This window comes from Oncorhynchus mykiss, chromosome 6, assembly GCF_013265735.2.
Source record: "Oncorhynchus mykiss isolate Arlee chromosome 6, USDA_OmykA_1.1, whole genome shotgun sequence".
In the NCBI taxonomy this organism is placed as follows: Eukaryota; Metazoa; Chordata; class Actinopteri; order Salmoniformes; family Salmonidae; genus Oncorhynchus; species Oncorhynchus mykiss.
Window position 1 is genome coordinate 81,911,417 of NC_048570.1, and position 213,571 is coordinate 82,124,987.

At 43.8% G+C, this 213,571-nt stretch overlaps 3 protein-coding genes and 1 long non-coding RNA gene across 7 annotated transcripts; 2 read left to right on the forward strand and 2 right to left on the reverse strand.

Moving 5' to 3' along the window:
• Positions 1-25,543: 25,543 nt before the first annotated feature.
• cartl (cocaine- and amphetamine-regulated transcript-like) lies at positions 25,544-28,147 on the reverse strand. The gene is made up of 3 exons (XM_036981134.1): positions 27,890-28,147; positions 27,202-27,279; positions 25,544-26,053 (listed from the first exon to the last, which is right to left on the reverse strand). The coding sequence occupies exons 1-3, from the start codon at positions 28,025-28,027 to the stop codon at positions 25,946-25,948; spliced, it is 324 nt and encodes a 107-aa protein (XP_036837029.1). The 5' UTR covers positions 28,028-28,147; the 3' UTR covers positions 25,544-25,945.
• A 5,090-nt stretch (positions 28,148-33,237) lies between these two features.
• Positions 33,238-108,107, forward strand: LOC110506160 (ras GTPase-activating-like protein IQGAP1). The gene is made up of 37 exons (XM_036981135.1): positions 33,238-33,492; positions 36,345-36,447; positions 71,500-71,656; positions 72,265-72,342; positions 72,614-72,690; positions 73,963-74,030; positions 75,218-75,331; positions 75,528-75,706; positions 76,336-76,423; positions 76,691-76,854; positions 77,205-77,289; positions 82,635-82,798; positions 83,079-83,239; positions 83,607-83,731; positions 84,418-84,581; positions 90,136-90,226; positions 90,704-90,871; positions 91,347-91,489; positions 92,294-92,464; positions 94,136-94,219; positions 95,075-95,146; positions 95,929-95,998; positions 96,153-96,517; positions 96,719-96,882; positions 97,359-97,583; positions 97,792-97,932; positions 98,423-98,507; positions 99,782-100,014; positions 100,521-100,653; positions 100,951-101,053; positions 102,371-102,506; positions 103,132-103,219; positions 105,186-105,395; positions 105,591-105,760; positions 106,304-106,426; positions 106,591-106,699; positions 106,943-108,107. Exons 1-37 carry the CDS (start codon positions 33,447-33,449, stop codon positions 107,054-107,056), a joined length of 4,971 nt encoding a protein of 1,656 aa, XP_036837030.1. The 5' UTR covers positions 33,238-33,446; the 3' UTR covers positions 107,057-108,107.
• A 2,487-nt stretch (positions 108,108-110,594) lies between these two features.
• Positions 110,595-196,036, forward strand: LOC118964938 (CREB-regulated transcription coactivator 3-like). Of its 4 annotated transcripts, none has more exons than XM_036981136.1 (15): positions 110,595-111,856; positions 126,998-127,108; positions 134,676-134,807; positions 147,538-147,599; positions 170,326-170,388; positions 173,734-173,831; positions 178,959-178,997; positions 180,154-180,239; positions 180,496-180,545; positions 182,482-182,735; positions 187,213-187,532; positions 191,433-191,621; positions 193,466-193,615; positions 194,182-194,398; positions 195,348-196,036. In XM_036981136.1, exons 1-15 carry the CDS (start codon positions 111,725-111,727, stop codon positions 195,557-195,559), a joined length of 2,115 nt encoding a protein of 704 aa, XP_036837031.1. In that variant the 5' UTR covers positions 110,595-111,724; the 3' UTR covers positions 195,560-196,036. The 4 variants fall into 4 exon arrangements, with proteins under 4 accessions (XP_036837031.1, XP_036837034.1, XP_036837032.1 ...); XM_036981139.1 differs by having other exon boundaries at positions 110,596-111,856; positions 193,466-193,549; XM_036981137.1 differs by lacking the exon at positions 170,326-170,388 and having other exon boundaries at positions 110,596-111,856.
• LOC118964939 lies at positions 172,035-172,823 on the reverse strand. The gene is made up of 3 exons (XR_005052257.1): positions 172,769-172,823; positions 172,312-172,413; positions 172,035-172,211 (listed from the first exon to the last, which is right to left on the reverse strand). It is a non-coding gene; the product is annotated as an uncharacterized LOC118964939 (long non-coding RNA).
• Positions 196,037-213,571: the final 17,535 nt, after the last annotated feature.

The following is a 213,571-nucleotide window of genomic DNA, read 5'->3' on the forward strand; positions in this document are numbered from 1 at the left end:
AATTGGGTTAAGCAGTTATTCCCTGGCCTCTTTCTAATAATGACAAAGAGGAAACAAGCAGCAACTCATGACAGAGAGAGAGAGACAGCGAGAGAGAGAAAGAAAAACAGAACGAGGGACAGTGAGAGAGAAAACGGGAGAGATACCTCCATCCACCCATTCCTTGTCCTCTCATCAGCCCTGAGGCAAATGGAGCAGTGGGGTTCATTGGATCAGTGCACATGTGTACACTCAGACCACCTCCCCTTGTCGGCCCTGCAGTCCCTCAGCACTGGCCTTGTGCGTCATCTTGAGGTAATTGAGGGTTCCAAGTTCGGAACCTTTCTGTCAGCCTCCACATCTTGGTATTATTATTATTGTTCCTAAAACGAACATGCTTATTTCTGTATTTGCACTATATGGAAACCTTGGCGTCACAGGAGGTTGGTGGCACCTTAATTGGGGAGGTCGGGCTCGTGGTAATGGCTAGAGCGGAATAAGTGGAATGGTATCAAATACGTCAAACACATGGTTTCCAGCAATCTCAGCACCCCTAGTTCCAGTGGCTATGGACAGTAGTAAACACAAACACAAACACACACACCTAAGCATTATGGGATGTTAATTGCTTCAAGGAAAGTTCCACCCAAAATCTTTTGATATTTATTTCATTAGTCCATTGTTGACAAAATGTTTAGTCCCATTTGTTCCGTTCCATCCATTATAATGAGCTGTCCTCCCCTCAGAGCCTCCTGTGCTTGGCATTGAGTGTGACATTAAACTTTTGTAATGTTGATGAAAATCTTCCTCTCCTTTCCTCGTCTGCAGCCTGCGCAGAAGTACGTACATGCACACACACACACACAAATGCACCACATGCTGTACATGCACGCACACACACACACACACACACACACACACACACACACACACACACACACACACACACACGTGCACCCACACATTCACGAACACACAGACACACAAAACACACATGCACACACACGTGCACACCCACACACCACAATCTTTTTTCATTCACATAACCTTTCACATTCAAAGGTTCGGGCTCTCCACAGCACATTAAACACATGTGACAGGAGAGGTGACATGGAAGAAAATATAATAACATGATAAACACAATGTGTTGTGGTTAAGAAGACAAACAGTCACAGACTGACACACACACACAGAGACAGACAGACATACACACAGAGACAGACACACACACAGAGACAGACACACACACACACAGAGACAGACAGACACACACACAGAGACAGACAGACACACACACAGAGACAGACACACACACAGAATAAAATAGTATGGATTTACTATCAAAATAATGTTGTCAATAAAAATACAGGTAACTGACAAAATAACGGAAACACTTGAATAAATTAGGAATAGAACGTATATTGAAAGAAGGTGCTTCAACACAGGTATGGTTCCTGAGTTAATTCAAGGAAACAACACAGGTATGGTTCCTGAGTTAATCTAAGGAAAACTCCACCCAAAAACTATCTTGGAAACTTGAATGCTGACAAGCAAAACATTTTGGGACTATGTCAACAAAGGACTAATGAAACAATTACCAAAATATCATTTTTGGGTGGAACTTTCCTTTAAGCAATTAACATCCCATAATGCTTAGCGTCATATTTAAAAATTCCCAGTTGGTCATTATTTGGTTACCATGGCCAGAAGAGATCTCAGTGACTTTGAAAGAAGGGTCTCAAAGGAGCATAGGGTCTTTAAAGTGTGTGTGTGTGTGTGTGTGTGCATGTGCGTGTGCGTGTGTGTGTGTGTGTGTGTGTGTGTGTGTGTGTGTGTGTCTCAGTCACCAGATCTTAACCCAACTGAACACATATGGGACATTCTGGAGCAGTGCCCGAGATAGCATTTTATACCACCATCAACAAAACAACTAAATGAAGGAATTTATAGTGGAAGAATAGTGTCATATCCTTCCAATAGAGTTCCAGACACTTGTAGAATCTATGCCAAGGTGCATTGAAGCTGTTCTGACAGCTTGTGGTGGCCAAGAGCAAATGGAATGGCATCAAACACCTGGAAACCATGTGTTGGATGTATTTAATACCATTCCACTGATTCCGCTCCAGTCATTACCCAAGCCCGTCCTCCCCAATTAAGGTGCCACCAACATCCTGTGAGTCACAGGTAAATTAATTGACTGGCCCTCCGATTTGTGTCAGGCCGAATAACGCTGTTTACCTACGACTATATCCATGATATAGCACTGCCTCTTGTGCCTTACTGCTAAATTCATTTATTTGGTTTTAGAAACACCCCTCAAGATGAATCAGTTCTGTCAAAATTCTAAAAAAGCACTCCCACATCTGAGTTAGCTTGATGCAAGTGTGGGGGAATCATTTAAAGAAAAAGAAAAACCTGCACACTGCTCTTACCAGTATCACTTCTGTGCCTCTTTAATCAGAAAACATCTTCAGCTTGCAGAAAGGGTCTGGAAAACATCGATTACCCCCTAAAACGTTTCCCACAAACCAGGGTTGTATTCTCCCATGTAAAACTGTCAGAACAAACATTCTAGGCAATTCCAAATGGAATGTCCTGCCACTTTTATAATAGCAATCCTTCAAACCCCTGTTTGAGTCAGTTATAAACCAAGTGAGCCGTAAGTAGACCAGGACAAACATTAGCCAACCCCAAGACACAGGAACTGACTAATGCCTAAGTTTCATTTGACATTTCAGTAATGAAACTTCCCCTGAGAGCTCAATTTCTAATCACACTGAAGGTGTTTGCGTTGAGTATTTCCATGGATATAAACTTTATTCCCCACTAATTGCCTTACCTTCCATCCCTTAAAATAACAAGCATTTATGGAAATGTCATTCTGAGTCATTGTAATTCTGATTAACTTCAAGGAAGCACCACCTACTCAGATATTGCCTTGGGACTTATTTTCCCCTGGAGGTAAACTGTGACAGGCAGTTGAACTGGGTCGTGTTCATTAGGCACCAAATCGAAGAAAACAGACTGAAAAGGGGAGGGACAACCTAATATTGTCCAATTAGAAACACTTGTTTTCGTTTTCCGTTGCTACCGGTACCTTAATTCAATTACCACAATGTTGCTGCTATGATAATGTGACCAATTCACACTAACCTTCATTAATTGCTTACTTTTGTTCCACAATTAAAGTCAAATCAAATCAAATGTATTTATATAGCCTTTCTTACATCAGCTGATATCTCAAAGTGCTGTACAGAAACCCAGCCTAAAACCCCCAACAGCAAGCAATGCAGATGTAGAAGCACGGTGGCTAGGAAAAACTCCCTAGAAAGGTCAAAACCTAGGAAGAAACCTAGAGAGGAACCAGGCTATGAGGGGTGGCCAGTCCTCTTCTGGCTGTGCCGGGTGGAGATTATAACAGAACATGGCCAAATATTCACAAATGACCAGCATGGTCAAATAATAATAATCACAGTAGTTGTCGAGGGTGCAACAGGTCAGCACCTCAGGAGTAAATGTCAGATGGCTTGAAAGTATTTTTTACCGCTCCTGCTGTCTCTAGAGAGTTGAAAACAGCAGGTCTGGGACAGGTAGCACGTCCGGTGAACAGGTCAGGGTTCCATAGCCGCAGGCAGAACAGTTGAAACTGGAGCAGCAGTACGGCCAGGTGGACTGAGGACAGCAAGGAGTCATCACGCCAGGTAGTCCTGAGGCATGGTCCTAGGGCTCAGGTCCTCCAAGAGAGAGAAAGAAAGAAAGAGAGAAAGAGAGAATTAGAGAGAGCATACATAAATTCACACAGGACACCGGATAAGACAGGAGAAATACTCCAGATATAACAGACTGACCCTAGCCCCTCGACACATAAACTACTGCAACATAAATACTGGAGGCTGAGACAGGAGGGGTCAGGAGACACTGTGGCCCCATCCGATGATACCCCCACACAGGGCCAAACAGGCAGAATATAACCCCACCCACTTTGCCAAAGCACAGCCCCCACACAGGGCCAAACAGGCAGGATATAACCCCACCCACTTTGCCAAAGCACAGCCCCCACACAGGGCCAAACAGGCAGGATATAACCCCACCCACTTTGCCAAAGCACAGCCCCCACACAGGGCCAAACAGGCAGGATATAACCCCACACACTTTGCCAAAGCACAGCCCCCACACAGGGCCAAACAGGCAGGATATAACCCCACCCACTTTGCCAAAGCACAGCCCCCACACAGGGCCAAACAGGCAGGATATAACCCCACCCACTTTGCCAAAGCACAGCCCCCACACAGGGCCAAACAGGCAGGATATAACCCCACCCACTTTGCCAAAGCACAGCCCCCACACAGGGCCAAACAGGCAGGATATAACCCCACCCACTTTGCCAAAGCACAGCCCCCACACAGGGCCAAACAGGCAGGATATAACCCCACCCACTTTGCCAAAGCACAGCCCCCACATCACAAAAGGCTCTGACTGGCCATTTGAATGGGTTATTTCTGACTAAGATGCTTGTGCCATCCTTACCCATTTTAAGTCAGATTGCCATTAGTTCATTGACTCTGGCAAGGGAGAGTTGGGATCTGCAAAAAAACAGATTTCCAATTTACTCATGCATATTAATACACCCTTGCACATGTGTGAAATAGGACAAATATAAGCACCCATTGGATACTTATAGAGAGAGCAAAGGTCATGATATCAATCTGATCTGAGAACAGACAGGTCATGTGACTTTCTGCCAACCTGGAAGACTTGTTCGCTACACACTCTGAACTTCTCAATTGCATGCTCCTCGTGTCCTCTCTCTCTCCTCGTCTCCTTCTCAAAACCCATTGGAGGAGAAGGTCAGAGGGTTTTGAAGAGGAAACAGGACTCAAGAAGTATGCAATTGAGATCCTATAAATGTAGACCTTCTAAATAGAAAAATGATAATCTCTCCACTCCTCAGGAGAAAGATCTCCTGTTCTTTCCTGTTTATTCCAGTCCAGTCCCTTCTTAGCAATGCAGTTGAAGGAAATTAGACATGGAGCCATTTAGAGTATTGAAATACCATTGGACTGACCACAGGGGTAAAACCGCAACAATCAATCGCCCGCAGCCACCTCATATCTACTCCATTCACTCACTTTATCGATCATTCTCCACTGACTCACTGGGAAAAACCTAAGCCCTCAATATAAAGTCCTTGTCCAACAAGCCTCCAAAGTAATTAGAGACAGTAAATAATTTATATCGAGAGAGAGGTGTTTATTAGAGTTCCTATAATGACTTGCATTATTCACGTAGACCCAGGTATTGAGGTAATGTCTTACTTTCACAATGTCTTACAGTCACATTAGAATCATTTCTGGGTTTGGGGAATTACCCCTGGCCCCAGAGGTCGTTAGTGACCTGGTTTAATCTCCTCTACTTGGCTTTGATGGAAGACCATGGCTGCGTGTTCCAAATGGCACCCTATTATGTACATAGTGCACTACTTTTATCTCGGCCAAAACTAGTGCACTAGGGAATAGGATGCCATTTGGCCCACAGTCCACGTTTCAGACTGCAGACACTTTCTGTCTGGTGGGAAATATAGTTGGACGGACGGCGCCCAGAGAGAGAAAGACAAGAACAAAGTGGCCATTGATTAAAGTGAATCACATGATTAAAACCAAAATGTCTTAATTTGCTTTTGGCGAGTGAAAAAAGCAACAAATTGGTCTTTGCCAATCGCCATTCATTTAAAATGTAACATCAATTAAAACATGATAAAAGGTAGACCAATACTTCTGCCAAGCCTTTTATAATTGGTATAAACAGAAACTCATTTAAAATACAGTAAGGGAACTTTAAACATGCATGCACAGTCACAGCATAATCCTACAACTCATTTAAAATACAGTAAGGGAACTTTAAACATGCATGCACAGTCACAGCATAATCCTACAACTCATTTAAAATACAGTAAGGGGAACTTTAAACATGCATGCACAGTCTCAGCATAATCCTACAACTCATTTAAAATACAGTAAGGGGAACTTTAAACATGCATGCACAGTCACAGCATAATCCTACAACTAATTTCAAATACAGTAAGGGGAACTTTAAACATGCATGCACAGTCACATCATAATCCTACAACTCATTTAAAATACAGTAAGGGGAACTTTAAACATGCATGCACAGTCACATCATAATCCTACAACTCATTTAAAATACAGTAAGGGAACTTTAAACATGCATGCACAGTCACAGCATAATCCTACAACTCATTTAAAATACAGTAAGGGGAACTTTAAACATGCATGCACAGTCACAGCATAATCCTACAACTGATTTCAAATACAGTAAGGGGAACTTTAAACATGCATGCACAGTCACAGCATAATTCTACAACTAATTTAAAATACAGTAAGGGAACTTTAAACATGCATGCACAGTCACATCATAATCCTACAACTCATTTAAAATACAGTAAAGGAACTTTAAACATGCATGCACAGTCACAGCATAATTCTACAACTCATTTAAAATACAGTAAGGGGAACTTTAAACATGCATGCACAGTCACATCATAATCCTACAACTCATTTAAAATACAGTAAAGGAACTTTAAACATGCATGCACAGTCACAGCATAATCCTACAACTCATTTCAAATACAGTAAGGGAACTTTAAACATGCATGCACAGTCACATCATAATCCTACAACTCATTTAAAATACAGTAAGGGGAACTTTAAACATGCATGCACAGTCACAGCATAATCCTACAACTCATTTAAAATACAGTAAAGGAACTTTAAACATGCATGCACAGTCACAGCAGAATCCTACAACTCATTTAAAATACAGTAAGGGAACTTTAAACATGCATGCACAGTCACAGCATAATCCTACAACTCATTTAAAATACAGTAAAGGAACTTTAAACATGCATGCACAGTCACAGCATAATCCTACAACTCATTTCAAATACAGTAAGGGAACTTTAAACATGCATGCACAGTCACAGCATAATCCTACAACTCATTTAAAATACAGTAAAGGAACTTTAAACATGCATGCACAGTCACAGCAGAATCCTACAACTCATTTAAAATACAGTAAGGGAACTTTAAACATGCATGCACAGTCACAGCATAATCCTACAACTCATTTCAAATACAGTAAGGGAACTTTAAACATGCATGCACAGTCACAGCATAATCCTACAACTAATTTCTCCAGTGTCAGTGATATAGATTCTGAATCCTGTTATATTCTTTTATATTCTTACAAGGTAACTTCAGTATTTTGGGATTTTGCATTTTAATTACCTACTCAGACAAACGAATGGATAGCATTTTTATGTCTCTGCCTGCAGCTACTATCTACTAGCCAGCTCCTTTCAAAAGCAGGGACAAACTTAAATGTACCTAAAGCATGACAAAACTGTTTTGTCCAAATAAGTAGCTCTCATTTGTCACTTTTTGTCCTTTCTTGTCAAAAGTAGTTTTCCTCAACATTTGACATCTTTCTAACCTGATGAGACTCAGCAAAATACACGTTTGTTTTAATGTTGTTTTATGTTTGGGGTGGATTTTTTTTGGAATACATATATTTATTTATTTTGTATTGTATGAGCACCATAGTAGAAATAAGTAATTGTTTGACAGTAAATCTGAAAACTGTGGGTACAGTAGGCATAAACATAGTTGCTAGCTCTGCTGTCCACTACAGAAGACATTTATAAACAAGCTTTTATTTAGTTCTCATTTAATGTGGAAAAAAGATCACCAAACTATTCCTGGGATAATTGCTTACTAAAAGAAATTTGAATAACAAAGTCAAAAAATATATAATTACACAATAACACACACCTTTCTTCATACCATAAAATATGCTAATTGTGTTGGCAGCCATTTTAAAAAACCAGGAGGAGAAAATGATCCAGGTCACACATGTGATATCACTGAAAAGCCCAGAATGTCCTCTCAAAGGTACAGCAGTACTTAACACAGTGGCATGTATGGCCTTAGAGATGCGGAACAACAACGAATGTCCGCTAGAGAGGACATAAATTCATTGCTGGGTCTCAGGAGGATATCAGTCCTTTCTAAGTTCCCTAACATCTGGTGATTTCTCTCTTGATCTAAGGTATATTTAATAACCAAAGACCGCCATCTATTGGTCAAAAAACAGAATACAGCAACTCATTCAGACTATACAATGAATAGCAGCAGCAGAAGAATTGAAACCAATCACTTTTGAAGATGGATCAACCAAAATGTAATGTTCTTAATATTTGAGAGAAATGACTTGGTTTGTAAAGCCTTGTTTATAAATATCCTACTTTTTAAGATAATAGTAATGGTAAGCAATTAGTGCTTTTTGAGGTGGGTTCAGTTTCGGTTAGAATAGATTATACAAAAATAATCAGGGTTTTCTGGTTGACACAAAAAAAACATGTTGGTAGTGACTGCAAATGACTGCTAATCACTTATTAACCCTAATTTATTCACATGACTTTAATAAAATATTTCAGTTGCTGTGTATATTACATTTGTTTTATTTGATGACTTTATTATTTCATTCCAAGTCTTTATAGAGCTGCTGTCTATGCAGTCTGACAAAATGTTGTATTTCTTCAAAGTAAATAAGGTATACTTTTCTGACTGCGGAATACCAACTATCAATCACTTTGATAATGTATTTTCAGGTAGAGACACCTAGTGAAGCAAAAGCTGTGTTATTGTCTCTTCCGTAGCAGGCATAAAAGAAACACAGACAAGTAGATGCACAATGGATTATGGTAATTGAAGTTAATTACCACATGTTATGCTATGTGGAATATTGGCCTGTTGGAAACTACAACTCCCTACTACATCACACAGTTCAGGCTTGATTTGATGTATCCATAGAGAAACTGTGTAACGTGTGCAATGAGCTCACAGAAAAAAAAGGATATGTTATTCTATATATATATCAATAAGAACATTATATAGGACTATTGAATATGATTGTAACTATCTACTTTACTTACAGTATGTCAGGTTAGAAAGAAACAAAGTTATGTCAAAAAAGTAGACATAAAGTGAAGAACTTGAGAACTTAAATACACACAATACAATGCAGGACTCCTGAGTGGTGCAGCGGTCTAAGGCACTGCATCTCAGTGCAAGAGGTGCCACTGCAGTCTCTGGTTTGAATCTGGGCTGCATCACATCCGGCTGTGATTGTGAGTCCCATAGGGTGGCGCACAATTGGCCCAGCGTCGTCCGGATTTGGCCCGGGGTAGGCTGTCATTGTAAATAACAATTTGTTCTTAACTGAATTGCCTAGTTAAATAAAGGTTACATTTAAAAAGTGGCAGTGGGGTACATTCATTAGACTGAAGCGTTCACATACCGTATAACAGACAGTTGTGCCCCCAGCAGAACCAGCTGTCACAGAGTGCTGTGCAGCATATGGAGGCCTGGAAGTGGCTGATGGATAGTCTTGCCAATCAGAAAAGTGATCCAGCCCAAGAGGCCTAAACTGCTTATCTGGTTATCCCAGACCACAGAAGCAGCAGTGACAGAGGAAGAAGCCCATGACCGATACATCAGATGAGGCGTCTGGCAACAGGTGGCAGCAGAGCAGCCAGCCAGAGTGAAGGAGGAGACCTCAGCTCATTCAAGCGCTTCCTCAGTAGCCCCCTCAGCCAGAAAGAAGAGGGATGTAGTCACTGCTGTTCACTCATACTGATATGGATACATCAGAATTGTGGTCAATTCCATTTCAATTCAGTCAATTCTGGAAGTAAACTGAAATTCCAATTCTAAACGTACTCCTAGAGAGGCATTAAGGAAAATTGGAATTTAAATTAAAGTTTACTTCCTGAATTGACTGAATTGAAAAGGAATTGACCGCAGCCGAGGCAAACAAACATGAGCATACATTAGTCAGTCATGTGTTTTTATTTACCATTTAGATTTGAGTTACATTTATGTAAAAGTAATGATTGTCATGAGCGATTAGAAGCACAGCGCATCAAAATGGCCCTGATAGCAAAAGAGCAGGGTTTTTCAACCATTTGTTGCCCAGGGACCCCTCCCAGGAAAACTGGCAACCCAGGGACTGCCATCATTATGTTAGCAAAACAATTTCACGTCTTGTATTATCATCAGGTGAATGATAATGACAAGGAGAAGTAGTTAACAATTTAGAATGAATACATTTGGTAGATAGTTTCCCATTATTTTGATCTCCCCACATTATAATCAAAGATACTGGTAAATAACACAAGATACACCACCGGTGAACAAGCAAGGAGGTGGGCAAAGCCAAGCACGAGCTAGTGCAATCCTATTGGTGCGTTCTAGCAGGTATTTACATATTTCCATTATGGAAAGCCTACTCTCTGAAGTGTGCATGTGCAGTAACTCCACTAGCCACATCACTCCAAAAACATTTTTTCCCTAACTTTTAGAAAGGGTCAAGTCTACAAAACATAGTGCACTCTGTTCACAACAGATTATAGTTTTGGGAGCAGAAAACACTTGCAGAATATTTGGCCAAATTTAATCTAGCTCCATCTCCCACTTCACGCCAGGGGACTTCCTCTCATCACCATATTTGGTGGTGAGTGGACGTTCTAAATGGAAGCTTCAGATTAATACATCCGTTGTAACATCTGTCTCCGACTTCTATCTGTGTTATAATTGGAAGAGGAAGTGTAAACTCTAACATAGTCTATTAGCTAGAAAGGTAACTCCAAACACATTTCAACTAAGAGCAGTTATAGCTGGTTAAACAAATGTGTTGGCAAAAATGGATGTTCAAGTCAAGAAAGCTTACCAGCAGCCCTCTCACGCGTGCTTTTTCAAAGCCTATGTTAGATACTGCAGTGAGTGTATTGACTCCAACGAGTGTAATTTGGTCAATATTAGGAGTTGAGAAATAAAGTTGAGAAAAAAGATATTCTCTTATTTTCTACTGTAGGTATGCAAGTCAAAATGTGTTCTGTTGTTACTAGAGATATTCATAAAAACATTGAAATATGTTTAGTTTTTTTATTCATATTTTCGCGGACCCCTGGTTGAATACCTCGGCCATAGAGTGGTAAAATATCACTCTGAATGGAGTGACTGTGTAAAAACCAACTAGCTTTTATTAAAAAAACAATAAGGATCCGGACCAGGAAACACAATCAAAAGAATGTTGGCTCGTACTGGTCAGGGGTGAGTTTCCCAAAAACCTAAAGATCATGTTCAGCATTAAGATCATCATTCCTTAATTGCCTACCAATCTTAAAGCTATGTGCTGTAGTCTTAGTCTATTACCTCATCAGTGTAAGATATGAAGCCTATTTCTCCTCTTTACTGTTGTTCCCCTCAGGTGGACTGGGATAGCTGACAAATTATTACATCTGTGAAACACACTAAAAGACACAAACCATAAAATATGAAAGATGACCTTGCTGAGCCACCCTGTTGTGGCATCATACCTCACATACACATTTGTAATCTAAGGTGCTCTATATTGCATTTATGTCACACTGTGAACAGAGGTTTCTCCCACAGGCACAATCACATGAAAATTCTTCCTATCTATGCTATCGAAGAAACAAGAAAGGGAAATGTATTAAAAATGCATACAGTCCATGCACTTTCAAATCCAATTGGATTTTTCAAATGGATGCATTCTTTGTTATTTCAAAGCTCAATCTGCTCACTATGATAGTACAGAAGGGTATTAAATTACTTTTTAGACACAGAGGCTATACAGTACCTGATGGATCATTTGCCTAAGTTACTTTCATTAGAGCCCAGCAGGTGTCATTTGAATGGTTTAACGTTTGCTCTGAGAGTACATTGGAACATCGAAAGGCAGTGCATGATGGGAAACCAACTCTAACAGGTATATTAATACATAATGTTTGTTTCATCTCAGATCGACGTGTGAGATAATACTTTCTATAAAATGTTCATCGTGACTTGTGATTAAAAGGCATAGTTAAAACCTTTTAAAGGGATAATTTACATTTGTCAAAGTTTTTCAGATCTCAAACCTTATCTAAAGAGTGAAGGTCATATGCACGTCATTTATTGCGTAGGTAGATGTACACCAGGAGGCCTTGCCATCCCAAATTAACAGTAAAAAATGTATACCATAAATCCAATATTAGGACATTCTCAGCAACTGAGTGTACATTTACCTTCACCACCGGCTGAGTGTACATTTACCTTCACCACCAGCTGAGTGTACATTTACCTTCACCACCAGCAGAGTGTACATTTACCTTCACCACCAGCTGAGTGTACATTTACCTTCACCACCAGCAGAGTGTACATTTACCTTCACCACCAGCTGAGTGTACATTTACCTTCACCACCAGCAGAGTGTACATTTACCTTCACCACCAGCAGAGTGTACATTTACCTTCACCACCAGCTGAGTGTACATTTACCTTCACCACCGGCTGAGTGTACATTTACCTTCACCACCAGCTGAGTGTACATTTACCTTCACCACCAGCAGAGTGTACATTTACCTTCACCACCAGCAGAGTGTACATTTACCTTCACCACCAGCTGAGTGTACATTTACCTTCACCACCAGCTGAGTGTACATTTACCTTCACCACCAGCTGAGTGTACATTTACCTTCACCACCAGCAGAGTGTACATTTACCTTCACCACCAGCTGAGTGTACATTTACCTTCACCACCAGCTGAGTATACATTTACCTTCACCACCAGCAGAGTGTACATTTACCTTCACCACCAGCAGAGTGTACATTTACCTTCACCACCAGCTGAGTGTACATTTACCTTCACCACCAGCTGAGTGTACATTTACCTTCACCACCAGCTGAGTGTACATTTACCTTCACCACCAGCAGAGTGTACATTTACCTTCACCACCAGCTGAGTGTACATTTACCTTCACCACCAGCTGAGTATACATTTACCTTCACCACCAGCAGAGTGTACATTTACCTTCACCACCAGCTGAGTGTACATTTAACTTCACCACCAGCTGAGTATACATTTACCTTCACCACCAGCTGAGTGTACATTTACCTTCACCACCAGCTGAGTGTACATTTACCTTCACCACCAGCAGAGGACAAAATCTGCTTTCCTTAAGTATTTATTTTGTATAATTCCATATCATTTGGTTAAATGACTATTATGTAAACTTTAAAACATTAGACAAGAAGAGCTAAGGGTCTATCTTTTCCTGAATAAATTCTGCTGTATTAAAACTTTGTTGACAGTTGTTTGTGACGCAGTTACACAAGATTATGGTTCTGGCTTTCCGAGATTACATTAAAACTCATTAACCTAATTAGACTCTACATGGCATTGAATTACCGGCTTTGTCGCAAATGGTATCCTATTCCCTCTCCCCTATTTGGGACGTACTAACAGTCTTCTTTAATTCCATTACAATGTTTACGAAAGACTGGCTTATCACACCCTATGGAAATTAATAACACAATGTAATTAATTTTGCCACATGTATCTGTGCTGTAGAAATGGCTTTGAAAATTGAATAACCATATTATCCAAGTCACAAACCTCAATATCCGAGGGCTGTGCAATCCAAGCAAAGCAGGCCTTGTTAAATTAGTTAAAAATAAAGAGAGTCGTACACTCTTTGTATAAACTCCCAGTCATTTATTGGGTAAACCACCAACGTTTCAGCATCAGCTTACCTTCTGCAAGGTCTTTTCTTATTAAATGCCTTGTTACCAATGAATCAGAGATACTCTGAACCTTTTTATCAATATATGTGGCATAAATGTCAAGACCTCTCGGGAGAAGTATTGTCTAAGGGGAAGCTATAGTATTGCCTGCAGAATGGGCAGAACAAACATTTCATATGAATTTCCAAAACACGGGGAAAAGTGAAGGGCGAAGATAGAAGCCTTACTGTAAGTGATATCATTTCTTTCATGCTCCGTAAGAGATGCAGAAAACTGTTCATGTCAAAAGGTTCACATACCACCAGCTTATCAGAAGTTAAGTTGTTGGACGATGGTGGTCTTGTGAAACGCTGTGGTTTAGGCCTGCTTGAAGCTCACTCTTCTCTGGGGTGGGACTGCAGTATGGGGACAGCATTGACTTCTGCCGATATCTTCACCGCTTCCTATTCACAGTTCACAGTAGCTCTCCAGCTGCCTCTTGAGTTCTGAGACAGATTCCTTCACTGTCTTAAAATCACAAGGATGGTGGCAGGTAACTCTTCAGATACGGGGGGGGGGTACTATGGTCTTTGAACCTCTGAAGGAACAGGATGTTGTCCTCAGTGTTTGAGAACTGCTCCATCTCAGCATGTCTCCTCCTGAGCTCAGTCACTTCCTGCTCCAGTTGCTCCAGGAGTCCTTCAGCCTGACTCACTTCATCCTTCTCCTGGGCTCTGATCAGCTCCTTCACTTCAGAGTGCCTTCTCTCAATGGAGAGAATCAGCTCAGTAAAGATCTTCTCACTGTCGTCCACTGCTGCCTGTGCAGATCGTTGTTAAGATACACAGAAAAGGAAGATGGATACATTTCAACCAGCCCACTCACTCACCCCGGACATGTAAATATTATAGACTTAATACACTGTACAAAACATTAGGAACACCATTCCTAATATTGAGTTGCACCACCTTTTGCCCTCAGAACAGACTCAATTTGTTGGGGCATGGACTCTACAAGGTGTCTAAAGCGTTCCACAGGGATGTTGGCCCATATTGACTCCAATGCTTCCCACAGTTGTGTCAAGTTGGCTGGATGTCCTTTGGGTGGTGGACCATTCTTGATATGCATGGGAAACTGTTGAGTGTGAAAAACCCATCAACTCAAACTGGTGCAACTGGCACCTACTAACATACCCCATTCAAAGGCACTTAAATATTTTGTCTTGATCATTCACCCTCTGAATGGCACACATACACAATTAATGTCTCCATTTTCTACAGGCTTAAAAATCCTTATTTAACCTGTCTCCTCCCCTTCATCTACACTGATTGAAGTGGATTTACCAAGTGACATCAATAAGGGATCATAGCTTTCACCTGGATTCACCTGGTCAGTCTATGTCATGGAAAGAGCAGGTGTTCCTAATGTACACTCAGTGTACATAGACATATACTGTATATTTATACTATAAATGTGTGCCTAGTATGCATGAATTCCCACAGAAAGTGAAAAACTGGTTTTATAGAACAGCAAGGATGTAACCGCTTGTGAACCATTCTTTTGTTGATTAGTTATAACTGTTCTTTATAACTTTTTTAAAGCAAATCTAGAGAGTGGGACTGATGCTGCAAATCAGCACATTGCTAAAGCTTGATGGTGCAATGCATCTGACGGTTAATGATTCAATGTGTTAATGTTATATTTTCCTTGTTTCTGTCCCGAATAAAATACATATCTATTAACCAGATAGTTTGGTTCCTGGATGCTGATTGGCTGAAACAGCATTCCTGCCGTGTATTTCATTCAGACAATATACCACGGGTATGACACAAAACGACTTGTTTATTGTTATATTTATGATGGTAACCTATTTATAATAGCAAAAAGGCACCTCAGGGGTTTGTGGTATATGGCCAATATACCACCACTAAGGCCTGTATCCAAGCTCCCCGCTGACAGTTATGCCTAAAAACAGCCCTTAGGTGTGATATATTGGCCAATATACCGAAACTCCTCAGGCCTTATAACTTAAGTCTAATAGAGCTCCCCAGCTTGTTTTAAAAACGCGGAAAGGAGTTACCTCTGGTTTGTTCAGTCTTTCCTATGGGGAAAATTACTGCGGAAAGAATAAACGCCGAAAATAAGGTTTGAGGTTATACCTGAAATGTGATAGTTTTGTTCTATGAGACAATACTAGTCAGTTAACATGAACTTTTATGAAGCCTTTACATGCTTTTTATGACTACATAAAGGCTTAAATTCCCAAAAAGTGAAGTTAGCTTATGAAGATGATCTCATAGAACTAAACTTAACCTAAGTCTGTTTACCACAGACATTATTTTTTAGAACTTATACAAATCCCTACATTAATTTTTCCATAGGTTTTGTCCAACGAACCTGGCGGAGTTAGTGCCTACAAAAAGATGCCATTACTATTGCTCTCTATGTAGATGGTCCCAACACTCACCTTCAGAGAGTCCACAGCCTGTCTCAGCTTCTGCATCTCCTTCTTTATCTTCTGGATTCTCTGCAGGGATTTCTGTTGATTTCCCCTCACCTGCTTCTGTTTCTCAGTCCTTTCTCTTGTAGCTGAGACTGTATCATGGCCTTTATGTTTATCTATCATACACAGTAAACTTCGAGCAGTTTGTCATGATGAGAGCAGATCTTCTCCTGTAGTTGTGTGGAGGCTTCGACCAGGTTGTGCTTCTTAAAGGCAGGAGATTGATAGTGAGGCTGGAGGTGAGTCTCACAGTAAGAGGCCAGACACACCAGACAGGATTTGGGTATGAACTGAATAGGTCTATTCTTGTCAACAACAGCCAGTGCAAGAATCACACTCCACGTTTCCAGGTTCAGCATAACAGTGTGCAGGAAAAGTAGCTTGAAGCAAAGTGTTTCTGCTCAGAACAGGTCTTGGGACAACTTGTCTGTCGGCACTCTGGGCAGCTGTAGACAGCCTTCAGATCATCCTGATCCCAACAGCCCTGAATACAGCCCATACAGTAGCTGTGTCCACAGGCAGTAGTTACCGGATCCTTCAGTAGATCTTTAAAAAATGCCTCTGCCATTTTGATACGGCACACTAACAAACTGTGCTGCCAAATAGGAGAGATAACTTTAGTTTTCCTTGTTTGTGCTGAGGAATAGGAGTGGCTGCCACATGGCTATTATGTAACTTCCTGCTTCTATGTGTGTGCAGAGTGCAATGTTCAGTCAGTGCCTACAGGGGGGCATTTGAGTTATCCTGCCCCTGTTACTCTGTCTTTTCTGCTCTGGCTGAGACTGTTTCATCATGGCCTTTATGTTGATCCATCGTACACAGACAACAGATACACTGCTAATCGGTACGACAGTTAACCTCCAGCAGTTTGTCATGATGAGAGCAGATCTACTCCTGAAGACTGGCTGGCTTTGAGTTTTGCCTTAGTGCAGAGCAGAGGTCCCAATCCTCCTGGTCAGTGTCTTTCATGACTCAACAGAGGATTATGTACGTCCTGATCTCCAATAGACGGAATACACACACTACTGACCTGCTCTGTGCTACTACAGCACAGCATGGGAAGAGTTATACTGGTGAAAAGTCAATAGACTCAATGCAGGGGTAGGGGGAAGTCAGAGACACAGTTCTTTCTGCATAGTTCACTGGGGAAATGGGATGGCGGTATAACTATTCAGATACCCTAGAGAGGTGAAAGAGAATGGACCTTAAAACAGATGGAATACCCTAGTAACAGTGTCACGTCCTGACCTTAGTTCCTTTTTTACGTCTCTATTTTGGTTTGGTCTGGGCGTGAGTTGGGGTGGGCATTCTATGTTTTTCATTCTATGTTTTTCATCCTATGTTTTGTTCTGTGTGTTGTATTTCTATGTGTTTGGCTCGGTATGGTTCCCAATCAGAGGCTGCTGTCAATCGTTGTCTATGATGAGAACCATACTTAGGTAGCCTGTTCCCACCTGTGTTTGTGGGTTGTTGTTTCCTGTTTTGTGTTTTTTCACCTTACAGGACTGTTTCGTGTCGTTCACTCTCTTTTGTCATTCAGTGTTCAGTTTATTTAATTAAATTCACTATGAACACTTACCACGCTGTGTGTTGGTCCGATGATTCCTATTCCTCATCATCAGACGAAGAGGAGAGCCGTTACAAACAGGAACACTAGTATCAGGAGAGATGTTTTCTTGCATTGGTAACTCTATTTTTAAGTCTGCTATAATATCCATCTGATATTAACTTAAAAATTACGTGGTTAAAAAGGTTAATTATATTATAATAAACCAATAATTACTTTTACATTTCTGGTGGATTCCTTACAACATCACTGTAAGCTACAGGTTATTCTATTTGACATTTGTCTAATCATTTTATTATTTCTATTTTTAGAATAACTTCATTTTTCCCGCTAAGGAACTTATTTTGTTTATATTTGAAGTATATATATAAATATATACATGTCTAATGCATGTGTATAATATTTACATATTGGGGTCCTGGTGAAAGACGATTGAGTGGGCTGGTTGAAATGAATCCACCGTCTCTTTCTCTGTGTATCTTAAAAGCGCTCTGCACAGGCAGCAGTGAACGACAGTGAGAAGATCTTTACTGAGCTGATTCTCTCCATTGAGAGAAGGCACTCTGAAGTGAAGGAGCTGATCAGAGCCCAGGAGAAGGATGAAGTGAGTCAGGCTGAAGGACTCCTGGAGCAACTGGAGCAGGAAGTGACCGAGCTCAGGAGGAGACATGCTGAGATGGAGCAGTTCTCACACACTGAGGACAACATCCAGTTCCTTCAGAGGTTCAAAGACCATAGTACCCCCCCCCCCGTATCTGAAGAGTTACCTGCCACCATCCTTGTGATTTTAAGACAGTGAAGGAATCTGTCTCAGAACTCAAGAGGCAGCTGGAGAGCTACTGTGAGAAGGAAGCAATGAAGTTATCAACAGAAGTGAAAGCTGTCCACATACTGCAGTCAACCAAGCCTAGCATCGGAGACCCACAATACGCACAAATCTTAAAATACACTGTAATGTCAAAGTGGAAGATAAATTCACATTTTTTTAAAGATAAGATACATGCACTCACTCTGTGTGAAATAATAAAGGATAGAATTTCTTACCCTTCCTCTGTCCCCCACACATACAACATTAGTATGTCAAGTATTGAATTTCAAGCATAGATTCAACTACAAAGACCAGGGAGCTTTTTGAAAGCCTCATAAAGGAAGGCATTGGTTGGTAGATCGGTAACAATAACAAATTAGACATTTAATATCTATTTAAGCATGGTCAAGGTAATAATGATGCTGTGGATTATTTATTAAACCACCAAGACACATCAAAGATACAGTCATTCTTCTGAACTGAGCTGAAGGACAGGAGTGAAACTGCTCAGGGACGTCACCATGAGGCCATTGGTGATTTAAAAATATTTACAGAGTAAAAGAGGATGGATCAACAACATTGTAGTGACTCCACAATCATGACGTAAACGACGGAGTGAAAAGAAGAATACAAATATACAGAATATTCCAAAACATGCATCTTTTATCCAACAAGGCACTAAAGTAATACTGCAAAAAAACACTAAATGCACTAAATGCAAAGCCTTATTTATGATGCAAATCCAACACACCACTGAGTAACTGCCTCCTTATTTTCAAGCATGGTGGTGGCTGCATCATGGTATGGGTATGCTTGACATCAGCAAATACTTTGGAGTTTTTCAGGATAAGAAGAAACGGGATGGATCTATGCACAGGCAAAATTCTAGAGGAAAACCTTCTTCAGTCTGCTTTACACCAGACACTGGGAGAGGAATTCACCTTTCAGCAGGACAATAACCTACAACGCAAGGCCAAATATACACTGGAGTTGCCTACCAAGAAGACAGTGAATGTTCCTGAGTGGCCAAGTTACAGTTTTTTTCTTAAATCTGCTTGAAAATCTATGGCATGACTTGAAAATCGCTGTGTAGCCATGACCCCCAACATCTTGACAGAGCATGAAGCATTATGAGACATACCCAAGAAGACTCAAATCTATAATCGCTGCCATAGGTGTTTCTAACATGTATTGACTCAGGGAGCTGAATACTCATGCAACAACTATATTTTAGTTCATTTCTAACCATCTTTAAAATAAAATAAAAATGTATTCCACTTTCACATTACAGAGTATTTTGTGTAGATTGTTGACCAACAATTACAATTAAATCAATTTAAATCCCACTTTGTAGTACAATAAAATGTGAAGAATTCCAACGGGTATGAATACATCTGCAAGGTATTGATTCTTGAAGAATATTACTGATAGATGCCTCATGAGCTTAGTTTAACTGTCTTACCCCATCAGAACCCAGAATATAAACTTGTTTTACCTCAGTGTTTTTTAACAATATAATTGCAAAGAAACACTGTACAAAAAGTGTACACAAACCCTGGTTCAAAACACAAATATAATAAGAATAACATGTGCTGTGTACTATGACACAACTTAAAGCCAGCCTGTCTTCAGGAGTAGATCTGCTCTCATCATGGCAAACTGCTGGAGGTTTACTGTCGCACCAATCAGCAGTGTATCTGGATCCACTGACTACTGCCTGTGGACACAGCTACTGTATGGGCTGTATTCAGGGCTGTTGGGATCAGGATGATCTGAAGGCTGTCTACAGCTGCCCAGAGTGCCGACAGACACGTTGTCCCAAGACCTGTTCTGAGCAGAAACACTTTGCTTGCTAAAGTGGTGGAGAAACTGAAAAATACTGCTCTTTGAGTTGTTCCTCCTGCTCAATATCTTAGCTACTTAAAATAACTAACAGTTCATTAACTGTAATCTGGGTTTCTGTATGATGATATACGTTTCATTAATCTTAAAATATGTACAGATTGTATGAAAATCAAAGATACAAATCAAAATTGTACTATATCCGTACAACGTGAAATGACTGTCCATTCTGATTCTAAGCAGGCAATAGTATAACCTTCCTGTAGACGCAATACTGCTTCTGCCACGTCCTGACCATAGAAAGTCTTTATTTTCTATGGGGGAGTAGGTCAGGGTGACTGGGGGGGTTAGTCTAGTTTATTCTTTCTTATGTGGGTGTTCTAGTTTTCATGTTTCTATGTTGGTGATTTGTATGATTCCCAATTAGAGGCAGCTGGTAATCGTTGTCTCTAATTGGGGATCATATTTAAGTAGTGTTTGTTCCCACCTGTGTTTGTGGGATATTGTGTTTTGAGTTAGTGCACGAAGCATCTCTGTAGTCACGGTTCGTTGTTAGTTTATTGTTTATTTGTCTTTGCTTAGTTTCACTTTCTAATAAATAATGTGGAACTCAACATCCGCTGCGTTTTGGTCCGACATTTATTCCAGCGAACGTGACAGCTTCTGCCAAGAAGTCTGGACTTTTATGGCACAGGAGGCAGTGTACTGTAACTGTAACCTGTAACTACAAGCTTGCATGTTGAAGCTCCACTATGGCGGTTCCCCCTTGATCACTACATTAGTGTTAGTCTGACAGACAGTGAGAGGATGGAACCCTGCCCCCACAGTCAGTATGATAGCCTCTCCTTACTTTAACATGATTAACACAGAGTCTCAGTCTGGTCCTTCCTGTCTCCATTGCTTTGACAGGAGCCCCGGCAGCGTGACGGGTGTGACAGACGTTAGTGAACACACAGGTCCTGTTGTGTCCCATCACCAGACCCTCACCAGACCATCACTAGAACACTGATGTAATAAGAGGGGTTGAGAGAAAAAGAGACCCAGGCTGTGTTCAGGCAGATTGGAGCCACATCTATAGACACTGTATAGTGAGGCTAACTGAAGACAAACAGGATCAAATTAGAGAAACGAGGGTAGTAGTTGTCTGTCGGCCATCTTAGGATAAGTCAAGGCCAACTGTTTCATCAAAGATAAGTTGAGATGAGGCCAACATGTGGCAATGAATATTCACATACTTTCAAAGAGATAATTGCTGGAGAGAAGAAGATTGCAAAAAGTGCATTAAAATCATATATTTTGATTATTACAAAAGGTGCATTAAAATCTTATGTTCATAAAGAAGCCTGGAGCGCCTGGCGTTGCAGAAGGTTCTCCAGAATGCCTGGAGACATTCGTCTACATTTCAGCGAGGTATTGCACAAACTGTTTTGGTTGGGCAGTTAGTGTGATTGACCATGAGGGAGTCAGAGATTTCACCACCCCATTTGCATGCTATGTCTTCACAGGAAACAGAATGGATCTTACTTTTATCCTATATGAATATCATATATGAAATAGATTATTAGTCTTACATAAAACGTTCAATTTGTATTTGATTTTATATATTTTTGTACATACCTTTTGCAATAGAGAGAATGAGAGAGAGAGAAAGAGGAAGAGAGAGAGAAAGAGAAAGACAGAGACCGCGAGAGAGAGAAAGAGATTCTCATTCACTTTAAGATACCCAATCTGGATGTCAGGATGCCTAGTTTCCCATCAACCAGATTCACATTTTTCTTGACACCTCCAATCCCAACAAATACATTTCTTCACATACACACACCAGACGCGCCACCACCCAGACGCATGCATTACAATGACACCCCTTAATAATGTATCGCTCACAGCAACAAATATCCGAAACAGAGCGACATTCAGCCATAAAGATGTATCATTATTGACATGGTTTTTTTTGCACACTGAAATGGTGCATCATGGTTGGAAAGGCAGTACCATGGGGTTTGTGCTTGACTCGCTATAATTTTCCCCCAAAGCAAGAAACCAGGGGATCTTTAAATGAGCCATGCTCTCTAACATTACTGTCCTTTTATGGACTTGTGGATGGAGACACTCTGAATTGCTGGGATGTGCACTCAATGCAGTCCGACAGCTAGGTTATGGCCCACTGTGTTTTATACCTGGTTTCAAGTAGTATTTTTTTTCTTTCAAATACATTGAGGGTTTGATTGAGCTTGGCTGGAGTGCCAGATGGGCAGAGGACACAGGGTTTGGACTTCTGGGACGATTTCATTGGTTCCATTAAGCCAGAAAAACTCAATCAAGTGCCGCTAAAGTATTTGAAAGGAAACCAAGACTGTTTGAACCCAAGTCCTTTCTGTTTAAAGATGTTGTGCATTTGAATGTTTGACCTGAATATTTACAGTAATGATGCATTATAAGAGGGTTTGGCTCATATCACAGCGGGAGGATATGGGTCCATTTCTGGTCACAGTGTGTAGTACTTAAGTGAAACAGTTTTGTGTGAATAAACAAACATTATACAGTGTGCAGAACCATGTGCACATGGCTCAATAACCATGGTATTGTGTGGAATGAGGGGTATCTACCAGGAATAAAAAGGACAGTAATTTATCCTAATCCATAAAAAAGCTTCCATACTTTCCACTGTTGTAAATATGTGTAGGCATGACTGTCATTTTCACAACAACAACAAATTAAACTAATTGACACCATATTCAGTTACATTTCCAACTGAATTAGGCAGGGATACAATCCAAGGTGCGTTATAGAGCAACACACTGACAATGTGACTTTTAAAGGCAATTTTACAGACGTTTGCGGAGATCGCATTAATGGAAAACAATGCGCATGTTGGCTCAAGCATAAATGACCTTTAAAGGTCAAGTGCAATGCCCTGCTCTATAACATGGTTTGGATGGAATACCGGCCTAAGGCTATTGATCGCAGTAGTGTTTTCACTCAAAAGAGAAGGATGACACTGAACTTCACTACCTGAGTCAGGCTGCTAAACAAGATGGCCGACTTTCCCCATGTCACATACTTATTTTTCTTTGGTATTATGGCGGTCTGCTAACAAATGATATAGGTGCATGTCGCCACCTACTGTTTTGGCTGTATTTTAGCCTACTATTCTGTAATATGAATTAATTACACTTTGATAGAGAAAATAAATTCCCTACCAACTAACTCTACACCCATTAAAACCACTATTTCACTACTTTGGCCCTATCTGATCCTATCCCAGGCCAACAGCCTGGGAGAACGGGACACTATCATTCAAATTTGGGGCCTGAAAGGGATCTGCATCTTCAGACAACATTCACAGGAATTTTTCAGCAGATCCAGAAACATTTTCGCTGCATTCACAATTATGTAAAGTTTATTTGATTTCTTGTTAGTTTGACTTGTACAATTGATCACCTGTGCAATAAACACAACAAAATCCACCTTCTTCACTATCAGTACTTCAGGATCCCTCAACGGATGAACAACACTTTCTGCAGGCTGCGGGGCATCCAGTGCCATTTCTCCCTTCCGCTATTTGCGCTGCCTCTGCATAAGAGACCTGGTGAACAGCCCAGATTCTTGCTACTTCGACCTCCTTCACCCTGACAGGGCATTCCAGGAACGTGGTTCCCACCACAATTGCAACACCGTGTATCCACCGACCCTTCCACAACATATTTATTCCATCTGCACACACTTGCCACGTGGCCAAACTTTTTACATTAACAACACTGCAATGGTCTGTTCACAGAAGCTCTCACTGTGTATCTCATATACCCCAGCTTTATATCTGTGGGAAGAGATATTCCATCAAATAGCAATAGCACCGATAGGCTTGTCTCTTTCCTTCACCATACAGTTCAATCATCATACATCCATTACTCCTGGTACATTGTATATGTTCAGCCTCAATTTCCACCGCGACGCCAGACATTTGATCTGTTCCCTCTTCAGAAAATATCCACTTTGAATTCTACTCCGATAATTCAGAGAGACACAATGCACTTTCCTTTTGTTCTTCTGACACAACAAATCAACACCATACCGCTCCTGGTCACTTTGATTGACACCACCTTTTCCAGTGGGTCCTCCACCATCTCCTTGACTGCTAATGGATCTCCCAAAAACACAGATTTTCCCATGAAACTAACTCCAACAAGGAACAGACCATTAATAGACCAAAGCCTGTCTTCATGAACAACTTTATCCCGTTTTGCTCCATTCCTCAACGTGACAGTTTTCCACTCATTTCCATTAACGTTACTTAACGCGTCATCCAACTCAGTGCTTCCTCTTCTGCCAACTTCCCCTCAGTTCGGAGGCCAAGAAGACGACCTTCCATGTCACATACTCCTTCACGTGTTTAAATGAAGGTGGGAAGCCGTAGTACTGACAGAATATTGGCACTGAAAATGACACCTCCTTTACACATAGCTCAGGCTACCAGTCATGCTGTACTGCCTTTTGTTACAGTGGCAAGCAAATAGGTGATGCAAATGTGTTTTGTTTGTGATACCCATGTAAATATTTGCTATGTCCAGGAGCAGCCGTCGGGTTACAGTTGTCTTATGGAACGATGGCATTGAGTTGTATTGACGTTTACTAGCAAACAGAACCATATCTAACCTCCTCATTAGTTTACATAATGGTTGGTTTTTCCTGTGCGCTGAAAGATGTCCTAAAAGGCAGGGTTGTGATTATTAGGCCATAACGTAGGAAAACATTTTGCAATGAAAACGTTTCTTATTGGACAAATTCAGATAGTCCTACCTCCCCGTTTTACTTTGTTTTCTTCAATGTTGTACCTAATGAACAACACCATGGGTCGTATTCATTGGAGCACATCATAGCAAAATGCTCAGGTAGTCCCTCCCTCCCGTTTTCTTCATTATGAACACGACCCTGAGGTGAACATGTCCTGGATCAACACAGGACACTGGAATGTAGATAGACTGCGAGACTCATAGACTGTGTTACATGATAATTCCAGCTATGACATTAAGAGACTATAGTAGATCTATGTGTTGAACTATTTTGTAATTGTGTTCTTAATGATAGCTGGAATGCATCATATCTTAAAGTGAATGATTTCTTTAAGTCACAGTTTGATCCCAAAATGACCTTTTTGATTTTTGCATTGAGGTATTGAAATAAGAACAGTAAATCCACAACAAGTGAGATGACCAACATGTTTATGTGTTTGACAGTCTAGAGCGCACATGCTGTAAATGCTTTCTGGGTTACAGAACACCTCCATGCTCCTCTTTCAATGGAAAGGACTTTATCAAAGCACAAGGACAAAACAAGACAACACTCAAGTGCCATAATGTTGGCCTACAGCATGTGGATGCTGCATATCCCTTGCGGTTGTGGACACAGTGGTTTGTCGCAAACTCCCCATATTCCCAAAATATTGCAATAATATTGACCAGAGCCCTTGGGGACATGATCTAAAGTAGTGGGAATAGGGTATCATTTGGGATACAGGTGATGATACAAGTTGATGATGATATTCCTCTGTCTTGGCTGGAGCGTTGGATGTGGTGGTTCTAGTGAAGTGTTTCTCCTTGAGGGAGTTTAGAGACATTTGAGGAGGAAGGAGTTGCAGCTGCTGACTCTGCCACAGTCACAGAGCTTCCCAATGCGGGGTCCATGCCTCAAGGCACACCGGTCGCCCATACCACACTGAGAGACCGAGAGAGAGTGAGGGAGGTGGGAGAGATAGATAGACGGAGAGAGAGAAAGAGATATAGAGAGGAAACACAAAGTAGCTTTATCGCAAAACACAGAACTTAACTAAAAACAACAACATTTAATTAGGGGAGAAAGAGTTAGTCAGCGATGGTAATGAAAGTTCTAATTAGTTTGCTGTATGAATGAAGCGGTGTTCGCTGGTTCTTTAGACTCTTCCTCCTTTCAGTTAATTAGACTTAGGGACGCTATCTAGAATAGGCTGCATAATTGCACTCAAATCAAAGGCTGTTGGCATTTCTCCGCTTGCATTTAATTATACTGACAGGTTATACTCGTTAATTGGTTTTACATAAACTTTCAATTGAACTGCATTGAAATGGGGCCAGACTATAACACAGAGTGGGAGAAACATGGGGGGCTTAAAGGGGATGTTCAGGATTTTACAAAAAAAAGCCAAATGCCCGTGACATCAAATAAAATATGGAGTTGATTTGAGTTGATTTCAGGTGATTTGGCCATTACAAAAAAAACAGCTCACATGCCACTATTATTGATTGTTAGCTTGTGGTGGCTAAAGTTAGCTGAAATAGGGAATATTTCAAGAAAACCAAACCATGGATTAAAGCTTCTCCTGACCCATGGACAGCTTTCAGGGTGAGGAACTATCTAACATAAAGTTGTCAAATCCTAAACTTCCACGTTAATAACAGGCATCCACATTTTGTTCCAAATAAATAAACTCCTATAATATATTTCAGCAATAAGGCCTGTGGTATATGGCCAATATACCATGGCTAAGGGCTGTTCTAATGCAAGACGCAACGCGGAGTGCTTGGACACAGCCATTAGCTGTGGTACATTGGCCATATATCACAAACCCCTAAAGTGCCTTATTGCTATTATAAACTGGCTACCAACTTAATTAGAGCAGTACAAATAAATGTTTTGTCAGACCAATGTTATACTCTGATATACCACAGCTTTCAGCCAATCAGCATTCAGGGTTCGAACCACCCAGTTTATAACACCCCTTTGATACTTGAAAAGTACTGAGGATTTTAAATGTAGTCATAACCTCCATTTGGTCAAAAATAACATTGGTAAAAGTTAGTTTTAAACAGGAACATATTAGGACTCACAGGAGGGATCATCCCTCTCTTCTCATTAGAAGGCAGACGGCTCTGCATCTTCACTAGAAGAGCCTCCATCGCATCCACCTGTGACACGGAGTAAAGGAAACAGGGTCAATGGAATTTCTCATTGCTTTTCTCAAGGGGAGTTTTCAAATCTATACTCCTATATGAGTGCAATTTCCCCATGAGTTTATGTACTGCCTAACGACAATGTCAGTGTTATAGAGGCTATATTTTTGTTTCCAGAAGATCCTCTTGTGGAACTTTATCTCTTCAGGTGTCACATTTGACATTTAGCGATATGTTCCAGAGGTTCAACCAGGGATGGACATTAAATAAGATAGCCAGCTAGACCGAGGCCGGTACTTTTCAGACGGGCTAGTATAAATGTTGGTTTACTAGCCCGGCTGGCCAGTGGACTAAATCTTTAGCTCCATCCCTGTGTTTAACCATGGATAAAAGTGATGGATAAATCGGATTCTCAAGGACATCTTTATCAGGACGAACTGCTGAATAAGGTTATGTTGACCATAATCCAATCATGGGCGAACATTTAGATTGCATTTATATTTCGAATTATATTGACTTAGATTTATATATTAAATTGAGAACCTGTAGTGCATGAATATATAGATCAGGACCAACATGCCAGGGTAGCCTGAAACAACAAAAGTGATTCCCTATATGAACTTACAAGTTCTTTCTCTGCGGCCGCGGCAGAGTTCTGCGCGCCAAAGTCCTCTGCGGAAACTTCATGTGACGCCTGTCCTCGGCACATAACGGACATCAGACCGATACACAGCAGTCGGAGCAGCACTCCTGAGCTATCCATGGTTCTGATGCGGTGCGTGGTAAATGCTGTGCAGTCGTGGCGGCAATAAGAGAGCGCAGGGGATCAAAGTGGAGGGTCGGAAGTTCAGAGTGAGTAAATGTGCAACGGACTGCCGGACCTCTGCATTTATACTAGCGAGTAGCCCCGCCTGTAAGGTCATTTAGCTGGGTTTCAAGACCCATTGCGAGGAACTCCAGTCTTCAATGCATCTTGAATGGTTTGAAGGATGACTCTTAATTGTGTTATTTGAACTGGTGGGTTCAAATCCCATACGTTACACTTGCATCCCATCACACGTTACACTTGAATCCCATCACACGTTACACTTACATCCCATCACACGTTACACTTACATCCCACCACACGTTACACTTACATCCCATCACACGTTACACTTACATCCCATCACACGTTACACTTACATCCCATCACACGTTACACTTGCATCCCATCACACGTTACACTTACATCCCATCACACGTTACACTTGCATCCCATCACACGTTACACTGGCATCCCATCACACGTTACACTTGCATCCCATCACACGTTACACTTGCATCCCATCACACGTTACAATTGCATCCCATCACACGTTACACTTACATCCCATCACACGTTACACTGGCATCCCATCACACGTTACACTTACATCCCATCACACGTTACACTTGCATCCCATCACACGTTACACTTACATCCCATCACACGTTACACTTGCATCCCATAGCTTCTTATTTTGTGAATTGTTCAGATTTAAACCCCCTCTATTTATAATGGTAGATTATGAAGTTGTTTTTCACTCTGTTGCAAGTCCCACCTCAATATATACCAATTACATTGCGTAAGGCAACTGTAGGCTATTAAATAAAATGTTCCTTGTAGGGGCCATTTCTCACGTTGAATGAGACAATTACAATCCCGCAATAGAATTTCAACGGTGATTTTAACTGAGTTGGGAATCAATTGTGATTTCAACATAATTACAATATCTAATCACTGATATCCATTACAAAACAACCCCGTGTCTCATTTTTCCTTCACAAACCTAATATACAGTGAAATAGAGAAGGACAATGTTCTAATACTGAAGCTAATATAACGATATAAAAGCTCCATTCCCCTTCGACTTTGACTTTATAAATTATTGCTCAGTTTACACAAAGAGAAGTTACGTCATAAACAGTTGCATAAAAACACTTACCATACATAACACATAATACAGAACATACATAACACATAATATAGAACATACATAACACATAATACAGAACATACATAACACATAATACAGAACATACATAACACATAATATAGAACATACATAACACATAATACAGAACATACATAACACATAATACAGAACATACATAACACAAAATACAGAACATACATAACACATAATACAGAACATACATAACACATAATACAGAACATACATAACACATAATACAGAACATACATAACACAAAATACAGAACATACATAACACATAATACAGAACATACATAACATATAATACAGAACATACATAACACATAATACAGAACATACATAACATATAATACAGAACATACATAACACATAATACAGAACATACATAACATATAATACATAACATACATAACACATAATACAGAACATACATAACACATAGTACAGAACATACATAACACATAATACAGAACATACATAACACATAATACAGAACATACATAACACAAAATACAGAACATACATAACACATAATACAGAACATACATAACACATAATACAGAACATACATAACACATAATACAGAACATACATAACACATAAAAACACTTACCATACATAACACATAATACAGAACATACATAACACATAATACAGAACATACATAACACATAAAAACACTTACCATACATAACACATAATACAGAACATACATAACACATAATACAGAACATACATAACACATAATACAGAACATACAACAAGAATCATGATACAGTTCTTTCACTTGGGGGGGGGGGGGGGGGGGGGGGCTCACAGAGCCATTACAGCTTGGAAAATTGACATCATGGCTTTAGAAGCTTCTGATAGGCAAATTTACAAAATTTGAGTCAATTGGAGGTGTACCTGTGGATCTATTTCAAGGCCTACCTTCAAACTCAGTGCCTCTTTGCTTGACATCATGGGGAAATCACAAGAAATCAGCCAAGACCTCAGAAAAAAATGTGTAGACTTCCACAAGTCTGGTCCATCCTTGGGAGAAATGTTCAAACACCTGAAGGTACCACGTTTATCTGTACAAACAATAGTACGCAAGTATAAACACCATGGGACCACGCAGCCGTCATACCACTCAGGAAGGAGGCGCGTTCTGTCTTCTAGAGATCAACGTACTTTGGTGCGAAAAGTGCAAATCAATCCCAGAACAACAGCAAAGGACCTTGTGAAGATGCTGGAGGAAACAGGTACAAAAGTATCTATAACCACAGTAGAATGAGCCCTATATTGAGATAACCTGAAAGGCCACTCAGCAAGGAAGAAGCCACTGCTCCAAAACCACCATAAAAAAGCCAGACTACGGTTTGCAACTGCGCATGGGGACAAAGATCGTACTTTTTGGAGAAATCTCCTCTGGTCTGATGAAATACAAATAGAACTATTTGGCCATAATGACAATAGTTATTTTTGGAGGAAAAAGGGGGACGCTTGCAAGCCGAAGAACACCATCCCAACCATGAAGCACAGGGGTGGCAGCATCATGTTGTGGAGGTGCTTTGCTGCAGGAGGGACTGGTGCACTTCACAAAATAGATGGTATCATGAGGGGAAATTATGTGGATATATTGAAGCAACATCTCAAGACATCAGTCAGGAAGTTAAAGCTTGGTTGCAAATGGGTCTTCCAAATGGACAATGACCCCAAGCATACTTCCAAAATTGTGGCAAAATGGCTTAAAGGACAACAAAGTCAAAGTATTGGAGTGGCCATCACAAAGCCCTGACCTCAATCCTATAGAACATTTGTGGGCAGAACTGAAGAAGCGTGTATGAGCAAGGAGGCCTATAAACCTGACTCAGTTACACCAGCTCTGTCAGGAGGAATGGGCCAAAATTCACCCAACTTATTTCGGGAAGCTTGAGGAAGGCTACCTGAAATGTTTGACCAAAGTTAATAAATGTAAAGGCAATGCTACCAAATACTAATTGAGTGTATGTAAACTTCTAACCCACTGGGAATGTGATGAAAGAAATAAAAGCTGAAATAAATAATTCTCTCTACTATTATTCTGACATTTCACATTCTTAACATGAAGTGTTGATCCTAACTGACCTAAAACAGGGAAATTTTACTAGGATTAAATGTCAGGAATTGTGAAAAACTGAGTTTAAATGTATTTGGCTAAGGTGTATGTAAACTTCCGACTTCAACTGTATCTAACAATGACCTCTTATCGCTTCTGCAGTAGATAACCACCTTTGAACTGTGTTGCAGCTCGTTGCTTGTTGTCATTGTAGAGACATATTGCACAACGGTATTCCCAGGGAATAATGTCAAGTAGAAAACTCAGTAGTCTTAGAACAGCATTTACCAAATGTTGGGTAGAGACAAATAGGCTGTGGCTGATACCGTTTGAGTCTAAGCTTACATCGGAGTACTGGCTAGAACTGCAAACTGCAAACTTAACATGTGTAAATATTTGTATGATCACAACAAGATTCAACAACTGAGACAAACTGAACAAGTTCCATAGACATGTGACTAACAGAAATGGAAAAATGTGTCCCTGAACAAAGGGGGGGTCAAAATCTGGTGTGGCCACCAGCTGCATTAAGTACTGCAGTGCATCTCCTCCTCATGGACTGAACCAGATTTGCCAGTTCTTGCTGTGAGATGTTACCCCACTCTTCCACCAAGGCACCTGCAAGTTCCTAGACATTTCTGATGGGAATGGCTCTAGCCCTCACCCTTAGATCCAACAGGTCCCAGACGTGCTCAATGGGATTGAGAGGCTCTTTGCTGGCCATGGCAGAACACTGACATTTCCTGTCTTGCAGGAAATCACGCACAGAACGAGCAATATGGCTGGTGGTATTGTCATGCTGGAGGGTCATGTCAGGATGAGCCTGCAGGAAGGTTACCACATGAGGGAGGAGGATGTCTTCTCTTAAATGTACAGCATTGAGATTGCCTGCAATGACAACAAGCTCAGTCCGATGATGCTGTGTCACACTGCCCCAGACCATGACGGACCCTCCACCTTCAAATCGATCCCGCTCCAGAGTACAGGCCTCATTGTAATGCTCATTCCTTCGACAATAAAGGCGAATCCGACCATCACCCCCAGTGATACAAAACCGCGACTCGTCAGTGAAGAGCACTTTTTGCCAGTCCTGTCTGGTCCAGCGACGCTGGGTTTGTGCCCATAGGCGATGTTGTTGCCGGTGATGTCTGGTGAGGACCTGCCTTACAACAGGCCTACAAGCCCTCAGTCTGAGCACTGATTGTGCGTTCCTGGTGTAACTCGGGCAGTTGTTGTTGCCATCCTGTACCTGTCTGCAGGTGTGATGTTTGGATGTACCGATCCTGTGCAGGTGTTTTTACACGTGGACTGCCACTGCGATGACGATCAGCTGTCCGTCCTGTGTCCCTGGAGCGCTGTCTTAGGCATCTCACAGTACGGACATTGCAAGTTATTGCCCTGGCCATATCTGCATTCCTCATGCTTCCTTGCAGCATGCCTAAGGCACGTTCACGCAGATGAACAGGGACCCTGGGCATCTTTCTTTTGATGTTTTTTTATGTTTTTCAGTCAGTAGAAAGGCCTCTTTAGTGTCCTAAGTTTTCATAACTGTGACCTTAATTGCCTACTGTCTGTAAGCTGTTAGTGTCTTAACGACCGTTCCAGAGGTGCATGTTCATTAATTGTTTATGGTTCATTGAACAAGCATGGTAAACAGTGTTTAAACCCTTTACAATCTGTGAATTAATTTGGATTTTTACGAATTATCTTTGAACGACAGGGTCCTGGAAAAGGGACGTTTCTTATTTTCTGAGTTGAATCAGTGTCGATGCGTAGCGTGCCTTTAGGAAGGTTATTTCAGTGCCTGTAGTAGGCAGCAGAGGGCGCTGCGCCTGCAGTTTCGACGAGTGGCTGCTGATGGGTGTTTCCTCGAACGCATACTTTAGGATTTAGGAAGGAACACACACCCCAGTGACATCAGTTAGGTTTGAAGAAGAAAAAAAGTCTCAGCTCTCGACTCAAACCGTGCAGTGGAGCAGCAAGGGGGCCGAGAGCGCCTTCCCGACTTTTTCAATTATATAGCCCGCAAAGAGAACTGGACGAAACTATAGGCTATCATCTCAACTACTATAACTTGACCTCGTCAACCCGGGGAGTGAGGATTATAACACTTATTCAGAGAATATGTCAACCTCAGACGAGGCAGACGGGCTTCGGCCGAGATATGGGTGTGAGTATCTAAAAACTTTTCCTGCTCGCTCACCTTGGGATTTATATTTTAACCTCCGTTTACAGAAGTTTAACAATTTAATTGTTTTCATCAATACATACATTTTCACAGGCGTTTTTTCTTTGTTCTATCTATATTCACATGTTTGACTTTGGTTAGACTTTTGACAGCGTGGTAGGTAGGCTCTGACTTCCGCGTTTTCATCTACATCGGCTACAATATTGCAATTTTACGTGGCTACATCGAATTAAATTAGCCCACATTGAATCTGGTCGATGCAATCCGGGATCCTTGAGACGTCATTGAAGTAATAGAGTTTCAAATGGTTAGGTTTAGTCAAGGGTAAAGGTAGGGGTTAAGTTTTTAAGGTAGGGACGTCTATGGTAGGATCCGTATAGCACCAACTCTTAGAATTTTGACATGTTTGCAATTTTCACAGTAAAGGATAAGGCGCTACATTGTTTTCTTATAGGGAATCTGAAGTAGCAAGACGATGCAATAGTTGAGTGGTTTACCTGGTCGATTCATTGACATCTATTGATGGCCTACTATAGTTTATTGATATGTGAACTAGTATCCATTGATCTTATCTTAATTAAAAACATTTACGTTCGGATATTGTCTTTTTCAATTATATTTTATAAAATAATTATAGAATTTTTGTATTGGTTTACATTTGTGATTTTTATGCACTTTGAAATGATTCTGTAATGAAAAGTTCTTTACAAATCTAATTTACTCGTTTTTAATTTTATTTATTCGTTATTTTACCAGGTAAGTTGACTGAGAACATGTTCTCATTTACAGCAACGACCTGAATAGTTACAGGGGAGAGGAGGGGGATGAATGAGCCAATTGTAAATTTGGGATTATTAGGTGACCGTGATGGTTTGAGGGCCAGATTGGGTATTTAGCCAGGACACCAGGGTTAACACCCCTACTCTTACGATAAGTGCCATGGGATCTTTTAGTGACCACAGAGAGTCAGGACACCCGTTTTACGTCCCATCCGAAAGACTGCACCCTACACAGTGCAATGTCCCCAATCACTGCCCTGGGGTATTGGGATATTTTTTAGACCAAAGGAAAGAGTGCCTCCTACTGGCCCTCCAACACCACTTCCAGCAGCACCTGGTCTGCCATCCAGGAACTAGACTTTCCTGAGGCAGTCGGTAGCCTTGGTTTAAGTGGGAACCATACCACTGTACTTGCTGGCTTGTCAACTGCTTTCAAGATTACTTCCACTGTAAATTACCAAGTTGTTTGATACATTTATTAGGCTAATAAATGAGATTAAGGCCGCACAATAATAATAATTGTAATCATAGTCAGTAGAATAAAACCCCACAATAAAATCCTGGAAATTGTAAGTGGCAATTTTTAGACTTTTCCATTCTCTAATGGTCACGTAGCCTAGGTTATAATGAATATGCTTGTTATTCAGAAGGCCTAGACATCACCAGAAGGAGCCTGAAACAATTAGCTCTTGTAATGCGAGTGCTCATGCCCACTTTTTTTTTCTCTCCCTCCCAGCTCTAAAAATATATTTCCAGCAACATTACCATGCAGGTCTCTTTAGCCTAGGCCAGTGGATCCCAACCAGGGGTACTTAGACCCCTGCTGGTACTTGGCCTATCCACAGGGGGTACTTGAGTTGACTCATGAGACCATAGGTCTACTGGTAAAATGCACACGAGGGGGTACTTCAGGGGTACTCCTGGCAGAGAGAAATTCAGTTGGTGGTAGAGTAACAGAAAAAGGTTGGGAACCAGCGGTCTAGACCCTAGCCTAGACCACAGAACTGTGAGCTACGAGCTTTGTTTACCTGCAGAATAGGTTTGATTTATTACGGTCTCTTCAGAGTTCTTTGAAAGAATGCCCATGCATTTCATTTGGCATATTTGCTAGATCACTTGAAGTGATAAAGACATTTTACACAGAAATAAAAAATGTCAAACAAACGCTGGAGATGTTTAAACAAAGTTTGCATAGACTAGCCTACATTTACCTAGCCTACATTTACCTATTGTGTAGTGAGTGACTAAAGCTAAGTTGTCCTCCCCGATCAGTAACCCTTGAATCATCTCATTATGTGGAACTGGCGGTGAGGCCAAGTTGTAACCAGACTGGGAGGGGATGGAGTAGCCTAGCGTTGAGGACAGTTCAACATGACAGCTGAGCTGAATCAGCCTGTCAATCAATCAACACATAATTTCTTGGGACTGTTTACATCTTTGTGATGGCGGCCAACACGACTATGTCAGTTGTGATATTCAGGATGGATGGGACAGTCTCTACCCCTCCTACATGCAGAATGAGAGAAGTCTGTCTCACTGTTCATTTGAAGGTTCTTGCATGTTATCTTGTTAATCGTCCCTACTTGTTTGTGTGTCTGCTAGTCTGTGTGTGTTTACTATAAATGTGAGTGTGAGCTAGACTCAACTCAGTGTGTGTACTGTGTATGTTTGTAAATGGAGTGTTTCTTGTACAGCTATGCTGTTATGAGCGAGCTAGTATTCACCTAGTGAGTGTTTCTTGTACAGCTATGCTGTTATGAGCGAGCTAGTATTCACCTAGTGAGTGTTTCTTGTACAGCTATGCTGTTATGAGCGAGCTAGTATTCACCTAGTGAGTGTTTCTTGTACAGCTATGCTGTTATGAGCGAGCTAGTATTCACCTAGTGAGTGTTTCTTGTACAGCTATGCTGTTATGAGCGAGCTAGTATTCACCTAGTGAGTTTCTTGTACAGCTATGCTGTTATGAGCGAGCTAGTATTCACCTAGTGAGTGTTTCTTGTACAGCTATGCTGTTATGAGCGAGCTAGTATTCACCTAGTGAGTGTTGTTTTCCAGCTGTTCTGGATGGTGTCGAGCGACTCACAGCAGAGGAGATGGACGAGAGGAGGCAGCAGAACATGGCCTACGAATACCTCTGTCATCTCGAGGAGGCTAAACGGTAAGACTGTGTTTTTCATTAGTTGGTAATTGCCTTTTCTTTTGGCTGGTATAAAAATGAATAAAAGCAGACAAATGTAAATTCTGCCGGATATGTACCTGGGGAGACTTCAACCCGCAGTAGGAAAGAAGGGAAATGGCTCTCACCACAGTCTGTGAAGGACAGAGAATGCAAATAGTCTGCCATTGATCCACACTTCCAATGTGAGAGAATACAGAAGTGTTCTTAGGGAGTCTGGGGCCCTATAAGGAAACAGGGGCCATTGATCCACACTTCCAATGTGAGAGAATACAGAAGTGTTCTTAGGGAGTCTGGGGCCCTATAAGGAAACAGGGGCCCTGTTTCGTATTCTAGCTCCAGTGTTGCATCTCAGCTATTGCAATGGTGTTTGTTGTAATTGCTGTCATGGGCTTTACCTCAGAGTGTATCATAACATGTGGGTGAACTGCTCCCTATCGGACTTCCATGTTCAGACTTTAATTGCTTTATTCTTTTTTAGAGGAACAGATAGTTGGAATTCTCACATACTGCTGAGATCAACAATGGTTGGCAATGTGATCTTGAATAGAAAAGCTTAAGTGTTGTAGATTAAAACAAGGTTTAATGAGCGTCATGCAAGGTAAAGTGTGTGTGCGTGTGAATATCCTTGTTAATTTCCAGCACCTGGAATTGAACCTGTTGTTCTGGCCTGGTAGTACAAATGTCAGTATTTTCTGAAACGTTGACTTCTGTAAGGTTAGACATGTTTTTATGTCCATTTCAGTCATAGTGCTCCCTAGGTATCACATTTCATATCATGTTTGGACTGCCTTATTTGGTGGTCATTATCACTCTGCTATGTGTGTTAGCAACCCCTCTTGAGGTTGAGCTTTTTGTATGTGTGTTGAAACCTGCTTGCAATGCTGCAGTTTCCACATTGGATGTGCTGTTTACTTTCTCCCTGTATAACATGTGGTGCCAGAACTAACATGCTATACTCATTCATTAATACCTGCTCACTGTCATGTGATGTTTGAAGTGTTTCATATTGTAGAAGTATTGAAAAGTGTGTTTTGTCTGTTGTGGTGATCAGGCCTACAGGTTAATGCCTGAAGTAGCTAGTGGCCTAGGTTTTGAGAGGACTCTGACACACACCCATCCCCTAGGTCCCCCAGTGGACTCTCACACTCAGAAGAGGAAGGAGTGAACGAGACAGGAAGTGACTAAGTCCCTGTTGAGTTTAGTATCTTCCGCTGTTGCCACAGAAACCCCTGGTCGTCATAGCAACGGGTTCCGGTGTGAGTGTTTGTTTGACTGTATGTTGTGAAGATAAAACAGCAGTGGTACGCTGGTCTGTTGGGTCTTCCCCCTCTCCTGTGTTTTACCACTGTCTACTAGTTCTCTAAACATGGCTTGACAAATATATTGCTAAAGAGGTGAGAAGAGCCTTATGTCAGGGCCTAGGTCCTATGTTAAGTCTACGTACAGCGTTTTCCAAACACCTCTGAAGTTGTCTGTGATTCTCTTGCAGTTCTGTCCCTACAGTATCGCTAGCTGGTTAGCCTAGCACCAGAATGAGCGTTGTGTGGTGACGTCACCCTGCCTGAGAATTAAAGTAGTGTCACCCTTGCTCAACAGACTATAGTTTGTTGTAGCGATTGGTTAGAAGTTACAATGCTGCTAATTGAGTGTGAATTGTGATGTTCTGTGAAGTGCAGAAAGCCCTGCGTTGACTCCCAGGTCAGGACAGAGGCTGGACTTACTCTGTTATATATATAATAAGACTCCAGCTCCTGATAGGTAGGTGCTTGTTGTTGTACAGTGTCAGGCTGGAGAGACCATTGTGTTCCAAATGGCAACCCAGCCCATAGGGCTCTGGTCAAAAGTAGGGCACTATGTAGTGCACTAATGTAGGGAATATGGTGCCATTTGGGACACTCTAGAGAGAGCGAGAAAGTGAGTGTCAGGTGAAGGACAGCGGCAGACAGGTGAGAACTATTAGCTTGTGAACACCTCAGCCTGGAGGCAAGGAATGCTTATGCTCATGAACGTGATGTGTGGTATGATGGGAATGCTTCTCACACAGATATGAACACACTGTGTATGTGGACATGTGAGTAATTACTCTCCCTGTCTCTCTTTCTCTGTCATATATGCAAAAAATACCTTTTATCTGTACCAGTTATTTCCATGCATTGCAGTGTTTAGTTCTATAGCTGTCACTTCAGCCTGTAGATTATGATGGTATCAGAGGAGATATTTGAATATTGCTCATCTCTCACTGACTATTTGAGGAATTTCCTAGGTGGCCAATGACCAATATCTGTAGACATACTGTGAGAAATAGGCCTACGGTTGCTGAAGTAAGGTTGCAGGTTTATTGAAGAGTTGTTCAGGACTTTGATTCAGGAGTACAGTACTACTGTTTGTTCTTGTCTTTGACACAACAACCACGTGAACCTGTTTTTTCCTCTTCAACTTCTGTCTTCTTTAGTCTCGTTCTCTCCCTTTCTCTCTCTGTGGGAATGGTCTTTCCTGCATGTTATTTATTCCTTTACACGAGAGGCTGGCTGAGCTTTCTCTCTCTGTGGGAATGGTCTTTCATGTTATTTATTCCTTTACACGAGAGGCTGGCTGAGCTTTCTCTCTCTGTGGGAATGGTCTTTCCTGCATGTTACTTAATGCTTTACACGAGAGGCTGGCTGAGCTTTCTCTCTCTGTGGGAATGGTCTTTCCTGCATGTTATTTATTCCTTTACACGAGAGGCTGGCTGAGCTTTCTCTGCCTCCAATTCAATCTGAAACTACATCTGGAGAAAGTAGTTAGCAGTCAGCTTCTAGGGTAAAGTGGTGAAGATGCTCTGTAAGAGGGTTCTCCTTGGGTTCTCCTTGGGTTCCCCTTGGATATAAAGAAAAGAAGGCTGATGCGTAACGTAAGTAAGTTGTACAACTGAATGCATTCAACAGTAATGTCTTCCTCATTTAACCCAACCCCTCTGAATCAGAGAGGTGTGGCGGGATGCCTTGATCGCCGTCCACGTCATCGGCGCCCAGGGGGCGGGTGTTGTTGGTGGTTAACTGCCTTGTTCAAGGGCAGAACACCCTTGCTGGCTCTGGGATTCGAACAAGCAACCTTTTAGGTTACTGTCCTAATGCTCGTAACCAACGCTCTGACCACTAGGCAACCTGTGACCAGAATACCATCTCATTAGTTATGTTAGTCTGTATAGACATGACAAATGGATACTTACAGTTCAACTGTACATGTGCAACAATGGCTCAACTAAACTACATTGAACAAAAACAAAGCTAATTGAAATGTGCAGTTTAAGGCTCCACCTACTGCTTCCGCTCAGTGTGTTCAGTATTACTAGTGTCTGATTGTCCAATCCCATCCTGGTATGAGGACATGCAACATCAGGTGGCAGTTGGAGGGTGGATGAAATCTGAAGGCAACACCAGGTTCTGGTCTTGTCAGGTTTTGATTGGGTCGTGTTCACTAGGCACCAAATGGAAGAAAACGTGTTGGAACATTGAGGGATCAACATGGACTTGTCCAATAAGAAACGATCATTTTAGTTTTCTGTTTAAAAATGTTTCTGTTGTGCCCTAATGAACACAACCTTGGTAAACCAGCTCCTAACCCTGAATTGAAGAACTTCCCTCTGTCATCTTAAGCCTGTGAGCTGGCCCTGTGAGCTGGCCCTGTGAGCTGGCCCTGTGAATAGACAGCATAACACTTTCAGATGTTTTATTGTGTACTTGTGTCCTGTTAGAATGTGGGAAAGTGTAAGATAAGGACCAGTTTGCCTTCCCAATTTTGTGTGTTTAGCCTACCCATCCACCCTCTACATGTATCAGCAGTAGTTGAGGGGCCTACCTCCGTTTAACAGTTAAGGAGAGATGTGGATAGCTGGTACATGAGATTACTGGGAGATCTACCCTGCGTATATACCTGACCTAGCAGCACAGACCAACGATGAACCAGAGAGATCATTCTGAGAGGGAGATCATTCCTTAGTACATCTCAGAACTATGTAGTGCTGTTAATCCTCCTCCCTTCACTACAGTATATTATATACTCACTCCACAGTACATCTCAGAACTATGTAGTGCTGTTAATCCTCCTCCCTTCACTACAGTATATTATATACTCACTCCACAGTACATCTCAGAACTATGTAGTGCTGTTAATCCTCCTCCCTTCACTACAGTATATTATATACTCACTCCACAGTACATCTCAGAACTATGTAGTGCTGTTAATCCTCCTCCCTTCACTACAGTATATTATATACTCACTCCACAGTACATCTCAGAACTATGTAGTGCTGTTAATCCTCCTCCCTTCACTACAGTATATTATATACTCACTCCACAGTACATCTCAGAACTATGTAGTGCTGTTAATCCTCCTCCCTTCACTACAGTATATTATATACTCCCTCCACAGTACATCTCAGAACTATGTAGTGCTGTTAATCCTCCTCCCTTCACTACAGTATATTATATACTCACTCCACAGTACATCTCAGAACTATGTAGTGCTCTTAATCCTCCTCCCTTCACTACAGTATATTATATACTCACTCCACAGTACATCTCAGAACTATGTAGTGCTGTTAATCCTCCTCCCTTCACTACAGTATATTATATACTCACTCCACAGTACATCTCAGAACTATGTAGTGCCCTTAATCCTCCTCCCTTCACTACAGTATATTATATACTCACTCCACAGTACATCTCAGAACTATGTAGTGCTCTTAATCCTCCTCCCTTCACTACAGTATATTATATACTCTCTCCACAGTACATCTCAGAACTATGTAGTGCTGTTAATCCTCCTCCCTTCACTACAGTATATTATATACTCACTCCACAGTACATCTCAGAACTATGTAGTGCTGTTAATCCTCCTCCCTTCACTACAGTATATTATATACTCTCTCCACAGTACATCTCAGAACTATGTAGTGCTGTTAATCCTCCTCCCTTCACTACAGTATATTATATACTCTCTCCACAGTACATCTCAGAACTATGTAGTGCTCTTAATCCTCCTCCCTTCACTACAGTATATTATATACTCACTCCACAGTACATCTCAGAACTATGTAGTGCTCTTAATCCTCCTCCCTTCACTACAGTATATTATATACTCTCTCCACAGTACATCTCAGAACTATGTAGTGCTGTTAATCCTCCTCCCTTCACTACAGTATATTATATACTCTCTCCACAGTACATCTCAGAACTATGTAGTGCTCTTAATCCTCCTCCCTTCACTACAGTATATTATATACTCTCTCCACAGTACATCTCAGAACTATGTAGTGCTCTTAATCCTCCTCCCTTCACTACAGTATATTATATACTCTCTCCACAGTACATCTCAGAACTATGTAGTGCTGTTAATCCTCCTCCCTTCACTACAGTATATTATATACTCTCTCCACAGTACATCTCAGAACTATGTAGTGCCCTTAATCCTCCTCCCTTCACTACAGTATATTATATACTCACTCCACAGTACATCTCAGAACTATGTAGTGCTGTTAATCCTCCTCCCTTCACTACAGTATATTATATACTCTCTCCACAGTACATCTCAGAACTATGTAGTGCTGTTAATCCTCCTCCCTTCACTACAGTATATTATATACTCACTCCTTAGTACATCTCAGAACTATGTAGTGCTGTTAATCCTCCTCCCTTCACTACAGTATATTATATACTCTCTCCACAGTACATCTCAGAACTATGTAGTGCTCTTAATCCTCCTCCCTTCTACAGTATATTATATACTCTCTCCACAGTACATCTCAGAACTATGTAGTGCTCTTAATCCTCCTCCCTTCACTACAGTATATTATATACTCTCTCCACAGTACATCTCAGAACTATGTAGTGCTCTTAATCCTCCTCCCTTCACTACAGTATATTATATACTCACTCCACAGTACATCTCAGAACTATGTAGTGCTCTTAATCCTCCTCCCTTCACTACAGTATATTATGTACTGTGGAGAGAGTATATCTCAGAACTATGTAGTGCTCTTAATCCTCCTCCCTTCACTACAGTATATTATATACTCACTCCACAGTACATCTCAGAACTATGTAGTGCTCTTAATCCTCCTCCCTTCACTACAGTATATTATATACTCACTCCACAGTACATCTCAGAACTATGTAGTGCTCTTAATCCTCCTCCCTTCACTACAGTATATTATATACTCACTCCACAGTACATCTCAGAACTATGTAGTGCTGTTAATCCTCCTCCCTTCACTACAGTATATTATATACTCTCTCCACAGTACATCTCAGAACTATGTAGTGCCCTTAATCCTCCTCCCTTCACTACAGTATATTATATACTCACTCCACAGTACATCTCAGAACTATGTAGTGCTCTTAATCCTCCTCCCTTCACTACAGTATATTATATACTCACTCCACAGTACATCTCAGAACTATGTAGTGCCCTTAATCCTCCTCCCTTCAATACAGTATATTATATACTCACTCCACAGTACATCTCAGAACTATGTAGTGCTGTTAATCCTCCTCCCTTCACTACAGTATATTATATACTCACTCCACAGTACATCTCAGAACTATGTAGTGCTCTTAATCCTCCTCCCTTCACTACAGTATATTATATACTCACTCCACAGTACATCTCAGAACTATGTAGTGCCCTTAATCCTCCTCCCTTCAATACAGTATATTATATACTCACTCCACAGTACATCTCAGAACTATGTAGTGCTCTTAATCCTCCTCCCTTCACTACAGTATATTATATACTCTCTCCACAGTACATCTCAGAACTATGTAGTGCTGTTAATCCTCCTCCCTTCACTACAGTATATTATATACTCACTCCACAGTACATCTCAGAACTATGTAGTGCTGTTAATCCTCCTCCCTTCACTACAGTATATTATATACTCACTCCACAGTACATCTCAGAACTATGTAGTGCCCTTAATCCTCCTCCCTTCACTACAGTATATTATATACTCACTCCACAGTACATCTCAGAACTATGTAGTGCTCTTAATCCTCCTCCCTTCACTACAGTATATTATATACTCACTCCACAGTACATCTCAGAACTATGTAGTGCCCTTAATCCTCCTCCCTTCACTACAGTATATTATATACTCACTCCACAGTACATCTCAGAACTATGTAGTGCCCTTAATCCTCCTCCCTTCACTACAGTATATTATATACTCACTCCACAGTACATCTCAGAACTATGTAGTGCCCTTAATCCTCCTCCCTTCACTACAGTATATTATATACTCCCTCCACAGTACATCTCAGAACTATGTAGTGCTCTTAATCCTCCTCCCTTCACTACAGTATATTATATACTCACTCCACAGTACATCTCAGAACTATGTAGTGCTCTTAATCCTCCTCCCTTCACTACAGTATATTATATACTCACTCCACAGTACATCTCAGAACTATGTAGTGCTGTTAATCCTCCTCCCTTCACTACAGTATATTATATACTCACTCCACAGTACATCTCAGAACTATGTAGTGCTCTTAATCCTCCTCCCTTCACTACAGTATATTATATACTCACTCCTTAGTACATCTCAGAACTATGTAGTGCCCTTAATCCTCCTCCCTTCACTACAGTATATTATATACTCACTCCACAGTACATCTCAGAACTATGTAGTGCTCTTAATCCTCCTCCCTTCACTACAGTATATTATATACTCTCTCCACAGTACATCTCAGAACTATGTAGTGCTGTTAATCCTCCTCCCTTCACTACAGTATATTATATACTCTCTCCACAGTACATCTCAGAACTATGTAGTGCTGTTAATCCTCCTCCCTTCACTACAGTATATTATATACTCACTCCACAGTACATCTCAGAACTATGTAGTGCTGTTAATCCTCCTCCCTTCACTACAGTATATTATATACTCTCTCCACAGTACATCTCAGAACTATGTAGTGCTGTTAATCCTCCTCCCTTCACTACAGTATATTATATACTCTCTCCACAGTACATCTCAGAACTATGTAGTGCTGTTAATCCTCCTCCCTTCACTACAGTATATTATATACTCACTCCACAGTACATCTCAGAACTATGTAGTGCTGTTAATCCTCCTCCCTTCACTACAGTATATTATATACTCTCTCCACAGTACATCTCAGAACTATGTAGTGCTGTTAATCCTCCTCCCTTCACTACAGTATATTATATACTCACTCCACAGTACATCTCAGAACTATGTAGTGCTGTTAATCCTCCTCCCTTCACTACAGTATATTATATACTCACTCCACAGTACATCTCAGAACTATGTAGTGCCCTTAATCCTCCTCCCTTCACTACAGTATATTATATACTCATTCCTTAGTACATCTCAGAACTATGTAGTGCTGTTAATCCTCCTCCCTTCACTACAGTATATTATATACTCACTCCACAGTACATCTCAGAACTATGTAGTGCTGTTAATCCTCCTCCCTTCACTACAGTATATTATATACTCTCTCCACAGTACATCTCAGAACTATGTAGTGCTGTTAATCCTCCTCCCTTCACTACAGTATATTATATACTCTCTCCACAGTACATCTCAGAACTATGTAGTGCTGTTAATCCTCCTCCCTTCACTACAGTATATTATATACTCACTCCACAGTACATCTCAGAACTATGTAGTGCTGTTAATCCTCCTCCCTTCACTACAGTATATTATATACTCACTCCACAGTACATCTCAGAACTATGTAGTGCTGTTAATCCTCCTCCCTTCACTACAGTATATTATATACTCACTCCACAGTACATCTCAGAACTATGTAGTGCTGTTAATCCTCCTCCCTTCACTACAGTATATTATATACTCACTCCACAGTACATCTCAGAACTATGTAGTGCTCTTAATCCTCCTCCCTTCACTACAGTATATTATATACTCACTCCACAGTACATCTCAGAACTATGTAGTGCTGTTAATCCTCCTCCCTTCACTACAGTATATTATATACTCTCTCCACAGTACATCTCAGAACTATGTAGTGCTGTTAATCCTCCTCCCTTCACTACAGTATATTATATACTCACTCCACAGTACATCTCAGAACTATGTAGTGCTGTTAATCCTCCTCCCTTCACTACAGTATATTATATACTCTCTCCACAGTACATCTCAGAACTATGTAGTGCTGTTAATCCTCCTCCCTTCACTACAGTATATTATATACTCACTCCACAGTACATCTCAGAACTATGTAGTGCTGTTAATCCTCCTCCCTTCACTACAGTATATTATATACTCACTCCACAGTACATCTCAGAACTATGTAGTGCTCTTAATCCTCCTCCCTTCACTACAGTATATTATATACTCACTCCACAGTACATCTCAGAACTATGTAGTGCTGTTAATCCTCCTCCCTTCACTACAGTATATTATATACTCTCTCCACAGTACATCTCAGAACTATGTAGTGCTCTTAATCCTCCTCCCTTCACTACAGTATATTATATACTCACTCCACAGTACATCTCAGAACTATGTAGTGCTGTTAATCCTCCTCCCTTCACTACAGTATATTATATACTCTCTCCACAGTACATCTCAGAACTATGTAGTGCTGTTAATCCTCCTCCCTTCACTACAGTATATTATATACTCCCTCCACAGTACATCTCAGAACTATGTAGTGCCCTTAATCCTCCTCCCTTCACTACAGTATATTATATACTCTCTCCACAACCACTTTATTTACCACCTTATTTCTGTGTTATTTCTCTCAAGACGCTGCTATTCATGGTATTTGTGCTCCCCTCTGTGGTGACGAGTTGGTGCCTGGTGCTCGTACACAAAACGGGTCTTTTTTTTAGAGTGGAGTGAGAGCAGGACACACACACACACACACACACAGGTCCGCCAACCATGTCTCCCCATAACTCTTCTGAGGCAAGGTCCCATCTGTGTGTTGCATACTGCCCTCCTGCTGTTGACAAAGATGCACAAGTGGAGTCCAATGTACATAGGTCTTTGATACCATATGGATTTTAGAGGGTTAAATGCACCATCTTGCAGGCATGTACAAGAACATCAATACACACTATTGTATTATCTACTGCTATTTGGCTTTCATCTGCCAGTGTTTACATGTAATGAACATACAGCTAACCACTAAGCAGCATGTTATGCTCTCATGAATATATTTTCAATTGTTTGTACTAGTGTGTTGGTGTAAACCAACGGATTAATGTTAGATCTGCTGTGAAAGGGTCTGTAACTACAGTATGTAACTGTAGTTAGCTCTGTCAAACACAGCAGGCTTTGTGGAGAAGTATTGGTGAATGGAGGGATGTTTCATGGCAGATGAAGAGAAGACATGCAGAGTGAATGTGTGTGTTAAATCATACCGTTCTGACTGAGTTACTGTATTTCTTGAGAGCCCTCCATCTAATCTTCCCTCTTCGTTAGTTCTACAGTATAGTTGTTGCAACGCGTTATGGAAGCCCAGCCGTCAACATAAGACATCTGCTCGTATGTCCTCATTCCTTCCCTCGATGCCTCCCTCCTTCCCTTCTCTCTAGTTCTACAGTATAGTTGTTGCACCGCGTTATGGAGCCCCATCCGTCAACATAAGACATCTGCTCGTATGTCCTCATTCCTTCCCTCGATGCCTCCCTCCTTCCCTTCTCTCTAGTTGTACAGTCATTTTATCGCTCTCCCTCCCTTCTCTCTGAACAGTATGTTCCTCTACTCTCTGTGTACAGTATTTGTTTCATCCTTCCATGTGAGAAACAAATTAGAATACTTTAATGAACTACAGTTGCTTAGCTGTACTAAACCACCAATCAACAAGAGATACACAACATAGTTGCATGCAGGTAGTGAATGCAGTAAATACCCCAGGTCTCTGGCTGTTGCCGTGAAGGAAGTCTACCGTGCTTAATGTCCAATACTTTCTCACACACTCTGAAATTAGGGTTGTTCATTTAGGCACCAAGCGGAAGTAAACACTCAAACAGGGAAGAGCCTTATTTGACTTGTCCAATAAGAAACACACATTTTTATTTTCCAGGGCATAACATTTTGAAATGCTTTGCAATGTTCCCTAATTAGTGCTGAGGGATTCACTGAAATTGCTGTACATTTTCAGTTTTCAAACCACGTATTCACCAACGTTGGCTCAATAATTTGAATTCCATCTTGTCCATTTTTATTTTTTTTACCCAAACCGACCTCAAAAGTAACTAATCGCTCAGCACTTTTTATTTTTTTTAATTTAACCAGGTAGACCAGTTGAGAACAACTTCTTCTCATTTACAACTGCGACCTGGCCAAGATAAAGCAAAGCAGTGTGACCAAAAACAGAGTTACACATGGAATAAAACAAACATACAGTCAATAACACAATAAATCTGTATACAGTGTGTGCAAATGAGGTAAGGCAATAAATAGGCCATAATGGTGAAGTAATTACAATTTAGGAATTAACACTGGAGTGATAGATGTACAAGTAGAAATACTGGTGTGCAAAAGAGCAGCAAACAAAAGAAAAAAAAAAAAGAAAATATGGGGATGAGGTAGGTGGTTGGATGGGCTATTTACAGATGGGCTGTGTGCAGCTGTAGCGATCGGTAAGCTGCTCTGACAGCCGATGCTTGAAGTTAGTGAGGGAGATGTCTCCAACTTCAGTGATTTTTAATTTTTTTATTTCTATTTTTGTGATTTAAAAAAAAAAAATTGTGTGCAATTTGTTCCAGTCATTGGTAGCAGAGAACTGGAAGGAAAGGCGGCCAAAGGAGGTGTTGGCTTTGAGGATGACCAGTGAAATATACCTGCTGGAGTGTGTGCTACGGGTGGGTGTTGCTATGGTGACCAGTGAGCTGAGAAGGCAGAGCTTTTCCTAGCAAAGACTTATAGATGACCTGGAGCCAGTGGGTTTGTTGACGAATATGTAGCGAGGGCCAGCCATCGAGATCATACAGGTCGCAATGGTGGGTAGTACATGGGGCTTTGGTGACAACAGATGGCACTGTGATAGACTGCATCCAATTTGCTGAGTAGAGTATTGGAGGAAATTTTGTAAATGACATCGCTGAAGTCAAGGATTGGCAGAATAGTCAGTTTTACGAGGGTATGTTTGGCAGCATGAGTGAAGGAGGCTTTGTTGCAAAATAGAAAGCTGATTCTAGATTTAACTTTGGAGTTTACACTCTAGCCAGACACCTAGGTATTTATAGTTGTCCACATATTCTAAGAACTATCCCAAATGAACAGGACCCAGTGCTGCTCAGTCAGCCCATGTTCCCCTTTACTGAAGCCATTTTCAAGTCATTTCCTGTTTCAGTCTTTTCCAGGCTGGAGTATAACAGCTGCATGGAGGATGATGTAATCACTGGGTTGTTCTAGTCAACAGAGCAGCAAGTAGAAGAATGCATCTAGGGCCTTGATGAAATCAAACTGTTTTGATAACATAATGATGCCATATCTCCTCAGGTGATTGTTGTGATGTCATGACAGAAATTGTATTGATTATTTATGAAGTCATTTTTGCATCAGCAGATGCCACACAGTGCTATACAGAAACCCAGCCTAAAACCCCAAACAACAAGCGATGTGGAAGCACGGTGACCTGGAAGAAACCTAGATGGGTTCCAGGCTCTGAGGGATGGCCAGTCCTCCCTCGTCTGTGTTGGGTGGAGATTATAGGAGTACATGGCCAGAGTACATTGTACATTTAGATTGTAATTTACCTGAGATTATAAACTGGCACGGTCAAAACATATTCAATGGTGGTGAAGAAACTCCTGCAGGCTCTAGTTTTATCTTGATTATTGTCCAGTCATGTGGTCGAGTGCTGAAGGAAAGACCTAGTTAAGCTGCAGCTGGCCCAGAACAGAGCGGCACGTCTTGCTCTTCATTGTAACCAGAGGGCTGATATAAATACAATGCTGCCAGTCTCTCTTGGTTAAGAGTTGAGAGACTCTGTTTATAAGAAACGTGTTGAAAATCCCAAATTGTTTGCATAGTCAACTTATCCCACCAGACATGCCACCAGGGGTCTTTTCACAGTCCCCATCCCATATTGCTCAAATAAACTGCAAACCTGGTTTGTTTAAAAAACAAAAACAAAGTGACACCTCAGGGCACAACACCTCTCCCGTGTTTCACCTAGATAGTTTGTGTGCATTGATATGTTGGCCACATGTTCCTTTTTTAATGTACTTCTGTCCTTGAGCTGTTCTGGTCTATTTAATGTTCTGTATGATGTCATGTTTCGTGTGGACCCCAGGAAGAGTAGCTGCTGCTTTTACAACAGTTAATGGGGATTTAATAAAATACCATGATGTCCTCAGGGGACTGTTGTGATGTATTATTCTGACAGTCAAATTGAGGTCATAAATCCTTAGTCATTGTTCAGTAAAGGCAGTCTGTACATATAGCCACCACAAATATTAAACAATGGTCACATCCTAGTGTCAAATTTGAAGGTACAGCATAGTCATTTTCTATTGGCCCATAAATTAGAATCTGCAACGTAGTCCTTTTTGAATGGCCCTTAAACTTGGCCTGGTAATATTGTCCTGTTTGATTGGCCCTTAAATTTTGTCGTTGTAGGAGAGCCGACTCTGTTGTTCACTTGTGGGTGTCACTGGTTGCTTGGCAACAACAGTGAAAGCCTAACTGTTGTGATGACAGGTTCTAATAGTGTCCACCCTACATTATCTGCCTCCAAGGGAGAGATATGGAGGGAGAGAGAGGAACTGAGAGATGGTGAAAGGGACAGAGGGCAGGAGAAAAGAAACGAGAGAGGGAGGGGTCAGCACAGCAGTCCGTAGAAGACTAAACGAGAGAGGGAGGGGTCAGCACAGCAGTCTGTAGAAGACTAAACGAGAGAGGGAGGGGTCAGCACAGTCTGTAAAAGACTAAACGAGAGAGGAGGGGTCAGCACAGTCTGTAGAAGACTAAACGAGAGAGGGAGGGGTCAGCATAGTAGTCTGTAGAAGACTAAATGAGAGAGGGAGGGGTCAGCACAGTAGACTGTAAAAGACTAAATGAGAGAGGAGGGGTCAGCACAGTCTGTAGAAGACTAAACGAGAGAGGGAGGGGTCAGCATAGTAGTCTGTAGAAGACTAAACGAGAGAGGGAGGGGTCAGCACAGTAGTCTGTAGAACACTAAATGAGAGAGGGAGGGGTCAGCACAGTAGTCTGTAGAACACTAAATGAGAGAGGGAGGGGTCAGCACAGTAGTCTGTAGAACACTAAATGAGAGAGGGAGGGGTCAGCACAGTAGTCTGTAGAACACTAAATGAGAGAGGGAGGGGTCAGCACAGTAGTCTGTAGAACACTAAACGAGAGAGGGAGGGGTCAGCACAGTAGTCTGTAGAACACTAAATGAGAGAGGGAGGGGTCAGCACAGTCTGTAGAACACTAAATGAGAGAGGGAGGGGTCAGCACAGTAGTCTGTAGAAGACTAAATGAGAGAGGGAGGGGTCAGCACAGTAGTCTGTAGAAGACTAAACGAGAGAGGGAGGGGTCAGCACAGCAGTCTGTAGAAGACTAAATGAGAGCGGGAGGGGTCAGCACAGTAGTCTGTAGAAGACTAAACGAGAGAGGGAGGGGTCAGCACAGCAGTCTGTAGAAGACTAAACGAGAGAGGGAGGGGTCAGCACAGTAGTCTGTAGAACACTAAATGAGAGAGGGAGGGGTCAGCACAGTAGTCTGTAGAAGACTAAACGAGAGAGGGAGGGGTCAGCACAGTAGTCTGTAGAACACTAGAAGTGACTTTTCTGGTTTGGATATCAGTTAGGGGTAAACCTCAGCGCTTGAACAAGACATGTTGATAAGACCAGGAAGGGAGGTTTGTGATAGGGGTAGAGAGAGGGGGGTAGTGATATGTTGCTGCAAAGTGTGTGATGGAGAAATGTGGTTTCATGATGTGACTGGTCTGTCCTTCCTCTTGCTTGATCAGCAAACTTTGCCTCGTCTGGTCTCCTCCCCTGTTTTGAAAAGACACACACACACACACACACACACAGACACACGTAACAAGAGAGTAGGACATAGAACTGTGTGTAGTATTCCTCTTGGCATTGATGGGTAGTCTGGCGTGAGTCAGGCAGGTTAGGGTCTGGCGTGAGTCAGGCAGGTTGGGCGGAGGGGAGATTTCAGACGAGACACTGACTGAATAGAAGAAATGCTTTGTCTCTTTGAACTGCTCTGATCTGGAGCGTGTGTGTGTGAGTTGTAAGCCTTTGAATGTGTGTTGAATGTGTTTGCCAGTCACTAGCCTCCATGAGTCAGTCAGGTGTCATCTCTCTATCCTAACCAACAGCTGGAAAACTCATGAATAGATGACCCCCCCCCCCCCCCCCCCCCCCCCCGGTTCCTCCTGGTAGTTTGTGACAAGGGGAGGTCAGTCGAGTCCGAAGGATTCCTGTGTTGCAGCAAAGCATGTAATGGGCTATTTCGCTTCCTCCCCTCCCTCCCTCTCTCTTTCTCTCTCTCTCTCTCTCTCTCTCTCCCCCCCCCCCCCCCCCCCCCCCCCCCCCCCCCCCGGGCCCCGAAGACATGGACGTTGATTAAGGGAGCCCTCCACATCTCTGATTCAGAGGGGTTGGGTTAAATGCGGAAGACACATTTCAGTTGAATACATTCAGGTGTACAACTGACTAGGTATCCCCCTTTCGTTTTGCTCTCTCGTTCCATCTCGCTTTCTCTCTCTCGCATTCACTCTGGTGAATCACTGTGTAATTACTACAGGAACCTGGGATAAAGGCCCACTGTGTGGGGCCATCCAAGTGGAAGAGATTGGGTTACTCACTGTAAAATTATTTGCACATAATTGAATAATATTCTCCTCCAGTTTCCCATCAAAATACAAAGAGAGAACAGACAGCTGGGAGGAAGAGGAGAGGGTGAATAGAGATGTTTCTAGACCTCCACAACATTGTTCTCTAACTAGATAAGGAGCACCATGGATTTGCCTTTTCCTCCCATCTCAGCCCTCTATAAACATACCTGTCCACACAGACACACGCCTACGCAGACTTGACATTGTGCAGAAAGGAACTGGTCATTCAGATCAGTGATTTCATTAAGATAGAATTGTGCCACCCCTTGTCTCCTAAGTCCACAGCCTGATCAAATCATACGGATGGAAGGATGGATCTTCGAAGTGTTGGAACTGAGCCTGCAGCCTGATCGGATCAAAGGGAAGCATTAATTAAAGCAAGAAGGGAAGAAAGGATGCACGTTTGAAGTATTGGAATGGCACCGGCGGCCTGCTCTGCTCATAGTGGCTATCATCCTGCTTGTGTTTGGAAACAGGCTGCGAGGCAGAATGTGTGTGTTTGTGGTCTGCTGCTCTGGGAGAAACACTCTGGTGTAAAGTTTCCCCTACGTACAGTTCTAGAATCATCTTCAATTCTCCCAATCCTAATATTACCATTAGTGGGGAAAATGCTAAACTGTCCCAGGATCAGTGTCTAGGGGCAACTTAATCCTGGGAGAGAGGAAGGATATAGGGAGTATGCTCTAGGGATTCTCCATAGCCACAGCAGCTAGCGCTACAGACTGTACCTGTCACCTGACTCAAATGGGGGAGGTACTAGTAACTTTCTTCCAGCAAGGTTCCAGCATCTTTGTTGGATGCGTAGCCAGGCCTGCACAATGCAGCTCTGCTCGGCACAGCTTTAGTATTGTGGTGTGAAAACGGTATTAAAGGGGACTGGCTAGGCTAACAGCTAGCGGTGCCATAGTGTCCAGTAGAGTCCAGTCCCCCTGCTCTCACACTTCCTGGTAGTGTACATCAGGAAGCTTCCCACAGCACAGAGGTCAGGGGTCAATCCAATAGGAAGAGACTGCTACCTGACGACTGTCTCCTCAGGAAGACATACAGATTGTGGAGAAACACTGACTGTTTTCGGTACAGTGGAGGCTGGTGGAAGAAGACATTGAAAGACCATTTAATTGTAATGAATGAACGATTTGTTTAATACCGTTCTATGTAATCTATTCCAGACATTACAATGAGTCTGATTTAAAGTGACACCAGCCTCCACTGTTGCAGTCGTACCCTGTTGAAGACCGAGAGAAGACATGCTAGATAAAATAGTTCTAGTATCTAATAATAGGCTAGCCTCCAATGTTATCTCTCTGCATTCCTGACAACACTGCCATATTTCAGGTTGTCATTTTATCTCTGGAAATTTGCTTGTGTGTCATGTTCACAACTTTGACATTTCTTCTGGCATCTCTCCTGCGTGCGGAATTCAATTGTCATTGACATTCTGCAGTCATTGACATTCTGCAGTCCCATTCATAGGTGTGTGTTTGCTCTGGTCTGGCCCCTGTGCCTCTCTGATAAAATATCCATTAGTATGGCACCTTTATGAAGCCTTTCACTGTGGAGCAGTGAAAGGAGGAGTTGTTCCCCTCTGCCCACCACAGCCCCGTTACCTGTGGCCTGGCCACACTGGGCCTGTGTTGGGAGACCCAGAGTCATGACTTACTGGGAGGGAGGAGTTGTTTCAGCTGGAGGGTTTGGGTTTGTTGGCCTGTGTACTGCAAATCGTGTGTGTGTGTGTGTGCGCCTAATACAGGATGTGTGCCAAAAGTGGGAGTGTACCTTCAGTAAAGGATTCCTACACACTGAACAAGGCTGCAAAGCTGAAATGTTTGTGTTCTGTAACCCTGATGCAGTGAAAACAATACAAACCATAATAATAGAGTTAAGGGAGCTTCATACTACATTTTTTTGACCATCACACCTTTTTGCTTATCTGAATTCACCTGTTTTATGTACCAACCAAACTTCTGGGAGAGTGCCAGGGTCCCCTTTTTGAAAAGGGACGTACAGAAAAAGTGTTTTCCTTCCTTCAAAGCTGATTTTTGACAAACTCACTTTGTCCTCCAACTGTGAAATGGCTTCTACCCAAGGGTAGACTGGGCTTTCACAGCAGAGAACACACACTGCTATGGGTACTGGGACGTTACTAGAATGGTGACCTACTGGGAGGCATGGAACTAGAGGGTTACTGGGACGGTTACTGGGAGGCATGGAACTACTGGGAGGGTTACTGGGAGGCAGTTGGTATCCAGGCCCTCTGGTTCTTCAGTGGACTAGCACGATCATGTACACTCTATAACGGGGGCCGAGCACCGTCGCGTACACGCTGTAACGGGGGCCGAGCACCGTCGCGTACACGCTGTTGATAGTTTAAAAGTGGAGTTCTCTCATCTCTTCTGTACCCAGAACTGCAGAATTGCAGGTTCCTCAGTGGCTTAGCACGACACACACACTGTACGAATGTGTCTTCAGGTCTGACATCAGGGGATTTACATGCCAAGAGGAATGCTGAGAATTTTTAGGTGTGGTTTGTTAGAGGTGAGAGTACTCTGCTGTACTACGTACTGGACTGGATGTAATCTGCTCCCCTAGTTGACATCTACAGTGGGAAGCAAAAGTATGTGAACCCTTTGGAATTACCTGGTTTTCTGCATAAATTGGTCATCAAATTTGATCTGCTCTTCATCTAAGTCACAACAATAGACACTGTGCTTAAACTAACACACAAATGATTGTATTTTTCTTGTCTATTGAATACATTTTTTAAACATTAAAAGGGTAGGTTGGAAAAAGTATGTGAACGCCCTAGGCTAATGTTTTCTCCAAAAGCTAATTGGAGTCAGGAGTCAGCTAACCTGGAGTCTAATCAATGAGATTGGAGATGTTTGCTAGAGCTGCCTTGCCCTCACAAATTTGAGTTTGCTATTCACAAGAAGCATTGCCTGATGTGAACCATGCCTCCAACAAAAGATCTCAGAAGACATAAGATTAAGAATTGTTAACTTGCATAAAGCTGGAAAGGGTTACAAAAGTATCTCTAAAAGCCTTGATGTTCATCAGTCCACGATAAGACAAATTGTCTAGAAATGGACAAAGTTCAGCACTGTTGCTACTCTCCCTAGGAGTGGCCGTTTTGCAATGATGACTGCTAGAGCACAGCGCAGAATGCTCAATGAGGTTAAGAAGAATCCTAGTGTCAGCCTAAGATTTACAGAAATCTCTGGAACATGCTAACATCTCTGACGAGTCTACGATACGTCAAACACTAAACAAGAAGGGTGTTCATGGGAGGACACCACGGATGAAGCCACTGTTGTCCCCCCAAAAAGCATTGCTGCACGTCTGAAGTTTGCAAAGTGCACCTGGATCTTCCACAGCACTTCTGGCAAAATATTCAGTGGACAGATTAAACTATAGTCGAGTTGTTTGGAAGGAAAACACAATATTGTGTGGAGAAAAGGCACAGCACACCAACATCAAAATCTCATCCCAACTGTAAAGTATGGTGGCGGGAGCATCATGATTTGGGGCTGCTTTGCTGCCTCAGGGCCTGGACAGCTTGCTATCATCGGAAAAATGAATTCCCAAGTTTATCAAGACATTTTGCAGGAGAATGTAAGGCTATCTGTCCGCCAATTGAAGCTCAACAGAAGTTGGGTGATGCAACAGGACAACGACCCAAAAGACAGAAGTAAATCAAAAGAGTGGCTACAACAGAAGAAAATACGCCTTCTGGAGTGACCCAGTCAGACCTCAACCTGATATTAAAATGCTGTGTCATGACCTCGAGCGGTTCACACCAGACATCCCAAGAATATTGCTGAACTGAAACCGTTTTGTAAAGAGGAATGGTCCACAATTTCTCCTGACTGTTGTGCAGGTCTGATCTACAGAAAAGGTTTGAGGTTATTACTGCCAAAGGAGGGTCAACCAGTTATTAACTCCAAGGGTTCACATACTTTTCCCACCCTGCACTGTGAATGTTTACACTGTGTGTTCAATAAAGACATGAAAACATGTTATTAGTTTAAGTAGACTGTTTGTTGTGACTTAGATGAAGATCAAATTGTATGACCAATTTCTGCAGAAATCCAGGTATTTCCAAAGGGTTCACACAGTTTTTCTTGCCGCTGTAACTGAGGTTCAGTTGGTATGAATCTGGCACTGCCAATGTCATGGGTTCAATTCCTGCAGGGATTACATATTAGTGTTAGTACACAGATTTAATATACATTTCTGCAGTCCCTGTGTGACTGGATGAAATCGACTGCTAAGTGGCATCTTATCTATGGTGATATGAACACATGATTTGATGATATACTGTGTATTGGTTCAAATGTAGTGTACTAAACACACTGTTAGTTTTCTAACAGTAACAGAACTGATACTTTCAGCTCCTAGGAAATTAAATGCTACACTGTGGTAACTAGAGGCAACAGGAGAGAAGAATAGTCCTCTCAGAGATTTACAAACTCTGGAGGGGTGAGGAGTTGAATGTCACTGAGTTTAGGGTGTGTGTGTGTACTGCATGTTTCGGGGCTTTAAGCTGACCTTTTTTACAAGGCGCCTGTGTTGAATAATGTAGGCGCACACACAAATGTAGGAGCACAATGAAAATGAGGTAGTAAACTAGAATCCTTAATTTTCTGTGTACTGTTGGTGTGTTTCTGAAGGCACTCGATTCTGTGTATCATGCAGCTCAGGTTTATTACCAACCAAAAGCACCTGACTCACCGCTGTGATCTCTATAGTGAAGTTGGCTGGTCTTCACACTGCTGTGATCTCTATAGTGATGTTGGCTGGTCTTTACACCGCTGTGATCTCTATAGTGATGTTGGCTGGTCTTCACACTGCTGTGATCGCTATAGTGATGTTGGCTGGTCTTCACACTGCTGTGATCTCTCTATAGTGATGTTGGCTGGTCTTCACACCGCTGTGATCTCTATAGTGATGTTGGCTGGTCTTCACACTGCTGTGATCTCTATAGTGATGTTGGCTGGTCTTCACACCGCTGTGATCTCTATAGTGATGTTGGCTGGTCTTCACACTGCTGTGATGTTGGCTGGTCTTCACACTGCTGTGATGTTGGCTGGTCTTCACACTGCTGTGATGTTGGCTGGTCTTCACACTGCTGTGATGTTGGCTGGTCTTCACACTGCTGTGATGTTGGCTGGTCTTCACACTGCTGTGATGTTGGCTGGTCTTCACACTGCTGTGATGTTGGCTGGTCTTCACACTGCTGTGATGTTGGCTGGTCTTCACACTGCTGTGATGTTGGCTGGTCTTCACACTGCTGTGATGTTGGCTGGTCTTCACACTGCTGTGATGTTGGCTGGTCTTCACACTGCTGTGATGTTGGCTGGTCTTCACACTGCTGTGATGTTGGCTGGTCTTCACACCGCTGTGATGTTGGCTGGTCTTCACACTGCTGTGATGTTGGCTGGTCTTCACACTGCTGTGATCTCTATAGTGATGTTGGCTGGTCTTCACACCGCTGTGATCTCTATAGTGATGTTGGCTGGTCTTCACACTGCTGTGATCTCTATAGTGATGTTGGCTGGTCTTCACACTGCTGTGACCTCTATAGTGATGTTGGCTGGTCTTCACACCGCTGTGATGTTGGCTGGTCTTCACACTGCTGTGATGTTGGCTGGTCTTCACACCGCTGTGATGTTGGCTGGTCTTCACACTGCTGTGATGTTGGCTGGTCTTCACACTGCTGTGATGTTGGCTGGTCTTCACACTGCTGTGATGTTGGCTGGTCTTCACACTGCTGTGATGTTGGCTGGTCTTCACACTGCTGTGATGTTGGCTGGTCTTCACACTGCTGTGATGTTGGCTGGTCTTCACACTGCTGTGATGTTGGCTGGTCTTCACACTGCTGTGATGTTGGCTGGTCTTCACACTGCTGTGATGTTGGCTGGTCTTCACACTGCTGTGATGTTGGCTGGTCTTCACACTGCTGTGATGTTGGCTGGTCTTCACACTGCTGTGATGTTGGCTGGTCTTCACACCGCTGTGATGTTGGCTGGTCTTCACACTGCTGTGATCTCTATAGTGATGTTGGCTGGTCTTCACACCGCTGTGATCTCTATAGTGATGTTGGCTGGTCTTCACACTGCTGTGACCTCTATAGTGATGTTGGCTGGTCTTCACACCGCTGTGATGTTGGCTGGTCTTCACACTGCTGTGATGTTGGCTGGTCTTCACACTGCTGTGATGTTGGCTGGTCTTCACACTGCTGTGATGTTGGCTGGTCTTCACACTGCTGTGATGTTGGCTGGTCTTCACACTGCTGTGATGTTGGCTGGTCTTCACACTGCTGTGATGTTGGCTGGTCTTCACACCGCTGTGATGTTGGCTGGTCTTCACACCGCTGTGATGTTGGCTGGTCTTCACACTGCTGTGATGTTGGCTGGTCTTCACACTGCTGTGATCTCTATAGTGATGTTGGCTGGTCTTCACACCGCTGTGATCTCTATAGTGATGTTGGCTGGTCTTCACACTGCTGTGATCTCTATAGTGATGTTGGCTGGTCTTCACACTGCTGTGACCTCTATAGTGATGTTGGCTGGTCTTCACACCGCTGTGATCTCTATAGTGATGTTGGCTGGTCTTCACACTGCTGTGATCTCTATAGTGATGTTGGCTGGTCTTCACACTGCTGTGATCTCTATAGTGATGTTGGCTGGTCTTCACACTGCTGTGATCTCTATAGTGATGTTGGCTGGTCTTCACACCGCTGTGATCTCTATAGTGATGTTGGCTGGTCTTCACACTGCTGTGATGTTGGCTGGTCTTCACACTGCGGTGATGTTGGCTGGTCTTCACACTGCGGTGATGTTGGCTGGTCTTCACACTGCTGTGATGTTGGCTGGTCTTCACACTGCTGTGATGTTGGCTGGTCTTCACACTGCTGTGATCGCTATAGTGATGTTGGCTGGTCTTCACACTGCTGTGATCGCTATAGTGATGTTGGCTGGTCTTCACACTGCTGTGATCTCTATATAGTGATGTTGGCTGGTCTTCACACTGCTGTGATCTCTATAGTGATGTTGGCTGGTCTTCACACTGCTGTGATCTCTATAGTGATGTTGGCTGGTCTTCACACCGCTGTGATCTCTATAGTGATGTTGGCTGGTCGTCACACTGCTCTGATCGCTATAGTGATGTTGGCTGGTCTTCACACCGCTGTGATCTCTATAGTGATGTTGGCTGGTCGTCACACTGCTGTGATCGCTATAGTGATGTTGGCTGGTCTTCACACTGCTGTGATCTCTATAGTGATGTTGGCTGGTCTTCACACTGCTGTGATCTCTCTAGTGATGTTGGCTGGTCTTCACACTGCTGTGATGTTGGCTGGTCTTCACACTGCTGTGATGTTGGCTGGTCTTCACACCGCTGTGATCTCTATAGTGATGTTGGCTGGTCGTCACACTGCTGTGATCTCTATAGTGATGTTGGCTGGTCTTCACACTGCTGTGACCTCTATAGTGATGTTGGCTGGTCTTCACACCGCTGTGATCTCTATAGTGATGTTGGCTGGTCTTCACACTGCTGTGATCTCTATAGTGATGTTGGCTGGTCTTCACACTGCTGTGATCTCTATAGTGATGTTGGCTGGTCTTCACACCGCTGTGATGTTGGCTGGCCTTCACACTGCTGTGATGTTGGCTGGTCTTCACACTGCTGTGATCTCTATAGTGATGTTGGCTGGTCGTCACACTGCTGTGATCGCTATAGTGATGTTGGCTGGTCTTCACACTGCTGTGATCTCTATAGTGATGTTGGCTGGTCTTCACACTGCTGTGATCTCTATAGTGATGTTGGCTGGTCTTCACACCGCTGTGATCTCTATAGTGATGTTGGCTGGTCTTCACACTGCTGTGATCGCTATAGTGATGTTGGCTGGTCTTCACACTGCTGTGATCGCTATAGTGATGTTGGCTGGTCTTCACACTGCTGTGATCTCTATAGTGATGTTGGCTGGTCTTCACACCGCTGTGATCTCTATAGTGATGTTGGCTGGTCGTCACACTGCTGTGATCGCTATAGTGATGTTGGCTGGTCTTCACACTGCTGTGATCTCTATAGTGATGTTGGCTGGTCTTCACACTGCTGTGATCTCTCTATAGTGATGTTGGCTGGTCGTCACACTACTGTGATCTCTATAGTGATGTTGGCTGGTCTTCACACCGCTGTGATCTCTATAGTGATGTTGGCTGGTCTTCACACTGCTGTGATGTTGTCTGGTCTTTACACTGCTGTGATGTTGGCTGGTCTTCACACTGCTGTGATCTCTATAGTGATGTTGGCTGGTCTTCACACTGCTGTGATGTTGGCTGGTCTTCACACTGCTGTGATGTTGGCTGGTCTTCACACTGCTGTGATGTTGGCTGGTCTTCACACTGCTGTGATGTTGGCTGGTCTTCACACTGCTGTGATGTTGGCTGGTCTTCACACTGCTGTGATGTTGGCTGGTCTTCACACTGCTGTGATGTTGGCTGGTCTTCACACTGCTGTGATGTTGGCTGGTCTTCACACCGCTGTGATGTTGGCTGGTCTTCACACTGCTGTGATGTTGGCTGGTCTTCACACTGCTGTGATCTCTATAGTGATGTTGGCTGGTCTTCACACCGCTGTGATCTCTATAGTGATGTTGGCTGGTCTTCACACTGCTGTGATCTCTATAGTGATGTTGGCTGGTCTTCACACTGCTGTGACCTCTATAGTGATGTTGGCTGGTCTTCACACCGCTGTGATCTCTATAGTGATGTTGGCTGGTCTTCACACTGCTGTGATCTCTATAGTGATGTTGGCTGGTCTTCACACTGCTGTGATCTCTATAGTGATGTTGGCTGGTCTTCACTCCGCTGTGATCTCTATAGTGATGTTGGCTGGTCTTCACACTGCTATGATGTTGGCTGGTCTTCACACTGCGGTGATGTTGGCTGGTCTTCACACTGCGGTGATGTTGGCTGGTCTTCACACTGCTGTGATGTTGGCTGGTCTTCACACTGCTGTGATCGCTATAGTGATGTTGGCTGGTCTTCACACTGCTGTGATCGCTATAGTGATGTTGGCTGGTCTTCACACTGCTGTGATCTCTATATAGTGATGTTGGCTGGTCTTCACACTGCTGTGATCTCTATAGTGATGTTGGCTGGTCTTCACACCGCTGTGATCTCTATAGTGATGTTGGCTGGTCTTCACACTGCTGTGATCTCTATAGTGATGTTGGCTGGTCTTCACACTGCTGTGATCTCTATAGTGATGTTGGCTGGTCTTCACACCGCTGTGATCTCTATAGTGATGTTGGCTGGTCTTTACACTGCTGTGATGTTGGCTGGCCTTCACACTGCTGTGATGTTGGCTGGTCTTCACACTGCTGTGATCTCTATAGTGATGTTGGCTGGTCTTCACACCGCTGTGATCTCTATAGTGATGTTGGCTGGTCGTCACACTGCTGTGATCGCTATAGTGATGTTGGCTGGTCTTCACACTGCTGTGATCTCTATAGTGATGTTGGCTGGTCTTCACACTGCTGTGATCTCTATAGTGATGTTGGCTGGTCTTCACACCGCTGTGATCTCTATAGTGATGTTGGCTGGTCTTCACACTGCTGTGATCGCTATAGTGATGTTGGCTGGTCTTCACACTGCTGTGATCGCTATAGTGATGTTGGCTGGTCTTCACACTGCTGTGATCTCTATAGTGATGTTGGCTGGTCTTCACACCGCTGTGATCTCTATAGTGATGTTGGCTGGTCGTCACACTGCTGTGATCGCTATAGTGATGTTGGCTGGTCTTCACACTGCTGTGATCTCTCTATAGTGATGTTGGCTGGTCGTCACACTACTGTGATCTCTATAGTGATGTTGGCTGGTCTTCACACCGCTGTGATCTCTATAGTGATGTTGGCTGGTCTTCACACTGCTGTGATGTTGTCTGGTCTTTACACTGCTGTGATGTTGGCTGGTCTTCACACTGCTGTGATCTCTATAGTGATGTTGGCTGGTCTTCACACTGCTGTGATGTTGGCTGGTCTTCACACTGCTGTGATGTTGGCTGGTCTTCACACTGCTGTGATGTTGGCTGGTCTTCACACTGCTGTGATGTTGGCTGGTCTTCACACTGCTGTGATGTTGGCTGGTCTTCACACTGCTGTGATGTTGGCTGGTCTTTACACTGCTGTGATGTTGGCTGGTCTTCACACTGCTGTGATGTTGGCTGGTCTTCACACTGCTGTGATCTCTATAGTGATGTTGGCTGGTCTTCACACTGCTGTAATCTCTATAGTGATGTTGGCTGGTCTTCACACTGCTGTGATCTCTATAGTGATGTTGGCTGGTCTTCACACTGCTGTGATCTCTATAGTGATGTTGGCTGGTCTTTACACTGCTGTGATGTTGGCTGGCCTTCACACTGCTGTGATGTTGGCTGGTCTTCACACTGCTGTGATCTCTATAGTGATGTTGGCTGGTCTTCACACCGCTGTGATCTCTATAGTGATGTTGGCTGGTCGTCACACTGCTGTGATCTCTATAGTGATGTTGGCTGGTCTTCACACTGCTGTGACCTCTATAGTGATGTTGGCTGGTCTTCACACCGCTGTGATCTCTATAGTGATGTTGGCTGGTCTTCACACTGCTGTGATCTCTATAGTGATGTTGGCTGGTCTTCACACTGCTGTGATCTCTATAGTGATGTTGGCTGGTCTTCACACCGCTGTGATGTTGGCTGGCCTTCACACTGCTGTGATGTTGGCTGGTCTTCACACTGCTGTGATCTCTATAGTGATGTTGGCTGGTCGTCACACTGCTGTGATCGCTATAGTGATGTTGGCTGGTCTTCACACTGCTGTGATCTCTATAGTGATGTTGGCTGGTCTTCACACTGCTGTGATCTCTATAGTGATGTTGGCTGGTCTTCACACCGCTGTGATCTCTATAGTGATGTTGGCTGGTCTTCACACTGCTGTGATCGCTATAGTGATGTTGGCTGGTCTTCACACTGCTGTGATCGCTATAGTGATGTTGGCTGGTCTTCACACTGCTGTGATCTCTATAGTGATGTTGGCTGGTCTTCACACCGCTGTGATCTCTATAGTGATGTTGGCTGGTCGTCACACTGCTGTGATCGCTATAGTGATGTTGGCTGGTCTTCACACTGCTGTGATCTCTATAGTGATGTTGGCTGGTCTTCACACTGCTGTGATCTCTCTATAGTGATGTTGGCTGGTCGTCACACTACTGTGATCTCTATAGTGATGTTGGCTGGTCTTCACACCGCTGTGATCTCTATAGTGATGTTGGCTGGTCTTCACACTGCTGTGATGTTGGCTGGTCTTCACACTGCTGTGATGTTGGCTGGTCTTCACACTGCTGTGATGTTGGCTGGTCTTCACACCGCTGTGATGTTGGCTGGTCTTCACACTGCTGTGATGTTGGCTGGTCTTCACACTGCTGTGATCTCTATAGTGATGTTGGCTGGTCTTCACACCGCTGTGATCTCTATAGTGATGTTGGCTGGTCTTCACACTGCTGTGACCTCTATAGTGATGTTGGCTGGTCTTCACACCGCTGTGATGTTGGCTGGTCTTCACACTGCTGTGATGTTGGCTGGTCTTCACACTGCTGTGATGTTGGCTGGTCTTCACACTGCTGTGATGTTGGCTGGTCTTCACACTGCTGTGATGTTGGCTGGTCTTCACACTGCTGTGATGTTGGCTGGTCTTCACACTGCTGTGATGTTGGCTGGTCTTCACACCGCTGTGATGTTGGCTGGTCTTCACACCGCTGTGATGTTGGCTGGTCTTCACACTGCTGTGATGTTGGCTGGTCTTCACACTGCTGTGATCTCTATAGTGATGTTGGCTGGTCTTCACACCGCTGTGATCTCTATAGTGATGTTGGCTGGTCTTCACACTGCTGTGATCTCTATAGTGATGTTGGCTGGTCTTCACACTGCTGTGACCTCTATAGTGATGTTGGCTGGTCTTCACACCGCTGTGATCTCTATAGTGATGTTGGCTGGTCTTCACACTGCTGTGATCTCTATAGTGATGTTGGCTGGTCTTCACACTGCTGTGATCTCTATAGTGATGTTGGCTGGTCTTCACACTGCTGTGATCTCTATAGTGATGTTGGCTGGTCTTCACACCGCTGTGATCTCTATAGTGATGTTGGCTGGTCTTCACACTGCTGTGATGTTGGCTGGTCTTCACACTGCGGTGATGTTGGCTGGTCTTCACACTGCGGTGATGTTGGCTGGTCTTCACACTGCTGTGATGTTGGCTGGTCTTCACACTGCTGTGATGTTGGCTGGTCTTCACACTGCTGTGATCGCTATAGTGATGTTGGCTGGTCTTCACACTGCTGTGATCGCTATAGTGATGTTGGCTGGTCTTCACACTGCTGTGATCTCTATATAGTGATGTTGGCTGGTCTTCACACTGCTGTGATCTCTATAGTGATGTTGGCTGGTCTTCACACTGCTGTGATCTCTATAGTGATGTTGGCTGGTCTTCACACCGCTGTGATCTCTATAGTGATGTTGGCTGGTCGTCACACTGCTCTGATCGCTATAGTGATGTTGGCTGGTCTTCACACCGCTGTGATCTCTATAGTGATGTTGGCTGGTCGTCACACTGCTGTGATCGCTATAGTGATGTTGGCTGGTCTTCACACTGCTGTGATCTCTATAGTGATGTTGGCTGGTCTTCACACTGCTGTGATCTCTCTAGTGATGTTGGCTGGTCTTCACACTGCTGTGATGTTGGCTGGTCTTCACACTGCTGTGATGTTGGCTGGTCTTCACACCGCTGTGATCTCTATAGTGATGTTGGCTGGTCGTCACACTGCTGTGATCTCTATAGTGATGTTGGCTGGTCTTCACACTGCTGTGACCTCTATAGTGATGTTGGCTGGTCTTCACACCGCTGTGATCTCTATAGTGATGTTGGCTGGTCTTCACACTGCTGTGATCTCTATAGTGATGTTGGCTGGTCTTCACACTGCTGTGATCTCTATAGTGATGTTGGCTGGTCTTCACACCGCTGTGATGTTGGCTGGCCTTCACACTGCTGTGATGTTGGCTGGTCTTCACACTGCTGTGATCTCTATAGTGATGTTGGCTGGTCGTCACACTGCTGTGATCGCTATAGTGATGTTGGCTGGTCTTCACACTGCTGTGATCTCTATAGTGATGTTGGCTGGTCTTCACACTGCTGTGATCTCTATAGTGATGTTGGCTGGTCTTCACACCGCTGTGATCTCTATAGTGATGTTGGCTGGTCTTCACACTGCTGTGATCGCTATAGTGATGTTGGCTGGTCTTCACACTGCTGTGATCGCTATAGTGATGTTGGCTGGTCTTCACACTGCTGTGATCTCTATAGTGATGTTGGCTGGTCTTCACACCGCTGTGATCTCTATAGTGATGTTGGCTGGTCGTCACACTGCTGTGATCGCTATAGTGATGTTGGCTGGTCTTCACACTGCTGTGATCTCTATAGTGATGTTGGCTGGTCTTCACACTGCTGTGATCTCTCTATAGTGATGTTGGCTGGTCGTCACACTACTGTGATCTCTATAGTGATGTTGGCTGGTCTTCACACCGCTGTGATCTCTATAGTGATGTTGGCTGGTCTTCACACTGCTGTGATGTTGTCTGGTCTTTACACTGCTGTGATGTTGGCTGGTCTTCACACTGCTGTGATCTCTATAGTGATGTTGGCTGGTCTTCACACTGCTGTGATGTTGGCTGGTCTTCACACTGCTGTGATGTTGGCTGGTCTTCACACTGCTGTGATGTTGGCTGGTCTTCACACTGCTGTGATGTTGGCTGGTCTTCACACTGCTGTGATGTTGGCTGGTCTTCACACTGCTGTGATGTTGGCTGGTCTTCACACTGCTGTGATGTTGGCTGGTCTTCACACTGCTGTGATGTTGGCTGGTCTTCACACCGCTGTGATGTTGGCTGGTCTTCACACTGCTGTGATGTTGGCTGGTCTTCACACTGCTGTGATCTCTATAGTGATGTTGGCTGGTCTTCACACCGCTGTGATCTCTATAGTGATGTTGGCTGGTCTTCACACTGCTGTGATCTCTATAGTGATGTTGGCTGGTCTTCACACTGCTGTGACCTCTATAGTGATGTTGTCTGGTCTTCACACCGCAGTGATCTCTATAGTGATGTTGGCTGGTCTTCACACTGCTGTGATCTCTATAGTGATGTTGGCTGGTCTTCACACTGCTGTGATCTCTATAGTGATGTTGGCTGGTCTTCACTCCGCTGTGATCTCTATAGTGATGTTGGCTGGTCTTCACACTGCTATGATGTTGGCTGGTCTTCACACTGCGGTGATGTTGGCTGGTCTTCACACTGCGGTGATGTTGGCTGGTCTTCACACTGCGGTGATGTTGGCTGGTCTTCACACTGCTGTGATGTTGGCTGGTCTTCACACTGCTGTGATCGCTATAGTGATGTTGGCTGGTCTTCACACTGCTGTGATCTCTATATAGTGATGTTGGCTGGTCTTCACACTGCTGTGATCTCTATAGTGATGTTGGCTGGTCTTCACACCGCTGTGATCTCTATAGTGATGTTGGCTGGTCTTCACACTGCTGTGATCTCTATAGTGATGTTGGCTGGTCTTCACACTGCTGTGATCTCTATAGTGATGTTGGCTGGTCTTCACACCGCTGTGATCTCTATAGTGATGTTGGCTGGTCTTTACACTGCTGTGATGTTGGCTGGCCTTCACACTGCTGTGATGTTGGCTGGTCTTCACACTGCTGTGATCTCTATAGTGATGTTGGCTGGTCTTCACACTGCTGTAATCTCTATAGTGATGTTGGCTGGTCTTCACACTGCTGTGATCTCTATAGTGATGTTGGCTGGTCTTCACACTGCTGTGATCTCTATAGTGATGTTGGCTGGTCTTTACACTGCTGTGATGTTGGCTGGCCTTCACACTGCTGTGATGTTGGCTGGTCTTCACACTGCTGTGATCTCTATAGTGATGTTGGCTGGTCTTCACACCGCTGTGATCTCTATAGTGATGTTGGCTGGTCGTCACACTGCTGTGATCTCTATAGTGATGTTGGCTGGTCTTCACACTGCTGTGACCTCTATAGTGATGTTGGCTGGTCTTCACACCGCTGTGATCTCTATAGTGATGTTGGCTGGTCTTCACACTGCTGTGATCTCTATAGTGATGTTGGCTGGTCTTCACACTGCTGTGATCTCTATAGTGATGTTGGCTGGTCTTCACACCGCTGTGATGTTGGCTGGCCTTCACACTGCTGTGATGTTGGCTGGTCTTCACACTGCTGTGATCTCTATAGTGATGTTGGCTGGTCGTCACACTGCTGTGATCGCTATAGTGATGTTGGCTGGTCTTCACACTGCTGTGATCTCTATAGTGATGTTGGCTGGTCTTCACACTGCTGTGATCTCTATAGTGATGTTGGCTGGTCTTCACACCGCTGTGATCTCTATAGTGATGTTGGCTGGTCTTCACACTGCTGTGATCGCTATAGTGATGTTGGCTGGTCTTCACACTGCTGTGATCGCTATAGTGATGTTGGCTGGTCTTCACACTGCTGTGATCTCTATAGTGATGTTGGCTGGTCTTCACACCGCTGTGATCTCTATAGTGATGTTGGCTGGTCGTCACACTGCTGTGATCGCTATAGTGATGTTGGCTGGTCTTCACACTGCTGTGATCTCTATAGTGATGTTGGCTGGTCTTCACACTGCTGTGATCTCTCTATAGTGATGTTGGCTGGTCGTCACACTACTGTGATCTCTATAGTGATGTTGGCTGGTCTTCACACCGCTGTGATCTCTATAGTGATGTTGGCTGGTCTTCACACTGCTGTGATGTTGTCTGGTCTTTACACTGCTGTGATGTTGGCTGGTCTTCACACTGCTGTGATCTCTATAGTGATGTTGGCTGGTCTTCACACTGCTGTGATGTTGGCTGGTCTTCACACTGCTGTGATGTTGGCTGGTCTTCACACTGCTGTGATGTTGGCTGGTCTTCACACTGCTGTGATGTTGGCTGGTCTTCACACTGCTGTGATGTTGGCTGGTCTTCACACTGCTGTGATGTTGGCTGGTCTTCACACTGCTGTGATGTTGGCTGGTCTTCACACTGCTGTGATGTTGGCTGGTCTTCACACCGCTGTGATGTTGGCTGGTCTTCACACTGCTGTGATGTTGGCTGGTCTTCACACTGCTGTGATCTCTATAGTGATGTTGGCTGGTCTTCACACCGCTGTGATCTCTATAGTGATGTTGGCTGGTCTTCACACTGCTGTGATCTCTATAGTGATGTTGGCTGGTCTTCACACTGCTTTGACCTCTATAGTGATGTTGGCTGGTCTTCACACCGCTGTGATCTCTATAGTGATGTTGGCTGGTCTTCACACTGCTGTGATCTCTATAGTGATGTTGGCTGGTCTTCACACTGCTGTGATCTCTATAGTGATGTTGGCTGGTCTTCACACCGCTGTGATCTCTATAGTGATGTTGGCTGGTCTTCACACTGCTATGATGTTGGCTGGTCTTCACACTGCGGTGATGTTGGCTGGTCTTCACACTGCGGTGATGTTGGCTGGTCTTCACACTGCTGTGATGTTGGCTGGTCTTCACACTGCTGTGATCGCTATAGTGATGTTGGCTGGTCTTCACACTGCTGTGATCGCTATAGTGATGTTGGCTGGTCTTCACACTGCTGTGATCTCTATATAGTGATGTTGGCTGGTCTTCACACTGCTGTGATCTCTATAGTGATGTTGGCTGATCTTCACACCGCTGTGATCTCTATAGTGATGTTGGCTGGTCTTCACACTGCTGTGATCTCTATAGTGATGTTGGCTGGTCTTCACACTGCTGTGATCTCTATAGTGATGTTGGCTGGTCTTCACACCGCTGTGATCTCTATAGTGATGTTGGCTGGTCTTTACACTGCTGTGATGTTGGCTGGCCTTCACACTGCTGTGATGTTGGCTGGTCTTCACACTGCTGTGATCTCTATAGTGATGTTGGCTGGTCTTCACACCGCTGTGATCTCTATAGTGATGTTGGCTGGTCGTCACACTGCTGTGATCGCTATAGTGATGTTGGCTGGTCTTCACACTGCTGTGATCTCTATAGTGATGTTGGCTGGTCTTCACACTGCTGTGATCTCTATAGTGATGTTGGCTGGTCTTCACACCGCTGTGATCTCTATAGTGATGTTGGCTGGTCTTCACACTGCTGTGATCGCTATAGTGATGTTGGCTGGTCTTCACACTGCTGTGATCGCTATAGTGATGTTGGCTGGTCTTCACACTGCTGTGATCTCTATAGTGATGTTGGCTGGTCTTCACACCGCTGTGATCTCTATAGTGATGTTGGCTGGTCGTCACACTGCTGTGATCGCTATAGTGATGTTGGCTGGTCTTCACACTGCTGTGATCTCTCTATAGTGATGTTGGCTGGTCGTCACACTACTGTGATCTCTATAGTGATGTTGGCTGGTCTTCACACCGCTGTGATCTCTATAGTGATGTTGGCTGGTCTTCACACTGCTGTGATGTTGTCTGGTCTTTACACTGCTGTGATGTTGGCTGGTCTTCACACTGCTGTGATCTCTATAGTGATGTTGGCTGGTCTTCACACTGCTGTGATGTTGGCTGGTCTTCACACTGCTGTGATGTTGGCTGGTCTTCACACTGCTGTGATGTTGGCTGGTCTTCACACTGCTGTGATGTTGGCTGGTCTTCACACTGCTGTGATGTTGGCTGGTCTTCACACTGCTGTGATGTTGGCTGGTCTTTACACTGCTGTGATGTTGGCTGGTCTTCACACTGCTGTGATGTTGGCTGGTCTTCACACTGCTGTGATCTCTATAGTGATGTTGGCTGGTCTTCACACTGCTGTAATCTCTATAGTGATGTTGGCTGGTCTTCACACTGCTGTGATCTCTATAGTGATGTTGGCTGGTCTTCACACTGCTGTGATCTCTATAGTGATGTTGGCTGGTCTTCACACTGCTGTGATCTCTATAGTGATGTTGGCTGGTCTTCACACCGCTGTGATCTCTATAGTGATGTTGGCTGGTCTTTACACTGCTGTGATGTTGGCTGGTCTTCACACTGCTGTGATGTTGGCTGGTCTTCACACTGCTGTGATCTCTATAGTGATGTTGGCTGGTCTTCACACTGCTGTGATCTCTATAGTGATGTTGGCTGGTCTTCACACTGCTGTGATCTCTATAGTGATGTTGGCTGGTCTTCACACCGCTGTGATCTCTATAGTGATGTTGGCTGGTCGTCACACTGCTCTGATCGCTATAGTGATGTTGGCTGGTCTTCACACCGCTGTGATCTCTATAGTGATGTTGGCTGGTCGTCACACTGCTGTGATCGCTATAGTGATGTTGGCTGGTCTTCACACTGCTGTGATCTCTCTAGTGATGTTGGCTGGTCTTCACACTGCTGTGATGTTGGCTGGTCTTCACACTGCTGTGATGTTGGCTGGTCTTCACACCGCTGTGATCTCTATAGTGATGTTGGCTGGTCTTCACACTGCTGTGATCTCTATAGTGATGTTGGCTGGTCTTCACACTGCTGTGATCTCTATAGTGATGTTGGCTGGTCTTCACACTGCTGTGATCTCTATAGTGATGTTGGCTGGTCTTCACACTGCTGTGATCTCTATAGTGATGTTGGCTGGTCTTCACACTGCTGTGATCTCTATAGTGAAGTTGGCTGGTCTTCATTGACTCAGGCTTAAACATTGCCATACTATCAGGTCTCACTCCTTCTTACTTTTAACGGTTACTAAAATCCAGAATGGATCATGGAAAAGGTGTTTTAGCTACTCCGTTCTGTGGTCTTGGAATCATCTCCAGACTAGCTTGAAACCCGGCATCTTGTTTCCTTGGAGTTTAAAGGTTTGGTTGACTTACATGTTACTGAGACATGATAGTCATTAGGATATATCTGTGACGCATGTATGGTTCTGGAATTCTAATAAATGTGGGTTTACGTTAGACATTTTTTTTGACTATTTGTTCCAAACATTGTTCCTTTCTGCTGCCATCCTGGATGGACCAGGTCTCTTGACAAATATTTTTTTTTCTTAATGAGACGAACCTGGATAAATCAAGGTTAAATAAAAGCTCTTTGTCCTCCAGGTGGATGGAGGCGTGTCTGGACGAGGAGCTCCCGCCCACCACAGAGCTGGAGGAAGGGCTTAGGAACGGGGTGTACCTGGCCAAACTCGGCAACTTCTTCGCCCCACAAACCGTTTCCATCAAGAAAATCTACGACCGCGAGCAGACCCGCTACAAGGTGAGGACCGAGGAGATGCACTGTAACACACACACACACACACACACACACATACACACACAGGCTCCAGATAAGTGCAGGTTAAAGGGACAAAGATGTTCTTATATTCATTCAGTTACCAGAGGAGACAAACTCACATCTGACTATCCATCAAGGTGTAGGGGCAAGTTGCACCTAGACACTGATCTGGGGTCAGTTTAGCATTTGTCACCAATAATAGTCAAGTTTATGATTGGGGGAGGTGACGCTGATCCTAGATCTGTTTCTAGGGAAAACTTCACCCCGGAGCACCTATTAATGCCCCGAGGAAAAGACATGCATCAATGGTCCTATTCTATCAACACAGTTTGACTTAAGTTAAATAACCAAAAACAGACATTGTTATTACACTGCAAGAATGCGCCCAAGAAATCCCCCATCTCCAGTCTTACCTTGGAAATGTTTTAGTTGAATAGGACCCCAGGTTACTGTGACTCACTGTCTGAGTCAGGCTTGATTTACTCCATGGGGAAGGAATGAATCGTGTGTATTACTATAACTGTAATTGCTTGTTTGTTTATGTGTGTGTCACATTGTAACTCACTATGTTTTGTGTTTCATTCCTGCAGGCCACTGGGCTTCATTTTAGACATACAGACAATGTCATCCAGTGGCTAAACGCCATGACAGAGAAGGGCCTGCCAAAGGTGAGTGATGAGCTTACACACACACACAGACATAGCAGTCACTGTATTCTCAATACCAGGGAAGGGTATTTTACCCGTACCACTCCTGTGTAACAAGCCGGGGGTTGCCTGGATCCCACTCCCCTCAGCCCTGGGTCACGTTCAATAGGAACAAACGGAAGAATGTTTTGAAACATTCACATTCTTATTGGACAAGTCCAGGTAATATGTAATTAATTTCCTAGCGTTTTAGCATGTTTCGTGCCTAATGAAGATGTCCATCTGTCCGCAGATATTCTATCCAGAGACTACAGACATCTATGATAGGAAGAACATGCCGCGCTGCATCTACTGCATACATGCTCTCAGGTACACACACACACACACACACACACACACACACACACACACACACACACACACACACACGATGAATTTAAATTTGTATAGATTTTCTGAATACTCTAGGAAAACCTTTCATCACAAATCAGAGATGGCAGTGGTTCAAACTGTAGAACCCAGTTCCTACATCTGAATATCAAAATGTATTTTATCAAACAAAACTATGTTCCATTTTATCTCTGGGACCCTCAGGATGACAAATCAGAGCAAGATTACTGAGTGCATGTTATTTACCTTCAGAGATGAATGTATCAAACCAGTTGATAAGTGATCAGTTTGTTGTGCTCTCAAACCATATCATGCTATTTCTTTCACTATAATAGCTACTGTAAATTGGACAGTGCAGTTAGATTAACACGAATTTAAGCTTTCTGTCCGTATAAGACATATCTATGTCCTGGATATTTTGCTGTTACTAATAACGTCATTCTAGTCATATTAGCGCACTTTAGCAACAACCGTCCCGGTATAGGGACACCAATCCCGTAGATCCTTAAGAGGTTTAAAATTATATTAAACCCTGATCTGCCTCTCACAGTGCTACCTGAACTCTCACAGAAAAGTCACAATAGACAAATTGTCTATCGTAATATTTTATCTCAGTGAAAAATGTTTAACATTTTCTGCTTTGCTCTGTCCTACTCAATACTGCCTGTATGTGAAGTTGAAAACGTAGACTGGATTTGTGCATGTTTACTCTTTATGAGGTGAATGGTACGATTTTGGACTGCCTCAGCCTTGCGATGGCAGTTCACATCCCAAATGGCACCCGGTTCCCTATAAAGTGCACTACTTTTCACCAGAGCCCTATTGGCCCTGGTCAGAAGTAGTGTACTAAATAGGGAATAGGGTGCCATTTGGGACATAAGAAGTCTGTGTTAATAGAACATTCCGGCTGCATGTAAAATGGATGCTGAGCCTGTTCAGTCCAGATGCTGTACATCTACTGATCCATGTCCCAGATTGCACCGTATTTCCTTTGTAGTGCACAATATAGGGAACAGGGTGCCATTTGGGAAGGGTCCTTGGCCTTTTAGAGTCAGGAAGTCAACACTGCAGGACTGGGTGGCAGAGGGGGGTAGGAGGTGTGTGTGTGTGTGTGTGTAACCCCCAGCTCCAGTCCACACTAGATGAATGGCTGTTGACTACAATGCCTTCTGGCCCCCTCCCCTGGTGCCGAACACATGCCAGAACACAGCTCCAACAGCATGTTTATCTCTTTCTCTTTCCCCCACACAGTTTGTACCTGTTCAAGCTGGGTCTAGCCCCTCAAATCCAAGACCTGTATGGCAAGGTGGACTTCACAGGTGAGTGTGTCCCAATACCAGTGTTCAATTTTCTTTTTTCTCAACTCATTCAATTTGTCATTGTTAATTTTTTTGTTTTAAAGTCAAACAGTTAACACGACTAACATAACATATGATGTTAAACATGATATGGGGTTCAGTTGCTCACATACTGAACATGGATACATGTACTGTTAGTGACTTTAGATAAAGTGTCTTCTAAGTGACACGCAGGCATAGTGGTGGCTCCAGTCCTAAGTTACAGTTCCACAGGGAAGGGGTTTTACCAGGCAGCTAGCAACAATGTGAAAGTCATTAGTGATAGAGCAGCAACAGGAAACACCATCTGTCTGCCAAACGCCTGACCAGGGGGTATGTGTATTACTCTCAGGCCAGGAACAATCACCGTCTCCTGTCTGTTTAGCCTCTAATATACAGTTAGCCTACTATTTACAGTATGAAGGGTAATAATGTCCATTAAGTACAGTGTTTGGCTCCAACCTAGCACTAAAGTCTGATTCTACGAATCGCATACTCATCAAGAGATAATTAGTTGAATCTCTCTAGTCTGTCTATAATCTACAGTTTGAAGGGTACTGTACTTTAGCCAGTGTGGTCCAGTATGTGTAGGGTGTGTTTCCAACCCAGCACTAAAAAAATCTGTCCAGCCTCTAGCTCCTCTCTCTCTCCAGCCTCTACTCTGTCTTAGCCATGCTCCTCTCTCTTGCTCTTCTCTCTCCAGACTCTAGCTCCTCTCTCTCCAGTCTCTAGCCTCAGTCTTAGCCATGTTCTCGCTCGCCAGCCTCAGTCTTAGCCAAGCTATGCAGACACCTAAAGCTCAGGGAACACCCACTCCCCAGTGCCTAATACCATTTCCCTCCAAGTGCAAGAAATACACTCCCCTTTTGTACCATGATTGTTTACAGAACAACCCCTGCCCTCTCTCAGTACTCCCACCAAACAACTGTTGATAAACCTAATGCCTAACCAACTCTTTCTCCCTCCCCTCCTTTATACCTCACTCTCCCCCTCCTTTATACCTCACTCTTCCCCTCCTTTATACCTCACTCTTCCCCTCCTTTATACCTCACTCTTCCCCTCCTTTATACCTCACTCTTCCCCTCCTTTATACCTCACTCTTCCCCTCCTTTATACCTCACGCTTCCTCTCCTTTATACCTCACTCTTCCCCTCCTTTCCACCACTCAGAGGAGGAGATTAACAACATGAAGAGTGAACTGGAGAAGTACGGAATCCAGATGCCTGCCTTCAGCAAGATTGGTGGCATCCTGGCCAATGAGCTGTCAGTGGATGAGGCTGCGTGTAAGCACCTATCAGATATCACAGAGGGGCGGGTCTAACTGCCTGTTTGGTTGAGTGGCAGGACTAAGACTTTGGTTGATTTCAACATTTTATAACAAATTGAAAATGATGGTATAATATTACGTAACTTCTCTTTCCTTTTAAATCCATTTCTAAAAATATTCCACATTTCTGGTAATGAACTCCTCTCCTCCAGTGCATGCAGCAGTGATAGCCATCAATGAGGCCATAGACCAGGGGGTTCCCGAGGGCACCATGGCTGCCATGCAGAACCCCAACGCCATGCTGCTTCAGATGAACACCTGCTCTGCCCAGCACTACCAGGACATGCTGCACAGTGCCAAGGCTGAGAAGGTGGCCAACTCACGCAAACGGGTATGAGAGCTTGCTGTAAATACGGGGATAGAGAATGAGTGGCAGGGTTGGGGAGTCAATTCCATTTAAATTCTATCAATTCAGAAAGTAAACCGAAAGTCAAATTCCAATTGTTTTCAGTAATTCAGTTGACTGATTGAATTGGAATCCGCTTTTTGACTTGACTGATTTGAATTGGAATCCACCCCAAAACTGGCTGCTGTAGTAGTAGTGTTTTCTTTTATAAGTATATTTGGCTTTCTCCAGCTGTATAGTTCCTGTAAAGCGGTGACCCTCAATATTTCTCCTGGCGAGCTGGACTACAGTAGTGTTTTGGCCTCCGCTAAGTGCTATTTTAAATAATCATCTGATGGTCAACACCCTGATTAGCTGAATCAGCTGTTTCACTGCTGAGCTAGGACAAAAACCTGCAATACATTGTTTTTCATTGAGCAGACTTCAGGATCACTGGTTTAAATGTACAATGTTGATGTCACAAATCCATGCTTCTATGTACAACAGAACTAAAATATATGTATCTTGATGAGCAAGTTCAGATGGTACCTCCCGGTTTCAGTGTTTTGTTCCGTTTCATGCCTATTGAACACTACCCTGATGTTGCTCCTGTTGCGCTGTCCCTCCTACTGTAGCTGGGGGAGAACTCTGACGCAGAGAGAGATGTCTATGAAGAGCTCCTCACACAGGCTGAGATCCAGGGCAACGTCAACAAGGTCAACTGTGAGTAACACACACACACACTTCATTCTGTATGTTGATGAATCCACATGAGAATGCAGACATGTTTTTAAATGTTTATTAAGTTTGTAGTCAACAGACTCACAGATCTAACATCCCTGCATTGTTCGTTTTTTGATTCACTGAAGTGAGTTTTGCTTCTAGCTGATCTGGGGTCAGTTTTAAAACCTGATCCCCGATTTGTACCTAGAGGAAACTTCATCCCAGAGTGTTCTAATAGATTTTTCTAACGCTTTCCTCCCCCATCAGTGACCAGTTCCCTGAGTGCAGCCGAGCAGGCCCTGCTGAGTGGTGATGAAGACCGGCTGTATGAGGCACTTCGCTCCCAGGCTTTGGGCCTACACCGCCTGCAGGCCCAGAACAAGGGCTGGTACCTCAAACAGCTGATGGCTGCCCGCGAGGACAAAGAACAGGTACAGTAGGTGGAATTATTCCAGGTTATTTGTGATTCATCCCACGTTGGGATATCTGGAAGACCATTGCTTACAGCGGGGTTGTGTTCATTAGGGCAATAGACATTTGACAATGTTTTGAAACAGAAAATGTAAAAAAATTATGTTATTGGGCAAGGTAGTCACTCCCTGTTTGTCCGTTTTCTTCCTTTTGGTGCTTAATGAGCACGACCCTGGTTGATTTTCTATGTGATGTTGATCACCTCCCCCATATCTTAGATGTGAGCATGTTCACAGGTTTACACTGTTGAAAATTCAACTGAATATTCCACAACCCTGTTTAGAGTAGTTCCTTTCTTTGTCTTTCCCAGAATTCTCCAGGGGAGGTGCTGACTAAAGATGAGTTGCAAACTGGAGTAGATGCAGCCAATGGGATTGCAGCAGGCTACCAGAAAAGTAAGCAGCGGTCACTGCTCGGTCTGGGGTGAGGTGTACCCTAGGTACACATCTAGGATGTGCTTCTCTCGCCCAATCCTAACCTTAAAGGTCCAATGCAGACACTTTTATCTCCAAAATCATTTCTTAGTTGGGTAACAAATTAAGTGCCTTGCTGTTCTATTAAAATTGTCAAAAATAAACAAAAATAGCTTCTAAGCAAAGAGCCATTTCTCAAGCAAGAATTGAGACTGTCTGGGAGTGGTCTGAGTGGAGAGGGGAAAACTAGCTGTTATTGTCGAAGAGGTTTGGAACATAATAATATTCACAGTATTATTCATAATATTCACAGTATTATTCATAATATTCACAGTATTATTCCAACCTCATTGTATATCTATCTCAGAGTACCATTCAAAAGACACCTACTCATTCAAGGATTTTTCCTTATTTTTTTTACTATTTTCTGCATTGTAGAATAATAGTGAAGACATCAAAACTATGAAATAACACATGGAATCATGTAGTAACCAAAAAAGTGTTAAACAAATATTTGAGATTCTTCAAAGTAGCCACCCTTTGCCTTGATTACTGCTTTGCACACTCTTGGTATTCTCTCAACCAGCTTCACCTAGAATGTTTTTCCAACAGTCTTGAAGGAGTTCCCACATATGCTGAGCACTTGTTGGCTGCTTTTCTTTCAATCTGCGGTCCAACTCATCCCAAACCATCTCAATTGGTTTGGTGGTCCGGTGGTTGGAGGCCCAGTCATCTGATGTAACACTCCGTCGCTCTCCTTCTTGGTCAAATAGCCGTTACAAAGCCTGGAGGTATGTTGGGTCATTGTCCTGTTGAAAAACAAATGATAGTCCCACATAGCATGAAACGGATGGGATGGCGTATCGCTGCAGAATGCTGTGGTAGACATGCTGGTTAAGTGTGCCTTGAATTCTAAATAAATCAGACAGTGTCACCAGAAAAGCACCTCCACACCACCACTCCTCCATGCTTCACGGTGGGAACCACACATGCGGAGATCATCCGTTCATCTACTGTGTGTCTCACAAAGACATGGCGGTTGGAACCACCAATCAAATCTGGGCTCATCAGACCAAAGGACAGATTTTCAACGGTCTAATATCAATTTTTCGTGTTTCTTGGCCCAAGCAAGTCTCTTCTTATTATTGGTGTCCTTTAGTAGTGGTTTCTTTGCAGAAATTCGACCATGAAGGCCTGATTCACGCAGTCTCCTCTGAACAGTAGATGTTGAGATGTGTCTGTTACTTGAACTCGGGGAAGCATTGATCTTGGATGCAATTTCTGAGGCTGGTAACTCTAATGAATTTATCCTCTGCAGCTGAGGTACCTCAGGGTCTTCCTTTCCTGTGGCGGTCCTCATGAGAGCCCGTTTCATCATAGCGCTTGATGGTTTTTGCGACTGCACTTGAAGAAACTTTCAAAGTTCTTGAAATTTTGCCGATTGACTGACCATGTCTTAAAGTAATGATGGACTGTCGTTTATCTTTGCTTATTTGATCTGTTCTTGCCATAACATGGACTTGGTCTTTTACCAAATAGGGCTATCTTCTGTATACCCCCCACACCTTGTCACAACATAACTGATTGGCTCAAACACATTAAGAAAGAAAGCAATCCCACAAATGAACTTTTAACAAGGCACAACTGTTAATTGAAATTCATTCCAGTTGACTACCTCATGAAGCTGGTTGAGAGAATGCCAAGACTGCAAAGCTGTCTTCAAGGCAAAGGGTGGCTACTTTGAAGAATCTGAAATATAAAATATGTTTTGATTTAACACTTTTTGGTTACAACATGCTTCCATATGTGTAATTTCATAGTTTTGATGTCTTCACTGTTATTCTGCACTGTAGAAACTAGTACAAATAAAGAAAAACCCTTGAATGAGTAGGTGTCAACTTTTGACTGGTACTGTGTGTAAGAAAATACAAAAATATGTTTTACATACAGTACCAGTCAAAAGTTTGGACCCACCCACTCATTCAAGGGTTTTAATTTATTAGAACTTTTATATTCATAAATAAGTGTCTTCAGACCCCTTGACTTTGTCCACATGTATGATTTTTATTTTATTTAATCCATCTACACACAATACCCCATAACGACAGAATGTAAAAACAGTTTTTTTTAGAAATGTTTGTAAATTTATTAAAAATAAACAGATACTTAGACCCTTTGCTATGAGACATGAAATTGAGCTCATGTGCATCCTGTTTCCATTGATCATCCTTGATGTTTCTACAACTTGATTGGAGTCCACCTGCGGTACATTTTATTGATGGGACATGATTTGGAAAGGGACACAGCTGTCTACATAAGGTCCCACAGTTGACAGTGCATGTCAATGCAAAAACCAAGCCATGAGGTCGAAGGAATTTTCCATAGAGCTCTGAGACAGGATTGTGTCAAAGCACAGGATCTGGGTAAGGGTACCAAAACATTTCTGCAACATTTTGAAGGTCCACAAGAACACAGTGGCCTCAATCATTCTTAAATGGAAGAAGTTTGGAACCACCAGGACTCTTCCTAGAGCTGGCTGACTGGCCAAACTGATCAATCAGGGGAGAAGGGCTTCGGTCAGGGAGGTGACCAAGAACCCGATGGTCACTCTGACAGAGCTCCAGAGTTCCTCTGTGGAGATAGGAGAACCTTCCAGATGGACTCCCATCTCTGCAGCACTTTACCAATCAGGCCTTTATGGTAGAGTGGCCAGACGGAAGCCACTCCTCAGTAAAAGGCAGATGACAGCCTGCTTGGAGCCTGCCAAAAGGCACCTAAAGGACTCTTGGACCATGAGAAACACAATTCTGGGGTCTGATGAAACCAAGATTGAACTCTTTGGGCTAAATGCCAAGCATCACGCCTGGCGGAAACTTTGCACCATCCCTACAGTGAAGCATGGTGATGGCAGCATCAAGCTGTTTCGGATGTTTTTCCGCGGCAGGGATTGGGAGACTAGTCAGGATCGAGGGAAAGATGAATGGAGCAAAGTACAGAGATCCTTGATGAAAGTCTTCTCCAGAGTGCTCAGGACCTCAGACTGGGGAGAAGACTCACCTTCCAACAAGACAATGACCCTCAGCACACAGCCAAGACAACGCAGGAGTGGCTTCAGGAAAAGTCTCAATGTCCTTGAGTGGCCCAGCCAGAGCCCGGACTTGAACCCGATCGAACATCTCTGGAGAGACCTGAAAATAGCTGTGCAGCGACGATCCCCATCCAACTTGACAGAGCTTGAGAGGATCAGCAGAGAAGAATGGGAGAAACTCCCCAAATACAGGTGTGCCAAGTTTGTAGCGTCCTAACCAAGAAAACTCGAGGCTGTAATCGCTGCCAAAGGTGCTTCAACAAAGGAGTAGAGGGTCTGATTTACTTATGTAAATGTGATATTTAAAAAAACATTTATTCTAAACCTGTTTTTGCTTTGTCATAATGGGGTATTGTGTGTAGATTGAGTGAAAAAACCAATGTAATCCGTTTAAGAATAAGGCTGTAACGTAAGTGTGGTTAAAATAAAGGTCTGAATACTTCCAGAATGCGCTGTAAACACACACAACACAGGATAATCACTTTTAACTGCACTGGTGGGGAACCTACCTTAGGGTTAGGGTTACCTCTTCACTCATTACCAACTGGTGTTCACGTTATCCTCATGAGGACATGGCCTGCAGCAGAACACTGCAGTTTACCCTTTAGTCACCCACATCACTGGCTGTTTCATGTTCCTGTGCTGATTGCAGTATGCTTATCACGTGTCTTTTCCACATGCTTTTTAACCCTACTGATAGTCAGGCTACTCTGTGTTCCGTTTGTGGGTTTGACCCTTTGTGTCTCTCTCTTTGTGCTGTGTATTTAAAGAAGGTTTATTTTTGCTTGTTAACGTTTTAGCTTATTTTTCACTTCACAACTGCCGCAAGGATTGGGTTACACTTCCCCTCTACCTCTCTTCCCCTATATACAACCACTTACTGATTCAATCTGTTTCCACTAGTGTTGCTACAGAACATGCTCAAAAAATACTTGCCACCCTGTATCGCTCTGTGTCTAGTGTGTTAGTCCTGTCTCTGTTGTATTTAATCATGTTCCTCACCCTGTCTCTGTGTAGTGTATTTAATCATGTCCCTCACCCTGTCTCTCTGTGTAGTGTATTTAATCATGTTCCTCACCCTGTCTCTCTGTTGTATTTAATCATGTCCCTCACCCTGTCTCTCTGTGTAGTGTATTTAATCATGTTCCTGTCTCTCTGTGTAGTGTATTTAATCATGTCCCTCACCCTGTCTCTCTGTGTAGTGTATTTAATCATGTTCCTCACCCTGTCTCTCTTGTATTTAATCATGTCCCTCACCCTGTCTCTCTGTGTAGTGTATTTAATCATGTTCCTGTCTCTCTGTGTAGTGTATTTAATCATGTTCCTCACCCTGTCTCTCTGTGTAGTGTATTTAATCATGTTCCTCACCCTGTCTCTCTGTGTAGTGTATTTAATCATGTTCCTCACCCTGTCTCTCTGTGTAGTGTATTTAATCATGTTCCTCACCCTGTCTCTCTGTGTAGTGTATTTAATCATGTTCCTCACCCTGTCTCTCTGTGTAGTGTATTTAATCATGTTCCTCACCCTGTCTCTCTGTGTAGTGTATTTAATCATGTCCCTCACCCTGTCTCTCTGTGTAGTGTATTTAATCATGTTCCTCACCCTGTCTCTCTTGTATTTAATCATGTCCCTCACCCTGTCTCTCTGTGTAGTGTATTTAATCATGTCCCTCACCCTGTCTCTCTGTGTAGTGTATTTAATCATGTTCCTCACCCTGTCTCTCTGTGTAGTGTATTTAATCATGTCCCTCACCCTGTCTCTCTGTGTAGTGTATTTAATCATGTCCCTCACCCTGTCTCTCTGTGTAGTGTATTTAATCATGTTCCTCACCCTGTCTCTCTGTGTAGTGTATTTAATCATGTTCCTCACCCTGTCTCTCTGTGTAGTGTATTTAATTGTGTTCCTCACCCTGTCTCTCTGTGTAGTGTATTTAATCGTGTTCCTCACCCTGTCTCTCTGTGTAGTGTATTTAATCATGTTCCTCACCCTGTCTCTCTGTGTAGTGTATTTAATCATGTTCCTCACCCTGTCTCTCTGTGTAGTGTATTTAATCATGTTCCTCACCCTGTCTCTGTGTAGTGTATTTAATCATGTTCCTCACCCTGTCTCTCTGTGTAGTGTATTTAATCATGTTCCTCGCCCTGTCTCTCTGTGTAGTGTATTTAATCATGTCCCTCACCCTGTCTCTCTGTGTAGTGTATTTAATCATGTTCCTCACCCTGTCTCTCTGTGTATATAGTGTTGCAGGCGGTGGAGAGGATAAACGCGGCCGTCAGAGCGGGTGTGCCCGAGAACACGGCAGCAGAGCTGATGAACCCTGATGCCCAGCTGCCCGAGGTCTACCCCAGCGCTGCCGACCTCTATCAGAGAGAGCTGACCAGCCTGCAGCAGCAGAGTCCAGATGTACGCGCACACACACACTAATGCACACACACTGTCTCAATCGATGTGAGACAGTTGGACATTGTCAGGCATTACAACTGTATTGATGATTGTACTTATTGACAATACATCTTGAAATATATTTTCAGAAAGACATATTAGTTAGCTAAACTGTCAGTGATCCACAGGGTTCAACATGGTTGTGCATTAGAAGGCAACTATATTGATGACTTAAGTACAATATATTGATAAATGTATCAGAGGTATGGATTAGTTAAACGTTCTGGTTGTGTTCCCCAAGGGTTCTCTGTCCCATCCGGAGCTGCTGGTTGCCGTGGAGATGTTGTCGTCGGTGGTGTTGATAAATAGGGCGTTGGACGTGGGCGACCGGAATTCCATGTGGAGACAACTGGCCAGCGCCGTTACTGGACTCAGTAACGTAGAGGACGAATACGCACAGAGGTACGCACAGAGACAGACCGTGACAGACACTTGTCTGTCACTAGTTGTGTAGATCCTGCTGTATGCCTTTGAAGACATCTTCAGGCCTCGATCCCAGATGTGGATAGACGGGCACCATCTACAGTAACCTCAGAGATATGAAACTATAAATGATGTATTAATGTGTTTTCTACCCGTCTAACCAGATCTTGTAATTCAGTAATTCATTTTCTGGCACTCAATAAATGTCCCGGTTTAATGTTGTCTGTTCAGTTGACTGGTTAGTCTGTAACTATCAGGTTAATTAGAATTAGAAGAAATGAGATGGTAACAATAATTCTCATTAATTTAGGATCGGCACTCATTAACCCTGGTGTTGGTGTCTCAGGTATATGGATGAATTGATGCGGCTGAAGGCAGTGGCCAGGGAGGAAGGCAGTGACTATCTGACCTGGAACGACATCCAGGCCTGTGTTGACCAGGTCAACTTGACCATACAGGAGGAGCACGAACGTGAGTGGACCACACACTTGCATGCATACGTACAAACATGTACACAAACACACGTGCGCACACATGCAGGAACACACATGCACATACTTGCCAGAATGCATGTACACCCACACACACACACACAGCAGAACTCTACTTCCAAGACTTACCATAAAATAGGTCTAAAAGAGGAGACCACTGATAATGAGTCCCTCCACCACATGAGCTCTCATGTACTTCTCTATCTTTATAATGTCCTCTAGTGTGACATTGGCAGTGCTGTGAAAGCACTCAACGGTGATGCTAAACAGGCTTTGGGCCAAGGGCACCCTCTATGCAACTCTATGGACATTCCTCATCAGTCTGAATTCTGAGTTGAAAAAGAGAAACATAATGGTGATGTCATAGAAACAGTGGTGTCATAAGATCTTTAAAAAGATAGCATTACTTTTTCAAAAATAGATCTCTTCCACTAATAGATGGACAATGCTAACATATGGGTTTTAAAGTGTCTAACATACCAGATTCTCTCTTCTACCTTCCCATATCTATGTCTCAGGCTAATCCTTATGTTTGTCACTTGTGATGTATTATATGCCTTTGTGCTCATAAATGCTTCAAAGGATTTGTCCTTTGCTAACAATAAAGATGTTATCTTAATCAACCCTTTGGTGTGTGTGTGTGTGTGTGTGTGTGTGTGTGTGTAGGTATTGTGGCCATCGGTCAGATCAACGAAGCTCTGGATGGGGGAGACCCACAGAACACCCTAGAAGCCCTCCTGCACTCTGCAGCCAAGCTAACAGACGTAGACCCCTCTGTCGCCCAGCACTACTACGACAAACTGCTTGAGGCCCGCAGGGAGAAGGCACATGTAAGGACCAATTGATGTGTGTACACACACACACAAAATGGGTGTGTTTTGGCACAGAGCTGCTTGACTGGGTGGGTTTTGGCACTGAGCTGCTTGACTCATGTCACACCTTAAACACACTTTACGTAGCGCTCAAACACATATTACACACCCTCTCCTTTCTGCTTTACTGGGACTGTGTCTTTCTCACCTCATTGTAATGAACTGGACCAGTCACCTGGGTGGAGGTGTTAGACTCCTCCACTTTCTCCTTCTGTGCTTGTCTCTGGTTTCAGAGCATTACTGACTGATGGGAGTCTGTCTGGTTTCAGAGCATTACTGACTGATGGGAGTCTGTCTGGTTTCAGAGCATTACTGACTGATGGGAGTTTGAGCATCGGTGTTGGATGCCCTTGAATCACACTAGCATAGAGCTAGCCCTGCAGATGTTTTCATCTGAAAGGCTTTTTTGACCTAAAATTACAGAAAATTGAAAAAGTGATGCAAAAACACACTTGACCCAACTATTTACATGTAATATGCAAAGTAGAAGCAGATCATTTGGTACTGTAGATATTTAACTGACACTTGTTTACAGTTGAGTAGAGCAGCAGTTTCTCGTCAAAACGTCTGTTTGCTTGGTGATGGATAGGTCCCGAGGTCGGCAGGGGTGTGTTGGAGTGCACAATGCTACGTCGGCATTATACAAACACCCGAGGCACTGTACGCAAATATAGCTCATCTACAGTTAGTTCACAGGTGTTTTTTCAATAGGTTGTTGAGTGTGTCTCTAAGACAGACCTTCAAATATAGTGCCTAACCTCTGTTCCAACCTACGCTTAGTAAGTATGGTGTATAAAAATTGGCAACATTGGTGTCAGAAGTGGGATGGGGCTACCTTAAGGACTACAGGCTCTGTACTATAAGTAAACATTTATCTTGAACTTTCTTTTAATATACACATCTCTAAACAACCAGAATATTATTGTAGTCATGCGTAAATATAATTGTTAGTCTGTGTATAAATATTATTTTTGAGTGGTGTTTTCTTGGCTGATGTCCTGAGGGACAGTGGACTGACTCCATGTGATTCAGCCCCATCATCCCCACATGACTCCCACTAAACCCCCTCAGTGATGTCATGGTGTGATCATGCTTTCTGCTCCCCCGGCTGGTCCTGCTTACCCCTCCCACTCACTTCCTGTCTGTCTCGCACCCCCATCTTTTCTTTCATTTTCATTCTCTCTCTTTTTGACTCTCCTTCCCTTGGTATTGTCCCTCTATCATTTGAATTGAATTAAAGGGCTTTATTGGCATGGGAAACATTAATATTGCCAAAGCAAGTGAACTCTCTCTTTCCCTCCTTTTTCTCTTTCATCTCGCTCCCTCTTTCTTTCTCCTTTCTTTCAACTTAACAACAAAAGGACTGACTAAAATAGCCTTTATGTACAGCAGTCAAACTGTATAGGCCAATTCAAAGCCAAACGGGCTGACCGAGACTGTCAGTCTTGTTACTGGGAAGGAGATTAGTGTAGATACAAGCCATAAACTCATTAGACCTGACACACACACACACACACACACACACACACACACGGCCTCTGACTAACTTAACTGTGTTATCTTGCCTGGGTGGGGTGATGAGTGTCGTTGTTCTTGTATGTGCACATCTATGTAATGGTCCCATATGATGTCACCACTCTAGACCCACATTTAGTTGTGTTTGCTGGTGAAACAGAAACAAGACTGTAGAAGATGCAGGTGGGGTCAAAAGGGTAAGGGCCATGGTTTACCACAGACAAAAGTGCCGATGTGAACTGCTGTGGGGAAGACTGTAGATGTAGAACCACACAGAGAAGTCACATATTAGGAAATTCTGATATAGTTATTGGGCCAAAGCTTTAGTTTAGCTCAGTGAGCTGCACTTTCCACAGAAGCTGGCTTGTCCAAGTTTTTAACCAGAATGACTCATCATTGCTAAAACTTAAGGCCAGAAGCATTAAATAGAAAGTGTCCACAGTGTGTGTATTTCTCGCTCACAGTTTTTCCTGTTAGAAGTTGGCCTATAGAAGTTGGCCTCCGCCCTTGTACTCTCACAGCCAGTGTACGGGAGAATGTTTTAATTGTCAACGATGGGCCGGTCACATCTCAAGTGTTCCCGTCGTGGCAATGTGACGTTTGTTTGCCAAGACCTTTTTCCAAATCACGCTTTTAGGGAAAGAAGGAAGGAAGGAGAGCGAGGGAGGAGGGGAGTGGTAGGGGGTGGTAAAGAAAGCAAGCCATTTCCCTGGTGATCTTTTTCACAGGCATAGGAAATAACAAGCCAGGACTACTCTGTCTGCTTCCTTAAAAGGGCACGAAGCTGAGCACTACATCAGAAGGGGACTTTTCATAGTAGACCCATTTAGTTGGTTTCACCTAGGCCCTCTGGGGCTCTTGTGGCCCCTCCATGGGTCTGATAGCTGAGGGGAGCATTCTCCTTTGTGGTGGGTTGGTTTTGGACAAGACCGACAGACATACACTGAGTGTACAAAACATTACGGACACCTGCTCTTTCCATGACAGACTGACCAGGTGAATCCAGGAGAAAGCTGTGATCCCTTATTGATGTCACTTGTTAAATCCACTTTAATCAGTGTAGATGAAGGGGAGGAGACGGGATAAAGAAGGATTTTTGAGCCTTGAGACAATTCAGACATGAATTGTTTGTGTGCCATTCAGAGGGTGATTGGGCAAGACAAAATATTTAAGTCCCTTTTGAACAGGGTATGGTAGTTGGTGCTAGGTGCACCGGTTTGTGTCAAGAACTGCAACGCTGCTGGGTTTTCACTCAACAGTTTCCTATGTGTATCAACAAGAGTCCGACACCTTATGGACATCCAGGCAACTTCACACAAATGTGAGAAGCACTGGAGTCAACATGGGCCAGCATCCCCATGGAACACTTGAGTCCCTGCCTCTGTGAATTAAGGCTGTTCTGAGGGCAAAAGGAGGGGGGTGCAACTCAATATTAGGAAGATGTTCCTAATGTTTGGTATACTCCGTAGGGGTCAAATATCTTCATGGTCTCCAAAGGATCAAATCCATGGCTGAAAGTCCTGCTCTAGGAGTGACTCTACTACGGTGCGTTCAGATTTGGATGACTCAGTCAGACACGCGGCACAGACACAGGAAGTTGTTAGAAACAAGAGGTTCCGGCTGGATTTCAAAGGCCTGATGCTGCTCATGTGCTCCACAGCTGCAGGTGGAGGGGGTTGATGGGACATGGGGATAGTAGCAGATGGGAAGGAATGGGAGCTGTTGAAGGAGAATGAACACAGGGGTATATTCATTATGGTGGAACTTTCAGATCATATCTGGCTGTATCTGTTCTGTTATTTTCTGTAACATCACGCCCTCCTGAACAGGCCCCAGGTTAATACATAGAATTTGATTTCAGATCCTAGACATACTGTAGATCTATACTTTTGTGCAATGATTCACTAATTAATTCTTTAGCCTTTTGGTGGACCATAGAGCAATAGGTTTGAGATATAGTTTTGTATACACATCTAGGTTTCTAGTGTGTGACTAGGCCCCTGTTCGTTAGAGCACGCCGCAGCAAAATGTTTGTAACAGAAAAAGAATACGAGTTTCTTATTGGACAAGTTCAGATAGTGTGTCCCTGTTTCACTCCACGCCGTGCCTTCTGAACACGGCCCAGATTTCTTTCTCAGACGCTGATGTTTCATCAGGGATTGTTCATGTGATGCCAGACATCCATGTACAGCCTGTGATATATTTTTCTGTGCCAGTCTTGTGGTCTGAGGGTTCAGCTTGACGGCCAAAGTAAACACGGTGGGGGGACAAGTCTGGAGCTCTGTACGAGTCCAGCTTCATCGCTCACATCATCATTAAAGCATGTACGGCTCTGTGTGTGTGTGCATGTGACTCATGCTCACTGTGTGTGTGTGACTCATGCTCACTGTGTGTGTCCGTGGGGTGCATGTGCACTGCTGTGTTGTGATGTTTTTATGTTATGTATATGTTTACAAGCTGTGTTGTGATGTTTTTATGTGATGTATATGTTTACAAGCTGTGTTGTGATGTTTTTATGTGATGTATATGTTCACAAGCTGTGTTGTGACCACTGACTCCTCTGATACCAGTCAACATCCTGGAATAGAGGACTTCTGTAGGAAGACTTTATATAAGGACATGTAGGGACTAGACTGCATTACTGAGGCAATGAAGGGAGGGTTCACTGGCTAAGAACACCACCCTATCGGCTTTCACTTCCTCTATTCTGATCAGGGGTCTGTTCATAAGGGCACACACAGTGAAAAACATTTTAAAAACCTATTGTAACAAATTGAGCGTTTCAGTCCCTCCCTGTTTTAGTCTGTTTTCTTCTGTTGGGTGCCTAATGAACACAACCCAGCAGTTGTGTGTTTGTCAGGAGTCCTAGTTAATAAGATGCGTCCTTCTACTCCCATCCCCTCTCTGGCACCACACCCTTTCTGTATCGCTTACCTGCCCCCAGCTGCAAGGCTGATTTCCAAACCAATATGAATTAGCACTAACCCCTTAATTACTGTCAATAAAGCTATCCTGCCACTGACGGATTGCGAGCCAGTGTTTCCCTTAGGTAGAGCTCTAGGATCTGCTTCCCCACCCCAATCCTAACCTTCACCATTTGTGGGGGAAATACAAAACTGACCCTGTATCAGCATCTAGGGGAAACTTCACCCTGAATGTTGGTAGCGCAGCCACTACCTGCCTACCTGGCTTGCACAAGGAACCACACCTACCTTGAGTTTTGGTATCGGTCTCCCCCAGCCCCCCTCCCCTGAAACACTGCAGGAGGAGGGAGGGGCAGATAGGTGGGGGTGGGGGAGGGGCAGGTAGGTGGGGGAGTCACAAAGAGGGCCTGTCCTGTTGGCCTATTAGCAGCTAGCCCCGCTCCCTCCGGAAACCAGCTAGCAGAGAGAGAGTTAGCTGTCTGTGCTACTGCGTACTTAAAACACAGAGACTTGACAAAGTGTTTCGAACTGTCATGGTTTCAGTTAGCTAATATGCTCATCCAATTGACTTGTCATGATGGTCAAGAGTGTACACGGGGAGGGAATGCTGTTGCAGGAATGTGGACTGATATGAGAGGGTATTTCATACTTCTGCAACTTAGATTTCAGACTAAAGATGTAGTTTCTCACTGCCTGCTGTAGACCTTTGCACTAAGCAGGTGTTTACTGCTATCAGATGTTTGGTTTATAACATCAGCCATTATTGACTTCTGTTCTCCATCTCCTGAGATTGGATTTCTGTTGAAATAAGTGGAATGACCAATGTCTCTGATTTTCATTTGCAGTTCTGTTGTGTGGGGGTGACACCTTGTACTAGTCTATAGAGTTCCCTTTCCTGTGTTCTCATGCCATTGTGGTTGGATGCCATTTAGACCCAAGTCCTCTCATTCAGCAGGAGGAGATCGCCCTCCAGTGGTAATTCAGTAGAATGGCAGTAAATATGCTGCAGACCCGGTGGGTGGGTGTGTGCTGTTTTGGAGTTAGACTGACCGCCTCACTGTGTGTTCTTCCAGGAGACCGAGGACCCCTCTGCTGTGCTCTGGTTGGATGAGATCCAGAACGCCGTACTGATGTCCAATAAGGATACCCAGGAGGCCTTGCAGTGTAAGAATAGTACACACCCTAGCTGTCCCACAAGCACCTTTTCCTCAGGGTTTCAAGCAGACCTGGGTTCACATAGTATCAGATTTATTTCAAATACATTTGATTGACTGCCTGAAGTGTCATATGGGCAAGCTTAGCACATTTGGGACTATTCCATTTTTCCAGCGTGTCAGAAGGGCAAGCTTAGCACATTTGGGACTATTCCATTTTTCCAGCGTGTCAGAAGGGCAAGCTTAGCACATTTGGGACTATTCCATTTTTCCAGCGTGTCAGAAGGGCAAGCTTAGCACATTTGGGACTATTCCATTGGTTCCATCGTGTCAGGCAATCTCAATCAAACACAGCGAAGGTATTTGAAAGAACACATACTATTTGATCACAGGTTTGGTTCCAAGCTATTTCCTGTAAGTAGAGCATGATGAAATACTGAAAAACCAAGTAAAAAAAGAATCACTCGTCTCCCTGTTTCCTCGTCAGTCTCCCAGGCCATCCAGGCCATTAACAGAGCGGTGGACAGTGGCGAGGCGCCTAAGACCCTGGCTGCACTGCGCTCCCCTGGGGCCGGCCTCTACGGAGTCACCCCTGAGTGTGTCCAGAACTACCAGGACGACCTGGCCAAGATCAAACAGGACAAGACCCAGGATGGTGAGGAGGATGGTCATGGCTGCATCCCAAATGGCACCCTTTTCCCTACATAGTGCACTGTTGACCAGACCCCTATGGAGGGGGATATACTGTATATGCCCTATATAGGGCATTGGCTGCCATTGGGCCACAGTCACACACTGTGGCCAGTTTTCTTTCATTACTTTTATTGTTTTGTGTTCATTACCTGCAATTAGTTTGTTCTACAATGAGTTAGTACAGGAACATGTAGGTTCCATTAGTAGATGTGACTAAATGGCATCAGCCAGAGCAAGTTAATGTTCATAGTCAAAAGATGTTTCTTACCCAGGAACTGCAGATATATAAAGGAGCTTGATCACTTGCTTTAGTACAACAGACAAGGTATACATGGTTCCCTGACTGACAGATGGATGGAGCTAGATATATCACGATGTACAGTCTGTAAATAACTTGCTGAGAAATATGTCCATAACGCTGTGTGTTCATGCTCCAGGTGACAACGGCAGTGACTGGATGAAGCACTGGGTGAAGGGAGGACACAACTACTATTACAACCTGAAGACAGGAGAGGGCTCCTGGACTGAACCTGCACACTTCCTCCAGAACAACACCCAGCTCAACAAGGAGGACATCCAGGTAGGCTAAGATGGATACTGGGAGCCCTGGGTGAAGTTTCCCCTGTGTACAGAGCTAGGATCAGTTCCTCCTGCCCAAATCATAACGTCAACCATTAGTGGGGAAAATGTAAGACTGGCCGTGTCTAGGGGCAGTTTCACCCTACACCATACAGGGCTTTGCCTCTTCCTCTCTGGCTATATTCATTGAGGTGAAACATTCAGAACCTTGTAGATAGAATTGTAATGAATAGAATGTGCATGATTCCCTCTTACATGAGACTCCTCTGTTCTACAAAATGCATTTCTATGTGGACGATCTATAACGCTGCACCCAGCTGAACAGGCCGCAGTACTGTGGTGTTGTAGTGATGTAGCTTTGTGGAGCATGCTAACAGCGCCCCTCCTACCACTCCCATTGTTTTTAAAGGAAATGCTAATACTAAACTCCTCCGTAGCTAAGTGGACAACCTCAAGTCTTACATTGTTTATGCTCATGCAGGCGAATGTATAGTTGAGATCATTGTGCGCAACTCAGATCTTAATATAAATCATTCAATAATATCAATAGTAGACTTGCCAAAAAACTAGTAGTTAAGTGCGTGTATCCCAAGTGTGAATACTGTCATGGTCCATACAGACTACCTTCTTGGTATTTGTACGATTAGGTGAATTTGCCATTTGAGATTTTCCTTTATCTCACTTAACTCCCATCTCTTTTGCTAAAAACAGACACACCTTCCACTGCCACCCCTAAAGCTGTGTTGATACTATGTCATTATGTAAGTGGGCCTGTGTGTGACTGGCTCTCTGTGTTGTCAATCAGTCTGTGGTTTCCGGGGTGACCACCACCTACAACCGGGAGCAGCTGTGGCTGGCCAATGAGAGCCTGATTGCCAAGCTGCAGGCCGGATGCCGTGGCTACCTGGTGAGGAAAGGCCTGAAGGAGAGAAAAGACTTCCTGAAATCTCAGGACCCAGCCATTACCACCATACAGGTCAGAGGTCAAACTCTTCCCTTCCTTTGGACATGGAGTGAATCTCAGTATTTCCTTGATTCCTCACATCCTTTCTCCTCATCTCCTTCTCAAAGTCGATTGGAGCAGAAGACTTGAGATTCCTCCCCTCGGATCTTCTCCTCCAATGTGCTTTGAGAAGGAGGCGAGGAGAGGGGGCGCGAGCAATCAAGGAAATACAATTGAGATTCACCCATAGTCATTACACATTTCACAGTACACACTTTGAAAATGTAAATATTTTAAATGTGACCTTTATTTAACTAGGCAAGTCAGTTGAGAACAAATTCTTATTTACAATGATGGCCTAAACCCGGCCGACGCTGGGCCAATTGTGCGCCGGCCTATGGGACTCCTAATTCTATATGCCTATGGGACTCCAGGGGCGGCAGGTAGAGCTTGGACTAGTAACCGAAAAGTTGCTGGATCGAATCCCCGAAGCTTGTCGTGGTAATTTCCTGTATTACTAGGTGAAAGGAGAGTTTACAAACCACACACAAGTCAGAGTTATACTTTAAACTTAATATTTTAGTAATATGAGCTTCACCGTAGCCCTTTGACTCTCAGATCAATTAAATTAATTCTGAGTGTCAACATAATGGCAACAGATCTTTTATAGCAAAGATCCACCCCTCTCAACTCACAATGACGAACCACAGGTCGTAGGAAAACTGCACAAAGAAAGACTTTTACTTGAGAGGAGTATCCCATAGCCAGACAGCATTAGCTATAAATTATTGTTCAGTTTGCTCTCTTAGACGAGGTTCTACTTCTCGTTCTTGATATTACCAAAACATTACCTCATCCAATGGCATATATCAATTGTCAATTCTAGATACTCCCATCTCAAATACAATCCCTCCAGGACAAGCTCACGGAGAAGAGTGAGCCTCTAGGTCATATACCATGAAAGACAAGTTTGGACATCAGAGGGGACATACAGTGGTTCCAGACTGTCCTACTCCTTTCCCCCCAAATGGGAAAAGTAGGGAGTGACTAGCACACAGACATTGTAGAGCCAAGAGATAATTGTTCCCCCTCAATCATCCCTTCACATGGTTTAAAAGACACGTTCACATATGAAGACAAGCCTGACCTCTTCCCTCTCTGGGCCCAAGTGACTTTCCCACATAAGCATATTTCTGAAAGTTGATAATACATCTTATTTATCAATGTTACCTAACTGATTCTGATTCTGCTACGACAAGCTGACGAGGTTAAAATCTGTCGTTCTGCCCCTGAACAAGGCAGTTAACCCACTGTTCCTAGAGCGTCATTGTAAATAAGAATTTGTTCTCAACTGACTTGCCTAGTTAAATAAAAAAATCCTGTCTGGATGTGATAGAACATACACAACCCCAGTGCTACACAGCCAGTCTCAAATCATTCCCTTAGCCCTAAGCCTTCAACAGTATCTACCCAGTTCTGCAAACACTGAAGGGTTTGGGCCATTTTAAAGAAAACATTCTACCACTTTATTGCCATGTTTAACTTTAAGGGGCAGTTTCTCAGACTGGTCTAAGAGCACTTTCAATGGTGATTCTCCATTGAACATGATTTTTAGTCTAGGACTCAGACTGTCTGTGAATTTGGCCCTAAAAATGCTCTTGTGCTTCTTAACACTGGTCCTGTATATTTGTCTGTATCTTACAGGCTCATTTTAGAGGCTACAAGCAGAGGAAGGTCTATATAAAGAGGAAGGAGTACCTGAATGACCACAGCGAGGATGCTGTAAAGGTAAGGTCTCCAGCTACTGTACGTGTAGCCATCTTTATAATAAAACAACAATACATGACCTTGATTGGTGGGTCCTGTTCATTGGGGCATGCAACGTTCTAAACGCTTTGCAAAATAAACATTTACTCTTCTTATTGGACAAGGCCAGGTTGTCCCTCCCTGTTTCAGTCCATTTTATTTTCTTATTGGACAAGGCCAGGTTGTCCCTCCCTGTTTCAGTCCATTTTATTTTCTTATTGGACAAGGCCAGGTTGTCCCTCCCTGTTTCAGTCCATTTTATTTTCTTATTGGACAAGGCCAGGTTGTCCCTCCCTGTTTCAGTCCATTTTATTTTCTTATTGGACAAGGCCAGGTTGTCCCTCCCTGTTTCAGTCCATTTTATTTTCTTATTGGACAAGGCCAGGTTGTCCCTCCCTGTTTCAGTCCATTTTATTTTCTTATTGGACAAGGCCAGGTTGTCCCTCCCTGTTTCAGTCCATTTTATTTTCTTATTGGACAAGGCCAGGTTGTCCCTCCCTGTTTCAGTCCATTTACTTTTCTTATTGGACAAGGCCAGGTTGTCCCTCCCTGTTTCAGTCCATTTACTTTTCTTATTGGACAAGGCCAGGTTGTCCCTCCCTGTTTCAGTCCATTTTATTTTCTTATTGGACAAGGCCAGGTTGTCCCTCCCTGTTTCAGTCCATTTTATTTTCTTATTGGACAAGGCCAGGTTGTCTGTCCCCTGTTTTAGTCCATTTTCTTTTCTTTTGGGCCTTAATGAACATGAGCCTGTGGTGCTGCTTTTCCTTTAAGTCTGAGGTTTTTGGTGAATTTCAAATCTTTTTTAGTATTGACCTAGTTGAGTTATTGTTTTAGATCCAGTCGATGGTGAGGATGCACCAAGCTCGCAAGAAGTACAGAGACCGCCTGAAGCACTTCAAGGACCATGTGAGTTGATGTATTTAGTTCACCCTTATTTTATCTTATTTTACAAGATAAAGATACTATAAAAAAAAAGGTATTTCTGGAAAATGAGTATGAATCTTTGACGAAAGACAAGTAGCTAGAAGGTCCAGTAGTTTGTAGAGTCTGGTTCCTGTTAAGGTTTCCTGCTCTCAGGGAATGTTGCCTTGTTACTATGCTACTACTTGACTCTAGCCCAGCTAACAGCAAAGCACGTTGTCAATTTTGTGAAAAGCGCTACATAAATGTGACTGAGGTGAGTTGTAGTTATATGGTGTGCCCAGGGCTGTCTGTTCTCTAGTCTTCTGTATTCACTGTATGACGTCACATCTAACTCTTTATATCCTCGCCTGACACATCCACTGACATTTACTCTCTCTGCGTCCCAATGGCACCCTTTTCCCTAAATAGTGCACTACTTTCAAATAGTGCACTACTTTTGAACAGAGCCCTATGGGCCCTGGTCATAGTAGTGTACTATATAGGAAATTGGGTGCCATGTGGGACACACTCGTCCCACATTTAAATGTCCTTTCAGCTTAATGAGGCTACTAGGCTAGATGGCTCACTTAACTCTGTACCCTGACTAACTACAGATTACCAATGTAATCTTTCTCTTTAGAAAAGTCCTGCTTCCCAAATGGCACCCTGTTCCCTATATAGTGCACTACTTTTGACCAGAGCTCTATTAAGGGAATGGGGTGCCATTTGGGACACAGTCATGTTCTTGATCAGTGAAGTGACTGCTGTTTGCTCTGTTGTTGCAGATCAATGATGTGGTGAAGATCCAGGCGTTCATCAGAGCCAACAAAGCCAGAGACGACTACAAGACACTCAGTGAGTATGATGATGATGAGAACCCTCACCCACCACTGGCTTTCTCTTTTCTCCATCTTCTCTCTGTACTGAGTCTCGTCTCCCAGCTGTTCTTTCTGCCACATACGACTCCATCCTGATTGAATCCCTGTCTCTCACTGTCTCTCTCACACAGTCAACGCTGACGATCCTCCCATGGCGGTGGTGCGCAAGTTCGTCCACCTCCTGGACCACAGCGACCAGGACTTTCAGGAAGAGCTGGACTTGATGAGGCTCCGGGAGGAGGTGGTCACCAACATCCGCTCCAACCAGCAGCTGGAGAATGACCTGAACCTGATGGACATCAAGATCGGCCTGCTGGTCAAGAACAAGATCACCCTGCAGGAGGTGGTGTCCCACAGCAACAAGCTGACCAAGAAGAACAAGGGCGAGCTGTCCAACCTGATGATGATGAACAAACAGAGAGGAGGCCTGAAGGCTCTGAGCAAGGAGAAGAGGCTCAAGCTGGAGGCCTATCAGTATCTTTTCTACCTGCTGCAGGTACTGTAGATGCTGTGTGTCAACGTATATATGTATCGATCTCCTCAAACAGTTAGCAAAGCAGTACTGCAAAGGGAATCACACTCGCAAACAGTTGAGAAACATAAAACACTGTAGGTGACAGTAAGCAGACTAGAAACAGACCAGGAAAACATCCAATCTAACCGTAGTTAACGTGTTTCCTTTCTGTCCTCCCTGCAGACCAACCCCACCTACCTGGCCAAGCTCATCTTCCAGATGCCCCAGAATAAGTCCACTAAGTTCATGGACTCTGTGATCTTCACCCTGTATAACTACGCCTCCAACCAGAGAGAGGAGTACCTGCTGCTCAAACTCTTCAAGACCGCCCTGCAGGAGGAGATCAAGTAAGGAGCTAATACTTGAAACAATAGGATTCATCAATAAGGCCTGGGGAGGTGTGGTATATGGCCAATATACCACGGATAAGGGTTGTTCTTACGCATGACGCAACGTGGAGTGCCTGGATACAGCCCTTAGCCATGGTATATTGGCCATATACTACAAACCCCCATGGTACCGTATTGCTATTATAAACTGGTTACCAATGTAATTACAGCAGTAAAAAGGGTTTTGTCATACCCGTGGTATACGGTCTGATATACCACGGCTGTCAGCCAATCAGCATTCAGGGATCGAACCACCCAGTTTATACCTTAGCATATGCCACTTACAGTCATGCATATTTCATATGGGTAGCCCTAGCGGGAATCGAACACATGAGCCTTGGCGACGAAGCGCTATGCTCTACCAACCAGAGTCACACAGAAACACTTATACAGTCTAGCAGTGTCTCACCATGTTCCTAACCTTGTGTTCTCAGATCCAAAGTGGATCAGATCCAGGAGATCGTCACGGGCAACCCCACGGTCATCAAGATGGTGGTGAGCTTCAACCGCGGCGCCCGAGGCCAGAATGCACTGCGTCAGATCCTGGCACCTGTCGTCAAGGAAATCATGGACGACAAGACGCTGAACATCAAGACTGACCCGGTGGACATCTACAAGAGCTGGGTCAACCAGATGGAGACACAAACTGGAGAGGCCAGGTGAGAGGAGGAGGAGTCTGGGTAATGGAGTTCAGAGGAGACTGTCAGAGAGGAGTTGGAGTTTGGCGTCAACTGTTCAAAGATGGAAAGTATTAGAGCTGTCGTTACAATTTCTGGGTGAAATTGTATGACTGTGTACCTTTCTCTCGCTCTTTCCCTCCTGCCTTTCTGTACCACCTCTTGCCCCTCCCCTTCTCTCCTCCAACAGTAAACTACCCTATGAGGTAACACCAGAGCAGGCTATGAGTCACGAGGAGGTGCGCACTCGCCTGGAAGCGTCCATCAAGAACATGAGGACGGTCACAGACAAGTTCCTGTCCGCCATCATTGTCTCTGTGGACAAAATCCCGTAAGTGTCTCTAGCTCTGTTCTCAATAGAATTACGAGAAGGGACAGAGTCCTTCAGACCACAGCAATTTGATTGGAACACTCGTGGCTACACTCAATATGGCTGCCTGTCCACCCGTCATCTGGAATGGGAATGTCCATTCTAGTCATTTATATTTCCATGCTGCTCTCATTTAATAGGGGTCGGTCCAAACTACTACTGCCCTCGAGGGCCACATCTACTAGTTCTCAACCTTGCCTTTTTATCAGCAGGTGATTTAGACCTGGAATCTGTGACATGAATTGATAGTTGTACATGTTGTAAAGGAGAAGCAGCAGACATTAAATGTAGCCTGTGTGACTCCGTTTTTCATCCCTGCTCTACAGAACATGAACCAGCAACTGTGGGTTATGATGCTTATCACTTCTATGAGAGAGGGTCACTTATAGGGAATAAACCAGTTCTAAATACATTCTAGAAAAGTAAAGAAATGGGTCTTTGTGTGTGTCAGGTATGGGATGCGTTTCACCTCCAAGGTGCTGAAGGACACACTCCATGAGAAGTTCCCCGACGCTACAGAGGACGAGCTTCTAAAGGTGTCATTATATCATTCTTATACCATAGTCAAATGTTATACTGTACTGCTAGAACGGTGCTCTGCTCTACGGTGCTCTGCTCTACGGTGCTCTGCTCTACGGTGCTCTGCTCTACGGTGCTCTGCTCTACGGTGCTCTGCTCTACGGTGCTCTGCTCTACGGTGCTCTGCTCTACGGTGCTCTGCTCTACGGTGCTCTGCTCTACGGTGCTCTGCTCTACGGTGCTCTGCTCTACGGTGCTCTGCTCTACGGTGCTCTGCTCTACGGTGCTCTGCTCTACGGTGCTCTGCTCTACGGTGCTCTGCTCTACTGTGCTCTGCTCTACTGTGCTCTGCTCTACGGGGCTCTGCTCTACTGTGCTCTGCTCTACTGTGCTCTGCTCTGCTCTACGGGGCTCTGCTCTACTGTGCTCTGCTCTGCTCTACGGGGCTCTGCTCTACGGGGCTCTGCTCTACGGGGCTCTGCTCTACGGGGCTCTGCTCTGCTCTACGGGGCTCTGCTCTGCTCTACGGGGCTCTGCTCTGCTCTACGGGGCTCTGCTCTGCTCTACGGGGCTCTGCTCTGCTCTACGGGGCTCTGCTCTGCTACTTGCACTGTTATCCTGGTGAGCTTGACTTGGTATCACTCTTCTTCTACTGAATGTGGTTTCCTTCTTTCTCTTCCTTCTCCTTAACGCCATCTCTCCTCTCTCCCTTGTTCTCCTTCTCTCTTCCTCCCCTTTCTACAGCTATGCTCTCCTCCCTTGTTCTCCTTCTCTCTTCCTCCCCTTTCTACAGCTATGCTCTCTTCCCTTGTTCTCCTCTCTTCCTCCCCTTTCTACAGCTATGCTCTCTCCCCTTGTTCTCCTTCTCTCTTCCTCCCCTTTCTACAGCTATGCTCTCCTCCCTTGTCTTCTCTCCTCTGTTGGAACATGTCTTTCTGTACTCCTGCTGAGACAAGGTGAGACAGTCCCCCCTCCTTCTCTACAAACACCCAGGCTGCATACCAATTCTGTTAAAAACCTTCCTTCCTCTTCGCTGCAAACTTCCCTCGTCTCCTTTTCTCCCTGACTACTAAGTTTGAATCTCTGAACATTACTTAACTTTTTCAAGTCCAAGATTAGTGGATATAATGTATTGGCTATAAAGAAAAGGAGTCCAAGATTACTGGGACACAGCAACAGTTTTATACAACCAGTAAAACCCTGTCCACTGGTGTCCCTTGACAGGCTTGGTGTTGCCTGTGATGCCTACAGGAGGTACAGTGCTCTATCTAACGGGGGTGTGTCTGTTCAGATCGTGGGTAACCTGCTGTACTACCGCTACATGAATCCGGCCATCGTGGCGCCCGACGCCTTCGACATCATCGACCTGTCGGCCGGAGGTCAGCTGACCACAGACCAACGGCGGAACCTGGGCTCCATCGCCAAGATGCTGCAGCACGCCGCGTCCAATAAGATGTTCTTGGGGGACAACGCCCACCTCAACCCCATCAACGAGTACCTCAGCAGCTCCTACCAGAAGTTCAGGTGCAGTGGAGGACGGTCTTTATGGGTCGTGTTCATTAGGGCATGCTGTGGAAAATGTTAAAATGGAAAACATTTATCACTTATCTCTGTCTTGTGCTATAAATATTATCTTGGTGCGTTTAATCCCCATCTAAGCATCGACATTGAAATGGATGCAGATCAAAAAACACGTTCCATTGTTGATCCTTTGAAGGGGCCTGGCATGTGTTTGAAGGGGCCTGGCATGTGTTTGAAGGGGCCTGGCATGTGTTTGAAGGGGCCTGGCATGTGTTTGAAGGGTCAGAACACATTTACAGGATCATAAAAACATGAAATTGTGCTTTGTACAAGCAAGAGTTAGAATATGTGTTGCTTCTCTTTTTTAAATAAATCGTCAACCAAAGATTGTGACACGTGAATTTACATCTAACTTAAACGTGGAAATAATGGCTGGTAAGAGGGCGTCCTGAGGTGGGTGGGGCATGTGTGTAGCTTCTTACCCTCCTTGTATCTCTGTTCCTCCGCAGGCGTTTCTTCTTGGCGGCGTGTGACGTCCCGTCATTGGAGGACAAGTTCAACGTGGATCAGTACTCTGACCTGGTCACGCTTCAGAAACCTGTCATCTACATCTCTATAGGGGAGGTCATCAACACACACACGGTCAGTCTCTCTCACACACACACACACACGCTTATTTCTGCCCTCATAAATAAAAATGAGTACTCTCTTACACACTTCTCAGTGAGTTTACTTTTTCTCTGTTGTGAAAAACCCAAATTATACGTGGAGGAGTCATTTTGTACAATTTTGTGACTAAGTACTAGTGTATTTTCTCATAGCCAGTACCACAGAGGGATAATGTGTTTGCTCCCATATGAAGCCAAAGGCAAATGTCCACATTGTGTGAACAATAAAGATTTTCACATTGTAATGTTCCTGCTCGTCCCCCCACCCCAGCTGCTGTTGGACCACCAGGATGCCATCGCCTCGGAGCACAACGACCCCATCCACGAGCTGCTGGAAGACCTGGGAGAGGTGCCCACCATAGAGTCCCTCATCGGTCAGTACCGTAGATATTCCATAGTCCCCCATGGGTCAGTACCGTAGATGTTCCATAGTCCCTCGGTCAGTACCGTAGATATTCCAGAGTCCCTCATCGGTCAGTACCGTAGATATTCCATAGTCCCCCATGGGTCAGTACCATAGATGTTCCATAGTCCCTCGGTCAGTACCGTAGATATTCCAGAGTCCCTCATCGGTCAGTACCGTAGATATTCCAGAGTCCCTCATCGGTCAGTACCGTAGATATGCCATAGTCCCTCGGTCAGTACCGTAGATATGCCATATAGTCCCTCGGTCAGTACCGTAGATATGCCATATAGTCCCTCGGTCAGTACCGTAGATATGCCATATAGTCCCTCGGTCAGTACCGTAGATATGCCATATAGTCCCTCGGTCAGTACCGTAGATATGCCATATAGTCCCTCGGTCAGTACCGTAGATATGCCATATAGTCCATCGGTCAGTACCGTAGATGTTCCATATAGTCCATCGGTCAGTACCGTAGATGTTCCATAGTCCATCGGTCAGTACCGTAGATGTTCCATAGTCCATCGGTCAGTACCGTAGATGTTCCATAGTCCATCGGTCAGTACCGTAGATGTTCCATAGTCCATCGGTCAGTACCGTAGATATGCCATATAGTCCATCGGTCAGTACCGTAGATGTTCCATAGTCCATCGGTCAGTACCGTAGATGTTCCATAGTCCATCGGTCAGTACCGTAGATGTTCCATAGTCCATCGGTCAGTACCGTAGATGTTCCATAGTCCATCGGTCAGTACCGTAGATGTTCTATAGTCTATCGGTCAGTACCGTAGATGTTCCATAGTCCATCGGTCAGTACCGTAGATGTTCCATAGTCCATTGGTCAGTACCGTAGATGTTCCATAGTCCATCGGTCAGTACCGTAGATGTTCCATATAGTCCATCGGTCAGTACCGTAGATGTTCCATAGTCCATCGGTCAGTACCGTAGATGTTCCATAGTCCATCGGTCAGTACCGTAGGAATGCCATAGAGTCCCCCATGGGTCAGTACCGTAGACAAAAGTATGCTGTGTTCATATTTTCATACATGTAAAATGTAGAGGGGCAAGATGAGAAAGGAACAGGCCTAATAAATGTTTCCTATGTGTCCGTGGTGTATCTGCTCTGTCCTACTCCATCAGTGAAGAAACCATAGTCTTCTAAATGTCTCCCCGGTCATCGCTCTCCCCTCTTAGAGCTCCCTTCCACCCTCCCCACAACTTCATGGGATTCTACAGTGGATGTGAATGACAACTTCCTCTCCTCTAACTGTCCCCTGTTCTCCCTCCAGGTGAGAACCCCCTCCCCCCAGGGGACCCCAACAGGGAGACGATGGGGAAGACAGAGGTGTCCCTCACCCTCGCCAACAAGTTTGATGTTCCCGGAGAGGCCAATGCCGAGATGGACGCCAGGACTCTACTGCTTAAGTAAGAGTACTATTAGTATACAATAAAAATATACACACTTTCTTTGGGCTCTTTCTCAATTGTCTAAATCGGTCCTCGCTTCGCCTTCTCGACTGCTCTTATCTGAAAGAACTGACCAGGTGGAAGCCAGCCTAATAATGAGCTGCCACCATATTGTTTTCACCTGCCAAGTTTCATTTCCAATCCATGCAGATGATGGAGAGGACAGATTTTTAAGCAATTAGTTCCAAGGTGTTAGTTCAAAAGGAGGCCAAATTGAGTTCCCGGACTCCTCAGTCGTTTGTGCATTCCCAGCTGAACCTTATCTTCCCTCTTTCTGGCCTGCTACACTAGAGGCGTAACCTTTGCAGAGCGTGAGACGCTCCAATTAATTTAAATGAAACCTGGGTGTGAGCGCCGGCTCCGGGAGGCTCACGCTGCTCAGAATGTTTTTTTCGCTCTGGTTGTAATTTCCAGATTTCGACTCACAGCTCACACCCAAGAACAATAGCATAAAGTGGCTTTCGCTCTGCTCACACCGGCTAAAAGTTACGCTTCCAGTCTAGCAGCTAAAAATAAACCTACTGTTGTCTTGACACCCTAGAATAGCTCCTATGTCTCTTTCCCCCTATCTTTCTCTCTCCAGCACCAAGCGGCTGATCGTGGATGTGATCCGGTTCCAACCTGGAGAAACACTCACTGAGATTCTGGAGGGTGCTGCCAATCCTGAACAGGTGAGGCACTGAGGAGGTAGGGATGAATGAGGGAGACCTGGACAAAACGTTTCAGTGCAATAGTGAAGGTGTAAACTTGGCAGTATAACGCCTAAACAGTACACTGAGCTCAAAGTATTGGGACGGTGACACATTCAGTTGTTTTGGCTCTGTACTCCAGCACTTTGATTTGAAATGATACAATGACTGAGGTTAAAGTACTGACTGTCAGCTTTTAATTTGAGGGTATTTTCATCCAAATTACAGCGCTTTTTGTACATAGTCCCCCCATTTTTAGGGGACCTATTAAAGTAGTCAACTTTATAATTTGTTCCCATGTTCCTAGCATGCAATGATGATAAAATCAAGCTTGGGACTCTACGACCTTGTTGGATGCAGTTGCTGTCTTGGTTGTGTTTTGATTATTTTGTGCCCAATAGAAATGAATGGTAAATAATTGAAGTGACTTTAAGTGTCTTGTTTTGAACACTTCTACATTGTGGATGCTGCCATGATTACAGGTAGTCCTGAATGAACCGTGATGAATGAGGAAGTTAGAGGCATAAATATCATACCCTCCGTTATTGTAATGGTGAGAGGTTAGCATGTCTTGGGGTATGATACTTGTGAGCCTAACTTTCGTACCCTGCACACACTAATTGACAAAGAAACAAAACAAAGGCAAAGTCTTCTCAACAAAGCATGAGATCAAAAAGGCTTTAAGCACCTCCCGAGTGGTGCAGCGGTGTAAGGCTCTGCAGGGCTTGAGGTGTCACTACAGATCCGGGTTCGATCCCAGGCTGTGTCGCAGCTGGCTGCAACCACCGGGAGGCCCATGATGCTGCACAATTGGCCCAGCGTCGTCTGGGTTAGGGGAGGTTTTGGCCTTGTCCCATTGCGCTCTAGTGACTCCTGTGGGGGGTCGGGCACATGCACGCTGACACGGTCACCAGCTAGCTGTACAGTGTTTCCTTCGACACATTGGGTTAATGGAGCAGTGTGTCGAAGCAGTGCGGCTTGGCAGGGCCGTGTTTTGGAGGACACATGGCTCTCGACCTTTGCTTCCCCCGAGTCCGTACGGGAGTTGCAGCGATGGGACAAGACTAACTGCCATTTGGGTACTTTTTCCAACACTGCAAAACAAGGTAGAAACTGAGATGCACTTCCTAACCTCCTTCCAAATGTATGACCATATTAGAGACACATATTTGCCTCAGATTACACAGAACCACAAAGGATTTGAAAACAAATCAAATGTTGATAAACTCCCATATCTATTAGGTGAAATACCAGTGTGCCATCACAGTAGCAAGATTTGTGACCTGTTGCCACAAAAAAGAGCAACCAGTGAGGCACAAACACCACTGTAAATACAACCCATATTGACTTTTTATTGATTTTCCCTTTTGTACTTCAACTATTTGCTCATTTTGACAACACTGTACATAGCCATAATAACATTTGAAATTTCTCTATTCTTTTAACTTGTGTGTAATGTTTACTGTTCATTTTGGATTGTTTATCTTTTTAATTTGGTTTGGCAATGTAAACACATGTTTCCCATGCAAATAAATTCCTTTGAATTGAGGGGGAGGGAAGGATGCAAACCTGTAATATTAGTTAGCAGCTCACTAACACTTAATCTTTGTTTTTGAATATATTGTTGTGCCATAGAGTTAAAGCAGAGAGGGCACACCACTAAAGACTGGTAGCTTGCACCAGTTTAAAGTAGTCAACTGAGTAGGACTTCCTCTGGGTTCGGGAGTTATCACTTTTGCTTGGCTTTATTCAACTATGATTTGTGCACAATGACAGTATAGGGTGAAGTAGCCCCTAGACGCTGATCTGCAGTCAGTTTAGCATTTTCCCCACTACTGTTTAGGTTAGAATTGGGGGAAGGGAAGCTGATCCTAGATCTGTGCCTTGGGGAATCTTCCCCCCAGCGCCACAGCAACACATGACACCACCCCTGTTTTCCCCCTTCCAGGAAGTGGAGTACCAGCGTGCTATGCAGCGACGGGCCATCCGCGACGCCAAAACCCCAGAGAAGATGAAGCAGGCCAAGCCGGTGGTGGATGACAGCCTGACGCTGCAGGGCAAGAAGGACAAGATCAGGAGCAACCTGCAGCGCCTGGCAGAGCTGGGCAAGGTGCACCCTGAGAACCGCTACCAGGACCTCATCAACGACATCGCCAAGGTACTGTACAGCTCGCTAGTTGAAGCTGTGTGTGTGTCCACCCCTTGAACCACTTCTAGGACCCTAATCAACGACATCGCCATGGTACTGTGTGAGAGAGAGTCAGTGTTTCTGTCTGTCACGTGATGTGTGTGGTACTTATAGTATACGTGTTTTTGTGGATGTGCCACATAAAATATAACGTGTTTGTTCCAGGACATCCGAAACCAGCGGCGGTATCGGCAGCGGAGGAAGGCGGAGCTGGTGAAGCTCCAACAGACAAATGCCGCCCTCAACTCCAAGACCGCCTTCTACAACGTCCAGATTGACTACTACAATCAGTACATCAAGACCTGCATGGACAACCTGGCCAGCAACAAGGGCAAGTGAGTGGCCTTTGTCTTCATAGCAGAGGGAAGACGCTAGCCTCCAGGTTTGAGAGGTGGGCAGGTGACCGGAGGGATGCAGGTTAGAATCCCAGGGTTCACGGAGGATGTTTTGTGTGTCAGTAGAATAAAGGATCAAGAGCTCAACTCTGAATTCTTATTACAGAAATTTTGTTTGGTGTAAGTGAATAAGATAGACGGAGAAACTTGCACTGCGGAGGTCAAGGGTTTGAACCTATTAGAGGGCTGGGTGGAGCCATTGTCATACTTTTTACATCTGGGTTGTGTTCATTAGGACACACGTTAACAAAATGTTGAAAAACGTAACAAGTGTTTGTTATTGGACAAGTCTAGGAAGTACCTCCATTTTATTAAGTTTTAATTCCATGCCTAGACCCTGAAATGGAATGGAACTACCAAAATGTTAAGTTTCTAGCAGAAGGCAACTGCAACTCAGGTTGCAGGAACGTCATTACATGGACTGCTATTTCCTCTGTTACAATGTGTGACAGTGTTATGGACACTATTCTCTCCCTCCCTCAGGCTGTCAAAGAAACCAGGCGACACCAAGGCCAAGAAGAGTAAACAGGTGTCTCAGAAGTACACCGCGGCTCGCCTCCATGAGAAGGGTGTGCTGATTGAGATTGAAGACCTGCAGACAAACCAGTAAGTTAAAGATAGACCTTGGATGTTTAGTTAATAATTGTTTACCAAATGTTGTCTTGAAAGTTAGCTGTATGGGATTTATGATGTAATATGGATACATCTCATGACATCACACACATCAGTTTTAGGCAAACAATTGTGACATCCCCCTCCCCCACACACAGGTTTAAGAACGTTATCTTTGAGATCTCTCCGTCGGAGGCGGTTGGAGTGTTCGATGTGAAGGCCAAGTTCATGGGAGTGCACTTGGAGACGTTACAGTTGGAATACCAGGTATACATGTGAATGATGTACAGTGATGCTGGGATGTGAAAAAGGTGGTCCAATGGGATTTTATGGTTGATATTTGTCTTTTTTAAAATACTTTTTCAAATGATTCCTTCTCCATTTCTCCTCATCTCCCTCGCTCTCCCCTTTCTCTGCTCCTCTCCCTCTTCCTGCCTCTCGTGCTCTCCCTTCCTCTCCATCTCATCTCTCTTACTCATCTCTTACTCTCCCTTCTCTTCTCTCTCCCAGGACCTCCTGCAGCTGCAGTATGAGGGTGTGGCTGTGATGAAGCTCTTCGACAGGGCCACCATCAATGTCAACCTGCTCATCTTCCTGCTCAACAAGAAGTTTTACGGGAAATAGATGGATGAGACAGGGAGATGGATGGAAAGAGAAGGAGAGGGGGCTACAGACACTGTTGAGAACAGAACATCTAACAGAGGGCCTTGGCTCTATGCTGTCTTAGCTCGGTTTCCCCCTCTTCCGCACTACTTTAAGTATATGTATTCATTATGTGCCTTATTGAGATGGAATATTCACCGTACGGTATGTGCCTTATCCGCCAAGGAAAAGTCCCCCGGAAGCCTGCTGGATGCTCCAAGTGTATCCTCGTCAGGATCCAGAGTGCTTGTTGCGTTTTGTGTTACTGTGTTACTGTAAGACTGTCAAAGGTATAAGATATGGATTTGTCTGTCAGGCGCTTGTTTTCCGGTTATTTGAAACGCAATTCAACAGTCGCATGTTGATGACATCGCAAGCAATTTTGTCATACAGTATAACTTTAAGGAACTTGCAAATCCACTATTGGCATAGGAAATAGCCTTTCAAGAGTAGACTGAACAATCAATATAGAAAAGATGTGTTATGCTTTGTGTTGAATAAATTTATAAAAGAAAACTGTCATTATTTGTTCTTTGTCAGTCCTCCAACTATAGTTAAGGTTACTTTCTTTTATTTTCCTTTTAAGGAGCATAGTTGTCAGATCAAATCACGCTTCATAGTTCTTTAGTCACACATTCACTATTAATTGAAAATACGGTGACTTCAGTTGATTTAACTCTGTTCACCACTGAAGGAGACCGTTCATACACTCAGTCTAGAGTGAGGTATTATATAACAATGACGAGAGATATGCTTTAGGTTCCAGTAGATGTCACTCACTGTACACTAAACAAACCGTCTCGGCACAGAATCCTTATGACAATCTGCTCCATTTCAGAAGACTGGAAAGCGTGATATACAGTACTGCCCTGTCAGAATAGTTTTGAAATGTTTGTTTTTAACCAGTGTACCCTTGTATTGAAGTTAATTTACACTGGGCCTAACCAGGATATAGTTATCTAGGAGCCTAAGCTCTTTCGCCCGTAGTCCATAGAATGTTTTACATGATTTAAAGAATAAAGCTTTAATAATGCCATGTTTCGTGAGATACATATTACCAGTGACGTATAAAAAATGGTGACACTTTAAAACATGAAGATTTTTAAATGATTAAATGCTAAGAATGCTTACACATGATTATACATTTTAATATTTATAAATTGTTAAATACACATTGGTTATTATGCACACTTTCTGAATAGTAAATGAACTTGAAGGGAAGGTTTCCCAAAACCAGATCCAGCTCCAGCCTAGTCCTGGACTGAAATAGATTTTCAATAGAGATTCAGGATTAACCTAATCTGTGTCTGGGAAACTGGTCCTATTAGTTAAAATGGATTGTTTTGCAGAATGTCAGTATAATTTCATTTGCATTGTATAATGTAATATTTTATATACAATATTTTTTCTCCATGTGGACACTAGCCAGCAGGTTCTAGTTCTGTATGTCCATGGATTATTGGATAGGTTTGAGAATGAAAAGTACAATTTAAGAACCTGAATAAATCAAGCTAATTTACTTTCACGTGTGTGCCACTGTGGTAAAATACATATTTACGATTGTTATGAGCACTTAAATGTTTCCTTCATTTATTTTGTAGACATTTGTATCCAGGTCAATTACCATTCAGTTCACTAAATAATGAGGCTGAACAACCGTATGATAAAGGCTAGGCCGGAAGTAGGACAAATATAAGCACCCATCTAATTTGTATTATTATTTAAAGGCAATTTCCAATTGAGACAAATATCTGCAGCGTTTACCTAGAATGTGAACATGGTAACATTACTTTTAAAAGGCCCATTGTTGACAGGCCGATCTGATTACTGGCCTAGGTGTCCCAAGCAAAACAGAAATAGCAACATGTTCCCCATGGTTTCAAATACACAAAATTATGTAAAATGCAGTTTCTTATCTTAGTGGATGCTATGATTAAATGATGCACAAAATGAAGCAAAACCACTTTTTTTTCAGACAAAGGCTATGTTTGAATTCCTAGGCTATATTCAGAAGTGGTTACAGTCATATTTCAGTGTATCAAGTGATCCCTAGTGTCAAATAATATCCGTTTGCCAACCATCTCTACAATGAACTAGGTTTCCATCCAATTGATGCCAGATTTTCATACAAATATTAAAAAATCTGCATAAAGAAAATCGGACTTCTTGTGGATAAAAAGCAGTGTGATGACGTAGTGCGCACAAAATGTACTTTTTCGCTTAAGTTTTCATGTCCCGAATAAAAATCAGTGTGATGACATAGTGCGCACAAAATGTACTTTTTCGCTTAAGTTTTCATGTCCCGAATAAAAATCAGTGTGATGACGTAGTGCGCACAAAATGTACTTTTTCGCTTAAGTTTTCATGTCCCGAATAAAAGTCAGTGTGATGACGTAGTGCGCACAAAATGTACTTTTTCGCTTAAGTTTTCATGTCCCGAATAAAAATCAGTGTGATGACGTAGTGCGCACAAAATGTACTTTTTCGCTTAAGTTTTCATGTCCCGAATAAAAATCAGTGTGATGACGTAGTGCGCACAAAATGTACTTTTTCGCTTAAGTTTTCATGTCCCGAATAAAAATCAGTGTGATGACATAGTGCGCACAAAATGTACTTTTTCGCTTAAGTTTTCATGTCCCGAATAAAAATCAGTGTGATGACGTAGTGCGCACAAAATGTACTTTTTCGCTTAAGTTTTCATGTCCCGAATAAAAATCAGTGTGATGACGTAGTGCTCACAAAATTTACTTTTTCGCTTAAGTTTTCATGTCCTGAATAAAAATCAAGTTCATTGCGTTTTCCAGTCCATTTTCAACTCTACCAATAGTTTTGTCACAAAAACTGTGCTCTTGGCACATGTGCTCAAGCCAACAGCTCACAGATACATTGCGGGTAGGCTAGTCTACATTATAAGATTATGGATAAGAGCGAGAATATTTGTATTTGTCAAATGGCAGTTAAGCATCGATCATCATGTCTCCAGAATAAGACCCTCGATATTTAGTGGAAAGAAGCATCAAGCTCATCATTGTGCACTTTCACCACGCTGTGAAGTTCAAAATGTATTTAATCTGTAGTCGAATCAACTACATGGTTTCCTGAGTCGTAGTGGGAGGACCTCACGCCATATCATCATGTGACTCCAAGTTTACTTCAATATGATGGTTAATATATCAATATTTGCGCATAAAGGTGCTTGACCGACATTTCTTGCATAATTTATTTTATCGAAACAAAAAGATCCCACCATGTCGAACAAACAATTTATCTGTTGGCTTTTATAAAATTGTACCAAAACCTCTGTTTCTATCACAGCTGTCTTGACTTTGTATTTATACTGTATGATTTAACTCGCATAAAAACTGGAAACTTGTTATTGGCTGCAGTGAAAAGGATTCCGTTGAAGTGTTTCTATGCTACAATATTCAGTTGGATAATGCGGCCAGGTATACATCCCCTTTAAGAGTTCTTCATTGCCCTCCTGTGGACATAACCGGTAAGGTTGTTTTACAGTTTCAAGCAGTTTTTTAATTTTTTTATATGGCAGGATCAGTGGGAAAGGGATCTCACCAACGAGAGCCGACAAAACTATGGAGCGATATGCAACAGGAGACAAGACGAGAAGAAGCTCGACTTTACCGCATGGATTTGAATGTTTACATGCTAACTAAATATAGCCTGTAAAAAAATAGTTGTAGCTGTTACAGTCGACCTGCCTGCCTAATCAGAGGACCAGAATCGAAAGCAATGTTTTTGAGATCGAGAGAGTGGATTATGTTACATGCTGATTTGGATAACGCTCGCGCTGCTACTGCAAGATCTTTCCGACACTTGTTGAAATTACATTTCGAAATCTTCTCCACAAGGGAAAGTATTCGCTAATGAAAACATTGCTAACAACTATATTTGGGCAACGTTAGCAAATATTGTTTTAGTTTACAAATCTTTAGCCAACGTAAGTTGCGCTTCTCTTCTGCTGTTCGTGTCGCGTTACGCGGTAGCTACTGTACGAGCTTGCTGCGTAGCTGTAATTTTTATCGAACATTTTTATACACTGCATAAAATGACAGTTTTGATAGCTTTGAAGAGGTTGAAGTACTTATTATTTGTTATTTAGCTACGCGTGTTGCCTCAATTGACAATGCATTGCTGGATACGTCCTCAAATAACGTTACTATTTTAAGCTAAATTGTTAATGAAGAAAATGGAAGTGACAGGTAGCTAGCTAGCACTGGCACTCTCTCACGCTAGCTAGTTAACATAACTAGCTACTGATTGAGTTTCAAACAAGTTGTTGGCTTATTAGTTTAGCTAACTATTTACAAATGTAAATATTTTCCCATGCATTGACAATACGTTGGGATGTATAGAACTCAATAACTTCGGTAAGCGTTACCTGCTGGCACCATAAACACATATTTTGGAATTTGTTTACAAACACTTGTCAACTGAACTGTTCACTATTGTTAACTTATGTGGCTATCAAGCTAACGTTAGCTAGCACCGAACATTTGCCAACGCGACGATTTGAAGCAGCACTGATGGATTCGCTAAAAGTGGACTGACAATCAAAACCACACTCTATATTTGTGCCCCAAGCACTCGCTTTACATTTTTTAAGTACAATTTTGAAACTGTGCGGCCCACACCATGTCCGGATCCCCGGGCTCGGGTGGCTCAAACCCCAGGAAGTTCAGCGAAAAGATAGCGCTGCACAACCAGAAACAAGCAGAGGAGACGCTGGCCTTCGATCAGCTTATGACAGATCTCACTGTCTCAAGGGTAAGCAGATCCCTGTCTATAAATATCGAATTATTAAGTGTGATTTATTTGTGTATGAGTGGTCTCAAGCTAGATAGGAATGCCATGTTTAGTTTGATCAAGGAAGTTGGACAGGCAAGCCAGCAGGGTGTGAATGCTCTCTGCTGTCAAGCAGCGGGGCACCTGTCAAACTTGTGTCACAATTCATTGAGGTTATGGTTAGGCAGGTTACTTCGAAATAAGGCTAGCTGTTTAACAAAAGAACCATATGGCTATTGTTTACTATGTAACTACAATGACTGTAGTTAACAATACGTTTTTTAATACTTACAAGGATAATCCTTAAATCAAAGTTAAATTCATCAGGGTTGTTTGGAAATATATTTAGCCTAAACAGGGGGCTATCAATCGATGGGTGATTTAGTGGCTGACAGTTCACACTCACTAATTAGACAGGTCAGCATTGATTACTGCCGTGTGTGATGTGAACAGAAACACCACCAGTAAACATGCTTTCTGCACCACCCACTCTTGCACTCATCAGCCTATTTTTGAATGAAATGATTGGTTAATAACCAGCCAGCTGCTGCATATTCTTCTGAGTCATCATTAACAGCAATGTGTTGTTGTCATATGATGTATAGATGGCAATTGTAATGGCGCCTCTAATTTTGCCTACACAATAAACTGTCTTAACTACATTCCCCTGTAATCATCCATTTGAATATACACTCGAGAAGTGAGATCTTACACCTTTTCTGCACTGAATGGGACCTAAACTGCAAATGATGTGCCGATCTCATCCATTTAACTGTTTATTAAATGTACATTTTAGTCATTTAGCAGACGCTCTTATCTAAAGCAACTTGCAGCTACTAATGTTAATGTAGCTAGGGTAACATTGAATTGGGCAGTCCTTTACATTTGTGGGGACAATTGCATTCTAAAACACCCAAGCCCAGTTTACTGTGTTAGGCTGCATCAAGGTCTCAAATCAATCCCCTCTATTGTGAACGAGCAACTCTCACATTGCTTTACAGTGGGACATACACACAGTCATGCTTCTCTTATCTTCAATTGAGCCCTCGAGGGCTTTATCTCCTGCATGTATCTTAATGGAGTAAAAAGGCAGAGTTATTGGGGGCGTTGGGTGACTCATGTCTGGTTTTGCTCAGTGTTGGTAGCCTGCAACCGTTGGATTTTGGCAGGTTGAATATAAAGATGACAATGGCATCCTTGTATTGGGGACTTATTTGTTGAGGAATGTAACTGTGTTTCTGGGTGATTTGTGAGGTTTTAATTGCACTTCCCAAGACTGTGTTTTAATGTGTGTGTAAAATAAAATGAATGGCCAAAGCTTGCTGGGAACCATGTGTAGACATACCAGCCCCGCCTCATCTGCTAACTACTCATAACAAGTTCACCATGTGTATCCAGCTAGATGGGAAGGAAACTTCTTGTGTGTCTGATTCATTTGAAATGTACCAGCTTTGCATCCAATGTCATGTTTTTCTTGTTGCCGACTACTTGAGACTATTTTAATACCAAACAACTAGCACCACAGCTGCTATGTAGGGACACTCTTAGGGACTTAGTCATTCTTCTCACAACTCCGCACAGATGGAATCTACAAGGGTAGCATTTCTTACAGTTGCTACATTCATTTTAGACTTTAATGATGTGTATTAGGGCTGCACGATATGGCAGAAATCAAATAGCGATTTACATTTTTTTAATGTAGTTCTTTACCAAATATTGCGATTTGACGAAGGTCATAACTCTTGGTATAACTTTTGGAATCCTAGAAATAAAATTACTTTATATTAAGAAGCAGAGTGGAAAGCAGAATCGTTTGTTTTAGAATAGAGGATGACCGATTTGTCAACGCCGATACCGTTTTTATTGGAGGACCAAAAAAAGCAGATTTTCTTAAAATATATTTTACGTTTTTTATATATATATATAATTTTATTTGTAATAATGACAATTACAACAATACTGAATGAACACTTATTTTAACTTAATATCATACATAAATAAAATCTATTTAGTCTCAAATAAATAATGGAACATGCTCAGTTTGGTTTAAATAATGCAAAAACACAGTGTTGGAGAAGATAAAAGTGCAATATGTGCCATGTAGCTTTTTTTTTTTAAATAAAAAATGTAACGTTTAAGTTCCTTGCTCAGAACATATGAAAGCTGGTGGTTCAATGTTCCCAGTTCTTCAATATTCCCAGTTAAGACGTTTTAGGTTGTCGTTATGGAATTATGGAATTATGACTCGTCGACTATTTCTCTCTATACCATTTGTATTTCATGTACCTTTTGGCTATTGGATGTTCTAATAGGCACTTTAGTATTGTCCGCCTAATCTCAGGAGTTGATAGGCTCGAAGTCATAAACAGCGCTGTGAGTCAAGCATTGCTAAGAGCTGCTGGCAAACACAGTAAAGTTTGAATGAATGCTTACGAGCCTGCTGCTGCCTACCACCGCTCAGTCAGTCTGCTCTATCAAATATCAAATCATAGACTTAATTCTAATATAATAAACACAGAAATACGAGCCTTTGGTCATTAATATGGTCAAACCAAGAAACTAATTTCAAATCAAAACATTTATTCTTTCAGTGAAATACAGAACTGTTCCATATTTTATTGAACGGGTGGCAACTCTAAGTCTAAATATATGCTGTTACATTGCACAAACTTCAATGTTATGTCATAATTCTGGAAAATTAGTTCACAACAAGACAGTCAGCCCAAACTTGCATATACCCTGACACTGCGTGCAATAAATGCAAGAGAAGTGACACAATTTCCCTAGTTAATCTTGCCTGCATGAATTTCTTTTAACTAAACATGCAGGTTTAAAAAATATATATACTTTTGTGTATTGATTTTAAGAAAGGCATTGATGTTTATGGTTAGGTACATTTGTGCAATGATTGTGCTTTATTCGCGAATGTGCTTTTGTTAAATCATCCCCCGTTTGGCGAAGTAGGCTGTGATTCGATGATAAATTAACAGGCACCGCATTGATTATATGCAACGCAGGACAAGCTAGATAACTACATATGGTTGATGATATTACTAGGTTAACTAGTGATTATGTGAAGATTGATTTATTTTTATAAGATACGTTTAATGCTAGCTAGCAACATACCTTGGCTCCTTGCTGCACTCGCGTAGCAGGTGGTCCGCCTGCCACTCAGTTTCCTCATGGATTGCAATGTAATCGGCCATAATTGGGGGTCCAATAATGCCGATTATCAATTGTTATGCAAGCTTGAAATCGGCCTTAATTAATCGGCCATGCCGATTTAATCGGCCGACCTCTAGTTAGGTCAAATGCAGTCAACCGATTGTTCCAAACAGAACAGCAAGCAAACTTATAGTGAATCTAACAGCGAGGACGAGGAACTGTGCCAGTTAAGTGACAGAGGCGGCTCAACGTCCCCAGTGTCTGGCGCGTGAAGTCATTAGCTCTACTGGTTGGCTACTCCATAGCAACCTAGCGGTGCCAAAATCCCTGGTCTGCCCTAGAAAGCCTATGTCAATTACGATCGCCAGAACGGCCAAACCAGAAGAATTTAAGTGCCTGTTTTTGAGCTCTAAAATTTGTTTTATTTTGATCAAGTCCCAATGGTGAATTGTTATAAAGTTCGCTACAAATCAAGATATTTTAATTAAACAGTGATCCATTCTGACTACTACATTTGTTGTCACACAGGACCACGTGCTGACAGACAATCACGGGCCGGCAGGCTACGAGGATGCTCGCGCCCTCATACACGTGTCTCTCAGGCAGGATGAAAATGACTACATCGACCATAATCCTTTGCTAGTTACGGTCACTTAATTTTTTGTTTTGTTTTTTTGGTGTCATTAAGAATTAAGGCACTTCAAATACTTCCAGCTTAATGCGCTGTCGGGAGTTTCCATAGCGCTGACGTCATCCACTTATTCCTATCACCATCTACTGGTTTTAATGTCTATGGGAGGCACTTGGTGTGTGTGTGTGGGATGCAGCTGCAAGAGGAGAAAAAAAAATGGAGTAAACTAGCAAATGTTACAAGTGGCTGAGATGTTTCAGAATATTGCATGCGATATAAGTCTCTTGTGATGTGGATATTGCACATGTCAATATTGCGATTTTGATGTGATCTACACACAATACCCTGACGACAAAGAAGAAATGTTGCTAGTTTATAAAAAAAACATTATATTTACATAAGTATTCAGACCCCTTACTCAGTACTTTGTAAACGCTGCCAAAGGTGCTTCAAGTCTTCTTGGGATAACGCTACAAGCTTGGCAGACCTGTATTTTTGGGAGTTTCTCCTGTTCTTTTCTGCAGATCTTCTCAAGCTCTGTCGGGTTGGATGGGGAGCATCGCAGCACAGCTATTTTCAGGTCTCTCCAGAGATGTTTGATTGCGTTGAAGTCGGTGCTCTTGCTGGGCCACTCAAGAACATTGAGACTTTTCCTGAAGCCACTCCTGTGTTGTCTTGTTGGAAGGTGAACCTTAGCCCCAGTCGGATAACCTGCTACAGAACGCTCAGGACTTCAAGGATCTTTCTGTACTTTGCTCCGTTCATCTTACCCTCAATCCTGACTAATCTCCCAGTCCCTGCCGCTGAAAAACTTCCCCACAGCATGATGCTGCCACCACCATGCTTCACTGTAGAAATGGTGCCAGGCTTCTTCTACCTGAATGCCAAGCATAACATCTGATCTTGGTTTCATCAGACCAGAAAATCTTGTTTCTCATGGTATGAGAATCCTTTAGTTACCTGTTAGGAAAGCCCGCTTGGCGTTTATCTTGTGCCTTTTTATTGAGGAGTGGCTTCTGTCTGGCCACTCTACCATAAAGGCCTGATTGGTGGAGTGCTGCAGAAATCGTTGTCCTTCTGGAAGGTTCTCCCATCTCCAAAGAGGAACTCCAGAGCAACCATAAGGCTCTTGGTCACCTCCCCGATCAAGGCCCTTCTCTCCTGATTGCTCAGCTCTAGGAAGAGTGGTGGTGGTTACAGACTTCTTAAATTTAAAAATGATGGAGGCCACTGTTCTTGGGGACCTTCAATACTGCAGAAAGTTTTTGGTACCCTTCCCCAGATCTGTGCCTCGACACAATCCGTTCTCTGAGCTCTACGGACAATTCCTTCGACCTCATGGCTTGGTTTTTACTCTGACATGCCTTTCCAAGCCATGTCCAATCAATTGAATTTAGAACAGGTGGACTCCAAGTTGTAGAAACATCGCAAGGATGATCAATGGAAACAGGAAGCACCTGAGCTAAATTTTGAGTCTCAAAGCAAAGGGTCTGAATAGTTAGGTTATTTCAGTGTTTTATTTTTAATACATTTGCAAAAATGTCTAAACTGTTTTCACTTCATTATGGGCTATTGTGTGTATTATTGATTGATTTGAATTACATCCTTTATTATACAATGGATTTAACGTAACAATGTGGAAAAGTGAAGGGGTCTGAATACTTTCCCAATGCGCTGTATATACAAAAATATAAACGCAACAACAATTTTACTTAGAGGTCATAGGCCCACCCACTTGGGAGCCAGGCCCAGCCAATAGTAATTTGTTTTTCCCTACAAAAAAGAGCTTTATTACAGACGGGAAATACTCCTGTTTCATCAGCTGTGAGGGTGGTTGGTCTCAGATGATCCCACAGGGGAAGAAGCCGAATGTGGAGGTCCTGAGATGGCGTGGTTACACATGGTCTGCAGTTGAGTCCAGTTGAACGTACTGCCAAATTCTCTAAAACAACGTTGGAGGAGGTGACTTATGGTAGAGAAATTAACAGGTGGATGGATAACCTTGGCAAAGGAGAAATGCTCATTGATAGTGACAAATCAACAACCTAAAACTGTCCCAAACACAGGATTAAAACAAGCTTATATTTTGGGTTCTGATTGGGTACGACAGTTGAACTCTGCTCATGAAGCATATATTCTTCAAGATGTATGTATGGTATGTATGTATGTATGTACTGCACAAAATTATAAACTCATGTAAAATGTTGGTTTCATGAGTTGAAGTAGAAGATCCCAGAAATGTACCATACGCATATAATGCTTATTTCTAATGTCGTCTAATGGACGTCTAACAGGCTTGTTGTCTGTGACCTGTTAAACATTATTCCTAATGTCCATATTGACCTACTTCTTCAGATGTGGAGGATATCAATAACATCTCATTCATTCCCCCTTCTCTCCTCTTCCACCCTTCAGTTACATTTATCCTGTACTGTGGATTGGGAGCTGACAACGGTTGCATTCATTAGGTACCAAACAGGAGAGAACTGAGTTAAACAGGAAGGTATTAACTGCACTTGTCAAAATAAACGCTTTGTCATTTTCTGTTGAAAAGCATTTCAAAACATTTTGTTGTGCCCTAATGAACAAGGTCGAAGGCGGCTATTAAGAAAGCCCACCTCCACGCAATCACAAGCTGAATTGAAATCTCTTGATTTGATTAATTTTCTGCCTCCTGAAACACTAAGGCACTCGGTACACATGCAGAGTCGTGAAAAATGACATGATCTCCTGGGAAAAAATATAAAGGTTCCATTCACATTATTTCCATACCATCACTTCACAATGTCTTCTTTTATGAGAGGCCAGAGTTTGAAATGGGCAGTTAAAGGAGATGTGGTTTGGAGGCTACTCCGAGTGATGTTGCCTGTAAGGTATGAACTGTTGATGACCCGTGAGAGACCGAGGCCCAGTGAGTGGGTTGCAGTTGTCGGAGTCCATGAGACGCTGCCAGAAAACGGCTGTAATTAAAACTCACTGTTTCAACATTCAGGCTGAGTTGAAAGTGCTCGAGTGGCTCTGTGTTTGGGTCTGTTTTAGGGCTGGGAATTGCCAGGGACCTCACAATACGATATTGTTGTGAAATGTTGGTGCCGATATGAATTACAATTCTATACAGTGAGCTCAAAGTATTGTGATTGGGGCACTTTTTATTTTTTATTTTTTTGGTTCTACTCCAGCACTTCTATTCTTATTTACAATAAAAGTGACTCCAAAATTACACACTACATTATTTACTATTAATTTCTATTAGGCACAAAATAATCTGAAACACAACCAAAACAAACAGCAAACTCATCCAACAATTTTTTTTTGTGACAAACTTGATCAAGTCATTGTGTGCTATGAATATGGGACCAGATTTAATACACAATTTGTCACGATACTTTGTCACCTAAAATAGGGGGACTAAGACAAAATCAAATGTATTTGTCACATACACATGGTTAGCAGATGTTAATGCGACTGTAGCGAAATGCTTGTGCTTCTAGTTCCGACCATGCAGTAATATCTAACAAGTAATATATCCTAACAATTTCACAACAACTACCTTTTACACACAAGTGTAAAGGAATGAATACGAATATGTACATAAAAATATATAAATGAGTGATGGTACAGAACGTCATAGGCAAGATGCAGTAGATGGTATAGAGTACAGTATATACATATGAGATGAGTAATGTAGGGTATGTAAGCATTATAGAAAGTGGCTAGTGATAAATTATTACATACATTTTTCCATTATTAAAGTGGCTGGAGTTGAGTCAGTATGTTGGCAGCAGCCACTCAATGTTAGTGATGGCTGTTTAACAGTCCGATGGCCTTGAGAGAGAGCTGTTTTTTTAGTCTCTCGGTCCCAACTTTGATGCACCTGTACTGACCTCGCCTTCTGGATGATAGCGGGGTGAACAGGCAGTGGCTCGGGTGGTTGTTGTCCTTGATGATCTTTTTTGCCTTCCTGTGACATTGGGTGGTGTAGGTGTCCTGGAGGGCAGGTAGTTTGCCTCTGGTGATGCGTTGTGCAGACCTCACAACCCTCTGGAGAGCCTTACGGTTATGGGCGGAGCAGTTGCCGTACCAGGCGGTGATACAGCCCGACAAGATGCTCTCGATTGTGCATCTGTAAAAGTTTGAGTGTTTTTGGTGACAAGCCAAATTTCTTCAGCCTCCTGAGGTTAGAGGCGCTGCTGCGCCGCCTTCACCACGCTGTCTGTGTGGGGGTGGACCATTTCAGTTTGTCCGTGATGTGTACGCAGAGGAACTTAACTTTCCTCCTTCTCCACTACTGTCCCGTCAATGTAGATAGGCGGCTGCTCCCTCTGCTGTTTCCTGAAGTCCACAATCATCTCCTTTGTTTTGTTGATGTTGAGTGTGAGGTTATTTTCCTGACACCACACTCTGAGGGCCCTCACCTCCTCCCTGTAGGCCGTCTCGTCGTTGTTGGTAATCAAGCCTACCACTGTAGTGTCGTCTGCAAACTTGATGATTGAGTTGGAGGCGTTCATGGCCACGCAGTTGCGTGAAAAGGGAGTACAGGAGAGGGCTGAGAACGCACCCTTGTGGGCACCCAGTGTTGAGGATCAGCGGGGTGGAGATGTTGTTACCTACCCTCACCACCTGGGAGGCGGCCCGTCAGGAAGTCCAGGACCCAGTTGCACAGGACGGGGTCGAGACCCAGGGTCTCGAGCTTAATGACAAGTTTGGAGGGTACTATGGTGTTAAATGCTGTGTACAAAAAGTGCTGTAATTTTTTTAATGATTCACCCGATATGGTGAAAATACCCTCAAATTAAAGATGAGTCTGCACTTTAACCTCATTTGTCATTTTATCATTTCAAATCCAAAGTACTAGAGTATAGAGCCAAAACAATTTAAATGTGATACTGTAACTTTATTGCAATTTGATGTTCCAAACATATTGCTCATGCAGAGGGATGAGAGACCCGTGAGAAAATAAGATTTTTAATCAGTCATGGAATTAAGTGCTTAAAACAAATTGGCTCCCTTTTTGTTAAAATATGGAGAACATGCTATGAAGGAAAAATGTTTTGGTGCAGGTACAGCCAACTAGTGCAAAAATCATATTGCGATATTGTCAAATAATATCCCAATATGTAAACTAGCAATTTTTTTATTTTGCACCTCACTAGTCTGTTTTCACCGGAGGGTAAACTGCTTTCCCACCACTGTGCATAGTAGACCTAGGCTATTTCACTGAATGGTCAAGGAGTTTGCCAGCTAATGTGGATAAATGCATAGGGTAGGCTTATACAGATTTTTCTGTTTCTACTGAAAGCAAAGTGTTCATGTGTCTTTATAAAGTTGTTGTTGCACACTCTCTTTTTAGGAAAGTAAACTAGCAAAGTGTCTTCCTGCTCTGTGAAAAAGGTCTACACCGGTGCTTCGTGGTCTACAGATGCTTTCGGCTTCTCCTATGTTGTTCATCTGCAGTTTGTCCTATGAGTTGTTGAAATCGCCTGGATTTCCTCTCAACCCATGGGAATAATGTCACCGCAAGGTCTTTGACATTTTGTCCCTCTGTGTCATCTTTATGAATAGTATTATTGGATACTCTGAGGCGCTGGAATGTGTGTTCTGTTTATGATGGATGTCTTGTTGCATTATCCCGTCCTCCGGAACCCCATTCGTTAAGCACTGTTTTACCCGATTGGCTGGGAGTATTTAAAATAGTCCTGCATTTTGTCTTTGGTGGGACAATCTTGTGATGGGTAATTTTTTTATATTAAGGTGTGGTCTATGCCAAGTTAAGCTATGATCATGTTAGGTAGGCTACCTATCTGGGAAGCTGGGGAAAACAGAGGGGGTATTGGCAATGAGATTGCTATGCATTAAGGGGAAATTCCCTCTCGAGTTGCTCTTGAGGGGATGTTGGATTCAGAACAGAGATTGTGGTTTTTAAATGCTCAGTCCAACAGGGCTGGGCGATATATATCAAATTGATTTCAATGTATGTTTAGTCCGACGTTCCAAATGCTTATATCGCAAGATTCAAGGTATAAAAAAAAATTCTCCCCAGTTTTTGACTGTCTTTTTGGTCTTGTCTCCTGTACTGTGTTCACTGCACTTTCCCACTTCTACACAGACACCAAGACCCTCCCCTGCCACTCAAAACAACAAAGACTAAAGAACACTTCTTCCTCACTGACAACAAGCAGTTTAAACTCTCTTTTTGCATTTGAGGTTTGGTCCTACAGAATCGGTCAAATGGCCACAGAAACGCTTAATTAAATAATGAAAAATGTTCTAACGATACCCTTTTTAATGTCTCAACTCCCAAAATGTAGAATAGAGCAGACCCTACTAAAATGAGAGTCCCAGTAAACATGATTTTGTTGAATGTAATACCGCTAGCAGCATTTTAGCAACAGACTGTTATGTGCTAGCTGTCTGGTCTGTGTTTTTATAAATGTGCAGTGAGTATAGAAATACAGATTTATTTAAGAAATTGGCAACTCCTTCTGATTTTTAGTAATAAGCATCTTATCCCGGTAGGCCACTTGATTTCAATATCTAAACAAAGTGAACAGAGTTCTTCAAACAGGTGGAGATGGACAGGAGGGTGTATTCATAACAGTTCAACTGTTCTACCATGTTAGCAAGCAAATACACCCAAGTTGGCTAGACTTGAAATATAAAGTTGGTGGCTACTCATTAGCACGTGATTGTTTGAGACCTGTGTTAATATTTTATGACTGCTACAAGAAGTTGGCCACTATTGCTGAAATGTGCATATTCTGGTGAAATGTCTAACAACATTGCATTTCATAGACAGACTTGAAAGCCAGATCAATGATTATTGCAAAAAAAATGCAGGTGAAACTTTTGATGAAATTGGGTCTTTATGGTTGTGGAAGTCATATATTTTTAGCCAAGGTATAATTTTACAAGCCGTGAATTCATTAGATTATTCCTGACTGTTTGAAATGGGGTGTTTTGACCTTAAATTGTGGAACAAAGCTTTATTTAGAGAAAGTCAAAATCTCTCTGTGTACAGTTGTGGGCAAAAGTTTTGAGAATGACAAAATATTAATTTTCACAAAGTCTGCTGCGTCAGTTTGTATGATGACAATTTGCATATACTCCAGAATGTTATGAAGAGTGATCAGATCAATTGCAATTAATTGCAAAGTCCCTCTTTGCCATGCAAATGAACTGAATCCCCCAAAAAACATTTCCACTGCATGTCAGCCCTGCCACAAAAGGACATTTCAGTGATTATCTCGTTAACACAAGTGAGTGTTGACGAGGACAAGGCTGGAGATCACTCTGTCATACTGATTGAGTTTGAATAACAGACTGGAAGCTTCAAAAGGAGGGTGGTGCTAGGAATCATTGTTCTTCCTCTGTCAACGATGGTTACCTGCAAGGAAACACGTGCCGTCATCATTGCTTTGCACTAAAAGGGCTTCATAGGCAACGATATTGCTGCCAGTAAGATTGCACATAAATCAACCATTTATTGGATCATCAAGAACTACAAGGAGAGCGGTTCAATTGTTGTGAAGAAGGCTTCAGGGCGCCCAAGAAAGTCCAGCAAGCGCCAGGACCATCTCCTAAAGTTGATTCAGCTGCGGGATCGGGGCACCACCAGTACAGAGCTTGAATGGCAGCAGGCAGGTGTGGCAGCAGGCAGGTGTGAGTGCATCTGCACGCACAGTGAGGCGAAGACTTTTGTAGGATGGCCTGGTGTCAAGAACGGCAGCAAAGAAGCCACTTCTCTCCAGGGAAAAACATCAGGGACAGACTGATATCCTGCAAAAGGTTCGGGGATTGGACTGCTGAGGACTGGGGTAAAGTCATTTTCTCTGATGAATCCCCTTTCCGAATGTTTGGGGCATCTGGAAAAAAGCTTGTCCGGAGAAGACAAGGTGAGCGCTACCATCAGCCCTGTGCCATGCCAACAGTAAAGCATCCTGAGACCATTCATGTGTGGGGTTGCTTCTCAGCCAAGGGAGTGGGCTCACTCTCAATTTTGCCTCAGAACACAGCCATGAATAAAGAATGGTACAAACACTTCCTTCTAGAGCAACTTCTCCCAACCATCCAGGAACAGTTTGGTGATTAACAATGCCTTTTCCAGCATGATGGAACACCTTGCCATAAGGCAAAAGTGATAACTAAGTGGCTCAGGGAACAAAATATTGATATTTTGGGTCCATGGCCAGGAAACTCCCCAGACCTTAATCCCAGTGAGAACTTGTGGTCAAGCCTCGAGGCGGGAGGACAAACAAAACCCCACAAATTCTGACAAACTCCAAGCATTGATTATGGAAGAATGGGCTGCCAACAGTCAGGATGTGGCCCAGAAGTTAATTGACAGCATGCCAGGGCGGATTGCAGAGGTCTTGAAAGAGAAGGGTCAACACTGCAAATATTGACTCTTTGCATCAACTTCATGTAATTGTCAATAAAAGGCTTTGACACTTATGAAATGCTTGTAATTATACCTTAGTATTCCATAGTAACATCTGACAAAAATGTCTAAAGACACTGAAGCAGCGAACTTTGGAAATGTAATATTTGTCATTCTCAAAACTTTTGGCCACGACTGTATACACACAACTGGTCAAAAGTTTGGGGTCACTTAGAAATATCCTTGTTTTTGAAAGAAAAGCACTTTTTATCCATTTAAAATAACATCAAATTGATCAGAAATACAGCGTAGACTTAATGTTGTAAATTGTAGCTGGAAACGGCAGATTTTTAATGGAATATCTACGTAGGCGGACAGAGGCCCATTATCAGCAACCATCACTCCTGTGTTCCAATAACACGTTGTGTTAGCTAATCCAAGTTTATCATTTTAAAAGGCTAATTGATCATTAGAAAACCCTTTTGCAATTATGTTAGAACAGCTGAAAACTGTTCTGATTAAAGAAGCAATAAAACTGCCCTTTAGACTAGTTGAGTATCTGGAGCATCAGCTTTTGTGGGTTTGATTACAGGCTCAAAATGGCCAGAAACAAATAACTTTCTTCTGTAACATTCCATGCCAGAAATTGCCAAGAAACTGAAGATCTCGGACAACGCTGTGTACTACTCCCTTCACAGAACAACGCAAACTGGCACTAACCAGAATAGAAAGAGTGGGAGGCCCCGGTGTCCAACTGAGAAAGAGGACAAGTACATTAGTGTCTAGTTTGAGAAACAGACACCTCACAAGTCCTCAACTGGCAGCTTCATTTAAATAGTACCCTCAACACCAGTCTCAATGTCAATAGTGAAGAGGTGACTCCCGGATGCTGGCCTTCTAGGCAGAGTTCCTCTGTCCAGTGTCTGTGGTCTTTTGCCCATGTTAATCTTTTCTTTTTATTGGCCCGTCTGAGGTATGGCTTTTTCTTTGAAACTCTGCCTAGAAGGACAGCATCCCGGAGTTGCCTCTTCACTGTTGAGACTGGTGTCCATCTGATTTTTAGCCATATCGCTCAGCCTTAGTCCAACATCAGTGGTGTTCTCTCTTACTTTGTAGACAGACATGGGCTCATCTTACACCTGCAAGATGTTGCCGGCTTGTCAGACACACCGAGAGAGAACAGCTTTCCCTGGAGCTCGAGCCACGTGTTCAATTTGAATGACATTTAATCACAACAAGAGCTAAAGGTCTCCTGAATGTCCCTGAAGCTGTAGAGTGTTACATTAAACCTAGTTTAGCTCATTGTCAACTATTTTACTGTCCTCTCTTCTCTGAGAGTTCCTCTTCTGTGTAAACCCATTGAGTGCATCAAATGAGGTCAGTCTTTGAGATTCAAATTTTGTCCTTTGGTTAGTGTGAGGAAGAAATGCCCCACGGATTTGCCTTTTCCTGATCAGAATTGATAATTGGAACTGTTTACCTTAGCCGAACAAACCATGCTCTGTGTGGTCCCTGAGTTGGTCCTGTGTTGGAGGAGCACAGGGTCTGTATCCACAAAGTGTCTCAGAGTAAGTGCGCTGCTCTAGGATCTGTCCATATAGCCTACTGTTTGTTATTCATTATCAGCACTCCTACTCTGAGACACTATGGATAAGGGGCCCGGTGTGGAGACAGGCTGCTATACCAGACTCATGTCTATCAATTGGTGAATGGATAGGTTACAAAACATTTGCTTCTAGGGGTTCCCTTTAATGAACAGATGTATTCTCCAGAAACTAGACTACGTCATTGGACAGAAATGACACCTCCCCACACCCATGAGCAAAAGCGTAACCGAAGTATTGTTTGTCTAAAACCTAAGGATTTCTGTAATATCATTCAATAAGAAATTGATAGTATATCATGTATATGAACCATACAGCCAACATTGAAGGCAATGTTTGATTTGAACCAATAAACTAAACCAGCAACACAACTTCCATTGTCTTATTTCTCTGATGTACAACTTTCTGTCACTCTTGCTGTCTTGTACATATTTTGCCCTTATTATCCCCATGCTCCGCCCATGCAGCTGCTGTGTTGACTGGATGCAATTATAGCCCAGGGGTGACCATTGGCCAATCTTAGTCATGTAGGCAGGAGTAGGAGAGGAGTTGATGCTGGGCTGGAGCAAAATAAAGAGGAGGGCATGCTAAACAACTTTTCTTTTAGCACGGCTGTGCTGTGTTCATAGGTACAGGGCGGAGCAGAGTAAAAAAAGTTGTTTCGCACAACCTTGAGTCTACAGTAGCTTTTCTACAACGGGTTACCATTAAATGTTGAAATAAAAAAATAGGCTACTTTCATCCCTCAATGAAAATATAGGCGTAGTTCTGACACATCTATGGTTGCTAGCCAAGCGGGCTGGCCGTTGACTATCGGTTTGGTTGCCAGAGACGTGACACATACGTTCGTTGTTAATGTTCCGTTGCCATCCTGGCTGGCAACGCTCTTATCCCTTGCTAGCTAGATAAAACTACGGCTAACACAGTCAGCTCAAACAGTGCAGCTAGAATAACAGCAAAGTAGCTGCAATTGCATTTGTTTAAGATGTTTTGGATACATCCATAACAATGAGCTAATGATGCGTGATTTTTGCCCTTCATAGAAAATGTTCTTTCTTGTCAGGGCACTGTTCATAGGAGCTAGCCAACTACACAGCTAACGCAATTACTTCAAACTGAAGCTGGTAGGACAGCAAACTAGCTGCATGTCGTTTGACCTGTTTCTGTATTTCTTTGTATAGATCCATAAATATTATGCTGATTTCAACTGGTTGAGAAAAGATTGAACGTGTCAGGACGAGACTTTCTTTCGCAGGACCGCTATTGGACTTCCCTCTAATAAATCCTGCTCCTCCTTCTCCTGTGGCTCCTTGGTTACTGACTGCCGTTTTGTTGTTGACCAACAGGTGCAGTTCCAGAAGATCCAACAGCTACGTCAGACCCAGACCAGGGCCCAGTACTATGGAGGCTCCCTGCCCAACGTCAACCAGATCGGCAACTCTAGCGCCGACTTCCAGGTGAGGCCCCCCCCCCCCCCCCCCCCCCCTCAAACAATTGTGCTCTTTTTTTTTTTTCAATTTTTTTTTAATATTCGGTGGCTTCAGAAAGTATTCATACCCCTTGACTTATTCCACATTTTGATGTTACAGCCTGAATTCAAAATTGATTAAATATATGTTTTATTCTCATTCATCTACACACAATGCCCCGTAATGACAAATTGAAAACATGTTTTTAGACATTTCTGCAAATGTATTGAAAATAAATTCAGAAATGTCTCATTTCCATAAGTATTCACACCCTTGATTCAGTACTTTGTAGAAGCACCTTTTGTGGTGATAACAGCTGTGAGTCTTTCTGGGTAAGTCTCTAAGAGCTTTGCACACCTGGATTGTACAATATTAACCCCAACGTCTTCAAGCTGTCATTGTCCTGATTACAAGTATTCCCATAACCATTGTTCCCTCTAAGTTGTGTGCGGGCACGCAGTACCCCCGAGACTCCATCGCAGCTCCCCAGTACTGCTGCGCAGAAGAAATGTCAGCCCACGGAGAGAAGCACGAGGATTGAACTACATTCAACTTTCTAGAGACTTCCCCATTAGTTAACACCTACCAACCATTCCCTTTACTCTGGCAATTGTGCTTGTATCAATGCAATATTAGCCACTTTCAATGCAACATACCGAAACTAAACAAGTAATGCAAAAGATTTTGTTGTCGGCAGAACGCATCGGAGTAGGATTGTATTACACAGGACTCCGCCCATAACCAAACAGCGCTGCAGTAGGTCTATATGCAAATAGGCCATTGCCGTATATGGATCTGTGCCATTTACTTTGAACTGGACTCTGTTTACAGCTGTGGTCATGAGTAGATGCTATTGTGTTGAGATCAAAGTGAGAGCTGCATGTAGCCACATGTGCACTTTTAGTTCATATCCGTTGCTAGTTAGTGAGTTATTATGCCAGGTACAGATTAGAGGTCGACCGATTAATCGGAATGGCCGATTTAATTAGGGCTGATTTTAAGTTTTTTTAAAAGTTTTCTTAACAATTGGTAATCAGTGTTTTTGGGTGCCGATTTGCCTTTGAAAAAAAGATGCGTGTGTGTGTCAATGCATGTATTTAACTAGGCAAGTCAGTTATTAAGAACACATTCTTATTTTCAATGACGGCCTAGGAACGGTGGGTTAACTGCCTTGTTCAGAGGCAGAACGACAGATTTTCACCTTGTCAGCTCGGGGGATCTGTTCTTGCAACCTTACAGTTAACTAGTCCAATGCGATATAACGACCTGCCTCTCTCTCGTTGCACTCCACAAGGAGACAGTCTGTTACGCGAATGCAGTAAGCCAAGGTAAGTTGCTAGCTAGCATTAAACTTATCTTATAATAAACAATCAATCATAATCACTAGTTAACTACACATCAAATCAAATTGTATTTTATTTTACATGGTTGATATTACTAGATATTATCTAGCGTGTTCCTGCGTTGCATATAAACTGACTGAGCATACAAGTATCTAAGTATCTGACTGAGCGGTGGTAGGCAGAAGCAGGCGTGTAAACATTCATTCAAACAGCACCTTCGTGCGTCTTGCCAGCAGCTCTTCGTTGTGCGTCAAGCATTGCGCTTCGTTGTGCGTCAAGCAAGCCTATCAACTCCCGAGATGAGGCTGGTGTCACCGAAGTGAAATGGCTAACTAGAGGGACGGAAGCTATACTGTTACACTGGCAATACTAAAGTGCCTATAAGAACATCCAATAGTCAAAGGTTAATGAAATACAAATGGTATAGAGGGAAATAGTCCTATAATAACTACAACCCAAAACTTCTTACCTGGGAATATTGAAGACTCGTTAAAAGGAACCACCAGCTTTCATGTGTTCTCATGTTCTGAGCAAGGAACTGAAACGTTAGCTTTCTTACATAGCACATATTGCACTTTTACTTTCTTCTCCAATACTTTGTTTTTGCATAATTTTTTGCATTATTTAAACTAAATTGAACATGTTTCATTATTTACTTGAGGCTAAATTGATTATGGATGTATTATATGAAGTTAAAATAAGTGTTCATTCAGTATTGTTGTAATTGTCATTATTACAAATACATTTTAAAAAATTGTCAGATTAATCGGTATCTGCTTTTTTGGTCCTCCAATAATCGGTATCAGCGTTGAAAAATCATAATCGGTACAGATCATTTGGAATCAGGAATAGGGGAGGAAAGACATCTTTGAAAAGCGAGTAGGTAAAGAGCTTATTTTTGTCTTAAAGGGGCAGTGTTGTATTTTGAGACAGGCTTGAATAAGCTAAGTAGGCAGATGGTAGCATCATTTGTCTGATTCTCTGTAGTAATGCTATGGGAATAATAATGTATTTTATTTTGTAAAGTGGTTTCTTCCATCAAACACAACAACATTGTCAGTCACCTCCTGGATAAACAGGTTAATGTCAAGCCCTGCATGTTTTTTTTCAATGTAGGCCTAACATTGGCTGCTACTTTAGGCTGAGTGATAGAATAGCTATTTCCATGTAAAAAATGTTATGGGATGTATTATTATTATTACTTCTCCATGCTCAAAGGGATATTCAATATCTGCTTAATTTGTACCCATCTGCTTAATTTGTACCCATCTACCAACCAGCCTTTGACATTATGTGTAGGCCAGTGATGAGGGACCAGGAAGTGAACTCCGGTCTCTGGCATGGGGATAACATGTGGACTAGTTGGCTGTGTTACACCCTCCGCCAAACTCAGGCACAGGGTACCATGACCCGTCAGTAATTTAAATGTCAATATTGTACAAGTCTGCCAAGCTAGACTAAGTAGTAGGGTACAACAGTGTTATGGAACATTTGGATAGACTGCTTTCCTGTCCGGTACAGTAAGGTCTAATGTCCATGTTGGACTTGACATTTCTAGCTGTTTCAGTGCGTTGCATCCTTCCGAATGCCACCAAGTCCAACAATTACACCATAACTGTAACTCTCACAGCTGCCAGGATTACAGTGCTACTATGATGGCATTAGTATAGATGCATAGAAACAACTGAAGTTTTCACTGCTTGGTATGGACTTCAAGCTGACAGAGCATGGTCCCTTGCTGTAGCAGATAAAATGGCTAGATAATGAAAAACATTTTTTAAACAATATTACTGTAGACTTAAAGGGAAACTTCTGGATTTTGGCAATGAGGCCCCTTATCTACTTCCCCAGAGTCAGATGAACTCGTGGATACCATTTTTATGTTTCTGTGTCCCGTATGAAGGAAGTTGGTTGGTTGTTTTGCGAGCCAATGTTAACTAGTGTTACCCATAGCGCAATGACTGGAAGTCTATCTGCTAAACCTAGGCCTCCATTTGACGTGTTTGGTCATTACTTATATGGCCAATACATGTATATGCACCAACTAGACATTCAACCAAGAAGGGCCACCAGATTGGTATGAGTATGTATTTTGAAGAGTAGTCCTACTCACGCTTTTGCTTTGTTTTGGCAAAGAGATCAACCAAACTGTGTCCCCTTGCCCAGCAACACACACTTACAGTAAAAACTACAGTATGTTTGGTACACTTACTGTAAAAACCACAGTTTGATGCACATTTATTTTAAAAACTACAGCATGTGTGACAGTTTCTGGAAACGGAGAGTCTCCTTGTAATCACTGCCTAACAGAGACAATGTCCCTCTCAACAAATCCAGACCTCAATGACACCCTAGATGGTCCCCCACACACGGCGCTCTGCACAGTATATAGCACTATACTTTCAGAAATTCAAAACAGCAAGCCTCTCTTGAGGACTCTAACTAAATAATTCAGATGTTATCCTACCCAGACAAGCAACAACAAAGTACTAAGATCTGTGTTCTGGCTTCGGTCTGTCTCATTCAGAAGAAAAACACACAGTGGGTGAATGTGATAGCGCTGTAGCTGCCCACGTGGGCTTGCCTGAATCGGTTTGTCCTCAGAGTATAGCGCGCTAACGTTAGCCTAGATGTGTATGCTACAATACAGTAGCTCCAGGTAAAAGTGACCGTGTTGAAGAATGGCTCTTTTGAGGGGTAGGATTAGGGGTCTAGGGTTGCATTCCAAATGGTACCCTATTCTCTTTTTATAGTGCACTATTTTAGACCAGATCCCTATGGGCCCTGGTCAGAAGTAGTGCACAATAAAGGGAATAGCGTGTCATTTGGGACGCAGTCCTAGAAACCAGACTCGATCACAGTAGAAGAACATGGCTCTTTACTCCTTAGAGATGCTAGTACAGGTTTAATGGACCTGGCTGCAATTGATCCTAATCATTTGTTAGTGCTCGTTCATTGTAACTGTAGTGTTTTCATTTTGGTTAGAGTTTGAGTGTTTTAATGAATGATATCCGTCTGAAATCATGGAGTAAAGTAGGTTGTTAGTTGTGTAGTACCTAAACACTGTAGACATGATTTAAAGCTGTTATTTTTGTTATCTTGCTTTTTTATTATTTCTCTCTCTGCCCCAGCCTGTCTGTCTCTCTCTCTCTCTCTCTTTCTACCCCAGCCTGTCTCTTTGCCTCTCTCTCTCTTTCTACTCCAGCCGGTCTGTCTCTCTCTCTACCCCAGCCTATCGCTTTGCCTCTCTCTCACTCTCTCTTTCTACCCCAGCCTGTCTCTTTGTCTCTCTCTTTCTACCCCAGCCTGTCTCTTTTGTCTCTCTCTTTCTACCCCAGCCTGTCTCTTTTGTCTCTCTCTCTTTCTACCCCAGCCTGTCTCTTTTGTCTCTCTCTCTTTCTACCCCAGCCTGTCTCTTTGTCTCTCTCTCTTTCTACCCCAGCCTGTCTCTTTGTCTCTCTCTCTTTCTACCCCAGCCTGTCTCTTTGTCTCTCTTTCTACCCCAGCCTGTCTGTCTCTCTCTACCCCAGCCTGTCTCTTTGCCTGTCTCTCTTTCTACCCCAGCCTGTCTGTCTCTCTCTACCCCAGCCTGTCTCTTTGCCTGTCTCTCTTTCTACCCCAGCCTGTCTCTTTGCCTCTTTCTCTTTCTACCCCAGCCTGTCTGTCTGTCTCTTTCTACCCCAGCCTGTCTCTTTGCCTCTCTCTCGCTCTCTTTCTACCCCAGCCTGTCTCTTTGTCTCGCTCTCTCTTTCTACCCCAGCCTGTCTCTCTCTCTCTCTCTCTCTCTCTTTCTACCCCAGCACGTCTCTCTCTCTCTTTCTACCACAGCCTGTCTCTCTCTCTCTCTACCCCAGCCTTTCTCTTTGCCTCTCTCTCTCCACCCCAGCCTGTCTCTTTGTCTCTCTCTCTCTCTACCCCAGCCTGTCTCTTTGTCTCGCCCTCTCTCTCTTTCTGCCCCAGCCTGTCTCTTTGTCTCTCTCGCTTTCTACCCCAGCCTGTCTCTTTGCCTCTCTCTCTCTCCCCCAGCCTGTCTCTTTGTCTCGCTCTCTCTCTCTGCCCCAGCCTGTCTCTTTGTCTCGCTCTCTCTCTGCCCCAGCCTGTCTCTTTGTCTCTCTCTCTCGCTCCCTCTTTCTGCCCCAGCCTGTCTCTTTGTCTCTCTCGCTCTCTCTCTGCTCCAGCCTGTCTCTTTGTCTCTCTCGCTCTCTCTCTCTGCCCCAGTCTGTCTCTTTGTCTCGCTCTCTTTCTACCCCAGCCTGTCTCTTTGTCTCTCTCTCTTTCTACCCCAGCCTGTCTCTTTGTCTCGCTCTCTCTTTCTACCCCAGCCTGTCTCTTTGTCGCTCTCTCTCTACCCCAGCCTGTCTCTTTGTCTCTCTCTCTCTCGCTCGCTCTTTCTACCCCAGCCTGTCTCTTAGGATGGGGTAGAAAGGGACAGACAGTCTCTTTGTCTCGCTCTCTCTTTCTACCCCAGCCTGTCTCTTTGTCGCTCTCTCTCTACCCCAGCCTGTCTCTTTGTCTCGCTCGCTCTTTCTACCCTAGCCTGTCTCTCTCTTTCTACCCCAGCCTGTCTCTTTGTCTCGCTCTCTCTTTCTACCCCAGCCTGTCTCTTTGTCTCGCTCGCTCTTTCTACCCCAGCCTGTCTCTTTGCCTTTCTCTCTCTCGCTCGCTCTTTCTACCCCAGCCTGTCTCTTTGTCTCGCTCTCTCTTTCTACCCTAGCCTGTCTCTTTGTCTCGCTCGCTCTTTCTACCCCAGCCTGTCTCTTTGTCTCTCTCTCTCGCTCGCTCTTTCTACCCCAGCCTGTCTCTTTGTCTCGCTCTCTCTTTCTACCCCAGCCTGTCTCTTTGTCGCTCTCTCTCTACCCCAGCCTGTCTCTTTGTCTCGCTCGCTCTTTCTACCCCAGCCTGTCTCTTTGCCTCTCTCTCTTTCTACCCCAGCCTGTCTCTTTGCCTCTCTCTCTTTCTACCCCAGCCTGTCTCTTTGTCGCTCTCTCTTTCTACCCCAGCCTGTCTCTTTGTCTCTCTCTCTCTCGCTCGCTCTTTCTACCCCAGCCTGTCTCTTTGTCTCGCTCTCTCTTTCTACCCCAGCCTGTCTCTCTCTCTCTCTCTCTCTACCCCAGCCTTTCTCTTTGCCTCTCTGTCTCTTTGTCTCTCTCTCTTTCTACCCCAGCCTGTCTCTTTGCCTCTCTCTCTTTCTACCCCAGCCTGTCTCTTTGTCTCTCTCGCTCTCTCTCTACCCCAGCATGTCTCTTTGTCTCTCTCTCTACCCCAGCCTGTCTCTTTGTCTCTCTCTCTCTCTCTCTCTACCCCAGCCTGTCTCTCTCTCTCTCTCTCTCTACCCCAGCATGTCTCTTTGTCTCTCTCTCTACCCCAGCCTGTCTCTTTGTCTCTCTCTCTCTCTACCCCAGCCTGTCTGTCTCTCTCTCTCTACCCCAGCCTGCCTCTTTGTCTCTCTCTCTCTCTCTCTACCCCAGCCTTTCTCTTTGTCTCTCTTTCTACCCCAGCCTGGCTTTGTCTCGCTCGCTCGCTCTCTCGCTCTCTCTCTCTCTCTCTCTCTCTCTCTCTCTACCCCAGCCTCTTTGCCGCTCTTTCTGCCACAGCCTGTCTCTCTCTCTCTTTGCCTCTCTCTCGTTCTGCCACAGCCTGTCTCTCTCTCTCTCTTTGCCTCTCTTTCTCCCACAGCCTGTCTATTTGTCTCTCTCTCTCCCTCTCTCTCTCTACCCCAGCCTGTCTCTCTCGCTCTCTCTTTCTGCCCCAGCCTGTCTCTCTCGCTCTCTCTTTCTGCCCCAGCCTGTCTCTTTGTCTCCCCAGCTCTTTCTGCCCCATCCTGTCTTGTCTCTCTCTCTCTACCCCAGCCTGTCTCTCGCTCTCTCTCTCTCTGCCCCAGCCTGTCTCTGCCTCTCTCTTTCTACCCCAGCCTGTCTCTCTCTCTCTCTCTCGCTCTCTCTTTCTGCCCCAGCCTGTCTCTTTCGGTTTCTCTCTCTAATAATAGCATTACATTTTAATAGTTCTAATAATATTAAGAGCCACAATGAGAATAACAAAAGTAATGCTGGTACTAGTTGTAACATGATTTCTAATAATGGAATAGTAATGGCATGGAAGCATTTTATGCTTACGGACTGTCCCTCAGGTTGTGGCAGGAGACCAGGTATTTGGTTCGTGTGTGTGTCTCTTTCTCTCTCATATTAACATCCCCCTCTCTCCCTCTTCCTCAGGGTGGCTTCCCAGGGGCCTTGGACAGTGTCAGGGGGACACGTCACCATGGCCTGGTAGAGAGGGTGCACCGGGACCGCAACCAACGCATTAACTTGCCTCACCGCCGGCCCATCGACAAGCACGGACGGCAGATATCCTTCCACAAGTAGTACCAGTAGGAACCAGTTACCAGTAGTATTTGGTAGTAACTCGTGCATATAGAAACTAGTACCAGTAGTACGTAGTCAACTTACCTGTAGCAACTATTACCACACTTAGTACCCGTACAACATCTGGGGCCCTCAGAAATGTGTTTTGCTTCTAAACTGTCAGAATTCTCACAAGCATGTTGACAAAGCTGATGACAACGGTTTACAACTAATACATGCTATAATTTCTCAAACTGTCAATCAATCCATTACGTCTGAATTTCAGCATAGAGGTTAATGTTGTAGCCTATGCAGAGGGCTGCACGACCCGTGTTGGGCCATTGGACTACAGTGTAGCTTACCCAGCATGTGATGTGCTCTTAAAATGCATATCTATGGAATTGTTGATTGCATTTATTTTATCTTTGTTTTAACAGGGAGTCACCATTGAGACCAAGGTCTCTTTTTTACAAGGAATCAAATACAATGTAAAATATTGTAGCAGCTAGCAAGATGGTGGCACTGTTGGTGTTTGCTGTGAGTCCTTTTGGCAGGTTTGTGTGTGGTGTGAATTTGTGTGTGCTCACTGACCTTTGCTAGTGTGGGCAGAGTGTTGTTGAAGCCCAAGGCTCAGTTAGTCATTATAAAAACATGACATGTAATACATTGTGCTAGTCACTGACAGTTCGGCTTAATGGACATGGACATTGGTGGGAGAGTGTGCCTGTGTTACTGTTGTGATTCTCCTATATTAATTTAGCAGAGGCGAGCAACTTCTGCTAAATCGCTGCCGCCACTGATAAAATAAATAGTAATTTATTTTCTGAATGGTAATGTTTTCAGAGTAAACTTAAGCGACACACTTACTGACCAATTTATTAGATACACCCATCTAGTGCTCTGTCGGACCCCTCTTTGCCTCCAGACAGCATGAATTCTTGGGGGCATTCTACAAGGTGTTGGAAACATTCCACAGGGATGTTGGTCCATGCTGACGCGATGGCATCACACAGTTGCTGCAGATTGAACGGCGGTACATTTATGCTGCGAACAGCCCGTTCCATCTGGGGATTGTGCAAGCCACTCTAGTAAACTGAACTCGCTGTCATGTTCCAGGCAATGTTTTTCCACTCCTCAATTGGCCAGTGATGATTGCGTGCCCACTGGAGCCGCTTCTTCTTGTTTTTAGCTGGTAGGAACGGAACCCTGTGTGGTCATCTGCTGCAATAGCCCATCAACAAGTTCTGCACTCCACTGTTGTACTGCGTGGTTATTTGGCTCTTTGTGGCCTGCCTGTTAGCTTGCACGATTCTTGCCATTCTCCTTTGACCTCTCATCAACGAGCTGTTTTTCGGCCACAGGACTTCTGCTGATTTTATATATATATTTTTTTATGATTCTCGATAAACCCAAGACACCTTCGTGCGTGAAAAGCTCAGTAGGGCAGCCGTTTCTGAGGTACTGGATCCGGCAAGCCTGACACCAACGATCATACCATGCTCAAAGTTGTTTTGCCCATTCTAACGTTCAATCGAACAGTAACTGGATGCCTCGATGCCTGTCTGCCACGTGACTCAATGTCTGTTAGAACAATCCATTTTTGAGAACTGGGTGGTGTACCTAATAAACTGAGTGTATGAAGTATGTAGAAAAGATAATGGAGCCACATATCTTTTTTTAATAAGATCATCTTTGAGAACTAACAATCACCAAAATAAAAACTATACAGTCAGGGAGGATGTAAAAATCCAAAACAGTCATGTCATTGGGCCTCTGTGCCATAGAAAAATGTGTAGAATTGCAGGAAATTGCTTTCAAACTGCACATATTTGGTTTCTAACTGTGTGGGTTAGTAGGAGGACTGAGGTGGGAGTGGGTCTGCGAGCTCTTAACGCTCAAATTCTCATTAGAGAAAGGATAGTCATTCTTTGGAAACACCAACTGTCAGTCAGCGCCTTTAGAAACCCTTTCTTCAAGCACTGTCTCTGAGCCGGTATATTCTCCCATACACTACTCAACTGTGTGGTTTGCTTGTGTTGCACTCTTTCACACTGCATGCAAAGAAAGACTGTAAGTGGGGGGGGGGAGCAAGTGAGTAAGCAGAGCCTAAAATGAATACCTGTGGGTAAGATGTCTTTCACCAGCCACATTGGTGGGTGGGTGGTCAGGGCTCCACAGTGTGAGCATTTCACTTGTATTTGTGAATAAAAATAGTCAAGTATTATCACATTTATAGCAGAATAAATGCAGCAGTAGTCTACTGAAGTGAAACTTTGTCCTTGTTTCTTGGCTATTTACATGTATCTGTTCACAAGCTATGTTGAGTTTCAACTGCTAGGGAAGAGGAGCAACACTGATACTAGTCGGATTCAATCTCACAGGCACAAAACATGACACTCATCACATTACCACGGTAACCACCCGCCCTAAAGGGGCAGGTGAAATGTTTTCTCTCATCTGTGATATTTTCATTAAAGACTTTGGTCATCAAAAAGGACAAATTGAACAATACTACTACTTACATTTTATTGTTTTAGAAACATTACAAAACATGCTCATCAGTTTTTTGGTGTTCATGTCATTTTTGCAAAAAAACACTGGCTGGTAAAATAATATGAGTGGATGGTAGATTTTTATCTGCAGTGGCTGGTGGACCAAAAAGCACATTTTTAGGTCTTTGAGTAAGGGAGAGTTAGTGTTTACATGCATTTAGTGTTTGTGCCTGTAAAAAAAGGAAAAAAAAGTGGAAGAGCAAGTATCAGAGAATGGTGAGATGGTGTGAGTGAGACACGCAGTGAGTGTGTAAAAGATAGAGGAGAGTGTCTGAGGCTGCAGTGTTATGTAAGCACTAGTGACACTGTGACATGCTACACTGTGACATACATACTGGCTAGTTGTAATGCTACACTGTGAAATACACACCTACTGGCTAGTTGTAAATGCTACACTGTGACGTACACGCGCTCTGGCTAGTTGTAATGCTACATTGACCATCTATCTCCCTGTATGACCCTTGGAGCTCCCTTCCGCCCTTAAAGTGGACTGGCCGCAATGACCAGCAGGCACAGATCTAGGATCAGCTTACTCCCCCAATCGTAACTCTGCAACTACTCCTAATATTTTCTCATTTTTTTAAGTTCCTTTCTGTGAATCAAGTTGTTAGGCAGATGTTCTTGCCTTGGAGGCTTGTCCAAGTTACATAACTGGAGAATTAAAAGAATGGCTGAGAACTGCACTGAGAATGTAGTAGTTACTGTTGCTAGCAGATCAAGTTCTGGGAAGTTGTCTTGGAGACAGACGGGAGTGTGTGAGAGGGGGGAAGAGTGTGTTTGAAGGCGAGAGAGAAAGGGGGAGTGTTTTCGCGTGTCACTCTGTGTGCGCGTGTGTGATCTCGCCATGTTGCAGTAGAGAGAGAAAAGAGAGAGAGAGAGAGAGAGGGGAAGTCTTTTGGTTTTGAAGGATATTTCATCTGGACAACTCCCTTTTAGCCTGTAGTAAAGAGTGTTGATAAGTTATTCAGAGTGAGGCGCGCGCAACACAACACACTCTTAAAATAAAAGCGTGCACAAACACACATTCCCTCCGCTCCAGTATTTGTATTTATTAGGGATCCCCATTAGCTGCTGCCAAGGTAGCAGCTACTCTTCCTGTGGTCCAAACACATTAAGGCACTTACATTACACAAGATAAAACAGTTTATCATATAACAGTATTACACCACTAAATATCTACAATACAAAAGTTATTTCAATGTGCCTGTATGTGTGTGTCTTCACTGTCCCTGCTGTTTCATAAGGTGTATTTTTGCTTTTTTAAAATCTGATTCTACTGCTTGCATCCGTTACCTGATGTGGAATAGTTCCATGTAGTCATGGCTCTATGTAGTACTGTGAGCCTCCCATAGTCTGTTCTTGACTTGGGGACTGTGAAGATACCTCTGGTGGTATGTCCTGTGGGGTATGTATGGGTGTCCGAGCTGTGTGCTAGTAGTTTAAACAGACAACTCCGTGCATTCATCATGTCAACACTTCTTACAGAAACAAGTAGTGATGAAGTCAGTCTCTCCTCCACTCTGAGCCAATAGATTGACATGCATGTCATTAACTTCAGCTCCCCGTGTATATCTAAGGGCCAGGCGTGCTGCCCTGTTTTGAGACAATTGTAATTTTCCCAAGCCTCCCTTTGTGGCACCTGACCACACGACTGAACAGTAGTCCAGGTGTGACAACACTAGGGCCTGTAGGACCTGCCTTGTTGATAGTACTGTTAAGAAGGTAGGGTAACGCTTTATTATGGACAGATTTCTCCCCATCATAGCTACTGTTGTTTCAACCTGTTTTGACCGTTTACAATCCAGGGTTACTCCAAGCAGTTTAGTCACATCCACTTGCTCAATTTCCACATTATTCATTGCAAGGTTTAGTTGCTGTTTAGTGAATGATTTGTCCCAAATACAATGCTTTTAAATTTTTTAAATATTCAGGACTAACTTATTCCTTGCCACCCATTCTGAAAAAAAATGCAGCTCTTACGTTTTGCTGTCATTTTAGTCGCTGTAGTAGCTGACGTTTCTAGTGTTGAGTCAGTATCTCTGGAGAGGAAGGGACTAACACACACAGTAGTAGGCTCTCCTGGTTTTTGGCTCTGTGTGTGCAAACAGGCCCTTTGTTTGTGTAAATAGAGGTTGCTCCAGTGTGTGTGTGTTTGAGGTCTGGATACTGAGTCAGCAGCACCCTGCAGCATATGATCTTCACACTGGGAGAAGGAAGAGGCTGGGGCAGAGGAGTATCCTCCAGCCAAAATGTGTTTTCACTCTGCAGGCAATCTTTTTTTCTTCCCCCCCCCTACATGCCAGATGTCCCTCACAGTTGGAGCTTGTTTTTCACTCGAGTCGGACTGGTCGAGTCTGCCAAGATCAGACAGGCGGTGAAAGAGAGCCGAGGAGATTTCACTACGCCCACTCTTCTAGAACATCCTCTCCTTTTCATCCCCTCTTCGCTCTCCACTCAGGGTTTTCTGAAGCATTGTAGATTTTAGCAGCAGTGGTTGGACTGTACTATAGTTGTTTAACTAACCTGCTACTACAGTATACACTCTTGACTATCCTCCCATTTCTCTCGTTTATTTCAACACCCTTCACTCCATGTGGGTTTACTAACTGAATGAACTGAAGAAGGCTTTTAGTTTAAACGTTTGTGTGAAGGCGTCTGCATGTTTCCCAGACGAAACACTTCTGTTCGGGTGCACAACATTTTTTTTCTCTCGAGGCAAGCCGAAGTCTACCCCCTTGTTGGCGATTGGTCAACAGTAGAAGTTCTTCAATGAAGTGCCTATTGTCTTTCAACGAGAGACTACTTGTCCTAATGCACATGCTTTCACTTGAGAAATACTGCACCAAACATCCTAGTCAGATGAAAAATTGCCCGACTGCAAAAACATAAACTAAAGAAATCTGTCATTAATTTTTATCTTTGATTAATTCTAACTATTTTGAGTAAGTGTATACTGGCTATGGTGTCTCAAAAGGGACAAACAGTACTATTGGCACCTTTTCTTGTTTTTCAAGTGAAGGTCTATTAAGGGAATATGCTAACACACTGGTTCGGTTCGCCTACGGCTGGGCTCCAGCCGAAGTGAAGCATGCTGACGCTTTAAAATTCCTCTTTTAAAACTCCTGTGTGTGGAGACATACGTTATTTTTTATTTTAAATTGTCACTGTTGTAAATGAGATGGTATGGGTCTTCTGGTGCTCTTGTAAATGAGATGGTATGGGTCTTCTGGTGCTCTTGTAAATTAGATGGTATGGGTCTTCTGGTGCTCTTGTAAATGAGGTGGTATGGGTCTTCTGGTGCTCTTGTTAATGAGATGGTATGGGTCTTCTGGTGCTCTTGTAAATGAGATGGTATGGGTCTTCTGGTGCTCTTGTAAATGAGGTGGTATGGGTCTTCTGGTGCTCTTGTAAATGAGATGGTATGGGTCTTCTGGTGCTCTTGTAAATGAGATGGTATGGGTCTTCTGGTGCTCTTGTAAATGGTATGGTATGGGTCTTCTGGTGCTCTTGTAAATGGTATGGGTCTTCTGGTGCTCTTGTAAATGAGGTGGTATGGGTCTTCTGGTGCTCTTGTAAATGAGGTGGTATGGGTCTTCTGGTGCTCTTGTAAATGAGGTGGTATGGGTCTTCTGGTGCTCTTGTAAATGAGATGGTATGGGTCTTCTGGTGCTCTTGTAAATGAGGTGGTATGGGTATTCTGGTGCTCTTGTAAATGAGATGGTATGGGTCTTCTGGTGCTCTTGTAAATGAGGTGGTATGGTTCTATAGTCAGTCATCAGGTCTGTGGTCAGTTTACTAGCTAATCTATTAAACTCTGGCAGGGTGATGCCAAGCACCCAAGTACTGTGATGTCCAGAAGACATACTGTGTGTGCTCTAGTCCCTTTCTCTCTAGACATACTGGAGCAGAGGGATCATTTGTGTGTATGCGTTTATTTTATGTGTGTGTGTGTGTGTCTCACGTCTCACTCTGAATAACTTACCAGCACCCTGTTTGCCACAGCTTGCCAGGGAGTCATCCTGATGAATTATGGGGAATGGAACATGCAACTCAATATCCATCCAAATCAAAGACTTCCTCTCTCTGCTGCTGAAGCCCGGCGAGATCACGCACACACTCTCTCCCCCTTCTCTCCTCTTTCCCTTTCTCACACACACCCGTCTGTCTTCAAGACCAACAATAGACAACTTCCCAGAACTTGATCTGCTAGCAACAGCAACTACCGCGTTCAGTCAAGTTCTCGGCTATTCTTTTATTTCTCCAGTTTTATGTGAGTTGGACAAGCCTTCAAGGCAAGAACTGAAACATCTGCATAACTATAACTTGATGCACACAGACTTGAACAGTAAGGAACTCCTTATGGAAAAAGAAAAGGTTGAATAAATATATTTTAATGTGATGCAAAACTCAGAGCACCTCACCTAGTCGGCTCGATCCAACGCTCTTAACCACTAGGCTACCTGCTGTTTACATGTGGTCATCTTCAGCTTTTGAATGATCCATAACACTGAAGTTTTCAGTATATCTAATGGTGCTTTTTTTATTTAAAAAAATAAAAAACTGGGGCAAAATAAACCATATATAATTGAAAAATCTGTCAACGTACCCTTGAGCAAGGCACTTAACCCTAATTGCTCCTTAAGTCACTCTGGATAAGAGCATCTGCAAAATGACAAATGTATTGAAGAGGGTGGACAAAGCTTTCAGTGTGAATGCTCTCTTTTCCTCCCTCTACCTCTTTCTCCATCTACCAATCCATTTCCTGTCTATTTTCTTTCTCTACCTTGCCATCTGTCTTTCTTCGTACCTTACTTTCTTCTCTCTCGCTCTCCCTCATCCTTTCTCTCCATCATTCTTTGTCTCTCTCTCTCTCTCGGTCTGCATTAGCAGCCCACTTTGAGCGTTATTAGATCTCCCCCAGTGGTAATCCATCCGTTGCTTCTGGCTTTGCGGACCAGGAACATGCATGTCATAATGTCTCCAGGCTTCACATATGACAAATGGACACACTGCTGTAAGTTGCTTTGCAGCATATTATTATATTCTGATAATCACATGTCTTGTCGTTGCAGCGAGAGCTTTCCACTCAGTGATATCTATCTACACCTATATATTATGTAAAGGTTAGCTTATTGCACTGTACACACCTTTTTCTATTCATATGCTGTCCATACTGTCTTTACACACCATTATATATTTAAGCAATAAGTCCCGAGGGGGAGTGGTACAGTATATGGCTGTTCTTATGCACGACGCAACGTGGAGTGCTAGGACTCAGCCCTTTGCCATGGTATATTGGCCATATATCACAAACCCTCAAGGTACCTTATTGCTATTTTAAACTGGTTACCAACATAATTAGAGCAGTAAAAAATACATGTTTTTTTTATACTCATGGTATACGGTCTGATATACCACGGCTTTCAGCCAATCAGCATTCAGGGCTCGAACCAACCAGTTTATACATGTATATACATTATATGTATATTTATATTCCGGTCTCTGACATTCCTCGTTCTGATTTTTCAAATTTTTTATTAGTCTGGATTGTGTGTTACATTGTTGGTGCTGTACTGTTGGAGCTAGAAACACAACCATTTAGCTGCACCTGCGATTAACATCTGGAAATCTGTGTATGCGACCAATAAACTTTGATTTGAAATGTCGGCTGAGCCACAACGGCGATTTCTATTTACTATAATATTTGTGTCCTGGTTGTTCTTGTTTGGTCACAGACAGTGAGCATAGCAGTCATCTCTAAATTATGAATCAGTCATTTCAGTCCAGGGTGAGGGTCACACTCCTTAATCTCTAGAGCAGGTATTCTCAAATTCAGGGGTGTGTGTATACATACATACATACATACATACATACATACATACATACATACATACATACATAACATACATAACATACATAACAAACATAACATGACAGACAAAATGAGGGAAAAAAAATCCAGAAAATCACATTGTAGGATTTTTAATGAATTTATTTGCAAATTATGGTGGTCAATAACAAAAGTTTATCTCAATACTTTGTTATATACCCTTTGTTGGCAATGACAGAGGTCAAACGTTTTCTGTAAGTCTTCACAACGTTTTCACACACTGTTGCTGGTATTTTGGCCCATTCCTCCATGCATATCTCCTCTAGAGCAGTGATGTTTAGGGGCTGATGCTGGGCAACACAAACTTTTCACTCCCTTCAAAGATTTTATATGGGGTTGAGATCTGGAGACTGGCTAGGCCACTCCAGGACCTTGAAATGCTTCTTACAAAGCCACTCCTTTGTTGCCCGGGCGGTGTGTTTGGGATCATTGTCATGCTGAAAGACCCAGCCACGTTTCATCTTCAATGCCCTTGCTGATGGTAGGCTTTGTTACTTTGGTCCCAGCTCTCTGCAGGTCATTCACTAGGTCCACCTGTGTGGTTCTGGGATTTTTGCTCACCGTTCTTGTGATCATTTTGACCCCACGGGGTGAGATCTTGCGTGGAGCCCCAGATCGAGGGAGATTATCAGTAGTCTTGTATGTCTTCCATTTCCTAATAATTGCTCCCACAGTTGATTTCTTCAAACCAAGCTGCTTACCTATTGCAGATTCAGTCTTCCCCGCCTGGTGCAGGTCTACAATTTTGTTTCTGGTGTCCTTTGACAGCTATTTGGTCTTGGCCATAGTGGAGTTTGGAGTGTGACTGTTTTAAGGTTGTGGACAGGTGTCTTTTATACTGATAACAAGTTCAAACAGGTGCCATTAATACAGGTAACGAGTGGAGGACAGAGGAGCCTCTTAAAGAAGAAGTTACAGGTCTGTGAGAGCCAGAAATCTTGCTTGTTTGTAGGTGACCAAATACTTATTTTCCACCATAATTTGCAAATAAGTTCATTAAAAATCCTACAATGTGATTTTCTGGATTTTTGTTTTCTCATTTTGTCTGTCATAGTACCTTTGATGAAAATTACAGGCCTCGTCTTTTTAAGTGGGAGAACTTGCACAATTGGTGGCTGACTAAATACTTTTTTGCCCCACTGTACATACATACATACATACATACATACATACATATTCTAGGCTTTTTATTTTTACTGTTTTCTACTTTGTAGAATAATAGTGAAGACATCAAAATAATGAAACACATATGGAATCATGTAGTAACCAAAAAAGTGTTAAACAAATCAAAATAGCCACCCTTTGCTTTGATGACAGCTTTGCACTTTCTTGGCATTCTCTCAACCAGCTTTGAGGTAGTCACCTGGAATGCTTTTCCAATAGTCTTGAAGCAGTTCCTACATATGCACTTGTTAGCTGCTTTTCCTTCACTCTGCTGTCGAACTCATCCCTAACCATCTCAATTGGGTTGAGGTCGGGTGATTGTGGTGGCCAGATCATCAGATTACAGCACTGAATCACTCTCTTCCTTAGTCAAATAGCCCTGGAGGTGTGTTTTGGGTCATTGGCCTGTTGAATAACAGATGATAGTCCCAGTAAGTGCAAACCAGATGGGATGGCGTATTGCTGCAGAATTGTGAGATTGTGAGGACCCCCTGCAGAGGCCAGATCTCAAAATATTTAAAAACAAATAATAAAACATACTTTTTAATATGAATAATACTAATAAAAAAAATATATTGATATGGAATAGGTTTAGAGCGTGTAATGTAATACAATGTATATTCATAACCCTTGGCAACATGGGCCTGGGAGGCTCACAGGGATATTGGTATCCACTGCAGTATATTGAGGCGGAAGGTAGCCTAGTGGTTTGAGCGTTGGGTCAGTAACCGAAAGGTTGCTAGAACGAATCCCTGAGCTGTCAAGGTACAAATCTGTCATTCTACAAGGCAGTTAACCCACTGTTCCTAGGCCACCATTGTAAATTAGAATTTGTTCTTAACTGACTTGCCTAGTTAGATAAAGGGTCAAATAAATACACTCTACCAATTTATACAGTGTTCAACTCTATACTGATTCTGTTCCCTAATTATTTTCTTACATAAATGTCACAATGTGTAGACTTGCAGGATATTAGCTTTTCAAGCTGCAACAACACAATCTCTCTGCCCCATGACAAAAATGTGTATAATTGATGTAAATTAACTTGAAAACTGCTAAATGTTCTCTGATCCCAAGAGGCAGGCTTTTAAATGTTCTTTCCCAGGGCCCGAGACTTGGTTCATCCAGCCATGCACTGCCGAAGTAAAAGTACTTGTATGCTTTTTATTTATTTATTTATTTATCAATCTCACTCTAGTTGTTTTCTGATTTTTGATCGGGTCCCTGATGAATTTGCTATCACAAATATGGTCCTTGGCCCTAAAAAGTTTGAGTACCCCTGATCTAGAGTACAATTCTGATTGCCTTAATGCAGACTGGACTGAAATAACCTGTTGGGATGGGATCTCCTTCCATTATGTCCTCTCATACACTGGTCTGAGATTATGGCCAAAAAATCATAAACATTTTTTTTATGGATTTATGGGCAATTCACAATATACAGTATATCTCTAAATAAGTTTTGTTGTACAATTTAAAGTTCAAATACACTGCATTTCAAACAGTCAGCAATAAACAAATGAATTCAGGACTTGTGAAATTATACTAATCCTAAATATAAGCCTTGCACATCCATAAGACGACAATTTTATCAAAATAGTTGAACCTGCTTTTTTTTTGGTAATAATCACTGATCTGTCTTTCAATCTGTCTATGAAAAATAACTTTTTTGTTACAAATATAACCACAACCATGCATAATGCACATTCACTAATAATGACTAACTTGTTGTAGCAGGCATTCTAGATAATTAACACCGGTCTCATAAACACACTCAAGCACAAGCCCATGTGCTAGTGAGTAGACCACTAATCTTTATATTTTAAATTTAGCCTACTTGGGTCTATTTGCTGTCTAACAAGGTAGAACAGTTGAATTGTTATGAACACACCCTTCTGTCCGTCTCCAACTGTTTGAACAGCATGCTAGCCTGTCTACTTAATTCAGATGTTGAAATCAAGTGACCTAACTTATTTCTCAAAATGAGTTGCCAATTTATATAATTGATTTATGAAACACTGACTAGACAGCTAGTATGACAGTCTGGCTAAAATGCTGCTAGCAGTACCGCGCATGAAAACTAATGCTCAATTTGTCCAGGCATTTGGAATATCGCACGGAAACATTACATTCAAATGAATGTGATATATTGCCTAGCCCTTAGTGTGTGTGTGTGTGGTGTTTTGATTGCAGCGAGCCAGAGTCACTGAAGGAGATCTGTGCTAGGGGTTGCCAGGAGGGCACCAGGCTCCATCTGCCCCAGCCAGCCAGTCACTCTGTAGAAATGACTTCATATAACCAGACCCTTTACAAATGATGGCTGGTAATGAGAGTAGTCTTAGTCCCTATTAGAGATGGGAGGCGCCTCAACATATTTATTTAGCTAAGTTTCTGTTTGATTTTCAAAATACATATAGAAAATCAGTGTGTGTGCTAATGGTGCATCATTTCTGCTTACTGGTAGGCTTTTTAATGATAGTCTTTCTTTTTGAAAAGCCCAGAGAGTTTGGCTGCTAGAGGAACATATTTGTATATGCACTAATTTGTCTGGTATCGTCGTCTCCGCACTTGAACCATCTAATGATAGCTTTTTGGCCTGATACGTGTTTTTTAAACTAGCTAGAACTTGATAGAATCAAGTACTATTTTGCTTTTGAGTGAGTTCCACCTGTCCTTTCTCAATGAAAAGCGCAGAGACCCTCTTACCTTACTTTCATGAGAGTGAGATGAGTCTAACTGAAGGTCTAAAGCCGTCTATAGTCTGACTCTACATTGCACTTCACTCCCTGCTGCTCTCTAGACAATGTCAGGAACTCCGCTCCGGGGGTTGGGCCTAGTCCAGGCAGCCATATTGTTCACAGAACCTCACACCAGCCGCCCACTATTTCCTGCATGCGTTTATTCAGTCCCATATCACGTGTGCACGTATAGAGAACTCTTTAATCTAGGTAGAATATGCAATCTCATACTCCATTTGAATCAAATGAGGAATTAGACTAGAATGTAGTAATATAATAGTTAAGTAGTTTTACTGTTAGGAAATGTAGTCCACTGTTATTTAGAAATGCAATGTTTTGTTATGGCAGAGTTGTGTTCCATTATTGTAATTTCCTTGACTGAGCCCCACATGGAGAGCTCCCCGTACGGAACAGTGTACCTGTCCCCTCCGCCAGACAACAACTGGAGAAGGTGAGTGGCTTTACAGATACTAGTATTTGTAATGCTGTGTAAAAATAACTAACAAAACAAGCTGTTTTTAACATAATTGTAATTTTTGATCGACATGGAACACTGGACAGCTACTTTAACTTACTCTGAATCAAGATTATGGCCCAGTAATACCCTTGTGCAGTAGGCAGATTTGCATTAAGCATTGTTGGATCCCAAATGGCACCCTATCCCTTATATAGGGCATTACTTTTGACCAGGGCCAAGGGCCCGTGACTATATAGTGCACTACTTTTGACCAGGGCCAAGGGCTCGTGACTATATAGTGCACTGCTTTTGACCAGGGCTTGTGGCTATATAGTGCACTACTTTTGACCAGGGCTTGTGACTACTGTATATAGGGCACTACTTTTGACCAGAGCTTGTGGCTATAGTGCACTACTTTTGACCAGGGCTTGTGACTACTGTATATAGGGCACTACTTTTGACCAGGGCTTGTGGCTATAGTGCACTACTTTTAACCAGGGCTTGTGACTACTGTATATAGGGCACTACTTTTGACCAGGGCTTGTGACTACTGTATATAGGGCACTACTTTTGACCAGGGCTCGTGACTACATAATGCACTACTTTTGACCAGGGCTTGTGACTACTGTATATAGGGCACTACTTTTGACCAGGGCTTGTGACTACTGTATATAGTGCACCACTTTTGACCAGGGCTCGTGACCTATATAGGGCACTACTTTTGACCAGGGTCCAGGACTCGTGACTATATATGGCACTACTTTTGACCAGGGTCCAGGACTCGTGACTATATATGGCACTACTTTTGACCAGGGTCCAGGACTCGTGACTATATAGGGGATAGGATGCCATCTGAGATGCAGCCATTGTATCTACTCAGAGATGCTCAGTGAAGGGATCAGATTGCCATGTGAGGCACCCAGGTGGGCCACGCGTCTACAGAGGTGCTTCTGACAGATAGCCTTTTGGTTTAAAGGTCAGATGCCGTCATTCTAATGCTCTACCTGCCGCTGTTGTGACTCATTGCTGTCATAGGGTGAATCCGGCCCACAAGTCTTTGCGGTCCTCCTGTGCTTTGCTTAAGTATCTCCAGCTTAAAGGGGAAATCAACACCGTTTACAAAATTTGATAATGTCATGGCTTATTAATGCTCGTTAGGTACCACTGCCATGTGTGTGCATGCGTGTTTGTGCGTGTGTGTTTTTTCAGTTAAACTGCCTGCCTGGTTTTACCTACCTAGAGAAGGCAGCAGTGTAATTACTGGACAGTTTTCTCTCCCTCCAGTGTTTACAAGGCAGTGAATTGCAGCCCTGCAATAAAGAGCTTAGCCGAGCCCCTCCCTCTCCCGCACTCTTCCTCTCTCTCTCGCTCTATACAGTTGTGTGTTTTGAATGTTGGCTTGGCCGGCTGCCAGTCACCCTGCCTTCTCCTCTCACCCCCGTAGAACTGCAGCCTCTGAAGCCCAGCATGGACACACATGGCCTCCATCTTTGTTCTTACTGTACTGTACTGGAGGACAGTGTCATAAAACCTGGTTTCCCCTCCCCAATCCTAACCTTAACCAATAGTGGGGGAAATCCAAATCTGTCCCAAGATCGGTGTGTAGGTCGGCAGGTCCACACCCTCATGTTGTTGTTGACAGACAAAAACATGTTGGCCTGTGATGACAAACCTCCTGACCGAGCAAACAGATGTTGCCGTGACCTTGTGTTCCCAGAAAGAGCAGGGAGGGAGTGCCATGTGCATCATACACACAGGCATGTGCTACACAAACATACGGACACACACAGATTTACTCTGGGTTGGGATTGATTCACACTGCCTCTTGGCTCCATCACAAATGACCCGATGTGGGATAGGGATAGCCTAGATCAAATCTGATTGGGTTTGGTTGAACAAGATTAAGTGTTGTTGAAGTTGTAAACTTTTTGACAGCGCCTCTATTACTGTTTAACCAAATTGTTTATGTAAAGACATTTCTGAAGCTTCGCTAATTACGCACATAAACAATAAAACCAGAGAAGGTGGGCCTATGTTTTAGTTAAAAAATCAGGTTATGATTATGACTCCGACTGCGTTAGGACATTAAATCAGGATTTCAGTGTAGTTATACTTCAGTGTTTTCCTTCAAGAATCTCCCTTGGGGATAATTTATTAGATTAAATAGGACCATATTTAACCCTTAGACGGTGAACAGTGATGTGTTTGTTTTAGAGCATTCAGCCTTGGCAGACAAACACAACTCTTCCCACTCCCTCTCTTCAGTTACTGCCCTGAACTGGTTAAACGTGTTGACTTGGTAACCAGTGTTTTATGTGTACATCCCTCATTCTGATGGCCGGTAATCAAGTGCTTCCAGAGGCCACCCAATGGATTTTCAGCAAACCAAGCGATCCTAGGCATTATGTGACATGCTAGCTACACAGAATAGAATAAATCATATGAGCAGAAGTGACTTGGCTAATGATGAATGTCTTTGAGGTCCTCACGTTAAGGCTCGGTTTCACCATATTCTAGGGATTGATTGAATGACTCTTGTTTTTGGGGTTGCTAAAATACATGTTGTTAATGCCTTGTATTGATGCACAGTGTTAAATGTCTGTGTTTTATTGATGTCTATGACCTGTCTTAATTCTTCTCTCTACTGTACCAGAGGCCCTGGTGTCCACCCAACTACTCACCACATGCATTCTTCTCTGACTAACACACTTCCACCCCTCAAGGACAGAGTTGTGTGGCCAGCTTACCGGTCTCTCTCTATATTGCTTTCTCTCTCCTCTTTTAGGTATTTCTTTTAGATATCTCTCCATATCTCTATCCTTTGCTCGCTCTCTCTCTCTTTAAGGTATCTTGCCCCATGAAATATAAATGGCATAATTTAACATTTTATTTCAGTCTCTCTCTCCCTCCTCTCTTTCCATCTTCCTTTCTCACTCAGCATTATTGGCACTAACCCCTCCATGGCCCTGCTGGCCAATCCTAGCCTCCCGCTCCACTCCAGTGTTACAGGGATATGCTCCCCTCTGTTGGCTCTGACCACTGTGTGCACCGCGTGTGTTAAGGTCACATCCGTCCCTCTCTGTTTTTTGGTGCTCTCGGTAGGGTCAAAGGGTGAATGAAGCGAGCTCTGCGATCTGTTCCAGTTCATCTGTGACTCCACTGTTTTATAATTAATCTTTTCAGCTGTTGTTGGAGTTTTACACCACATTGACTGTCTGCTGAACTTGGTGTGAAGTCTGGGTTGTGTTTTTTTTTTATCCTTTCTGTGTCTTGATTCTCACGACACCACTTAATGTTAACTGATGAAGGAAAACATAACATAAGTTTGTACACTGAAGAAAAATATAAACGCAACATGTAAAGTGTTGGTTCCATGTTTCATGAGCTGAAATAAAAGATCCCAGAAATGTTCCATATGCACAAATTGGTTTACATCCCTATTAGTGAGCCTTTTTCCTTTGCCAAAGGCCATTACACAGGTGAACCTCCACATCCGGCTTCCTCACCTGCGGGATCGTCTGAGGAGGAGGGGGGGGGGGTATTTCTGTCTGTAATAAAGCCTTTTTCTGGGGAGAAACTCATTCTGATTGGCTGGGCCTGGCTCCCCATGGCTGCACCTCTGCCGAGTCATGTGACAACCATAGATTAGGGCCTAATTCATTTTTTTAAATCTGACTGATCACACAGTAAAATCTTTAATTGTTGCATTTGATATTTTTGTTCAGTATATTTATTTCCCCTCAAAGTCACTGAAGCTCAAGCTAGATTGGTGAGAAGATCTGGGAGTAATTTGGGTCTGTCTTGTATTTGAAGTGCTTTTCAGTGGTAGCCCCTGCCATCAAGTCAAATGTTATTGGTTGCATACACATATTTTAGTAGATGTTAATGTGGGTGTAGGGAAATGGAGAAAGGCCAAGGTTGGCTATGAATCCGCTCTCTGTGAAGGTCTGTGTAGATTGTGTTTTCAATGAGCAACTATACTGTATCAGGAAATAACACTGATCACAAACTTTAACAGTGTTACTTTCATCAGCTGTTGTACAAGATGATACAAAACACAGGAAATACAGAATGTTGACTGTACTTGGATTTTTATTTATTTAACTAGGCAAGTCCGTTAAGAACAAAGTCTTATTTACAATGACAGCCTAGCCCGGACGACGCTTGGCCAATTGTGCACCGCCCTATGGGACTCCCAATTGCTGCCGGATTTGATGCAGCCTGGATTTGAACCAGGGTTTAAAGGACCATATAGTTTAGTCTGATTCATGTTATGCACTATGGTAGATACTGGTATTGTGAGCAACAACCTGCTGTGACCCAGAAGCAATTGGCCACAAGTGGCTTCTGATCCACCAGTTGAGAAGCAGGTTCCCAGCAGACCTATGCCCTCCACATTAGTGCTGTAAGTACAGATCTAGGATCATCTTCCCGAATCTTAACCTTAACCATTAATGAGGGAAATACAAAACTGACCCAAGACCAGCTCCTAGAGGCAACTTCACCTTACCCCAACAAAGTAGAACTAGCTACTTAGCAGTTAGCTTTGCGTCTGCTGACTGTCTGTTGGATGGCTGAGTTTCAAGCCCACCGGATCCTTGGTGTTTGTTGATATAGGCCTTGTTCTATTTTTGACCCTGAGGTTGTGTGCTTACATGTGTTGTGGTGGTAGTAGTGCCCATACCATGTTACATTCTTCAAAGGCCAATGGGAAGTAGTTTCCTCTTTAGATGTTTTCCTTGACCTAAGAAGTTCTCATCTACAGGCTATAAACAGGGACATTTTGTATTGAAACCAACTAGCGTCAGAATGTGTTTCAGTGGGCGACAGCAGATGTGGATTGTGGGCTGGTCTGTTCTTCCTAGATAATGGAAAATACATTTGGCATTTTGGTCATTAAGCAGATGCTCTTACACATATCAACACTGATGAGAAGGCAGCATTCGGTCTGTGAGTGTGTAGTTCTTGGGAGTATATCGATCTGGTAGTATTTCAGGTCTGTGCCAATAAGGGTCTGGTAGTGTTGGTGGTGTCTGTTTTGTGGCTGTCAGTTTGGATCTGTCACTGTGTTTTTGTAGTTGAATTGATTTGTTAATGTGTCTCTGCTTGACTCTCTGGTCTTGTTGCTGAGATTCGGTCTGGGAGACAGATGCTCCAGTGCTGGTCCATCTCAGGGGAGAGAGCAGAGTGGGAAGTGTTTACAGCGCCGACCACATCTGCACTGCATTACCGCCTAGGCAGGTTGCCTGGAGACGGGCCACAAATCCCCTTAACCCTTTCAGCTCTGTCCGCGCCCCAGAGAGCAGATCAGAGCCCGCTGTCTACACAGGCTTAGTGTCCCCGGCTGTCATCAAACAGACAATTACGAGAGGATGAAGTGCTGATCCAGAGTGTAGATAGCAAGTGTGTGTTTGTGTGTGTGTGTGTGTGTGTGTACATGTCTGTTTTTCTTTGGAGGTTTTGTATCCATTAGTATTGTATGGCGGTCTGTATGTATACTACACGCACGTGTGTGTGTGCTCTTGTCTGTCTAGCGTTGTGAAACCACTCCAGTGCGTCGAGATGCATTGCAGGCTGTTGGCTTGTCTAAAGCCTGCTTTCAGATCAGTGGGCTTAGAGACCAATGGGGTCAATGCTTTGGGATTGGCAGCGCGGGCCAGGCAAGCACGACAGATATGCAGCTAGGGGAACTGCACCGTTCACACACATAGTCCCTGGCTACGTCCCAAATGGCACCCTATTCCCTATGTAGTGCACTGTCCTCTCTCTGACTCCAGATTGTTATTTTAAGGTTGTGGTTCTCTCACATCTAAATATGGCTGCCTGACCTGTTAGATCTCTCTGGAGGAATTTATCAATTTGGTGCAAAATACCCTCTTTTCCTCTTCCTTCCTTTTGGTCTCTCCATCTCTCGCACTCCCTTTCTCCCTCCCCCTCTTTCTCTCTCTCGCTCGCTCCCTTCCCCCTCCTCTTCTTATGGCCTGTTATAGTGGGTGTACAGTGTGTCTGGTGTGACCCCAGTGAAGGGGTCAGGTTGTGTATTTGGAGCTGGTTTCTCAGTACACTACTCCCCAAGAGGGAGCCATGATCCCACCGGTGTCTGGGCAGAGGCGTTCCTTGGCTAGGGCCCTGCACCCTGGGTCTGGAGACTTGGGCCCTGGGCAAGAGGCACTGATGTGTCCCTATGGAGCCCAGCTGGACCGGGGTCAGTCACCGGGGTCTCTGGCTCTCTCCCTGTCCCACGCCCTCCTCCACCCCCACCTACAGTGCCTTCAGAAAGTATTCACACCCTTTGTACAGCCTAATTTAAATTGGATTAGAATGATATTTTGTGTCACTGGCCTACACACAATACCACATAATCTGAAGGTTGAACAATGTCTAACATTTTTACAAATTAATTAAAATCTAAAATGTCTTGAATTGGTAAGTATTCAACCCACTTTGTTATGGAAAGCCTAAATACTTTCATGGGTAAAAATGTGCTTAACAAGATACGTAAGTTGCATGGACTCACTCTGTGTGCAATAATATTTTTGAATGACTCCCTCATCTCAGTATCACACACAATTATCTGTAAGGTCCCTCAGCTGAGAAGTGAATTTCAAACAGATTCAACCATAAAGACCAGGGAGGTTTTCCAATACTTCACAAAGAAGGGTACTTATTGGTAGATGGGTTTAAAAAAGAAGACATTGAATATCCCTTTTGAACATGGTGAAGTTATTAATTACACACATTTGCTGGAGAAGGAGGAAACCACTCAGGGATTTCGCCCTTTTTAATAGTTAGAGTTTTTAATGGTTGTGATAGGAGAAAACTGAGGATGGATCAACATTGTAGTTACTCCACAATACTAACCTAATTTGACAGAATGGAAGAAAGGAAGCCTGTACAGAATAAAAACTATTCCAATACATGCATCCTGTTTGCAATAAGGCACTAAAGTAAAAAAGTGTTATGTTTGGGGCAAATCCAACAGAGTCCTGCTCTTCATATTTTCAAGCACTGTGGTGGCTGCATCATGTTATGGTTATGCTTGTCATCGGCAAAGTTTAGGGAGTTTTTTTTTTATGATAAAAATAAACTAAATGGAGCTAAGCATAGGCAAAATCCTAGAGGAAAACCTGGTTCAGTCTGCTTTCCAACAAACACTGGCCGATAAATTCTTCTTTCAGCAGGACAGTAACCTAAAACATAAGGTCAAATCTACACAAATCTATACTTCTACATGAAGACAGTGAATGTTCTTGAGTGAAAATCTATGGCAAGACTTGAAAATGTCTGTCTAGCAATGATCAACTTGACAGAGCTTGAATCATTTTAAAAAGAATAATGTGCAAATATTGTACAATCTAGATTTGCAAAGCTCTTACAGACTTACCCAGAAAGTCTCACAGCTGTAATTGCTGCCGGAGGCGATTCTAACATGCATTGACTCAGGGGGTTGAAGACTTATCTAATCAACATATATTACTGTTTTATATTTCATAAATGTTTTACTAATGTTCTATTTTTTTCTTCCACTTTGACTAAGAGTATTCTGTGTAGATAGTTGACAAAAAAGAACAATTAAATCCATTTTAATCCCACTTTCTAACACAACAAAATGTGGAAAAAGTTAAGTGGTGTGAATACTTTCTGAAGGCACTGTACACACCACCCATCTTTCCATGGCCCTGCTCTCTTCCCAGCCTGGCCTGTTCTCCACAGGGATAGGCTCTTACACTGACCTCCCCCAGGGATAGACTAACTTAAAGGCCTTCCTGGGAATGGGATCTTACACTGATCTCCCCTGGGGATAGACTAACAAAAAGGCCCTCCTGGGGATGGGATTTAGACATTCCTGTGCTCTCTGTGTGATGTATTTCTGATTCTAGAGAACCTTTATCCTCTGCTTAGGTGGTCTGTTTAATTATTTACCACCACCCACCCATTAACAACAAGCCTCTATTTTGGTTAACGTATGTTAAGATCACTTCCTCTCTCTCACACCAGCTCAGTGTGCCCTCAATGGCACCCTATTCCCTAGGTGCACTGCTTTTGACCAGGGTCCTTAGGGCTCTGGTCAAAAGTAGTGCCCTATGTAGGGAATAGGTGGCCATTTGGGGCGCAGAATAAATCAATGAGCCCAGCCGTGCTGTAACTGTACAGTTGAATAGCTAAAAAAGACTGTTGACAACGAATGGCATCAGACAGCCAAAGCAGCCTGCACCATGCACACGATCCTCTGAGCAATATTTGACCGCTTTGGCTGTGCGGTTGTGTGATTCGTGGCAGCTAATCCTCATATCTGTGTGATTCTGTGATTCTCCTCTGGCCTCTGTACAGCCTCTAATCGTCTAGCAGGCCGTATTGTTTTCACAGGTCTTCATTTCCAGATTTGTTTCTATCCTCTGGAGGGATGGGGAAAGAAGGATATTGTGTTTTTATTTATTCATCCTTTATTTAACGAGATGACGACACATTGAGACATCTCTTTTCCAAGTGAGCCCTGGAGAAGCAGCATACATATAGTTCCATATGAGACAACACAATGAATGGAAGTTAAAACAGTGCCAAGTGCATAAGAGAGCTTAAAATAACAGGTTTCAAAACATATGCAATATGTTGTCAGCAGCCCTCCAATCTGGGATTTAAAATCATCAATCAGAATAAAAAAGATCCACTTTTAAATGATTTTGTAAAATGTTCCACAATGACGGGCCAGCAAAGCTAAAGCTCCTCCTACCAAACTCTGTTCTTGTGTTGGGAATATTATATCAAATGCATTTCTGTGATCTCAGATGATCATCTTCATGATTCTGTAGGGTGAATATTAAGTATACTGGCAGCTGCCCTGAGATGGTCTTGGAGACAAACCAGTACCAGTGAGTCTGTCGACCATCCTGCTAACTGGGACGGATGGATGGAGAGAGAAAGACAAGACAGGGATGGTGAGGAATGGACCGAGAGAAAGGGAGAGATGAATACAGACAAAGGGAGAGATGAATACAGACAAGGGGAGAGATGAATAGAGACAGAAAGGGAGCGATGAATAGAGACAGAAAGGGAGAGATGAAGGGAGAGCTGAATAGACGGAAAGGGAGAGATGAATAGAGACGGAAAGGGAGAGATGAATAGAGACGGAAAGGGAGAGATGAATAGAGACGGAAAGGGAGAGATGAAGGGAGAGCTGAATAGACGGAAAGGGAGAGATGAATAGAGACGGAAAGGGAGAGATGAATAGAGACGGAAAGGGAGAGATGAATAGAGACGGAAAGGGAGAGATGAATAGACGGAAAGGGAGAGATGAATAGACGGAAAGGGAGAGATGAATATAGACGGAAAGGGAGAGATGAATAGAGACGGAAAGGGAGAGATGAATAGAGACGGAAAGGGAGAGATGAATATAGACGGAAAGGGAGAGATGAATATAGACGGAAAGGGAGAGATGAATATAGACGGAAAGGGAGAGATGAATAGAGACGGAAAGGGAGAGATGAATAGAGACGGAAAGGGAGAGATGAATATAGACGGAAAGGGAGAGATGAATAGAGACGGAAAGGGAGAGATGAATATAGACGGAAAGGGAGAGATGAAGGGAGAGATGAATAGAGACGGAAAGGGAGAGATGAATAGAGACGGAAAGGGAGAGATGAAGGGAGAGATGAATAGAGACGGAAAGGGAGAGATGAATAGAAACGGAAAGGGAGAGATGAATAGAGACGGAAAGGGAGAGATGAATGGAGACAAAGGGAGAGATGAATATAGACGGAAAGGGAGAGATGAATAGAGACTGAAAGGGAGAGATGAATGGAGACAAAGGGAGAGATGAATATAGACGGAAAGGGAGAGATGAATAGAGACGGAAAGGGAGAGATGAATATAGACGGAAAGGGAGAGATGAATAGAGACGGAAAGGGAGAGATGAATGGAGACAAAGGGAGAGATGAATATAGACGGAAAGGGAGAGATGAATAGAGACGGAAAGGGAGAGATGAATATAGACAAAGGGAGAGATGAATAGAGACGGAAAGGGAGAGATGAATATAGACGGAAAGGGAGAGATGAATAGAGATGGAAAGGGAGAGATGAAGGGAGAGATGAATAGAGACGGAAAGGGAGAGATGAATAGAGACGGAAAGGGAGAGATGAATAGAGACGGAAAGGGAGAGATGAAGGGAGATGGAAAGGGAGAGATGAATAGAGACGGAAAGGGAGAGATGAATATAGACGGAAAGGGAGAGATGAATAGAGACGGAAAGGGAGAGATGAATAGAGACGGAACGGGAGAGATGAATAGAGACGGAAAGGGAGAGATGAATAGAGACGGAAAGGGAGAGATGAAGGGAGAGCTGAATAGACGGAAAGGGAGAGATGAATAGAGACGGAAAGGGAGAGATGAAGGGAGAGCTGAATAGACTGAAAGGGAGAGATGAATAGAGACGGAAAGGGAGAGATGAATACAGACAAAGGGAGAGATGAATAGAGACGGAAAGGGAGAGATGAATAGAGACGGAAAGGGAGAGATGAATAGACAGAAAGGGAGAGATGAATAGAGACGGAAAGGGAGAGATGAATAGAGACAAAGGGAGAGATGAATAGAGACGGAAAGTGAGAGATGAATAGAGACGGAAAGGGAGAGATGAATAGAGACGGAAAGGGAGAGATGAATAGAGACGGAAAGGGAGAGATGAATATAGACGGAAAGGGAGAGATGAATAGAGACGGAAAGGGAGAGATGAATAGAGACGGAAAGGGAGAGATGAATATAGACAAAGGGAGAGATGAATAGAGACTGAAAGGGAGAGATGAATATAGACGGAAAGGGAGAGATGAATGGAGATGGAAAGGGAGAGATGAATAGAGACAAAGGGAGAGATGAATAGAGACAAAGGGAGAGATGAATAGAGACAAAGGGAGAGATGAAGGGAGAGATGAATAGAGACGGAAAGGGAGAGATGAATAGAGACTGAAAGGGAGAGATGAATATAGACGGAAAGGGAGAGATGAATGGAGATGGAAAGGGAGAGATGAATAGAGACGGAAAGGGAGAGATGAATAGAGACGGAAAGGGAGAGATGAATAGAGACGGAAAGGGAGAGATGAATAGAGACGGAAAGGGAGAGATGAATAGAGACGGAAAGGGAGAGATGAATAGAGACGGAAAGTGTCATGTATTGTCATGTTGTGTCTTTCTGTCCTTTCCTTTCACCCTGTCTCCCTCTGCTGGTCGTCTTAGGTTACCTTTTCTCCCCCGCTTTCCCCCAGCTGTTCCTTGTCTCCTCTTGACTACCTCGTCACCCCTTCTCCCACCTGTTCCCCTTTTCCCTCTGATTAGTCCCCTATATCTCTCTCTGTTTTTGTTCCTGTCCTTGTCGGATTCTTGTTTGTTGTGTTTCATGCCTGAGCCAGACTATCGTCATGTTTGCTGTAACCTTGTCCTGTCCTGTCGGAATCTGCCGGTCTATCTGAGCCTACCACAGTTTGGTTATTAAAGAAGCTCTGTTTAAGTTAGTTCGCTTTTGGGTCCTCATTCACTCACCGTAACAGAAGAATCCGACCAAGAATGGACCCAGCGACTTCGGATCCTCTCCACTCAGCCATCGAGATCCAGGGAGCGATGCTAGGCAGACACGAGCAGGAATTGTCTGCTGCTCGACATGCCGTTGAGACCCTGGCCACCCAAGTCTCCAACCTCACAGAACAGGTTCACCATCTCCGCCTCGATCCACCGGCCACTTCCAGGGCTTTCGAATCTCCGGAGCCCAGAATCAATAACCCGCCGTGTTACTCTGGGGAGCCCACTGAATGCCGCTCGTTCCTCACCCAGTGTGATATTGTGTTTTCTCTCCAGCCCAACACTTACTCCAGGAGCACTGCTCGTGTCGCCTACGTCATATCTCTCCTTATTGGACGGGCTCGTGAGTGGGGCACGGCAATCTGGGAGGCAAGGGCTGAGTGTACTAACCAGTATCAGGACTTTAAGGAGGAGATGATACGGGTTTTTGATCGATCTGTTTTTGGGAAGGAGGCTTCCAGGGTCCTGTCTTCCCTATGTCAAGGTAATCGATCCATAACAGACTACTCTATTGAGTTTCGCACTCTTGCTGCCTCCAGTGGCTGGAACGAGCCGGCTTTGCTCGCTCGTTTTCTGGAGGGTCTCCGCGCAGAGGTAAAGGATGAGATTCTCTCCCGGGAGGTCCCTTCCAGCGTGGATTCCCTGATTGAACTCGCTATTCGCATTGAGCGACGGGTTGAGCTTCGTCACCGAGCTCGTGGAAAGGAGCTCGCGTTCTCTGTTGCCCCCCTCTCCGCATCACTACCATCTTCCTCTGCCGGCTCGGGAGCTGAGCCTATGCAGCTGGGAGGTATCCGCATCTCGACTAAGGAGAGGGAACGGAGAATCACCAACCGCCTCTGTCTCTATTGCGGTTCTGCTGGTCATTTTGTCACTTCATGTCCAGTAAAAGCCAGAGCTCATCAGTAAGCGGAGGGCTACTGGTGAGCGCTACTACTCCTGTCTCTCCTTCAAGATCCTGCACTACCTTGTCGGTCCATCTACGCTGGACCGGTTCGTCAGCTTCCTGCAGTGCCTTAATAGACTCTGGGGCGGAGGGCTGTTTTATGGACGAGACCTGGGCTCGGGAACATGACATTCCTCTCAGACAGTTAAGGGAGTCCACGGCCTTGTTCGCCCTGGATGGTAGTCCTCTCCCCAGGATTCAGCGTGAGACGCTACCTTTAACCCTCACTGTTTCTGGTAATCATAGCGAAACCATTTCTTTTTTGATTTTTCGTTCACCTTTTACACCTGTTGTTTTGGGCCATCCCTGGCTAGTTTGTCATAATCCTTCCATTAATTGGTCTAGTAATTCTATCCTCTCCTGGAACGTCTCTTGTCATGTGAAATGTTTAATGTCTGCTATCCCTCCTGTTTCCTCTGTCTCTTCTTCACAGGAGGAGCCTGGTGATTTGACAGGGGTGCCGGAGGAATATCACGATCTGCGCACGGCGTTCAGTCGGTCCAGGGCCACCTCTCTTCCTCCACACCGGTCGTATGATTGTAGTATTGATCTCCTTCCGGGGAGAGGGAGTAGACTATACTCTCTGTCGGCTCCCGAACGTAAGGCTCTCGAAGATTATTTGTCTGTAGCTCTTGCCGCCGGTACCATAGTCCCCTCCTCCTCTCCCGCCGGAGCGGGGTTTTTTTTTGTTAAGAAGAAGGACGGGTCCCTGCGCCCCTGCATAGATTATCGAGGGCTGAATGACATAACAGTGAAGAATCGTTATCCGCTTCCTCTTATGTCTTCAGCCTTCGAGATCCTGCAGGGAGCCAGGTTTTTCACTAAGTTGGACCTTCGTAACGCTTACCATCTCGTGCGCATCAGGGAGGGTGACGAGTGGAAGACGGCGTTTAACACTCCGTTAGGGCACTTTGAATACCGGGTTCTTCCTTTCGGCCTCGCTAACGCTCCAGCTGTCTTTCAGGCATTAGTCAATGATGTCCTGAGAGACATGCTGAACATCTTTGTTTTCGTTTACCTTGACGATATCCTGATTTTTTCACCGTCACTCCAGATTCATGTTCAGCACGTTCGACGTGTCCTCCAGCGCCTTTTAGAGAATTGTCTTTTTGTGAAGGCTGAGAAGTGCACTTTTCATGCCTCCTCTGTCACATTTCTCGGTTTTGTTATTTCCGCTGAAGGCATTAAGATGGATCCCGCTAAGGTCCAAGCTGTCATTGATTGGCCCGTCCCTAAGTCACGCGTCGAGCTGCAGCGCTTTCTCGGCTTCGCGAACTTCTATCGTCGTTTCATCCGTAATTTCGGTCAGGTGGCAGCTCCTCTCACAGCCCTTACTTCTGTCAAGACGTGCTTTAAGTGGTCCGTTTCCGCCCAGGAAGCTTTTGATCTCCTCAAGAATCGTTTTACATCCGCACCTATCCTTGTTACACCTGACGTCTCTAGACAGTTCGTTGTCGAGGTTGACGCGTCAGAGGTGGGCGTGGGAGCCATTCTTTCTCAGCGCTCCCTCTCTGACGACAAGGTCCACCCTTGCGCGTATTTTTCTCATCGCCTGTCGCCGTCGGAACGTAACTATGATGTGGGAAACCGCGAACTGCTCGCCATCCGCTTAGCCCTAGGCGAATGGCGACAGTGGTTGGAGGGGGCGACCGTTCCTTTTGTCGTTTGGACTGACCATAGGAACCTTGAGTACATCCGTTCTGCCAAACGACTTAATGCGCGTCAGGCGCGTTGGGCGCTGTTTTTCGCTCGTTTCGAGTTCGTGATTTCTTATCGTCCGGGCTCTAAGAACACCAAGCCTGATGCTTTATCTCGTCTCTTCAGTTCTTCAGTAGCCTCCACTGACCCCGAGGGGATTCTCCCTGAGGGGCGTGTTGTCGGGTTGACTGTCTGGGGAATTGAGAGGCAGGTAAAGCAAGCACTCACTCACACTCCGTCGCCGCGCGCTTGTCCTAGGAACCTTCTTTTCGTTCCCGTTCCTACTCGTCTGGCCGTTCTTCAGTGGGCTCACTCTGCCAAGTTAGCCGGCCACCCTGGCGTTCGGGGTACGCTTGCTTCCATTCGCCAGCGTTTTTGGTGGCCCACCCGGGAGCATGACACGCGTCGTTTCGTGGCTGCTTGTTCGGTCTGCGCGCAGACTAAGTCCGGTAACTCCCCTCCTGCCGGCCGTCTCAGGCCGCTTCCCATTCCCTCTCGACCGTGGTCTCACATCGCCTTAGATTTTGTCACCGGACTGCCTTCGTCAGCGGGGAAGACTGTTATTCTTACGGTTGTCGATAGGTTCTCTAAGGCGGCTCATTTCATTCCCCTTGCTAAGCTTCCTTCTGCTAAAGAGACGGCACAAATCATCATCGAGAATGTTTTCAGAATTCATGGCCTTCCGTCAGACGTCGTTTCGGACAGAGGTCCGCAATTCACGTCTCAATTTTGGAGGGAGTTTTGCCGTTTGATTGGGGCTTCCGTCAGTCTCTCTTCCGGCTTTCACCCCCAGTCTAACGGTCAAGCAGAACGGGCCAATCAGACTATTGGTCGCATCTTACGCAGTCTTTCTTTTCGCAACCCTGCGTCTTGGTCAGAACAGCTCCCCTGGGCAGAATACGCCCACAACTCGCTTCCTTCGTCTGCGACCGGGCTATCTCCTTTTCAGAGTAGCCTCGGGTACCAGCCTCCGCTGTTCTCATCTCAGTTCGCCGAGTCCAGCGTCCCCTCCGCTCAGGCTTTTGTCCAACGTTGCGAGCGCACCTGGAAGAGGGTCAGGTCTGCACTTTGCCGTTATAGGACGCAGACTGTGAGGGCTGCTAATAAGCGTAGAACTAAGAGTCCTAGATATTGTCGCGGTCAGAGAGTTTGGCTCTCCACTCAGAACCTTCCCCTTAAGACGGCTTCTCGCAAGTTGACCCCGCGGTTCATTGGTCCGTTCCGTATTTCTCGGGTCATTAATCCTGTCGCAGTTCGACTTCTTCTTCCGCGATACCTTCGTCGCGTCCACCCGGTCTTCCATGTCTCCTGTATTAAGCCCGTTCTTCGCGCCCCCGCTCGTCTTCCCCCCCCCCCCCCCCCCCCTCCTTGTCGAGGGCGCACCCATCTACAGGGTCCGCAGGATTTTGGACATGCGTCCTCGGGGCCGTGGTCACCAGTACCTCGTTGATTGGGAGGGGTACGGTCCTGAGGAGAGGAGTTGGGTTCCCTCTCGGGACGTGCTGGACCGTGCGCTGATCGAGGATTTCCTCCGTTGCCGCCAGGTTTCCTCCTCGAGTGCGCCAGGAGGCGCTCGGTGAGTGGGGGGGTACTGTCATGTATTGTCATGTTGTGTCTTTCTGTCCTTTCCTTTCACCCTGTCTCCCTCTGCTGGTCGTCTTAGGTTACCTTTTCTCCCCCGCTTTCCCCCAGCTGTTCCTTGTCTCCTCTTGACTACCTCGTCACCCCTTCTCCCACCTGTTCCCCTTTTCCCTCTGATTAGTCCCCTATATCTCTCTCTGTTTTTGTTCCTGTCCTTGTCGGATTCTTGTTTGTTGTGTTTCATGCCTGAGCCAGACTATCGTCATGTTTGCTGTAACCTTGTCCTGTCCTGTCGGAATCTGCCGGTCTATCTGAGCCTACCACAGTTTGGTTATTAAAGAAGCTCTGTTTAAGTTAGTTCGCTTTTGGGTCCTCATTCACTCACCGTAACAGAAAGAGGGAGATGAAGGGAGAGCTGAATAGACGGAAAGGGAGAGATGAATAGAGATGGAAAGGGAGAGATGAATAGAGACGGAAAGGGAGAGATGAATAGAGACGGAAAGGGAGAGATGAATAGAGACGGAAAGGGAGAGATGAATAGAGACGGAAAGGGAGAGATGAATAGAGACGGAAAGGGAGAGATGAATAGACGGAAAGGGAGAGATGAATAGAGACGGAAAGGGAGAGATGAATAGAGACGGAAAGGGAGAGATGAATAGAGACGGAAAGGGAGAGATGAATATAGACGGAAAGGGAGAGATGAATATAGACGGAAAGGGAGAGATGAATAGAGACGGAAAGGGAGAGATGAAGGGAGAGCTGAATAGACGGAAAGGGAGAGATGAATAGAGACGGAAAGGGAGAGATGAATAGAGACGGAAAGGGAGAGATGAATAGAGACGGAAAGGGAGAGATGAATAGAGACGGAAAGGGAGAGATGAATGGAGACAAAGGGAGAGATGAATGTAGACGGAAAGGGAGAGATGAATAGAGATGGAAAGGGAGAGATGAAGGGAGAGCTGAATAGACGGAAAGGGAGAGATGAATAGAGACGGAAAGGGAGAGATGAATAGAGACGGAAAGGGAGAGATGAATAGAGACGGAAAGGGAGAGATGAATAGAGACGGAAAGGGAGAGATGAATATAGATGGAAAGGGAGAGATGAATAGAGACGGAAAGGGAGAGATGAATAGAGACGGAAAGGGAGAGATGAATACAGACAAAGGGAGAGATGAATATAGACGGAAAGGGAGAGATGAATAGAGACGGAAAGGGAGAGATGAATAGAGACAAAGGGAGAGATGAATAGAGACGGAAAGGGAGAGATGAATAGAGACGGAAAGGGAGAGATGAATATAGACGGAAAGAGAGAGATGAATAGAGACGGAAAGGGAGAGATGAATATAGACGGAAAGGGAGAGATGAATGGAGACGGAAAGAGAGAGATGAATAGAGACGGAAAGGGAGAGATGAATACAGACAAAGGGAGAGATGAATATAGACGGAAAGGGAGAGATGAATAGAGACGGAAAGGGAGAGATGAATAGAGACAAAGGGAGAGATGAATAGAGACGGAAAGGGAGAGATGAATATAGACGGAAAGGGAGAGATGAATAGAGATGGAAAGGGAGAGATGAAGGGAGAGATGAATAGAGACGGAAAGGGAGAGATGAATAGAGACGGAAAGGGAGAGATGAATAGAGACGGAAAGGGAGAGATGAAGGGAGATGGAAAGGGAGAGATGAATAGAGACGGAAAGGGAGAGATGAATATAGACGGAAAGGGAGAGATGAATAGAGACGGAAAGGGAGAGATGAATAGAGACGGAAAGGGAGAGATGAATAGAGACTAGAGGTCGACCGATTAATCGGAATGGCCGATTTAATTAGGGCCGATTTCAAGTTTTCTTAACAATCTGTATTTTTGGGCGCCGATTTGACGATTATTTTTTATTTATTTTTATACCTTTTTATTTAACCTTTATTTAACTAGGCAAGTCAATTAAGAACACATTCTTATTTTTAATGACGGCCTAGAAACGGTGGGTTAACTGCCTTGTTCAGAGGCAGAACGACAGATTTTCACCTTGTCAGCTCGGGGGATCCAATCTTGCAACCTTACAGTTAACTAGTCTAACGCAATAACCTGCCTCTCTCTCGTTGCACTCCACAAGGAGACTGCCTGTTACGCGAATGCAGTAAGCCAAGGTAAGTTGCTAGCTGGCATTAAACTTATCTAATAAAAAACAATCAATCATAATCACTAGTTAACTACACATGGTTGATGATATTACTAGATATTATCTAGCGTTGCATATAATCTGACTGAGCATACTTGTATGCTTATATCTGACTGAGCGGTGGTAGGCAGAAGCAGGTGCATAAACATTCATTCAAACAGCATTTTCGTGCGTTTTGCCAGCAGCTCTTCGTTGTGCGTCAAGCATTGCGCTGTTTATGACTTCAAGCCTATCAACTCCCGAGATGAGGCTGGTGTAACCGAAGTGAAATGGCTAACTAGAGGGACGGAAGCTATACTGTTACACTGGCAATACTAAAGTGCCTATAAGAACATCCAATAGTCAACGGTTAAGGAAATACAAAGGGTATAGAGGGAAATAGTCCTATAATAACTACAACCCAAAACTTCTTACCTGGGAATATTGAAGACTCATGTTAAAAGGAACCACCAGCTTTCATATGTTCTCATGTTCTGAGCAAGGAACTGAAACGTTAGCTTTTTTACATAGCACATATATTGCACTTTTACTTTCTTCTCCAACACTTTGTTTTTGCATTATTTAAACCAAATTGAACATGTTTCATTATTTACTTGAGGCTAAATTGATTTTATTGATGTATTATATCAAGTTAAAATAAGTGTTCATTCAGTATTGTTGTAATTGTCATTATTACAAATAAATGTAAAAAAAATCGTCCAATTAATCGTTATCGGCTTTTTTGGTCCCCCAATAATCGGTATCGGTATTGGCGTTGAAAAATCATAATCGGTCGACCTCTAATAGAGACAAAGGGAGAGATGGGTAGAAACAAAGGGAGAGAGGGATAGAGACTGAGAGAAAGGGAGAGAGGGATAGAGACTGAGAGAAAGGGAATGGGAGAAGGGCAGGGGAAGGCATGTGTGGCTGTTCCAACTCCATATGGCCCATGCTGCTAAGCCCCAATACAGTACAGGGGGAGGAGGGACACACAGCTTTACATGGAAATGTGTAATAAAGCCGCTGTCATCTGGGGAAAGCAGCTCATGAGACGTGTGTGTGTGTACTGTCATAGCATTGCAGAACACCCAGCTGCAGTGTACCTACTGAAAGTGCAGGGTGGGTGGAGTATTTGGTATATATCCCACTGGCTCCAAAGTCCGTCTTCCTGGAGTGTGTACTTTGCTGGGTGAGTCTAAATACAGCACCCCCAGTGTGTCTAGGAGCTTAGTGATATGACAGGTTGGTGTGGACCATTCTTATTAGCCTCCCCCCACACTTTTTAATAGAAGGGAGGTGCCGATGCAGTGCAAAGCGCTCCTCAAGAGAGAAGCAGAGATCGCCCCCTGTAGGCATATGGGAGAACTGCTGGCCTTGGCAACGATGGATCCCATCTAAGAAGATCATGTTTGGACTGGGAAGTTGGCTGTCCCCCTTACTCTGGCCCTGATTACCAAATCAAACCCTACCCACGGCCCCGAGGCAGTGTACTTACGTAGATTTGAGAGGATTGCATAGGTGTAAACAATATGCCGACCATTCCCCTGGTCTATCAGAGGGCAAAATGGATCTCCGACACACGGGTCATTCCACTGCAACAGAGTGACACTGAGACTCAGATCTTTCACGTTACAATGTATGTCAAACAAAAATAGATGATTGCAAAGTTTAAACCATACAACTCTATGCACAAGGACTATTAACATTTTCTGCAGAACATTTTACAAAAACACATTTACTTGAAAGTGCAGATGCAATGTTTGGTAAGAAAATTAAGTTTTGTGCAGTCATTCTGTTACCAAACTTTGCATCTGTGCTGTTCTTCAAGTAAATGTTTTGTAAACTCTTCAGTGGAGATTGTTAAAATAGTCCTTGTGCATCCAGCTGTATGGTTTGTTTAACTTTTCAATCATTGCTTTTTGTTTGAAATACATTTCTAAGATGATACAATTAAAAAATCAGTGACACTGTGGAATTGCCCACAACCACCATATTTCTTACATTTCCAATCCTCTCAGATCTACACAAGTGACTGGGGGGTAGGGGCTAGGGGTTGATTTGGGATTCACAGAGGCCACTTCCAGTGAGCTTATCATTGTATTACACACTTTATCAGACCACAATGTGTGATAGTAGCAACCAGGAGTGTCACAGGATGAGCGTGTAATCGCTAAATTCAGTCATCTAAATGTAGTCATGGTTAAAAATCACTGGGTTTCTCCTGCAGAGTCTCTATTCTCCTTCAGCTGGTGTCTTCCACTGTCACAGCAGCTGTTCGCTAGTCATCTACAATGAGGCCTTCAGATTTCTGTTTCCTCAGATGGGGGTTATTTACAGAGAGATTTACAGAGATGGAGATTTTGCGTTGGTTTTTAACTTGATTCTTTGCTAATTTTCACAGATACTTGTGTTTGTCTCTGCCATGTGGAAAAGTGTGGATGTAGCCTAAGGGTTGTAAGGAATAGTGATACAATTAATTTATCAAATTAAAAGTTGAAGTGTTTTTTCCCTGGTTTAACTTAGTTGATGTTCTGATTTGATCTACAGTTGTCTTACAGTACCTGGTGCTCTAGGGATATGGAGAGAGGGAGGCAGCAACCGCAGGGTGGCTGGCATCAATATCTCAGGCACCACCTACTGCACATGTGCCCTTGAGAAAGGCACATAACCCCTAACCTGCTCTATGGGCACTGCTCTGTGCCTCACCCTGTGCTGCTCCCTCCCTGCCAATAGTGTAGGACGACAAGAATAACCACAATCCCCTGTTGTCTGGATCAATGAAGATGGCTTGTATTGTATAATCTACAGAACTGTGGCACAGCTAGTCCACCTGGTTAGGCATACTTGTGTTTAGTGCTCCTGTTTCGTCCCTGGTGAGTAGGGCTGGTCCCCCGTAGTTTAACTCTGCTTGTTGCTTCGCATCAACTCCCAGTTTAATCCCAGTCGTCCAACATGTGGATTCAGTTGAAAAGGGTTAACACCGGGCTCTCCACAATCTCATAGGGGTCTGTTTACACCCACACACCTGGCACGGTCTGGTAAACTATTGCAAATGAAACCAGAACACTATGCACACATTGAGTGTCTAGATCAATGCACTTGTTTTGTCAGATACAACTAGTATCCCAAAGCAAGTGTAATAACAGCACACTGCAGATTTGAGTTGTGAACATGTTTTACTGGACAGCACAACTAAATGGGCTCTAAACAAGAAATCAACTTTAGAATTGCATAATAATCGCGTTATAACATAAGTGGAATAAGGAACAGTCACTATTCCTCTTGTGTACAGTAGTTAAACTCTCAGCTCATTGCTATGTAAATAAAATCCAATTACCAAAGTATTATTTAACAACATGCTAATAAAATGTTGCTCAAAGTAATTGTAGCTTGATTACACAGGCACAAGAACAATGTCATGTTAAGTGTTACTGAGAATGCTAACAGTAACAAAATATGGCTTAAGTTTTGAAAGGAAACTAAACATCCCAAAACAGCCTTCTTGAATCCACTACAGCCAAGGTAGGTTGAAAATCATGTTAGTTTGTATTCTACTTAAGCGATCCCTTTAAAGATAGTATAATGTGTGTTTGAAACAAGAACATTCACCCTCCGATGGACAAAAAGCTTCAAAGTTGTTTCTGCTCAGCATTCAACGTGCTGTTTGCAAATGGCTTTTTAATTACTCTGCAGTGTTTTCAGGTATTATACAAATGTATTGCACCTTTCAACCTTTTCAGTGGCATGTTTAAAGACTTGTATAGTAGTTGAGCTATATACTGTACTTATCTGTACAAAATGTCATTGGTTTGACTTGATTATATACACCTGGGGCAATGGACATTTACAGAATGTTCAGATAGAAATGTATTGTCTAGATCAAATATGACTCTCAGATTGGAATAGTATAGTAAATGGTGTACTCTCTTCATTATATCTTCAACATGCAGTTCCAGATACAGCCTTGTCATTAGTTGAAGGCAGCCAATCCAATCATTTCGGAAAAGTCGTCACTTCCTGAGATCTGTATTCAAATTTGTTTTACATTTAGTTGCTTTCTCAGATGTGAATTCCAATCATTTACAAAAGTAGTTACGGTACTTTCTGAGATCTGTAAAAAAAAATTAAAAAAGAAAAATACTTTTTGGGAATCTGTATTCAAATAGGTATAGTCAGTTCCTCCTGAAAAACATTTACTTTCCATAAAGCATAGTTGAATGTCTGATGGACATTTATTTGTTTTTTAGGGGGTTCCTTTACTTAGTCAGTCCACTTTAGTAGACCTGTTTCCAGACCTGTAGTCAGTCCACTTTAGTCGATCTGTTTCCAGACCTGTAGTCAGTCCACTTTAGTAGACCTGTATCCAGACCTTTAGTCAGTCCACTTTAGTAGATCTGTATCCAGACCTGTAGTCAGTCCACTTTAGTCGATCTGTTTCCAGACCTGTAGTCAGTCCACTTTAGTAGACCTGTATCCACTTTAGTAGACCTGTTTCCAGACCTTTCCAGACCTGTAGTCAGTCCACTTTAGTCGATCTGTTTCCAGACCTGTAGTCAGTCCACTTTAGTTGACCTGTTTCCAGACCTGTAGTCAGTCCACTTTAGTAGATCTGTATCCAGCCCCCTCATCCAGATTTCCCTCCTCACCTTAGAATTTCCAACCTATTCTCTCTCTCTCTCTCTTTCTCCCCCACTCTCTCAGCATCCAGGCCTTTTCTGAGCTCAAGTAAACTACGAAACGAGCGTGATGTTTCTCTCTCTTTCCCTCTCCCAAGGGAGCAGCAGCCGTGGGCCGAGGAGAAACGACCAGGATTTAGATTAATATCACAGCTCAACAGGTGACCTTTGAACTCTTCAGCCTCCTCTCTTGCTTTCTCTCTCACACGGACCAACCACTCTGCCGGACTGCTCTGTCTCTCCTCTCTCTGTTGTAGACTGCCCAATCCTTCCTCTCATTCTCACGTACTCTCTCACCACCCTCCCCCTCTCTTGCTCTCTCACCCCCCCTGCTCTCTCTCCTCTCTATTCAAATCTCTCATGCTCTCTCTCCTCTCTATACCAATCTCTCATGCTCTCTCTCCTCTCTATACCAATCTCTCATGCTCTCTCTCCTCTCTATTCCAATCTCTCATGCTCTCTCTCCTCTCTATTCCAATCTCTCATGCTCTCTCTCCTCTATTCCAATCTCTCATGCTCTCTCTCCTCTCTATACCAATCTCTCATGCTCTCTCTCCTCTATACCAATCTCTCATGCTCTCTCGTCCTCTCTTGCTCTATTTTTTGTATGCCCTCTTCCTCTCCTTAATCACCCTCTTGTTTAACTCTTTTTTATTTTTTTAGATATCTGTTCATCTGTCTCTCTCTAGCAAGGCTTTGAGACACGGAGTTGGAGCACAAGACAGACTACTGTGTCTGTTCACTTTCACTCCCTCCCTCTACCTCTGTCCTTCTACCTCGCTATACTAGTAACACTAATCAGTCTTTTTCTTCTGTCATTGTCACTAACCCAGCTGTAGGACCGTGTGACTGGGTGGGTAAGGCTGTCGCCACCTACCCTGTCGCTGCTGCTGCCACCCATCGCTACCTAACACTGTGCCTCCTGACTCACAGTGGATTTATTCACTACTATTTAGTTTATTTACATTCATCGTTTGGTCTTTCTTTGGACCATCTGTCTGTTTCCTGATGTGATGCTGGTGTTACGATGCTAATTGCAAATGTTACAATGTTTATTTGCATATAAATGACATGTTGTTTAATCACCAATGTTATGTCAATTGTTATTGATGATATGCTATTAATGAATGAATTGACTCTCTGTTATGAACCATACTGAGCTCTAGGGCGTGTTCAGTGGGAGGAAAAAGTTCAGAAACGGGGAGCTACAATCTACCTGTACTTGTCCAATAAGAAACACTTGTTCTTGTTTTCCATTGCAGAGCACTTTGCTACGGTGTGTCCTAATGAACATGGTATGGTCTCAGAGAGTTTAGGGACTGCACACAGAGACATTAAAACCACTGTGAAAGAGGGTGTCCATCTTGAGAAGGAGAGTGTGAGAGATGCATCCTCAAGGGGAAGAGAAAGTGGAGGATGGGAAGAAAGAAAGAGGGAGGGAGAGATTTGTCCTTAGAGGGATAGTGAAGCATAAACACAGCTATTGGAGCTTAATGAAGAGCACTTGAGAAAGCCCTCAGCTGTAGCCAGTGAAAGAAGTGTGTGTGTGTGTGTGTGTGTGTGTGCGCGTGCGTCTGAGAGGGGGGGGGGGGGGTATGTACGTTTGAGAATGTGTGTGTTGAAGTATTAGTGTGTATGCAGAGCAGACTTTGGACCCACCACTGAATGACTCTCTGACCTAGCCGTGAGGCGTCCTCATCCTCTGTCCACCACTGAATGACTCTCTGACCTAGCTGTGAGGCGTCCTCATCCTCTGTCCAGCACTGAATGACTCTCTGACCTAGCCGCGAGGCGTCCTCATCCTCTGTCCACCACTGAATGACTCTCTGACCTAGCCGTGAGGCGTCCTCATCCTCTGTCCACCACTGAATGACTCTCTGACCTAGCCGTGAGGCGTCCTCATCCTCTGTCCACCACTGAATGACTCTCTGACCTAGCCGTGAGGCGTCCTCATCCTCTGTCCACCACTGAATGACTCTCTGACCTAGCTGTGAGGCGTCCTCATCCTCTGTCCACCACTGAATGACTCTGACCTAGCCGTGAGGCGTCCTCATCCTCTGTTCACCACTGAATGACTCTCTGACCTAGCCGTGAGGCGTCCTCATCCTCTGTCCACCACTGAATGACTCTCTGACCTAGCCGTGAGGCGTCCTCATCCTCTGTCCACCACTGAATGACTCTCTGACCTAGCTGTGAGGCGTCCTCATCCTCTGTCCACCACTGAATGACTCTGACCTAGCCGTGAGGCGTCCTCATCCTCTGTCCACCACTGAATGACTCTCTGACCTAGCTGTGAGGCGTCCTCATCCTCTGTCCACCACTGAATGACTCTCTGACCTAGCTGTGAGGCGTCCTCATCCTCTGTCCACCACTGAATGACTCTCTGACCTAGCTGTGAGGCGTCCTCATCCTCTGTCCACCACTGAATGACTCTCTGACCTAGCCGTGAGGCGTCCTCATCCTCTGTCCAGCACTGAATGACTCTCTGACCTAGCCGCGAGGCGTCCTCATCCTCTGTTCACCACTGAATGACTCTCTGACCTAGCCGTGAGGCGTCCTCATCCTCTGTCCACCACTGAATGACTCTCTGACCTAGCCGTGAGGCGTCCTCATCCTCTGTCCAGCACTGAATGACTCTCTGACCTAGCCGCGAGGCGTCCTCATCCTCTGTCCAGCACTGAATGACTCTCTGACCTAGCCGCGAGGCGTCCTCATCCTCTGTCCACCACTGAATGACTCTCTGACCTAGCCGTGAGGCGTCCTCATCCTCTGTCCACCACTGAATGACTCTCTGACCTAGCCGTGAGGCGTCCTCATCCTCTGTCCAGCACTGAATGACTCTCTGACCTAGCCGTGAGGCGTCCTCATCCTCTGTCCAGCACTGAATGACTCTCTGACCTAGCTGTGAGGCGTCCTCATCCTCTGTTCACCACTGAATGACTCTCTGACCTAGCTGCGAGGCATCCTCATCCTCTGTCCACCACTGGCTCAGAATATTAACACCCTGCCTCCCGAGTGGCTCAGTGGTCTAAGGTACTGCATCACAGTGCTAGCTGTGCCACTAGAGATTCTGGGTTAAAATCCAGGCTCTGTCGCGACCGGGAGACCCATGGGGCGGCGCGCAATTGGCCCAGCGTCTTCCAGGTTAGGGGAGGGTTTGGCCGGCAGGGTTGTCCTTGTCCCATCTCGCACTAGCGACTCCTGTGGCGGGCCAGGCAAAGTGTGCGCTGACACAGTCGCCAGGTGTACGGTGTTTCCTCTGACACATTGGTGCGGCTGGCTTCTGAGTTAAGTGGGCATTGTGTCAAGAAGCAGTGCGGTTTGGTTGGGTTGTGTTTCGGAGGACGCACAACTCTCGACCTTCACCTCTCCCGTGTCCATACGGGTGGGACAAAACGATGTAACTACAAATTGGATACCACGACATTGGGGAGAAAATTAACACTCTCCTCCATCCCCTCCTCCCTCTCTCCTCCTCCTCCCTCTCTCTCTCTCCTCCTCCACAGAACCAACTCGGACTCGGCTCTTCATACGAGTGCCATGAACCCCCAGGACCCCTTTGGCATGAACCAGCAGATGGGCAGAGGGCCCCCCCAGCGCAACGGTGAGAACACACACACACACACACAGCATCTGCACACATACAGCTATCTGCACACACACGCATGCATACACATCGCATCTACACACACACACTTTGCATCTGCACGTGCGTAAACAAACACCCTATTCCCTACACAGTGCACTTCTTCTGAACATTGCCCAAAGAGATTGGCTATTTAACAGTAAATAAGGGAATTGTTTTCACCCCACAGTTAGCCACGATGATTAGCTAGACTGGTAAAATGGTTTACAGTTACCAATGGCTTCTACACTATTCTACTAGTGCTGCCGTGTCGATATCATGTCCCCAGTTTACCTTTTATCATCGTGACGCTTATCCACTTTCTATGCGCATTGTGCAAGTTATGGAATGTATCAGATATGTGGAACTGGTTGGAGGTTCTTGAGGAGAGGTTGTGCAATAACATTAATTGTAATCAATGTAAACAGATGGTGTAGGCAGGAAATAATTTAAAATCTTTCTACAACATCTAAGGTAAATAAAAAAATGGAGACCTTACTGAGACATTGTAGAAAGATATGAAATATTTTCCTGTCTACACTGTCAGTGTGCCTTATTAAAATATCTAAGTGGTGAGAGAAGAGTTTGTCTAGTTGGTTGGAACAGTCCTGGGCCTGTAGAGACTCCTCTCTTTCACTCCTGTCTTCCTTTCCTCCATTCCTCTCTCCTCTGTGTCTGGATCTTTAGTTTTTCCCCTTTACATCACTACTTATTCTATCTCATTCTCTCTTCTTTCTCTTTACCCACCCTCACTTTCCTCTGTCTCTTTTCTTTCCATTCTCTCTCTCCTTCTGTTGTCTTTCTATCATCTCTCCCCTCTCTATCCCTCCATCTCTCCCTCCATTCCTCTCTCGTCTGTGTGTGTATTTAAAATGTTCTCCCTTCCAACCATTCCTCCCCTTACCCCTCTCTGTTAAGAGTGACAGACAGTGGAATGTGTTGTGTTAATGCATTATCAGTGAGTGATGTCTTAATGTTGGAGAGAGAGACTTGGATAGGCTCCTACGGTCCCAGAATGGATTACCACTCTATTTGTTTAGCCAACAAGTTTAAACAGGATATTGGCAGGTGAGTCCAGCTGTGTATTGACAGGGGTGGGGTTCTATATTGAAAGGCAAGTATTTTTTTTTACTTCAATAGAGTCATCAGGGATGTGCAACTATAGTTTTCCTTCACGGAAAATACATCAGTGCAACACATTCAGCAGAAAATAGCTTCATTTTCATCAGATGACAACAGAAGTGCAACACTTTTTGGCCGGCAGCGAGACGAGTAAATTAACTCACAATGAAAAATGTTTTTTTTTTTGTTTAACTATGCATGGCCATGTTATTAATGTTTATCATAGAAATAATGTAGCCAGCTGCATTTCTTAATGTTTTGCTTAAAGTTAAGAAAAGTAGCTACACATCAGTCAGAGCGCTGTCTGCTGATAGAATGCCCGTTCGTGAATTCTCATCCGAGTGGAGAAGAGCATCTGAAGCACAAAATTTGTCTGATGCCGAGCAGAAATTACAAGAAACATTTTAGATCTGGCAGCAAGATTTCTTATGCAAATTATATATTTTTTCCTTTGTGAAAAACGCTGCATTCTGCGTTAACTTGCAAGTTAAACTTAGGGGGTCGCGCTATCTAAGCAAAATGGCTTAATTAATAAGGTCACTGGATATCATATAGTGTTTGCTTTCTGCTGTGTTTGAGAAGTCAAAGCCCTTTGGATGAGTTACAGCTGCCAGTGCTTGATTTCCTTGCGTTTTTTTGTCCTCTCCGTTCTTGGCCTGTATGCTCCTCACCCCTTTTCTCAGAACAGAGCAGGTAGGCCCATTGCCCTAGCGACTCCAGACTCCACACAGACACAGCGTGTACACATGCTGCTCCAGAGCCAGTACTGTTCTTCCTTCAGACAAGCATGTGTCAAAACTTTGCTCATTTGCACAATGTCTCGTTCACCTTTACTTGTAAATGTCCAAACTCACCAAACATGACATTCGGTAGCTCCTACCTATTTATGTTTAACTTTATGAGCTGGATTGCCTGTCTTTGCGATTTGTTTTTTTTCCCGTTTGCTCGTTAGCATATTTAGCTAGCAGCTTCTGTGGAAATTCGCTATTAAGTGTGCTAATTTTGTTAGCATTCTGGTGATAGATGCCCATTTTTTTTTGGAGCCCCCTTGTGTTCTAAACCGGTAATATCATAACTCCAGGGATTAGAGAAGGCCGGTAGGACTCCTTGAAATGAGGGGACTAGATGCATATAAAGTGCTTTTTATTTCCAAACAATAAAACAGATAGGTATGAAAATACCCTCAAATAAAAGGTGACATTCTGTACTGTCGTCTCATAAAACATTTTATCTCAAATCCAAAATACTGGAGTATGGAGACAAATTAAAAGTTGTAGCTTTGTTGCCCAAATAAATTTGTTGTGAAGGGATATCGTGTGTGTGTGTGTGTGTGTGTGTGTGTGTGTGTGTGTGTGTGTGTGTGTGTGTGTGTCAAGATGCATAGGCCTACGTTTGTGTGTGAAGACACAGCAGATGGAGTGTAACTGGATGGAGTGTAACTGACTACAGAGCAAGTAGAGACATGCCTTTCTGTAGTACTAGAGCAGTGTTTGTCTAATACCGGAGTTGGTTGAGATACACTTCTGGGTTGCAGGCAGTCATGGCCATATGTCGCTAGTATTCCCACTATTCCCATGGGGTTGAGGCTTAAGAATGGGCTGCGGCTTTTAAAAAATAAATAATTTAAAAACGTATTTCGATGACCTAGAAGATCACGACTAAACCCCAAAAGCCTTTAGGAGGGAGGGTCACTGCACTAAATGCACTGACTGTAAGTCGCTCTGGATAACAGCGCCTGACAAAAAATAGTGTGGTAAATGGTCAAATGCAAATACTTGGGAACTACTGGTGCAAACCGTAGCGGCTCACTGCTACCCCTGCAGGTGAGTGAAGTGTGGTACGTTGCAGCGTACAGTGTCCTATCAGGCTCAGAGGGTTTTTGGCCTGTCAGGAGGGTTACAGTGAGACTCTGAGAGGTGGTAAGCCAGTGTCTGATTACCAATCCCAACATCCATCCCGGCAGGCAGACAGACGTGAGTCAGGGCTATGCATGGGAACGTTCAGTAGTTGCATTCATTAGGCACCAAACATGGACTGAAATAAGGAAAGACTAACTGGATTTTGTAAGAAACACTCAATATTTTCTTGTTGCAAAACATTTTGCTACGTTGTGCCCTAATGAACACGACCCACGACAAGGGCACAACTCCAGTCTGCAGTGGATGCAGAGGGTATGCTGCTTTAAATCACTGATTGGTTTAGACCTGGGAACACGTATTTGTGAACTAGCCATCCAATCAGAAGGGGAAAAACTTGGACTATGGGCTTAAAGGACGGGTGTTGTGCACCTTAGAACTGAACCAACATCTCATTGTCTTCTTCTGGTATATTTAATTATGTTGTGCTATCAGTACAAGCCTTAAGCTCAAATCCTTACTACAGTGATTCTGTCCCACAGTAAGAGTGGGGACGGCAGACAGACATTTTTTGTCCCCGTGGTCTCGTTTCACTCCGTGGCATCTCTCCGAGGTCTCTGTGACTGGTCACATTTGAGAGGAAATTAAGGCGACGTTGGACTCCCGCCCATTGCCTTCTCTCCATGCCAGTTGGCTGAGTGGAGAGCTGGGCATAAAGTCGTGGACCGTTCAAATAGAAATATGCCATGTAGAACAAACATGCCTCTCTGATGTGAACAAGGAATCAAGTTAACTGCTCTATTCATGACATTTCTATCTGAAACGGTCCACAACGTTTGTCTACTGAACGTGGTCCAGGTTCTTGAGAAAGGGGAAGAGGGAGACAAAGGACAGAAGAAGAGGGGAAGAATGGGGAGGACGATGGTAGGAAAAGAGGAAGAGAGAATGCAGGAAAGTAAAGAGAACAAGAAGGCAGAGGGAAAGAGACAGTTATTAGCGGCTTTGAGAGAGAGAGAGAATATGGCAGAAGGGTTAGAAGAGGGAGAGGCAGAGTGAACTAGGAAAAAAAGAGAAGTTAACAGAAAGTGGGGAGGATTGGACGCCTGGCAGCCAGCCTGCAGTCTGATGAGAGCGGAAGAGGGAGAGAGTGAGAGTGAGTGAGGAAAAAGAAAGAGGTTCTGTTCTCAGTGGGATCTTTGTGGCGAGGGAAAAACAATGGTCCTCTCTTTATTCTCACTGGGACTGTGGTCACTTAGCCAATAATTCTTTTTTTACCCTCTTTCTTCCGCTATCCCTCCCGCCATCCCCCTCCCTCTCCCGCCATCCCCCTCCCTCTCCCGCCATCCTCCTCTTTCCCAGGACTGAGATCACAACACACATTCTAGGGGTTCACCTTTTCTAACTTAAATCAGCAGGTTGTTACCGTACTACAGTACATAGTACTCTATATACTTTATTTATTTGACCCCAGTGAGTCTATAACTTTTTAGAAAAGACAACCGGAATTGATGTTGGACACAGGAGGCTGCTGAGGGGAAAACGGCTCATAGTAATGGTCAGAACGGAGCAAATGGAATGGCATCAAACACCTGGAAACCTGGAAACCATGTGTTTGATGTATTTTATACCGATCCACTGATTCCGCTCCAGTCATTACCCAAGCCCGTCCTCCCCAATTAAGGTGCCAACAACCTCGTGAAATGTTGGACAATAATAAGAAGACTGTATAATATGATTCTTTGTCCTGAATGGCACCATATTCCCTACATAGTGCACTCGTTTTAATCTAAGCCTTATGGGCTTTGATCAAAGGTAGTGCACTACATAGGGGACAGGGTTGTATTATATAGCATGATTCCAATGTTAAACCCAGCTGCCGTGTTTTAAGAAGTGGTAATATATTCATATTGAAGGTAAAATGCCTGCTGCTGATGTCCTAAAGGTTGATTATTTTGTCAGTGACGTGAACACAGTGGGCCGGATCTGAGCAGCTGGTGAAAGTATGTGATTGTCTAATGTTCCTCTACTTTCTTCACCCCTTCCCTCTCTCCCCCTCCTTTCTCTTGCTCTCTCTCTCTCCTCTCCTTTATCTGATCTCTCTCTCTCTCCTGCGGGGGCCGGAGTGCAGCCAGTGTGAACGAGGCGGAGGTGGACGGCTCTGGAGATGGTGAGTTGAACCTCCTCCCCCCTCTACCTCATCCCTGATTCCATCTCTCCCAACACAAGTGTAGAAGAGGCTTCTGCTGCCCCCTAGCTCCCACACCCCTAGATCTCTGGCCATAATGTGTGTGTGACGGTGCTTGCCACTGGATGTGTTGCTGCCTGGTACATGTACAGATGTGTCAGCGTACAAGACGTGCTTCATTCACAGCATCGTTGACCTTTACTACCCAATACCTGAATGGACACACACACTGCCTAGGCATCCTGCATGCAGATCCCCTGAGTCATTGTGTGTCTCAAAATGCATGGTATCGTGCTCCGTGCACGGGAGGGTCGGAGTATGCGTCCAAATCAAAGTAGGCGAAATGGCGCATGGAGGGCACTTCTCAAATGCGTACTCTATTTGTACATATTTTGAAGCATGCATCGATGCTTCAAAGAAAAATGATGCAACCACGTAAAAAATGATGCAACATTTCTTGAAATTAATGTCGGCCATTATTTGAGCTGAAGCGAGAGAAAATACACTCCGACTTCAGAATTAAATATTGCCTATTCACATCTCATATGTTGCCTGACGACAATATTTCATCTTGATATGTTAAAAAATACATGCTGTGTTAATTCTGGCATGTTTACCAACCCATAATAAGTCAATAGGGCTTATTACTAGTACTGTTAGCTAGCCACATAGTCACAAATAATTGTTAGCTACCCATGAAGAATTTAGGTCATTTTTGCCTGTTTAACTAGCTGTCTAACTAGATTATTACGATTCACATATCTAGCTGATAATTAGGAGGAAAAACATTTGCTTTGTGTATATCTTGGAAGAAGGTTCAGTGAATGGGGGGGTGCAGCGTGAGGTAATACAGTAGGGGGAGTGTGAGTGCTTATCAAATGTAATGTGTGAGGCAATCTCCGTACTCGTCCTCACAAGAACGTACTCAAGAGAACGTGGTCGGAGAATGCACGCGGAGCATGAGAGTGTGGAGCACGGTAGTATGTACATTAAGAAAACCCATTGTGTCCGAACACTTGATAACCTCTAGTCTAGATTGATCTGCAGTCTTTTGATCTTTCAGTAGGTGTGAATAACTAGAGATCTGTGTGAGGAGTTGATTATCTCTAATCTCTCTTTCTCCCCCTCCTTTCTCCAGTGTTCTCCTTCCCATCCCTGTCTAATGAGGAGGGTCTGATGGGTGTCAGCAAGCCCCTGCCCAAGCAACTGTGGGAGGCCAAGAAGGTGTGTGGGGGGGGGGGCGGTTGATTAAGACATAATGACAGACATGGAAGCCTTTTGGGATGAGATCATGCTGATGGGAAAAGCTGCAGTACTAATGAAGACATGCTTCCAATACACATCATTCTGCCTCATGTTCCAGAACCATAACACTTAGACTGTTGACTAAATATTCCAGTAGTTAGATTAGTCATTTTGAGATTCCATCACTCTTTTTGCTTTTGATCAGTTTAATCACCTGATTGTTTCTCTATTATAGGTTCAATCCCTCTCATCACGGCCCAAATCCTGTGAAGTGCCTGGAATCAAGTGAGTCTTCAGGATCCATCTTCCATCCACTCATACAGGGCACTATGTTTAAACAACAATCAGTCATCATTATGAGCCAAGTTGTTTGTGATTCTCAATGACAGATGTCTGAGAGGGAGAAAGACTGGGATGTGATCCATATATTGTGTGTGTGTGTGTGTGTGTGTATGTGTGTGTGTGTCAACATTGTGGATGTGCATGTCAACATAGTCTGTCAACATTGTGTGTGTATGTGTCAACATTGTTGATGTCTGTATCAACATATTCTTTCAACATTGTGTGTGTTTGTTGGGTCTAGCAGTACAGTACAGTGGGCTGCTGGTCACTACTATCGAGCAGTGAGTCAGTTATCTCACTGAGGGCTTGAATGAACAGGGATGCAAATGTTCACTTGCTGGTACATTTAAAGGGGAAGTCCACTCACAAACATGGTTTTCCACACAAATATTACTTCTCACCAATGCTATTATTGATAACTTTATTGATAACATTTAAAAAATATATTTCACTTAGAATATGTGGACAACTACAAATACCTAGGTGTCTGGTGAGACTGTAAATTCTCCTTCCAGACTCACATTAAGCATCTCCAATCCAAAATTAAATCTAGAATTGGCTTCCTATTTCGCAACAAAGCATCCTTCACTCATGCTGCCAAACATACCCTCGTAAAACTGACCATCCTACCGATCCTCGACTTCAGGCGATGTCATTTACAAAATAGCCTCCAACACTCTATTCAACAAATTGGATGCAGTCTATCACAGTTCCATCCGTTTTGTCACCAAGGCCCCATATACTACCCACCACTGCGACCTTCATACTTGTCGCCAAACCCACTGGCTCCAGGTCATCTACAAGTCTCTGCTAGGTAAAGCCCCGCCTTATCTCAGCTCACTGGTCACCATAGCAGCACCCACTCATAGCACGCGCTCCAGCAGGTATATCTCACTGGTCACCCCCAAAGCCAATTCTTCCTTTGGCCGCCTCTCCTTCCAGTTCTCTGCTACCAATGACTGGAACGAACTGCAAAAATCTCTGAAGCTGGAGACTCTTACCTCCCTCACTAGCTTTAAGCAACAGCTGTCAGAGCAGATCACTGCACCTGTACATAGCTCATCTGTAAATAGCCTATCCAATCTACCTCATCCCCATACTGTGTTTATTTATTTATTTATTTATTTATTTGTCTTGCTCCTTTGCACCCCAGTATCTCTACTTGCACATTCATCTTCTGCACATCCTACCATTCCAGTATTTAATTGCTATATTGTAATTACTTTGCCAACATGGCCTATTTATTGCCTTACCTCTCTTATCCTACTTCATTTGCACGTGCTGTATATAGATTTTTCTACTGTATTATTGATTGTATGTTTGTTTATTCCATGTGTACCTCTGTGTTGTTGTTTGTGTCGAACTGCTTTGCTTTATCTTGGCCAGGTCGCAGTTGCAAATGAGAACTTGTTCTCAACTAGCCTACCTGGTTAAATAAAGGTGAAAGAAATAAATAAAAAATACAATGCCTTCGCCACACAACAAAAAAGGCCATAACTCCGCCCAAAAGTATGTCACAGATGTTACATTCCCTCCCTTCTAGCACATTGATGTTTGTCATGAGTCTTGTTCAGAACTTAGCGGTTTTCCCTTCGATAGGCCAGCTTCAAAGTCAAAATTGGGTATATTGTAAAAATTCATTCATTTAAGGTTAAGGTTAGGCATTAGGGTTAGCAGTGAGGTTAATGTTAGCGTTGGGTTTAAAATCTGATTTTATTACTTTGTGGCTGTGCCATCTAGTGACTGCTCTGCAGAGCTGCTCCCAGAACAAGATTCATGACAAAAAAACGCTGACTTTCTCCCCTCTACCCATCCAGATTAAACGTTCCCCTTTTAAAATCCACTTCATAATTGGTTTTCTCTCCCCTCTTGTCCTCAGTATATTCCCGTCTCCAGAGCAGAACGCAGGCCTCTCTAACTACCAGGGCTCGTTGAACACGGGCGGTTCCCTGCCAGACCTCAGCAACCTGCACTTCCCCTCACCGCTGCCCACACCCCTGGACCCAGACGACGGGCACCACGGAGGGGGAGGCTACCACCCCAACCTGAGCGGGGGCAGCAGCACAGGCAACCTGCCCGCCGCCATGATGCACCTCGGCATAGGGAATCACCAGGGAGGCTGGACTGAAGGAGGTGGGTGTTTGGGGTGGGGGGGGACAGGGTGTGTGGGGGTGGATTTTTCTAAATTCGTCTTTCCTCTCATCTTTTCCTCTAAACTCATTGGATATGAATCTCAAAGGGGAGGGACCATGGACCTTTTCCTCCAATACGGTTAAGTAAAGGCCTAGAGATGGGTGTGAATGTATGTACTGTGGGAGTGTGGGGATGTGTCTTTTGTCTGTGTGCACTCGTGAAACCAGGCACAGACGCATACATACAGGGAGGGAAAAAAGTATTTGATTCCCTGCTGATTTTGTACGTTTGCCCACTGACAAAGAAATGATCAGATCAATTAAATACAGAAATGTCTCATTTCCATAAGTATTCCCACCCCTACATGTTAGAATCAGCTGTGAGTCTTTCTGGGTAAGTCTGTAAGAGCATTGCACACCTGCATTGTACAATATTTTCCCATTCTGTTTTTCAAAATTCTTCATGCTCTGCCAAATTGTTTTTTGAATCAGAAACATTCTATGTTGTCTTGGTAAGCAACTCCAGTGTAGATGTTATTGTCCTGCTGAAAGGTGAATTTGTCTCCCGGTGTCTGTTGGTAAGCAGACTTAGCCAGGTTTTCTTGTAGGATTTTGCTTGTGCTTAGCTCTATTCAGTTTAGTTTTTATCCTAAAAAACTCCCTAGTCCTTGCTGATGACAAGCATACCCATAACATGATGCAGCCTCCACCTTGCTTCAAAATATGAAGAGTGGTACTCAGTGATGTGTTGTGCTGGATTTGCAACAAACATTCAGGACATAAAGTTCATTTCTTTGCAAGATTTTTTGCAGTTTTACTTTTTAGTCCCATATTGCAAACAGAATACAAATACTTTGGAGTATTTGTGTTCTGTACAGGCTTTCTTCTTTTCACTCTTTCACTTTAGGTTAGTATTGTGAAGTAACTACAATGTTGTTCCATCCTCAGTTTTCTCCTATCACAGACATTAAACTCTAACTGTTTTAAAGTCACTATTGGCCTCATGGTGAAATACCTAAACGGTTTCCTTCCTCTCCGTCAACTGAGTTAGTAACACCATCCAAAGTGTAATTATTAACTTCACCATGCTCAAAGAGATATTCACAATGTCTTCTTTTTTTGTTTTTGTTTACCCATCTACCAATAGGTGCCCTTCTTTACAAGGCAAAGGGAAACCTCCCTGGTCTTTGTGGTTGAATCTGTTTGAAATTCACTGCTCAACTGAGGGACCTTACAGATAATTATACAGAGATGAGGTAGTCATTATAAAAAATCATGTTAAACACAATTTTTCACACAGAGTCCATGCAACTTATTATGTGACTTGTTAAGACAATTTTTACTCCTGAACTTATTTAGGCTTTCCATAACAAAGGGGTTGAATACTTATTGACTGAAGACATTTCAGCTTTCCATTTTCAATTAATTTGTTAACATTTCTTAAAACACAATTCTACTTTCACATTATGGCCAGTGACACAAAATCTCAATTGAATCCATTTTAAATTCAGGCTGTAACAACAAAATATGAAAAAAGTAAAGGGGTGTGAATACTTTCTCAACACAGCGTGTGTGTAGATGGTTGTATGTGTGCAGATGCTGTGTGTCCTCACCGGTGCGCTGGGGGGGCCCTCGGCCCATCCCCCCCCCCCCCCCCCCCCAAAAAAAAAATAATCTGCTGGTTTATGTGAAAGGGGTCCTGGGGGTTCATGGCACTCGTGTGTAGAGCCGAGTCCAAGTTGGTTCTGTGCAGTAGGAGAAGATGGATGGATGGAGGGAGAGGATGGATGGATGGAGGGAGGGAGGAGGAGAGGATGGAGGGAGGAGGAGAGGATGGATGGAAGGAGGGAGGATGAGAGGGAGGAGAGGATGGAGGGAGGGAGGATGAGAGAGAGAGAGACGAGGAGAGGATGGAGGGAGGGAGGATGAGAGAGGAGGAGAGGATGGAGGGAGGGAGGGAGGATGAGAGGGAGGATGGATGGATGGAGGGAGGATGAGAGAGAGAGAGACGAGGAGAGGATGGAGGGAGGGAGGATGAGAGAGGAGGAGAGGATGGAGGGAGGGAGGGAGGATGAGAGAGAGAGAGGAGGAGGAGAGGATGGATGTAGGGAGGGAGGATGAGAGAGGATGGATGGATGGAGGGAGGGAGGATGAGAGAGAGAGAGGAGGAGGAGAGGATGGATGTAGGGAGGGAGGATGAGAGAGGATGGATGGATGGAGGGAGGGAGGAGGAGAGAGAAGGAGAGGATGGATGGAGGGAGGAGGAGGAGAGGATGGAGTCAGGGAGGGAGGAGGAGGAGAGGATGGAGGGAGGGAGGGAGGATGAGAGAGAGGATGGATGGATGGATGGAGGGAGGGAGGGAGGGAGGGGGGGAGGGAGGAGGAGGAGAGGATGGATGGAGGGAGGGAGGGAGGGAGGAGGAGGAGGAGGAGGAGAGGATGGATGGCTGGAGGGAGGGAGGATGAGAGAGAGGATGGATGGATAGAGGGAGGGAGGGAGGGAGGAGGAGAGAGAGAGAAGGAGAGGATGGATGGAAGGAGGAGGAGGAGAGGATGGAGGGAGGGAGGGAGGAGGAGGAGGAGAGGATGTTAGTTTTCTGACCCAGTGGTGGAGAGAGGCATTTTACAGTGATACAGCCTGAAATTGGCCAGGGCACTAGAACAGTCTGCAGCACCCGGCCTCACCCTACTAGAATCTGAAGTCAAATGTCTACTGTTTGCTGATGATCTGGTGCGAGGCTGAGGACGCCTCCAGGCTAGGTCAGAGAGTCATTCTCAACTTTATTTTGTTCAATAGACAGTTGTTAAAAGGGTGATCCAAGCCATGGACCGATCGCCAATAATAAAACAAGGGCCAGCAAGCCAAGACCTTCACATTGGGGGTTTTCTGAACCACATGATTTAATATAAAAATATATTTACAAAAAAAGACATTAAAGGCCCAGTGCAAAAAAAAGGGGTTTTTCCTGTGATTTATATATATTTCCACACTGTGGTTGGAATAATATTGTGAAAATTATATTAATAGCCTTTTAGTGGTTTGAAGGGAGAGTAAAGTGAATATAGAGGGATGTCTTTATCCAACCCTCCTCCCTCTGAAATCTACCACTATCTAATCACTCCTCTCTCTCTCAAACCCTCTCGCTCTCGCGAACCCTCTCGCTCTCTCAAAACCCTCTCGCTCTCTCTCGTACCCTCTCGCGCTCTCTCTCGTACCCTCTCGCGCTCTCTCTCGTACCCTCTCGCGCTCTCTCTCGTACCCTCTCGCGCTCTCTCTCGTACCCTCTCGCGCTCTCTCTCTCTCTCTCTCTCTCTCTCTCTCTCTCTCTCTCTCTCTCTCTCTCTCTCTCTCTCTCGAGCCCTCTCGCGCGCTCTCGGGCCCGCTCGCGCTCTCTCGGGCCCTCTCGCGCTCGCTCTCTCTCGGGCCCTCTCACTCTCTCTCTGACCCTCTCTGACCCTCTCTCTCTCGGACCCTTTCTCTCTCTCCCTCTCTGATTGTTGGGATATTAACAAATGGGGTCCTATGTGTGTATCTGGGTGGGGATTGGAAAAACGAATGCAGACATAACATCCACATTATCTTGCGTCTCACAAGACTCCTTTTAACCAAGCAGCACTGTTCTCTCCTCCTTGCAGTTAATTTCAAACCAATGATGCTTCCCTTTATTTAATCAGGCAATCTGCAGTTCAAACAAAAGCAAAGCAACAACCTGACACTTTTTTGGTTAACCAGCTAGGGGCTGGGGCTGGATGAGTGTAACACTCAAATTCATAGAGAGCGCTAAGCATATAAGGACTGAACATCCATGATCTCAAAATGATGCTATACAGTGCTTGTTTTCAATTCATTTGTTTACAAACAATGTAGTAAAATAAGCTTATATTTGGGGTTTTGATGGGGTTAGACAGGCATTTATAATTTGAAGTATATTCTTCAATAATCAATGGCTATATTTTATTATTTAAATGTCCAAACCTTGATGTAGTAATCGTAGATTGCCACTTTAAAAAACATAATGAGTTTATTGGCATGATGAAATGCATTTGCACATAGTGCTAATGCAAACCATTCAGAAATGGAAGCAATCACAAAAATAAGTACAAATGTTTTAATCAATTCTTCCTCTGATGAATCAGTGTGTGGAGATCTTTGTATTTAATACAACGTGTGTGTGTGTGTGTGTGTGAGGTAGACTAGCGGTTAAGAGCATTGGGCCAGTAACTGAAAGTTGCTGGATCGACTTACCGAGCCAACTAGGTGAAAAATCTGTCCCTAATTGCTCCTGTAAGTCTCTTTGCTAAATGACTACAGTGTGTGTAGGCACACCTGATAACAATGCCTGCATACTACTGATCCATGACCTGGTGCAGAGGAGGGACATTAGGAAATGGGAATTAAATACTCCAAACTGTTAATAATAGTCTGTGGTCTGAATGTGTGACTCAAAAGCCTTCTGTCCCTTCCTTCTTTCTTCCAGGTCTCTCGTCCTCTCTGAGCAATCCTTCCATCCAGAACTCTCTCCAAAACTCCCAGCTGCACTCGTCCCTCAGCAATCCCTCCATCCAGAACTCTCTCCAAAACTCCCAGCTGCACTCGTCCCTCAGCAATCCCTCCATCCACTCGTCCCTCCGTCTGACGTCCCTCTCCAACCCTCCGCAGGGAGCCATGAGCAGTTCGCCTCGCCGCCGCCCGGCTCCCATCAGCCCCCTCACTCTGTCACCCGGCACCGAGCAACGGCGGGGGCTTTCCAAGCAGCTGTCTCCCACAATGTCCCCCTCACTGTCCCCCATCACACAGGTACACACACAAAAACTCAGGGGGGAAAAAAGAAGCGTCCTCTCACTGTCAACTGCATTTATTTTCAGCAAACTTAATGTGTAATGTGTAAATACTTGTATGAACATAACAAGATTCAACAACTGAGACATAAACTGAACAAGTTCCACAGACATGTGACTAATAGAAATTGAATAATGTGTCCCTGAACAAAGGGGGGTCAAAATCAAAAGTAACAGTCAGTATCTGGTGTGGCCACCAGCTGCATTAAGTCCTGCAGTGCATCTCCTCCTCATTGGACTGCACCAGATTTGCCAGTTCTTGCTGTGAGATGTTACCCCACTCTTCCACCAAGGCACCTGCAAGTTCCCAGACATTTCTGGGGGGAATGGCCCTAGCCCTCACCCTCCGATCCAACAGGTCCCAGACGTGCTCAATGGTTTGAGCGCCGAGCTCTTCGCTGGCCATGGCCTGTCTTGCATGAAATCACGCACAGAACGAGCAGTATGGCTGGCGTCATTGTCATGCTGGAGGGTCAGGATGAGCCTGCAGGAAGGGTACCACATGAGGGAGGAGGATGTCTTCCCTGTAACGCACAGTGTTGAGATTGCCTGCAATGACAAAAAGCACAGTCCGATGATGCTGTGACACACCTCCCCAGACCATGACGGACCCTCCACCTCCAAATCGATCCCACTTGTGTGTTCCTGGTGTAACTCGGTCAGTTGTTGCCATCCTGTACCTGTCCCGCAGGTGTCATGTTCGGATGTACTGATCCTGTGCAGGTGTTACAGGTGGTCTGCCACTGCGAGGATGATCAGCTGTCCGGCCTGTCTCCCTGTAGCGCTGTCTTAGGCATCGCAATTTATTTCCCTGGCCACATCTGCAGTCTTCATGCCTCATTGCAGCATGCCTAAGGCACGTTCACGCAAATGAGTAGGGACCCTGGGCATCTTTCTTTTGGTGTTTTTCGGAGTCAGTAGAAAGGCCTCTTTAGTGTCCTAAGTTTTCATTACTGTGACCTTAATTGCCTACTGTCTGTAAGCTGTTAGTGTCTTAATGACTGTTCCACAGGTGCATGTTCATTAATTGTTAATTGAACAAGCATGGTAAACAGTATTTAAACCCTTTACAATGAAAATCTGTGAAGTTATTTTGATTTTTACTAATTATCTTTGAATTACAGGGTCCTGAAAGTTCTGAGTTTAGTCATACTTACCTTCTCAATACACAGACACACACACACCTCACTACTTACTTAGCTCGCTTTCCCCGGTTAGACAGGCAAGCCAGCAACCGGATGGTTGCCAGTTCGAATCCCGGGTCTGACTGAAAAAATCATCTGTCAGGATGTGAACTGGCAACTAGAGGGTTGCTGGTATCAAATCCTGCCGCTGTGCCATTACTCAAGGCACTTAACCCCCCAAAACAACTGCTTCACGGGTGCCCAGTGTGGCAGCCCCCTGCTCAAACCACTCCAACCTGTATACTGTTGAAGTCAGAAGTTTACATATGCTAAATACATTTAAACTCAGTTTTTCACAATTCCTGACATTTTAATCCTTGTCTTAGGTCAGTTAGGATGACCACTTTATTTTAAGAATGTGAAATGTCAGAATAATAGTAGAGAATGATTTATTTCAGCTTTTATTTCTTTCATCACATTCCCAGTGTGTCAGAAGTTTACATACACTCAATTAGTATTTGGTAGCGTTGCCTTTAAATAGTTTTCAAGGGTTAAACGTTTCGGGTAGCCTTCCACAAGCTTTCCACAATAAGTTGGGTGAATTTTCCTCCTGACAGAGCTGGTGTAACTGAGTCAGGTTTGTTGGCCTTGCTCTCACACGCCTTTTCAGTTCTGCCCACACATTTTCTATAGGATTGAGGTCAGGGCTTTGTGATGGTCACTCCAATACCTTGACTTTGTTGTCCTTAAGCCATTTTGCCAAGATTTAACTGATGTCTTGAGATGTTGCTTCAATATATCCACATCATTTTCCTCCTCATGATGCCATCTAGTTTGTGAAGTGCACCTGTCCCTCATTCAGCAAAGCACCCCAACAACATGATGCTGCCACCCCCGTGCTTCACGGTTGGGATGGTGTTCTTCGGCTTGCAAGCCTCCCACTTTTTCCTCCAAACATAACAATAGTCATCATGGCCAAACAGTTCTATTTTTGTTTCTTCAGACCAGAGGACATTTCTCTAAAATGTAGGATCTTTGTCCCCATATGCAGTTGCAAACCGTCTGGCTTTTTTATGGCGGTTTTGGAGCAGTGGCTTCTTCCTTGCTGAGCAGCCTTTCAAGTTATATTGATTTAGGACTCCATTTACTGTGGATATAGATACTTTTGTACCTGTTTCCGCCAGCATCTTCACAAGGTCCTTTGCTGTTGTTCTGGGATTCATTTGCAATTTTCGCACCAAAGTACTTTCATCTCTAGGAGACAGAACGTGTCTCCTTCCTGAGCAGTATGATGGCTGCATGTTCCCATGGTGTTTATACTTGCGTACTATTGTTTGTACAGATGAACGTGGTACCTTCAGGCGTTTGGAAATTACTTCCAAGGATGAACCAGACTTGTGGAGGTCTACAATGTTTTTTCTGAGGTCTTGGCTGATTTATTTTGGTTTTCCCATGATGTCAAGCAAAGAGCCACTGAGTTTGAAGGTAGGCCTTGAAATACATCCACAGGTACACCTTCAATTGACTCAAATGATGTCAATTAGCCTATCAGAAGCTTCTAAAGCCATGACATAATTTTCTGGAATTTTCTAAGCTGTTTAAAGGCACACTCATCTAAGTGTATGTACATTTCTGACCCACTGGAATTGTGATACAGTGAATTATAAGTTAAATAATCTGTCTGTAAACAATTGTTGGAAAAATTACTTGTGTCATGCACAAAGTAGAGGTCCTAACCGACTTGCCCAAAAATGTGTGTAGTGGTTGAAAAATGAGTTTTAATGACTCCAACCTAAGTGTATGTAAACTTCAGACTTCAACTGTATGAGGGTCTTTCGGAGGGGCTGAGTTAAAGCTCAAACTGCTGTCAGAGTTTGAGAGTTGCGTACTAAACGGATTTCTTGCTGGCCAACAAGTAGGTGATATTAAGCTCGAACTGTGTGCATAACTGCATGCTATAAGATACACGAACTAGCAAACTAACAGCTTTGGGAATCCGTAAAAAAAAAAAAAAATTATAATAAATAAAAATACAAATAGATTTAAGTTTACATTTAGATGGATTTATTTACATTTAAGAAGTGTTTTATTTATTAGTACATTTTATAGACTGCAGATGACCTTTATCATGATGCTTTCAGTAGCCCAAGTGGACCATTGGCGTGGATGATTGACTAGCCCACATGGTGTCCAAATCCTCCCTGGTCCGTAGGCCAGTGAGAATGTCGAGCCCTTTCTTCCTGTAACCAGGAAAGACCCTTGAGGTTAGAAACCCCTTGTTGGGAGGTTAACCTGGCAGCTTCATGTATACTGTGTTTTTGGGGAAAGTCCTCAGTGGTTTAAGGCTAACCTGATACGCAGCCAAATAATAGTGCATCTTTTGATTACTCTAATGACCCCTCCCTCTCTCCCTCTAACCCACCCTCTCTCCCTCTAACCCTCCCTCCCACCCTCTCTCCCTCTAACCCCCCTCCCACCCTCTCTCCCTCTAACCCTCCCTCCCACCATCTCTCCCTCTAACCCTCCCTCCCTCCCTCCAACCATCTCTCCCTCTAACCCTCCCTCCCACCCGTCCCCCTTCTAACCCCCCTCCCACCTCTCTCCCTCTAACCCACCCTCTCTCCCTCTAACCCTCCCTCCCACCCGTCCCCCTTCTAACCCCCCTCCCACCTCTCTCCCTCTAACCCACCCTCTCTCCCTCTAACCCTCCCTCTTTCTTTTCGTCTTTTTTTCAGGGGGTTGCCTTGGACACCAGCAGCTTGCCAATGGAGCCTCCCCCTCCCTACCCTCTCTACCAACAGCTACACCAACAGTCCCAGCATTCAATGGGGCAACAACAACAACGCCAGCAACAACGTCATCATCAGCATCAACAGCAGCCAGTGTCCCCTCTGCAGAACATCTCTCTGGACTTCAACTCTGGTGTAAGTGTTTGTCTGTGTGTCTGGATATGTCTATGTTCTAAAGCCAAATACATATCCAAAAACTGTCTAGAGAAATGTACTACAGCCTAGATGAGTTGAAAAATCATCCCTTTGAACAGTGTATCCTTTTAGGGAAACACTTGTATATGCAGATAGTATCTCTGAGTCTATGCCCCAATGTTGTATGTCTCATACACTTCTGTTGCTGGCCTAGTGTCTAATGTCAGAGACTGTTGGCATGCTCTGATAAGGAGAGAGGGATATTATTCTGCTTCAGTACCACTCCAGACACACACACACACACACACACACACACACACACACACAGCCACTAGACTCAACCATTTCCTGGAACCCAAATGTTATTTGTCTAACTCTGTAGTCTGTGGTTGATAAACACCAAATTCGTGGAAGGAAGGAAGCAGACCCAAATTCTAAAGAACTAAAAACATCCTTGGTTGCATCACAAATGGAACCCTATTCACATCACAAATGGAACCCTATTCACTACACAGTGCACTACTTCTAACCAGAGCCTTATGGGTAGGGCTCAAAAGAAATGCACTAAATGGTAGGCTGCTCTATTAGAGCGATTTGTAGGCAGTTAAATGTTACTAACTTGGTAAATCACTGCATTAGACCTGGTAACTAAACTCTCAGAGCACTGTCCATTCTGTCGTCTCCTAATCCACCTCTTCTCTCTCTTCATCTGTCATCTCCTAATCCATTTCTTCTCTCTCTTCATCTGTCTCCTCCTAATCCATCTCTTCTCTCTCTTCATCTGTCTCCTCCTAATCCATCTCTTCTCTCTCTTCATCTGTCTCCTCCTAATCCATCTCTTCTCTCTCTTCATCTGTCGTCTCCTAATCCATCTCTTCATCTGTCGTCTCCTAATCCATCTCTTCATCTGTCTCCTCCTAATCCATCTCTTCTCTCTCTCTTCATCTGTCGTCTCCTAATCCATTTCTTCTCTCTCTTCATCTGTCTCCTCCTAATCCATCTCTTCTCTCTCTTCATCTGTCTCCTCCTAATCCATCTCTTCTCTCTCTTCATCTGTCTCCTCCTAATCCATCTCTTCTCTCTCATCTGTCGTCTCCTAATCCATCTCTTCATCTGTCGTCTCCTAATCCATCTCTTCATCTGTCTCCTCCTAATCCATCTCTTCTCTCTCTTCATCTGTCGTCTCCTAATCCATCTCTTCTCTCTCTTCATCTGTCGTCTCCTAATCCATCTCTTCATCTGTCATCTCCTAATCCATTTCTTCTCTCTCTTCATCTGTCTCCTCCTAATCCATCTCTTCTCTCTCTTCATCTGTCTCCTCCTAATCCATCTCTTCTCTCTCTTCATCTGTCGTCTCCTAATCCATCTCTTCATCTGTCGTCTCCTAATCCATCTCTTCATCTGTCTCCTCCTAATCCATCTCTTCTCTCTCTCTTCATCTGTCGTCTCCTAATCCATCTCTTCTCTCTCTTCATCTGTCGTCTCCTAATCCATCTCTTCATCTGTCTCCTCCTAATCCATCTCTTCATCTGTCTCCTCCTAATCCATCTCTTCATCTGTCTCCTCCTAATCCATCTCTTCTCTCTCTTCATCTGTCGTCTCCTAATCCATCTCTTCATCTGTCGTCTCCTAATCCATCTCTTCATCTGTCTCCTCCTAATCCATCTCTTCTCTCTCTTCATCTGTCTCCTCCTAATCCATCTCTTCTCTCCTCATCTGTCTCCTCCTAATCCATCTCTTCTCTCTCCTCATCTGTCTCCTCCTAATCCATCTCTTCTCTCTCCATCTTTCGCTCCCCCATATCTATCTCCATGTTTCTCCATCTCTCCCTCTTCTTCCCACAGCATAACAACATGGCGGCGTTCTTCAATGACCCGTTCATGGACCCACAGTTCTCCAGTCGCCAGGCCAAGGCACTGTCCTACCAGGTAAACCACCGGGGAGAAGTCTCTAGAGAAGGATCCTCCGGAAAGGAGTTCATTCCCTCATTCACAGTTAGTATCTGAAGGTTTTTTTTTGTTCAGTGATGGGTTTAGGCCTGCCAAAGTCAATTAAAGGGATAGTTTACTCAAAAATGGCACAAATCGCATCAGCACTGTTTTTGCACTGTTCAGAAAGTGCTTCTTCTTGAAAACTTGACTGCTGACAAGCACAATATTTTGGGACTGTATTAACAGTGGACTAATGAGCAAAATACTAAATGATTGTTTGAGAACTATCCCTTTAAAATGTCTTAATTGATGGGTAGAAGTTTTAGGGGTGTAATTGTGGCAACCAGATATTTGTAGTTCTATGATATATCATGTGCTGTAGAGTAATGAGTAATGTGGAGTAATGAACCAAGTCCGCTCAAGAGTATGCTTGTTTTGGTCATTGGTTGGTCATTTGGAATGGTTGTCGATCATTGGTTGGTCATTTGGAATGGTTGTTTGTCATTGATTGGTCATCTGTAATGGTTGTGTTTGACCTTTGCCCCCCCCCCCCCATCACCACCATCTCTTTTCTCTCTCCCCTCCCATCCCTCCTCTCCCACCTCTATCTCTTCCTGCCTCCTCTTCAGTTGGACCAGTTCAGCATGTTGGAGAGTGCAATGAGCCAAATTGCAGGCGGTTCGTGTTTCGACCCGTCCTCGCCCTCTTCCTCGCCCCTATACTACTCGCAGGCCGCCCTCATGGGCCTGGGTGGGAGCCACGGCAACTTGCAGGACCAGCTGCAGCAGATGAGACCCAACAACAACTACAACTGCAGTGGAGGGGTGCCCAATATCATACTGACTGGTAGGTGGATGGGTGCCCAATATCATACTGACTGGTAGGTGGAGGGGTGCCCAATATCATACCGACTGGTAGGTGGAGGGGTGCCCAATATCATACTGACTGGTAGGTGGATGGGTGCCCAATATCATACTGACTGGTAGGTGGAGGGGTGCCCAATATCATACTGACTGGTAGGTGGATGGGTGCCCAATATCATACTGACTGGTAGGTGGAGGGGTGCCCAATATCATACTGACTGGTAGGTGGAGGGGTGCCCAATATCATACTGACTGGTAGGTGGAGGGGTGCCCAATATCATACCGACTGGTAGGTGGAGGGGTGCCCAATATCATACTGACTAGTAGGTGGAGGGGTGCCCAATATCATACTGACTAGTAGGTGGAGGGGTGCCCAATATCATACTGACTAGTAGGTGGAGGGGTGCCCAATATCATACTGACTGGTAGGTGAAGGGGTGCCCAATATCATACTGACTAGTAGGTGGAGGGGTGCCCAATATCATACTGACTGGTAGGTGAAGGGGTGCCCAATATCATACTGACTAGTAGGTGGAGGGGTGCCCAATATCATACTGACTGGTAGGTGGAGGGGTGCCCAATATCATACTGACTGGTAGGTGGAGGGGTGCCCAATATCATACTGACTGGTAGGTGGAGGGGTGCCCAATATCATACTGACTGGTAGGTGGAGGGGTGCCCAGCGTCATACCGACTGGTACGGTAGGTGGAGGGGTGTCCAGCATCATACCGACTGGTACAGTAGGTGGAGGGATGTCCAGCATCATACCGACTGGTAGACCAGGGAGTGTGTGTGTGGCTGTGAGGAGTGGAAGTTTCAATGACTTGAGTCACTAACTTCATCCGTCTCTCCTTCTCTCCCCTACTTTCTCTTCCTCCTCTCTTTATCCTCTCTCTGCTGTCCGTTCCCCCTTTTTCTCCCTGTCACATAGATGACTCCAACCCCAGTCATTCCAAGGACATCAGCAGTGCCATGTCGGCCGGCCACATGGCTGACTGTTTTGACTCGGAGGTGAGCTTCCCACTGGAAGATGAGCTGCGCATCGAGCCCTTGAGCCTGGATGGTCTGAACATGCTCAGTGACCCCGACATGGTGCTCTCTGACCCCTCGGTGGAGGACAGTTTCCGCAGCGACAGACTGTAATCGGGCACGCACACATACACACACAGACTGTATAGGCCAGGTAGCGTGGGTTAAACTTGAATGATCCCCACCTCCCTCACACACTCATGGCATACGTATGCAATTTTTTAAGGCATTTACAGACACACACACTATTACAGAGGAATAGACTTGTGTACAATCACTGTTTACATGGGCTTCACATGTAAATGCCACACACACACACGCTCTTACCTACGTTGTGCATAGTCATTTGGAACGGATGGACTGATGTACCATTGATTTGATATTATTTTTTTTATTTTTTACCAACATTACATCAGCACTGAGCATTACTATAACGTTACTATAACGTTCCTATAGTGTTCCTCCACCTATATACAGTTGAAGTTGGAATTTTACATACACTTAGGTTGGAGTTATTAAAACTTGTTTTTCAACCACTCCACAAATTTCTTGTTAACAAACTCTAGTTTTGGCAAGTCGGTTAGGACATCTACTTTGTGCATGACACAAGTAGTTTTTCCAACAATTGTTTACAGACAGATTATTTCACTTATAATTCACGGTATCACAATTCCATTGGGTCAGAAGTTTGCATACACTAAGTTGACTGTGCCTTTAAACAGCTTGGAAAATTCCAGAAAATTATGTCATGGCTTTAGAAGCTTCTCATAGGCTAAATGAGATAATTTGAATCAATTGGAGGTGTACCTGTGGATGTATTTCAAGGCCTACCTTCAAAGTCAAGCAAAGAGACACTGAGATCATGGGAAAATCAAAAGAAATCAGCCAAGACCTCAGAAAAGACCTCCACAAGTCTGGTTCATCCTTGGAGCAATTTCCAAATGCCTGAAGGTACTATGTTCATCTGTACTAACAATAGTACGCAAGTATAAACACCATGGGACCACACAGCCGTCATACCGCTCAGGAAGGAGATGCGTTCTGTCTCCTAGAGATAAAAGTACTTTGGTGTGAAAAGTGCAAATCAATCCCAGAACAACAGCAAAGGACCTTGTGAAGATGCTGGAGGAAACGGGTACAAAAGTATCTATATCCACAGTAAAACGAGTCCTAAATCGACAACCTGAAAGGCCGTTCAGCAAGGAAGAAGCCACTGCTCCGCCATAAAAAAGCCAGACAACGGTTTGCAACTGCACATGGGGACAAAGATCGTACTTTTTGGAGAAATGTCCTCTGGTCTGATGTTGAACTGTTCGCCATAATGACCATCGTTATATTTGGAGGAAAAGGGTGGAGGCTTGCAAGCCGAAGGACACCATCCCAACCGTGAAGCACGGGGGTGGCAGCATCATGTTGTTGGGGTGCTGCAGGAGGGACAAGTGCACTTCACAAACTAGATGGTATCATGAGGAGGAAAATTATGTGGATATATTAAAGCAACATCTCAAGACATCAGTCAGGATGTTAAAGCTTGGTTGCAAATGGGTCTTCCAAATGGACAATGACCCCAAGCATACTTCTAAAGTTGTGGCAAAATGGCTTAAGGACAACAAAGTCAAGGTATTGGAGTGGCCATCACAAATCCTTGACCTCAATCCTATAGAAAATGAGTGGGCAGACCTGAAAAAGCTTGTGCGAGCAAGGAGGCCTACAGGAATGGGCCAACATTCACCCAACTTATTGTGGGAAGCTTGTGGAAGGCTACCCAAAACGTTTGACCCAAGTTAAACAATTTAAAGGCAATGCTACCAAACACTAATTGAGTGTATGTAAACTTCTGACCCACTGGGAATGTGATGAAAGAAATCAAAGCTGAAATAAATAATTCTCTCTATTATTATTCTGACATTTCACATTCTTAAAATAGTGTGGTGATACTAACTGACCTAAGACAGGGAATTTTTACTAGGATTAAATATCAGGAATTGTGAACAACTGAGTTTAAATGTATTTGGCTAAGGTGTATGTAAACTTCTGACTTCAACTGTATATTAGCTGTGCAGTGTCTAGTCCTTCAGCTTGAAGACCGCTGGCCCCCCCACCAGCGCCTTCCTCTGCCCAGCTGCTGCCACAGCCTCACACCAGCACACACACAGCCATCTGACTCTGCCACAGGGCCCTTACTGACTGCCACAGACTGAGAGGGCAACAGGTGTCATCAACAGAGAGGGAGGCTGCAGGACAAGCCGTACTCAATGACAGTGCTTAGTGCTCGGATCCTGATCCTTCATGGGTTGTCCTCCTCACTGCCACATTTCCTCCAGAAGTTCTGGACCAGAGCTGGTCAAATCAGAGCAAGACAATTGGATTATGTTCCAGAATCAAAAGGAACTGTTCTAGAACAGGAGTTTTGCTCTGGAACCTTTTTGAGCCCATGTTCTAGAACACAACATGTATTATATAAAATGTTCTATGTTCTAGAACAGGACACATTGTGGAACAGGTGGAGACTACGTTCCAGAACAGGACACATTCTCAAGCAGGAACATCTCACGTTCTAGAACATGGGGATGCTGTTTCCTAGAACAGCAGCTGATGTTCTTGGACCCTGAGAGGGTCTGCTCAGGGGGTTCTGTCTCTCTCCAGTTCATACCGCTCCACTCAATCTGTGCTCAAACAGCACTGCAGACATGGCAACATCCATCACCAAGTCACATTGGTTACACAACGCCATAGGAACACCCTTGCCAAGGCAACCCATGTCATGGTAACTGCCCGATCGCCATGCTGAGCAGCACCGGGAGCGTTTACACACAACAACGGCTGTTCCTCCCGCCAACATGCACCTGGTGTTTGAGGCATATGAGGAATATGCACCTGGAATATGCACCTGGTGTTTGAGGCAGAGGCAGCACTGGTATGGTTCTACTACTATGCTAATACCTTGTTAGCACTGTGCTGGTATGGTTCTAGTACAATGACACCAGTACATCCCCTGACAGCCATGTTCCCCTCTGTGGCCCGGCCCAATGACAGCCCTCTACTTGGCCGTACACCCAAACTAACAATCATGGTAGAAATGAAGAGGAGGGATCGATATGTCTATCAGTCTGCACAGAGCATTATTTTTCAATGTCTTTGCTATATACAGTCCTGGTATATTTTTCTGTAAAAAGTTGTTTGCCACATATATAATATGCCTCGCTATAAGTGCAGTCTGACTAGAATGTATTTTTCAAACGAGACAAAAAGGGCAAACTGTTTACAAGGATAAGATTTTAGTATGTACAATTATACTTAATATGAGGATACGTTTGAATTTGACATTTTGGTATAATTGTAAAAGAAAAATAAATTGTGTGTGTGAATGTGTATATATATATGTATGTGTGTGTGTGTATGTGTATATATATATATATATATATATATATATATGTGTGTGTATATTTATGTGTGTGTATATATATGTATGTGTATATATACATATATGTGTATGTGTATTTATATATATATATATATATGTGTGTGTGTGTATTTATATATATATATATATATATGTGTGTGTGTGTGTGTGTATATATATATATATATATATATATATATATATATGTATATGTGTGTGTGTGTGTATGTATATGTGTGTATGTATATATATATATATATATATATATATATATACAGTGCCTTGCGAAAGTATTCGGCCCCCTTGAACTTTGCGACCTTTTGCCACATTTCAGGCTTCAAACATAAAGATATAAAACTGTATTTTTTTGTGAAGAATCAACAACAAGTGGGACACAATCATGAAGTGGAACGACATTTATTGGATATTTCAAACTTTTTTAACAAATCAAAAACTGAAAAATTGGGCGTGCAAAATTATTCAGCCCCTTTACTTTCAGTGCAGCAAACTCTCTCCAGAAGTTCAGTGAGGATCTCTGAATGATCCAATGTTGACCTAAATGACTAATGATTATAAATACAATCCACCTGTGTGTAATCAAGTCTCCGTATAAATGCACCTGCACTGTGATAGTCTCAGAGGTCCGTTAAAAGCGCAGAGAGCATCATGAAGAACAAGGAACACACCAGGCAGGTCCGAGATACTGTTGTGAAGAAGTTTAAAGCCGGATTTGGATACAAAAAGATTTCCCAAGCTTTAAACATCCCAAGGAGCACTGCGCAAGCGATAATATTGAAATGGAAGGAGTATCAGACCACTGCAAATCTACCAAGACCTGGCCGTCCCTCTAAACTTTCAGCTCATACAAGGAGAAGACTGATCAGAGATGCAGCCAAGAGGCCCATGATCGCTCTGGATGAACTGCAGAGATCTACAGCTGAGGTGGGAGACTCTGTCCATAGGACAACAATCAGTCGTATATTGCACAAATCTGGCCTTTATGGAAGAGTGGCAAGAAGAAAGCCATTTCTTAAAGATATCCATAAAAAGTGTTGTTTAAAGTTTGCCACAACCCACCTGGGAGACACACCAAACATGTGGAAGAAGGTGCTCTGGTCAGATGAAACCAAAATTTAACTTTTTGGCAACAATGCAAAACGTTATGTTTGGCGTAAAAGCAACACAGCTGAACACACCATCCCCACTGTCAAACATGGTGGTGGCAGCATCATGGTTTGGGCCTGCAAAAGACCTGAGACTGGGACGGAGATTGGTCTTCCAACAAGAGAATGATCCAAAACATAAAGCAAAATCTACAATGGAATGGTTCAAAAATAAACATATCCAGGTGTTAGAATGGCCAAGTCAAAGTCCAGACCTGAATCCAATCGAGAATCTGTGGAAAGAACTGAAAACTGCTGTTCACAAATGCTCTCCATCCAACCTCACTGAGCTCGAGCTGTTTTGCAAGGAGGAATGGGAAAAAATATCAGTTTCTCGATGTGCAAAACTGATAGAGACATACCCCGAGCGACTTACAGCTGTAATCGCAGCAAAAGGTGGCGCTACAAAGTATTAACTTAAGGGGGCTGAATAATTTTGCACGCCCAATTTTTCAGTTTTTGATTTGTTAAAAAAGTTTGAAATATCCAATAAATGTCGTTCCACTTCATGATTGTGTCCCACTTGTTGTTGATTCTTCACAAAAAAATACAGTTTTATATCTTTATGTTTGAAGCCTGAAATGTGGCAAAAGGTTGCAAAGTTCAAGGGGGCCGAATACTTTCGCAAGGCACTGTACATACACACGCACACACACACATATGTGTGTGTGTATATATATATGTATATATATGTATATATATGTGTGTGTGTGTATATATATTCATTCATGTCACAATGATTCAATCAGAGTGGATGCAACTCCCCCACCACCGTCTTTTGGACTCCAATGGACTGAACCGCAGGCCGACTGTGGTTTTTCCCTGCCTTTGGATATGGATATGCAGAACTCTCACACCACACGGGGATCTCAGAGAGCTGGGACAACCTATACCATTAAAGAGGAAGTTTATTTTTTACTTGTTTATCTACTACTATACATCTATATCCATTAATAATACTCTTTATTACATGTTTTGTACTGACTTGTAATGCTGTGTTGAAGTATTTGTGAGTTATGAACCTTGGGACACCGTAGGGAAGCTACAGCCAGTAGTTTACTGTGGATGGTTTACTTCCTCGAAAGTGTTCTGATTGACTTACATACAGTAGCCAGACCCTCCCATAAACCCACTCGGCGCTACAGCAACGACCCCTAAGATGGTTGAAAGTTTAAAGGTCAAAATGATGTAACGATTGACATCAGCCTGTAACAGTAACACTGCAGACATGGAACACATTTAACATTGCCTTGTGTGACATTTTTGCACAAAGCTTTTCCCATTCTATAGATTTAAATGTATGGCAATGTGATATTTTTACTGCTACATTTGATCTGTTTTTATGTGACAGAAACCCCAAAGATCATGTTTAAAGGTGTACTTGCTGAAGCCATAGTGTAGAAATGCAGATACAACTTCAGGTGGTGGATTGTTTCATTTGCACAGAAAGATAACGTGTCTAATGATTTGCAGGGTTTCAAAGAGATTCAGCACGACTATTGAACACAAGTCATGCTAAGCCTTTTCTAAGAGATTTCCAATATGTTGAATGACAGAACTAGCATTGGAACCTATATGCTCAAGTTCTGCCAATGGCCATTTTTCTTTTGCAGTATGCATGCATATTCACTTTGAAAGTGAATGACAGTTATTGCAGTATTATCACGGCCCATATATATTCATGCAGCGTCTCAGAGTAGGAGAAATGACTTGGGATCAGTTTTGCCTTTTAGATCGCAATGGATGAGATTACATGGACAGGGAGGACCCACCACAAGCTCTGTCTAGTTTGTCCTCTCACCGGCTATGCATGTGTGTTTTATGGCGCGGTCAAATGATGCTCGTAATCAATGCAACCTGTTGAACAGGTAAACACGTTAATGTTATGCAAATGCTTTTTTTTTGATACAATATAGATTACGATTCCCTTTCACGAGATTTTGTACTGTTTGTGTAATACTGAGCAAGAGCAATGTTACATGTGTTCAATGTCCACAGCCAATACATAAGGGAGGGAGGAGATAGCTCCTGTGCTTTTTGATTGACAAGTAAGAGGAAGGGATTGGATGTATCTGTGTCCATATATGGGCATTTCCCAAACAGGCACAGCTACAGACAATTTGATTTGTCATCTTGCATTAGTTTTCTCGCCATCCACCCGACTGTTTTGTAGTTGGTACAGTAACTGCAGTGTTGTAATTTAATGTGTGTTTTTTAGTCACTGTCGGAGAGTAGTTGGAGCATGGTGTGTGAGTAATGGCTTCTGTTGCTTGGACACTGACGTCCTTTCTGGTCTCATTAGAACATGTTTAAAGAACTTAAACCATGACATAGTCGGTGGTCCAGTTGGGGATTTGGCTTTACCAGATAGAAAACGGTCAGTTATACAATGTGAAGGTGAGTGGTTCAGTGTAACCCATAGTCTCGGGTGGGACGGGATCTATTCTGATGGGTCGTATTCCTGAGCCACGGAACAGAACAAAACAGACTAAAACATTGAGGGCCTACCTGGACTCGTCAATAATTCATTTCTGTTTTCTGTTGTGTGCCCTAATGAACACGACTCTATGATCATCCTGAGTCTATCAGTAGTCACCCACCCTCGTCCTGAAGGGCAACTACGATGTGACTGGGCTTTTGTTCCAGCCAAGCACTAAACCTGTTTCAGCGAATTAACTCAAGAACTCACTGTTGAGTTTGGTAGTTGTTTTATACCAGCTCTTTAACAATTGATTCAATGTCTCGTTGATAAGTTGAATCACGGCCGTTCTACGTACATGGGTAGCCAGGAAGTGGCTGACCCCAGTCCTCCTTCCACTTCCTGTGCAAAGTCTTTTACCTACTATACTGCCTTACTTCTCTGACCTTTAACCTCTGTCCTCTTTGAATTTTAACTTATGTTTCTGTACTACTGTGACTTTCTCCCCCGCTATATCACTATTTCCGTTTGTTCTTTTTTGTTATTCTAGTCTTTTATGATCCAATAATGAGCTAATGTTGTTGATGTCATCGTTGTTCACTTCTGTTGAAGGATTTCAAAATGTCTGCTTTGTTTTTGTTAGGTATCTTACTTTTTAGGGGGGGTTACCTTTAAAAAATATATATGTACAGTTCTATTATTTAAAGAATGTTTGTTGTCCACTGGTGTTAATAGTTTTTTGTAATATGTCATTTGAATTATTACTTTTTTTAATAACATTTTACTATTCCACAAATCTTTTTTGGTTTGTGACATATGTTTTAGTGCTTATCTTTTGATTTAATATAAACAATAAAACCCTATGCTGTGTATCAAATGATGGTCGTGGTCTCATTTTGTTCCTGTTAGAAAGACTGCAGGCACAGATTTATGGTCACATTACAGTTATGTAGATCCAGCTATATGCCTCAATGTATAAGATCTGGAAATTACAGTACATGGTGCTTGTCTTGAAACTGAGACTGAGTCACTCAAGGACTTTCATAGACTTGTCCCAAAGCCACTCCTGCATTGTCTTGGCTGTGTGCTTAGAGTCGTTGTCCTGTTGCAAGGTGAACGTTCGCCCCAGTCTGAGGTCCAGAGCGCTCTGGAACACGTTTTCATCAAGGATCTCTCCGTACTTTGCTCCGTTCATCTTTGCCTCGATCCCGATTAGTCTCCCAGTTCCTGACAATGGAAAAACATCCCCACAACATGATACTGCCTCCTCCATGCTTCACCGTAGGGATGATGCCAGGTTTTCTCCAGTTGTGACGCTTGGCATTCAGGCCAAAGAGTTGGTTTCATCAGACCAGAGAATCTTGAGTCCTTTAGATGCCTTTTTGCAAACTCCAAGCGGGCTGTCATGTGCCTTTTACTGAGGAGTGCTTTCCGTCTGGCCACTCTACCATAAAGGCCTGATTTGTTGGAGTGCTGCAGAGATGGTTGTCCTTCTGGAAGGTTCTCCCATCTCCAAAGAGGAACTCTGGAGCTCTGTCAGAGTGACCAACGGGTTCTTGTTCACCTCCTTGACCAAGGCCCTTCTCACCTGATTGCTCAGTTTGGCCGGGCGGTCAGCTCTAGGAAGAGTCTTGGTGGTTCCAAACTTCTTCCATTTAAGAATGATGGAGGCCACTGTGATCTTGGGGACCTTCAATGCTACATACATTTGTTTGGTACCCTTCCCCAGATCTGTGCCTCGACATAATCCTGTCTCTGAGCTCTACAAAAAATGTATTTGACCTCATGGCTTGGATTTTGCTCTGACATGCGTTGTCACCTGTGGGACCTTATATAGACAGGTGTGTGATTTTCCAAACAGGTGTGTCCCTTTCACAAACTCTGTCCTGCCCCCCCTACACAGCTGATTCAACTCATCAAGCTTTGATTATTTTTAATCAGCTGTGCAGTGCTAGGGCAAAAAACAAAACGTGCCTGGGAGGCCACCGGACCGGATTTGGGAAACCTTGGTCTAGTAGATAATAGTGGACGGACTGGCGCGAAAAGAGAGCAACCTGTCTGTCCCACAGAGGTAGTAAGGCTCTGGATGGGTAGAACCTGTTTTCGCATGGCCAATGCCATTAAGGGCCTCCATCTCTTTAAAGTAGTAGACTGTCTGGGACTTTCTATGGGTTAAGGAAGGATCACATAATTCCCCTGATGACCGGGATGGAATTATGTGACCCCTTTCTTATTCCATAGGAACTCGCCCAGTTGACTACTTCAAAATGGTGAAAGTCCTCAATGGCGCTGCCCCGGCTTTGTGGAACTAGAGCTGTGGGTAAGTCTATGGATCAGCCATTACCGTTCTAACTTTGGTCACTAGGTGGAGGCAGTGCTTTATAACTTTTCATATGATTGCTGCTGGTTAGCCGTTTCAAATATTCTCCCCGGGTCTGTTTATCACTTAAAGACATAAACAGATCAAATAAGTGAAGGTTTTGTGGACTTCTCTGGTTCGTGCAGAAAAACTATACACACACTAAGGTGCTTTTCCATCAGTTATAGCCATCTGAAAGAGCTGTCTGTTACTGAGTAAGTGTGTGTTCTGAGAGAGACTGGAGATCCATCCATTTGCAGTAGTGCACACCCATATAATTAAATGGAAAACTATTGTATCTATGTGCATACCTTGATTTCAGGTAAACCTGACGCAGAGGAACACATGTCTAGGTTGGCCTGTTATTACCTGTTGGATGCAGTGTGGATAATGGATGTGAAAAAACAGCTAGGCCAACCTTGTCATTATATGTGAAGATTAAAGCTGTGGGATGTGATACAGTACAGAGAGCTGTACACACAAACACACTTCTCATAAACCACAAAGGGAGAAAATCGTGCAACATGCTATCATTTTTGCTGTGTACTTTTTGTTCACTTTCAACACCTCATACTTACCTATACAGTAGTATCATACAGTACCCTCTTATTTAGTGCGACGGTATTTGATGATAATGTGCACTTTCATGCTTTCACTGACCTCGGAACTGCTATTGGTATTAATGTAAGGTGTTTTTGAATGTTCCCAGTCTTCTGAACTGGATCAGTCTAAGTGATTCTTCCCATATATTGTAAGTGTTGTGGTTTCTCTCCAAACCCCTCCAGTAGTGTTTCCCTTGTAAGGAAGAGGTGATCGCAATAATACACTGTCAGATGGTGGTGATCATTACTTCCTCCAACTTGGAGAGAAAGTGAATCGTGGGCTCAGGGCACGTATTCATAAAGCATCTGAGGAGGAGTGCTGACCTAGGATCAGATCCCTGCTCATGTCCATGTAATCTTATTCATTATGATCAAAGGGATAAGCTGATCGTAGATCAGCACTCCTATGTATGAATACGGGTCCAGTACTGGATTGAGAACCCTTCGCAACCTGATCTTCAGTTCCAACTTCCCAGTCATCTGTCTTGTCGGGATTGAAAGGGGTGCTTGAGTACCTGCACTCCTTTGGTTATCATGACCTATCCCTTCCTCCATCCTTCTCTGTTTTTGTTTCTTTCCCTCCCCTCCCTCCCACATATGTCTCACACACTTCTTCCATCACACTCCTCCTCCTTATGCTCTCTCTCCTTCTCCCCCCATATCTCCCTCCCCCTTCTTCCCTAACTCTCCCTGCTTTCTTCCCTCTCTCTCCTTCTCCCCCCATATCTCCCTCCCCCTTCTTCCCTAACTCTCCTTCTCCCCCCATATCTGCCTCCCCCTTCTTCCCTAACTCTCCCTGCTTTCTTCCCTCTCTCTTTTCTCCCTCCTTGTCATTCCATTAAAGATGAAAGCTGTTATTTGCAGCAGTGTTTGACATCTCTGTCCTTGTTTAAGCCCATGCAGAATGAATGTCCACTCAGGCCTTTCCCTGTAATCCTTGAAGTCTCCATGGGTCGTTAAAATGTGGTAGGGCTCTGATCAGACCTTGTTTTAAATATCATTTGAAATCATTTCAAATACTTTTGCTGGCAGGCTATATCCAACGCTAAAAGTTCAAATTGTATTTTAATCCAGGTCTGGCTCTGATGGCGCTCTGATGGCTGCTATAGGACTCTCTGGGTAATTACCCATCCAACACACAGGCCAAACCATCCATGATGACATGGAGAAAGGGAAGGGAAGGAAGGGGACAAGGAGAGATCTGGAGTGTGATATTGGATAGATAATTATGACGAAGGGGATATTTACTGCACTGTAGGGGGCATGGACAGAGACTACACACACACCACAGTGCTGAGAGGATGGGCAGTGTAACGACCAGCCAGAGAAAGAGAACAGGAGAGTACAGCTTGTAGGAGTCAAGACCAAGATCAGGGCCCAGGCAGCCTCTGACGTGTGTGTACAGGCCAGCTGGTGGGAACTTGGAGTCGGAGGAGTAAATTACCTTTTTGTTATTTTTACAAGCTCATTTCAATAATTTTGAGTAAAGGGGGCTGACTGTGGTTAGACCACATCTTGATCTGCAGCAGCACAACACTGACCCTGAACTGTGGTGAGATTTCAGCCTCTGTTTGTATTTCTTGGCCAGATTTTAATTTAGAAGTTGGAACGGATTATGTGTCTCAATGGAATTTCCTGGTTTGAAATAGGTGAAATATATTCATGTTTTGTTGTTTTGATGCATTACAAGACCTAAAGATATAAAAGCCTCAACTCTCTCTCTACACATCTCTCTCTACAGCTCTCTCTCTCTACATCTCTCTCTACAGCTCTCTCTCTCTCTCTACATCTCTCTACGTCTCTCTCCACACCTCTCTCTCTCTCCACATCTCTCTCCACACCTCTCTCTCTCTCCACATCTCTCTCTCTCTCTCCACATCTCTCTCTCTCTCTCCACATCTCTCTCTCTCTCTCTCCACATCTCTCTCTCTCTCCACATCTCTCTCTCTCCACATCTCTCTCTCTCTCTCTCCACATCTCTCTCTCCACATCTCTCTCTCTCTCTCCACATCTCTCTCTCTCTCTCTCCACATCTCTCTCTCTCTCTCCACATCTCTCTCTCTCTCCACATCTCTCTCTCTCTCCACATCTCTCTCTCTATCTCCACATCTCTCTCTCTCTCTCCACATCTCTCTCTCTCTCTCCACATCTCTCTCTCTCTCCACATCTCTCTCTCTCCACATCTCTCTCTCTCTCTCTCTCCACATCTCTCTCTCTCTCCACATCTCTCTCTCTCCCTCTCCACATCTCTCTCTCCACATCTCTCTCTCTCCACATCTCTCTCTCTCTCTCCACATCTCTCTCTCTCCCTCTCCACATCTCTCTCTCCACATCTCTCTCTCTCCACATCTCTCTCTCTCTCTCCACATCTCTCTCTCTCCACATCTCACTCTGTCTACATTTCTCTCCCCTTCTTCTGCCCTACAATCTTCTTATCTATGTCCTCCACTCTTATCTCTGCCCTACGCTCTTCTCATCTCTGCCCTACGCTCTTCTCATCTCTGCCCTACGCTCTTCTCATCTCTGCCCTACGCTCTTCTCATCTCTGCCCTACGCTCTTCTCATCTCTGCCCTACGCTCTTCTCATCTCTGCCTTACACTCTTCTCATCTCTGCCCTACACTCTTCTCATCTCTGCCCTACACTCTTCTCATCTCTGCTCTACACTCTTCTCATCTCTGCCCTACACTCTTCTCATCTCTGCCTTACACTCTTCTCATCTCTGCCTTACACTCTTCTCATCTCTGCCCTACGCTCTTCTCATCTCTGCCTTACACTCTTCTCATCTCTGCCCTACGCTCTTATCTCTGCCCTACACTCTTCTCATCTCTGCCCTACACTCTTCTCATCTCTGCCCTACACTCTTCTCATCTCTGCCCTACACTCTTCTCATCTCTGCCTTACACTCTTCTCATCTCTGCCCTACACTCTTCTCTGCCCTACGCTCTTCTCATCTCTGCCCTACGCTCTTCTCATCTCTGCCCTACACTCTTCTCATCTCTGCCTTACACTCTTCTCATCTCTGCCCTACACTCTTATCTCTGCCCTACGCTCTTCTCATCTCTGCCTTACACTCTTCTCATCTCTGCCTTACACTCTTCTCATCTCTGCCTTACGCTCTTCTCATCTCTGCCTTACGCTCTTCTCATCTCTGCCTTACGCTCTTCTCATCTCTGCCTTACGCTCTTCTCATCTCTGCCTTACGCTCTTCTCATCTCTGCCCTACATTCTTCTCATCTCTGCCCTACACTCTTCTCATCTCTTCTCTCCCTCATTCACACACCTCCACATCTCCCCCCCAGGCGTTTCTATGCTTGTTAACTGACTGTGAACCTCTGGCCCATGGATAATGGGGGGCTTAGCTCTGTGCTAATTTGATTAGTGTCTGTGGAGAGCTTCCCAGGCCTACGGCTACGACTGCTGTTACCGCTGTCCACCTCTACAAAATGAATAGAAGTTATCTTCTATTCTATCCAGTCTTCACTCTTCCATGGTACTTGAAGTGTCCTTCTACTACTTACCTATTCAGTCGTAAACAATTCCCTTTCCTGCCCGCCCGTCCGTCCGTCTGTCTGTCTGTCTGTCTGTCGTTTCTCACGTTTTCCTGGTGTTTATGTGGCTCAGTGTATCCTGTTTGTCAGACACCTCTACAGGGAGACCACAGAGAGCACACCACATTACACAGGCCAGGTGGGATGCTTGGTCTTGTTCATTAGGCACCAAACAAACAAAAAAATGATTGAAACAGGGAGGGATTCCCTTGACTTGTCTAGTAGGAAATGTTATTTTGTTTTCTGTTGCAAAACGTTTTAAAACATTTCTGTTGTGAGCCCTATTGAACACGGCTTTGATATTTACTCTGGCTCTATGTGGTTCTAGTCTAACTGGTACTAAATTAAACTCTTCAGGGGTGGTTGAAATGTTCTGAGCATTGCGGACAAAAATGTAAGGTAGATGAGCAGATGATTATCCTATCAAGTGGAGTTTAGTGAACAGTGTCTTGTCTAAGTGGTATATTTCAACCAGTAATGTTCTTAACATTTCATCTGTCTGAACAGAGCCCAGGGTTCCACCCCAGGCTAAACAAGGGGGTACAGTTCCATCTGTAATGGAATGAATGATAACAATCCCACTTACTGTCTGATACGCCCAACATTCCTCTTTAAAGAGAAGTAGTACTGAACATTGAGCTGTGTGTGTGTGTGTGTGTGTGTGTGTGTGTGTGTGTGCGCGCGCATCTCTACATCTCTCTTTCTACCTCTGCTTTGCTTTGATCATATCTGTTTATCTGACCTGCTGTGTCAGCCCTGTTATAAACACAGCAGAACTGCAGTAAGAACGGTAGGCTGTGTTCATAAGGCACCAAACGGACGAAAACACACCTAAACATGCAGTGACTAGCTGGATTTGTCTAGAAAGATACACTCATTTTTGTTTTGCTACGGTGTGCCCTACTGAACACTACCCCAGACATTACTGTGATTAATTCTCCTCTCTACTTAAGGCTTTAAACCAAGTAACAGAATGTATGGTTAGTGTTTGAAAAAGAAAGATATCCACCGCTAATTGACTATGGGGTGTGTGGTGGCCCAGCAGTTTTGTTTGATGTTGACACTTCAAATGTCTCGGCTGTTAGTGTACATGACTTCCTGTAGGCTGATACACACACAGACATGCACGCATGCGTCAGAGAAGTGCTTCGGTGAACTATGCCCAACTGATGAGCAACCTTGCCTGAGCCCTGAAGACTTGTGTTAGCTCCCAGAGATTTAGTTAATTGGGATAACACAGCCTTCTGGCTCAGTTGGACACACACATCCCCTGGTCCGCCCCTCATGTATCGCTCCTTAGATCTCTACCCGTCATCTCCCTAGTCAGCTGCTCTCCCTCTGTAACCTCTCTGGCACATTCAAAGGAAAACCGGATTTAAGAAATGACATTTTGCTGCACATCTGACGCAAAGCCGTCCACAAAACAGACTCCTTGGTTACCATTCTGTATCTAGGCTTGTGACCCCTATTAATAGAACACAGAGGATCTGTCCCAAATGGTACCCTATTCCCTATTTAGTGCATTCATTTTGTCCAGGGCTCTTAGGGCCCTGGTCAAAATAGGGTGCCATTTGGGACGCAGACAGAGACTTGGATCACACTGAAGTCCCAGCTATGTTGTTGACTGCTGTAGTGCGCCTGAGACAGAAATAGCCTTATATCCTAACCACCACACTAGGATAAGCAGTTAAAGGAGAAGTTCACTTGTAATGGCCAAATCAAACTCAAATCAACCCATTTTTTGGTTTGGCATTACTTAAAGGCAATTTGCATGCACCTACCAATCCCATAGATGTTTCGCTAGCAGTGGATTAAGTTATCTGAAGGTTGCAGTGGTTGCGTAAAGAGAACCGAACAATGGTTTACAGTATTTCCTGGCCCATAGACTACAGTTAGGTTGAGGAATCATCTTACATTAAGTTGTAAGATAGTGAACTTCCCCTTTAACTACTCCATTGTATTCCCTGAAATGAAGAACTATCAAACCTCTCATGTTCTAAATCTGTTTTGATCCTTGATATTGTGTGAACCTGTGGTTGTGTTTCTCAAGACCGGTGTGGTGTTCTGGTTTTCTGTTTCATGCTATTATTTGGTGCCAAGGGGAATTCTTCCTCTGGTTCTACAGCAGTCACATCTGCTGGTATGACCAGAACAGCTAATGTCCTTGTTTATCAAAGTGATTTTCCATTGCTTCTGATTGAATCAACGTTGAGTTGTTAAGTACGGGGTGGCAGGTAGCCTAGCGGTTAGAGCGTTGGGCCAGAAACCAAAACTTTTCTGGTTAAAATACCCGAGTCAACAAGGTGAAAAATCTGTCGGTGCCCTTGAGCAAGGGGACGCCGTACTACTATGGCTAACCCTGTAAAACAGCACGTCACCTATCCGGTCGATGTGACAATAAAACATATTTATATACTGTTTATAGACCTGCTTACAGACAGTCTCCTGTGAAGGCATGTCCACTGCTGTAATTGCATATACTGTACAAACGTGTATATATACACTGTACATTGAGAACAGCTGTTCTTTCCATGACATAGACTGACCAGTTGAATCCAGGTGACAGCTATGATCCCTTATTGATGTCACTTGTTAAATCCACTTCAGTCAGTGTAGATGAAGGGGAGGAGACATGTTAAAGAAGGATTTTTAAGCCTTGAGACATGGATTGTTCATCTGTGCCATTCAGAGGGTGAATGGACAAGACAAAATATTTAAGTGCCTTTGAACGGGGTATGGTAGTAGGTGCCAGGTGCACCGGTTTGAGTCAAGAACTGCACTGCTGCTGGGTTTTTCACACTCAACCGTTTCCTGTGTGTATCAATGGTCCACCACCCAAAGAACATCCAGCCAACTGGACACAACTGTAGGAAGCATTGGAGTCAACATGGGTCACCAGGCCTCCCGGGTGGCGCAGTGGTCTAAGGTGCCACCAGAGACTCTGGATTCGAGCCCAGGCTCTGTCACAGCCGGTCGCGACCGGGAGGCCCATAGGGTGGCGCACAATTGGCCCAGCGTTGTCCGGGTTAGGGAGGGTTTGGCCGGGAGGATATCCTTGTCTCATCGCGCACTAGCGCCTCCTGTGGCGGGCCGGGCGCAGTGCATGCTGACCAGGTCGCCGGGTGAACGGTGTTTCCTCCGACACATTGGTGCGGCTGTTTTCCGGGTTGGATGTGCATTGTGTCAAGAAGCAGTGCGGCTTGTTTGGGTCGTGTTTCGGAGGACGCATGGCTCTCGACCTTCGCCTCTCCAGAGTCCATACGGGAGTGGTAGCGATGAGACAAGACTGTATCTACCAATTGGATTCCACGAAATTGGGGAGAAAAAAGGTGTCACCATTCCTGTGGAACATTTTTGACAACTTGTAGTGTCCATGCCCCAACGAATTGAGGTTGCGCTGACGGCAAGTGGGGGGGTGCAACTCAATATTAGGAAGGTGTTCTTAATGTTTTGTCTGCTGTACACACACACACACACACACACTCACACACACACACACACACACACTGTACACACACACACACACGCACTGTCAGCCAGGTCATGTGTCGAAGCCTTTTCTCATACTCACTCACTCACTCACCGTGGCTCACCCCACTGGGCACAGATGGCAACTCAACGTCTAAATTCATTGAAATGACGTGGAAACAACGTTGATTCAACCAGTGTGTGCCCAGTGGGATGCTATGCTTGGAACATAGCAAGTGTCATCCACATGTCTCTATGCGGTACTAAATCAGTTTAGTGCTGCCCTTAGAAGCTGTCCGCCGATTGGTGCTTCAGACACACAGGTACACGCACACACTCTTATGTAACGCTGTGCACCCAAACTAATGATTACTGTCCACACTTGGCTGTCAGTAGAATGATAATCAGACAGTGCTATCCATCTCTCTGGTCTCTGTTAATATCTCAGACTATCCTAAACAAGGACATGAATATGGGGAACGTATGGGACTGCCATGGAAAATCTCCCTGCGAGACAGGACACGTCCATAGATGCCAGGGAGACGACTCAGCTAATTATTATTATTCAGCAGAATCCCTCCATGCTGTTGGAGCTGCAAGACCAACGTTGTGTCATTAGGCACCGAACTTAAGAAAATGTACTGAAACGGGGAGGGACTACCTGGCCTTGTCTAGTAAGAAATGCTGGCTGTTGCTGTGTTCTTTTATGGTTGTCCTAAATTGTTATTGTAATCATCTGTTTCATAACGGCTACCATGGGTATAAAGTCGACATTCTGTACATGGAGAGGCTGCACAGCTAATCTCACCTTTGGTACACATTTGTAGTGAATGTCATGTCTATAGATTTTCCCCTCTTTGTTGTGATCTCCCATAGCTATTCTCTACAGTGCCTGATTTACCCTGTCCCTCAGTGTCCTAGTAGATACAGGTTATGTCTAGCAAGGCCATGCTAAACAACATAACAGTGGGATAGTTGATATTTCTAACCAGGGGTGCTTGGTTTCACTTGACTATAAAAGGAAATGGAAAACAGAATGGAAGCATGCAGGTGAATGGTGTAGGTTAGGGTAAGGTTAAGGTTAGGCACGCTAGTGAGTGTAACACACACTAAGAGGATGTTGGCTCCACAGTCACACTCCTGTAGACTACTACACGGTCTA

Excerpts from the sequence above, each read along its gene's own strand:
- cartl (XM_036981134.1), bottom strand. The coding sequence starts at position 28,027 with ATGGATAGCTCAGGAGTGCTGCTCCGACTGCTGTGTATCGGTCTGATG. Across the intron at positions 27,280-27,889 it reads CGGCCGCAGAGAAAGAACTT|GTGGATGCGATGGAGGCTCT; the intron begins GTAAGTTCATAT and ends TCCGTGTCACAG. Across the intron at positions 26,054-27,201 it reads AGAGAGGGATGATCCCTCCT|TGTGGTATGGGCGACCGGTG; the intron begins GTGAGTCCTAAT and ends TCGGTCTCTCAG.
- LOC110506160 (XM_036981135.1), top strand. The coding sequence starts at position 33,447 with ATGTCAACCTCAGACGAGGCAGACGGGCTTCGGCCGAGATATGGGT. Across the intron at positions 76,424-76,690 it reads CAACGTCAACAAGGTCAACT|TGACCAGTTCCCTGAGTGCA; the intron begins GTGAGTAACACA and ends CTCCCCCATCAG. Across the intron at positions 95,147-95,928 it reads TGAAGCACTTCAAGGACCAT|ATCAATGATGTGGTGAAGAT; the intron begins GTGAGTTGATGT and ends CTGTTGTTGCAG.
- LOC118964938 (XM_036981136.1), top strand. The coding sequence starts at position 111,725 with ATGTCCGGATCCCCGGGCTCGGGTGGCTCAAACCCCAGGAAGTTCAGC. Across the intron at positions 134,808-147,537 it reads TCGACAAGCACGGACGGCAG|ATGGAGAGCTCCCCGTACGG; the intron begins ATATCCTTCCAC and ends ACTGAGCCCCAC. Across the intron at positions 173,832-178,958 it reads AGGGCCCCCCCAGCGCAACG|CCAGTGTGAACGAGGCGGAG; the intron begins GTGAGAACACAC and ends GCCGGAGTGCAG.